The 272,826-nt window shown below is 45.9% G+C and overlaps 7 protein-coding genes and 3 long non-coding RNA genes across 22 annotated transcripts; 5 read left to right on the top strand and 5 right to left on the bottom strand.

Moving 5' to 3' along the window:
- Window positions 1-11,515: 11,515 nt before the first annotated feature.
- On the bottom strand, window positions 11,516-16,718 carry LOC123584827. Its single transcript, XR_006705697.1, has 3 exons — window positions 16,305-16,718; window positions 15,759-15,877; window positions 11,516-11,622 (listed from the first exon to the last, which is right to left on the bottom strand). It is a non-coding gene; the product is annotated as an uncharacterized LOC123584827 (long non-coding RNA).
- Window positions 16,719-16,810: 92 nt separating this feature from the next.
- IRF6 (interferon regulatory factor 6) lies at window positions 16,811-34,051 on the top strand. Of its 2 annotated transcripts, none has more exons than XM_045452406.1 (9): window positions 16,811-16,889; window positions 21,053-21,136; window positions 21,686-21,862; window positions 25,939-26,143; window positions 27,614-27,742; window positions 29,797-29,955; window positions 31,036-31,428; window positions 32,110-32,228; window positions 33,331-34,051. In XM_045452406.1, exons 3-9 carry the CDS (start codon window positions 21,689-21,691, stop codon window positions 33,553-33,555), a joined length of 1,404 nt encoding a protein of 467 aa, XP_045308362.1. In that variant the 5' UTR covers window positions 16,811-16,889; window positions 21,053-21,136; window positions 21,686-21,688; the 3' UTR covers window positions 33,556-34,051. The 2 variants fall into 2 exon arrangements, with proteins under 2 accessions (XP_045308362.1, XP_045308361.1); XM_045452405.1 differs by having other exon boundaries at window positions 16,815-16,969.
- A 2,534-nt stretch (window positions 34,052-36,585) lies between these two features.
- On the top strand, window positions 36,586-43,223 carry CC3H1orf74 (chromosome C3 C1orf74 homolog). Its single transcript, XM_045452407.1, has 2 exons — window positions 36,586-37,639; window positions 38,341-43,223. The coding sequence occupies exon 2, from the start codon at window positions 38,418-38,420 to the stop codon at window positions 39,225-39,227; it is 810 nt and encodes a 269-aa protein (XP_045308363.1). The 5' UTR covers window positions 36,586-37,639; window positions 38,341-38,417; the 3' UTR covers window positions 39,228-43,223.
- TRAF3IP3 (TRAF3 interacting protein 3) lies at window positions 39,723-63,193 on the bottom strand. Of its 2 annotated transcripts, XM_045452404.1 has the most exons (16): window positions 62,932-63,193; window positions 58,899-59,305; window positions 56,873-57,017; window positions 56,668-56,731; window positions 56,390-56,414; window positions 55,711-55,740; window positions 55,522-55,617; window positions 49,504-49,575; window positions 46,961-47,101; window positions 46,673-46,810; window positions 44,858-44,993; window positions 44,220-44,282; window positions 42,709-42,768; window positions 41,485-41,621; window positions 40,618-40,731; window positions 39,723-39,968 (listed from the first exon to the last, which is right to left on the bottom strand). In XM_045452404.1, exons 2-16 carry the CDS (start codon window positions 59,244-59,246, stop codon window positions 39,876-39,878), a joined length of 1,662 nt encoding a protein of 553 aa, XP_045308360.1. In that variant the 5' UTR covers window positions 59,247-59,305; window positions 62,932-63,193; the 3' UTR covers window positions 39,723-39,875. The 2 variants fall into 2 exon arrangements, 1 of the variants encoding a protein (XP_045308360.1); XR_006705696.1 differs by lacking the exon at window positions 41,485-41,621.
- An 11,290-nt stretch (window positions 63,194-74,483) lies between these two features.
- HSD11B1 (hydroxysteroid 11-beta dehydrogenase 1) lies at window positions 74,484-130,672 on the bottom strand. Of its 8 annotated transcripts, XM_045452398.1 has the most exons (9): window positions 130,444-130,670; window positions 125,762-125,923; window positions 108,303-108,398; window positions 103,390-103,503; window positions 102,297-102,427; window positions 101,442-101,553; window positions 101,125-101,310; window positions 77,395-77,538; window positions 74,484-75,038 (listed from the first exon to the last, which is right to left on the bottom strand). In XM_045452398.1, the coding sequence occupies exons 4-9, from the start codon at window positions 103,475-103,477 to the stop codon at window positions 74,821-74,823; spliced, it is 879 nt and encodes a 292-aa protein (XP_045308354.1). In that variant the 5' UTR covers window positions 103,478-103,503; window positions 108,303-108,398; window positions 125,762-125,923; window positions 130,444-130,670; the 3' UTR covers window positions 74,484-74,820. The 8 variants fall into 8 exon arrangements, with proteins under 8 accessions (XP_045308354.1, XP_045308353.1, XP_045308352.1 ...); XM_045452397.1 differs by lacking the exon at window positions 108,303-108,398 and having other exon boundaries at window positions 103,390-103,525; XM_045452396.1 differs by lacking the exon at window positions 108,303-108,398.
- Window positions 130,673-143,921: 13,249 nt separating this feature from the next.
- On the bottom strand, window positions 143,922-144,881 carry G0S2 (G0/G1 switch 2). Its single transcript, XM_045452393.1, has 2 exons — window positions 144,756-144,881; window positions 143,922-144,608 (listed from the first exon to the last, which is right to left on the bottom strand). Exon 2 carries the CDS (start codon window positions 144,588-144,590, stop codon window positions 144,279-144,281), a length of 312 nt encoding a protein of 103 aa, XP_045308349.1. The 5' UTR covers window positions 144,591-144,608; window positions 144,756-144,881; the 3' UTR covers window positions 143,922-144,278.
- Window positions 144,882-144,891: 10 nt separating this feature from the next.
- LAMB3 (laminin subunit beta 3) lies at window positions 144,892-208,150 on the top strand. 3 transcript variants are annotated; one of them, XM_045452389.1, is made up of 27 exons: window positions 144,892-145,003; window positions 159,757-159,885; window positions 163,457-163,641; window positions 165,356-165,676; window positions 169,544-169,855; window positions 171,248-171,312; window positions 172,111-172,265; window positions 182,932-183,046; window positions 183,581-183,654; window positions 187,743-187,934; window positions 189,803-189,866; window positions 190,270-190,463; window positions 192,369-192,489; window positions 193,247-193,435; window positions 194,842-194,997; window positions 195,358-195,554; window positions 195,898-196,009; window positions 196,865-197,243; window positions 198,385-198,545; window positions 198,653-198,873; window positions 199,156-199,353; window positions 199,712-199,856; window positions 203,296-203,503; window positions 203,944-204,085; window positions 204,477-204,653; window positions 205,387-205,540; window positions 207,641-208,150. In XM_045452389.1, the coding sequence occupies exons 6-27, from the start codon at window positions 171,285-171,287 to the stop codon at window positions 207,775-207,777; spliced, it is 3,519 nt and encodes a 1,172-aa protein (XP_045308345.1). In that variant the 5' UTR covers window positions 144,892-145,003; window positions 159,757-159,885; window positions 163,457-163,641; window positions 165,356-165,676; window positions 169,544-169,855; window positions 171,248-171,284; the 3' UTR covers window positions 207,778-208,150. The 3 variants fall into 3 exon arrangements, with proteins under 3 accessions (XP_045308345.1, XP_045308346.1, XP_045308344.1); XM_045452390.1 differs by lacking the exons at window positions 144,892-145,003; window positions 159,757-159,885 and adding an exon at window positions 161,772-162,015 and having other exon boundaries at window positions 165,356-165,612; XM_045452388.1 differs by lacking the exons at window positions 144,892-145,003; window positions 159,757-159,885 and adding an exon at window positions 161,772-162,015.
- A 931-nt stretch (window positions 208,151-209,081) lies between these two features.
- CAMK1G (calcium/calmodulin dependent protein kinase IG) lies at window positions 209,082-238,580 on the bottom strand. Of its 2 annotated transcripts, XM_045452391.1 has the most exons (14): window positions 238,373-238,580; window positions 232,410-232,505; window positions 228,028-228,145; window positions 222,586-222,714; window positions 219,826-219,900; window positions 217,252-217,390; window positions 216,488-216,611; window positions 215,049-215,124; window positions 213,879-213,991; window positions 213,036-213,114; window positions 211,437-211,524; window positions 210,776-211,200; window positions 210,143-210,265; window positions 209,082-209,982 (listed from the first exon to the last, which is right to left on the bottom strand). In XM_045452391.1, exons 2-13 carry the CDS (start codon window positions 232,435-232,437, stop codon window positions 210,175-210,177), a joined length of 1,485 nt encoding a protein of 494 aa, XP_045308347.1. In that variant the 5' UTR covers window positions 232,438-232,505; window positions 238,373-238,580; the 3' UTR covers window positions 209,082-209,982; window positions 210,143-210,174. The 2 variants fall into 2 exon arrangements, with proteins under 2 accessions (XP_045308347.1, XP_045308348.1); XM_045452392.1 differs by lacking the exon at window positions 232,410-232,505 and having other exon boundaries at window positions 238,373-238,579.
- LOC123584822 lies at window positions 236,600-266,988 on the top strand. Its single transcript, XR_006705695.1, has 6 exons — window positions 236,600-237,872; window positions 241,556-241,650; window positions 244,165-244,247; window positions 244,733-245,014; window positions 246,735-246,919; window positions 266,233-266,988. It is a non-coding gene; the product is annotated as an uncharacterized LOC123584822 (long non-coding RNA).
- Window positions 266,989-267,064: 76 nt separating this feature from the next.
- LOC123584818 lies at window positions 267,065-271,597 on the top strand. Its single transcript, XR_006705694.1, has 2 exons — window positions 267,065-269,887; window positions 271,126-271,597. It is a non-coding gene; the product is annotated as an uncharacterized LOC123584818 (long non-coding RNA).
- The last annotated feature ends 1,229 nt before the right edge of the window (window positions 271,598-272,826 follow it).

Here is a 272,826-nt window from a genome sequence, read left to right as displayed (position 1 = left end):
TCCTACCCTTTCTGTTCATCTGTACCCATAACAAGTTCCCATTGTCAAACCCAGAGCCTGGAAGATAGTGACTTTTAATAAGTATGTTTCCTCAGGTTTATTAGAGATTCATTTATATTAGGTCAAGCCTAAAAATGAAATACTTTATCAGATTATATTAATCTGATGGAGATGGAGCCTAAAATGCTATGCTAGAGGGAGAAAGCTTTACATATCCTCTTCTAGTGGAATATTGGTACAACTATACTCTATTTTTCATATTTTGGGGCAGGGCTCTGCATGCATACATTCACTCATTTATCAAACATTTACTAAACAGTTGCTGTATTCCAGGCATGATGCTGGGCATCAAGGATTTTATTTTATTTTATTTTATTTATTTTATTTTATTTTTAATATAGTTTATTGTCAAGTTGACTGACATACTGTGTATACAGTGTGCTCTTGGTTTTGGGGGTAGATTCCTGTGATTCACCGCTTACATACAACACCCAGTGCTCATCCCAACAAGTGCCCTCCTCAATGCCCATCACCCATTTTCCCCTCCTTCCTGCCCCCCCCCCATCAACCCTCAGTTTGTTCTCTGTATTTAAGAGTCTCATAGTTTGCCTCCCTCCCTCTCTGTAACTATTTTCCCCCTCTCCTTCCCCCATGGTCTTCTGTTAAGTTTCTCAAGTTCCACATATGAGTGAAAACATATGGTATCTGTCTTTCTCTGACTGACTTATTTCATTTAGCATAATACACTCCAGTTAGACATCAAGCATAACACTCCAGTTAGACATCAAGGATTTTAAAAGCTCCAACCTCAGACTTTTCCCTTGAAGATCTCATAGTCTATCTGGAGAGACAAAGCAATTAAATAATTGCATCATCATGGGCTAAAATCTATATTAGGAAGTACCTGGCTGGCTCAGTTGGAAAAGCGTGTGACTCTTGATCTTGGGATCACGAATTTGAGCCCTATGTTGGGTGTGGAGACTACTTAAATAAATAAAGCTTTAAAAAAATAAAATAAAATCTGTATTAGAAGGATGTAGAAGGGGTTCTAGGAACCCAGAGGATAAAGAAACTCATTCTTCTGTGGAGGGAAGGGAGAGCGTCATGGGGAGCTGCACAGAGGCTATGCTGAGTCAGGGTTTCCCAGGTGAACAGTAGGGAAAGAATACTCCATGGAGACGGAATAACACGAGTAAAGGTGTAAAGATGTGTTTGGAAAACTGCAAGCCCATGTTGCTGGGGTGCATCGTTGAGAGAGGAGTAGTTGGTGAGGCCAACAGGGAAGGTGGCAGTCCGTTAAAGGCCTTGCACATCTTGCTGGGGGGTTTAGGCCCAACCCCACATAAGCTGAGAAGCCATTAAAGCATTTCAGGCAAGGGGATTATGTGATCAGATTGGGACTTCAGAGAAATCATAATGTTTGGTGTAGGGGACAAGGGTATTAAATCTTCCTTTTTGATGCCTCCCCTAAGCAGTTATTTTGCTATCCATGCTGCCCACCAAGACTTTGGAGACTTTTTCGTATTTTTACCAAATACTTCCTTACACTTCTCAACATTTTTGAAACTAGCATCTCAAATGTCCCCGATAGAAGCATCCTAAGTAGAGACTATAGTGAAGTAGGTTTATGAAATCCACACCCACCCATGCTGGTCCCTGTGCAGGGCCTTGTTACAACACAAGGGCATCCACTGGGCCAACCTAAGGGTGTTGCCCCCCACAGCTGTTAACTTCTTCTGTTCTGCCTTTTTGGCCTCAGAGATCCTGCACCCATGTATCTAACAAAAAAAGGTCATTTGATTCACATGTGCTTGAGAATTTTATTAGACATCCAAGTAGAGAGATCCAAGAGGTAGTCAGAGATGTGTGCATATCTGCGCTTCCGAGGAGAGATCCAAGATGCCAGGAGGCTCAAGCACATCTGTGAGTGGTCAGCATATGAATAAGACAGAATTACATCACCTAGTGTAAATACAGAGAAGGGGTCTGAGAACTGAGCCCTCAGGCCCTGCAAATTTAAGAGGCTGGGGGTGGGGGTCGCTGTTGAGGAAGAACAAGCAAGGTGACTGAGAAGGAGCAGCCACTGGAGAAGGAGGAAAGCTGATACTTTCTTCCATTTACTGACTGATCCTTCTCAGGAAAGGTAGGTTTACAAAGAGGATTAAAAAAAAAAAAAAGAGGCTAAGACTGTGGATACTGGATTTAGATGGACTGGATTCAAATCTCAGTCATATATTAAGTACTCAATGAGTTTACACTTTATATGTGTCACTGGGTCCAGTATATCACCAGGAGGGTATCTGCTTGTTGAGTAATCATTGTGACCACTGCACTCTGGGAATATACTGAGTGCCAAGGCAATTCATGTGAAAGAATCAAACAAAAGCCCTAGCTTCAGGGAGCTCACAGTCCAGAGGGAAGGGGCAGCCCTCAAAGTCATTCTCCATGACATCACGACATGATCAATTCTTTAATGAAACTATGAGCCATGCACTGGGAGAGCAGAAAAGGGGAATGATTAATCCAGCCTGTGATGGCCTGACTTAAAGGTGATGCATTTTTTTATCATTTGTCTTTTACATGTCAAGTTGCCCGAGAAAATCTTGACTCTTCTACCGCCAGTCCATCTATGTGACAATTTATGAGAATTTTTTTTTTCCTTTGGAAAGAAGAAGCATAGATTGTGGGCACAGATTGTGGTCCTACTTTTTGACAAATGAAGAATTACCATCTCGAATGAAATTGAATCCATAATTGCCTATTAGTCCAAATCAACAGCAGCTGCTCTTATGTTTTCCCACTTTTGACTGTTACCCCAGTGTAGCACTCACATCACAGGCTAAACCGGGGAGCCTATCACATCTGGTGTGGTAGGCTTCAGTGATCTCAATCTTTTTCCTTGGCTGATGATTTACCTTCCATTTGGGGGGGGGGGGGGCAGATGGTTTCTTCAAATAGGGAAGCCCCAATAAACATTGGCCTTTCTCAGATTTAACAGTCATACATTTCTCATGAACAAGATTTCTAGCATCTTTGTGTGCTTTTTATTACTCTTTGCTTTCTTCTCTATGCATTCATTCTGGTTAAAACTGAAAGCTTTAGACCTAAAATTTGTAACTGAAGATGTCCTTCCATGAATTTATTGTAAAGTCTTGCAGTGAAAAGTCCACCAGGGCAGATTGCAGAGCTGTTTGCAGCTCAGTGTTGAGCACAGTGGACTCTTCTACCCTTCTTCTGCAAACTTGTAGGTCCTCCAGTTCTGCCTGAAGACAGGGCTGGAGTTTGAGAGCCAGATGAATGTTTGGATCACTGCATCCTCCAATCCTAACGTAACTGTAACAGCAATCCTTCTGGTGGTAGCGTGGATGATGGTGAATGTATTTGGGATAAGGCAGATTCCATTGGAAAGGGAAAGGAAGGTAGCATGGGTAAGGGTTGAGCATTGGTAGCTGAGATCCAAGGAGGAATTTTTTTCAACCGCCCAGGAATATACCCTGAAGTCACTCTTTGCTCTTCAGAAAACAAAAAGACCTTGAAAATCATTAAAAGAAAAGAAAGAGAACTGTATTCTTGATTTTATTATTTTTTTTTATTTTTTTTTCAACGTTTATTTATTTTTGGGACAGAGAGAGACAGAGCATGAACAGGGGAGGGGCAGAGAGAGAGGGAGACACAGAATCGGAAACAGGCTCCAGGCTCTGAGCCATCAGCCCAGAGCCCGACGCGGGGCTCAAACTCACAGACCGCGAGATCGTGACCTGGCTGAAGTCAGACGCTTAACCGACTGCGCCACCCAGGCGCCCCTTGTATTCTTGATTTTAAAATGAAGGATACTCTACCCTTTTCTTTTAGGAAAGATAGATTTGTTTCTTAAGTATATTACTTGAAGAGCAGTCATTCTTCAAAGTTGTTCCTGTGCTTCAGCCTTTACCTAAAAGAAGGAATTTCTTTTAATATAGGAATCCCAGTGGTGCTGAGGACAACGGAATGAATGTTTGTATCCCCCCAAAATTCATATGTTGAAATCCTAACCCCCAAGGTAATAGTATTTGGAGGTAGGGCCTCTGGGAAATGATTAGTTCATAAAGGTGGAGCTCTCATGATGGAATTTGTGCCCTTATAAAAGGGACTCCAGAGAGCTCCGTCATCCTTTCCACCATGTGAGGACAAAGCGAAAAGATGGCCAAGAAGAACCAGGAAGCCGACTGTCATCAAACTCCGTATCTGCCAGTGCCATGATCTTGGACATCCCAGTCTCAGAACTGTGAGAAAAAGATTTCTGTTTATGGTATTCTGTTATAACAGCTCAAACAGACTAAGACATCAAGCTTCTACACACGTACGTTAGCGGGAAGTGCAGTCTTCCCCCTGATTTGGCCAAATCTCTCAACAGTGCAAACACAGCCCAAAGGGTCAGTCCTGGTTACACTGATGTTAAGCAGTCACTGCTGAAGCCTAGCTGTGTTCCAGGGGGCAAGAGCAGACATTCTTCCCTGCCTTCCCCTTCCCTGACCTTGGCTGCCCCAATTTGTTACAGTCAGCCTTAGGCATGCCATGCCAGAGTTAGCTAGCTCCCAATGGTGTAGCCCTTCAGCAGATAGCCACTTCCCCAGGGACTCCCGCAGTGTCAAGCTGGTTGGGTTGGAAGGAGGCTCCAGCATCAGCCTCATGTTGTTCTCAGAGTCAGATCTCCCCTCTGATGGGCTCTAGGCCCTTGGACACCAGTCCCGATTCTCCCCTGTCATGGTGAACACCATTTCAGCAGCCTAATCACAACTGTCTGTCATTGAGCCCCTGTCAAGATACCCTAAGTTCATCTGACATGTTCTGCTGGCTCTGAATCTCAAAGAGACTAGATCAATAATAATGAGCTGTTGTTGTTGAGCATTATTTACTCTCTAAGTGCAAGTTCCTATTAAATTAAATGGAATGAAACAGGAAGGGTGAGGAGGAGTTGGCTCTGCCGTCCCAGATGAGTATATGCGTGTGTGTGTGTGTGCGCGCATGTGTGTGTGCGTGCATGCGTGTGTACACGTGTACTGTGGGGAAAGGAGCTGGTTATAATGACCAGGCCCTGAGGGCATATTCTTCTGGAGTCCAGGATTCTTCTTTGTTCTGATTTCCTAAGGAGCCTAGGGTAAGGCCGATACAAAGGTATTGAAGACAGATTTTGGGTGATGGGGAAATTTTATAACATCTCACTAATTTGCCATCATCAGTCTACAGTCTAAAATTCTTGAACTTACAGACAGTTTGGGCAGTTGGGCAGTTTGCACTGCCAACAGTAACCATATCGGACGTTTCTGTAAGTTTTGACACTCACATAACAGGTCAGAGACGAGTCATACGTTGGTATGCCAGGAAACCCAAAAGCTGTTTAGAGCCCTGGGAATCCAGAGACAGACAGAGATGTTTCTTTGGCCTAGCACAGACAGATTCATTTGGCACAATTAGTAATGCTGAGCACCTCCTCTATGCTAAACCTTTAGAGAAGGAAATGCTGTGGATCCTTCTGTGGAAGAGATGATCGCCTCCCTGGGGACAGCAGGAGGATGCAATCCTAGAAACGGTTAAGACCACAGACTCTGTTCAGGGCCTCTGGGCCTGGCCTTTAGCTGCCCTGGCTACCATCGTGTGACCAGCTACCTCTGCAGGGAAATGCTTACGTGTCCTCCCACATAGTCACTCTGCACAGTGGCAACTGATTCTTCGAATCAGGGAAGAGTTTGCTCCCAGTCGTCAGAGCATTTGGGTTGAGAGAGGCAGCTGACATCCCTTCTGTCTGGTCCAGGACTTGGGTAGAAATAGTAGCTTTCAGCTTTATCATTCACCGAGTGTTTTCAACCCAGGAAGGTAGGCACAGACGTGTCCCAGGAGAGGATGGCTACTGTACCCAGAAAGGTGGATCCCTTGTCGTGGTGATGAATCATCTGAAAAGGTAAAAGCAAAACAAAACCAGAAACAAAAACCAAGTCTAAGTCAAGGTGGGTGGTACTGGGGACCGGGGCTGGCAGGGACATCTACCCTAGTGCTGGATTAGAAGAGGTTGGCCTTCTCCTGGGAGAGCGAGGTAGGTATTTCTTACAAGAAGTGAGGTCCCCCAGTTTTCCACAGGGCTATGGGAAAAATTGCTTGTAATTATGTTAATTACAACAACAGAGCCCTTCACTTCTCAGGAGGGCTTTTCATCTTCAAAGGGGCTCCAGGATGGAGCATTAATACTTGACATGAAAGTCTTTGGAGTTTCAGAACTGAAGGCAGAGGGGCCCTAGCTATGTGGGGGCTGGGGCACGGGTGCTGTCTTGGAATGCCAATGCCCAAGGAATTCTCTTGCTGTAAAGTGGGGATCAGGTTAAAGCAGGGATACATGCCAGAAACTGGCCCTCATCTCACTGAAATTGGAGGGGCAGAGGGACTGAAGTGTCACCTCACTCCCCTATACTGGGACTCCCCGTTAAATTTGAATTTCAGATAAACACTAAATGCACAAATGCACTACACAATTTGCTTATACACGCCCACACACAGCAAGTGCCATCAGAGGCTGGGCTTCCTACCTGATAGACTCCTACCAGAGAGGTCAGCAAATCCGGGCGTGTTCCCCCCAGGGCCATAGGGAACAAGGGCTCCTCAGACCTGCCCAGACCCAGCCTCTTTCCCACCCCCGTGTGGGAATGCCAGAAAGTCCTCCTTTCAGCTCTGTCAGGGCTAGAACTCAGGGCTGGGCTGCTGGGTCCAGTCCAGCCTCCCCAACTCCTTTATTTACCTTGGATTTGGGATGAAACAGCCTCAGGAGTGGAATGTCTAAAGCGTCCCCTCCCCGCTTCTCTCCCGTCTTTCCTTCTCTGCACCCTGACCTCCACCCCACCACTCTGTAGTTTGAGCGAGACATCTGTGGCCGCCCACCCCCAACTCCCAAAACTGCTGGAATCACAATTCTCCCGTGACAAAAACCAGAGCAAGATGGTCACTGGGGTGAGATGAGCTTCCAGCCTCGGCAGTGGAATCCAGGCTGCCAGGACGGGTCTGGGCCTGAACTAGAAATGCCGGAGGGTTCCTGGGCTGGGCGGGAAGGGGAGACAAGCTGGCACTTGCCACAGCACAGAATAGTAACTGGGAGGTGGCAGTGCCTGCTCTGAAACAGAGCGAAACTCTCAGGGCCTCCAGACACAGGCACACTGGTTCCCAGGCCCCTAAAGCTCCAGAGCTGGCCCCCGGGCTCAGTCAGTTAGGGTCAAGGGCAGAGCATGTTGCCTTCTTCACGCCCCCAGGACAGACAGATGGTCACACACATTTACATCCTGGGATATTACTTCGGGCCTGTGGGCACGATTAACATTCCAAAGCTTCGGTTCCCCCTCATGACCTAATGGAAAGGGCACGAAGTCAGTCAGATAGGGCGGGTCAGCTTCCCACTCACCGTTTACCAGCTGAGTGACCTCGGGTAAGACTCTCTTAACAAATTTTTTAAAATGCCCCCGATGTACTTGAAACTAAAGCCATTTAAGGAAAATGGTGGTGGGCAAGATGAACCTGGCCGATTGGCTGGCAGTGCTGTATTGAAGGCAGGGCACTGAGCTGCAGCTGTTCCTTCAAAGTACAAGATGCTGGGAAGATTCCAGAAAAACTAATATTGGTAAATCACTCTTAGAATCGTATTGGAGAAGAACAACTTTCCCTTCTGGATTAAACATTTACCCCTCTGGGTAAAACATGCTAGTGTTTCTTTCCCTCCTCATCCTTTCTTAATGAATTAAAAGTACATGAATATATGAACGGAGTATGACACACTCAGTTCATGGGCATCATTCAAATCATGACCTGCACTTCCAGAAGTATGTTGAGCCCTGCACAATAAATGTTTGTTGCTTGACTAACTAACCTGTCTGATTAGATGAAAGGGCAGAAGCAAGGATTGATTTCATGTCAACTGAGTAGATCTTCTTAGAAATCCTGCCTCTTATTTTGGAAGCTTCAAAGATTAGTGTTTTATTTCCCCAAATCCCCACTCACTGGCTCTACTATTTTGTTACCTCCTTCCATTTCTATTTATGCAGCAGCGATGCCCGGCTCTGCAGATAATGTTTTGTAACTAGTGAACTAGAACAGCAAGAGCGTTGAAGCTACTTGGCTATGCTAAGGGATTTGTCAGCCAGGCACCTGGCCAGGGAAGGCCTGGTGGGTCCTTCCTTGGATTTGAAAGGCCAAGGAGAGAAGCTGCTACTGTTAGCAGCCCAACGTTATGCAGATGTCACTGTGCTGTCGGGAGGGACAGGTGGTGTGTGGGCTGCCTCGTCTCTAATTCCTAGGTCTGAACAAAATAGGGGAAAAAACAGTCCCAACAGAGTGGGATCGGAAGTATCCCAGGGGAGTTAAAACCAGGTAGCGCCATACATGAGACTTTGGTAACAAGTGGGAACAGCCCTGGGATAGGGGGTGGTGTAAGGGACAGACGAAGAACTGTTTCTACTCTTAATTGATCTCTCCTATGAGTCATTTTATCTCATTTGAAGTTCAGAGATTTGCTCCTGAGCCAGAGTATGGCCACTTCCCGTGTGATCTCTTATCCTCGATGAGCCTCAGTTTCCTAAAGTGTAAGGGGGAATACTAATACCTAACCCCTCCATATGCACGGAATAAATATGTATTGAACACTTACTGTGTGCCAGGCCCTGTGCCAAGTTCTCCGCTGAGAACACAGTGGAAACAAGACAAAGTCCCCATCTTCCTGGAACTCGTTTATACTCCAGGGCAGAACCCCCCCCAAATAGCAGCTCCCATGGAGTGTTTTATATGGCTCATGTAATTAAATTTGTTTCTTTAAATGTGTTGCAAACATATACAAAGTTTTACATAAAGTCTACATTTCCCAGTGGCAAGGCTGGGCCTGTCTTTCTGCATGGCAACTATCAGCCAGAGCTTAGTGTCTGCTTCCCTCAAAAGGAAAGCATTTTCTCCAGGTAGCCACAGTCTGCACATTTCCAGGCACTCTTATCTTGCTCAAACTTAAAGAATATTTTTATTTGTTTGTTTAGTTAAAACCTTTCCATCCTCCCTGACTATAAAGAGGTGAAAGCCTGGCTCTTGGATATGACATTCAAGGCCTTCTAGGTCTGTTTCCTGCCTAATTCGTCCCTACAAATGCTAAAGCTCCGGCAAATTGAAACCTCCTGACCTTCCCACATGGTACCTCTGACCATTTGCAATGTTATTTTCTCTGCCCAAATGTTTTTTGCTTCTATTTTTCAATCCAGAAGATTGATACTGAGCTGTCAGGGTCATTTTAAACATAACTCTCCCCATTTGTTCAGACTTTCTATGAGGAAGTACCCAGAGAGTCACATGGCATGGAGACCCTCAAAGATAGAAATGGTCCGTTTGAGACCTGAGGGACAGCACTTGTTTTTTTACATCTTACAGTTGGGCCCAGGGACCTTCCCAGTTGGTGACAAGTTGTAAAAAGCCTCAGCTTTCCCAATAAATAGGAACAAAATATAAACATGGAATGAAATAATGTCTGTGAGTGACATCTGATAATGTTTCAAAAACCACATTTGACTGGGGTTATTGATGCTTAGTAAGTAACAGCTATTGTTCCTGTTGTCGTATTGATATTCCAAGTGGTGGTAATTTCGCGAATGGTAGGCCAGCAGCTGTAACATGTGCTCTGGGAAGAGTCTATGAGGGCTGTAGAGTTGTGAAATGGTTAAGAGATGTGGTTGGAAAAGCAGGCTAGGGTGAGAGAGGGGCCTTCCAATTAGACTCCCTGCTTGGCCTTTTTCTCCATCCTTCCTGTCTTAAACACAGCAGCCGGAGCAATGCTGCAAAACAAGTCACACCTTGCTGCGCTTACTCTAAAGCCCCTAGTGGCTCCCTATCTGCCTTAGAGTAAAAGCTAAAGTCATTACCTCTCACACCTTGTATCCCAACACTTTCTCCTCACTCCTTGCTCTGTTCCAGCCACTGAACCTCATCCTGACCTCCCTGACCCTCCTTTAATGAGCAAGTACGTGCTTACCTCAGGATCTTTTCATTTGATCGCCCCTCTTTCCGGAACCATCTTCCCTCTGCTATCTACACGGCTCCATCCAACACTTTCTTAGATCTCTACTCAAATGTCATCTGCTCCCTAGTCAGGCCATCTAAAATTTTACTTCTTCCCTGCCCCTTCCCTCCCTAACCTCGGTGGCCTTATTGCTCTCCTTGGAACTTATTACCAACCAATGTGCTTTACTTGGTTCACTTATTTATCTTGGTTATTTTCTGTCTCCCCCCACTGGAATCTAAGTACTATGAGAGCAGAAGTTCTTATGTGTCCTGCGCACTGCTGTATCCCCCAGAACCTAGAACAGAGCCCGGCACATAGTAGATACACAATAAACATGTGTTGGATGAGTGAATAGTGCTTTGATTCAATAAACCTTGGGAAGTCACAGAATGTTTTTGAGCAGAAAAGTGAATGGGGTCAGATCAGAGCTCACAAAGGGCTGCAGGATAGATTAGAATGGGGCTGGAAGCTGGCGGATAGGAGGTAGTTACAATAGCAGAAGGACTCATAAGTGAAAGTTTAAACAGAGGGCTTCAGTACCAATAGAAGATGACAATAGGAGGTGGTAAGTTTCATGAGGGCAGGGAATTTGTCTGGCGTATAGTAGGTGTTCAGTAAATATTTACTGAATGATGAATGAGGGAATGATGCTTGTGTTTTTCATGTGGGATGGCCTCAGGCCTCTGGTCTGGGTCTGTGTGAGGAAAGACCTGAACCTTCTTTGCTCTTGACTCTGGGGTTCTCCTGGCCAGGAGTTACATGAGATCAACACTTAACTCTTACTTCGGTATGTACATCTTCCCTTCCTCCCTTCCTGCTAACCCCCCATGGCATGCAGTCACCTTTTAGGCCTCAGCTTAACTCAGACAAATTGGGGTTCAGGCTGTGGGAATTGAGGTGGGGTTCAGGCGGCAGGTTTCTACAGGCAGGGACCAGGTCGAATGAGCTTTTTGAATGCTATACAACTAAAGCCTTAGGTGACGTGGATAAATTAGTGTGGAAATTAGTGTGCCAGTCCAGAGCCCCTCAAGAGCATGGAAATCCCTGTGGACATCATCCATACCTTTTCTGCAAAAACACAAGTTATTGGATAGGAGGCTGATCTAGGTTGAGGCTGGGTATGTGGACTGTGTTAAGAGAAAGTTCCCACACTGGGTGGGGGGGGGGGGTGGAGAGGGTGGAGGGGTGTGAGGTGGGGCTGTTGCTTGGTTAAAGAACCTCTCATTTATACCCTCCCTGGTCTGCCCTTCTCCTCAAAGGAATTATTCACTAGGCTCTGAGATCCACACTTGGACCTTGCCCCTAATCCAGTCAACAGAAATGAAGGGCTTCATATCCTCCCTGCCCCAAGAATAAACATATAGTAACTCGCTTCTGAATTTTCCAGGTTTCTATGAAGTGAATGCCTGGTGCCCAGAACCACACCAGATCCTCGCCTAAAGATGGTGGAGAAAAATAACATTTGCATAGACTTATTCTTGTTTTATTTATTTAATTTGATCTTCTTGTCAATCCTGTGAAGTAGTATCCTCATGTAAGAGATGAATAAACTGAGGTCCAGCTCGTTCATACAACTAGAAGTTGAGAGAAGGGAAATTTGAGACAAGTTTTGATTCATCCCAAACATAGGTTGTTTTTCTGAGGACATCAACGCTGTCTCTAGAATTTGACCACAGAACTAGGAATTGTTTGGACGAGAAGGTGCTTGTGGAATTTGCTCAGGTCCTTCCCACAAAGGGGTTCAGGCTCAGACAGCAACAGGCACAAGCCAAAAGAATGGTCTGAATGCCAAAGAAAGTTCTGATAGTCAGGTCCCCTGACTCCCACGTGCTTTTTCTTTTGTCTTTAAAAATATGTGATGATAATATCATTCTTAAATATTATGTTTATCTGCCTTAAAAATCAAATAGTACTGAAAGCTTTATAACCAAAACATTGGCCCTCCCCACTCCTTATTTTTGTTGAGAGAATATTTCATCTCCTAATATTTTTGTTGAAATCTCTCATACCTTCTTATCCTACCCCTCCCCAGTGCTTTTTGTCCTCTTCTTAACCTTGTGGTTGTACCAGAATGGTGGGGGGTGGGGTGGGGAGGGAAAACAGATAAAACACATTTGGTCAATCAGTCTTATTGAACAGAAGTCCAATTTCTTACCACATTGCCCTCCCCCCCCCCCCAATAGGATTCTGTATCCCCAGATAACTCATTTTGCTGAAGTCAACACATGTCCAGTGCTCAGGTAGCTTAGCCTTGAGCCTGACACTGGTAGGAACTCCTGGCTCACGAGAGCTCCTGTCTGGTCTGTGCCTTGCTGCCCTCAAGTCCCCTTGCTGCCCTCTGTCCCCTTGCTGCTGAGGCCAGAGATTGATTTACATGAGAAAACAGAGTAGATAACCACAGTGATGATCCCTCCCATCCACACTTGACCAAGTTCAGAAAGCTTTCATGCCCACAGTCTCATTTTACAACAGCATAACATCATGGGATATGTTGTTCAGTACTGCCCATGAAGTCAAAATTGGGACACTGCTCTGTCCTGACAGGGCAGCGTATTTAAAATCAGGACTGTGATGGGGCACCTGGGTGGTTCAGTCTGTTAAGCATCCAACTTCAGCTTAGATCATGATCTCCCAGTTTGTGGGTTTGTGAATTTGAGCCCCCTGTGGGGCTCTGCTCTGACAGCTCAGAGCCTGAAGCCTGCTTCAGATTCTATGTCTCCCTCTCTCTCTCTACCCCTTGCCTGCTCTTATGTGTTCTCTGTTGCTCTCTCTCTCTCAAAAATAAATAAATAAGCTTAAAATAAAATAAAATAAGATCAGGACTGTGAATCTTCACATTCATGGCAGTTTCTTATTTGGCTTTTATGTCTGCAGGGCCAGTGGAACCTTCTTTTGCCGGGGGGGGGGGGGCCTGGGGAGGGATGGAAGTAGAGTCTCTGACTGACACTGGAGGGGAGGAAGAATGATGGGAGGACCTCAGGGAGAGAGCTTACTTCCAAGTGATTTACTGGACCTTGTTTTTCCTCCTCTTCCCACATAGATCCAAATTTGGAATAAAGAAAACTATTCCTTTGAGGACACTTACCAGCACTTGGCTTAGTTCAAGGATAAAAAGAGAGTCAGAAACTAATTCTGAACACTTTAGTGGGGAATTCACCTAAAATCTCAAACTGAAATCTGTTTGATTGCCTGGGCTAGAAAGTGAGATTCATTTATAAATTATTTTTGCTGCAGCTTACACTACAGAAATCTCAATAAGCCTCGAATTTGGATCACATTCTGGGACCCTCTATACAGGGTAAGGAGACAGAGGAAGGGGCAACAATTCAGGCTACAGTTTAGGCAATGTGTTAGGTTCATCTGTAGCCCCAGTACCTTGAAACACTTGGATGGAGCCAGAGATAAATCAGGGTAGGATTTGGGCTACAAAATGCCTTCCAGAAGGCTGGATGGGGTCTGAATTCCCCCAAATGCCAATTGATGGGCTCCAAAATGCCTTCCAGAAGGCTGGATGGGGTCTGAATTCCTCTGAGAGAGACCAGAATTGTATTGTTCAGTTTGATGTCCTCACCCCCTCTTCAACAGACCTGCTGACAAATAACCCAGCCTATTGCTGTTACTGACTCCAGGGACACTAAATTCTCCACTGTCCTGAACCACTGGGAGCAGTCCCAGTTGCTACGCACCCTGCTCAGTGGAGAAGAGTGGGATTTGGGTCACATGGCTTTATTGTCATATGTTTGGTATTGTTGAGGTTAAAGCCTCTGGGTGGTGAAAGAGTCCTCACCAAGTAAGAGCTGCCTGGGAGCAGGAGAGAGGAATTCCCAGATTCCCTATAGCTATAAATCAATGCCTCTGTGTTGAAACATACATCTCACAGCCTGAAACTCAGACTCACAAATGAGTCAGCAATGCCTTACTTGAGCAGGGATGGAGGGCAAAGCAATGGAAACATCACAGGCCCAAGCCACATTGGGGATGTCTGAATCTTAGGAGTGCTCTTTTGAGAACATAGAACTGATTCCTCCAGAGCCTTTGGGTTTTCTTACTCCCCAGACCAAGCAAGTGAGGTGTATCTCAAGCAAAGAAGACTTCAGGGTGGCCTATTGCTAGGTCTCATCATTCAAAGGACCCAGAAGTTCCTCTTGATCTCCACCTTAATTCCTCCTGCTTTATCCCCTTTCATTGATTCCTCAGTAGAGGGACACGAGAGTTGGGACTTTGTTTGCTATAGTATCAACAGTGCGTGGATACATGCATAATTAAAAAATAATAAGTTAACAACCAGTGCAGCCATCAGTCAGTATAGATTCTGGTTGGGATGCTGAGCAGGGTCCAAGTGGAAGGGACCCTGGGCTTGGGTTCTAGTCTTGACTTTGTGTGTAATTTGCTACATGATCTAGAGCAAATCACTTGACCTCCTTGGACCTCAGTTTTCTCATCTATAAAAAGGGGGAATTTGGACTAGAAGTTGTAAACTCATATGCCTACAGGGTCAGACAATTAAAGTAAATGAGTGAATCCGGTAGGGTGGGGTTGTCCTGATTTTAACATGTGGATTCCATCTAAATGAGCAGCTGTTGTCGGATGGAACTGCTGAGCCAGGCTGTCTAGAGCCTGTCTTCAAGAGATGCTGAAAACCTAGATGTTTATGTGAAATCTCCTGGTGTTTAAGATACCGTGTGGGTCAAACAAACAAACATCTCTAAGCCAGTAATAGCCCTAGACCAGATGATTAGAAGGTCCCTCCCAGCTTGAATTTTCTGATTCTAAAGTATGTGTCTTCTAAAGAAAATCTTTAAGAAATCACTTTAGTTATAGGGATTTCTGCTAGTGCGTAAGTGAATGCCTGTGTGTGGGCTCATACTTATATGGTGTTGGGCTTTTGGCTCCCCTCAAATGATGCTCTCCTGGTGGTCTTTCCCCTCATCCCTCACACACACCTGCAGTGGACTGTTTGCTTGGTCTCAAGAGCCAAGCCCTGGGCCACATGGGAGATGCTGCTTGTCCAGTGAGCTCATCAGCAGTAAAGAGCAGGCTGTGTTGATGAGATAGTCCTTCCCCTCATGAAGGGAAGAGTGACCACCAGCAGCGGCTGAGCCAGAGGCTGGCTGAGTCAGGCTTGGGGACTTGCTACCCTCCCAGCCTTCGCTGGATATGTCCCCAAGCATTGGGAATCAAGTTCCCATGATTACCAATCCGGAGCTCTCCAACACACCGGTATTAGTCTGCTAGGGCCACTGGAACTAAGTACCACAGACTGGGTAGCTTAATTAACAGAAATGTCTTGTCTCACAGTTCTGTAGGCTGGAAGCCCAAAATCAAGGCATCCATAAGGTTGGATGTTTCCCAGGGCTCTGAGGGAAGGGTCTGTTCCAGGCCTTTCTCCTTGGCTTGGAGATGGCTGTCTTCTCCCTGTGTCTCTTCACATCATCTTCTCCCTCTGTGTCCAAATTTCCCTTTTCTATAAGGACACGGGTCAAATATGATTAGAGCCCACCCTAATGACCTCATTTTAACTTGATCACCTCTGTAAAGACTCTATGTCCAAGTAAGGTCCCATTCTGAGGTACTGGAGGCTGTAGGACTTCAGCATCCGAATTTAGGGGGTGAGGGGACATAATTCAACCATAATATCACTCCTTTATGGTCTCTCTCTCGTTGCTTTAAACTTCAAAACCTAAGTACCCATAAGCATGTCCCTTCTTACCTGTGACAGCTCCATGCTTCAGGGTCTCATGTACTGGTTCACAGCTCACTGTAAGCATGTACTCTGTAAGGACTGGGGTTCATTGTAGTGGGACAGGAGAGTGAACTCTCATCAAACATCTGATAGGGGACATACAGGCCTTGGGTTTCAAGTAATAACAGAAGGTGTCACCTTATTCTGTGAGGCACTGTCTATATGCTTTTTATCTTTATACCAAAATTTCAAGTATTTATACATCACTCAATAAGTACCAAAATACTGTTCCAAATACTTTATATGAAGCAATTTATTGAACCCCCACAGCACTCATTTGAGGTGGGTACTCTTGTTTACTGCATTGTACTGATAAGAAACTGAGGCTCAGAGATCTTAAGAAACTTTGTCAAGTCTGTAGTAACTGATGAAGTTGGAGTTTGAATCCTAAAAGTTAGCTCCTGAGGCCACGCTTTTAATCATTACCAGATAGTGACTGGAAAAGGCAGTCTCTCACATATTATTCTCACTGAAAAGACAAGAAAAGTGAAACCAAGAAGCCAAGTAACTTACCCTGAGTCACTCGGGTAAGAGGCAGAATAAAGGCAGAATCCCTGCCCTGAAAGCCACCGAGCTTCTCCTCCATGGGATCAAGTGTCCTGAGTCCCTTCACTCACTTACACAGGCCCACGGGTAGAAGGGCCTGCCCAGAATCTCTAAACCCTTGTTTGTGGTTAACTATCTCCAAAACCGAAGGGGAACCATGGGGTACGAGGAAAGGCGGGGGGGGGACCCTTTCGACTCAGATCTGACCTCCCAGGCGCTCCCAGTTCCCAAGACCACCAGCCCCGAGGCGTAAGGTCCAGCCTCGAGTCTGGGAATTTTCTCAGCCAGAGTTAGAAGCCAGAGACAGAGGTGGGGAAGGGGCTGGGCGGCGCGGGGCCGCCCAGGAACACAGAGTATCAGATTTCCCGTAAGCCGCCAATCCTGAACGCGAGGGGGCGTGGCCACACCTGGGAGGCGTGGCCGGACTGCGGAGGGGGGCTGCGGCGTCCTAGGGCGAGGCGGTGACGTGAGCTCCGCGCACCTGGGCCCGGCAGGTAAGGGCCGGTGCGGGACGGAGAGCGGAGCTCGAAGAGTCTACCTGCGCAAACCCAGGTATTGCTTGCTGACCGGTCAAGGAGTGCTGGGGACTTAGTTCGGGGAACGACCGCTTCTTGTAGCAGGATTGAGAAAAGGTGAGGACGCTAACTTCTGAACACTAGTTTTGGGGGTAGGGGGCTGGGGACACACCCGCCCCAGAGTTTGTGGGGTTAGGAACCTTGCTTGAGGACATCTGTTTGTTTGGGAGGCGGGGGGGAACTCTAAGGGGCTGGATGCTTGTCGCCCTGCTTTAGGTAGCTTTTGGGCGGTCCTATCCCTGGAGTACGGGGCCCCTCCCGACCCCACACTTCTCTCTACTCCCTTTCCCTCCCTGCCGTACTGGAGCGTGCCGCTCTCGGCCCTTATTCACCCACCAGAGGATAGAGCTACGTCGCCTCCACCCCTCCGGTGGAGGCCCAACTCGCTGGGCCGCCGGCCCCAGTGTCCCAAAGGGGATTTCCGAGGCCTGCGGGCCCTTGGTCCTGGTGGGTGTTTGGGGAAATGGAGATGGGGGCGGCCAGGCGCTTTAGCCAGTTTTTTCTCTTTGAATTTGTTTAGTGCAGCCAGGCCCCTCGCCTTGGGCCTGGGAGACACCACTGGCTTTCCAAGTAGCCAAGCTTGGTGTTGGGGAGGGTGGTGCAGGGCGTGGTTGCTCTGGGGGTGAGGCCCTCTTTGCCCAAGGGGATGGAGGGTGGGTGTGGAAAACTGGGGAAAGTCTCCCAGGCCCAACTGGAAAGGAGGCCCCGGGTGCCACTCTTTCCGGGGAGCCTGCTTTGTAATGAAGGGGTCACCTCTGTCCTGACCCTGCTCTCCTGGTGGATGTCAAAAGTGGAAGCCAGGGAAGGGAGAGGGAGAAGGCGCTTGAGTAGGAGTTGGTGCTGACCCAGGAGAGTAGTTTAGGGTTAGATGTGTGCATAACACATAACAGCAGCACCATCTCACCAGCCCCCAACTTCAATCCAGCAGGGAGGAAGGGCATGGGAATTATGGCACAGAATTTACCCCTAAGCAGGGCTAAACTAAAGGGAAGAAAGGCTGGGGAACTGGGAAGATGGCATGCGGTTCCCTGCAGAGGAAGGAAAAAAAGCAGGACTCCCTGGCAAATGGTTTTCACTCTGAGCCAAACCATTGACAGCCCAATCTCGAATCTCTACTTTGAGGTAGTGCTTTCCTTGGAAACTCGTCTGGGCAAGGGCTGCAGAGGTGGCAGTGGGGGTGTTTATAGAGGGCCTGCCCCCTGGAATGGGGGTGTGAGAGAGGAGAATTAGTGCCTGAGGGAGGTTGAAAGTATCCCAGCTGGATGCCCAGCGGTGAGGGGAGTGGATGGGTTAGCATCTTTGTTCTTTGGCTGGTCAAATACCTATTGGAGACACAGGCCTTGAATTTCACCGTGATGGCAGCTGGAGATACTAGGGCTGACTTCAGCTAGGCTAAGTTTCTGTGGGCATTGAGATTTGGGCGCTGAGAATGTTTTGGAAGAGAACTCTGATTTAGGTGTGTTTGGTGACTGGTGTCATGCAGTCTTCTCCCTAACCACTTCCTTGGCCCTTCGTGCTGCTGGGATCTTGTTAATGTTTTTGGTTTACTCTCTTAGTGTGTAGAAGAAGGGAGGGATTTGGAAGGCAGGGTTAGTGGCAAGATTCAGTACAGCACACTCTGATGAGGAGTGGTGGGTCCAGGCCCCAGATAAAGCACTTTTCTGGGTCTCAGTTAACCCAGCTATAAAATGGGGATGAGGGGCGCCTGGGTGCCTCAGTCGGTTAAGCCTCCGACTTCGGCTCAGGTCATGATCTCGCGGTCCGTGGGTTCGAGCCCCGCGTCGGGCTCTGTGCTGACAGCTCAGAGCCTGGAGCCTGTTTCGGATTCTGTGTCTCCCTCTTTCTCTGACCCTCCCCTGTTCATGCTCTCTCTCTCTCTCTCTCTCTCTCTCTCTCTCTCTGTCTCAAAAATAAATAAACGTTAAAAAAAAATTTTTTTTAATGGGAATGATAATACATGCCACTTCCTGATCATGAGGATGAAATCAAACACGGTAAATAAAAGTGTATGTAAACTTTGTAAAGTCAGTGTAGATATGAAGGATTGTTGGTACCGTGCTCTCATTAGCTGAAGAACATCATCTTTTATACCTTCCAGGGGCCAAGAAATGTCTTAGCTTCCTAAGCTAATATTTTTTTTTTTTTTTGGTTGAAAAAATATTACTTGTAGCTTTTTTATTATTGTTATCATAAATTGAAACATGTCATTGTAGGAAAATGTGAATCATATACACAAGTATATGAGCAAGTATAAAATTCACTCATAATCCCATCACCAGGTAACCATTGTGAATATCTTGTTACATTGATGTATTATCTTTTCCTTTTTTAAATTATGTGTGTATGTGCCTAAGTACCCAAGTGCATGTTATGTTACAAGGTGAACATACTAGTCTACAGTCAATATTGTATGCTGTATTTTCTCCCTTAACTTCATGTTGTAAACATTTCCCCAGATCCAATAAAAATTCTTCAGATGTCCCGTTGTTAATGACTGCTTAATATTGCAGCCTGTGAATTAGCCATTTTCCTCTGTTATTTTGGTTGCTTCCAGCTTTTCCTTCTCTGCCAGTTTTTAGAGTCTTAGTTACTGGGTGGCAGGTAAGGGAGATCTTGGCTGACTTCCAGAAGGTGGAGAGGGTTAGCAGTGAAGGAGGTGGGGCATGGAGGAAGGCAGGCTGGGGCGGGGTTGCTCATGTGTGGTGCCATCTTGAGAGAATGTTGAGAACCCAGGACTCTAGATCTTAACAATCCATCTCTATGGGTGGCTGCTTCTCCTTCCCTATCACTATGTGCAGTTCCCCATGTTGGGTCCATTGCTTTAATTTTTTCTTGATGAGCTGTCAATCAGCTAGGATAAGCCCTTTTCTTCAAAGTCCATCCAGACGGAGATTTCACATGTCTGACAAGCATAGACCCAGCATTTACTGGTACTGCAAAAGTTCCTTGCAGGGTTGACCAATGTGTCGCCCATGTCCCTATTCGTCCTTTCCTTGCCCCATCCCCTTTCCAGTAGCCTGGGACTGAGGAGGAGAAGGTAGAACTTGCCCTTAGGAGAATATGCATTCTCTACTCCTTATAAGGTAAATGTTCTCCCCGGTTTGGTGGCTTGACTTGCTGCCCTTCCAAAACCATGGCCAACAACGTGGGGATGGGGCGGGGGACAGTTGAATACTGCATGCCAACCTTGCCTGCCCACTGTGAGCTGTGCTCCCAGGGGGAAGGTTTCAGTTGCAGGACTTGTTAATTGGGTCAGAAGGCTCAGGTGAGAGCAGGTCCTGCCTTGCTCTTAAAGTGCCAGAAGCTGAGTTGGTTTGGGTTTTCCCTGTTTGTTGGGTGTCTGGCTGGGGAAGGAAGTGGTGGCTGAGGCCACCCCCTCAGCTAAGCTCCTCTGAGTGGGAGCCTTCAGCTGACTCAACTGGTTTGGTTTCTGAACTGCGATCCAGGTGGGGATCTTCCTGGGTGTGAAGGTGACTTATTTATCTTCCTTTCCTCAGGCCACTGTGGGGCTTGAGCACTTCCAATGTGGGTTTCTTCAGGGAGTCTGAGGAAAACTATGTGCTTTTTAACGGACATAGTGCTGGACACACAGTAGCTGATGAACACATATTTGTTGAGTGAACGCTATTTTGTAGGCCTCCTTTTTTCACCTGAAGTAAAAACAAAGTAAGATGAGAACACCCAAAAAATCTAAACACAACATCCCAAGCAAACAAGTCTCTAGTGACTGACTAGTCTTTCCTAAAGACACCCAATCTGGGCAGGCCTTTGTTTCCTGCTGTGAGTGCTGGCTGCTGCAAAATGTTATCTGCTGTGCCCGTGTATTTTTATGAGAATCAATCGCAGACTTTACCCAGGCCACCTCCTGCAACCAAAGAGGTCACTCTAGCCTTCGTGTGGAGACAAACAGACCCAGGTGGAGGAGGCTGCCTGAGCAGAACAGAGCCTGTCTTATGATTGTGGTTAGCAGCCTAAGTTTAGGAACTGTAGCATTTGATTATTCTAGGGCTCCTGGACTTTTCTGGACTCAGGTGCAAGAAAGGGTCCTCAGAGCCTTTGTCTCCCATGTTCCCTAGTATTCTCCCAGCCACTGGATTGTCCTGTTGATAACCAACTCAGACCCCTTTTTCCTTGCTCCAGAGTCTTTGGGTGGTCCAGAGAAAAGGAAGCTGACCTGAGGTCCAGCTCTTCAGAACCCCGTGGAGACACTGCCTGCTCATCTCTGTAAGTGAGGATGTTGGAACCAGGACCTGCCCCTTGTCTACTTCTCTCTCACCACAATGGGGTCATTTCTTCCTAAAATATTCCCCACTCGCCTTTAGTTCTCTTGTTGAAAAAGAGAGTGTGCTTCAAATTCTTGCCCTGTATCTTTGCTGTTTCCATACCTTTTTTTTCTTCCTTTTCCTGAGATGAGATTGAAAAGAGCAATTCCAAGAGCCCTTGGTTCTTCAGGAAGGACTGTGTTCCAGCAGGGGTGACATCATCTTTTTTCTTTTTCTGCTTCAGGATTTAAATAGAAGAAATGTGATCCACTTACATGATAAGTCTGATTTGGCTAGAACATGAAGCATAAATGGCTTTGGAATAAGAATCAAAAGGACCTTTTAACCTCTTTTCTTTTCTTCCTTACCTGGCACAGTGTATTCCCATATTTAGTTTCTTTGCTGTAATCTAATGAAACTGTAGCTCTATCATACGGGAACAGTGGCTGGGAAAAGTTCCCAGAGGCTGGCCTAATTCTCCTGCGCTCTCTACTCTTTACCCTCCACCCAGATCATGGCCCTCCACCCCCGCAGAGTTCGGCTGAAGCCCTGGCTGGTGGCCCAGGTGGATAGTGGCCTGTACCCTGGGCTCATCTGGCTACACAGGGACTCCAAGCGCTTCCAGATTCCCTGGAAACATGCCACCCGGCATAGCCCCCAACAAGAGGAGGAAAATACCATTTTCAAGGTAAAGGACTTCTTCTACCATCGGACCGGTTCTGTCAGACCTATGTGGATGTTTTTGGTTGTTCTGTTTTCTATTTTGGCATGGGGATACACTAGATCCAAATGCTCCTGCATCAGAGAGAATGTTTATGAAGGGGGTGCCCAAACTTAGGCGTAGTAATTTCTCCTGCTGGGGCATGTCCATAATGTTTGAGGCCGTTTATTCTTTCCCATTGGTCGAAGTTGCTCGACTCACATCCCAAAAGATCCCAGGTGCAGTTGGCTAAACTACAAATGATTGGACTGATGGGGTTGTTCCAAAAGCTCCCAGGGTCAGCAAATAACTCTAGTTCTTCATTCACTCAGGGTTCTTGCTATGGAGAGAGGTGCTTGGGCCAGGGACAGCTCTCCAACCCAGGACAGAACTACTGAGTGTTAGCAGGCTCCTAACATAGACTGTAGGATGGGTGTAGAGCGTTCTTTGCAAGTTTTTCTTTTGGTATTAAAATCTCTTACCCCACCCATCACCTCTGCTTAAAAATGAGAGATGATATAGTGCAAGCTTTTATTCTACAAATATGTTTTCTTAAATAAAAAATACCTGATATGAGAATTGTTTTACTTAACTGAAAACCAGATTTAATCACTGGCATTTTACAAAATCTCGTGAAGCCAAAGCTTGACTTAAGACAGACGTAGGTGGGAAGCTGGTTGTGGGAAGGAGTGTTATGTTGTTTGTAACTCTGAAGCCTGTGCCTCTGCTCCGGACCAACTGCTCTGTGCTGGCCAGTCTTCCGTGTCAGCTGCTGGCTTAAGTTCCTGCCTCTCCAAGTCACAGAGAAGTGAGTTTAGCCTCTTCTTCCCTCTCTAAGCTGGAAGTCAGAAGGAAATCCGGTCCTTACGCTGGGCCCCTCAAGAGTGACACCCCAAGTTCTTGCTGAGATTGGATCAGAAAAGGTGGGCTCGCCCCTCAAAGGAGAGCCATCTGAGAGATGTTTCCCAACTCAGTTATATCAGGTATAGACCCAGGTAGTGGAGAGAAAATTGGTCTGAGAGCACTTAGAAAGAAAGTAAAGGAGCACTTTTAATTTACCAATTAAATGACGGTATGAAAATGGTAGGGAAGACATCTTGAAACCAGTACCAATTGCTGGAGTTGGCATTGAGGGGGGAATTGACCTGCCCTGGCCCAGCTGACTTGTGGTTGTGGCCTTGGTCTGAAACTGGATTTGCTGTTGGTGGCTGGGGGTGGCTGGCCATGGGGGAAGAGGCTGGTTCCTGAAAGCCCTATTCACGAGAGCAATCTGTGTGCTTCGGGCTTGAGAAAAAAGTGGCTGCAGGAAGCTTGTCTTACTTATATCTGGATCTCTGCTTGTGGAATAGTCAGGGAGGGCCTTTAAGTCAGGAGAAGAGTGAGGGTGCTTTCGCCCATCCCAAGCTCTGAAAGGCCTTGGGCAGGTTGTGTGGGGGGAAGGGGAAGCAGCGGGGTGCTAGCATTAAATGGGTGTCCATTATCTCATTTAATTCTCGGGAACTCTATAAGGGGGGGTATTCCTCTTATGTTGTAGATGCAGAGGCTGAGTCTCAGGGGGACTAAATAATTTGCCAGAATCACACATCCAGTAATGGGTGTGGCCTGGATTTGAACCCAAGCCTATCTGCTCCCCCATTATCATACTACCTCATTCTGGCCAGGAATTGGAAGATCTGATTTCAAATCCTACTACTATCAATTGCACATATGGTCTTGAACAAGTCACATAGTCTCTTTGGGTTTTAGCTTCCCCTTTGGTAAAATGGAGACGAAACCAGTCTTGCCTGCCTCAGAGGATTGTCATGAGAATTGAGTGAAATAACGTATGGGGAGAAATAGTGAATTACCATCAAAATACAGAGGTTACTTCCATTTCTGGAAGGGGAATAGGGACCTCCACAGTGACCCGAGTGTCAGAAGCAAGACTCAGAATGGGTTTGAGTAAGTCCTGTTTATAAATCCCAGTGAATGCCATGTGTCTGGTACTGTGTTCTGCTGCATCAGCCCTGGCCCTCTGAACCTTCTGAGTGGGTCCTGAGGAGGAATGTCTGTGTTGTGAGCAGTAAGGCTGGGGCAGTGCTTCTGGGTTAGTCTGGCTGCTCTCCATGGAGGGGCAGGGATTTAGGGAGCCACAGAAACTTGAAGACCCATGCCAAAGTCAGCACAGTCCACGCCAGCTGGGTGGGACCAGAGTGGGAGAGGGCACAGGGGATCAAATAAACGGAAAGGTAAATGTGGCGAGGCAGCAGTCAGGCCCAACTGGAGATGTGCTTCCCAGACCCTAGGGATCGATGAAGTTGAAATCCCCTGTGGGGAGCTGTATGGAATGGTGCCAGTGCAGCCACCTAGGGCAGACCTCTTCATCCTATAGTGCGAAACAAATGCAGGTGCCCCCAAGCCTGAGGAAATGGTAAGAAGTGAGCTGGAATTAGAAGATAAGGATTTAAATTCGTTTTGGAAGAAACTTCCTCGTGATGGTCAGGTTCTGCAGGGAGGGACTGAGGGAGATCAGAGATCTCAAAGGATGGGGCAGGACATTTCCATTTCAGCTTGAGGTCAGAAGCAGAGGCAGAGAGTTGGGACTGGACGTGTGCCCTGTCCACTTGAACAAGTTGGTGTGTGCTTCCTGATCTTGACTACTCTGCTAATGACATCCCCCTTCTCTGCATCAGAACGTGATGTCCTGAAGAAAGCATAGAGATCTGAGACTGTATTAGCAGCCGGGGAGAGTGGATATCCCGTGAGTGGAAACAGACATGCCATTGGACCTGGAAACTGAAAACCAGAGTGGAGGAGCCAAAGTGGTTTTAGCTCATGCCACCAGCCCCTGGTGTTTGCAGCAAAGTATTTCCAGTGAAGTGGGACTTTGAGGAACTAGGGAAGGGCAGGGGGTGGGGGTTTACTAGGACATGGGGTCAGCTGAATGAGGCCCTCAGTGTTCAGCTGAACTCCCAGAGTGTGCTTCCTGTCCTCCTACAGGCTCTTATTCCTAAAGGTACTTGTTTTCTACAATTATTTAAGCATCAGATTGAAGGATGTAGGGGGGAGGGAACAGCAAGGCCAAACTCTTCATATCACATGCCATCTCCTTCTGTCTTGTAAGTAATTAATGTCAAAACAAATAAGCCAAAAAAATTTACCTGAAATCCTGCTATCCAAAGTTACCACTAGCATTTTGGTGTATACAGTTGACGTTTGAACAATATGGGTTTGAACTGTGCAGGTCCGCTTATATGCGGATTTTTTTTTTTGACAAATACAGTACTGTGTATTTTTCTTATGATTTTCTTACTAGCATGTCTTTTCTCTAGCTTATTTCATTGTAATACAGCATATGATATACAAAATATGTGTTAATCGACTGTTACCAGTAAGGCTTCTGGTCAACAGGAGGCTAGTAGTAGTTAAGTTTTGGGGAGTCAAAAATTATATGTGTGGATTTTTGGGGCACCTGGGTGGCTGAGTCGGTTAAGTGTCTGACTTGATTTCGGCTCAGATCATGGTCTCATGGTTCATGAGTTTGAGCCCTTCACTGGGCTCTGCACTGACAGTGCACAGCCTGCTTGGGATTCTGCCTGTCTGTGTGTCTGTCTGTCTGTCTGTCTGTCTCTCTCTCTCTCTCTCTCTGCCCCCTTCCCCACTCGCTCTCTATCTCTTTCTCAAAATAAATAAAAAAAAATTAAAAATGTATGTGGAGTTTTGACTGTGCAAGGGGTCAGTATTCCTGACCCCTACAGTGTTCAAGAGTGGATTGTATTTTTTTCCAGACTTTTCTTTATTTTCAACCCTCGTTACAGCCACTCTTGACAGGTGGTGCTGGCATCAACACTTGAGATGAGGCTCCTCCTTTCGAAAGATTGTGTTTACTTATGGCTTAATTTCCCTCAGGCCCTGCTTTGCCTGGTCCTGAGGGTGGTGTTTCCTGCTGCAGGCTCTCTAAATTGGGATTGGGATGGTGGGGCAGCAAGGCAGGGGTGTGTGTGCGTGTGTGTCTGTACGGGAGAGGGTGAGTACACTTTGTACTGGGCAACAGCAGGCATTCACTACAGTTTCCTATTCTTCAGGCCTGGGCTGTGGAGACTGGGAAGTACCAGGAAGGAGTGGATGACCCTGACCCGGCTAAATGGAAGGCCCAGCTCCGCTGTGCTCTCAACAAGAGCAGGGAATTCAACCTGATGTATGATGGCACCAAGGAAGTGCCCATGAACCCAGTGAAGATATATCAAGTGTGTGACATCCCCCAGCCTCAGGGGTCAATCATTAACCCAGGTGAGGCCCCAGCTGCTGGGGAGATGGGGGGATAGTGAACCAGGTTCTGGGCTAGGCTCTTAAAGAGATAGTTGGGGGCGCCTGGGTGGCTCAGTCGGGTTAAGCGTTGGACTTCAGCTCAGGTCACGATCTCATGGCTCATGAGTTCAAGCCCTGTGTCGGGCTCTGTGCTGACAGCTCAGAGCCTGGAGCCCGCTTCTGATTCTGTGTCTTCCTCTCTCTCTGCCCCTCTCCTGCTTGTGCTCTGTCTCTCTCAAAAATAAATAAACATTTAAAAAACGTAAATAAAAAAGAGATAGTTGACTTGAAAATCTCTTACAAAGTTAAGATTGGTAAAGCAAGAAGGCCTTTCCCTTGGGGCGCCTGGGTGGCGCAGTCGGTTAAGCGTCCAACTTCAGCCAGGTCACGATCTCGCGGTCCATGAGTTCGAGCCCTGCGTCGGGCTCTGGGCTGATGGCTCAGAGCCTGGAGCCTGTTTCCGATTCTGTGTCTCCCTCTCTCTCTGCCCCTCCCCCGTTCATGCTCTGTCTCTCTCTGTCCCAAAAATAAATAAACGTTGGAAAAAAAAAAAAAAAAGAAGGCCTTTCCCTAGGAAGGACCCAGAGAACAAAAGATGTAAAGACAACAAAATCTTCTTGTTCACTTAGGGGAATAGTCACTAGCCTGACTGCTTAAAGCATTAGAATATAGAGGCTATGTAGATTCCTACTGTAGAAAGAGCTTCCTTTGGGACTCAACACTGAGAGGAGAGGTCAAGTAGTTTCGAAGATAGAGGAATTGAACCTTAGAAGGTTAATTATCACTTTGCTCCTTGTGAAACATCGAATCAAGTCATATGAACTTTGAGCCTCAGTTTCTTCAATGGTAAAATCTGGGTTCTCATCTTTCCTGCCTACTTCAAAGACTATTGTTAAGACTCAACTGACATGACATTTAAAAGCTATTAAGTTCTCTGTAAATGTTGGATGAGTGATTATTTAATTTGTAGGATACTTTTTCTAAGCGAATATCACCTGATCCTCCTGTTTACCCAATGCCTGGCAAGTACCAACTAAAGGCCAGACAATTTAGACTTGTCCTCCAATGAATCTAGTGAGCCCCTGCCAAGAGGGAAGCATCTGTCCTCACTTTAAGCTTAAAGGAGAGAAGTTAGTGTTCTTGAGTCCTTAAAAGCGATGTTAATGTGTAGCAAAAGTAGGAATTAAGAGATTTCTAGGAAAGGGGAGTAGGGCGTGCAGGTCCTAAGTAGGGGAGGGGAAGAGAGCTCATGTTAGGGCTCAATAGGAGTTGGAGCCAGAGGTTAATACAGCTTTGGTTCCCATTCTTTTTGGCTAGGATGTGGAGGGAGCACACTGAACCCAGGGAACCTCTGTACTAACAGTACCTAATATGTACAGTGGATCAACAGCAAGGATAGTAGTGCAACCTGAGTGGCTCACTTGGTGGCTTGTGTGTCTGTTTCTCGGGTAGGATCCACTGGATCTGCTCCTTGGGATGAGAAGGATAATGATGTAGATGAAGAAGATGAGGAAGATGAGCTTGACCAGTCACAGCACCATGTTCCCATCCAGGACACCTTCCCCTTCCTGAACATCAATGGTGAGTGGGGGTGATAGGTGGTACAGAAGAGTGAGGAGGATGGAAGAGGCTTTGCCTTGGCAACTGCTGACCCCTTGGCCCCCACGGCACTGGGAGCAGTGACCAGGTCCTGTGGCCAAGCTGCTGGTCCATTAGCAAGTAGGGGTCATAGACAAAGGAACTCTGCTGGCCCAGTTATCCCAGAGGGTGGCTTCCAGGCCTAGAGAACATCTGAATCTTACACATAATTCAGAGAAATTAAAAATTCAAATTCATTCTCAATCCCATATACAAATACATCAGTTATAAATTTCACTAATTTTCCTTAAGGCCAAGTGAAGCAGATACCATTTTTATGAATTGTAGGCAAACTCTTTCACTATTTCTCTTGGTATGAATTTTGTGTCACTTTCTTAACAGGGTCTACTTTGCTAGGGCTATATCATGAGAATCTTGTGATTTCTGCATCTCTTAATACTAGGCTTTGATAGAATTTATCTGCAGGAGATTTTTTGCTTCCTTTATGGACTTTTTGAATTCAGCTTCCCAGGAAAAATGAGAGATTGGAAGGTCACTGTGACAAGGTAGGTCGTGACTCTGCCACTGCACATTCTGAAGAAGCTCAAACACGAGGTGAATTGCTTTTCAGCATCTTCACTTGGACTGTCCATTTGACTAGGAGCAAATGCTATGCATTTAGTTCAGAAGCTTGTCACTGCCCTTCTAATTCCATCTGGCTGCTACAGATCAAATGAGATACTTGTGCCATTTAGAGAATTTAATATATTGAGATGATTCCTTTGCTCTTTTGGAGTACCCTACTCTAGGTGATTCCCTTACCTTTGAGAATCAAGAAACAACCCTTATTGTCTGTTCACTTGCCCTCCTTCACTTAACCTGCCATCTGCCATTTATATCTTTACAACCAAGTGATGAGTAAAGAAAAATATCATTGAGCTTTTTCATGGTCCGTTTTGCCACGTGCTACATTCCCACTTAGTGATTTGAGTTGCATACCTAGAGATGTGAGATCCTTTCCCAAATCCTTGACTGACTTATTCTATTATTCTTACCCCTGAAAAGGGTGCAACCTATTTCCAGGATCTTGAGTTCCTATTTCTGTTCATATTTTACTAAACTAAAGTTGTGTGGCCTTATGTAACGGGCTGCCTTGGATCCTTTTTGGGAAGATGTGGGACGTCTGTTAAAAACAAAAAAGTAAAATGGGTACATAGATTTAACCAGGCTTGTGCACAAAGGGTCAAAGAAACATTAACTTCTATGATTTCAGAGCTGTTGGGGCAGAGGAAGAATTGTTGAAGGATAGATGCCTAAGAGGTGAGGCTAGGAGGAGAAATCCGTAGACTTTGGAGTGAGTCAGCGCTGACAAGAGCAGGAAAATAGGATGGGTGTTTCACTATCTTTCTTAAAAAGCTTTGATTAGATGCTTTTGAATAAATAGTGGTCTTACATGGTTTAAAATTCATGATGGTACAAATGAATCAATTTATTGATTATTACAAAGGTAATCAGTTAAAAGGTTTTCCCTCCTTTCTGTCTCTGAACCTCCTGCTCAGCTTCCCTGGAGGAAAGAGATCCTTTCAGGTTTTGGGGTATCCTTTCAGATGTTTTATGTATCTAAAAGTATTTGTTTGTTTTTAATGGAATTTCTATACACTGAAAACTAATCAATTAATTCAGTTGAGTTCATTTTATTGAAGACAGCCAACTCCTACTTAATTGCTGGGGTCGAAATCTGCAACAGGGAGCCTCTCATTCATGCCCATTCTAATTTAACCCCAGAGAAGACTCACATGTCTGTTAATCGTCAACAAATGCAGGTTTTCTGAACGATGAGTTTATGGGAGAACTAATACGATTAGGAAGCAGAAGAAGGAGGGGAACCTTATTATCATGTTAGTTGTGGGAATCATTCATTGATGGGTTGCTGCCACGCCAAGTTGTAGTCCAGTGTTTGACTCTTGTCTATTGACCTTGTTAGGTTTTAGAGCCTCAGACCAGGTGATGTATGTATGTGGTACCCCTGCCTGCTCACCCGCATCCTTCTGTTCTAGGTTCTCCCATGGCACCAGCCAGTGTGGGCAACTGCAGTGTGGGTAACTGCAGCCCTGAAGCAGTGTGGCCTAAAACTGAACCTCTGGAAATGGAAGTACCCCAGGCACCCATACAGCCTTTCTATAGCTCTCCAGAGCTGTGGATCAGCTCTCTCCCAAGTAAGTGAGCGTTGATCTTTCTAGTTGGGTCTTTAGCTCCTGTTATATAGTTCCTTCCCTGCCCCACCTTCTGCTTCCATTTATTTGCCATGTATAGAGTAGCTACCTATCCTCCAGGCAGCCTCTGTCTGGTTCCTGGCTGGCCGATGAGTCACCAGGGAAGAAGTAAAGAAACATTAGTTCATATCTACTTGTCCATGGGAGTGCTCTGATTCATTGCAGCTCTAGGCTACTCACCTCTTAGGTGGGTAGAAAGCCTAGGTTAATCAGTTTGGCTAGGAGATCTGGGGACAAGGCCAGTTGTGGGATAAGAAGATGAATTAACATGGATTCAATAAAGAAGGCTCTTAGAATTTGAGGGGCTGCTGAGTGGGAGAAAATCTTTCTGAATTGAACACAAATTGATCTCAATGAAGAATCAATGTCATTGTCCCATCTCCCTTTCATAGTGTACGTGGTGGTAGTGGGGATGGGGTGGGGGGTGGGGATGCAGGGGGGTGGGGATGCATTTTGTCCAAGACGCTAATAGCTTTGATAAGATCTATAAGGTTCAATGGAGGTTTGATGAGTGAAAATTTACTTTGCTGTGAACTGTGTCCTTTTATGATAAATTGTTAGAACAGATCCACAGAGTGTGCTCATATGTTTTCAGAAGACGGATTGGTATTTTTTATTATTCCTCTGGGATAATTTCTTTAACAATGAGCCAAAAATGTGACACAAACCAGATACTTTGGTTTTTAGCTCTTTCCAATGCTTACTGATGTGAAGACTTAAGTCAGTATAAGTGAGGAGACTGGCCCCAGAAGTCTGCCTGGAGAAATTCTAGCCCTTAGGGTGTGATGATTAAACAGAGATAGTATACATGGACCTTGAACTGTCTGCTTTAAGGCAGCCTTTTGACTGAATATTCCAGGAATAGGTTGATGTCTCCCTTTATTACAGGAAGGATAACTATGGCAGTGACCTTCCTGAATGCTGGTTGAAAACTGGCCTGATCTTGATGGACTTGTATGAGTCTCAAGGATAGACAGGCCGAGCAGCAGAGCAGGACTCTCACTGTCCTCTCTCACCTTGCAGTGACTGACCTGGACATCAAGTTTCAGTACCGTGGGAAGGAATATGGGCAGACCATGACGGTGAGCAACCCCCAGGGCTGCCGGCTCTTCTATGGGGACCTGGGTCCCATGCCTGACCAAGAGGAGCTCTTCGGTCCTGTCAGCCTGGAGCAGGTCAAGTTCCCAGGTCCAGAGCACATCACCAATGAGAAGCAGAAGCTGTTCACCAGTAAACTGCTAGATGTCATGGACAGAGGACTGATCCTAGAGGTCAGCGGTCATGCCATTTATGCCATCAGGCTGTGCCAGTGCAAGGTGTACTGGTCTGGGCCATGTGCCCCATCACCTGTTGCCCCCAACCTGATTGAGAGACAAAAGAAGGTCAAACTATTCTGTCTGGAAACATTCCTTAGTGGTAAGTCGTTTTTCAGAAGGTTGATGGTTGGGCACTGTTCCCTGGAAGGATTTCCTCCTTGCCTTCCCCACCCCCTTCTTGGATCTGCAAAGATCTTAATAAAAAACTACTTCTGGAGGAAGTCAAGGGAAATTTAGTGCTGAAAACTGAAAGTGACCTGGGCAACAAAGAAGGGCTTTCCACTCCAAAGCTATGTACTTGGAAGCTATTTTTAGGTTGGTTGTGGCTGTTTTAATAGCAGAAGAGAGAGACAGCCTTGTCATTACCACCAAATGCCACCAGCTTATCCTTAACTTTGGAAGGTGACATCATCATAATCAGCAAAAGATATACTCTTCTCATTTGGGAAATATCTGAGTGGCAAATTCAAGCAGACAAATTTAGGGAGAATACTGAAATGTGGATTTTACAATATAATTTGAACCTCAGGTCTAGTTCAGTGACGTCCAACAGAACCCTCTGAAATGATAAGGTTGTATATTTGTCTTTCCACTATAGCCCACATGGGGCCATTGAGCATATGTGACTCATATGACTAAAGAACTATTTGATTTTAATTAATTTAAATTTAATAGCCACATGTGGCTAGTGGTCACCATATTGGACAGCATAAAATATGGTATTAACTGAGTGGATATGGAATGACCCAGTACACCAAACTTGCTCTTCCACCTTCTACAGATCTCATTGCCCACCAGAAAGGACAGATAGAGAAGCAGCCGCCATTTGAGATCTATTTATGCTTTGGGGAAGAATGGCCAGATGGGAAGCCCCTGGAAAGGAAACTCATCTTGGTTCAGGTGAGGAGATAAGGATGTGTCAACAACTCTTTGCCTTTTTACCAGTGCTTTAGCCCCTAAGACTAGGGTTGTGCTGAGCAAAGATCCATCAGCTTATGTGGGTTTTAATCCCATCAGATAGAGTAGCCGACTCAAGCTTTGTTTATTGCAAGAACCAAGTAGGTCCTATTAAAGCAGGGCCAAGCTGGAGAATACAAGGTCCTCAAAGTGGGTGACTGATTTAGTGAAGATCTTCTCTTTCATTCCCTCACTGACATCAGAATCTTGCTGGGAAGGATATAATCCTTTCCATCTCTTTTAGAAAAACCTTTAAAAAAAATTTTTTTTTAATGTTTATTTATTTTTGAGAGAGAAAGAGAGAAGAGGGGAGGGACAGAGATAGAGGGAGACACAGAATCTGAAGCAGGCTCCAGGCTCTGAGCTGTCAGCATAGACCCTGACATGGGGCTTGGACTCACGAACCATGAGATCATGACCTAAGTCAAAGTCAGAGGCTCAACTGACTGAGCCACCCAGGTGCCCCTTAGAAAAACCTTCTGAGTTCCTTTTAAGAATGTAACTTTATTCTAATAAGTGGCAGCAAGACCACTTGGGTTTGGTCCCTGGATTTGTACAAAAAGGCGACAGAGGAAATGTGGGTAAAAGTCTTGCTAAATAAGCAGCTGTTTGCTTAGGCATGTAGTGTGATGATACATACAGGTTTTTTTTTTTATCTTCTAGAGTGAATTTTGGCAGGATGGTTCAGAGGCGTACCCTTATCTGGACATTAGAGTTGGGACTTCTCCAGGGCCTCACTGGTCCTTCCTTAGATCTTGAGTCCCTCCTGCCATTTATCTATTTATTTAATTTTATTTATTTATTTTTGACAAGGGGGAGGGGGGGGAGGGGCAGAGAGAGAGGAGGAGAGAGAGAATCCCAAGCAGGATTTGCACCATCAGTACAGAGCCCGATGTGGGGCTCGAACTCACAAACTGCAAGATCATGACCTGAGCCAAAATCAAGAGTTGGATGCTTAATTGATTGAGCCACCCAGGCGCCCCCTCCTGCTATTTAAAAATTCCTTTTCTTCACCAGATAATTGTGTGCTCTGTGTCCTGAACAGGTCATTCCGGTGGTAGCTCGGATGATCTACGAGATGTTTTCTGGTGATTTTACACGGTCCTTTGACAGTGGCAGTGTCCGCCTGCAGATCTCAACTCCGGACATCAAAGATAACATCGTTGCTCAGCTGAAACAGCTGTATCGCATCCTCCAAACCCAGGAAAGCTGGCAGCCCATGCAGCCTACCCCCAGCATGCAACTACCCACTGCCCTGCCAGCCCAGTAATCATGAATGACATCTTTTTTTTTTTTTACAGTATTGTACATATGGATATTTTTTATTCAGATTTAACCAGCTCTTAAACCTCTCCTTTCTTACGATCTTACAATGGTCTCCAACTCTCCACATACGCTTGACTTTTAAAGTTGATTTAATTTATGGAAAAATCACCCTTCATATCCCCCCTTTCTTTTTTAAACCTCCCCATGTTAGTATAATGTAGTAGGAGATTTGACCTGGGAGTTTGGACACCAGCCTTCTAGCTGCACCTCTGCTTCAGTGGTATGACCTTGAACTACCAAGTTATTTAACCTCTAGGCTTCAGATTCATTACTGTAAAATGAAGGGGTGGAACAATGCCTGAAACAATGCCAGCTTTAAAACTCTGGCCTGATGACTTCATTCTACTTGTACAAGGCAAAAAAACTGCCTGGAACAGAACCCTTCTGCATTGTTCTAGCACTATTTTTTTTCCTTTTATTAAAGTTCCCTCAAGCACTGATTTGTCCAAGATTGATCACCGTTTGACCTGTTCTGCTAGTATAGTAAGCTTGGCTCCCTGACGGGGTAAGAGAGAGGGAGGGGAACTGGCTAGTTGCTTAGGAACCAAGCTTGATATCTAAATAGAAATATGTGCCAAAGTCTGAAAGTCACCTGGTCTGTGGAGTAAAGCCTCATAAACTGAGCTTCTAAAGGGAATCTGTCAACAGAAGGCCTAGGGATTGTGCAGAATTGGTTGTCCGGTATCTACCTTGCCACCACTCAAATAACACTGTGGTGGGGGGGGGGGGTCGGGGGCGGGTGTAGATAAGAGTATATGACTCAGTGGCACTCTTCAGAAAAGATAAGAGCTCTTTTTCCTTTTTTTCTTTGAGGAAGACCTGGGAGTGCGCTGGGCCATGTAGGACAAACTCGTGACTACAACAGGGACACTTCATTCTTGTTTGGAAACTTTTACAATTTTACTACCCTTTGGATTTTTTGCTGTTGGAAAAATGGGGTATTCAGTTTTAAGGCCAAAGTGAAAGAGGACTAGGCTGTGCTCTTCTGCAAAAGGCTCACCTGGCCCAAACCTGCTTGTCTCCCTTCTTGTGGAGGTGGCTGGGCATGAAGGACTCAGGTGAGGAATGGTGTAGAACACTGCAACTATGGCTGCCACAGACTGGTCTTATCTGTTAACTTTTGCTCCATCCCTGACCTCTCCGTCCTACCCCCCAACTTTTTTTTTTTTTTTAAAGACAAGCATAATTGAAACTCCAAAACCTAAATGGAGAACAAGATGTTAATCTCTGGTTGCAGGCCCCTAATCCTCTTGAATACTGATGCCTATTCATGCCAGGCCATAATAAGAAAACCCCTGTCTAGTGTGCTGCACTTAAACCAGGCCATCCCCCATTTGCTACTGAAGTTGAGCTAGCTGAAAAGTCAGGCAGCTTCAAAAGCCTTAGGCTCAATTCAGTCACAGGTGGCAGTGGGACTTATTTAGAATGCTAAAGCTGTGGTTTTAGGGTCTCTAAGGGACCTAGTGGGATCTGCTGTTACTAAAGTATGACCAAGAGAAATCTGGGTAAATGTCAGGTGTTGATCTGTGAGCAGAAGTTGGGCTTCTAGAAACTAGAAAACATGCAAGGTATGGAACCTTTATATTTTTTGATCATTTTGTTGAGTGGGTGACGTGAAGGATTTGGTCTTTGTGTCTGGCTGCCTCTGTCTATACCTGCCCAGCTCAAAGTTAAAAAGAACCCACTGTAGGTAAACTGGGAGGGGAACTGCTAGATCTGGGTAGTGCTTTTCCCTTATTCTTGGAGAGGCTAATAGCCAGTCTGTCCATCTGGCTGGGGGTCCAGATAATATGAGCTGGCAAAGGTGTTGAAAATTGTGTAGGGCCAAGAAGGATCAAACTCCCAGTATGTGACTGTAATAAAAAATTCACAAACATGTCAGAGGAATGGATGAGTGGTTCTGTGTGGTCTTCATGAGACAGCCTGGTTTCTTCCATGTTTTCTATTGTTCTTACAATGCTGGGAGAGTGCAGTGCTGTCCACTGATCTCCCTCAGTTCTCCTTCTCTGGTCCCAATGGATTGATAGATACGAGGTGTATCTTTCTTGGGAGAGTCTTTATCTCCTTTAGTGGCGACACACTCTTGATGTGTTCTACTTCCTTGTGTCCACGTTGCTCAAGAGTGGAAAGGGAATTAGATGGTGTCACCAGCTCTTCTTTTTGTTCACTGTCCACCCCACCAAACCAGGTTAGCTCAAAGTTCAAAACCAAACAAAACACAACACTATAGGTAAATTGGGGGAGCAAGTGTTGGATCTGGGCTGTTCCTTCCCTATATAATTAGGTATCTGGTTTTATGTTCCCATATCATCCTATACTTCCTTTTGCAGAATAATCTGTTCCCTGGTAATTGCTCAGCATTTGTGTCCTGCTCGATTACAAAATTGGTGAAAGTAGGGACTGTTTGTCTTGGACTTTGTTGCCAGTGCCTGGTACATAGTATGTTCTCAAATATAACATCCTTGAACAACACAAGTTTGAACTGCATAGGCCCATTTATACTCAGATTGTTTTTTTGATATAGTAGAGTACTATAAACGTATTTTCTCATATATTTTTTTAGCATTTTTTCCTCTAGCTTTATTGTAAGAATACAGTATATAATACATGTTGCTATAATAAAAATATGTGCTAATTGCTTCTATTATCAGAAAGCCTTCTGGTCAATAGTAGGCTATTCGTAAAGTTTTGGGGGAGTCAAAAGTTATACACAGAGTATCTCCTGTGTACAGCACCCCCGAAAACCTGGGTTGTTCAAGGGTCAACTGTATTTGTTGTTAGAATAAATGAATGAACTAAGGAAGCCTTTCATCTTACAGATTTATTGCTAAACCACCATGGAAAATAAAATAAATATGGCGAAGGAAAAATCCTCAAATTAGTTCCTAGTCTCTGTTTCTGACTCCTTCTGAGCTAAGGACCAGTGTTACCCTGGGGGTTCCTACATGCTGGCAGGCCTCATCCTTACTCCATAGTTGCCTCTCTTCACCGGCTGAAGACGCCGCCACGGTAGAGCCAGGAGTGCAACGTCCAGTGTAGGAGCCCGCAGTTCCCTCTGCATCTGTCCCGCCCATGGAGCATGGAGTCTGGGCCATTTCCTCAGATGAGCTTTCTCAAGAAATTCTTAGCTGGCAGTTAGGAGCGTTAAGCCGTCAGCGAAATCACACTTTCTTCTTGTTGAGCGGATTGAAAAGCCTCTGCATGTCTGCTCTTATGTGAAGTCAGGAAATTGAATTCCTCTAACTTGAGCTCCGGGAAGGTGGGGTTTTTGTCTATTTTGTACGTTGTAAGAGCGCCAGCGCCTAGAATCGTGCCTGGCACACCTTTGTTCAGAGTGAATAATGCTCATGCCCTTCACACCCTGCTTAGAGATGACAAATCTTGGGCAGGACAGCACTTGTGCAGCCACTTCTAGGAATTCAGCGTCTCAAATTTAGGATTTAGGGAGGTCAAAGTAAACCAACTTTGCAGCGCCACTCACAGGTGAGGTGTAAAACATGTCGCTTGCCACGGGATAGGCTTCGTTTGGAGGGGGGGAGCGCATTTCTCCAGACACAAATCAAAGGGTGTTTTTGCGTTGCATGCCTTCCTAACGCTTCTCAGCCTGAAGAACACACTGGCTGGGCACGACGCGAAGCCACGTGAGGGAAACGACAGGCTGCTAGTTTCACCAGGGCCCGCCTTCCTTCGTGCACTTCCGCCCCTCCCCGTTCCTACTCAGAGGGGCGGGCCGGCTTCTGTCTGGCCGGAAAGGGCCTGGCCTCAGGAGCCCACACTTCCGGCACGGACTTGCCAGAAGTTCTAACGCGAGGCGCGCGAGGAGAATGGATGACGTCACGGAAAGCGGTGGGAGAGCTTGTGTTGGGCAAGCGCGATAGGCCGGTTTCGCCGACTCGGAACCCAGAGCGTTGAAGGGGTTTTCCGGTATTGCGGCGGAGCCCACGGTCCTCGCCGTGTCACCGGCAGCCCGCACGAAACTGGAAGGCATTTCTGAGCCTGCGAACCTGCAGCGGAAGTGGAAGCAGAACGTACGTGTGTGAAAGAAACCTGCCTCATTTAACAAATCACTATAGTGTGCTCAGGACAGGGTGGGGGGATTGGAGTTAGCCCATCTTCCGAGGGTCCGTCGACATCGGCCAGAAGGGAAAGGCGGGGACCACAGAAGTAAAACACAGCCCTCCTGCAGTTCTAACAGGTTTTATTTATTTACTTTTACGTCTCAGGGTGCAGTGGTTGTAAGTCCACATTCTTGTGTGTATTTAATCAGACCGCTGTTCCTAGTTATTGGCGGGAAGATCAGAGGAAGCTGGCAATGGAAACCTAGAATTTTGGAACCTAGAATTTTACCTCAGAAGGGCAATTTTAGATGAAATGCCCGGAATTTTGCCAAAGACAGCCCTGCCACTTGTCTGCCCCAAACTCCTTAAGGTTTGAATCCAAGAAAGTAGTTTACAACAGGTAAAATTTAGAAGAAATCAGAGAGAATATAAATCTAGCCATGAGGCCTGAAAGACACATGAAATTTGGGACTAAGGGAGACTAAGGCAGCCTTAGAAATGAGTTACGATTGATGATCTCATCTTGTCTGGTCTGTATTAGCATTTCAAAGCAGAGGGAGGGACAAAAAGATCTTTGGAAGATGCTGTAAAATTTAGGGGAAGGCTGTTGGCAGGTTTCCTGATGTGTCACTGGCTGGTGTTAACAGTCCCTGCTACTGCTTTGTTTTTAGGCCCTTCCTCAAGTGACTGGAGCTTACAGATGCGGTCCAGGGCAGGGAACTGTGGCTAGGTAAGGAGGCCATGCTTGATGTTGCTTCCAGATCCCATGTCAACACCAAGTCCTCAGATGCTGGTGGCAGCTGCTCAGCAGACCCTGGGCATGGGAAAGAGACGGGGCCCACCCCGAGCCGTCTGCCTTCACCTAGCTGGAGAGGTGCTGGCCGTGGCCCGGGGACTGAAGCCAGCCCTGCTCTATGATTGCAGTTGTGCAGGGACATCAGAGCTCCAGAGCTATCTGGAGGAGTTGCAGGGCTTGGGCTTCCTGACCCAGGGACTTCACATCCTTGAGATTGGAGAAAACAGCCTGATTGTCAGTCCTGAGCATGTATGTCAGCGCTTGGAGCAGCTACTGCTTGGTACCATAGCCTTTGTGGATGTTTCCAGCTCCCAACCTCACCCTTCTATTTGCTCCCTGGACCAACTTCAGGATTTGAAGGCCATAATGGTTGAGATCATCACACATTTGCAAGGGCTGCAGAGGGACTTATCCCTGGAAGTCTCCTGCAGCAGACTTCGTTCTTCAGACTGGAATCTCTGTACTGTGTTTGGGATCCTCCTGGGCTATCCTGTTCCATATACCTTTCATCTGAACCAGGGAGATGACAACTGCTTAGCCCTGACCCCACTACGGGTTTTCACTGCCCGGATCTCATGGCTGCTTGGTCAGTCCCCAGTCTTGCTCTATTCCTTTAGTGTCCCAGAGAGCTTGTTCCCAGCCCTGAGGGAGATTATAAACACTTGGGAGAAGGACCTTAGAACTCGATGTAGGAGGCAGAATGACTTTGCTGACTTGAGCATCTCCTCCGAGATAGTCACGTTGCCAGCTGTGGCTCTTTGACTTCAGCTCTTCTCTCACGTAGAACATACTCAGTAGATGATCAGCTCCAGGTTAGGGATGGCATCTCAATGACCAATTCTGAGCATCTTGAGAAAATTAGGGAAAAATTCTGCGAACAGTTGTCCTCATCTCAGTGGGCATGGGAACAGGTGGTACTGGTGTTGGTTGTACATAGTTGCCATTTCTATAGTAGGGAGTCCTCGTGACTTAACTGAGATGTCTGTTCATTTTTCACTGGATAGGGGATAGAAGAAAGATTGTGGAGACAGGCGGTGGAAGTCAAGTAGTCTGTTCTTGTGTGGTGGTTGTAGATATACCTGCCCCAGTGGGCAGTGTCTGCCAGAAAGTAGAGGACTAGGTAAGTTTTACTGCATGTTTATATACCACCAACTGAATCGGACTAGGGAGAGTAGACCACGATTCTCTAATGCCTTATGATTGTGTTGTGATGTGTCTGTCATTCAGGGGTAAACTAAGAGTTCAGAGGAACAGAAACTTGTTAGGTGAAGTTTATTTTACAGTAGGTTAAAAAAAAATAATAAAGTCAGAAATCTCTGTGGGAAAACCCACACTCTAAAGTATGTAAACTTTCTGAGTTTTTTGAGTTTCTTGCTTCAGATTTTCACTCAGGCAGCTGTCCGAAGTGATTCAGATCATCAGGCTGTCCTTGTTGGCCAGGAACACTGCCAGTGCTATAGCAATCATTACCATCAGCATCGAGAGCCATTGGCCACATTGCCTCTGTGTGGAGGGAAGGGGAGAAAGAGAAAGAGGCCATGGGTTGTTTGGAGAAGATACAGACAAAAATAATCTTCCTTCTTCCCATTCCAGCCCCGTGGAAAACCTTGGGTCAGTAGAGGAGAAAAAGCTTTTTATATCATTATTTCTCTCACTTGCTCACTTCCTTTGGGATAAGACCACTTTACTGCTGGTTACTGGTCCCTAAGCCCAGGATCACTGGCCTAGGGAACCATACCTAGCAAGGGCCAGATACTTAAATACTGGTTAGAGTAATCAAGGGTGGAAAATAACTTAGCAACACTATATTATTCTCTATTCATATTCCGTAGTACTTTTGCTCTCCTTACTCTTTTTTTTTTTCTTCTCTCCTTACTCTTGCCACTAGCTCATAATAGGCTAAAAGAACACCATTTCATACTTTAGCTAATAGTAGGCCTCTTCCTTTAGGCTCAAGAGTTCCATGAAAATTAGGCTTGGTTGCATGAGCAAGTATTTCCCTACAGTTGTTATACTCAAGTATATAAACCAAGCTGAATGGAATGGGCTGGCCCAACATTGGCACGGGTTGTTGAATGATCTGCAAGATTTGACTAAAGGAGGACCTGTCCCACCATCATCCAGGGCGATATGGGAGGATAGACCCTCTTACTCTGGGAAGCGGCCGTGGGCTCTGGTTCAGCTCTTCTCGACAGTGCTGCAGCTTACGCAGGCAGGAGAGATACTCGTCACTGAGGTTGTCTAACTCCAAATGCAGTTCTCTGCACTGGGGGGAGAATACCACCAACATCATCACTACCAGTTCCTTCTGGGATAGAGCTCAGGTCAGGGAGAGGGCCCTATGTGAGTTACCCCTTCATTCATTTGGAATTTTTACCACCATCCTCCCTTCCCAGCCTTTACTCAGAGATTTCAGTTTATCTTCTGGCTGCCTTACTTAGTTTGCCTGGAACGTGTTCATTTAAATGATTGATTATAATGCATATGATAATACTATATATTATACATGTTAGTGCTTTCATGTGATTGTGTATGTGCAAGTGCTTTGTAAATGCGGACACCAAACAATGAAGTTCTTATAGCACAAAAGACCTGGGAATGATCTTAGTACTGATGAAGAAGCATCTTCAACAGGACCTAGTTGAGTTGCATGTGAATACTCTGGGAATATGTAGGTTTCTAAGTATGTAGATGGAAAGAGTTTGTTACTTAAAAGACACTATATAAAGTTTTAAGATAACTCTTATGTAGGACAAAGTTTGAGGAGTTAATATGTTTATTAAGTGTGTTTTAGTTTAGGCTGACTTTATAAAAGGTAACTATTTAATAAAACCTTGCATAATGGTTGGTATAAATGAAGAAGGAAAAAGATGGACAAGTTAGCCTGAAAGCAAAGTGAATACCTGCTGGCATCCAATCACAATTTAAACTTTGAAATCTCTGCTCCCTGGCTGCCTCCCAGCAGTTTTCCCTACCATTGTGGTATGAGCCCCTCACTACCTTGAGGTCACGTTCTCACCTCCTTTTCCTTGGCCTGGAGCTGCAAAGTCTTCTTTTGCAGCTGGTCTCTGAAATCCCGTTCTTTCTCCTTCCCTGTACCCTCAGGTTCCACTTCCTTATGGGAGGGCTTTGGACTCCACACAGGCAAAGCCTGATCTAAAAAAGCAGCCAGATTCTCAGTGATAGTGCGGTCCACACCTCTGAGGAAGGGCCCTATCACTGAGAGAAGTCTGGAGTGAGGGGAAGGGAGGGGAGAGAACAAGAGAGGTCCTGTCCCTGACTAGACTGCATGGAGTAGAATTTTCTGACTTTCTCCCATTGGGACCCTGCTCAGCCTTGACACAGCTGGAATTTGAGCCGCGTGAGGGCAAGGTTGGCCTCTTACTTTTCTTTGTATCCCCAGTCCCGTTTAATGGCAGATATTTCTAGAGAATACTTACTAGTCCAATTTCTTTTGTTGTACTTCTGGTAGGTTTGCTGGATGCTTCAATAGAACTAACCCCTTTCCCCTTCTGTCCTTATTTCAAAGTCAATGAGAATGGCTGTCATATCATAGAATTCACCTTCATGTGGTTAAAAGTGGTTTCTGAGCCACGCAGAAGTCTTAGTGTTGGTGAAGAGGGCACTGAACTAGGAGTCAGAAATTCTGGATTGTTGTCTTAGCTGCGTCCTTAATTTTTATGACCATAGATTTTCATTTTCTTGCTTGTGCTATGTGGGGATAATACTTTCTGCCTTATATTTTACGTGGTGATTGTGATGAGAAAACAAAAGACCACTTGGAGTGCATACATGAGGAACTTTTGCCCCCCACCCTCAGATACATGATGCGTTCTTCTCAGGGAGTTAAGGCAGCAGACTCTTGAGGGCTAAGAGTGAGGTGACTGTTGCATGCAGCATGGTGTGGAGGTGTGGACTTGGGATGTGATTTGGAAAGTCAAATGTAAAAATTGACATTAAATCCTGAGTTCAAAATCAGTTTATTGAAATGTTCAACACAGACATGTTTTCAGAGAGAGTAGAAATTCTTTTCACAGTTTATGTACCTCTCGGGATAGGAGGCTAACTAGTTAAAGTGTTCTCAAAGCCAATGATCAGTCCTTAAAAAGCTCTGCTAGATCCCTGACCTCACAGACTCCTAGAACTGCATGGGACTCCAAGAGGTCATGTAGTCCATTCCTCTGCCTCTAGGCAGGCAAGGAAAGACCAGTATCTTAGAATTTGTGGAAGTAAATTTGCTGACCTTTCTTTGTTAAGAGTTTCTCCTGTTCTTGAAGCTGTAAGGATTGATTCTGAAGCAGACCTGTGGGAAGACACAAGGAACTTGTCGGTATATTGACTGTAAACGATGTTTTCAGAACTTTGCCGCAAACCTTAATTATTCAAGATGTTCCTATCTGTTATTGGCTGAATTGTGCTCCCCCAAATTCATAGGGGGAGAGTCCTAACTCCTAGTACCTCAGAATGTGACCTTATTTGGAGACAGGTTCTTTACAGAGATAATCAAGAATTTTAGGACATCAGAGTGGGCCCTAATCTCTTATGACTGGTGTCCTTGTAAGAAGGGGACATTTCAACAGACATCCATAGATAGAAGACATATGAAGAAACATAGGGCGAAGAAGGCCATCTACAAGCCAGGGAAAGTGGCCTGGAACAGATCTATCCTCAAAGCCCTCAGAAGGAACCAGCCCTGGCAACACCTTGACCTTGGACCTCTAGCCTCCAGAACAAAATAAATTTCTGTTTTTTAAGTCACACAGTGTGTGGTATTTTGTTGTGAATACACTGTCCTTATGTCTCTTCCTTCAATGTCTTTACCTTTAAGTCTCTGCTTAAATGTTACCTTAGAAGACTTTCCCAGATGACCCTGTATGAAATAGCAACTGTTTTCCCTTTAAGCTGCTTTATTTTTCTCCCTAGCAGTTATTACTGCCTGACACATACTTACTTGTTCGTAGAAGCTCCATACTTTATTATAGAGCTTAGAGTGTAAGCTTCATTAGGGAAGGAGCTGTGTCAGTTCTCTTCAGCACTGTGTCCTCAGTGTGTATGTCTAAAGTGCCTGGTGCTTAGTAGGGACTCAGTAGATATGTACTGAATAAATAAAGGCATGGTGTTGAAGTGATTCCTGGTCCATTCAGCTCCTGCCCTGTAGGCATTCGGCATCTACTGCTGGTTGCCTTTCTCTGTTAATACTAATTACACAAAACATCTCTGTTGGGGTAGCAGAGGTTAAGGCGGTGGGCAGCCAGCAGAGCTATTAACTGAATCAGGTTCTCTAGCTTTTCAGCAATGGCCTACTTTTCTTCTGAAAAGTCCTTTTTCCTCTTTGGCCCCAACAGGTAGTTTTGAAATGGACTGAGGCATATGTAGTGTGAGCTGATTTTCTGAACCATTCCTAGTGACAGAAGTCTATATGACATACTCATGTACATAATAAGTTACAATATATCAAATAACTGGCTTAGAAAACCCATTTTTTAAAATCAAAATTGAGGGAAATGGCAATTCTGGGGGAAATTCAGGTGGTTGTCATTGGCATGGAAGGAGAAAAGTAGAGAAGAAAAGACCAGGCTAATACTAACTTGTGAAGAGCTATGTAAATGACCTCTCACTTCCCAAGAAGGTCTGAAAATGCACAAAGGTAAAGGACATGTCCAAGAACGGGCCCCAAAGCCCTTTGTGCGGCAGGAGCCCCAGGAGCACCAAAGAGCCAGCTGTGCTGCTTGAGGATCTGGAAAGGGAACTTACTCTGCAGCTGCTGTACTTTGGCCACCAGGGCGAGTTTCTCCTCCTCTGACCTCTTCAGTTGATCTGGAAATGAAATAATGCAAACCGAAATAGATGAAACTAAGACTTCATGAACCTGACACCCGAGAATGGGACCTAGTAGTAGGCCTCTGATGTGTGTCAAGTGAAAATTGCTCTTTCTTCTACTTGTCCTAGTTCTGAGACGGGTAAACCAGATCCCAAGTGCCTTGGACTTCATCAGCATCGACAACGTCAGGTTGAATTAAGAGTTGTATTTGCACACGATTTGGTCCTCTCAGCTGACACAGAGGCTGTGATGGGAAACCTTCACGGCGCCTTGTGTTTCAACTGACCTTTCCCTTTTGAATTAGAAATGCAGCCTTGGCACGTGTGACTGAAGTAGGAGTGCTGCAACGTGGCTCGGGGGATGGGCCGGAAAAGCAGGCTGATAACTACAAGATCCGCTAGTGCAGTGCGATTCATTTTCAGTCTTGGATGATTAAAACAGCCTTGCCTGTCCTTCCGGGTCAAATGAAATCACAAAGCCAACCAAAGATTGAAGCCGCCTTCTCTACCCAGCTTCCTTTCTTGGGCTCACTTGGGCTCACTGAGCCAGAGGCCTCTGGGGAGAAGGGTACCTTGTAGGTGCTGTGTATCCGAGCTGTACAGGTCTCTGTCCCCCTGCAGGTGTTCAATCTTGGCCTGCAGTTCCTGGTGCTCATTCTCCAGAAGTCTCAGAGCCTGGTTCATCTGTAAGTCTCTACTGTCTGCTCCCTGTAAGGAGGAGGAGGGGCCGACACAGAAGCCGGTCAGTGCTGGGGTGGAGGATGGGAACAGATTCCATGGAAGAGGAAAACTAGAATTTTAGAGATAGGAGTATTCGGAAAATGGGAAAATTGGGATTTGTAGTTCTTCCTTTGCTATGTTCCTCACATTTAAATGATGCATTAGACTTTACTATTCAAAGGGACTCATTTGAGTAATACCCAAATTGAAGAACACCCATCACTTTTCTAGGTGTCTTCACATTGTCTTTACTTCTCATTCTAACACTGTCAACTTTTTTTTTCTGTGGTAGGGTCATTTTTCTCAAAGAATTAAGGTTAAAAAGAAAAAGACCTTCATGGGGAGCCTGGGTGGCTCAGTTGGTTAAGTGTCCAACTTTGGCTCTGGTCATGATCTCACGGTTCACGAGTTTGAGCCCCGTGTCAGACTCTGCTGACAGTGCGGAGCCTGGAGCCTGCTTCAGACTCTAGATCTCTCTCTCTCTCTGCCCCTTCCCTGCGTGCTCTCTCTCTCTCTCAAAAATAAGTAAACATTAAAAAAAAAAAAAAAACCTTTAAAAAAGAAAAAGATCTTCATCAGAGTTGCCTTGTAGGTGACAGGAGGAAGAAACAACAAATGTGGAGATGTGGCTGTAGTGCACTGACCAGCTGGGTTCACACCTTCAGTAAGACTAACGTGACCTGTCTTATTAGTTTGGCTACTCAGGTTTCTGCTTCAGTAAAATTATAAAGGCAAATTATAAAAAAATTATTTTAAGTTTATTTATTTATTTTGAGAGAGAGCACAAGCAGGGGAGGGGCAGAGAGAGGGAGAGACAGAATCCCAAGCAGGCTCTGCACCATCAGTGCAGAGCCTGATGCAGGGCTCGAACTCACAAACTGTGAGATCATGACCTGGGCAGAGATCAAGAGTCGGCTTAACCTACTGCACCACCCAGGCACCCCTATAAAGGTAAATTTTTGATGTGGGTCTTCAAAATTTCAAACCAAGTAAGTAAAATCTAAAAAAAAACAAAACAACAACAACAACAAAAAACCGCTAATATTTACGGAGGCTGGTATATGCCAGGCATGGCACTAAATGCTTTGTATGGATTACCTGACTTGATCCTCCCAAAATCCCAACAAGCAATGGAGGTACTATTATTAGCCTCCTTTTGGAGGTGAGGAAACTGAGGCTCAGGAGATTAGTTAAAAGTTTACAAGGTAACACAGGCTGGAAATGATGGAACCCTTGAGAATGCCAAGGGTCTCCTGTAATTGCTTAAAAATTACATTGGCAGGATGTTAGTTAATACTCAACCTGTAAGTAAGTTAGTGACCTTTGTTCCGAACTGGATGCTGTGCTGGGATGGGGTGCAGAGAGTGGGCTGACAGTAGGCTGATGAATATTCCAGTCCAGCCCTTTGCATTTGGTTGGTGTCATTCAGTGAACACTTGGTTCATTTGCATCAGCAGTGCAGACATCCTTGCTGAGCTCACAATTAGATTTCAGGGCCCCAGCAGTGAGTCAAGCCCAAAGTGGCCAATGAGTGAGGAACTGAAAGCCAGATGCTCTCAGCTGCCTTTGGAACCCCCTGTCTCACTAGCAGCTTCTCTCCTCACTGCTGTCACTGCCCCCATAAACCCTGCCTTTTCTCCCCACATCCCAACCCCAGGGCCTGCTACCTGCAGTTTGGACTGAAGCACATGGAGTTGGCTCTCCAGCTCTCTGTGCTGGGTCCCCAGGCTCTTCCAGTCTTCCTTCAGAGCTTCGTACTGGCTCCTCCACTCTTCACACTTCTGCTCAGCCAGAGCCAGGGACCGCTGGCGGGTGGGGGGTCAGACAAGAGGAGCAAGGGGAGGGTGCCTTGGGGGTTCCAGGGAGTTCTGCAGGTGTCTCCCAGGCTGCCCAGAGGCTCCCCCTCCCCCCCCACCCCGGGGTCCCAGCCTCAAGATTACACAGCACGCCCACACCTGTGCGCTCTGCAGTTGCTGCTCTGCGCTCATTTTCTCCTCCAGCACTTTCTGCAGCGACTCCTTGGCTTTCTGCTCGTAGCTGTTTTTCTGGTCTTCCATCTCCAATAACACCTTTTTCATTCCCCAAGGGGAGTATTTCTGTAAATTTGATGCAATTCAACAAAACATATTGAGCTTCTGTGTGCTGAACCCTGAGATGGGATAGAGAAATGAAAAGAATTGGGTCCTTGCCCCCAGAGCAGAGATACCAGTAATCTGATGGACCTTCTTCCAGGCTGGAGGGGAGCAGGGAGAGGGTCCCAGGTGATGAGGGAGGTAAGCAGGGATAACAAACAGTGTCCTGGCATGGTGAGCATCCCCTCGGCCTTCCAGGGGTGTTTCAAATTCAACGTTTCCAAAGCAAAATCATCTTTCTCATCCTCCTTTCTCCTGGGTTTCTTACCTCAGTGACCAACATCATCGCCTGCTCAGTCTCCCATCCTGGGAGTCATCCTTGATTTCTCTCACTTTCTCCCAGTAATCAGTTGTTCCTTGAGCTTTGTCAAATCAAACTCTTTAACAGCTCATATCTGTCTCTGTCTCTTCTCTGTACTTCCTGTCACCTCCTTAGTTGCGTGCGACTCTATGGGTCAATGCAATATTTTCTCCATCTTCAACCTTGTAGCTGATCGTGTCACTCCCTGTTTAAATCTCTCAGTGACTAAGGATCAGGTCTAAATTCCTTGGCATGGCTCCCACATGTAGCTCAGACTTCGATTCTATGCTCCTTCTACCCAAGCTGAATTGCTTGCAGATCCCCTAACCACTGTGCTTTTGGGCCTCTGCCTTTGTCCATATAGCTTATGCCTAGAGGTCCTTACCTACCCTTTTCACCTGGTTAACCTCTACTCATGCTCAAGGTTCAGTTCAAGAATCATGTAAGGTCTGATAAATCTTGACCAATCACCCCTATCCCCCAACTCATTATAAGTTAGGTAGCTTTTCTTTGGGTTCACGTAGTATCCCTTGTATGTCTCTATCTTCCCACACTATTGATTCATTTTTCTCCCTCATGGGATTGTAAACACCTTCAGGTTAGAGAGCAAGCTTTTTTTTTTTTTAATGCTTCTTTATTATTATAATTTTAAGTGTTTAAATTATTTTTGAGAGAGAGAAAGAGAGAGAGAGCGAGCAAGAGCACAAGTGGGGGTGGGGCAGAGAGAGAGGGAGACTCAGAATTTGAAGTAGGCTCCAGGCTCTGAGCTGTTAGCACAGCTCGAGCCCATGAAACATGAGATCATGACCTGAGCTGAAGTGGGATGCTTAACCTACTGAGCCACCCAGGCACCCCACCCCCCCTTTTCAAATGTTTGTCGTTTCAGAGATCTGAACAATCCCCAGCACTCTCAATGTTTTTAAATTAATACATTTTCATTAAAAAAAAAAAATTGGCTTCAGGATTTAAGAAAAGAGCAACTTTACAAATTCACTTAGGGTCTTGCCCTCCCCATCCCTTTCATCTTTTTGCCCTGTGATTCTGGGGAAGGCAGGAAGCTTTTACTGTCAATTCTGGGTTACCCCACTGTGTAAACAGCAGTCCAGATCATGCAAATTTAGGGATCCGTACGAAGTCATTTCCATTTAGTTTTGGGACCATCTGAAAATTTGGATTTAAATGTGAGTGGGTCTTATGTTCTTGGAATTTCCATTAGAAGCCAGATCCAGGAGCCACTGGCTGAAGTCATACATGGGTATGTCCCAGTTAGTGGACTTAACCATGCTGGCCAGCTTTACCCGCTCCCCCACCCCTCACCCCTGCTGAAAATCAAGAGACTGGCATTCTGGATTATATGTTGGTATTTTATGAGCTGGGTTGACATTATTTAGTTCATAAGAGTCTGACAAAACAGGCCATACTGAAAAAATAAAAGTTGTGGGTCAGCAAACCTGGTTATAAACTCTGTTCCCCCACAAGACCCCAACCGTCCATCGTATCTTCCCAACTCCACATACTTCACCTCATTCTCTTATCTGACCCCTCACCACTTGTCATTTCTATCTCTTGTAATCCCAGATCAGGTCAATGCAGAGTTTAGTGAAGATGGGTAACAATGCCATAGAAAAGCCAAGAGTCATAGCCTTTTACTTTCTCCCAGGGATTGCTACTAGACAAAAGTTGTCTGTGGAATGGAAACCATTTTGTAAGGCTTTATTATAATATCCAACACTTCTGTTCAAAGATTGGGACCTGTGAAGGTCTATCTGGGTGGTGTGAATCTTTACCTCTCCTTACAGTTCCAGGTATTCCTAAGGTTTCCCTGGAGCTGGCAAAGTACTTGATTTGGGGGTTCCTTCTCAGGGTACAAAGGGAAGGACACTAGGAAAAAGGGAGAAGAGGGTGGATTGGGGACCAAAATGAAAATGGCAAAGCCAGAACTGGGTGAGTAGGAATGGGTATATTCATCTTTGTTGGGTGTCCTTTCTAGAGCATAGGATTGAGGTTCAAGCATTCTCCTTTAATTCTAGATTCCTGGGCTGGAAGTGTCCTCCAGAATGCTTACCTGGGTGCAGGTGTACAGCTGGTTTTCTAAAGATCTCAGTTTGCACTTCAATTTGTCTTCATTAAGCTGGCCCTGGAGCAAATGGGATGACTTAATTAGTCTAGGCCAAAATATAGCATGCAAAGAGTTTTCTTCTGTTTTCCTAGCTTACTGCCTAGAACATGGTCTGTGCTCAAGCAATGTTTGTGGAACTGAACTCTTTCAGGAGGTAGGGAGGAGGAAGGATATCAAAGGATGTTTAGGTAGAAGAGGATCTTTTCTTCTGTCTCTGGAATAGGAGAAGGAGGAATCGGACTGGCCCCAAGTCTTCTCTGTATCTTGAGGTCCTCTATCCAATGGCTCAAGGTATGATCATAGTTCACTTGAAGGAAATCTTCTAAGCTCTTCTTTTCTTTCCTCATTACCTCTCTCTCCTGTCTGTCTAGGCACTTCTGTATTCCTCACCCCCTCAGTTGTGTACAGGATCTTTACTTCTAAAGTATAGGCCAGTAAGACCAAAAGGGTCTCCACATTCCCTTCCTTACCTCCATCATGGGCTGAATTGTGTCCCCCTTTGCTCTCCCCACCCCCAGATTTATACAGTAACATCCTAACTCCCAGCGCCTCAGAATGTGACTGTATTTGGAGATAGGATCTTTAAAGAGATAATGAATTTAAAATGAGATTGTTAGGGTGGGCCCTAATCCACTATGACTGGTATCCTCATAAGAAGAGAACAGAGCACTATGTGAAGAAGACACAGGAGAACACCGTCATCTGCAAGCCAAGGATAGAGGCCTCAGGAGAAACCAACCCTGTCAATACCTTGATTTTAGACTTCTAGCTTCCAGAATTGTGAGAAAATAAATTTCTTTTGGTTAAGCCATACAGACTGTGGTATTTTGTTATAACAGCCCTAACAAACTAATGCCTCCCCTCCTTGCCTCCTTCCTTCCCCTAACACACACACACACACACACACACACACACACACACACACACACTGGACTCAAGATGAGAAATTCTTTAAGAAAGCAGGACATGGAGGAGAGAGATCAAGTGAGGCAGGGTATGTGTATGTGGGGGGTGGTGGTGGTGATTAAAGGGCTTCCCAGAAAGTCACACATAAGTAGGGTCAGTTGCATGACATTTTGGACATTCCAAGAGGGATGCTAATCTCAAGGATGGGAGTGGGGAAAGGCAGGCAGGAAGAGCCTTATCTGTTTCTCAATTTTTCAGTATTTTAGCTGAGTAGCTAACAACCTCCTTGCTGCTTTGTTCTTTCCCCCACCTGTAGTTGTCTCTTTTTACCACGGCGGGGTTTTGTTCTTCCAGGCCTGAGTCTGACCTAAGTTTGTGAGAGGATCAGGAGAGAGGACGGTGTGGGTCTCTAGCAATAACCAGTTTTCATATCCTTTTTCTGGCTATTTTTCCCCAGTAGGCTTTGCTGGACACTTGGGAGGTCTAGAAATTACATTTCTCTTCTGGCCTGAGATGCCATGGCCCTTCTCAGGTGGCTTGGGTGTTTGGAACCCTCATAACATTTCCCGTCTGTAATGGCCTGGGCGCAGAGGAGGAGACTCTGTTTTGAGGCCTGTCCCCTTCTGAGTTTCAGGGCACCTGGGGAGGGCGCAGGAAGTGGTATCTCACAGCTCCTGTTTTGATCTTGTTTGGCTGATTCTTCTAACCCTGGGAGCCAGGGGGCGCCCCCACCCTTTCTGCTTCCTGTATTACTCAGCTGGGCCTTGCAAAAGCAAAAGGCTTTGCCAAAAATAATTTTTCAAAGTGTCTCCTGCTATTAATGTTTTTCATAATGTCTCGTGTGAGAGCTGAGAGTCTAGGATTTGGCATCTACAGAAACCACAGGACTTTGGGACAGATAAAAGAGATGGACAAAGACTTCCATTGTTCTGGGCTTTGGAGTAACTGGTAAAAGGGCTGCATTCCCCTGAGTGTCCTGTTCATTGTCAGTCCACAGGTCCTGAAATCAACTCCTTCTGCACCCCCATTTCCTGGTTCAGATCTCTGCATTTTCCTGTGCCTAAACTCTTGCCACGGCAGAATGTAATCAAGCCCGAGTTTAAGGTTTATCTTGCTGTAGTTTGGGAAGAAAACAAACAAGCCCAAAACATTACATCCTTACATTTCCCCCCATATACTCCCATTTTTGGGTAGCTCCTCTCTCCTTCCTTACTGTGGTTTTAATTCAATGTTTTGCCTCTTCCAACTGTTTTTGTATTTTAGCCGTACCCCAGATTACTTTTCCACTCACAATGCAATAAAAGACAATTCAGGATAGCCCCTTCAGTGGGGATGAAGGGCCACCCAAGTCTGGGGATTGAAAAAAATCTCTTGTCCACAGCTCCACCTTCCCAGACTCCCTGAGGCAGGGAAGAAAGTTGTAGCCAAGTTGTTGCAAATGGGGCATGTAGTTTCCTGGTCTGAGCCCCAGCTACCCCGACTGAAACCCAGTGGTACAGTATGTGGGAAGAAGCACCCTTTACAGGCCTACTGTGGACCTTTTTTTGGCAGTCGCCCCCCCTGCCAGGAGCCCAGGGCTCAGAGAGCACGGGACCCCCAACTGGAAAAGGGAGCAAGGTGGAGGCTGTACACACCTGGTGCTGGTCCGAGGGCTTCAGCTCCTGCTTCTGCTTGGCTTTCCCCGGCCTCTGATCTGTTCTCCAGAAACACTACCGCCACACCGCAGAAGCGCCAACCCACAGCTCATCTGTGCTCTAGCAGAGGTTGCTTAGGGCTTGCAGCCAATCCCCCGCTGCGCTGTCATCTCAAGATCTCGTTTCCACTTTGCAGAACTTAGAACCCAACTGTGCCCCACTCTTGTTTTGGTATTGCCCAATACTGAGAGCCTGCTTTCTCGACTGCCCGAACCATCTCCCCTCTGAAGGTTGGACCTAGCTCAGGAGTATCAGCAGTGCCCCAGGCCCCACCACATCCAGTAGGCCCAGACTTAGCTTGGAGGTAGAGACAATGGAGGGAGCTCCTTCTTGGGGTTCTCGCAGGGTTTGCCGTGGGCTGCCCTGCATGTGAAACTGGGAGATTCAAATCATGGAGGCCAAATGGAAAAAATAAAAGGTCTGAACTGGGTTGAATGTCAAAATCCCCGTTTGGGTCACATTCTTCCAGTTGGTTTTCCCAAATACCACAGTCTGGGGCTGCTCTTTCATCCAGGCTGAGGTCTCCATGGCAGGGGTGGAGGGCTGGATGATTTTGTTTTGAGGGAAGCAAGAGCCCTTAACTGACAAATCTGACTATTTTTGTTAAAAACAGGAAGCTGGGGTGCCGGTGGGGAGGAGGGAGAAAAGAAGCGTGGGTATGCAGAGGGGTGGGAAGAAGGGAGGGAGAAAACCACAACCAAAGGAGCTTCTGCTCGCCTGCCCTGCCCAGCGTGGAGTGAAACTGCCCGCAGAGGTGCCCTGAGAAGTGTGTCCTGTCCTCACTGAGCTCCAATGACTCAGGCTCTGACTGCACCTCAGTGCCTAGGACGTCACCAGAGATTTCGCCGCTTCCACACCCACCTGGAGCCCAGGTCCTCACTGTTGTCAGAGACCATTTCAAAGCACAGATCGGATCATTCATTCTCAGCTCAGTTCTGCAACTATTTCAGCCTGTGTACTGCCGAAGAGAGCACAACTCCGCAGCCCCTGACTGAGCTGCTTGTGAAGATGGGCGGAATCTTGCTAAGTGTAGGACTTTCAACCCAGATGCAGCGCCCTCCCAGTGCTACCTGCTGACCGCCTGGAGCAGCGTTTCTCACATGAGTAGCATGTGTTCTCATGGACCTGTGACATATATGCTTTTCCTTTAGGAAGGAGTCTCTGTGTTATTTACGTTTGACATACCCCATCAGTGGAAAAAGTTTAAGCTTCGTAATTCCAGAGTCTTCGGAACTCCTCTGACATGATCCCTTCATTTCAGCCAAACTCAGCTGCACCCAATTGCTTGTTACACAGAGACCTTATAATCATTCCGATTGCTTTGCCTTAAATCCCCTTTCCTTTCTGCTTTTTCTTCCCCATCATCATTCCTACGTCTGCAACTGGTAGACTATGCATCCTTCCAGGCTCAGCTAAAATGGTCCCTTTCCTTTGGATCCTACCCTGTTCCACCTCAGGCAGAAAAATTGCCTCCTTCTCCTTCCTCTGTGTCACTTTGTAGAAACCCCTGTTATGGCTTTTCCACACTGTATTCGTGTTGTTTACTACCGATCTCTCTCTTCCTGGCTGATACGCGAGCTCCTCAAGAGCAAGAACCCTACTTTTTGTCCCTGGAGCACAGGGCTCAGCACATAGTTGAAACTTAATCAAATGTCTGTTGAATAAATGAGATGATCTCAAATTAGTTCAGCACCGGAAACCACCTGGCATGCACAGCTGTCTGTCTCAGGCTTCTGCTCTGCTGATGCAAACGACCTTCCTTAACCACCAGGAGCCCCAAAACACAGACACTTGAATCCTGGTACAATGATATATGAGGAAGGAGGACCGAGCTTAGAAAGCTTCTTTTACATCACTGTAAACTTCTCAGTTTTGTTGTATACTGTCCCATCCCATCTTTCTGTCTAAATAGCAAACCATCTATGCTGTAGGGTTAGATGTCCACGGAGGCTTGTGAGTGTGTACATTCTCTTTGTACTTGGTGCCTTATGCCCCAGTGGCATAGCTCCCTGAACATAATATAGTCTAGAGGGTTTCCATGTGGTGTCTGAGGACCCCTGGGAATCCCTAAGACCTTTTCACTGGTTCTATGAGGGCTTCCCTTTTCCAGCTACATACAGATATGTATGTATTTTCCTTTTCTACGCTTCAATGAAAACAATGTATTGCAACAGATGGAATGCAGAAGAAAATATGTGAATCTAGCTGTCTTCTGTTCAGACTTTAAAAAGATTTGCAAAAGTATAAAACAATGCTATTTCTCTTACTATTTTTTCAAAAAATGTACTTATCTTTCATAAAAATATGTAATTTAGATTCACACGCAATGGGTTTACTATTTTTATTTTAAAATTTATACATATTTTGAGATTCCTATTTTCATTTCTAATATAGTAAATCTCAATATGGTAAATAGAAACAGTTCTTTGGGGTTTTCAATAAACTTTTTAAAGAGTAGAAAGCAATCTTGAGATTGAGACCCATATCGTGCCTCTAGGTCTTTCCTGTGCTGTATTTCCATCCCAGAATATAGTTCCCACTTCCACATTTGTCTGGAAAATACTTATGTAACTATAAATATTCCCTGGTTCTCCTATTCTCTGGATTCATTCCTTCCTTCTTGTGTGCTATTATATCCTGAAAAACATTTATTTCTGATATCTCTGCATTGTTTAGGCATCTGTCTCCCTGACAAAACCACAAGCTCTCTAAAAGCAGGAACCCTGACTAATTAATCTTTTATTTCCAGTGCTCAGTACAGAAAACACGGTCTATGAATATTTGTTGAACAAATGGACTAAAATAAGGAGGTCTGAATTTTAGTTTCAGTTCTGCCTGTAACTAGCGATGTGACTTTGGGCAAGTCACTTGACCTCTCTGACACTCAGTTTCCTCATTGGTAAAATGAGAAAACTTAGACTATGTGATATCTAAGGTCCTACCTCACTTTGACATTGATGTCTAAGCTGAATCGTGGGTGCACGATAGCTTGGCATTAATATTGGTGTGCATCCCATGTAAAAATAGTTGACATTTACCACAGTTAGTAATAGCAACTGCATTGGGATCTTCCTCCTTTTCTTCCAACATATTAAAAAATGGGAATTCTTTCCAATTTTGGTTCTGGGTCTTCCCTGGGTATGGAGCAGCATCACCCCAGCTAATGACCGTGGATTTAGCTGAGCTCTCCCATGTATGTAACATCTTTGCCCTTTAGGCCTCAGCAACCCCCCCAACCCCCCCACCTTGCCTCTTCAGTAGTGAGAAAACCCCTTATCTTGCTGGGGTGATGTGGAAAGAAGAATGAGATGGGCACCCATAGAAGCCCATGCGTTTCGTTCAAAGAAAGATTTCATTCCCTTACCTTCCAAGAGCTGTCAGAGGCCCTTATCAGCGTGGACAGTAGGTCTTGGAGAATCACCATTTTCTGTTTTAGAACCAGTTCCCTTTGGAGGGCCTCCTGGGGGGAAAAATGCAAGAAGGTAAGATTAACCTGGAGGAAGAAGGAGTAGATGGGTGGAGGAACTGAAGAGAGAGTTCACATGTTACTCACTTTGAGGTACTCAGAAAGCTGGATGATTTCCTAGAGAGAAAGAAAAAGGGTATTCAAGAAGACTCTAGGGGTGCCTGAGCCCCACCTCAGACTCTACACTGACAGTGTGGCACCTGCTTGGGGTTCTCTCTCTCTCCCTCTCTCTCTGCCCCTCCCCCACTCATGCTTTTTCTCTCTCTCTCTCTCTCAAAATAAATAAACTTAAAAGAAAAAAAAGAGGGGTGTCTGGGTGGCTCAGTCGGTTAAGTGTCCAACTCTTGATCTTGGCTCAGGTCATGATCTCTCGGTTCATGGGATTGTGCTCTCATTGAGCTCTGTCCTGATAGCATGGAGCCTGCTTGGGATTCTCTTTCTCTGATCCTTTCCTGATTGTGCTCTCCTCCCTCTCTCTCAAAATAAACAAATAAGCTTTAAAAAAAAAATTAAAAAAAAAAAAAAAAAGAAGGAAGACTCTAGGTTCCCTGAAATCCTGGAACATGGAACCAGAGCCAGGACTGGTTCGTGTCAAGTAAATTTCTTCCTTGGCTCAGAGTCCCTCCAGGCCCCTGTCCCTTTGCTTATCCAGGAAGAAGGTGTCCCTCCATCCCAGCTGTATTTACCATAGAATTCCAGAATGTCAGAACTTGGAAGAGCTGAGATATCATCTGAGTCAACCCCTTCAAAGTGAGGATTTTCTTACCTTATCTAGAACTGCAACTCCATAACTGGGAAGAGAAGAAATAGAATAAAATGACAATGGATCAAAGAAAAAAAAAGCACATCAGGAGGCAGTGGGTCGATTCCTTCTCTGATCTCTTCTGAAGAGCCAGTAGGGTAGGGAAGGTCTTTCTTTCAGTTAAGGTGGGCATGGAAGTTCATCATGCTCCTTCTCCACACACTGGGTGAGGGTTCAAGCAGAGCTTATCAGAGTGGAATGGATGGGATGTAAGGAAGCTGGGGTCACATGGAAGTACTCACTTGGTTTGCTGACTGGCATCATTCTTAATTGTTGGCTGGGCTTCTTCTGCCTTTGTCTGAGTGCCTGAGCAATGGAGGATAAGGTGATTCAGAACCCATGGAGGAGGAAGTGGGAAGGGAGAGGCCTCTCCACTGCCAGCAAGCTGAGCCTGCTGTGGCAAGGTTTTCTGCAGGCTCCAGTGAGGGAGGGAGGCTCAGCTCTTACCACGGTGGTGTGTGGGTGGCTTCTTGATGGGAGAGTCCTGTGGTGAAAGGCCCCCAGCCTGGGAGGAGAGGTGAGCCAGATCCCTCTGGGTGCTTGAGGAAGGGTGACGCTGGGTTGGAAAGGCGTCAGAGCTGGTTCCTGACACCTGGAAAGCAAGTAGGGGATGCTGAAAGCCTAGAGCTTCTTACAGCGTGATTCTCCAGCAGATTGCAGAAAGATGAACCAGTGATCAAGTTTCAGATCCAGAAAGCCAAAGTAGCCCATTCCAACCTTCAAAACTACAAAGTTGTCCCTGCTCCTGCCCTCTCTTGTCCTGGTTGGTGGGTATGGTTCTCCACAGACCAGGCAAATGGGGAGCTGGGCTTGTCTCTACTTACTTTCTCTAGAATCCCTGATCTAGAATCCCTTGTTTGGTTTTAGCCATTTACACTGCCAGTATGGTGATGTGGAAAGAGGACTGGTCTTAGAGTGAGGGGGTCTGGGTTAGATCCTGCCTTTTCTACTAGGTCTTGGTCTCCTGTTTTTGTATGAGTGTGTGTAATGTGGATGATCTCCCAGGCCCTTTCCATATTGGAGAGGTGGCTTCCTTCCCCTCAGTAGTAGCCGGAATACCACTGAGGTTTTGTGTGAAGAGACGTTAGAGCAGGGAGGTATGGGGAAGAGTGTGGTAGTAGCCATCACAATCTAGTCTGCTCTTTTTTTTTTCTTTTTAAGTATATTTATTTATTTTTGAGAGAGAGAGAAAGCATGAGCGGGGGAGGGGCAGAGAGAGAGGGAGAGAGAGAGAATCCCAAATAGGCTCTGCACCGTCAGTGTGGAGCCTGATGCGGGGGGGCTTGATCTCATGAACCATGAGACCATGACCTGAGCTGAAGTCGGACACTTAACTGACTAAGCTACCCAGATGCCCCTCTAGTCTGCTCTTTTTGTATTTTCTTTATGCAAACTAAAAAATTCTAGGATTGTAACAGAACACTAAAAGGCTAAGAAATGCCTATAGTATCCAACCATGCAGACTGACTCAATCTCAGTAAAACCTTAAAAAACCGATAGGCATAGGTAAAGTTTTCGTTCTTTTTCTCCTTAAAAAAATTTTTTTTAAACAAAAAGCTTTCAGAAACCTCTTGCCTTAGAAAGTACACAGTTGGTTTTATTTTACAATTGGGCTCAAGGATCATTTTTATGAACAGCACCTTCTATTGTGGCTAACAGATCCACTGGTTAAGAAGCCCTGAATGAACTTCTACTCTGGGTACGGAACCAGGCCAGGCACTTCCAGGGAATACGATGGACCCATCCCTGTTGTCAACATGCTCAGAACATGGATAGGAAGACACAGATGGTTTGCTGGCTGAGATCATCTCGGCACACCCTGATTTTTGCCAGCACTGCTCCTTCCCAGGCCAGAATGATGGGTGCTCTAAGTATTATTACACAATCTTAGAGGATTTATAACCTCATAAGGACCGCAGAGAGCAGAGGTGGCCTGGAGAAGCCAGAGAAAGCTTACTGGACCACGTAAGACCTTTACTGAGTGAATTTAGTACAAATGGAATGGTCCAAGTGAAAGAGAAAATGTAGGTGGGTGCAACAGGAGGTAGGTGTGTGTGTGTGTGTGTGTGTGTGTGTGTGTGTGTGTGTGTGTTTCTGAGAGGGGGCATCAAGAAGATGGGCCTGTGTCCCTGGCATACAGTAAGCATATACAGTAAATATTTGTGGAATGCTGGATGAATGAATGCTGTAAAAGATATGTATAGATTGCCTAAATTTGAACTGATAACTAGGAATTAGCAATGGACTTACTTTCTAAATTATTTTTTCTTCCCTAAAAGGCAAATGCAAAACAAAAAAATACCTAAGCAAACAAAGACCCAAACAATAAAAGTCTCCGAATGACTAAGTGGCTAAGGGGGACTGCTATATGATTAGGGAAGAAGGAACTTAATTTCAATCGCTTTTTAGTGACCTTGAGCCCACCCACGTGCCTGCCACCATCCAGAGCAGTGTGTCCCTTGACATGACCCACCTGCTGCCGGGGGGAGGAGGAGATCCTGCTGGCCCGAGACAAGGGCTCCTTGAGGTCAGTTGGCTGGCCTGGCCTCCTCGAGGGACCGTGCTCCTTGGCCCTGGGGCTCTGTGTCTTGCCTTTCTCCTCCACCTGCAGGTTCCTCCTCCTGAAGAACTCCTGTTGTCGTGCTCTCTGGAGCTGCTCTCTCTGCTGGGTCCTCAGCGCCTTCCCCACCTGGCGGCAAGTGGTCACATTGGGGCGGCAACGGCGGCTTTCACGGGTCTCTTGCCGGCGCTCACACTTGGCCTCATAGCTCTCAGCCCACCGGGCCAAGCCAGGGGAAGGCCTGGGGTCCAGGCTGATCATGATGACCTCCTGAGCACCTGTTGTGCTTGGCTTCCAGTTCCTGGAATAGCTGCCTGGGTCTGCCAAATGCCAAGAGGGAGGAGAAGGGGAGGGGTCAGGAGATGGGCAGAAAAAATGACTATCTCCCAGGACCAGGGGGCAGAAATAGCACAGCATCCCATGCATGTAGGTTGAAAACTGAGGAGGTGATGGTGTCGAACTGGGAATCAGGACTCCCGGGTTCAGTCTCCATACTAATTATGGAGCTTTCCATACTGCTTCCCTCTGGCCTATGTTTCTCCCTCTGCAAAGTGGAAAGATCTCTCTGGCTGCCACTTCTTCCTTGACCTTCCTTGATCTCGCCCTGCCTCTAAGTCAGGAATAATTGATAAAATTGTCATGTGTGTATAGCCTTTTGGATAGCAGCGAGGGATGTGTTCATTTTCCAGAGACTTCTAGAGAACCAGGTAAATTGGCTCCTTGTTCTTCAATCTAAAAGAAAATAATCTTTACTGTTCTCTTGGCCCAAGTTGTTGCTAAATAGGTGAGTGACTCTTGTCAAGGCCTGGAGGGATAACCAGACCCCCCCCCGCCCCCGCCAAGGTGTGGCCAGTCCTGTGACCAGCACCCACTGCTATCTTTTTGGCCCTTAATGACTGGCTTCTGAGAGCCTGGTCCTGGGCATGGTTGAGGAGGGAAAGCTCACCCTAATTTCTCCAGTCATGAAGTACTGACATTGGTCCACTGACATCCACTTCCGGCCCAGGACTGGGCTCTGACCCTCAGGAGCAGATCAACTCAAACCAGTATCAGCTGAGTACCTGCCCTCTGTCCAGTGTTGACTGAAACCCATTTCAGAGCTTCCAGCTCAATAGCCCTCCAAGCTGAAGGTTCCATGTTTTAGAATCTCCTCTCTGTTAGGGCTAAGTATGCCGCCAGGTCAGCTCTCCTTGGCCCAAACAGAGATTGTGCCATCAAAACTAGCAACTACACGAATTACACCTCAATGAGGCTATTACAAACAAAAATGAAACAAAGGCAAACAGTGTCGACAAGTCCGCAGGGAACCAGGCTTGGTGAAGAAGCCACACTTGTTGCCCCTTTACATGGTCCTACCTGCTATTCACAGAACCCCCAACTCTAACTCCTTCTTCCTTCTCTGTGCCCTTTTCTCTCTTTCCTACCCTCCCTCACCTACCTTCTGCAAATTAGTTTATTTTCCTAGAATCCTCTCTGGTAACTTGGCTGAGCTGGGGCTGGACTTGGCTGAGCTGGTCCTGAGAGCTGGAAATTCTGCACCCTGCCTCCACTGATCGCTGGAGTCAGCCCAGTGGTTGATGAAGGAAGAGGGACTCCTTCTGCAGCTTCTCCTCTGTGTCCTGCAACTTCACTACCCACAACCCGAGAACCCAGTTCCTGGAGAGGTCAGAGAGGGCATCTCAGCTTCATCGACCAGCAGGCAGTTACCAGCTCTGGCCCCTTGATTTTATTTATAGGCCAAACAGACTCAACAGGTAGCAGACTCTCTGTCCTTTTATTGGAACTTTCCTGCCCATCTGGCTCAGTCCAGAATTCTCTGCAGGATCCTTGCTCTCTCCAGGATCATACCACTTGTTCCCTGGGGTCATTCATGGGTGGGGCGGTCTCACTCCAGGAGAGTGGTCTTACAAGGTCAAACCTGGCATGCTGTCAAATGCCTGACTCTCCGGCTGTGGGCAGTTGCAGACCCTAGGCAGGACTGTGAGGCTGTCAGTGCTTGTTCTCTCGTCCCACCCCTGGGTGGCTTTTCTCTTTAGGCTTTTCTTCTCTTTTCTACTCTGTAGGTGTTCCCTGACTTCCCACCTGCTTCCTCTGTTATCTAAAACCTTAGAACAGTATCCAAAAGGCTCACTCATTTTAAGTTATACATGACTGAATGAATTATGTACAGGTGAACTCCATGTCCAGAATCTATGCCTGTGGTATAGGAAGGTATTCTGCCTTTGATGGGGGAGGCAGAGAACCCTGGCTCTGGACTCAGGCCGTGTGGATTCATATCCTGGCTCTGTCACCCACTACCCCTGTGCTTTTGGACAAACTATTACACATCTCTAAGTCTTAGTCTTTTCATTTATAAAACGGGGCCACAGCCTCCCTTGTAAGGTGATAAGAATTAAAGAGAAAATGCACATCAAGCATCTGGCACATAACGCACAATAAATGTTAGCTTTTTACAATACTAAAGTGGGATGATTATTACCCCTTTCTTGCTGATCTTAGCTATTAAAGACTCAGTGCTGTAAGACCAACGCCTCCGGCTAGACTAGCACTTCAGGACCAAGAGAATGCCTCATCCTTCCGTCTCCCACCCTCTTCTCTTTGAAGGAGTGCTGTTTACCACATGGAGGGGATGCTGGCCTCGGGTTGAAATCATATTTACTTCTCTGGTTCCTCTGACCTCTGCGTGTGGGCTACAAGGCAAAAGGGCTTCTCTGTGGTCTGGACACAAGTGCCATCGCAATTAGGCCCAGCAGAAAGGCAAAGAAGAGGCGGGGTAAAGAATCGGTGTCCAGCGTGCCTGCATCCCGCCATTAAAACGTGGGCCGCTAGGTCCCCTCCCTGTAATCCACAGGCTTTGTAGAGGAGGCAAAGCCTGTGATTATGGAGAATCTTCCCACCTTCCTGCCATGAGGAGGAAAGGGCTGCGGGGGAGGAGATGGAGCCTGAGGTAAGGTCTTCCCCCGGACTCTGCCAGGCTGTCCACACCAGTGGGCCACTTCGCTTAAAAATACGGCTGCCTCACTCTGCTTCCTGAGGGGCAGACGCTGGGATCCGTTATTCCAGCAGGGAGTTGCAGTAGAAATGGCTCTTTAGAGAAAGGAGCATTCCCAGACCCCCAGGCCCTTACACCCGGGAGGATTAGGTGCGCACAGCTGAATGGAATCATATCCAGCTTTCTGGGATGTTTTGACTATTCTGATTTGCTTAAACACAAGAAGCCATGTGGGACGGCTGACTGACAGGGATAGGCTGTAGAAGAAAAGGGAACTGGTCCCTGTGTGGTTCAAAGAAAGGTCACTGGGCCACTGCCCAGGCTTTCTGGCATCTGTGGGGTGTCCCTTGGCAGTATGACAAGTCCCACTGGAGCTTGGGGAGGAGGTGGTATGGCTGAGGGCATCCTGCCTCAGGGAGGGGTCAGGGTGGTGCCCTCACCTGACAGGGGTTTGTTGCTGCCTTTCCAAGTCTCTGCTCCTACTTCCTGCTTGTGTGTGCAATGAATGGCTTCCTGCCCGGGTCTGACCGCCCTAGTGCAGAGATCCTAATGCGAGGTGAGAAGGCAAGGGCCTGCACCTACGTGCTCTAATGGCAGCTTGTTGTCTGGGGGGACTCCTGCATTGAAGGGAACTGTAAAAGTTCGTTTAATTCATGCCCATCACTGGGCAGCCTGGACCCTAAGTCATTTGACTCACTCCTAATCTAATCTAATGGATGGAACAGAGGAGCGACAAAAGCCGTACCCTTGTGGTGTGGCTTGTGCCCTCGGGAGCCAGTGCAGGATGCTTTCTTGCTTACCCAACCCCCCCCCCCCAACACTCTTCAACTAATCCATCTGCTTCTGCGTCTCCCCCTTCAGCCGAGGGAAGCTTCAATGACAGATCACCTTATTCCCCACCCCAGAGTTGGAGGTCCCCAACCTGGACACAAAAGCATCCTCCTTCTCAGTTACCTTGGGTCCCAGGCTCCAAACCAAGCAGCTCAGGAAAGCATTCCAGCTGCTGGGCAGATCTTGGCTGTGGTCTCAGATGGGGCAAGGCAGCAGCTGGGTCAAGTGCAAGCTGTCAGTCCATGGCCCTGGGCCCCCTTAGCATTTTCCTTCTTCGTACTGTCTTTCTTTCTGCACAGCAGCCTTGCTGAAACAGGAAACAGACAAAGCCACAATGCTTGCTCACCCCAGTTCCTCTCTCTTGCTCTCTGGCACAATCTGAGTGGGCCCCTGAGCCCTTGAGGCCTCTGGGGCTGGGCACAGGAGCTCCTCCCATCTTTGGGCACCCCTGCCACCCTTTTTCTTGCTAGTGGGTCAGTGTGAGCTCTCAGTTGGTTTCAAATCAAGATCCCTTTCTAGAAGTAGACAAGGATGGGACTCTGGGTCACATGCAAACCTTGCAGTTTCGATGAGGGGGAAGATGCCTTTTTGGCCTAGATGTTCCCAGGATAGGTTTGCATGTGTATCAGGTAGCTCTCCGTGTAAGGATTTTCTCTTTCCTCTGGTTACCTCTTCCCAATCCTAGAGAGTTGTAAAGAGTTTCTGCTTTTCTGGGGGCACCTGGGTGGCTCAGTTGGTTAAGCATCTCACTCTTGGTTTCGACTCAGGTCACGATCTCACAGTTCATGGGTTCGAGCCCTGTGTCGGGCTCTGTGTTGACAGCGTGGAGCCTGCTTGGATTCTGTCTCCCTCTCTCTCTGCCCCTCCCCTGCTTATGCTCTCTCTCTCAAAATAAATAAATAAAAAACTTAAAAAAAAAAGTTTCTGCTCTTCTGAAGTACTTGGTGTCTTTTTCAGAATTCAGAAATGAAGCCAGCTCTGAATCTGCTCCTTTCTGAAGCAATGAGGATGTAAAAAGGTGAGGGATGTGTGGGCTGGGGAGCGGCACGACAAATAGCAGACAGAATATCATAAAAAGTTCCAACCAGGGGTGCCTGGGTGGCTCAGTTGGTTGAGCGTCCGACTTCGGCTCAGGTCATGATCTCACAGTTCATGGGTTCGAGCCCGGCATCGGGCTCTGTGCTGACCGCTTGCTCAGAGCCTGGAGCCTGCTTCGGATTCTGTGTCTCCTTCTCTCTCTGCCCCTCCTCCGCTTATGCTTTGTCTCACTCTGTTTCTCAAAAATAAATAAATAAAAAATAAAAGTTTCCAATCAACTAGGAAATTTGGGCAAAAACTAAAAAGAACTGATCTGTGTGCATTAAAAAGAACTATTACAGGGGTGCCTGGTGGCTTGGTTGGTGAAGTGTCTGACTCTTGATTTCATCTCAGGTCACGATCTCACGGTTGAGAGATTGAGCCCTGTGTGCGGCTCTGTGCTGACAGCAGGGAACCTGCTTGGGATTCTCTCTCTCCCTCTCTCTGCCCTTCCCCCGCTTCTCTCTCTCTCTCTCTCTGTCTCTCTTTCTCTCTCTCTCAAAATAGACACTTAAAAAGAAAAGAAACTATTACAAATGATATTGTCAGGAAATTCACAAGAAGTTCAGGATAAGAAGGTGGTGAGGAAATTGGATCAGGACAAATTAACTAAGTAGCTTTATAACTATGCGCAATAAGCCTTGAACGAATGGTCCACTCGGTACAGTGGTTGGATGATTCATATGGCTCCTATGAATTCTAGTCTTGACACATGTGAAGTATGTAAGGAGACTTTTAAATAGCTGTGATAAGATAACAGTAACATGTAGGGAGTATGTCACAGTCTTCTCCGCTGCCTACTACTTACCCCATTCTCTGAGGAGGAAACGGACAAGAAGGCAGGGGAAAGGACAGAGGATGGATTCTCCAGCACTGGAACTGAAGGCAAACAACATTCCCTCAGGATAAGAGACAAGAGCTCAAGGTCCTGGAGCCTGACATAATAGAGATGAGAATGAGCAGAGACAGAGAAGTTGGGGAATCCAAGATGAAGGAATAAGACATTTTTATTGGCATAGCTGACAAAGAGGGTTCTGGTGGTTCAGGACCCTAGGGAATACAGGTCGAAACAGAAGTTCCTGTGGATCAACTATTTGGACTCTATTAAAAACCGAAAAGAAATGTGTATGAAGATCAAAATCCCTTTTAGGCCTATGCACTCAATGAGATACCACACCCATCATCACGAAAGAGGTAAGGCCATTACCTTTGTTTTCAGCCAAGAATTCTGAGAGCCTAAACAATTGTGACTGTACTCACTAACACGCTAATTCTGGAGATATTTGCTGTTTGGTAAAATTAGTAGTAGTGTTATCTTCTTGCTGAAACTGGCAGTTTTCTTTCCTGGTTTAAACGGTCATTTCTTGCCACAGCCTTGATTAAGTTATTCCCATTATGTCACAGATGCCTCACATTTCAAACTTAAATATCCTCTCGAGCCTTTTCTATACATTTTGCACATTTTTATACTTACTCTTCTGATCTATTTTTAAATTTTTTTTAATTTTTTTTTAAATTTTTTTTTTCAATGTTTATTTATTTTTGGGACAGAGAGAGACAGAGCATGAACGGGGGAGGGGCAGAGAGAGAGGGAGACACAGAATCGGAAACAGGCTCCAGGCTCTGAGCCATCAGCCCAGAGCCCGATGCGGGGCTCGAACTCACGGACCGCGAGATCGTGACCTGGCTGAAGTCAGACGCTTAACCGACTGCGCCACCCAGGCGCCCCAATTTTTTTTTTTATTTTTTAAGTAACCTCTACTCCTAACATGGGGCTCAAACTCACGACCCTGAGATCAAGGGTCTCATACTCTACTGACTGAGCCAGCATTGCTGATCTATTTTATACTCAGAACAATCTATTGTTCATAACAGAGAATATTTAAATTGATGCAGTAAGATTGAACAAAAACTGATCTCACCAAAGTTCTGACAGATTGCTGTCAGCCTGCTCTGCAGAGAGCATCTTAGGAGCACTTTTTGAAGACTAATAAGGCAGATTGATGGAGAAATGGGTCAGAAAGCATTCAGATTTTCTTTTTTCAGCTTTATGAAAACCATTAAAATAACTTTTAAAGTAGAAAAATAAACATCTTAATCCTACTCCCCAAACACAAGTTCCATATTTTTCACATTGCCTTCTAGTTTTTCTTTCCTTCCTTCTTTCTTTCTTTCTTTTTCTTTCTTTCTCTTTCTTTCTTTTCTTTTCTTTCTTTCTTTCTTTCTTTCTTTCTTTCTTTCTCCTTCCTTCCTTATTTATTCTTTCTTTCTTTTGCATATTTTAAGCGTAATGAACCTACAATTATATGTTTGTTTTCCCACTTGATACTATAGTATAATTTTTTCATATTTTTGCTTTCTTTTTTTATTATTTCCTTATTAATTTCTATTATTTAAAAATAATTTTATAATTATTTTTTTATAATTTTTATATTTTGTATATTTTATATATTTTACATTTTTATAATTTTATAATTATTATAATTTAATAATTATTATTTATCATTTTTAAAATTATTTCCTTAATAATTTCCTTATTATTGAACAGTAGCTATGTCTACCTAATGTTGCTCAAGATAATTATTAACCCCTGGTAAATACAATTTAATAGCCATAAGAAAAATGAATGAGTTATAATAATTTTCTGTAATCGCAATAATTGATTCAAAGCCGTGGTAACTTTCAACTTTATAACAGGATTACTTTGTATATCACATCTGTCACCTGCTTTTCAGGGCTATTGCTCACTCTGAAGCATACTGCCTGAGTGGTAGCCTGGGTCAGTAGATCAGCAAGAGAACTCAGAAAGTAGGGCTGCCTGGGTTGGAAGCCTGGCTTTGCCATTTACTTCCTGTTTCAGTTTAGTAAGTTATTTAATGTCTTTGCATCTCAGTTTCCTCCTCTGCAAGATGAGATTAAACTGTAGTGCCTGAGTGGCTCAGTTGGTTAAGTTTCCAACTTTGGCTCAGGTCACGATCTCACCATTCATGGGTCCAAGCCCTGCTTTGGGCTCTGTGCTGACAGCTCTGAGCCTGGAGCCTACTTTAAATTCTTTGTCTCCCTTGCTCTCTGCCCCTCCCCCCCCTCAAAAATAAACAAAAATTTTAAAAAGATGTAAGATGGCAATAATAATAATACCTACTCTACATTATTATTTTAGGATCACATGATATTATAACACACTCAATAAATTCCAGCTATCACTGTTGTTATAGTAACATCTGCAATTTTGAGCATTTGCCTTTGTGACTTATTAATGGTTATGATGGAATAGATCCTCAGTCAGACATGCAGCTGTATGAAAATGAAGTAGTTTCAGTGCATCTGTGTGTTTTATCTGATATAATTTCATAAGTATATACATGGGTTAAAAAAACATTCAAAATCATCTCTTTGAAAGAATAATAAACATAAGGAACTTGTCTATCCATGGAATGATGGCATTAGTTCAAATATGTAAGTTTTTGAACTCACCCAACTTAAGTGAACTGACCAAGTTCTTTTACAAATGTGTATCACACAACTCTATATGGAAGAAAAATAGTTGAGGTGCCTCACACTGTTCTCTCAAATAAGTGTCTTGTGGGCCATTTAACTTTTCTTATCTATCAGACCAAACCAAATGTGTTCTGAAATAAGTAATGGGAACACAACTGCACCTATCTCATAAGACTGTTTTGAGGAATAAATGAGTGACTTTTCATTCAGTAGAATAGTGCCTGAACATGATTTAAGTCCTACGCTTGCTAATAAAGTGAAGTAAAAAAGAACAAATCATCCCAACGTGCTGAGACACTTCTTAGTATTTGCATGATGTAGCTGATTATTTGTTTCATATGGAGATTATATGGAGGAATTTTTTTTTACTTATATGGAGACTTTTGTCATTTCTAAGTTTTACAAATAGTACTGCAAATGAGCACCTTTGTGCAGGCAATTATGTGCTTTTCTTCTTTTGAAATATTTCCTTTCGGATAAAATCCAGGAGTGGGGTATGCTGGAGCAGTTTCAAGAAGAAGCAGTTTAGTTCTGATGAGGAAGTTTTGCAGGAAGTGGACAGGAAGGAAGAGAGCTAGGGTTTGGGCATTGCTGGAGATGGCAAGGTCAGAACTGCCAAGAGGTGGAGGGCTCTCCCAACAGGCTGAGGTGCTGCTGGGTGTTAGTAGAGAGGCAAAAACAGGATGGTGTGGGGAAAAGAATAATGCGCTGGAATCTGATGAAGTCACTTTTAGATCCATCTATACCTCTTCTTTGAAATGAAAAGTTGTTTTGTCCCCATAGTAAGCCTTTCCCAGTATTAGGGTCCAGAAGTCCTTTATTTCTCAAACACCTTATACACACGAGATACCTTATACACATGAAGATCTGTGTTCAGAATTAGGGATGCAACAATGAGTAAAATAAAATAAATACATTCAAGTAATTACATAAGACAATTTTATTTTTTATTTATTTATTTTAAGCTTATTTTGGGGCGCCTGGGTGGCGCAGTCGGTTAAGCGTCCGACTTCAGCCAGGTCACGATCTCGCGGTCCGTGAGTTCGAGCCCCGCGTCAGGCTCTGGGCTGATGGCTCAGAGCCTGGAGCCTGTTCCCGATTCTGTGCTTCCCTCTCTCTCTGACCCTCCCCCGTTCATGCTCTGTCTCTCTCTGTCCCGAAAATAAATAAACGTTGAAAAAAAAAATTTAAGCTTATTTATTTATTTTTGGGGGGGGGGAGGTGCAGAGAGAGAGGGAGGGAGAGAATTCCAAGCAAGCCCTGCACTGTCAGTGCAGAGCAAAACATGGGGCTCGAACGCGCAAGCCCCATGAGATCACGACCTGAGCCAAAATCAAGAGTCGGGCACACAACTGACTGAGACACCCAGGCGCCCCTCATGAGACAATCTTAAACGTAAATTCAAAGCATAGTGAACTAAAGTGATGGACAGATACAGAAAATAATAGAGGCATGGGGTGCTTGGCTGGCTCAGTTGGTAGAGCATGTGACTCTTGATCTCAGGGTTGTGAGTTCAAGCCCCACATGGGTGTGAAACCTACTTAAAATAAAGATAGCAGGGAAGGAAGGAAGGAAGGAAGGAAGGAAGGAAGGAAGGAAGGAAGGAAGGAAGGAAGGAAGGAAGGAAAGAAAGAAGGAAGGAAGAAAGAAAGGAAGGACAGACGGAAGGAAGAGAAAAAGAGAAAGAAAAGAAAGAAAGAAAGAAAGAAAAAAGAAAAAATTATAGAGACGTGATAGGAGTGGGAGAGCACTCATCCCAGCATTGAGGATAGGCCTTGGTGGAAGGGAAGACACTTTTCCTAGAGGTAATGGCAGAGTGGAGTCTTGAAGGATGAGTTGGAGTTAAGCTGACAATAGGGAGAGTGAAGAGAATTCTGGGGAGAAGAGATAGCATGGAGCAAACGGCTGGTGGAAATAGAAGGGTGCCTTCAGAGGACCAGCAGTTCTTTTTCCTTAGGGAATCAAAAGCAGGACAGGTGGCCTGAGATGTGGCTATGGAGGTAGCCAAGGTCCTTGGACATCACTGTCAAGAGTTTGAGTTTTCTTTGTACCACTGTACTCAAGGATGGCTTTGGATATATTCTAGCTTCCAGTGGCAGCCAAGAATGGGCCTTGATTTACCCATTCCCTTACATTTCTTTCCCTGTGAGGCTCACAGCACCTTGCTTGTAAGGTCAAAGCTAGAGTGACCACTAGCTGTCGCTATTGAACAGATCTAACCAAAAGCCAATGGTGTAGATGCCCGAGCCCCGCCTCGCCTCCTGTAAGGTCTGTTCAACCGCCCTAAGCAGTGATTCAGAGAAGGCACGCTGTGAAGGAAGTCGTGGTAGCTCTTGCCGACCCGGCGCCACCTGCGGGGAAGAAATTGTGGTGAAGTGCCCTACACCACGAACTGTCAGTCACTGGGTGGCGCTGCCACCCTGATGGCAAAAACGCAGGCTTGTGAAAAGGAAAAGTCTGGTTAGGATGGCCTGGCTCTTTGTTCTTGGGGTGGGGTAGCTTTTCAAGCTCTCTGTTACAGAGTTCAGGGAGCCACCAGACTGTTCAAGGACAGTGTGAGGGAGGTCCCAAAGCATGCCAACCCAACAGTCCCAGGGCAGCCAATCACAACACAGACAGACCCTAGCACCGCTGGCCTCGTGGTCTTTCAGACCTCAGCTCTCATCAGTGTGGATCTTTTGAAACCCTCTGGTTACTGATCCTAGACTTGCCAATGTGCCCTCACCTTTGGCTTCTGTTCTGTGTCCTCTTTCCCAGAAACTCCTATCTCCAAAGCCTCCCCAACTAAAGCGGTTTATTCATCTGGCACTTTCCTATTTTTTAAGAATTCATTTCCCCACCCTCCCTCCTCTGGCTTTACCTTTTGCTCTAGGTTCTCGTCCTCACCCCAAGTGTTCTGGATCTGTGCAGACTTCTGCTTCTTCCGACGTTTTTTGCCTGTGGGCACTGGGGTTCTGTTTTATTTTTTTGAAAATTCTCTTTTTCTCATCTGCCTTTCTTTTCACATTTGCCCTGTTTCCATCCGTTTCCCCTCCCCCCTCCTTAAAAACTAGAGAATTTAGACACATTCTAAGTCTAACTAGAAAACGTGTAAGACTAACAACTAGAGAAGTTAGGTTAAAAATTGCTGAGTGGGGAGGATCTAGCATGTAAGGGATATCCTGATTTTCCTGAGCGGTCTCCGTGAACTGGTGACTGCCTGGGGGGTGGGATGGAGATCTAGGGGTGCTGAGATGTTGACAACAAAGCAGAGTTGCTAGAGACATCGTGAGACATCATGAGCACTGTATCAAGGTGGCAAATATGTTTTTCTATTCCCTTCATACTGCAAATTACTTTGGTTTGAATATTTCCCTGGAGAAATTAAGGGATGATTCTGGGACTTGATTAGCATATGTTGCCCAGTGCTCTAGGCAGGGCACTAATGGATAAGAATGAGGGTCCTTGACAAATCCCCTGGGCAGCAGGCAGTGTGAGCCGGTGGGAGGGATAGATTCTACCCTACATGTGGTCCCCTGAGAGGGGAATGGGGCTCGCCAGGAGCCACAGGTGCCTGCTGATGCTCTAACCAAGGGCTGGCTAGAAGCATAACACATGCTGACTTCTTTCTCTAACACAGCTTTAGAGCCATGGTCTCCAGCATGTCAGAGGAACCACTGGATATGGGGAGATGTTCGAATTTCTATTTATGTTTTATCTTATCTTTTGAAGATTTCTGTTTTTGTATATGTTTTATGTTAGTAACTACTACATGCATATATTATGTAATAGTCACTGTATATCTGTTAGAAATATACATGCCTAATCATTTTTTAATAACAAAGTATGTGATCAAAAGTTTTGGCGACCGCTGCTCTGGAGAATCTTTGAAGCCATGGACTCTGGGGGTGGTCTGAGATGCTGGCCCAGAGCAGTCCAGCCAAGGAGAAAGGCCCAGCCTATGTGGACGGACATGGTGGTGAGGTGGAAATTAATTGTCCCTGAGAGGGAACTCTCCAGGAACAATATGAGTCATTGCCTCTGGGGTCACCTTAGGGCTCCCTGCTACTTCTTTTCGAGGGTCTTTCATTATACTCTTTACTAAGGAGAGGGGATCATAGTTTTTCAAAGTGAAGTTTGGAGAGGGAAGAGCCTGGGATGTTTTTCAGCATGGAGGGAGCTGGAACTAATGAGACCTTGGAGGTGGTCAGTGGGACTGGATCCTGTCACCATGGTTAGGAACCTGGCATCTTAGGAACTATGTCCTTCTTCTCTGACTCTAGGTTTCTTTGTTTCTGTCGTGATTTATGTTTGTGACAAACACTTCTTGGTGCCTAACAGAACCCCAGTTTTGTTTGGGGTGAAAATGCACTCAGCTGAAAGCTGCATTTCTCAGCCTCTCTTGAAGGGAGAGGTGATCACATGACATGACTCTGGCCCACAGGATGGGAGCTGAAGTCCTGGATGGGGCTTCCCAGTTTGCTCTGTATCAGGGCTCAGATACCGCTGGTCTGCATCTGCTGTCCTTCACCTTTTCCTTTCCTGAAACCCAGCACGGAGCTGAGGTAGAGCGGGTGTCTTGTGCCCCCACAGTCACAAGGAGGAGGGTGGTTAGCTGAGTGGAGGAAAGACAGAAGGAATCCAACTCCCAGAAACCCTGGTCTGCCCCTCCTAGATTTTTGGTAACTGGTGGAAAAGTAATTTCTACTTGATTGAGCCACTGTGAGTGGGTTTTTCTGTTACTTTCAGGGGAATTCAATGCTAGCGGACATGAAGGTCATCTTTGGGACTCACACACAATTAAGGCTGTTGACTTCATGCAAAGTCAACATGAACTTGAGTTCAAGAATATGAGCATCCCTTGTCTTTGGGAGCTCTTGATCCCCCACCTTCTCCAACAATGGTAGAAACAAACTGTCCTGTTACTTTCAAGTCCTTGGAGGAGGAGAGAGGCATTGAGCTGGGCCTTTAAGAATAACTAATTCTGTCAGAATGTGGAATGTGAAAGTCAGGGTGGTTGCTGGAGCAGGCTGTACAGGTTTGAGAGAGCCCATGGTGTGTTCCTGTTCTGTTACACATTCAGTGAGATGACCTGGTGGCTTAAAAAAATCGACTATGCTGAGAATGTTTACATCAAGGAAGCAGGCAAAAAAAAAAAAAAAAAAAAAAAAAGGGTGGCGGGGGGAAGCAGGCAAATGTTTTGAATCAGGGCTTTCTTTCTTTTTATTTCTCTGTCTTTTCCTGGACTGCCAGTTAAACATTTGCCAACACACCCTTGGAAAGACCAAAGGTTTAGTTTATTAGTTACATAAATATTGTTACATAGCTTCTTGTTTTCCCCAGGCCATTAATCAGCAGAATCAGAAAGCAGCTGATTTATATGAAACATAGGCTGAGGTCTTAATGTGTCTTTGGGCCTAAGGAGAATCTTAAAAGTTTAGGCTGAAGGCAAAACTAATTTTAAGCTGACTCTGGGTGTACATTTACCATTTGATCATGCTCCTGTCTCGGCATTCACCTCTTCCCTTCCTAATCATCCTCTCGCCCTCATCCTGTCACAAACCTGGCTCCTTGCCCCATTTGTGTCACCTGCAGATGCACCTGACTCAGGGACTGGCATGACAGCATATCACTTGCATCCAGACACTTTATGATCTTCTCTGATTCAGCACAGGTGTGCATGTGTGCATGTGTATGCTGCTGTATGGTCAGAAATCTGTCTTCACATTTCGGATCTATTTTCTTGCACACTGTTGCAGTCAGGTCTTTCCTGCTCCCTTACACTGAGCATAGTCTGGGAAGAATCTCTTTCTAAGAAAAGCCCAGCCATATTTACCCTCAGATCTAGCTTGTTCACGTGGCCGGCAGGCTTAATGGGTTCTAGTCTGTTATGCTGCCTGGTCATTTAGATGAAGAGATGAGAAAGGGAAATTTTCCCTGTGCTTCCAAGTCTTGTGTCCTAGCATCACTTATCATGGAAGCCCTACATTTGGGGATGTTGATATATCCCATCTGTCACCCTAGGACATTCTCCATCCTTTCCTACCCTGCTCTGTGCATGAGGAAAGCTGTGTGGTTATATCATCTGCTGCTCCCTTACCCCTCTGTTTAGCTAATAGAAAATATTAACAAGAAATCAGAGGGAGGGAAGAGAGTGAAGCGAGGGTGTTTGTCCCTCCAGATCCTTCCTGTATGGTCCTGGGTGTGCTGGTGGCATCCCTTAACTGAATGTCATAGCTCCTGTTCTGTGATGCTCTCCAAACAGTTTCTCTCTCTGGGTTCTCTATAATGGTTCTCTCTTCTTGTCCCTAAGGTGGGACTAGCCCTGAGATACCACTTACTTGATCCCTTGTGATTGCCCTATAACCTTGTCCACACTTTTGTCAATAATCTCTTTTTTATTAAAGTCTACTAAAATTAGGGGTGTCTGGGTGGCTTAGTCAGTTAAACATCTTATTCTTGGTCTCAGCTCAGGTCTTGATCTCAGGGTCATGAGTTCAAACCCCATATTGGGGTCTGTGCTGGGCGTGAAGCTTACTTTAAAAAATAAAGTCTACTAAAATTATCTAATTTGCTATCTCTTACCTGTTGGAGACCTAACCAATAAAAGGCTTTGCTGAATTGTTAATATAGCTGATTTCTGTTTCCTATTTGGTTGTAGTTAGGTGATGCCTGGCAAATGTTTGGTAAATATCTGTTGACTTAATAAATGATTAAATGAGTGGCAGGATCAAACTCCACTTCTTTCTCTCCAGATTTATAGTACAAAGTTGAAAGTTCACATGTAAAGTGTAGACACTTGATGCAGTCTGAGAGCACTAAAGTATGTTGGTTCTGTGGCTCAAGTTTCCAGGGACTTCCGCTTCCATGGGTTTGCCCTAGTGATTTATACCCACCCTGGTTTCCTCCTTCCCAGAGGAACAATATAAAATAATATAAAGAATATCTGAAATATACAATATGGTATGGATGTGATGTCCTTTAAATGAAGAGTAGGGTGATTTCTTCAACTCAAGGACAGAGAAAATGTTCAGGCCACAAGATAAGATATGAACACTGAAAAATTTCACTTGTATAGGTTTTGAAGGAACCACACCGAATGAACCTATAGCTACAAATTATGAATTTATATAGTAGATATGACCTTTATTATAATTAATGTTTTAATTATCACAATATTATTACATATGAGGTAAACTTGATAGAACTACCTTTTAATTATACCTACAGTTATCAATTTCATGACTGCAGGTTGCAGTGGCTCATGACATTCATTATAATTACATTTCCACTGTGCAAGTGTTAGAGGAACTCCTTCAAGCCGTGACATGTGATGTTTCCAACTCTCTGGGACCCTTACTTATGTCTCCAGGGAGATGACTTCATGGATGGAGCTCAGATAAATGTCAGGAAGAACAGTCCCAAGCTCTCTTACCATGATCCACCTTAAGGAAGTGCTTAGTTGATTATAAACTTGTCCAAACTATAACTTCTTAAGGAGAAGAGTTCCAGGATCTTCCTCCCTGGATTTCCCAGCAGGAGAGCTGTCCAGACTGAGTTGTCATAGTATACTTCCTCTTGGCGCAGAGCTCCCCCTTTGATGATCTCCAGGGCACATTCTTCCTTTGGAGATGCCTCCACGTTGACTATTCCAGAAATGGCATTCATGGCTGTGTCTGCAGAATGACAATAGAAGAGTGGGGTTGTCCAAGACTAGTAAAGTCTACATGATGGAAATTCTGCAGATAGCCACAGCTTCGCTGTTAGGGACTGTTTGCCAGGGTTTGCTCTACAAGACCCTGTGGGCCCTATCAGAAGACCAGGTATACGTAGGGCCTGCTGGGCAAAGAGAGGCTTAGAGTTAATGTGGGCTCTGTCTTCCTAGATGAAGATTTGTGGGGAGTGCTGTTAGAGGTGATTAATTGAGAGATTTAAATCATGCCTCTCTCTTGGGTGTTTTGGTTGAGGTGAGGGAGTAATAAAGGGCAGTAGAAAGAGGATAGAAGTTATATCAAGACCCAGTAGCTAATGGAAAGTGTCAGTGGGCAAAGCAGAGTGCTGTATGATAACGCTTTACTAACTTGTAAGAGGAAGAGATGGACAAGAATCCAGGCCTTTGCTTTCTGTCCACAGTAGCCACTTTTATTTGGAAGGAAAGTTACCTTATCTTCTCTAAATTTTTATACCCTTCCTGCACAGTTTCTTTCTCTCTTTCTATCTTTGTTTCCCTGTGTGTCTTAATCTCTCTTGTTCTACAACTACTACTCAATTTACTCAATTACTCTTTTTTTTTTTAAGTTTATTTATTTTGAGGGAGAAAGAGAGGGAGAGAGATTGTGAGCAGAGGAGGGGCAGAGAGAGAGGGAGAGAGAGAATTCCAAGCAGGCTCCATGCTGTCCGTGTGGAGTCCCACATGGGGCTCAAACCCACAAACCATGAGATTATGACCCGACCCGAAATCAAGATTCAGGTGCTTAACTGACTGAACTGCCCAAGTGCCCCTCAATTACTCTTTAAATAAGGTTTTTGTATTGAACCTATTTTAGATAAATTTGCATTTGGATTACAGACAAATTGTAAAAATTGTGCAGAGTATTCCCTTATATCCTTCACTCTCCTTCTCCTAACTATAACATTACACATAACCTCTGTACAATTGTCAAGGTACAATATAATTGGGACAATTTTACTAACTAAAATATAGACCTTATTTTTTTCACTAATATCCTTTTTATGTTCCAGGATCTTAGCTAGGATTACACTTAGTAGTAATTTCTTCTTATTTTCTCTCCAAACTGACAGTTCTTCATTCTTTCTTTGTCCCTCATGGCCTTGATACTTTTGAAGAATATTGATCAATTGTTTTATAGAATGTCCCTCAATTTGGGTTTGTCTATTTTTATCTCTTTTTTTAAAGGAAAGATTTTAGGGGTGCCTGGGTGGCTCAGTCGGTTAAGCGGCCGACTTCGGCTCGGGTCATGATCTTGCGGTCCATGAGTTCGAGCCCCGCGTTGGGCTCTGTGCTGACAGCTCAGAGCCTGGAGCCTGTTCAGATTCTGTGTCTCCCTCTCTCTGACCCTCCCCCGTTCATGCTCTGTCTCGCTCTGTCTCAAAAATAAATAAACGTTAAAAAAAAATTTAAAGAAAAAAGAAAAGATTTTATTTTTAAGTAATCTCTACGCCCAACATGGGGCTCAAATTTATAACTCCCAGATTAAGAGTCACATGCTCTACTGACTGAGATGGCCAGTGACTCTGCCCATTTTTCTATGATGATTGGAGTCAGGTTATACGTTTCTGACAAGTATATCACAAAAATGATGCTGTGTCTTTCCCAGTGCATCACATCAAAGGGTTCATGAGGGGCACCTGTCTGGCTTAGTCAATAGAGCATGAGACTCTTGATCTCGAGGTTGTTAAGTTTGAGCCCCACACTGGATGTAGAGATTACTTATTAAAAAAAAAAAAAAGGTTGGTGGCTCAGTCAATTGAGTGTCTGAGTTCGGCTCAGTTCACAGTCTCACGGTTCATGAGTTTGAGCCCTGCATTGGACTTGCTGCTGTCAGCACAGATCCTGCTTCAGGTCATCTGTCTCCCTCTCTCTGCCCCTCCCCTGCTTGTACTCTCTCTCTAAAAATTAAATAAACATTAAAAAAATTAAGAAAAAAAGATTCATGATGTTGATATGTCTTATTACTAGTAATATTATTAAGAATAACAAACTTGTATTCAATAAGCCTCAAATGAGATAGTAATGGCCGTTGAGTGTCCCTGAGGAAAAAGTGTTCAGAATAGGGCCAGGTGATGAGTCTGTTGTCACTTGGCACACTTGGTGGTCAGAATGGAAAGAAGAGTCAAAGAATAGTCAGAGGCTCCACTAGTGACAGAAGTGCTTCATTGCATGGAGAACCACTGCTCTCACTGGTTTTTTGTGCATTACACAGGGGTCAAGGAGTTCAGCACCTTTTTTACCCACAATGGAAACGGCAGGCAATCATCTGCAAGCTGTTTAATCTACTCTCTTCAACTTACCTGTGTTTATGAGGCCGAGGATACAGAGAGTGATCGATACATTAATCTTGGCCACTGAATGTTCCATCCTGATGGAGGAGAAAAACCCATCCAGGGCAAACTTGCTTGCAGAATAGGGCGCAATAAGTGGACTAGCCATTTTCCCTAAATAATAAGGAAATGGGTTAAGAAGGTGACCCATTTTAGCTTCTTCTGAGATGATCTTTGTTGCATCTGTAGTAGGATTTGTAACCCCTGTGGAGTCCTTTTACCCTTTGAGGCATAGTTTCTCTCTACTCCCTATAGAGATTATCATGCTGTGTTGAATTTCTGAAAGAAAAAAAAAAAAACATCTTTAAGGTTTCAAAGAAACTCTCCTTGAAGAGTCTGAGTGGGGGATGGGATGGGCTGCAGGAAAGCCTTCACTGAGGAGAGATTGGTTTGATTTTAATAAGGATGGTAAATAAGTGGGACTACAAAACAGCCAGGTAATCCCACAGCTGCTACCCCTGACTCAAGAGAGCTGAGATCCAAGGGTTTAGCAAGAACTCTCTGCCAATACAACAACCAATCATTGATTTACTTTCTATACGAGGGAAATGAAAAACCCTGTCTTTCCTTTTCTTCTTAAAACTATTATTCTTACTTTCATCATCCTGGTTAATTCTCAGTCTGGTTGTTGGGAGGACATGTGGACATATGCCTCATAGGGTGATCTATTCATTATACGCTGTCCAAGAGGAGGGATTAGAAGTGGCCTGAGACCTTAGATTCTTTGCTGAACAAAGAGTTACAACAGCTACTTTGATATTCCTGTCTGCTAATTCTACAATAGGAATAATTTAAGGGTTGATCTCCACTGACTGCCTTTCCTCCTGAGTATCAGTCATATTTTCTATTCTTGTATGTGGAGTAATTTTGCAATGTATTCTTGACATTGTGAATGATACGTTGTAGAATCTCTGGATTCTGTCATATTCCTCAAAAGAGTATTGAGTTTTGGTTTTGTTTTTTTTTAGGTGGGCATTTAACTTGCCTGAAATCTAGTGTCTCTTGCAGTAGATTCCAGCTAAAATCTCTGTTGAATTATTTAATCTTAATTGGGCTTCTTGGTAACTGCACTGCCCATGAGTAATTCAAGGGACAAACAGATTTTGAAAGAGTTTACATACAGAATGTGGCACTCTTCCACTGTGGCTCTTTCCTTTCCAGGATGTCCCCCTCCACTTTCTGGCTGCTACAGAAATCCTAAACTCTTCTTTTTAGTTCTTCAAGGTAGTAAGATGGCAGATGTCTATTCCAGATACAACATTGATTGTGGCCTGCCTTTAGGCATAAGCTATAATATTGGGAAACTCATGTAGTGTCAATTCCTCCTTTCAAGTGTCAACAACTCTCCAGTTTCTGTCAGCTTTTGTTTTTTCTCTCCAGTGCTTTCAGTGGTTGTTTTCTATATTTTGTCCAAAGTTTGATCTGGGGCAGGCCGATATATTAGGTACCTCTCTGCCATTACTGGAATTGGAACCTCTATAAGTTCTCAAATGAAGTTGCTTGCCAAATAAATGAATAAAGAATGGTTCATTCAATAAAGATGTTGGGGAGGTTGGTTAACTCATTGGAAAAAAATTGTTAGCTCCTTGTTCTATATCATATATCAAAAAAATTCTAGTTGGAACAGTATGGCAGACGTTGTCTACCCAATATCCATTCCCTCCCTTAATAATCAAGTTTGATTTTTTCAGGACAGCAATGTGTTCAGATAAAAATATTTACTTCCTTAAGATTCCCTTGCTCTTTTGTGTGTCCATGTGACCTAGTTCTGGCCAATGAGAAATCTAACAGATGGGGTCTCCAGGAAAGATATTGATTTCCTGACAAAATCTGTGGATTCCGGTAGCATGCAGTTTTTACATTTTGCCCTTCTTTCATTCTAAATGTACTTCAGATGTGATGCCTAGAAATGCAGTGGTTGTTTGTGAACTTGAGGAAAAGCTACATATTAAGGATTATAGAACAGAAACATGGAATGAGATTGGATTCTTGAAGATCTAATGAGTCCACCAAACCAACCCTGAAGTTATGACCTGAGAAAAAGGAACCCCTATTTAGTGTTAAGTGATTCTAAGTGGAGTTTTTGTTAAATGTGTAGCAGAATGCATCTTCTGACTGATAAAAAATAATTTAATCAGGAAAGAATAATATAGGTGAGCATTTATCAGATCCTTAGTTATGAAAGATCATTCTAACAGAAAAGTAAAAAAAAAATATGTAAAGGTAAAGAATATTTAATAATATAAAATGTAAAAGTTCTGTATGTGAAAGCAATAACTAATAACTATAAAGGTTAAGGGTAAATGATAAACTAGAAAACAATTTAGAACATAGTAGACAGACAAAAGCTTAATATCTTCAATACAAATATCTTCAATTCTTATTTTTTAAGGTGCAATTTTATTTATTTATTTACTTATTTATTTACTTATTTATTTATTTAAAGTGAGCACGGAAGGTGGAGAGGGAGGGAGGGAGGAAGGGAGAGAGAGGCAGAGAGAGAGAGAGAGAGAGAGAGAGAGAGAGAGAGAGAGACTATCTTAAGCAGGCTCCGTGCCCCAGTGCAGAGCCCAATGTGGGACTTGATCTCATGACCTGATGACCAGATCTCATGACTTGATCATGACCTGAGCTGAAATCAAGAGTCAGAGGCTTAACTGACTGAGCCATCCAGGCATCCCAAACTTCAATTCGTAGTGTATTAACTCTTAAAAAAATACAAACAAATATTTTTAGGGAACTACTCCAACTCTATTCTCAATCATGAGTTTTGGCTTGGAATGACTCTACAGCCAAGTTCCAGGAATGGGTGTGTGGCACAAGATGTCCATCCAGAGTATTTGATACCACTATGTTGTTGACTAGTCTAGGACTAGATCAAAGACTCCATCAGGGCTGCAGGACACATTGTTGGTTGTGTAACCAGAATTTATTTAGTTCCCCCTTCTTCCTCCGTAACAGAACCCCAGTTGAGTTCATGTTTCCACCTGTTCTAGAGACTACTGGCATTCTCTCTGTATCTTTTGCTCTTCTTCTTTAGTAGTGTAATCTGTGATGTGTATCTGGGCAAATAGTTATCTGGGATAAAGTCCACATTTCTCAGCTTTTTTCAGCCAGATGTTGCCAGATGACTAAGTGTTGTCCAGTGGGTTGTAAACAGAAATGTATCATGTGATTTCTGGGATATGTCCTTATAGACAGAAATCAGTCTCTTCCTTCCATTCCTTCTTCCTTCTTGGTGCCTGAAGGTGGGTATGATGGCTGTGGCTCCAGAACTATCTAGAACCATGAAGTGGAAGCCGCATGTTGAGAACAGCAGAGCATTGAGAGAAGAGGGAAACTGGGTGACCATGGAGCCTCCATCCTAGCCCTACCTCCAGATTAATGCCTACCTCCAGACTTGATTTACCTTTTAACTTATTTAATCTACTGCTATTTTAAGTTTTCTGAATTAGAGAGCTGAACCTAATCCTTACTGATAGTACTTCTTACTTTTATGATGCCCATGTTCCAAAAGAAAGTTGATACTGTTTCTAACTCTAGGGGTGGGCTTATATAATTGATTTAATCCAATCTTCTGGCCCATAATTGATACAGAAATGGGCATTTGGCCAATTTTGGCCAATGTGACTTGAGGAGAATTTTGTTGGAGGGTCTGAGAAAATCCTTTCTTATTCTGGGAGAGTTTCTTAAAGTAGCATTTTGTTTCTCTTCTACTGGACATTTTTGTGCTTGGGTATGGGGGCTAGAATTGCTACAGCTATCTTACTATCAGCCTAGGGATGAAGTCACACATGGAAGGAAGCAGAGCCAAGAGAATCATGGGGACATTGAACTTGAGCCAAGTCAACTGTGAAGCCCATCCTAAATCTGGACTTCCAGTTATGTCAAAAATGTTTCCTATTATTTAAGCTAAAAATAGACCCAAATTATTTCTATGAGTAGCATAGTGGTTGAAAATATGAGTTTGACAGTCAAATGACCTGGGTGTGAATCCCAAGTATGCCATTTCGTAGCTGTCATATGTGGATAATAATACTGCTAAGCTGAAATAATCCATGTAATATGCCTAGCACAAACTCTGGCACATAGAAAGCATTTAGTAAATGCTATTGTTATTAGTATTCATGTTTCAAATTAGTGAGAAAAGTAGGAGCTACTCAGAAGACTATGTTGGGACAAGTAGCTAGCTACTTGGCGAAAAGAAAAGTGCCCTTGGAATAAAAGAATTTAAATTATATTAGAGAGTATACATGGAAAGTAAAATAAAAATATATGGGTCAATGTATGATCTCAAGGTAAAAGCTACTGTTTTTTGTTTGTTTGTTTTGTTTTGTTTGTTTGTTTGTTTGTTTGTTTAGAAGGGGATGGGGCAGAGGGAGAGAGACAGAAAATCTTAAGCAGGCTCCACAACCAGTGCAGAGCCTAATTCAGGGCTTGATCCCATGACCCTGAGTTCATGACCTGAGTTGAAATCAAGAGTCAGCCACTCAACTGACTGAGCCACCCAGGTGCCCCAAGAGCTACTTTTTAAAGCATGAAATCAAAGGCATACATTATGAAGGAATATATAAATAGGTTCGAATATATACAATTTAAAAGGCTTCAGTATTCTAGAAATGCTCACCATTGCCTTCCTAGACACATCACCTTCAAAAAGATTTTGCCTTTCCAGGGGCACCTGTGTGGTTCAGTAGGTTAAGCATCAGACTCTTGATTTTGGCTCAGGTCATGATCTCATGGTTCATGAGTTTGAGCCCCACATCAGGCTCTGTACTGACAGTGAGGAGCCTGCTTGGGATTCCCTGTCTCCCTCTCTCTCTGCTCCTCCCCTGCTCCCTCTTTCTCTCTCTCTCTCTCTCTCTCTCACACACACACACACACACAAATAAATAAACATTTACATATTTAAAAAAAGGAAACAACATTCCTAAATTTATAAAAAAAAAAAAAAAGATTTTGCCTTCCCAGCCATGGGAGGTCAGGCCAGTAATAGTTAATGTACACAATCACTCACTTGAACATACATTGTAGTCTCTCTCAAGAAATTGAAATAAGTGGTGCAAGGATTTTAATTAGCTGCTGTTGGATTTTGAACTAAAAAGTCGTGTAAGTTTGGGACTGGGGTAGCCATCTCTAGCCATTGAAAAGAATAAACAAACAGACGAGCAGACAAACAAAATAAACACAAAAGTTGGAGTTAAATAGGAGCTAATATTTATGTAGCTCTTATGTGCTAGTCTCAAGGCTAAATAATTGCCTAAAGCTGCATGGTTAATGAGTCGGAGAACCAGGAGCCAAATCAGGATTCAAATTTGACTCTAGTGGCCAACAATTTCAAGCAGTAGCTGACATTTCCTCAACAGAAGCACTGTTCTTTTTCTTTTTTTTTTTTTAATCTTAATCCCAGCCTAGTTAACATACAGTTATAGTAGTTTCAAGTGTACAATACAGTGATTCAACAATCCTATATATCACTCAGGAAGAAGCCACTGTTCTTTATCTGAATATTTTTGGGGAGCCACGTGTAGAAATCAGCCATCCTGAGTTGGTGAAGATTCTCTGCTTGACCATTAAGACCCTAAATAGGCAAAATTTATGAATGGCAAAATTATTTTCACTTCTAAGCTGACAGATGAGGCTACCCATAAGTAGAGAGGGCTAGTCACTACCTGTCCCTTTGTGTTAGTTTCCCAGGCCTGCCATAACAACAAATTACCACAAACTTGGTGGCTTGAGGCAACAAAAATTTATTCTCTCACAGTTCTGGAGACTAGAAGTCCAAAACCAAGGTATCAGCAGGAACACATTCCCTCTAAAAGCTCAAGTGGAGAATCCTTCCTTGTCTGCTTTTAATGTAATGTCATGTAAGCTTTTAATGTCTGTTCCCAATCTTTGGCATTCCTTGGCTTACAGAGGCATCATTCCATTCTCTGCCTCCATCTTCACATGGCCTTCTCCAATTTTGTGTGTGTTGTACTCTTCTTATTAGGATACTTGCCACTGGATTTAGGCCCACCCATATAACCTGGGATGATCTCATCTTGAGATCCTTACCTTTATTATGTCTGTAAAGACCTTTTTTCCAAAAGGTCATATTCACAGGTTCCAGGTTGACATATCAGCCCACTATACCCTTCTTGATATTAAAAAAGATATTGACTGTGGCATTTTATGTATCTTTCCAGGTAGCAACAGGGATGAAGAAGCAAGAAACCATGTGAACCCCCAGTCTGAATTCCTGTAGCAGTAGTTTTTGTCTTACTAAGGGAACTTAAGTATATCCCATTTTCTGTCTTTAATTATGTCTTAGACTGTGCTCAAAGTACAAAAAAGATTCTGAATTTTTTTTTCAACGTTTTTATTTATTTTTGGGACAGAGAGAGACAGAGCATGAACGAGGGAGGGGCAGAGAGAGAGGGAGACACAGAATCGGAAACAGGCTCCAGGCTCTGAGCCATCAGCCCAGAGCCTGACGCGGGGCTCGAACTCACGGACCGCGAGATCGTGACCTGGCTGAAGTCGGACGCTTAACCGACTGCGCCACCCAGGCGCCCCAAAAAGATTCTGAATTGTTTTGCAGGAGAAATGGAGAGATTTTGTTGCTGGTGGTGGTACTTTGTTTGTTTGTTTGTTCCAGGGAGGAGGGTGAGAGAAGAGAGAAAGGGAAAGGGGAAGAAAGGAGAGAGGGAGAGAAGCAGCCAGACATGGCAGAAAACTTCCTGAAAAATTCACCAGATAGATGCATGGCTTAAAAAGACATTTTTAGGAGCTCCTGGATGGCTCAGTCGGTTAAGTGAATGACTTTGGCTCAGGTCATGATCTCATGGTTTGTGAGTTCAAGTCCTATATTGGGCTCTGTGCTGTCAGCACAGAGCCTGCTTCAGATCCTCTGTCCCCCTCTCTCTCTGCCCCTCCCCTGCTCATGCACGCTTTCTCTCTCTCTAAAAAAAGTTAAATAAGTATTTAAAAAAATAAAAATTAAATTAAAAAATATTTTTAAATGGTGAAGAAAAATACTGAATTATTAGACAAGGGTCAAGATTGGACAAAGACTGTTGAAAAATTGTTAACCTTTATTATGAAAGCTATGCATTAGGTACAGAGTAACATAGCTACCAATGGGAGTTTCTCAGCTGAAGACTGCATCATTATAACCACATTTTATCTCTCAAATTTTGTGAGTTGCCATTGATGTGCAAACCTTTAAACCAGTAGTTCTCAAGTTCAAATATGGAGAGATGAGGCACCTGGCTGTCTCAGTTGGTAGAGCATTCAACTCTTGATCTTGGGGTTGTAAGCTTGATCCCCACATGGGGTGTAGAGATTACTTAAACATAGTAAAATCTTAAAAAAAAAAAAAAAACCCAAGTCTGCAGAGAACCTGCAGATTTGAGTCCACTCCCTCCCCAGAGTCTTCTAGTCTGTATGCTGGGGTAGAGGGCTATGCTGAAGGGTTCAGTAGGAAAGAGGGTCTTTATCAATAAGCCATACTTATGGTAGGAGGAGGAGATGCATGATGACATAAGCTCCTTAAACCTGATCTAGGAATTCCCAGAAGAAATGGGGAGGGGAGGTCTTTGGAAGGGGCTAAAGTCTTATGACAATAGTTGGGTGAGCTGTCATTAAATTATGAGTCATTGTGTCTCTTTAAAGCCCAAGCTAGTATGGCTTGGTCCCAAATCTAAACTCGATATTCAGGTGAAAAAAGATATTAGACTAACCAGGAAACTTCAAATTTTACCTCTAGGAGGTAGGTTGTGAACTCTGCTCTGATGAAAGAAGGTACAGAAGGGCCAGAAAGGTGAGGGAATAGCTTGTACGAGGACTAGAGGTGGGGATGAGTTAGTTATAATGAGAAGCTAGTAGAACAAGAAAAATAATAACACTTTATTACATTTTCTCCTCTTTAGAAATATAGGCTTTAAGCACTTGTCCAAAACCAATAGGGCCTGATGTGTTATGGAATTCAGATTTTTTTTAAGTTTACTTATTTTGAGATAAAATAAAGAGAGAATCCCAGACAGGCTCCACACCATCAGTGCGGAGCCCAATTCAGGGCTCAAATCCATGAACTGTGAGATCATGACCTGAGCCAAAGTTGGGCACTCAACCAACTCAGCCACCCAGGTGCCCTAGAAATTCAGAATTATTTTTGGATTTTAGGAGGTGGTATGGGGCTTATACTGTATATTACATAACACTTCCAGTAGGGTCTGGGGAGGCATGCTGCAAGCAAACACATTATAATTTCTTCAGTAAAATATCTGAAAGTTCACACTGAGATAAAGGCTTTAAGTAGCTTCCCTTCAGTTCAAGTTAAATTAAGTACAGAGAATTAATTATGGGGGGAAATCCTTAGTATTCAGAGCTTTCCTCACCCATAGCTTATTGGGTTTTGGAATTGCAGATAAAGGATTTTGTGAACCAGTCTAGGCTCACTAAAGGAAAGTTGAAACTAGTCAAAGAGTAGAAAAAAGAGAATAGAGGTGAGGAAAATCTCCTAGGTTCTCACTATTCCAAAACAACCTTGGTGCATTTGTTAAAGTCTGTTTTCTATTCACACAGCTGTTCTTAAACATTTTCCCATATATCACTCCTTTGCTTGTGTGAGGAAACCTCTGCATTCTGTCCTATGTAAAATATATTTTGAAGTTTCAGAAAGTTGAAAAAGGGCAGTGCCTCTCTAAAAACCCAGATTTTTATTTTTTAGAAATGTTCTGTGAGGCTCTGGACAAGATGGAATAAATCACATGTAACAGGATGTTAAAAATTGACTTCTCCTGCTCTAGTTTTAACTGAGGTTCAAAGGCCTAGAACATAGTAACTGGCCAATGCTTCCATCTTCTGAGGGGAGGTTCCAGATTGCCTGTGTCCTTACCCAGCTTGTGGTAACACAGATAAGCAAGAGAACCAAAAATCCAGAACAACAATGTGGTTGCAACATGTATACTAACCATCCTGAGGGAAAGAAGGGCTGAAGGCAAAGAGGACAGAGGGAATGGAGTAGGGAGAGGAAACGAGCAATGTCTCAGCCATCTTCCAAGAAGGAAGGTGGGCCTTCCCCTCATGTCCATCCTCGTGAGAGGAACTCTAAGGGTGCCTCATGGAGACCTTGTCCCTGGGAGTTTGAGGGGGCACCAAGGACTGGGGAGCCACCCCAGAGGCTCTGGTTATTATGGGCAAGGCCACCATGGAGCTGGTGCAGATTGTCATACACAAGATAACTCCCTGTAGGAAGCCTGACGTCCAGCCCACACTCTCCTCACCACCCTATGGGCTTTGTCCTGGGGTCTGTCCCTTCTTCCCCAGAGTCATTTCCAATCCTGTCCCAAAGGACAGCCCCAAGTGGTGCATGTATCCTCCTGTATTCCCACTGTGTTCCCAGGGCCTGAAGGAAATAAATCACATAGGCAACTTCTGCTCAGATCACAAGGAGAGCTAACAGTGTTCCAGCAGGGGCTTCCAAAGGACCCACAAAAACATCCAATGCAAGAGTCAGATTTGGTCATCCTCCCAGGTCAGAACATTTGCTATGGCCAAAGTTTAGTGGTATATTCGCCAGGTGCCAGTCAAGTAAGACCTTACCTATCCTGAACCTCCCTTCATCCCCATGTGCCCTATTTTCTTTTAAACAAGAGGGGCCAGAGGGGGCCTGGTAAGCAGGGAGGAGATAGGGAATGGGAGGAAGAGCTGATCCCATTTCTCTTTCCTACCCGGGAGCTTGATGAGGGGAGAGAAGCTTCAGTTAAATTACTTGTGGCCAGACATTTTAACTACCGAAGTGAGACTTTTTTTGAGACTGGAAGCAGCCAGAGGATCTTTTATTACCCTAGAGTGTGTCTGTCCACCCACGATCACATGCAGGTTCAGGGATGAGCTAACCCACAGAATGGGTCTGAGGGAAAGAATAAAGTTGTTTTCTGATTGCAGCCTACGAGATTCACTTGTTCAACTAGCAGTTAAAAAACATGCCAGAGTATGAGCTTAATTGAATCAAATGAACAAGTAAATAAATGTACTAATTTGCATGAAGCGGTCATGAAAGTTAGGGTGGAGAAGACTGGGTGTTTCTGCTCAAGGTTAGGTTTTGTTTACGTGGGGAGAATGGAGCCATCCCAGCAGAATAGATCCATGTCGTCTCGATTTCTCTCCTGGGAAGTTTTAGACCACAAGGAAACAGAGCTCTGGTGATCATATTTTCTGAAGCAAAATATGGGACATGGAGTCTGACAAGTAAGAGTGCAGACTTGGTGATGAATGGGACATACTGTTTGCAATTAGCTCTGTCCCAGAAACGCTGGGACTTAGCCACTGTAGAAACAGCAAGAGCCAGAGGGCTGGCAGCTAAGCTGTGCGCTGGAGCTTGTTAGCTGAGAAGAAGAGGTCAAAAGCAGGCCTCAGTGCTTTTGTTCATCCACTCCACACCCTCCATCCCCAACTGCCCTGCTGAGATTTTGAAATTACAGTATTTCCATTTCAAAGGCAGATTTTAAACTGCCTGAACTGAGAGCTCAGAAGAAAGTGTGCAGGATTGAAAAGCTTCATTTCTGCCTGCCTTCAGACTTTCAGAGTGACCCCAGGCAAATGTGCCACATCTTCTACTGAGCGAGCCCCAACTTGGGGTTCACCACGCCCTGATGGCTTTGAGGCAGGGAACTCATCCTGGATCCTGCCCCTTCTATCCAGCCTTTCCTAAAAATATTTCCTTAGCTGGGCCCCTCAGGGTCTAACCTCTTTTGTTGCTTGGGTTGAATCGGGGTCTCAAGATAAACCCATCTTCCTCCTCTATGCTTTGGAGAACCTGAGGTATCATTGTTAGCATTAAGACAGCCCACAATCCATCCAGTGGTAATTGAAGCAATGGGAATGGGTGGGAATGCCCAGGAAGAGTATGTTGAGCAAAAAGAGAAGAGGGCTCAGGATGGAAAGAATCTTAAGGAAACCAACAGTAAGACTTTGAGGGGGATGAGGAGAACTAAGGTGAGGCACGCAGGGCAGCCAGAGGACATGACACCCAGTGGGGGGTGTTTTGGCTGAACACAAAAGAAGAATGTATAGTGTTGAAACAGTGCAAAATGCTGCAGAGATAAGTAAGATAAAATCTGTTACTAGGTTTTGCAAGATGATTTTGGCAAGAGCTTTCCTGTGCAGGCCATGAAATGTGGCTCCTGCTGTCGTGAGCATCAGCACGTCTTCCAAGACGAGAACAAAAGAGATTTTAAGAGCCCCCAGAGTTGAAGGGTGGCCCCAGCTAGTTCCACCAGCACTACCTAATCACCCATATCCAGCCTACATAGTTGTGTTTGGAAAAGGGAGAATTGTCACTGTCTTATATGCTCATCCACTGAGGGTCAGGGAGACAGTTGCATTCCCTTCACCGTAAGCCCCACAAAAGGAGCTTTAAGATTATTTAGCCACCTTTGCAAGTGTCCAGTGGAGTTTGGGAACTAGTTGAGTGCATTGTGGGATCAAATATATCAATAAGCAACAGATTTCTCAGACACCAAATGTGGAGCCTGTAGAGGGGGAGTTGGCCTGGAGTCATCTGCCCAGGGATGGTGGGGTGGCCTGGGCCAAGGGGGATGGGCTGATCAAAACCTAGAAGCTGAGGAAGAAGCTGAGGGGAGTGAGCTGGAGGAAGTACTAGCATGTTTCCTGCAGGGGATCTCCAAGGAACCCACGAGAAAGCCCCACAAAATCCATCCTCATATGTTATCCAAGTCACTAGACCCCTAGGATGGGGATTTTTTTTCTCTTTTGAAATAATTCCAAACTTATAGAAAAGTTGCAAGAATAGTACAAATAACCTCCCCCACTCTTTCTGAACCATTTGAGAGTAATTGCTGTAATTGAGGTAATTGCCAATCCAATGTCCCACCACCCCTGAGTAATGTTAGTGTGCATTTCCTACATATAGGGACATTCTCAGACATAACCACAATGCAACTATCAAAATGTGGAAAGTCATTTATTGGTTTCCTAGACCTGCTGTAACAAATTACTACAAGCTAGCTGACTTCAGGCAACAGAAATTTATTCTTTCACAGTTCTGCAGACTAGAAGTCTGAAATGAAGGTGTTGGTAGGGCTGTACTCTTTCTAAAGGCTCTAGGGGAGGGAGGGAGAATCCTCCCTTGATTCTAGCTTCCAGTGGCTTTCAGCATCCCTCTTGGCTGTATCGCTCCAAACTCTGCCTTTATCTTCACCCCACTATCTCCTTCTATGTCTTCTCTTCTGTCTCTTACAAGGACACTTGCCATTGGATTTAAAGCCCCCCCAGGTCATCCAGGATGATCTCATGTCAAGATCCTTAACTTAATTACAGTTGCAATGACCCTTTTTCCAAGTAACATCACATATACAGGTTTGGGGAGTTAGGACATAGACCTATCTTTTTGAGGATCACCATTCAACCTACTCCAATATTTTATAGGATGGTACTTAAAAAACAAAAACTATCTTAGCCATTGTTAAGTGTGCAGTTCAGTGGTATTAAGTACATTCCTCTTGTTGTGCAATCATTACCACCATCCATTTCCAGAGCTCTTTTCATCTTGCAACACTGAAACTCTATGTCCATTAACAGTAACTCCTCATTCCCTTCTCCCAGCCCCTGGCAACCACCATCCACTTTCTGTCTCTATGATTTTGACTACTCTAAGTATCTTATGTGAGTGAAATTCTATAGTATTTGCCTTTTTGTGACTGGTTTATTTCACCTAACATACTGTCCTCAGGTTTCAACCATGTTGTAGCATATATCAGAATTACTTTTCTTTTTAAGGCTGAATTGTATGTATATACCACATTTTGCTTATTCACACATCTGTTGATGGGCACTTGGGTTGCTTCCATGATTTAGCTATTTTGAACAATGCTTCTATGAACATGAGAGTACAAATATCTTTTTGAGGTGTGCTTTCAATTCTTTTGAGTATGTACCAAGGAGTAGACTTTCTGGATCATATGGTAATTCCATTTTTATTTATTTTTTTTTTGAAGAACCTCGATATTAGTTTCCATAGTGGCTGTGCCGTTTTTCATTCCCACCAACAGGTTTCCAATTTCTCTACATCCTCACCACATCCTGTTACCTTCTGTTTTTTGGTTTTGGTTTTGGTTTGGTTTTTGACAATGGCTATCCCAACATTTGTTAGGTGATATCTCATTGTGGTTTGGATCTACATTTCTCTGATAATTAGTGATGTTGAACATCTTTTCATATACCTGTTGGTCATTTGTACGCCTTCTCTGGAGAAATGTCTATTTAAGTCCTTTGCTCCTTTTCGAATCAGGCTGTTCTTCTGTTGTTGAGTAGGGTGGTACTTTAAGACTATGTAGATACTGTGTTTTCTATTAAACTTTTACCCACTAGTTTTGGCATCCATTGATGATTTCTGGCCAAATTATTACTATTCTTTTCAACTATTACTAATTATTTCTAATTTCATCACTCCTTCCATATTTATCATTTAGCTTTCCACTCTATGGAAATGCCTTGTCCACTCCCCATTTCTTCATGTGTTTGTTTATATCATCATGGATTTTTATTGTATCTTATGGATTATTACCCATTTTTATCATTATTTATTCAAATGTCCCAATGGTCCCAGGTTTGGCTAGTGGGAGCCTTTTAAAAGTTTCTATGTCCTGGGGCGCCGGGGTGGCGCAGTCGGTTAAGCGCCCGACTTCAGCCAGGTCACGATCTCGCGGTCCGTGAGTTCGAGCCCCGCGTCGGGCTCTGGGCTGATGGCTCAGAGCCTGGAGCCTGTTTCCGATTCTGTGTCTCCCTCTCTCTCTGCCCCTCCCCCATTCATGCTCTGTCTCTCTCTGTCCCAAAAATAAAAATAAAACGTTGAAAAAAAAAATTTAAAAAAAAAAAGTTTCTATGTCCTAGAACATGTGCCTATTATTCTTTGGGCAGTTAAAAAAAATTCTTTTTAATGTTTATTTATTTTTGAGAGACAGAGACAGAGAGAGATAGAGCACGAGCAGAGGAGGGGCAGAGAGAGAGGGAGAGAGAATCCAAAGCAGACTCCAGGCTCTGAGCTGTCAGCACAGAGCCCAATGTGGGACTTGAACCCCTGAACTGAGAGATCATGACCTGAGCTGAAGTCGGACGTTTAACTGACTGAGCCACACAAGCGCCCCTCTTTGAGCAGTTTTAAAATCACTGGCACAGGTTGGCTCATCTTATACTATTTCTGCCATTGCCCTGGAATCAACCATTTCTCCAAGAATACTTGGTTCCTTTTAGTGGAGAATGATATTTAAAAAAACAAGATCTGGGACACTTGGGTGGCTCAGTTGGTTGAGCAAACAACTTTGGTTCAGGTCATGATCTCATGGCTTGTGAGTTCGAGCCCCACATCGTGCTCTGTGCTGGCATGTGGAGCCTGCTTGATTCTCTCCATCCTTCTCTCTCTGCCCCTCCCCAGCTCATGGTTTTTTTTCTCTCTCTCAAAATAAAGAAATAAACTTTAAAACAAGTAAAAATAAAAACCAAGATCTGGACACTAAGTGTGCTCCCAGATCCTCTCACTAGATAGAGCTAGGGAACATATGCATACATATATAGACATACACATGTATATTTCCATATCTATTCATGGATATTAGGAATGATTGGTTCCTAGACACCCTACGCCCAATCTCATATCACAGGGTTCATTCCAATTTTTTCCTTTTCATGTTTGTTAACTCCGGCAGCAAGAACCTGGCTTCCATTATCCTCGGTATGCGTTAGTTATTTGATGAATGCCCCTCGGATGTGATTATTCTTCACTTTTTTCTGAGTCCTCTGTGTGGATGTCTTCCTCATCCCGCCTGGGCTCTGGTACTTCCTACCAGGGCACACGGGTGACCTCTTCCCTCCATATTGGGAAGGAATATGGCACCATATTGGCACCTCAAGTGGTGCCTCCTTGGCCCACTTGAGCTCTGAAACTTGACACCAAGCTACCATCGCTGCCTCTTGTATGGACGCCCTCCTCACCTCATTTCAGTGTTGATATCCCAAGCCAGGCTGCCAGTGCTGCTTTCTGTCCTGTCCCAGCCTGCCCAAGTTTGACAACCTGTGCTGACAGAAGCAGTCTTTAAGGAAGATTATCCAAAGGTTATGCAAATGACTCGAACATGTCTACCATTCTCTACCCTGCTTCTACTCCAACTCTGTCCTTCCTGTGGCCTCACTAATTAGACCTGAGTCAATGATTGTGCCTCTAGACTGGTCAAGTCATGAATAACTTGGGGGATTCACTTATAAAATTCAGCAGAGCCAATTAGATACCTCTTCTGTGAGAGGATTTGGAGTTGGGAGATTGAGAGACCAAGGGAGCTGGCAATGGGGCAGAAGTTAAAAGCATATTGAGAGATGTTAGGCTGACAAAAGGACAGTGGCAGCCAGGTTGAACTAGGTGCCAAAGGAAGCAAAAGCTAATGGAGAGAGAAGGAGAGCAAATGTGCTGAGCAAAGCAGGTATGGCAGAACCATGCTATCTCTGGGAGATCCTGACCTGGCCTTATTTCCTGCCACTGTCTCAGCTGCAATTCCCACAGGATCGGCTGTCTTCCCAGGGATGGGCTGAGACTGATGTACGTCCAATGTGGGCCAGTCATTTGGCACCCCTTCAAAATAATATTCTTTAAATATTGTTTAACTAGAGAGTACAGGGAAAGACTAATTTTCTAATGCTAGAAATAAAGGATTTATTATAGGCACTTATTAAATGGGAGTTCCTGAACCAGACAACTTCATGGGAAAATAGGAAGTAATTTAAAACCCATATAGTAAAACGGACTATGCAATAATTGGATCCTGACTTTAAGTCGGCTGTGATGGCTGACTTCAGGCACATGTCAGCTGGCTATTTTCAGTGTGGTGGCTTTGCTTGCAGATTGAAAGACAAATTGAAAAAAATTCTACAGTAAATGTTTTTGTACATCCATCTGTGACTGGATTGATGATTATATCTTGATAGAGTCTCAATATTATGTTTGCTAAGTGAAGTGATGGGAACACTTTTGAGGCTATGGACACATATTGCCAAATTGCTTAAGAGAACATGAAAAATAAAGGACTAGACTTTTAATAATCAATGGTGGAAACGAGTTAAAATTAATAAAAGAACAATACTCTTTCTTACTAGGTGTATATGAGAGTGCCCATCTCAAACCTACTCTGTGGAGTTAACAAAGTTCTCAACAACTGACAATTTTGTAGGCAAACAAACAAACAATACAATAGTCCACTCCTACCATGGCATTTAGTGGTTTGAATTTGGTAACGTAGTATTTTTAGTCACTTGAATTTGCTTGTTGCCTTGTGAGATTGGGCACAATCTCTGTCCCCACCTCACCCCCAAGTCAGCCGTCATGAGAGGAGAAACATTTTGCTTCTGGTTACCATATAGAATTCCATCTCTTACTTTTGTTTTAAAAATTATTCTAACTTTTCTAATTATTCAAATTATTCTCAGCTCATTGTACAAGAAACAGCTCTGAAGTCTATAAAATGAAAGGCAAAAGACTCCTTCTTTAAATACAGTTGTGGTCATACTATATGTACTGTTCTCTAAGTTACTTTTCTTTTAAAACATTATGATTTTATAGTCAGTATGTGTAAAAATTTATAAAGCATTTCACTATAATTTAGAAACCTATCACTAGTGGTGGACATTCAGATTGCCTTCAGCTTTTCATGACTGTAAACAATGTAACGATCATTTACACTGGAATGAGGGCTCCACGGTAATGCACCTTGTCTCGCCTTCCTCACTCCCTGACAAAGCCCTGGCATCGGCACAGTGTGTGGCTCAGAGTGGACCCTTGATTTATATCGTTTGAAGATGAATGAATGTAATTTGGGAACATTTTTGCAACTTTATGTGTAGAATAAACTTCTCAGATGTAAAGTTATGCCCTCTCTTCCCACCCATTCCTAATCTTGAAGTACCTTAGGTGGTCTTCTACTTACTGAAATCAATACTTATTTCAACAGGAATTCTCCTTGGGTCAAGCCCAACTCTCTCAAGCTATATATTCACACCATGCCAAATTCACTTTTCACTTTATTAATTTTATATTTAGCTGTGTTTCAAACATATGACTTTGCCAATGTTTGCAACAAGAAGCTGCAGATAAAATCAATTAGGTGTCTTTATTATTAGAAAAGTTTTGCTAACATCTCAATGGGCAGGAGCATGGGGAAAAATTCACAGAATAGAGAATATAAATATCCTATAAACACATGAAAATGAAATGAATTCAATCGTTACCTGACTTTTGTTAAATATCTACTACATGCCAGATGCTATTGTAGGAAGTAAGGATTTTATGGTAACCAAAAATAAAATACTACTGCTCTCAAAGAGACAGGGACCTCACACATCCCATTTCACAAATAAAGATTTTAAAATTTTAAATACTAAACTCCTTTATCTTTTACCTACAAAAATTGTCAATTGCTGAAAACTTTGTGAACTCTGCAGAATAGGTGTGCGAGGAACACTCAGGTCTATACTCAGAGTGGGAATGGGGCATGATGCTTATACTCATATAAATTCTTTTTTTATTTTTGTGTATTTAAAAAGTCTAGTCTCTAATTTTTCATTGTGTCTAAGGCAGTTTGGAAATATAGCAATAGCCTTAAAAATGTTTCCATCATCTCACCATCATCATTTCATCATTTCACCCATCAGTAAATCTAGTGCTAAGAATTTACCTAGGAAATAATCATCAACTTAGTGACAGGCTAATATATAAGACATCTATTGCAGGGTTTTTAAAGGTTTTTTTTTAAATATTTATTTTGAGAGAAAAAGAGAGAGGATGTGCACATGTGGGGGAGGGACAGAGAAAGAGGAAGAGAGAGAGAGAATCCCAAGCAGTCTCCATGCTGTCAGTGCAGAGCCCAACGTGGGGCTCCATCTCACAACCATGAGATCATGACCGTGAGACATGAGACCATGATCTAAGCCAAAACCAAGAGTCAGAGGCTTAACTGACTGAGTCACTAAGAGGCCCTGCAGGATTTTTAAAATAGCAAAACATTGGAAGTAACCTAAATATCTGGCAGTAGGAAAATAATTGTCCTATATCTATATCTATCTATATCTGGAAAGAAATTCTCCAAAATATTGGCATGATTATGAATGACTTATTTCCAGTTTTATACTTTTCTTCATTTTTCAGATTTTCATAATGTGTGTGTATAATTTTTAAAATCATAGAAACTTTAAGAAACTTTAAGAAAGTTGTTGGGCCATTGCTCTTTTCATTACTTTGTGCCTTCAATTTACAGTCTTTTATTTACGAAAAACAGTGTTTTATGAGAAATTGATTACAGATACTATTTGCTTTTTGCAGTATCTCTTTCTTTTGCCTATAATCTTACTATATACTGACCTTATTCTTTTGTTGTTGTTGTTAAGAAAATTCAAGAGCCAAATTTGAAACTTAAGCACAGCATCTATGTGGAGTCTAATTTTGGCATTTTTAAATATTCTTTTCTTTTTTTGTTTTTCAAGTTTATTGAAGTATAGTTGACACACAATGTTACATTAGTTTCAGGTGTTCAACATAGTGATTTGATAAGTTTTATCTTCTTTTCTTAAGACCTAGTTTTCTACTTGTGTATTTCCAAATAGAGTATATTTGTTCTAAGCCTTTTAAAAGTCCTTGGTGAGTAAATGTAGACATGAAGGATGGTAGAACCCTCCTATTTTCACCAGGAAGGGCACCTGAACAAAATCAATTATCTAGAAGCATTAAGGAGCTATGACTCCTTAAGCCCACCCACCCCCACCCCAGCCTTTCAAGGGGGAAAGTTGGAGCAATGGCTGTCCTGGGTAGCATCATATTGTTCTTAACCTATACTAAGTTGTTACTATCTTCAGCAGGGAGTCATCTCTCCCCCTTCAAATCTCTATGTGCCCCTCTTGCGGGGCTGAGTCCCAGAACCTGAAGATGAGTCCAGCAGGTTCTGTCTCAGTCCTTCGTGTTTGCCTAAACACAATCTCTTGAATTTAGGCAACAATGACTCCTGAAATTTCTATGTCCAGGTTGTTGATTCTTACTTGAATCTCCTTTTTGGCCTTCTTCCAGACCTTGTAGATGACATCTATACATGTACATACCTCCTCTCCCACTGTCTCTCCCCATTCCCCTCAAAACAGTACAAATCTGCAGCAGCACCCGCCTCCTGCCCATGTAAACACCTCTATTCACATATATAAACACTTCTACTCACCTTGGAAAGTATGGTTCCTGAAAATGATTTCTGAGGTAATTGGATTTAAGGGTAAAGATTCGTCTTAGAAAAATATAAAGCAATGGGGTGAATGATAAATCACCCCTTCTTATTCTAACTCCTAGGCCCCTTTGCATCCTAGACATTGACCTTGACCCTCCTCTCCCCACTGCACTCCAAGGCATATCCATACATTGAGGCATTGTTTAGGGCTTTTCAGGAAAAAGTAGGTATACAGAGCTGAAGGGAGGGATGAGATTAGCATCTGTATATTCTTGTCTTGATGCAAAACACCATTATGGGTATTCCAAATCCTGTTAGTTGATATGTGTAGTTGAGAAACCTGGTTTCCCCCCCACCCCCACTCCCCCTCTTCGTAATGTTGAATTCTTGAAACTGGTTTGGACCACACAGGCAGCCGTTAACCGACAAACAGGTTAAGGTCCAACAAGTGACTTCATACATTGGTTTGAGTTTTCCCACAAAAGCATTGTCTTATGAGGTATTTGCCGCTGGCTACTCATCTCATAATATGCTTGAAATACTACACATCTATGTAAAAAAAATATATGAAGCAATTCTGGAAATGAATAAACCAGAAAAGGAATACATTTGAATAAGACTTAAAAAATATATACAGAAAGTTGATCACTTTAAAAGAGGACTTACTTGGAGAATCATGAATAGGTAACTGGAGACCCTTATGGAGCTCTCAATGAGAGGTCTGAGCATTCACAGTTTATTGGCAGGGTTCTCTTGTTCCTTTAGTTTTTCATTTTGAATATTTAAAGAAACTCAGTCTTTTGTTATGTCTAGTTGCACTTCAAAATATGTCTTAACGTTTTTCTTGATATAGAAGAATTAATATCCCTACATTTATCCTGGTCCAGTGTGGTTAGTATTTTTAGTATAACTGTTGTTAGTAGTATTTGTATCACCAAGAGAGCCAAAAAAGGGGGGGGGGGGGAGAGGAAGTAGAATTTTAAAGGTAATTTTCCAAAATGTAGTAGATTAGAGGAAGAGGAAATGTTTAAAGGGCTCTGGTGATAGCTGGAAAGAACTTCATGTGAAGTGAGATTCTTAAGAGGAGAAAGAGGCAGGGAATCACAGAGTTTTTCTATGATAAAGGAGGGGCAGAGAAGCAGCATTAGAAGTTGGATTCTGGCTGTCACGTGTGTAACTGATGTGATGGGCCATCGTTACAGGGTTCACAGAGCCAAGGGGCATGAAAATGGAATGACCTTTACTTTTTGAAAACTGAACCTGCCTCCAGAAGACCCATTTTGATTAATGGCAGATAAACTTTTTCCAGATGTTTTCAAATGTTCTTTGCCCAAACCAGTGATTTCTTTTCCAGTTGCATTGGAGAATTAATATCTTTGTTTCACAAATACCATCTCGACATTCTTGCCCCATTGCCTCCTGTACTGCTGCCTGATGGAAGGGGTTTTGTGTTCATGATGGATCTTGAATCTGGAGAGATGGAATCTGGAGTGTGTATATGGTATGCAGTAGTCACATGGGGTGGCCTAGAGGGAATACCGCCTTCTAGTCTTGTATGCATCTTGGCACGGATGATGTGGGAGACACTGTTAGTTGTTTATCAACATCAGTGTCTTTTATAGACACTGGTTTTCAGTTGGATACAAATCCACTTTGAGTAAAGACCACAATTGCAGCCAGCTGTGGCAGAAGAGAAGTATACAAGTTTCTTTAAAAAATTTTTTTTAATGTTTATTTATTTTTGAGAGAGAGAAAGAGAGACACAGAATGCAAGTGGGGGAGAGGCAGAGAGAGAAGGAGACAGAATCTGAAGCAAGCTCCAGGCTCTAAGCTGTCAGCACAGAGCCCAATGTGGGGTTCGAACTCATGAACGACAAGATCATGACCTGAGCCGAAGACGGATGCTCACCTGACTGAGCCACCCAGGAGCCCTGAAGTATACAACTTTCAGGTTTTATTCTTCTTTCTCCATTTTCTCTAGCTAGAATTCTGATGTGATAGTGAACCATCCTGGACATACAGGTGAGGATAACATCCCAGGGATGATGGTTCTGAGATAGAGAGTTTCCTAGACAACTTTGTGGGGGCAGAACTACCATATCAGCCTTGGACTGCTTACTCCAGGCTATTTTATGAGAGAAAAATAAATTTTGATTTGTGTAAGCTAGCATTGATTTGGGTGTTTGTTATAGTAGCTCAACTTATAGCCAAACTAGCATGTGGTAGAAGGAGGGGAGACTAATCAGTGTAATAACTAGATATTATATATCCATAGAAACTTGATCAGTAGGTGCCCCAAATGGTGTTGAATGATGGGTAGATGTGGACTGTAAGGAAATTCCCAGAGGCAGCAATACTGTTTTGATGCTAAAGCATATTTAAAGCTGAGGCTTTAAAGAATGTATTAAAAGTATAGGATTTCTATGTATTGCAGTACCTGGAAATGCATTGGAGATAACAACAATTGCTTATCACCATAATTCAATAAGGGACTTAATGTATTCCCTGAAAGGAATGATTAAAAATTCATCCCAATACTCTTTGGCTGACCTTAGGATCTATTTGAGGATTAGCATCCCATGTTTATGGAATTCATATTTTAAGGAAGGATTAATGACCATGTTTGCTGAATGTTTAAAAAACAGCATAGGAAAGAAAAATTCTTCAGTTAGGGAGAGAAAGCAAAGCATCTGTACTTTGTAAGTTCACAGACATGCTTCAAAGCAAACAGGCTGAACTTTTTGGGCTACACAAACAGCAGACATGAAGGATAGTAGTTCAACTAGATTTCCACCTGAGTCCACAAACATTATGAAGCGACATTTAGTAGGTATGGAAGAGGTGTGGAGGAAGAGGTTATCAGACTTTCATCATGCCCTTGGGCTCCTACAATAATTCTTATTCTTTCTGAGAACATTAAGACTCTCTGTACGTTATAGAAAGTTAAATTTCTCTAGCCAAAGATCAAGAACACTCTTTGCCTAGAGTGGATATATTATTTAATCAACTAAAATCATTAAAGCCACCTACACCATGACTGATGTGAGGGTTTTGGCCAATGCCCTAGGATGGATTGGGGATGTGCCCAGCACCCTCCCACTCAGTATGCATCCGGAAGCTCTCCCTTCCTTTCAGCCTGGAGAGAGGCTGTGTCTGGGGAGGGGTGGGGAGTCTGTGTTGTCTGGGAAGCACAGGGATGCATATCAATCACTCTGTTTGGCGGGTAGCACAGACACACTGCCCTTTTATCCCATCACTATGCAGGCCTTTCCTGTCCAGGAAATAGAATTCTTTACAACATAGATGGTGTTCTTAGTTACAGTAATACCTATTAATAGTTTGGGAAATATTTAAGAATTTACAAAGTCTTCAGGTTATTTGTTTTTTTGTTATTTGTTTTTACAGGAACCACTTTTAAATGGCTCGTTTTAATCCTGGTGTTTGCACCTTCCAGTCACATCCTTCTGACTAATCAACAAATACATGTGGGACTTCTCTCTCCTGGATGCATGAGAAAAGTGGGCCTAGGAATCCCTCAAGCTGGAAACTCTCTAGCTTTTTATTGGTGATAACTTCTGATACTGCCACCATCCAAAGCATCAAGGACCTTTCTTGGTCACAGTGTTCTCTTCATGAATATTTCTCTGTACACGTTCTCTCCCTACCCTGTTTGTTGTTTAAATAGAACTTTTAAGGTAGTAAGTTCTGATTTTGGAGAACATCCCCAATATAGGCAGATCTGTTAATGATATGATGTGCTTGTTTCTGTTATTTCATTTAGCCTTAGTTTAATCCACTTATCAGACAACTGTATGTTAAAATATTTCACGTCTCAGTTCTACCTTTCTATCATCAATGAACTTTACCAACCTACAGTTCTTGGTCATGGCAGAAGCAAGATCATGTTTATCCATCATGACCAGGTCTCTCCCTTAGTATCAGAATGGGCTATTCCTCCGCAGTCTCCCAAAGCCCCTTTAGACTTCCATTTCTAGGTCACAAACCACCAAGCTTCTCGTGGGCACTCTGCATTACTGCTCTTTCTCTGTTACTCCCAAGGATCTTGTAGCCCATCTACCTTTAACAGCCCCCCATTTCTTATGACCCAATTTGTTCTTTAACCGTGTCTCTTTTCCTCAGGATGTGTGCTTCTCATTGAGTTTACACACCCAAGCCTCATATTCATATGTCTGCCTATTCATGTATAGGGTCAAGCTGTTAATCAGCTTTTGCTTAATATCACTGTGTTATTTATTTATTTATTTATTTATTTATTTATTTATTTATTTATAATTTTTCCCACTGTGAACATTGAAAATTCTAGTTTATATTGTGTTACTTTTCTGCATGGAAACTGACAAAAATTCATGTTCACTGCAGAGCCCCCAACACCACCCCTGCTACTTCTCCTACTCTTACCTTCCATCGTGGTCCCTGCCCCACTCACCAGCCTTCGAGGACACGACAACAATGCTTCCGTTGCTCTGCTTCAGCATAGGCAAGGCAGTAGCACTCAGGACCACATAACTGAGGAAGTTGACTTCCATGCTTCTGCGCACGATGTGGATATCACCACTAAACAGATTCATAGAAGTGTTGGTGATGTGGTTGAGAATAAGCATGTCTAGTCCCCCTGCAAGAGATGGCTGTGTTGAGAGAAACTGTCTGGGGTGATACCTTTCCTCTCAACCTCCCCCCTTCCCTAAAGCTCCCTAGTCACCCCTAGAGCAAAGTCAAGAAGAGGAGGGAGGAGAGCAGCCTCACCCATGAGCTTTCCAGCTTTGGCAACAAATTGCTCTGCGAAGGTCATATTCTCCATGGTGCCAGCAATGTAGTGTGCTGAGGCTGCTCCAAGCTCCAGGCAATGGGATACTATCTGCGGGGACACGGCAACAATGGCGTCAGTCTTGGCCGTAGACTTTGGGAGCAATCTCTGAAGTAATGGGGGTTTAAGTGAGAAACCGCTCACAAACCTGTTTTGATGAGAAATGGTAGGGATATGTGTGTGTAAGCATGAGTTCAATGAATGTGTGTGTGTTGCTAAATGCAACCTGACATGATCTTTGTCTTAGGCTGTAAGTTAAGTAAATCATCCCTGTGCTGGGGTTTAAGTTCATGGCTTGTGCTTATGAGTTTCTGTGAATAGATGTATCTGAATGCATTATTGGTATGGATGCTTGTTTCCATGTGGGTAGCCCTAGGTTTGTGACTCTTTGTAGCCTTAGGTTTGTGAGTCTGAGTATATGAGAAAACATGTGTCTGAGTCTGCATGGGGATGAGAATGTGAATTTGTGAGTAGGTACTAGAATTTTGGTATCTGAGCACATATCTATATATCTGTGATTCCATGTGTAAATATGGGTGAATAGGCATGTCTATGAGCATGTATAGCCCAAGAACTTTGTGTCTGTATGTGTGTGCATGGGAATGAATACTTAAATGCATTATCTTTATATTCCTGTGGGTGTTTGAATCTGTGTGTGTGTGTGTGTGTGTGTGTGTGTGTGTGTGTTTGCATCTATGTATGGACGTGTCAGCTTCTGTGTGTTGGCATGTGTATGTGAGTATATACATCTGGACATGAGAGAGTACATGTGTCTGTGGGCACAGAACCCTCACCTTCTTTAGATTTTCTTTAGACCTTGCTGTCACCACCACATGGGCTCCCATCTTTGCCAGATGATAGGCCATCTGTTCTCCAATCCCCTTGCTGGCCCCTGTGACAATCACTTTCTTTCCTTGGAGCATCTCTGTGAAACCAAAAGGAAGTGAGGACCATTCCCAACTTGGCAGCAATATTCCTTCCTCTCTGGATGGGGGCAGCCTTATCTCAATGTCTAAAGGTTATGAGCCCAGATCAACTTTTCTCAAACTGTATAAATCAATGAAGGAACAGTTCAAGTTTCATAAACATGCTCTGAAATGGAGGTTTAACTTGATTGCTCAAAACAAGCCTTCTTGCTGTCCTTTCTAAAAATGTTCATTGACAGGGGCGCCTGGGTGGCGCAGTCGGTTAAGCGTCCGACTTCAGCCAGGTCACGATCTCGCGGTCCGTGAGTTCGAGCCCCGCGTCGGGCTCTGGGCTGATGGCTCAGAGCCTGGAGCCTGTTTCCGATTCTGTGTCTCCCTCTCTCTCTGCCCCTCCCCCGTTCATGCTCTGTCTCTCTCTGTCCCAAAAATAAATAAACGTTGAAAAAAAAATGTTCATTGACAGAGGTTTCAGCTAAAACACTGGAGTTCCAGACATTTCTGGACTCATCCAATTTTGCTCAATTGAAATAAAACCCAAAAAGTCATCAAAACACATGTGTTCATAGAGATTCCAGGGATTTTCTCTCACTTCTATTTAGTCATCAACTCCAGAATCCTTTCTTGCCTCCCACTTATCAGTCTCTCCTTGGAGCCCAATTATCTGGCTGTGTTGTAAATTTTGGAATTACCCTCATTTTTGTAAGGAATCTGAAATTACTTTCCATTAAGGGTGCCAAATAAAGCATGGACTATTTGGCAATCTGTTGGCTACGTGATTACCCCTCCCCATACTCTATTACCCATAGCCCATGTCTAGAAGACACAGAAATACAGTCCCACCCCAGGGTTCCTCTTATTCAGCAACTTTCGGGATCAGGAACTCATCTGGATCCTCAGAAACACTCCAGCCACCCCTATGTTTTTTATCTATTCCTCCAGAATTAGATACATTGGTACTTACCTGGTCTGAATTCCTCATTCGCAGAATAGTGGTAGTAGGCCAAGAAGATCCCCAGAATGGGGGGGAGATATTTTTTCATAAAAGCCATCAGACACAGACCTGGCCCGAGGAGCCCTGTAGGACACACAGAGAGAACCTACAGAGCTTTCTACAACCTCCCAGTCAGGCAGCAGCCTCTGAATTGTGACATCAGGGACGGGGGAGGCTGGAGTAGTCTCAGGCGGTGCTAGCCAATTTCCCTGTCAGAGCAGCGATTGGCTTTGGGTGGGATCCCATTCGTCCCTGGCAGCCTGTGTGGTGGATTTCATAATGGACAATGTTTACTCCATTTCATTGAGCAAGAAGAGACTTCCAGATGGCCAAGCTCATGACTGTACAGGACTGGATTCCTGAACATCCCTACCCAGAGCCCATCTTCCTCTTAACACCATTTATGCCAAGAATCAAAGGCCGTTCAAAAGTGGTACGTCAAAGGCAGAGAGAAAGTGTGTGCGGGGCTTCTGGGGAAATGTGAGTAATAGCAAAACAAGCCAAATTCAAGCCAAATCTCACTCTTGGCCCCACCTCCCAGTCGGAAGCAATGAAAAATAACAGCACAAAACAGAAAAATAAGCTTAAGAAAAAAATGTGCACATTTGGGGGGGGGGAAGCAAACAAGCCCTATAAGCCCCACACTCAAGTTCAATGAACAAGTATTACATCAAAGGGGAATGCAAGCCAGCAAGAACCCAGATGGCGGGAAACCCAAGACCAGTTCAAGACTCTCTCTCAGGCAAGTGCAACGGAACGTACACTTATTACTTTAACAGCAAATAAAGAAGAAATAATGAGTGCCAAAAAAAAAAAAAAAAAGGCACTAAGCTATTAAACTGGGTCTTGTAAATGCTATAGAGGCACAAGAACTGTAAAGATGCAAAGGAGAGGAGACCTGGTCCAGAAACAGAAGGAATTAGCATTGTTGAAGCAAAATTTGCCCCCCAAGGTCTACATCCGGCTAAAGACGGATCTAGTAACAATCAAAGGACCAGGGGAAAACCCCCTAGTAATTTAGAATGTGTCACAGAAATATAGAAATAACCACTTTGGTATGTCTGCAGCAAGAACTCAGTAAGGAACAATCCTCCAAAAAAGAATTTGAGAGATATTATTGTTAAGTTTTTCAACTTAAAAAAACAAACTAACCAACCATAAAATTCTCTCATCACAGAGCAAACCCAAAATTCTGCAAATTACCAACAGAGCCAAGAAAAACCACTTAAATGTTAGGATAAGAATGGGTATCTGTGTTTTGGGAGGATGAATATGGTTTGAGGGCAGGAGTTGGGGGCTCACACAAGATTAAGAGAAATTGACTTACGGCCACAAGTACAGTATGTGGAAACACTCGGTGAGTTTTCACTTCAGAGTAAGGGAAAACAATTTAAGACCCAGAGGAGATGAAATAATTTATCAACAAAGGCTCACAGCTGTGAAGTTCACATCCAGGAAACAGTGGCGATTTGACAACAGTTGAGGGCTAGCTAGAGCTCAAGGTTATGGAGGACAAAATAGAAAAAAATATATAAAGAAAATTCAAGTGGGAAATTACATTACATACTGACAGAATTCCAAGATATATATGCATCATTTTATCAGGGGCTTTATGCTGCCAAGACATGTTACATACTAGGCTCCATTTTCATCTCTAGAGGAAGGAAATTGAAACATTTCATTTTTCTTAGTACCATCCTATTAATAGTAAAATTAGAGAATACAAGGAAAAATTGCTTTAAAATATGATGCTGAAGTGACAGAAAGATGGACAGATGAAGGAAGTTTATAGTCTGATAAAAAAAGACTTAAGGTACACTACAGAAAGCATACACTTAAAGAAAGCAAAAGTAATAACAAGTGAGATAGGGTTGATGGAACATAAATGCATCAACTATTGCTGATTGTTGGCTAAATGAAAAAATGAAGTCCACATTGTGCTGCTTCAGAAGACACATTTAAACACAAACAGGCACACACAAAAACACAGACATTTTAATAATTAGCTATTGTGCTAGAAAATAAGGATACAAAGAAAGCTTTCAGTAATTTTTGTGAAATAGATGAAATAATTTTTAACTAATAAAATGCATTAATAAGAAATGAGGACACCATATAATGGTAGATGATACATTAAGTCTGAGCAGTTCTTAAATTTTTTGGTCTCAGCATCCCTGCACAATCTTAAAAATTATTGAGGATCTCAATTTGTGCATAGAGGCATACTTAAGAGATATTGTGGATTCAGTTCCAGACCACCACAATAAAGCAAATGGTACAACAAAGTGAGTCAAATGAAGCACACGCAAAAGCTATGTTTATACTATACTGTAGCCTATTTAGTATGCAATAGCCTTATGTCCAAAACATGTCTATGCCTTCATTAAAAAATACTTCACTGCTAAAAAAAAAATGCGAACCATCATCTGAGTTTTTAGCTACTTTTAATCTTTTTGCGGGTTGAGGGTTGTGCCTCAATATTGATGGCTGCTTACTGATCAGGGCGGTGGTTGGTGATGGTTGGGGTGGCTGTGGCAATTTCTTAAAATAGGACAACAATAAAGTTTGTCACATTGGTTGACTCCTTTTTCTCATGAATGATTTCTCTGTAGCATATCATACCATTTGATGGCATTTTACCCCCAGTAGAACTTCTTTCAAAATTGGAGTCAGTTCTCTCAAACCCTGCCACTACTTTACTATGTTTATGCAATATTCTAAATTTTTTGCTGTCATTTCAACAATCTTCATAGCATCTTCAGCAAAAGTATATTTTTGAAGAAACCACTTTGTTTGCTCATCTATAACAAGCAACTTCTCATTCATTAAGTATTCTCATGAGATTGTAGCAATTCACTCACATCATCAGGCTCCACCGCTAATTCTAGTTCTCTTGCTGTTTCCACCACATCCGCAGTGACTTCCTCCACTGAAGTCTTTGAACCCCTCAATGTGATCCAATCAACTTCCAAACTCTTGTTAATGTTAATATTTGAACCTTTCCCCATAAATCATGAATGTTCCTAGTGGCATCTAGAATGTTTCGATTCTAGGTTTTCATTTTACTTTGCCCAGATTCATCAGAGGAATCATTGCTATGGCAGCTATAGCCTTATGAAATATATTTCTTTAAGGCTTTTTTTTAAAAGTGTATTTATTTGTTTTGTGAGAGAGCGAGCGAGCATGCGTGTATGAGCGTAGGGGAGGGGCAGAGAGAGGGAGACAGAGAATTCTTAGCAGGCTCTGCACTGTCAGCACAGAGCCCTACGCTACGCTCAAACTCACAACCTTTGAGATCATAACCTGAACTGAAATCAAGAGTTGGATGTTTGGGGGCGCCTGGGTGGCGCAGTCGGTTAAGCGTCCGACTTCAGCCAGGTCACGATCTCGCGGTCCGTGAGTTCGAGCCCCACATCGGGCTCTGGGCTGATGGCTCAGAGCCTGGAGCCTGTTTCCGATTCTGTGTCTCCCTCTCTCTCTGCCCCTCCCCCGTTCATGCTCTGTCTCTCTCTGTCCCAAAAATAAATAAACGTTGAAAAAAAAATTAAAAAAAAAAAAAAAGAGTTGGATGTTTGACTGAGACACCCAGATGTCCCTGATATGTATTTCTTAAGTAATGGAAAGTCAAAATTACTCCTTGATCCATGGGCTGCAGAATGGATGTGTTAGCAGGCATGAAAACAACATTAATCTCATTGTACATCTCCACAGAAGTCCTTGGGTGACCAGATGCATTGTCAATGAGCAGTAATATTTTGAAAAGAATTTTTTTTTCTCTCTGAACAGTAAGTTTCAACAGCGGGCTTAAGATATTCTGTAAATGGATGTGCTGTCATTCAGTCTTTCTTGTTCCATTAGTAGAGCACAGGCAGAGTCGATTTAGCATCATTTTTAAGGACCCTAGGATTTTTGGAATGGTAAATGAGCATTGGCTTCAACTTAAAGTCACTGGCTGCATTAGCCCTTAGCGAGAGAGTCAGCTTGTCCCTTGAAACTTTGAATCCCAGCATTGACTTTTCCTCTGTAGCGGTGAAAGTCCTAGATGGCATCTTCTTCCAATAGGAGGCTGTTTTGTCCACATAGAAAATCTGTTGTTTAATGTAGCCACCCTCATTAATTACCTTAGCTAGATCTTCTGGATCGCTTGTTGCAGCTTCTACATCAGCACTGGCTGCTTCGCCTTGCAGTTAGTTTATGTTATCGAGACGGCCTCTTTCCTTAAACTTTATGAACCGACCTCTACTCCTTCTGCAGCTTCCTCACCTCTCAGCCTTCATAGAATTGAAGAGAGTTAGAGCCTTGCTCCTGAACAGGCTTTGGCTTAAAGGAAGGTTATGGCTGTTTGATCTTCTATCCAGACCACTTAAACTTTTTTCATATCAGTAATAAGGCTGTTTTGGTTTCTTATCATTTGTGTGTTCACTGGAGCAGCATTTTTAATTTTCTTCAAGAACATTTCCCTTGTATTTACAACTGGGCTTGTATTTATAACTGGCACAAGAGCACTAGCTTTCAACCTATCTTGGCTTTTGACATGCCTTCTTCACTAAGGTGAATAATCTGTAGCTTTTGATTCAGTGTGAGAGATGCGTGCCTCTTCCTTTCCCTTGAACACTTAGAGGCCATTGTAGGGTGACTAGTTGGCCTCATTTCAGTATTGTTGTGTCTGAGGGAATAGGGAGGCCTGACAGGAGGGAGGGAAATGAAGGAACAGCCAGTTGGTGAGCAGTCAGAACACTATTTGTTGATTAACTTTGCTGTCTAACGGCACAATTTATGGAGCTCCCAAAACAATTACAATACTAACATCAAAGATCACTGACCACAGATCACCATAACAAATATAATAATAATGAAAAAGTTTGAAATATTGTGAGAATTACCAAAGTGTAGCACAGAGACACAAAGTGAACAATGTTGTGGTAGACTGGCTCGATGCCGGGTTGCCACAAAACTTCAATGAATAAAAAACCCACTATCTGCAAAGCACAAAAAGCAAAATGTGATAAAATCAGGTATGCCTACATGTGGGTTTTACTGCTGATATTGTTGTATTAGAAATTTAGACCGAGAGGGTGTTTGGCTGGCTCAGTCAATAAGAGCATGCAACTCTTGATCTTGAGATCGTGAGTTCAAGCCCCATGTTGGATTGAGAGACTACTTACAAAATTAAAACAAAATAAGAATGGAGGATTCTTTAAAAGAAATTGAGACTGAGAATTTTAAAGAAAAATTTTTAATGTTCTATTTTATATTTGAGGAGAGAGAGAGAGAGCATGAGCAGGGAGGGGCAGAGAGTTGGAGACAGACTGTGAAGCAGGCTCCAGTGTCTGAGCTGTCAGCACAAAGCCCGATGAGGGGCTTGAACTCCTGAACAGTGAGACCATGACCTGAGCTGAATTTGGACACTTAACTGACTGAGGTACCCAGATGCCCCAAGAATTTTTTTTAAGTAAGCTCTATGCCTAACATGGGGCTCGAACTCACACCCTGAGATCAAGTGTTGCATGCTCTACCCACTGAGCCAGCCAGGCACCCCAAGACTGAGAATTTTTTTGAAACTCAAGAATACATAAGTATACATTGCTTTGTATTATCACACATCCTGTAGCCTCTAGAAAACTTGTGAAAGACTGACAAAGAAAGAAGGCAAATAATGTCTTAGTATGATTATGAAAATAGTGGACCTTTCAAACCTCCTTTCAAGAGGGTCTTAGGGATGCATTTGTGCCACACTTTGACCACGTTATGTAATAAACATTGATCCATGGTATGTCCATATTTTCATGCCTGGTTCTCTCATTAGCTTGTAAGCTCCTGGAGGATGTGGAGTGTGTCTTTTTATCTTTGTCTCTCTCCGTCTCCCCCTAGCCTGGCTCCAAAATAGGCATTCAATGAACTTTGCTGTTTTAGTGTTTCCGAGGTGCTGCAACAATGAGAAAATTGCTCTCTTTCTGCAGCCTGATTTAATCTAGAGAAATCACTGGGATTCAGCATTCTAGTTAGAACCTATCAGCCCCATTCCCTACTCCTCTTCTAGTGGTTCTCAACAAAGTTAAAAAAAAAAAAGACAAAAGGAAATATGACTGTTTCACCTAGCATTCGTTTTGAGTCAAATTTTCATCAGTCAAGTAAAGTTCCTTTCCCTGCCATGGCAACAAAGCTAGCTATCCACTCCAGTCCTTCATGCTGGCCCTCCTTTGTAATGCATCGACTATGTACACTTTAGAGCAGGCTTTCAATGAAATAGGTAAACACAAGCTGGAAATTTTCAAAAACTCAGAGTGGGTCCACTCAGCTGGAGGTGCATGTCCCAGCCCAGCCAGGAATTCTGATTTGATCATTCTCACCTGAATCAATGGCTCAAGAAATAACAAGGTGAGAAGATCACAGCATTGAACGGGAAAGGGACCATGAGGGATGGGCCAGATCCAGTAGGACTAAGAAGGGGGTGGCAAGACTGTGGGGAGGGGCAGCCAAAGAGGAATTTTCATGCATTTGGCATAAAATGTGGATCATGAAAGGTGCACCTGTCATTTCTGAGGCAGCAACAGCTGTGGGGCTTTTCAGGACTGTTTAGTAGCTTTGTTAAGTGGCCTCTTCTTTTTGAAAACTAATCCTACCAGAGGTAGAGTGGGAAGATCTTAGAGTAAAAGGTGGTTGAACCCTCTCATTTTGGAGATTCTCCCTTTCCTGAGAAAATACTGTCAATGCGCTGAGACAGGAAAGGACCTTAGCATAATATTAGAATGAATAAAATTCTCCCTTTCTCTACCCTTGCCACCTGCCTCACTCCAGTTTCTCAGTTCTGATTTTTTAGGAACTCCTAAGTCTATGCCATGGCTGCCAAAATCTGTTCCTAGCTATGGAAACAACCATCATTTTATATCATTTTATCTAATAACATGGGTTCCTCCCCACTCCCTCCTTTCTTTTCCTTCTCCTGCACATCTAATGAGGTGTGGGGGAGGAGTTCTTTGTCAACCTTCTGCATGGCCCCACTCTTAATGGACAGATTTTCTCATTTTCTAACAGAATCTCAAGATAGGGGCAAATGAACTAGAGATGGGATAAAGTGCCCTGTGTGTTTCCTGTCCTAACCTGTCACATATAATCTGTGGCAGGGGAACTCTTGAGGCAGACTACCTGGAATCCATTTGTGTGGGAAAGCCAAGAGCCTCTTGGTAAAGAACAGGTACCTGATGAGACCCAGAGCATGGTCTGATCCCTGCCCCTCAGTGGGAGTGGGGCAGATACAATTCTAAACATGCTACAGTTGCAGTTTTTCAGGTTTTTCTCTGGCCTAGCTCCCATGGATTTGCATCTGAGCATGGAGGAGAGGTAGGGCCCATCTACAGTAACTGAAAAAGTTACTCCCTGGAAACTTTGGTAAAACACTGGTAGCATGAGGAGCAGTGGAAGAGGCCCACACAGCTGAAATGGCTGACTCCAGCAAAGTCACCACATAGCTCACACAGTTTTGGCCCATCTAGCAGTTTTTTTCTTGGTCATTCAATCCAGCTTTCAGGAACACATCAAGATGGTATGCAGCTTCAGCTGGGTGAGTTTCTTTAGGGTGCCAGTGCCTTCAGCATTAGACAGAAGCCACTTCCCTTTGGTGGGAAGTAGGTTTGCCAAATTAGCAAATAGAAATACGTGACACCAAATTAAATTTGAATTGCAGAATACATTTTTTGGAATATATATAATTAACAAATATATAAGAACCATGGATATATGTAAGCAACAAATACATTTTTGGGCTATGTATAATCTCAACTATTGTGTTAGGAGGAAAAAATTTTCCTATACCCTTTAAAGTTCTTCTAGCTGGTCTAAGAATGAAATTGACCTAAGACAGGTTAACAGGAGAAAGTCAAAGAAAAGTTTAATAATGTATATACCTCCTATATACATGGAAAAAACCCAGGAAAACTAACTCCCTGAAATGGTGAAGCTACACCCAAAATACCATCTCCAGCTAAAGACAAAAGATGGGGTGGGGGGTCAGCTATGGGAAGTTCCTGGGAAAAGTACCATATTCAAGGGTAAGGTTGTTCTGTAGGTTTATATCTAAGCTTTCTCCATTGATAACAGTTTCTAGAGAATTAGACTCACCCCTCCTTCCTAGTATTGAGGCAGATACCCTTATAAATGGAGATTTCCCTTATACGTATAAATGTCTCTTGCAAAAAGGTAACTTCTACTTGGTTTTCAGAGCTTCTCTTGTGTCTGCAGTTTATTAAAAATAACCAACTTAGAATAATCAATGTGCCAAAAAGGCATATCTTGGGGTGGTAAAATTTGCTTTCTTACAATTGAATGGGATATACTTATACTAAAACTGTATTCATTGTTTATCTGAAATTCAGGTTCAACTGGGCATCCTGGGACTGGGAAACTGGGCCTTAGGTGTGGACAAAACATTCTTGATCATGGCTACTGATAGCAGAGGGCAGACTACCTCATCCACCCTCATACAATGAAACCCAGCAGTCTGGCCACAAACAGCCCCAAAAGGGCTCTTAGTAGCAAGGAGGAAAAGGGACATACATGCCACATGGTGGCTAAGGGGAGATTTCATTTACTAACATTTATTTAGTGCTTACTATGGGTCAGGTCCTATGAATGAAAAGCAAATAAAATGCTTTCTAAGTCTCAAAAGAAGACATACATGGAAGTAAATGAAATAGTTACCAGTGATATGATAGAAGTCTATGGTGGGGGCTGTGGAGGGTGGAAAGAATTTCTTCTGCTCTTCTAGGTCCTTCTAGCTGTACTAATCACCAAGTTAACATGAGATACATTAATGGGAGAAAATCAAGTTTGGTTTTGTATGTATGGGCAGTCCACACAGACATGGAATTCCAAAGACAGGCAACATGAGGCTTTATATGAGCTAAGGGGAGGGGTGGGGGTCTGAGGATAAAAAGGGGAGGAAAAGCATTAGCAGGAGAGTGAAAGGAGATGTTTGGAAAACAAAGATTGCCCTGTTATGCAGATAAGTTTCTTAGGTAAAGAGGAATCTAATTTATAGCTCTCTTCCTGGTACAAGCAAGCAGTTGAGGGGGAGACAAAGAGCTTTTCCTGGATTTTCAGGGTTTTGACTGCTTTGAACTCAAAATAATGTTCATGCCCAAGTGGCCCATCTTGGGGCAGTCTGCCCTTGGCCCCTGTACTTCCCTCCTCTGAAACTTCCCTGACATTTCACACATTAAAAGTTGAGCTGGTAGATTCTCCTGGCTCATTGAACCAGTCCTGGCAATAAGTCAGTTTAGTTAAACTCATTTCAGGAGGTGGTAATTCAGGTGTGTCCTCAAAGTTAGGCCTATGGTTCAAGCAATTAAGCATTAAATAAGAGGCATTTCTATGGAAACAAAAGAAAAACAATGGCTAATGTTTGGATCAAGTTATAAACCAGTTTCTGAGTTTTGAGGGTAGAGAGTAGATTTCTAAATGTCAAGCTTGAAGCCTCTTTAGATAGTGTGAGAGCATCCAGTGACAGATTTTCCTGGTTTGTAGTTTGAATGTCTTTGGTGATATTTTTGCCCACAGAGCATGAAGATTGCCTATACATGAGCTGTTGTGGTGATTTCCCTCAAGTTTACATCAAGTTATTCACACTTAGTGTGCAGGGCTTCAGGAAAAAGGGCATTTGTTTTTTTATTTTAGTTTTTTTATTTTTTAATTTTTTTAATGTTTATTCATTTTTGAGAGACAGAGAGAGACAGAGTGCAAGTGGGGGAGGGGCAGAGAGAGAGGGAGACACAGAATCTGAAACAGGCTCCAGGCTCTGAGCTGTCAGTTACAGAGCCCCATGTAGGGCTCAAACTCACAAACTGTGAGATCAGGACCTGAGCTGAAAGTCAGACACCCAACTGACTGAGCCACCCAGGCGCCCCAAAAAAGGGCATTTTAGATCTCAAATGACTCTAACTCAGGAAGTGGGAGAAAAATTGAAAGCACTAGTTTGGAGAGTTGTAGCCAAGCATTGGAGGATGCTGGAAGAAATCAGGATCTAGTCTAGTTTATAATGAACAGGACTAGTGTAAGGAACAATCCAAATGACAGCCCTACCTTAGTTTAAAGCTAGGTTCTCTTTTCTGCTTATTATGGATCTTTGATAAGGAATACAATTGCTGAGAAGTCTGTTTTGCTTGCTGTTTACTATGAGCATTGTGAGACCTTTCCTGAAAGTAACCCGCTGTGTAGTAGAATGGGTTGTAAACCTTCCTAAACGTAGTCTGATATGTAATGAAATGAGTAATTGTACTTAAACCAACTGGCGTCTCTCGCTTCTGTAATCTTGCTTGTTTAACACATTCCTCACCTATCCCCTTCCCCTTTTTTTTCTCTCTCCCACCACAAGTAACAGACAAAGGACGCCCAATCAGAAAACCACAAATGTCCTTACTTTAGAATTTACCTATCAGGACCCTCACTCACCTATGCTGTTTGTCCCTGTCTATAAAAACCCTATACCAACTCTGATCGGGGCCTCTGTGTGTCACCGGCAACGAGTGCGCAGAGGTCCAGGTTCGAACCTGCAATAAACGACCCTTGCCGCTTGGCTTTGACTCACGACTCTGGTGGTCTTTTGTGGGAGGTTTTAGAACATCGGGCATTACATTTGGAGGTCCCACCGAGATCTCCCCCGAGCTCACCAGACTTCTGATCAATGGGTCGTATCTGATTCCGATCGGATGGCTGGGACTACAACACGGCAGAAGGTAGGGGACGGCTGCGCATTTATCGCCAGACTCTAATGGCGGGTCTCCGGGCTGCTGCACGCAAGCCCACTAATTTGGCAAAAGTGTATTCAATAATACAAGGTAAGACAGAGAGCCCTGCCGCTTATTTAGAAAGATTAATGGAAACCTTCAGACAGTATACCCCCATGAACCCCGAGGCCCCCGAAAATCAAGCTGCTGTTGTAATGGCCTTTGTAAATCAAGCAGCCACTGATATTAAAAAGAAACTCCAGAAGCTAGAGGACCTGGAGGGAAAACAGATTCAGGACTTACTCCGCATTGCCCAGCGTGTCTATAATAATAGAGAGACTCCAGAGGACAGGCAACTTAAAGCCACCGAGAAAATGACCAAAGTCCTGGCTACTGTTGTCCAAAAGCCCCTGGATAAACACAAGCCCCTAGATAAGGACCAATGCGCCTATTGCAAAGAAAAAGGCCACTGGGCCCGAGAATGCCCTAAAAAGAAAAAGCCACATTATGGTCAAAAACCGTGGCAGCCAAAAACCACACCCGCCCTCTTCACTCAAGATGCAGAATAGGGGGGACGGGGTTCGGATCCCCTCCCCGAACCTAGGGTAACGCTACAAGTGGAGGGGAACCCAGTTCAATTCTTAGTCGACACAGGGGCACAACATTCGGTCTTGATCAGACCCCATGGAAAAATCTCTGAAAAATCTTCCTGGGTCCAAGGGGCTACTGGAATAAGAAAATATCCCTGGACCACCCAGAGAACTGTGGACCTAGGAAATGGAAAGGTCACCCATTCCTTCCTAGTCATCCCTGACAGCCCGTGCCCCTTATTAGGAAGAGACTTACTCACTAAAATGGGGGCCCAGATTCATTTTACGCCAGGGGGCCCCCAAGTGACTGGCCCGCACAACCAACCCATTACCATACTTACTCTAAGATTAGAAGATGAATATCGACTCCATCAAGGGCCACCCTCACAAAGTCAAAACATAGAGCCCTGGCTCCAGCAGTTTCCAGAAGCATGGGCTGAAACCGGGGGTATGGGGTTGGCTAAACATCGCCCAGCTCTATTCATAGAGCTGAAGCCGGGGGCAGATCCAGTCCGGGTCCGACAATACCCGATGTCAATGGAGGCCAAAAAGGGCATCACACCACATATCCATCGCCTCCTAGACTTAGGCATCTTGCGTCCCTGCCATTCAGCCTGGAACACCCCCCTGCTGCCCGTACGAAAACCTAACAGTGCAGACTACCGTCCGGTACAAGACCTGAGAGAAGTTAACCGCCGAGTCATGGACATACACCCAACAGTACCCAACCCCTATACCCTCCTAAGTGCCCTCAGTCCAGAAAAACAATGGTATACGGTCCTTGATTTAAAAGATGCTTTTTTCAGCCTGCCTCTGGCCCCCAAAAGCCAAGAGCTCTTCGCCTTCGAGTGGTCAGACCCTGAGAGAGGCATAAATGGGCAACTCACCTGGACCCGGCTCCCCCAAGGATTTAAAAACTCACCCACCTTGTTCGATGAGGCACTCCACGAGGATCTGGGTGAGTACCGGAATCAAAACCCTGAAGTGACTCTCTTGCAGTACGTTGACGATCTTTTAATTGCCGCTGAGACTGCCGAAGCTTGCTTGCAAGGCACCAAAAATCTCCGGACACTTGGTGCCCTGGGGTACCGGGCTTCAGCAAAGAAAGCCCAAATTTGCAGATCCGAGGTAACCTACTTGGGGTATCTGTTAAGGGAAGGCCAACGATGGCTCACTGATGCACGGAAGGAAACCGTTCTCCGCATCCCCCGACCCACGACCCGAAGGCAGGTAAGAGAGTTCCTGGGATCGGCCGGGTTCTGCCGCTTGTGGATACCTCGGTTCGCCGAGATGGCTAAGCCTCTTTACTTGGTCACCCGAGAACAGGCGCCCTTTGAGTGGACAGAGGAAACTGAGCAGGCTTTCCAGCAAATTAAACTCGCCCTGTTGTCGGCACCAGCCTTAGGGCTCCCCGATGTCTCCAAACCCTTTCATCTCTTCGTAGATGAAAATAAAGGGGTAGCCAAAGCAGTGCTGACGCAACTCCTTGGCCCATGGCCCAGGCCCGTTGCCTATCTTTCAAAAAGACTGGACCCAGTAGCGGCTGGCTGGCCCCCTTGCCTCCGTATGATCGCTGCTACAGCTCTAATGGTAAAGGATGCTGATAAGTTAACTATGGGACAAGAGTTACATATCACAACCCCTCATGCCATAGAAGGAGTCCTCAAACAACCTCCTGACCGATGGATTAGTAACGCCCGACTGGTTCACTACCAGGGACTATTATTAAATCCCCTCAGAATCATTTATGCTCCCACCCGAACACTAAACCCTGCCTCCCTGTTACCAGACCCGGACTTAGATACCCCTCTCCATGACTGCACTGAGATATTGGCACAGGTTCATGGAGCTCGGGAAGATTTACAGGATCATCCGCTGCCGGACGCTGAAGTTACCTGGTTCACTGACGGCAGCAGCTTTATACATCAGGGTCAAAGGTACGCGGGGGCAGCAGTCACAACTGAAACTGAGACTGTTTGGGCAGAGCCTTTGCCAGCTGGCACCTCTGCCCAACAGGCTGAACTTGTGGCCTTAACTAAGGCACTGACTTTGGGAAAAGACAAGAGACTAAATGTGTACACCGATAGCAGATATGCTTTTGCTACGGCCCACATACATGGAGCAATATACAGAGAGAGGGGACTGTTAACTGCAGAGGGGAAAACCATCAAAAACAAAGAAGAAATATTGGCTCTTTTAAAGGCACTCTGGCTGCCTAAACGACTAGCCATCATACATTGCCCAGGCCACCAAAAACCGATCACACTGGTGGCCAGAGGAAATAATCTGGCTGACCAGGTGGCCCGACAGGTGGCCTTACAGGTGGACTGTGCTTTAATGACCACCCTACCAGACCCCGGTCCAGCTAGTTTACCAGAAAGTCCCACCTACACTAAAAAAGACCTAGACTGGATCCAAAAATTGCCTATGACTCAGTGCCTTAACGGGTGGTGGAGAGCAGCGGACTGTAACATAATCCTCCCAGAGGAAATGGGAAATAAAGTCTTATCCAAAATGCACCGAGCCACTCATATGGGCACAAGAAAAATGCAAGACTTAATAAGACATGCTAGGATCACCATCAAAGACTCTAGGACAAAAATCGAACAGATAGTTACTAGCTGTAAAGCTTGTCAACTAACCAATGCCACCAACCACGGGAAAAACCCTGGCTCCAGAACTCGTGGAACCAGGCCGGGAGCCTATTGGGAAGTAGACTTCACTGAGGTAAAGCCTGGAAAATATGGATACAAATATTTGCTAGTGTTTATAGATACCTTTTCAGGATGGACAGAGGCCTTCCCCACCAAGCATGAGACTGCGCAGGTAGTAGCAAAGAAGATGTTGGAAGACATCATGCCCAGGTACGGATTCCCTACCCTAATAGGATCAGACAATGGACCAGCATTCATTTCAAAGGTAATACAAGGGATAGCGCAGTTTATTGGGGCCGATTGGAAACTACATTGTGCATATAGACCCCAAAGTTCAGGACAGGTAGAAAGAATGAATAGAACCCTAAAAGAGACCCTAACCAAATTGACCATGGAGACTGGCGCTAACTGGGTAGTCTTACTCCCCTACGCTCTGTTCAGGGTGCGGAATTCCCCTTACAAACTTGGATTATCCCCCTTTGAAATCATGTATGGAGTGCCCCCCCTATAATTCCCAACCTATAGTCTAATGTGTTAACTGAATTTGATGATCATGAACTTCTTATTTCCCTGAGGGAACTCCAGCACACCCACCAGGAAGTTTGGCCCAGATTGAGAGCCATTTATGAGAACGGGCCCCCTCCTGAGCCGCATCACTACCGACCCGGAGATTGGGTATACGTGCGGAGACACCAGCAAGAGAACTCATTACTGCAGGGGCTCTAACTCTGGCCATCCTACTTCTCGCTCTCACATTCGGCCCCTGCATCATAAACAAAAATTATTAAGTTTGTCCAAGACAGGTTCAATGCTGTACAATTAATGGTCTTACGAACTCAGTACCAACCGCTCGAGACATTACAAATAGAAAACTGAAGATCCAAGATTGGCTCTTTAGGCACAAGAAAAAGGGGGGAATGTAAGGAACAATCCAAATGACAGCCCTACCTTAGTTTAAAGCTAGGTTCTCTTTTCTGCTTATTATGGATCTTTGATAAGGAATACAATTGCTGAGAAGTCTGTTTTGCTTGCTGTTTACTATGAGCATTGTGAGACCTTTCCTGAAAGTAACCCGCTGTGTAGTAGAATGGGTTGTAAACCTTCCTAAACGTAGTCTGATATGTAATGAAATGAGTAATTGTACTTAAACCAACTGGCATCTCTCGCTTCTGTAATCTTGCTTGTTTAACACATTCCTCACCTATCCCCTTCCCCTTTTTTTTCTCTCTCCCACCACAAGTAACAGACAAAGGACGCCCAATCAGAAAACCACAAATGTCCTTACTTTAGAATTTACCTACCAGGACCCTCACTCACCTATGCTGTTTGTCCCTGTCTATAAAAACCCCAAACCAACTCTGATCGGGGCCTCTGTGTGTCACCGGCAACGAGTGCGCAGAGGTCCAGGTTCGAACCTGCAATAAACGACCCTTGCCGCTTGGCTTTGACTCACGACTCTGGTGGTCTTTTGTGGGAGGTTTTAGAACATCGGGCATTACACTAGAATCTAATATTTACTCAGGTCTGTTATTGAAACCTATTTTCTCTCTATAATCACCCCCATTTCTATCAAAGATAGCCAAATTAGTAATTTTCAAAATAAGTCTAGTTTCAAAAACAAACAAGCAAACAAAAACAACCCCACTTGGCCTGATTATTTACATAAGCTCAGCAAGAATAGCAGTTGACCACACAAGCCTGCTTTGGGGCACCTGGCCGGCTCAGTTGGAAGATTATGTAACCCTTGATCTTGGAGTTGTGGATTTAAGCACCACAAGGACTGCAGAGATTATTTAAATAAATAAAACTTTAAAAAAATAAATAAAAATCTGCTCTGCTGTAAGTTTTCATAACAAGTATCTAGACTGATTTTTTAATAGTCGTTTGAGACCAGAAGCCAAGTCAAATACTTGCCATCAGACTTTGCCGGCAATACCTGTGGATTTGCGTTAATTCCTCTCTTCTTGAGGTACCCAAAATATCCTGAGGTTCCTCCTGAGGAAGTGAGTTTATTCAACTTGTAAGCTGCTGGAAACTCAGGCTGATATTTCCAAGGGGCTTTATTGGCTCCCTCATGTCAACCTTAGCTCCCTAAAGCTGTCTGGTCATATCTGAGTCTATGTGGGTCTCTCTGAAATATGACATTCCAGTCAAAGCCTTGGTAATATAACCAATGTTTCCAGTTGTATCTTATTATAAGGAGAACAGTTTCTTATTGAGCTTATGCAAATAAATATATTGCCATGAAAATATAAGAATACTCACTGAGAGGTTTTAAATTCTGGAGGGACCCAGTAGGGAGGAAAAGATAAATGGTTCAATTCTGCTTCCAAAGGTATAATTTATCACATTGCTATAGGTTATGTTTAAATTAACTTAGTTAGCTTAAGAGAAAAGGTTTCCTTATATCTAGAAAAGCAAAACATTGAAAAATGTCAGTGATATTTTAAACAAAAATTGTAAAAATTACAATGATCTTCTTTATTCAGTCTCAAGTTATTAATTCTTGCTCTGTTTTAGTCCAGTTTTTCTACTAGTTCTGGAAATTCTTACCTCGTTCAATTTTATGATCTTAAAATTATCAGAAACTTGTACTCAGAGTTTTTTCTGAGTCTCACTTAAGATGAAACACATTGCAACATCATGGGAGTAGAACAGTAACTGTAAATGACAAGACTTAAAAATGATCATGATTAAAGATCTGATTAGACTTAATTACAATGCAATTGACAATTTGGTTATTTCTGTGAAACACAGCACTCCAAGATAATAACACGCCAGATTTCTAGGGGTTTCATACAACTTTTTCTTTTTTTTTTTTTCTTTTTTTTTTTTTTTTAATTTTTTTTTCAACGTTTATCTATCTTTGGGACAGAGAGAGACAGAGCATGAATGGGGGAGGGGCAGAGAGAGAGGGAGACACAGAATCGGAAACAGGCTCCAGGCTCTGAGCCATCAGCCCAGAGCCTGACGCGGGGCTCGAACTCACGCACCGCAAGACCGTGACCTGGCTGAAGTCGGACGCTTAACCGACTGCGCCACCCAGGCGCCCCTCATTCAACTTTTTAGAACACTTAGTTTAATAAAATATCTGCAAAATATACCCAAAACATCTACAAAAATATAACCCAAGAGGGCTTAGTATCACTTATTTGACAATGCTTCCCATGTAATTTGACATGCCAAATAAGCCTACTTAATTTAATTTCTCACAAAATCTTTGAAATATTCCAGGAGTGCTCTGGAACACCTCAGTTAGATTGTGGTCCAAAGATTTCTTTTAGAATTTCATTTTGGGACATATGTCAAAAAGTATGAAAAGATTTGAACATTTGATTAGATAGGATCATAAATTATTATGAAACAATATTAAATTATCTAATTAACCAAATCAACAATAGAAGATTTCAAAGGCAAATACAGAAAGTTAAATAGTTGTGAGCAAAATTTAGCTTTTTTAATATTAAGACTCAGTTTTCTTAAGTAATCAGACTTGATTAATGTAGGAAATTATTTGGCAAAACAGAGTGCTTGTTTTCCAGGCAGATGACTTTAAAGGCAAAGAAAAACTTTTGTTTACAGCTTCTTATTAAGAGCAGACCAATAGTTCAAGAAAACTTTGTCCTTTTACCAAAGAGAAAGACAAAATTGTAATTGTGCTTCAGTGTATTTTTAATATTAAGACTCATTTACTTACTTAAATTGATTCTAATCTTAGCCAGTACTAACCACACACGAAATTCCTTTCCAGATTCCTTTTTCATAAACCTTCTGCAACATTTAAAAAAATTTTTTTTAATGTTTATTTATTTTGAGAAAGAGAGAGACAGCAGGAGCAGGGGAGGGGCAGAGAGAGAGCGAGACACAGAATCCTAAGCAGGTTCCAGGCTTTGAGCTATCAGCACAGAGCCTAATGTGGGGCTTGAACTCACGACCTGTGAGAGAGATCATTACCTGAGCTGGAGTCAGACACTTAACCAACTGAGCCACCCAGGCACCCCTGCAACATTTTACATTCAGATTTTGTCCTAAGTTTTCCCTCTTTAAATAACCAGTTTCACTTTAGGACAAAATTCTTTTCTTTTCCTTCAACAAAAATGTATTCCCCTTCCTCATGCTTCTTTTTTTTCCTTTTATCCTCAAACACACATTCTTACTTTCCTTGCATACAAAGTTATTTCCTTTATTATTTTCAGTAGTCTTAATTATATTTATTAAAAATTTTCTCTTAGAAATCTTGACTTCTAATGAAAACTAAGTAGTAAGCAATTTGTGAACTGTTATGCCAATATTCTTTAGATTGGCAAATTTATGAATACATTTTGTAATTCCTAGAAATGTGTGGTTTTTCATAGTACAATCTTTCAATAATGCACAAACCATGTTTATTAACAGACCTGAATTTATCTTTAGTTTCTCTGTAATATGACAGAAGTAAGCCTATGTTCAGTACTTAATGTTTTATTATTTTGTCTTATTTGGAAATGATGTAGATATTTAATAATTTTACAACTTATCATTTAACTTAGCAAAACTTTATAAAGTTCCATGTTACAAAAGATTTAGGAAGCTACTTAAAAGTTTACCTACAGACCTTCTTATCTTATTTACATCTATTCAATTTACTTGTTCTTAACAATTATGTTTAGATTACTTGCAAAACATTATGAGGCATTAGACAAAGTCAATGATTATTTGAAGATTTTTTTCTTTTGACAAATTTTGCAACAGAGATATAACATGAACTTATTTGACTTTCAGTAAATATAGATGGAATAAAAGTTTTACACTTAATGCTGATAACTTTAAAGACATGTCTATTTTAATTAAACCAACAACTTTAAATAGCTTTTTAATACTGAATATTTTCCTAGATCATATGAACTTGAAAAACATTTGGGTTAGTTTCTCTTTATGAGTTTTAGATTGTCCAGTTTTTGCAAATGCTGGCCTTCAAGCCAACTAAAAGAGGTCTTTTGCAAATTAATTTTAGCAATACCACCTAGAGGTAGAGAAAATATCTCATATTTGCAACATATATGGACAGACACTCAGATACAAACAAAATCTTACAGCTTTCTTTTTGCTAATATTTGTGGAGAGGACATAAAGACCCATTTTTTAAAAAAAAAAAAAGTTTATTTATTTATTTTGAGAGAGAGCAGGCATGGGAGGGATGAGGGCGGGGTGAGGGGGGGTGGGGGGAGCAGAGAGAATCCCAAGCAGGCTCCAAGCTGTCAGCCTGGAGCCCAGTGTGGGGCTCCATCTCCTAAACTGTGTGATCGTGACCTGAGCCAAAATCAAGAGTCGGATGTTTAACTGACTGAGCCACTCAGGCACCCCAAACCCAAATTTTAAAATAACTCCCCCTTCCTTCCTTCCTTCCTTCCTTCCTTCCTTCCTTCCTTCCTTCCTTCCTTTCCTTCCTTTTTTCTTTCTTTCTTTCTTTCTTTCTTTCTTTCTTTCTTTCTTTCTTTCTTTCTTTCTTCTTTCTCTTTCTTTCTTTCTTTCTTTCTTTTTCTTTCTTTCTTTCTTTCTCCTTCCTTCCTTCCTTCCTTCCTTCCTTCCTTCCTTCCTTCTTTCCTTCCTTCCTTCCTTGCTTTCTTTTTTTTTGCTGATAAAAAATTCTCTAAAGTTTGTATTTCAAAGAATGGCTCTTCTGTCCTAGGGAAGGGGGTGTGTGGAAGGGGGTGGTGGTGGTTAGAAAATTTGCATCACAAAGGCACAGAGTAAGTATCCAAGTTTTCTCCAAGGTGGAGATCAGAGCATAAGTGCCTATTGTCAGAGGTGCTTGGAGTCTTGGCACAAGAGCCATTTTAGCGGTTTTTATTTCAAAAAGGCCTCCCCCACTCCCTTTATTTCCCTTCAGTCTCAGGTGATGATGGACTGTATTTACTGTTAGAAAACATGGTAAAATTTATAATTTTTAGGGACAGAGAAAGAATGCAAAGTGTTTTTTCTCCTCAAATTTCAGGGTAATTGTTATCAGAAATTTACTTTTTTTTTGAGTACAGGAGAATTTTGTTCTAATATTCTGTTTATAATATCTACAAATATTTTGAGAGGAATAGGCAAGGTTTGGGGATTGGTAAAGATGGGAGGGCTTGACTTGTTTCTAGAGTTGCGTTTCTGGTTTTGTAGAGATTTGTAAAACAAAGGTCGTTGTTTCTAATCCCCCAAAGAACTGGATTACAGCCTGAATATCAACGGACTAGCCTGCCTTTTTAACTAAATTTGCTACGTTCTATTAGGGGGATTTTTAACTAAAACTGAGAATCAAAAGATTTGTGCCCTTGTATAAAGTATTTTGGCTTCTATTTGTCCCTGATATTAGCCTTTTGAGATCATGTGTAGGAGGGCTCAGGAGAAATTTGGGGTCCTGTTTCCTCTGTGAAAGGGAGGTTGTGAATACTCATGAACCAATTCCTCTCTAAAGTTAGTAAAATATTCTGGGGAAAAAAGAGGCTTTATAATTTAAGAGATCTGTTGCTGTCTAGGGGAAAGAATTCTTCTGCAGTGGGGGACCTAGGGTACATCTGTAAAGGACATTGCACAGGAATGCCTACAGCTGGCAGATCCTGATTACAGATCCCTGGGAGGTAGGATCAAAGCCAACCTCACTGCCAGTCTTGGGTGCTTTTGTTACATTCATTTCCTGGCATTCAGCATTTACATGAGCAACCTGTATTCTTTGAACCTAGAGAATAGGCTGGTGTGCTCTCTGTACATCTTGTAAGGAAAGAGAAATTAAAACGGGGAGATTTTAGGAAACTGTACATTGGATGTGGACATTTATTTTTGTTTTAATTTCTAATTAAATTTGTCTAATTTCTGTGCTTTAATCTTGTCAAACGAGTCCTTAGGCTAGTTATTATACTAATAAGACAATTGAGAACTCTCTATAAAGAATATTTTTCTTTTAAATATAGCCAACTTAGGGGCACCTGGGTGGCTCAGTTGGTTAAGTGCTCGACTCTTGATTTCAGCTCAGGTCATGATCTCATGGTTTGTGAGTTTGAGCCCTGCATTGGGCTCTTTGTTGACAGCACAGAGCCTGCTTGGGATTCTCTCTCCCTCTCTCTCTGCCCCTCCTCCACCCCCTCTCTTTTTCTCTCTCTCTCTCAAAATAAATAAATAAACTTAAAAAAAATAAATATAGCCAATTTAAAGGATCCATCGTCCAACCATTGAGGAGTAGAATCTATTAATAGCAACTCAAACCAATAAGCCTTTTAATGACTTAACTAAAGACACAAAGGCATTCAAAGAGGGCATAGATGATGCAGTCCCCATGATCCAAAAGTTTACTTCCAAGATTAGTCTAAGAAAGCAAAGGTCTTCATTGCACAGGCAGTAAGGATGGTGTGCTGAAAATGGTGTCTCTGGTCTCCCACAAAATCACAGACCACTAATCTGTGACACCAGGGAGGTGCTACTGGAATGAGACTTTCCAGCATTAATAAGCAATGATGGTTGAGAGGACAGAGGTTCCTATGGGCTAAAGCCTCTCATGACTAACACCACTGACAAGGCCTGGGATGAAAGGTGGGGAGAGAGAGAGTGTCAGAGTTAGATTCCCAGTCATTTCGACTGGCCATCAAGGTACACCTTGGTAAGTGCACCCTCTGGATGATAGAGACCAAAGGGAATATTCTCACTGGTCACAAAGCCAGCTCTTAAGACATAGAACAAGACAAAAGGAAAAATCTCATATGTACCTTAACAGCTTTAGCTAAAGCCTTGAGTCTGGAGCCATACTAATAATACCTAGGAGAGATGTGCCACAGGGTTGGGGACTATGTGCTGTTTTATAGTGTACCTCATTGCAAGGAAGTTGCTGAGTGACCATGTCAATCTCACTCATTCTATGATCAGTCTGGGAATCTTCTTGAGGTGGCAAGCACTCTAACAACTTTTAAATGTTCAGCCTGTGCCCACCAATTTTGTGGCTTTGGCTTCTAAGATGTCCCATAGCAATTGCCATTAAGTTATGTGCATATTAACCTATGGTAAAATTTGTCTAAATAGGTGTTGATCTGGTGTGAACTGTGAACTCACCAGTCTATGAGGATGGCTCCAACAGCAGGCTTGTATGGTCTATGCCTGTGTTCTGCCCTATGGTAACTCCTTCTTATGACAAAGGACAGAAAGGATACAGACAAAGGAAAACAAAGACCATCTGTGGAAGGAAACAGATAAGTACTTAAAGAGTAGTCTACCAAATTTAACCAGAATTGCTAGACCCAAGGAACTTGTTCCACAGATATTTTCTTCTGCTAACCTAAATTTAGAAAGAGAAGAAACGGACTCACCACTCTCACTCCATCAGACTCTGCAGATAGAGATTCTGGGGAACTGACATGGTAAGAAATCTTACCTCTCCCAGCTGTATGTCAGATGTCTCAGGATCTCTGAGCAGCAGGAGTGTCTGGGGTGAGTAGTGTCCAGAGAATGAAAGTATCCTGCTGACTATGGCAGCTGTTGGGAAGGGAGAATTTTCTCTGCCCTTCAAGGTCCTTCTACTGGACTAAGAATCAAACTGACAGGATACAGAGTAACAGAAAATCAAATTTAGTTTCAGGCATACAATGAATCCACACAGACATGGAATTCCAAAGATAATCAGGCTTCAATGAGCTACAGGGGAGAGCTACAACTTCAGGGGAGTTGTAGGGGACTGAGGGTACCAAAGGGAGAAAGACCAGGAAGGTAAAAGGAGATATTTAGAAAACAAAGGTTGCCCTGTTATGCAGACAAATTTCTTAGGTAAAAAGGAATCTCATTTATAGCTCTCTTCCTGGTACAAGCAGGAAGTGAAGGGGAAGATAAAGAACTTTTCCTGAATCTGCTGGGTTTTGATTGCTTGTAACTCAAAATAATGTTCATGCCAAAGTAGCCCATCTTGGGGTGGCCTGCCCTTGGAGTCCCAAGGGCGTAAAGAAGGAAATATGCTGTTCCATGTGGGCGATGGGCAAGTAGGCAAGGCTTCAGAGGCAAGGTTAACCTTGATTCATATTGAAACAAGAGGAGGAATGCTCCAGGCAAATGAGGAAGGATAAGCATGGACACTGAGTTGGGTTCCTGGAGTGTGTGTGGGAGAGGAGAGGGCTGGTTTGTAGAACATTCTATGCAGAGGAAGCTATGTGAGAAAACAGAAGGAGATGTGAAAGAGAATGGCATGTTTGGGAAACTGCAAAGGATTCCATATGGCAGGATCACTGAATTTAAGAGGTGTGGGGTTTTGTGGTTAGAGATCTGCCTGGAGAAGTAAGCAGGAATCACATCTTTGAGAGCCTTGAATATCTACTGCTAGAATCTGTAGTTGTGGCCACTTCCAGACTTGGAACCTCTGTACCCTGGGGTCTCTTTGTCCTTCTTCCAGAGCTCTATTTACTGGCCTTTTGTATTCCCTCATTGCTTTATGTCAAAAATTCTGGGTCCCCTACACTCCTCAGGCTCATCAATCTGGCCTCACTCCCTCCATCAACACGTCACTCCTTCTGCATGCTATGCCTGATCCTCTGGAGGCTTTTGGCCTCCTGGAGCTATGGCCAGCCATGTTCTTGGGCTCCCCAGCCCTGCTAGATTTTTCTACCATGACTTCTACTGGTTGGTTCTGTTTATACTTACCTGAGTTCTCAGTAGCCTTTCTTCACTGCCCCCAAAGCATCTTTTTCCCTTGGATTCTGTCTATTTATATTCTCTGGGCTTCCTTCCTACTTCTCTGACTGCTTCTTCTCAGTGTTCTCTGTAGGCTTCCCTTCCCTTTTGGATTCCTTGAATTTTCAGGTTGGCCTTGATTCTGTTTTCACTCTTTCCTTCTCTCTCTTCCCTAGGAGATTTTCCTCACCTCTATGGCTCCAATTGGGAGACATAGAACCTCCAATTGGGGTTCTATGTTGATGAATCTTAAAATTCTCTATCTCCTGTGCAGCACTGCCTCCTAAGCTTCAGGTGGTGTAACCAACTGTTTACTCAACCTTGCCTTTATAATGCCTCCTAAACACCTCAAACTCAACATGCCAAAACTGACCTGATTTTTTTAAACATCTTTTTTAAGTATAATTTATATGCCAGAAAATCATCTTGTGGTAAGTGTACAATTCAACAATTTTTAATAAATTTGACAAGTTGGGAAACCATCACCTTAACAGAAATTTTAGGACATTTCCATCATCCCAAAAAGATCCCTCTTACCCATTTGCAATTACTCTCTCTTCCTATCCCCAGCTCCATGCAGCCAGCAATCTTCTGTCTTTCATATTAGTGGAATCACATGCTATATGACAGACACAGTGTCTGACTTCTTTGACTTTAGCATAATGTTTTTGAGCTTCACCCATATTGTAGCATGTATCAATACTTTGTTCCTTTTCATTGCCAAATCATATTTCATTATATGGGTATGCCACGTTTTGTTTATCTAGTTACCAATACACAGATGTCTGGAATTTTCCACTTTTTGGCTATTATGAATAAGTGCTTCTGTAAACATTGGTGTGGAAATCTTTGTCTAGACACATTTGTATTTCTCTTGGGTATATACCCTGGAAGGAGTGCATTGCTGGGTTGTATGGAAAATTTATGTTTAACTTTAAGAAACTGCTAAACTATTATGACTTCGCTATTTTTTATTTATCATATCCTAGGGACCTCTATTTCAATGAATGGCTACACCATTCATCCAATGAATACTCCAGAACCTTGAAACTCCTTCTTTACTCCTCCTTGTCCATATCCCTAAATTCCATTTCTCATCAAGTCTACTCAATTCTACTTCCTAAGTGTCTCTAGACCCATCTCCCAATTTTCACCTTTACTATGAACATCCTAACTCAGGCCACTGTTATTTTCTGCTTTAGGAATCTCCTCATTCTTCTGTCTATCTCACCTCTAATCTATTTATTTAAAAAGAAAGGCTGTGAAACATTTGATGTGCACAAAAAACAAAGAAACCATAAATAACTTATAAAGCGTAATAATAGAGTGAAAGCCTTATGGGCCTACCATTGACATAACCATTGCTAACACTTGACCACTGCCAACACTGTGGATGTGCCCTGTGGGCTCTACTCCACCCAGTTCTTCTTCAGTGACTCCCTGTTGTTCTCAGGATAAAGTCCAAACTCACTATTTTATCTTTGTAAGTTCTTCATGAGTTTTGAAATCCTTTCCCAGGGCCCCTTATCACCACCCCCCAATTCTTTTCCTTAAGGTTCCACCCTTCAAAATCAGTGACCTCCCTGCCCTCCCTTAGACCAGGTAAGGGGCTCCCCAAACACTGGCCATTTCTCTTATCATGGCTCCCATCACGGTATTCACAGGTGCTCATTTGTCTGTTTTTCCCAAAACCTAGCTCTGGGACAACAGAGGCCTGGTCTGTCTTGCCATTGTAGCTCTAGTATTTAGCATGGTGTTTGGCACACAGTATGTACTCAGCATTTTTTAATGTTTATTTATTTTTAAAAAAAATTTTTAATGTTTATTTCTGAGACAGAGAGAAACAGAGCATGAGTGGGGGAGGGGCAGAGAGAGAGGGGGACACAGAATCCGAAGCAGGCTCCAGGCTCTGAGCTGTCAGTACAGAGCCCGACACGGGGCTCGAACTCACAAACCGCAAGATCATGACCTGAGCCGAAGCTGGACGCTCAGCCGACTGAGCCACCCAGGCGTCCCAGCATTTTTTAATGTTTAAAGGAAAGTGACTTCTATACATCCAGATAAAGATGGCTGGTAGGTATTTGGAGCTCAAGAGAAAGGTCTAGGCCAGAGATGTAGATTTGGGAGAATTAAATCTTGTAAGTTAAAATGGAAACCGTAGGAATAAATGAGACCATGAGGGAGAGGATGAAGAATAAAAGGGGGGATAGTACATTAACATTTATGGGTTAGGCAGAAGAGGAGAGCCAGTGAAGGAGGGCAAGAAGAAATAGGGAGCAGGAGGACCTGAGAGAACAGGGGCAGAGGGTCTCAATGAGATGGGAGAGGTCACAGCCTTGAAGCTCTGGGAGGTCAAGGAAGATGAGAAGTGGCAAAATACCTTGAGTCTTGCATATAAGAATCCCTGGAGACGGTGTCAGAGGGTTCTGAGGAGCTAAAGCCAGGATGCTATGGGTTGGAGAGTAAGGAACATGAAGAAACACCCTGTTTAGTGTGAGCCTGGGGGTACTTTTGAGGAGCTTGAGAAGTATGCAGATCTGAAGGAAGATTCTGATTGTTAGGATGGCAATGAGTTAAGCTTTCATTCAAATGTTTTCGAGCACTTTCCCTGTGCCAGACACTGTGTTAGGTTGAGCATATGTTCACCTTATGGGAAAGATACAGGAGTCCACAGACAGGTATGATTTACACAGCTCTGAAAAAGGGGACTCGAGGAAGCACAGTGAGGGTGGGTAGTGAACCTGTGTCTTCTGCTTCCAAATTCAGTGGGCTCTTCAGTCTAAGATGTTCCTTCCTTCGATTTTTGGGAGGCAGATGGATGTGGCCTTCCATATCTCTTGGGGGAGGGGGAGGAAGAAGGTGGGGAGAAAAACTCCTCAAGGTCTCCTTTTGCTCAGGCTTGACCACAAATGTACCTCTCACTGTCATTTCTGCCTCTCCTGCTCCCTCCTGATCTTTAAATATCCACACAAGTAAGCCAAGAAAGTCTTTCCCAGGTTGGGTGAATTTTCCATTTTCTGTCCGACAGGAAGGTTCCTGAAGTATGAGGCTTGGAAACCACCCAGGGAAAATGACCTCACAGGAATGGAAGGAGTTTCTCGGTTTAGGATGCTAAGAGTTTTAACAGACTTCTGCCAGCAGAGGGAGCCCCAGGGTTGGAAGAGGAGGATCCGACAGCAGTGTTTAAAATGGGATGGGGAACTCGTTTCTGGCAATGTTTTTAGCAGTCTGGAGGTATTTATGCCTTAAGTTCAGATAAAAGGGGATGAAAGCGGGAAGGAGGGAGGGAGGAAGAGACACTCATAACACACTTGCATATACACAGAAACAGTCACACAGACACACACAAAAAAACACCGTATAACCCCGGCCGCCTCACCCCTCCCTACACGCACTCACAATTTAGGCTCTAGTCCAGTGGTTCCTGAACCCTGCCGCGCAACTGGATCATCTGGGGAAACTAAGGGCAGATTTCCAGGCCTCCTCAAGGCCGCTTCAATCAGAAGCATCAAGGGCGCGACCTAGGAATCTGTATTTTTACAAAGCTCCCCAGGCGATTCTGAAGTAAATGTGGACAGACTGGTGAGCTGCTCTTGGTAATTCGGTAAATACTTTAACTATAGCTCGTTCAGAGATTTAATTTAATGGCTCCAGGCATCAACATGTTGACTGCTAGATCGAATGTAATCCAGGGGAGACCAATGTTATTACTGAGCCATTTTCGTTTTGAATAATTTTTGTATTTATTAATATAATACATGGGGGGGGGGGTAAAAAGTCCCATGGTACCAAATGGGTTATAATGAATAACAGAAATCCTTGTTCCTTTCTTCCCCATGCCCTAGTCTCATTCTAAGGCAATTACTGGTTTAAATCTTATTTTTTTTCCCCTCTGGGAATCAACTCCATATTTTTAAACAATATGCTTTCATTGTTATTTCTTGATTTTGCAATATTAGAAATTATTTATTTGATTTCCTACTAAGGATTCTTAGGACTTTGCTTTTTCTCACAACATATGCAGACAGACATTTCCTTCCTTCTAGATTCCTAGTACCATTATGTCACAAATTTTAAGTAAACCAACAGTCAGTGTTTATATTGTTATGACCAACTGTTTATAGCACAGCAGTACAATGCACTGTAATGTCATCTCTTCTGATCTCCCCTTCCCTTCTGGGAGTTAATAACCACCTCCTTTTTGTTTGCTTACTTCGTTGTCCATGGTCTCCAAATCCTCCGACAAGAGCTATAAAACTCAGATAAGTTGGTCAAATTCATTGGATAATTTATCCAATTTTTTTCTTTGGAGACAACCCTCCTGGAGCCACGACTCATTCTGTGCCAGTCTGGACTAGGAGCTTGATAGACTGTTCTCTGGGACATTTCCTTTGCCATCCACCTGGAAACTCAGACTTTTTTCTCTCTTGGCTCACTTCCTTATGCATGGTGGGGAAATGTTTTTCAGACCTTGGATGCAGGAGTGATGTTTCACATTAAACATCTTTTTGTGGCATTCATCCATCAGACCTTGGCCACATAAACCCCAGTGAGGCAGCTCTGTCTGCTTGTCTTTACATTCCCCTTGATTCATAGTTTGTCTGGGTAAGGATTTCTAGATTGAAGGTTGTTTTCTCTTGGAATGGGAAGACACTGCTATATTGCCTTTCGATTTCTAGCTTCCAGTATTGATACTGAGAAGTCCAGTTACTCTCTGGATTCCTAATCCTTGGTTTGTGAACTATTTTTCTTCTCTCTAGAATTTTTGGGATCCCTTTATTCCTGGGGTTCTAACATTTCTAATAATACACTTTGGGGAGAAGTGGGTTTTTTTTTTTTTTTTCATTCGTTGTTTTGAGTACTCAGTGGATCCTTTCAATGTGGAAATTAAAATCTTTCATCACAGGAAATTTTGGAGAAATTATCTTCTTTAAAAAATTTTTAATTAATTAATCTTTAAAGAAATTTTTATTTATTTATTTTGAGAGAGAGAGTACATGAGGGAGGGGCAGAGAGAGAGAGGGAAACAGAGAGAATCCCAGGCAGGCTCTGAGCTGCCAGTATGGATCCCCACATAGGGCTTGATCCAATGAATGGTGAGATCATGACCTGAGCCAATATCAAGAGTTGGATGCTTAACTGTCTGAGCCACCCACGTGCCCCTGGGGGAAGTTATCTTTTTGATTAATGTATTCCCCTCCATTTTCTCCTGCTCTCTTTTTGGAATTCTAATTAGAAGGTGTCAGAGCTCCTTGACTGATCCTGTAGGTTTCTTACTGTTTTTGTCTTGTTTTCCATCTCTTTCCCTTTTTATCCTATTTTCTGGGATATTCTGTCAATTTTATCTTCCAGTGTTTTGTTTTAATTTTTCAATTTCTAGTTGCATTTTTATTTTAGAAAGCTCTTTCTTGTTCTCTAGTATTTTTAAAAAACAGTGGCTTCCTGATCTTTATTCATGGATGCACTGTCTTCCCTTATCTCTGGGGAGATTTTAATGTTGCCATGGCTGTTGTTAACAATTTCTTTTGCTCTCTGGATGTTGGAGTCTCCATCTTCAATGCCAGAGGCTTTCATTCCATGCTTGATAATCCTTGGAGTCCATTTCTTGGCTGTTGGAAGTTTTGCGTGCAAGGGCAGGGCTTGCCAATTGCTGGATTCTACTACAAGATAATCCAGAGAGTGCTTGGCAGTTTCATTGGCAGACCCCCTTGTCAGTGTCTGTAGTCTTCTCTTCTTTGGTTGGGCACTTTCTACAGGGAGCAATCGTGAATTCTTCTGGCTAGTGCGGGCTGGAGTAGGGTGAATGGAGACGGGGGTAAACTGCGCAGTTCGTGTTCTGGGAGCTGGGCCAGGATAAGGGGCTGGGGAATCTCATCTTTCAGTATTGAATCTTTCTGTAATCCTTCTGTTTCTAGCTCCGTGCCTAACCCCACCCTTTGCTCTGCCTGGTGTCCCTGTGACTGGTGCCTCTTGGCCAGTTTCTCCAGAAAATAAGCTTTCTTTTTTCATTGGAGGGCAAGAGAAGGAATCTGGAGTGTCTCTTATCCTTCCCCTCATTTCTCTGGCTGTGTTCTAAGGTTCCCAATGCCCTGATCCCCGAGACTCTCCTGTACTCTGTGGCCTCTTGTGGGCTTCCCATCATGGGTACTTGGGCTTCAGCAATCACTGCTTTGCTAAGTCACTTATCACTCATCCATCCACTTTGCATCTTCCAAAGGGTGTTGACATCTCTCATCTGCTGTTTCTATTCCAGTTCTCTTTGTCCTTGTGGTTTATAGGATGCAAATTCTTCTACTGTGATCAGTGCATTTTGTCAGGAAGCAGAAACTAATGTTTGTTCAACTGCCACATTTAACCCTAGACAGCTCCTTTGAGTAGTCTGTCAGGCTTGACATGATGGGAAGCTTATAGCAGTGACATCTTCTATTTCCCCCCGAGTTACTCAAGAGTCAAGAACATGTAAATGAGACTTTTATGAAATAATTTTAATGGAAGAAAATGAGGGGAAATATTTCATTTGTTCATTCATCCATCCCCCACCCCCCAAACATTTATTGAGCACTAATTTATGCCCAGACTGTGCTAGGTGCCAGGAATATAAAAGCTGAGCAATATTTGGTATCTTCCTTTGAGGAAATTATAGTTAAGTATAAGGAAGGTAAGCAAGTAAATCAAAGTTCATAATAGCATAATAATATGCTATAATAAGGGTGTGCAAAGGGTATATATGGGAATATAGCGGTAGGGTGTCCAGATCAGTCTAGGACAGTGGGAAAGTCTTCCAGGAGGAGGTGGCCCTGGAGCTAAGTGTTGAAGGACAAATACAAATGACAGAGATGAAGAAGATGGAGGAAGGGCATTCCAAATAAAGAGAACTGCATGTGTTCAGACAAGGAGTCTAGAAATAGCATGATATGTCAGAGGAACCTCAAGTAGATTGAAATGGCCAGAGCAAGGGTCTCCGTTGGGGAGTGGCTTGAGTGAGAGTATAATGGTCATTGAACTATAAATATCTATGTTAGTCTGGAGCATGATCCTGGGTCTACCGATGAGAGATGCAGAAATAATAATAATATCCTATTCCCTCTGTGAATTTGAGCAAATTTTTGAAATGTCATTTGTAAAATGAGACTACTATGAGATTATATAAAGATATGAAGTATGCAAAATGCTGGGTCAGTGGTAGGAATTTAAAATATTCTAGTTGTCTTCTGACAAACCTGCCTTAAATCTTTCTACTCTCTCTAGTCCCCTAACAGTTATAAAACAGATTCTGGAAAAGCTTAACTATTAGGGAAATCTTTTCCTTCTTTCCATTTCTGCCAGGCAAGGATTACATGAGCATCTTTTAACTGAATATTTTTTTAATCAGCAGATGCAGTGTTTATGAATTCTTGGGTGTCTGGGGGCACCTTCCTGTAAAGGCTGGTGGTTATTTTACAGGGCCCTTGGGTAGGACCAGAAGAAATGAGTTCCAGTCTCCTCTCCACCATGAACATATATGTGACCTTGGGCAAGGCCCTTTCCCTGTCTTGGCTTCGATTCCCTCACCTGGCAAACAAGAGGAATTAAATTAGATTACCTTTAAGATTTATTCCAGCTTAGAAATTGGATGCAGGGAGGTTTTAGCTGTACTGATACTAGGAGGGAGGGAGGATTTTTGGATTTTACTTTCATATCATTTATTTTCATATCATGTAATATTTTCATATATCATGAAAAGGGAAAGGCAATTCCTGTCCAATCTCGGCAAGCAAGCAGAAGTAAGATTCTTTAGAATCATCTCTCCTTACCTCTCCCACTCTCCTTTCAGCTTCTGACTGATTTACTCACACAAACCCCGAAGAATGATGCTGGCACCAAAAACAAAACAAAACAAAACCGCCCCCCCCCCAACTTCCATGTGCGTCCTTCTGAACTGTTACACATTGTTGGAAAGGTTGGGGGACAGGGACTCTTAAAAGCCAACTGTTGTGAAAATACATCATCATTGCCTAGAGGTGCTTTCCAAAGCATGAGTCCAGCTCTCTTAATCCCTCCAAGTGACTGGATCGGTCAACTACAACCTTCTGGATGGTACTGTCTATTGATGGCAAGTGACGGTTTGGGTAAACGGTGGGGGTGGGGAATGGCATTTCCTGTTCCTGTCGGTTTCTCCAACCGGCCTGAAAGAAATGCCTTTGAATTGTCCCCAACAGGCCCTTTTAAGGCTCACAGGGTCAGTACCCTGAGCATTCAGGCTGGATGGGGGCTAAGGCATAGGTGAACAGCACGTGGAGATTTTTGATTGACAACTTTAGGCCTCCCTTGGTGCATTGAACAAGACTTCTTGAGATAAAATGAGCCTTCCTCAAGGCTCCTGGTTTCAATATTAATAATATTGAAGGAGCTGATGATCGGATGCAGAATGCAGATATCAGCATTCTCAGCAACTCCCAAGATACAGCCTGGTGTTTGTGCTCTGTCATCGGTTTAAAGCCAATTTTTAAAAAAATGCTTATGACCTGCAATCTTTGTATGATTTCAAAAGAACAGGCAGAGTTTTTAAAACAATTTTTGCAACTTTTTGTTCCAACTTAACTTTCTGTCCCAAAATGATCAGAATGCTCTCAGTGCCAGTAACAGACGCCTGGTTCCATCTGCGTCTTATCATATCTTCCCTCCTACACATTTCAAATCTCATCGGGCATTTTTTTTTTTTGACCAGCATTTGACATTGAAATCTCTCTTCAGCCCAGCCCTCCAGTTTATTCCAATAGATGCATTACTTCAATAGCGTTTTTTCGAAGACCTACTACGGACTAGGCCCTGACACAAATAGTGATGCTATCATATATAATGTGATTTTAAAAAGTCTTACCTTGAGGTTTCAACCAAGTTTGACTTCTTTTTATTGATCTCCTTTTTCCTTTTGCTTCTTTTCTCCCTTTCCCTCCTCCTCTGCTTTCCCTTCTGTTTCATCTCTCTCTTTCTCTGCGGTTTCCCACTCTTTGGGGAGGGGCAGGATTTCCTGCTCTGAACTTGGTTGGTTTCTGGGAGGAGTCAGAAGACCTGATTCGGGACTGGAACCAGCTGGTCTGCCACCTGATACAAGAAGGTGAAACCCAGGCCAAGGAAGAAGGCTCTTAGGCTAGGATGGAGCTTGCAGCCAGGAGGCGCTGGGAGAGGAGCCCCGAAGGGAAGCCAGAGTGGGCCAGTCCTTGCCGCAGGCAGGCGGAGAGTCCAGGGTTCTCCAAGGGAAGCCCATGGTGAGAAGGATTGAAAGTGGTCCTGGTTGCCCTGGAGACTTATCAATTACTGTTGTTAGCTCCCCACATGCCAGAGGCACGCTAGGCAGAACCCCGTCCCACCCTTAGCAAAAGCTCACTCTCACATTCCTGGCTTTGCCTCAAAGGAAAGTACTGAAACAAGAGCTGGGTTTGGGCCGATTTTCCTTCTCTACCAGGAGAGACTCTAGGATCCAGTGTACTCTGTGAGACCTGTGTGTCTACACATTTCTCAATTATAAACTCCTTAGGAAGTCCTCTAAGGACATAAACGATTATGGTGATCACATCAGCAGGAGCAGAGCATAGACGGTAGAGGGAAAGACAGGAACCTGCAACAAGATCTCCATGGGGTTGGGGCTCCGTATTATTCCACAATAATTCCAGCCTGATTCACACCAGTTAATGTTGGAGGATCATACTCCAGTTTAGAAGTTTTGTTCTTTTGGAATAAGGCATGGACAACAGTGTGCCAATTAAAAAGTTCACTTTCTTGGGGCGCCTGGGTCACTCAGTCGGTTAAGCATTGACTTCAGCTCAGGTCATGATCTCACAGTTTGTGGGTTCCAGCCCCGCGTCAGGCTCCGTGCTGACAGCTCAGAGCCTGGAGCCTGCTCTGGCTTCTGTGTCTCCTTCACTCTCTCCCCTCCCCGCTCATGTTTGCTCTCTCTCTCAAAAATAAATAAACATTAAGAAAATTTTTTTTAAAGTTTGCTTTCTTTATCCGTTCATTTATTCACTATTCAACAGATATTTAACGAGCACCTACCCCATGCCAGGCATTAGTGTAGGATCTGGGAACAGAGGGCTAGCCAAACTAGACATAGCCCCACCCTGATGGAGAGTGTGATTGACATGGTCAAACAGTGGTGTCTCTGAGACTAGGGGGCACAAATTTAAAGGAAGGACTGGAATTGTTGGGTGCTAATGTCTCTCTTGGAACAGCATCACTGGACAGATTTTGGACAGTTATCTTTCTGTTTCTTAGTCAAATGGGACATTGGTTCTTTCAACAATGGTTTTGCTTGCACTAACTTTAAGTATCCTTATCTATAGGCTCCCAGGTTTTTTTTTTTTTTTTAATGGTTATTTATTTATTTTGAGAGAGAGAGAGAGAGAATGTGAGCTTGGGCGGGGGGCAGGGGGAGGCAGAGGGGCAGAGAGAGGGAGAGAGAATCCCAAACTGTCAGCTTGGAACCCCACGGGGTAAGGTCATGACCTGAGCCAAAATCAAGAGTGATGCTTAACCAACTGAGCCACCTAGGCAGCCCTAGGGTCTCAATTCTTAAAACATAGAAGGGTTTTTTTTGTGTTGTTTTTCTTTCAAGAGACAGTTTCCGTTTTATTTATTTATTTATTTATTTATTTATTTATTTATTTATTTTTAATTTTTTATCTAGAGAACCATACGTGCTATTGATTTCTAGCTTATTCACCCTCTAAGGCTCTCTGAAACTGTTTAGCCCCATATTGGACATTTGGGATTATTTTTATCTCTCATTAAATCCCCTAATTTATATTTGAGCCCTAAGAGAAGGAAATAAGAACTGAAAAAGACAAGTCTCCTTTACTTCAACTGTTGGGTCTACTCCAGAATACTCTGAAAATTTCCTGAAGTCTGTTTTCATTTTTATTTCATTTATAATTTTAAATCTTTGTCCAATGTACCTTTAAAAGAAAGGCTTCTGGAATTGTCTTTTGTACTGTATTTTTTCTTGCTTACTTAAGGCACTTTTTTTTTCTTTCATTTTACATGGCTGAGTTATTTAAAATTTTTCCTTTCTTCCCTGCTGCTTTTAAATATTTTTCTACAGCTGAAGGACTAACAATTAATTGATCAATTTGGTACAGATCTGTAGCCCAGAGCAATAAGTACCTAATAAAATCCTGAATTATTTAACAAATTTCTCCCTGGCTAGGTTTAGGAAACTCTTTAATTACAACTCTTAATATGGCTCCAGACCAGGTTTTAAATTTAGCTCCTTTAAAAAAAAAAAAATTATTTATTTATTTATTTATCAGATGTTTATTTATTCATTTTTGAGAGAGACTGGGGGCAGGGGAGAGGCAGAGACAGAGGGAGAGAGAGCATTCCAAGCAGGATCCACACTGTCAGTGCAAAGCCGGATGGGGGGCTTGATCTCACCAACCATGAGTTCAGGACCTGAGCCATAATCAAGAGTCAGACGCTTAACCGATTGAGCCACCTAGGCACCCCCAAAATTCGATTTATTTAAATCAAAAAACAAAAGAAACAAACAACAAAGCCCTCAAAACAGGTCACCCAACTTCTTTAGGACTGCCTTCTGGTTTAGCAATTTTACAGTGTGATGGCTTTTTTTCCCCAGAGAAAACTCTGATAAAAGTGTGGTCTATATAGAAGCAGGTAAAGATGAGTAGAAAGAGAGAGAGAAATGAAATGAGAGTGGGTGTCAGAAGGTATCAGAGTCTTTGAGAGAGACTATGCTGGAGTTAGAATTTTACTTTTTAGGCCTCAGCCTACCATTTAAAGAAGCAAACTACTGACTCTAGATTTCTGGAATTCATCTTAAATGTCTTAATTTATTCTGGAGTTCCCCCTAAATGAATTAATTTACTGATTTTGACATGTCAAAAGTTCCTCCATGATGGCCATTGTTATTCTAACTCAGTTTTTGTCCTTTATCAAAGTAAGCACAAGAGTTAGGATCACAGGGCGGCTTTATAAGGGAAGTAGGAGTTCTTCCAAGAGGAGGTTGCAATTTTGATGTAGAAGAACCCAAGAAAGACAAAAGAGGCTGTTTAGTAAGAGTGTGTGCTTGGGTGCCCTTTCTAAGCAAAGGTTAGGAAAGGGCCATGCAGTCAATGACCTGACAATGTTTGACCCTGGAATACAGACTAAAAAATGACCTTCTTTCACATGTTGACCAGACAGAGAGTACTCTCATGAACGTTTTGTAGGGGACCCAAAGCTAGGTTTGGCCAATTGCCTTTTCCTGAATTGGGCATCCGTCTAATGGATCTGCAACTGTTATCCCTTAGGCCAGCTTGGACTGGATTGGCGGCTTATTGAACCATTCCCTATGAAACACTCCCTTATACCTATATTAGAAATAAGGTGCTCCAGAACAAAACAAAAACAGTTTCATAAGACAAGACTTTATAATATAGACAAACAAAAGCAAAGGGAAAGTGAGCAGCAGGGGAATAAGCAGTTTAATGACAAAAATAGTTATCAAATGGTATATCTCCCAAACCGAAGGTCTAATAACCTTATACAAAGGCCTAGGTATAATAATTTACTAGCATGTACACCTGTAAACTAAAATATCGAATTACTTTGTACAAACACTGAGGTCTAATGATTTTATACAAAGACCTACTTGGTTATAAATCATATAGGTGGTGAGAAGCCAGTGAAACCACTGGAGTTCAGATTGTCATTGGAACCGACTTAACTGGCAGCAGATAGAAGGACAGATAGAGTTTGGGCACAATGAACCCAGTAAGCTCATGTGTTGCCTTCTGGGAAACAAGAAAGTTAGAGATTGGCGTACCTTCCCAGACTTAAGTGGGCTGACATCACCTATAGAAGCATATTTACTTGTTGACTGCCTGGCATTCTGAAATGTATTTATGGGGTGAGTCATTTACTGATTGGTTGACCCTCAGAAGTTAGGGACTATCACTGACTGGTTAGCTTTGTAAAAGTGTGTTAACTGAGGTGAGTTATCATTCATTGAGCCAATGGATTTAAAACTGATTCTGGATACTGTGATTATAGGAACAATCAAACTTGTCCTAAGAATGTGGCAATTAAAAAAAAAAACTATTTAATGTTTATTTTTGAGAGAGAGAGAGAGAGACAGAGTGTAGCAGGCAAGGGGTAGACAGAGAGGGAGACACAGAATCTGAAGCAGGCTCCATCCGGGCTCAAAGCTGTCAGCAGAGAGCCCAATGTGGGGCTTGAACTCACGGACTGCGAGATCATGACCTGAGCGGAAGTCGGATGCTTAACCAACTGAGCCATCCAGGTGCCCTGAAACTTTTTTTTTTTTTTTGAAGTTTATTCATTTATTTTGAGAGACAGAGCAGGGAGGGTGAGAAAGGAGAGAATATCCCAAGCAGGCTCTGTGCTGTCAGTGCAGCGCCTGATGCAGGGCTCAAACTCACTAACCCACTAACCCTGAGATCATGACCTGAGCCGAAACCAAGAGTCAGACGCTTAACTAATTGAGCTGCTCAGGTGCCCCTGTGGCAACTTTTTAATATTCTCACAGTTGAGACCAACTATTTGTTTTCACTAGAACAAGTGTAAGTTGAAATTTGATACAGCAGAAAATTACATATTTACTTATATTAATAGATCGGAGTTTTGTGGTGTTTTGTAAAGAGCAACGTGACTAATAAGTGTTTCACTATGACGAAGTTTGAGAACCATTAGATACCACCACTAGATTAGGGTGTTTCCTAAGAGGCAAAAGTATTAGTTAGATAACTTAATCAGGAAATGGTTTATTTTTTGAATTAAATTCATTATTTTTGATATTCATCCAGCAAGAAGGAAAATATTTGGCAACATGCTGAGAGGAAGAACACAGACACTGGAAACATAGAAAGGGTGTGTGTGTTGGGACCTCAAAGGTCATAAGACTAATCTCCCTCCAAGTTCAGAAATCTCCTTTCCAATTTATACCACCCCTCACAGATGATTTCCAATCTCTGCTTGCATGCTTTAAGTAATGAGGCACTTAACTACACATCACAAAGAAACTCATATTTTGAATTATTCTGATTTCTTAATGACCCAAGATCTGCTTCCTTGTACTTCTATCTGATAATTCCAGCATTTTCAAGCCACATCAAATAAATCTATTTTACTGACTTTATTGGGTCAATATGGAAGCACTTCAGATATTTGGAGGCAATTGTTATGCAACACTAGCGTATTGTAACTCTAGTGGTCTATTCAATTGTTCTGTAGGTGACAGGGTTTCTGGATTCTTATATGCCCAAGTCACTCTGATCTTAGCAGGTTTTTGTTTGTCACGGTGTCTCTTGAAATATAACAACAACTTTCATTGGCTGAAAGCTTACTGTATGCCAGGTAGTGCTGTAAGCACTTTACATGCATTATCTCATTTAATTAGCAAAATTATGGGGCGCCTGGGTGGCGCAGTCGGTTAAGCGTCCGACTTCAGCCAGGTCACGATCTCGCAGTCCGTGAGTTCGAGCCCCGCGTCGGGCTCTGGGCTGATGGCTCAGAGCCTGGAGCCTGTTTCCGATTCTGTGTCTCCCTCTCTCTCTGCCCCTCCCCCGTTCGTGCTCTGTCTCTCTCTGTCCCCCCCCCCCCAAAAAAAATAAATAAACGTTGAAAAAAAAATTAGCAAAATTATCCCACAAGGAAGGCACAGTTTTATAGATGGGGAAGGAACTTAACTCACCTGAAGCGGGGAATTTATAAGTAACTTTTTCAAGGTCTTAGAGCTAGCAAACGAAGGAGTCAGAATGCAAACCTAAGCATATCCAGGCAATCTTATTTAACTTCTTTGGTTTCCTGCCTGCCAGGTTATAAGGTAAAACAAAACCTCCTCCTCATCCCTTTTGCTTGACATTCCACTTCTACTACTAAGATGCTAGGTTTTTTAGCAGGCCCTTGTTGGCTTATATTGAGCTGACAATTAGTGAAACACCTAGGTCTTTTTCACATGATCTGCTGCTAGAATAAACCTTTATAATTCTGTGGCCATGCAACTGGATTTTTGGAACTAATTCTGTACTCTTTCTTCTTCCCTGTTCAGTTTCAATTGGTTAGCTTCAGTGCATGGTACTAACCTGTTGAGCCGTTTTGAATCCTGACTCCACTGTCTCAGCTCTGCATCAGCAACAGAATTGATACCTTCTGTCACTTCTCCTAGGTTGATGATAAAATTGCCAATCAGGATAGGGCCAAGGACCATTTTTGTCCCTGTGTTGGGAGAGAGACTTATATCTGACCATAGTCTTTCAAGATCACCTCAAAACCTTGACTCTGAAACTATTAAGCAAACCCTTTTTCCTTCCTTTACTTTAACCTGGGGTTTCTCAACCTTAGCCCTATTGACATTTTGGACTAGAGAATTCTTTGTAGTGGGCGGGGGGACCTGTGCATTATAAGATGTTTAGCAGCATTCCTGGCTTCCTTAGATGCTAGTAGTAATGCCCTTCCTCCCCTACCAGACAACCAGAAATGTCTCCAGACATTTTCAAATGTCTTCTGGGTGGGGGTGGGAGTGGGGGAAACAGAACAAAATTGCTCCTTCTTCTTTTGAGTATCAGTGCTCTAACTTCATGAATTGATTACTTGAGCAATCAAGTATTTATTAAGAACCTATTATTTGCCCAGGACTTGACACTTTCAACAAACACTAAAGAGGAAGAGGAAGATAAGGACCTTGATCGTGAGAAGATTATACTTTTTCCCTGGAGGAAGAGGACTCGGATGGGTGTTAACCAGCCTTTTCTCTTTCTAACTTGGAGCTTCTCACTATGATTTGAGTTGATAAAGAGGAAGGTTTGGTAAAGCTAGAGATCCAATTAGCCATTCTTGGCTTGCTTTCTCTTTTCCTACCAGCTGGGAAGCTGGTGCTTCTTTCCTCTCTCTTTCTTTTATTAAGATACAGTTAGAAGAGGGGTGCCTGGATAGCTCCTTCCGTTAAGCATCTGACTGCAGCTCAGGTCATGATCTCATGGTTCCTGAGTTCAAGCCCCACGTCAGGCTCTGTGCTGACAGCTCAGAGCCTGGAGCCTGCTTCGGATTCTGTGTCGCCCTCTCTCTCTCTGCCCCTCCCCTGCCTGCGCTCTGTCTCTCTCTCAAAAATAAAATCAATATTAAAAAATATATACAGTTAGAAGAAAGGTATGAGTCATAGGAGGCTCTGGTCTGGTGTGAGGTGGCAAATAGCCTTTCTGCCCTAGAACTAATCTGTATCTGCTGTTAGTGTGCTGTAGCTCAGAAGTTGATTTATCTTTTTTTTTTTTTTTAAGGAAGACAGACAGCCACGTGCAACGCCTCATTTGGATGTGTCTGGAGTCTTGGAAGCTTGACTACCCTACGTTCTCCTACAAATGGACCTCGAGAGCTTGTTTGGAGGTTCTAGCAGGGGAACGCAGCTACTCATATACCCTTGACAGAAGAACGGTCCTCCTCTATGGGGGAAGTTCGTCCTCTTCGACCGAGCGAGCTCACAGCTTCAGGAGGGACGCACATGGAGCGGTGAGGGAGGAAAGGGACACCCGCCTAGCCAGCCAGATCAGCCGAATCAACCCTGGCGATCAATCGGGGGACAGACGTTGTGGCCAGATCGCCCTCACATCTGAGAAGTTGATTTATCTTCTGATCTTAAAATGCTAAGTCTGATGCAAGGTATAAAAGTTTCTCTCCTGCCACCCCTAACATGAAACAAAAACAAACCTTCAGCATACTTACAAGCGTGTAATATGAACATCAGGGTCCCTAACAGTGAAGCAAATGCTGACTTGGCTTCAGGGAGCTGCTCTTCCCACAGTGCTCCTGCCCCTTCACCAGCATGCTCACCGTCCTTGCTATCTCTCCACCCCAGGGAAACATGGTCAAGGAATCAGATACTGAGATATAGTATAAAAAGACTTTTATTTCAAAATGCAAAATGGTGGTCACCGTAATAATAATAATATAAAAAGCATTTCCCCTCCTTCCACCCTAGTGCAAAATGGTAGATGCACTCAGATAGCTCAAAGATACATAGTTTTGTATGTGTCTTCCTGCAGTGCTGCACAGCAGCAAAACTCAATCCCAAACTCCTTTTGGTGGATCCGTGTGGTAGTTCAGTTCTAGAAGTCAGTGGCTTCTCATATGTAAGTCCAAACAGCACAGGACTCCTGCTCTCTCCCACTTGGGCCTGACCCTACGCGCGCTCTCTTCTCACGCTCAGGCTATCTGTCCCCTCCCTCTGCCGGCTCCCAGGGGTCCTAGGAGGCGTGCAGCCGGTTGGAGAGCGCCCGGCTGCAGAGGACGGCCTCCTGCTGCTTGCCTTTCTCTAGCGGGGCCTGGGTCTCCAGGACCTTCTGTTCCCGGGCGGCCTGCAGCTCGGCCACCGCGGCCTCCCTGTCCCGCAGGCGGCTGGCGGCGGTGAAGGGGCTGCACACAGTCTCCACCAGGCCGATCACCACGCCGAAAAAGGCCAGCACGCTGCCCAGCACGTACAGCTTCACCAGCTTCCGATTGGGCTTCTGGGCCATCATCTCCCTGGCCAGCGGGATCAGCTCCTGCACCGTTTCCATCTCGGGGGCGGGGATGACCTGCGGGAGGAGCGGCGCAGGAAAGGGGCCCGTTCAGCCACGGAAGGATGGCCACGGCCTTCCCGAGCACCCTTCTCTCGGGTGTCCCGCAGGAAGGGGGACCCGCCCCGGACCCCGCCCAACCGCGCTCTGCCCCGCGGGGCTCACCTTGGAGGCGCAGCGCGAGCGGGAGGCAGCGCAAGCGGGGGGGCAGCGGCGCGGCGGCGGTCAGCGCGTCCGGGGTCCGGCCGGCCTCTGCGTTCTCCTCCTCTTCGGCAGCCGCGGCTCTTCCAGGTGGAGACTCCGCAGCTGGCACCTTGGCAGCGTCCCGGGGCCGCTTATATCTTTCCTCCGAGACCCGCCTATCGGGCTCCCAGGGCCCCGGGCCAGCGCAGTTCTTGCTAGAGGAAGGAGGGGTGAGGAAGGGGAAGGGGCGGGGCGGGGGAGGGGAGGGACCGGGAAGGGCCCAGGGGAGGCGGCCGCGAGCAGTGCACCTCCAGGCGGTGTGAGCTGCGAGTCCCGGGCAGGGGTGACCGCGGCGGGGGTGCGGGGTGGGGTGCGGCCGCAAAGCAGGAGGTCCCACTCCGGGTCCGCACAAGGGTGAGGACCCGGCACCCTGGGTATCGTGTACAGTTCCGACGTGACTCCTCCTTAAGAAGTGTGGGTGGGTGCGCAGCTTCCCTTGTCTGGGGCGACCCTAGAGGGACCCCTATGAGGACATGGGTTGGGGGCGGGGGAGGTTCTACCTAACCGGTAAATCTTTAGTTTTTATTCCTAAGGGGTGTCATCTTCCCACAGGTGTGGGGATCGGAGGGGAGAAGGCAGGGGGAGGGATCGTGGTTAAGGAACGAAACAGGTCTCCAGGCTCTGTGTGTGCTTGTGTTTCTTTCCGGTCTGACTGGTTTTATTCACAGGTGCTTGCATTGCTACGGTAACTTGATAGATAACTATTTATCGAGGGTATGTGTGTGTATTGCAGGTGTATGTGTGATATGTCTCTGTGCTTGCCTCTGTTGGTGTATGTACTTCTGTGTCAGGGAACTACCATTAAATCCAATGATCCCCACTCCTACTTGAGAAGTGCAGTTTGGGGGCTTGGGGGGACCTGAAGATGGAAAGGGGCTGTTGATAAATTTCTTCTGCGGGTCTGGAATGCAGTTAGTTTATGCTCTCAATAATTATTTGCCACTTCCCTGGGTCTGGGGGTGCCATACCACAGAGCCAGTTCAGCTTATGGAAACAGGGGCGGAAGGGTGAGAATAGAGGGTTTGGGTAAGAGTTAAAGAGACAATTCTTGGAGGGCTCCCAGCTGGCTCAGTTCAGAAGAGCATGTGACTCTTGACCTCAGGATCATGAGTTTAAACCTGACTTTAGGAATATACATTACTTAAGTAAGACTTAAAAAGAGAGAGCATTCTTTGAAGCAAGTGTGAAGAGAGTAAGATACATTTTGGCCTGGGTGAAAACATCCTCACCTTGGGGTAGGGTGTAAGGATAAACCTTTGGTTATCCACTTATCCAAGTTAGCTAGCAAGAGGGGAAAAGCAGAGGTAATTGGGCCAAAGGGCTGCAAGCAGTGAAGGGAGAGGGCAGGAGGAGGAGGGGGAAATCAGACTGGCCTGAAAATTGTAAAGGTCAGTGATGCAATCTTGCAACAGTTTGTCATAGGCTGAGTGCTGTGAGGAGGGACTGGGTAAAGGGCAGCTTCAGAGATCAAGTGTTTGAGTACTTGCAAATTTTAACAGTAATCTTTTTTTTTGGGGGGGGGGCTGGTGCTGAGGCAGTTTCTCAATTTGGTTAAAAAAGGCAACAATAATAACTACCCTATGCCGTGGCTATTAGTATTTCAGGTAATAAGATCTATATATGCTTGCAGATTGGGCAAGGTTACTTAAATAGCTTTTGTAAAATCCTACATTTTAGTCTGTACCCAAGCAGTCAAGGTGACGTGGGGCCCAACAGGGGTTATTCCTAGATGGTGGTGTCCTGGTGTTTATTGTTCTTTTAATGTTGTCAGACAGGAAATTTGCGCAACAAGGGACCAATTTGAGATTAATATCAATCTTGGCATTTTCTGCGAATCTTCCTTGCAATTTTGGAGAAGCCTCCAATACCTGGCAGAAATGATACATGAGCTTTCTCAAGATTTGTGAGTGTTCCAAACATTGTGGCCTCTGGAAGAGTGTATGATGTGTACCTTAATATCAGAGCTTTCACCTGGTTTCTTCTCTGAAAGTGAGTCAGCCCAGCTTTGGACCCAAAACTCTGAAATTGACTCAATGGTAAGCATTTCCGGTATTTCTGTAAATCAAAGACGAAAACCGCATGTCTTCCAAGGTCAGCAGACTGTAATTTACCTACAGTTCCCCTTTCTTGTGATTTGCTGTGGCAGAATACATCAGCATCTCAGATAAGTTCCTCTCTTCCCCTCTTTGATAATCTGACTTTGACCCCCAGACCCCACCAGCTTGCTGGCCAGATGGAAACAGACACAGCAGCAGGAGGTATGGATTGGAGTTGCCAGTGCATTTGGTGCTTCTGGTTTAGGTGGTAGCTGGGGCTGGGTGGGAGATGGTGGGAACCAAAGGCTGAGGAATCCAGGGCCACCTCATGTTTAGGAATTTCTGATAGCTCCTCTGTCTAGTGGGGCAAGAGAACCCAACTTCTAGGGTAGCAGGTTAGGTAGGGCTTGAGAAACTAAGCATGTGCTTTGTGCTGATGTCACTTTAGAGATGTAAAGCCTTGTGTTGCATCACACAGGTCAGACACAGGTTATAGCTCTGAAGGCTGGACCAGCTACAGGGTCATCAACCATTTCAGTGTGCCTAGGGCTAAGGGGTTTCCCTGAGTGCAGGAATTAACAGGGCTGAGAGTGGGACAGCTCTGGGTAAACTAGGATAGTTGGTCACCCTACCCTGGAGTCTATCCTAACATTTAATTCTGCCATTTCTAGGAAGGTAGGAAAGGCTAGTTTAAAGTGTGTTTGTTTTCGGGGGGCCTGGGTGGCTCAGTTGGTTAAGTGTCTGTCTCCTGATCTCAGCTCTGGTCATGATCTCATGTTCGCGAGCCCCACGTAGCACTCTGTGCTGATGGCATGGAGCCTGCTTGAGATTCTGTCTTTCCCTGTCTCTCCCCTCCCCCACTCATTGTCTCTCTCTCTCTCTCTCTCTCTCTCTCTCTCTCTCTCTCTGTCTCTCCCTCTTTCAAATAAATAAAACTAAAAAATTTGTGTTTACAGGGGTGCCTGGGTGACTCAGTAGTCGGTTAAGCATCCGACTTTGGCTCAGGTCATGATCTCATTGTTCATGGGTTCAAGCCCCGTGTCGAGCTCTGCGCTGACAGCTCAGAGCCTGGAGCCTGCTTTGGATTCTGTGTGTGTCTCTCTCTGTGTGTCCCTCCCCCTCTTGCACTGCATCTCTCTCAAAAATAAATAAATGTTACAAAAAAAATTTTTTTTTTTTTAATTTTTTTTTTTCAACGTTTATTTATTTTTGGGACAGAGAGAGACAAAGCATGAACGGGGGAGGGGCAGAGAGAGAGGGAGACACAGAATCGGAAACAGGCTCCAGGCTCTGAGCCATCAGCCCATAGCCTGACGCGGGGCTCGAACTCACGGACCGTGAGATCGTGACCTGGCTGAAGTCGGACGCTTAACCGACTGCGCCACCCAGGCGCCCCCAAAAAATTTTTTAAAAATTTTGTTTATTTTGCTTTCCAAATCCCTTTCTCCCAAACATTAAAATACCCAGAGCCATCTGCAGAGGAAACAGTCACAAAGGTACAACAGGTAGTCTTAGGGATAAGTGCAGAGGTGGGATAGAGCTGTCCCAACAACTGTGCTTTGGGGATTGAAGGAACAGGAGACCGAGGCCTTTTGGATGATTGGTTGTATATGAACTTCAATGATTAGTATTATTATTTTGTTACCAGCTCTTTGCTGCCTAAAGACACTGCTCACCCCTGGTATTCCAGGAGGCAGGAGGGAGCAGATCATCCATCATAGAAGATAGGATAAAATCACTTGTAAACCTTACACTCAGTCCTTAGAGTTACTTTCATCTCATGTATGCTAGTTGGAGAGGTTTCTCATCTCTCAAATATCAACGGATGGTTTTTATTTTATTTTTTATTTATTATTATTTTTTATTTTATTTTATTTTTATTTCTATATGATTTTTAAATTTATACATGATTTTAGTTTAGTTTATTTATTTTTAAAAGTTTATTTATTTATGTCGAGAGAGTGAGTGGGGGAGGAGCAGAGGGAGACAGGGAGAGACAGAGAATCCCAAGCAGCCTCTGCACTGGCCCCAATGATGGGTTTGAACTCACAAACCTTGAGATCATGACCTGAGTCCAAGTCAAATACTTAACCAATGGAGCAACCCAGGTGCCCCTTAACGGATGATTTTTATTTTTATTTATTTTTATTTTAATTAATTAATTAATTTATTTATTTATTTATTTTATAATATATGAAATTATTGTCAAATTGGTTTCCATACAACACCCAGTGCTCAACGGATGATTTTTAAATCTACACTCTAACCTTTATCTTCCTCTGGTTTTGTAGATTAGAGTTCTAGAGGCTAGACATTTCTGTGTGAATCTCCTGCTTTTATCAAAAACTTAACACACTTTAAACAAGATTCCCGATATTCTCTGTACTCTTACAAATGAAGTCACCTCAGTATCCTTGTGGCTAGCAGTGCATCTCCATTTTACCCATTCTCTGGGCCTGAGATACTGTGGCATTTTCTTAGAGAGGCTTCTTTCCTGACGGCTCTATCCCACCATTCCCTACTTAGTGTCCTATTTATTTTCTTCATAGCATTTAGTACCTGACTTTATATTGATGAACTGTTGGTTTGCTTTTGTGTTGTCTTCCATGTTAAGCTTCAGTGAGGGCTGGGACTTTGTTTTGCTTTTCACTGTGTCCCTAGAACCTTGTATGATTGTTGACATATAGTAGGTTCTTAATAGGTAACTATGGGATTAATTAATGTCTTCTCCGTTGGACTGGCAAGGGAGGGACTATGTTTATTAAGTTTGCATGCAGTCAGATGTTTAGTGGATGCTCAAAGAAGCATTTAAGGTATTTTTTCTTTTTCTTTTTCTTTTTTTTTTTTTTTTTTTTGGTAGCCTCTATGCCCATCATGGGGCTTGAACTCACAACCCCTTGATCAAGAGTTGCAAACTCTACCTACTGAACCAACCAGTAGGCACCCCACTGTTTTGGGGTTTTGACAGTTTTCTTTTCTCCTTGTCCTTCTTCTCCTTCTCCTTCTTCTCCTTCTTCTCCTTCTTCTCCTTCTTCTCCTTCTTCTCCTTCTTCTCCTTCTTCTTCTTTGCCTTTCGTCTTCTCCTCTGTAATCCATTTCTAACACTACCACCAAATAAATCTTCCTAAAATTAGATTTTTATTCTTAATGCCTGTTTAAATCCCAGATCATTTCTCATTGCCTACATGAACCTGGATTCTGCATATTGGATTTACTTGATCAGTATTCCTGGAATCTGATACTTCTATGATCTGCCCTTCCCTACTCATCTAACAGTATATTCCATTCTCCAACAAGAACCCTTTGCTCCACAGATGGGTTTCTCATAGCCCGAGTCCATTCTCATTGTGGTTGCCTCACTTTTGCTCATAATCTTCCTACCTGAAATGCGGTTGTCTTTCTCCTCTGTCTTCCTTCCTTCAGTTCATGTACTCGGAGAAGCCACCAGCACACCCTGATCTCTCTTTTCTGTGAATTTCAGCTGCCTTTGTGGCTCATTCTGCACGGGTTGGCACTGGATTGTGTACTGTTCTCTACAGCTCTCTCATTGTTCCCTGTGGGCTAGCCCTGTCTCTGTGGAAGACCAGATCTTTGTACCTTTCATGGTGCTAATGTATAATAGGGGCTTAATCAATACTAGTTAGATTGACCTGAAAGTCAGTATTGAGACAGAGATTACAAAATGATCAGACTCTCTTGGGATGTCATTTTAGGCACAGTAGCTTGTCCTTGGCTCAGAGCCTTGGAGTCAAAATTGCCCAAGACCTGGCAACTTGGCTTAGTTCCTTCCACTCTGTCTTCCTCACCTTTCACTTCCACTCCCAACATAGTGTCTGACATTGCAGGGATTGGCTTATTCTGGGGCACTCCTCCAGCCTGCTCCTGGGGCCTCAGGGTCTTGGCAAATCAACACTGATGAGCAGACCCTTGGTAGACATTTTGCTTTAGTCCCTCATGGCCTCTGGCCAAGCAGAGTCACTATCTGCTGGGCCATGCAGGATGTGCTGGGAGCAACACCCTACTGCCCACATACCATGTCTGAATCGCACTGCTCTACTTTGTAAGGTTGAATCAGCGCAGGGAATTTTTCTCAAGCTCAAATCCCAGCTAGACTTAACAGAATAGGGTTCTGGAGTCAAACAGACTTGGGTTCATTCAAGACCTGTCTTCTCTTACCAGGGTCTGACCTTGGACAAGTGACCTAACTTCTCTAGTCTCCATTTCCTCATCTGTAAAGTGGGGTTGATGATAACACCTATGAAATGAGATGTGGTAAAGACTGGATGAGCTAGAGAACTGGAAAAGGCTTAGCAGTCTGGCACAAATGAAGCAATCAATACATGTCATTGATTTAGTCATTACTCTGTTGTCTTTGCCCCCTGCTTGTGTCAGCAGTTCTTGTAGTCCTTTATCCCAGCCCAGGTCATTCACATTCTCTAGGTGACATATAGTCAGCAATAAGATCCAAAAACACTTGTTGAAGGGGCGCCTGGGTGGCTCAGTTGGTTAAGTGTCTGACTATTTGGTTTGGGGCTCCTGGATGGCTCATTCCGTTAAGCATCTGACTTAGGCTCAGGTCATGATCTTGTGGTTCATGAGTTCAAGCTCCACGTGGGTCTCTGGGCTGACAGCTCAGAGCCTGGAGCCTGCTTTGGATTCTGTGTCTCCCTCTCTCTCTCTCTGCCCCACCCCCCCCAAAAAATAAATTAACATTTGGGAAAAAAAAAAACCAAAAACATTTGTTGAAGCCAGCCATGTATCCGTTACTGTGTTAAGTATAGTTATAGAAAGCAAAATACAACATTGTTTAAAAAAAATATATTTGAGAGAGAGAGCAAAGGGGAGGGGCAGAGAAAGAGGGAGAGAGTGTGGAGCCTGATGCTGGGCTCGATCTCACGATCATGACCGAGCTGATATTAAGAGTCAAGACACTTGGGGCGCCTGGGTGGCGCAGTCGGTTGGGCGTCCGACTTCAGCCAGGTCACGATCTCGCGGTCCGTGAGTTTGAGCCCCGCGTCAGGCCCTGGGCTGATGCCTCAGAGCCTGGAGCCTGTTTCCGATTCTGTGTCTCCCTCTCTCTCTGCCCCTCCCCCGTTCATGCTCTGTCTCTCTCTGTCCCAAAGGTAAGTGAACGTTGAAAAAAAAAATTAAAAAAAAAAAAAAAAAAAGAGTCAAGACACTTAACCAACTGAGCCACCCAGGTGCCCCAGAATACAACATTGCTTTTGCCCTCATGAAGCTCATAGTCAAGTAGAGGACTCAGACATTAAGTAAATTATTACAATATCCTAGGATAAGCACAATAATAGAAATATACACCAGGGAAACAAATAGAGTAGAATGGGTACTATATTGATTCAGTTTGGGGAGGAAGTTGTCAAAGAAGGCCCAAGAGTGGATGATGCCTGAGCAGCTGAAGGTATTAAAGGATGGATGATGTTCATCAGTGACTCTGGGAGTGGGGGCTCAGGGTTGGGGGAGGACTGGAATGAAAGAGGGCTGCATATAGAAAGGGTAGGATGTATGAAAATACATTTCGGGGTCCAAGAGAAGTTAAGCAAAATTGGTGTCAGAACATAAAGGATGGGTTTTGGGAAATGGCAGGAAATGAGGAGGAAGTAGTAGGCACAGAAACCATAATGAACAATTATGCATATGGTCACCTACATATGTGATGTCTAGTAGCTAATGACCACTCCCGTCTTCTAGAAATACATTCTTCTTGGCTTCCATGTCATATTCTTCTAATTTTCCTCCTATTCTATTCTGGACACTCTTTAGTTCTTTTTCTCACTTTTGCCTTTTATACAACCTCTATACGACCTCTTTTTCTCACTTTTGCACTTCTCAGGACTCAGTCTTGGAACCTCTTTCTAAACTCTACACATTCTCTTCAGGTGATTTGGTTTCCTTGCAAGGCTTCCATTATTGCTCTGTAAAGATGACGTATACATCTGAGCCCTAGACCTCTATATCTTCCTGCCTAGTCTACATCTTGACTTGGATATCTTGCAGGTATCGAACTTTTCATATCTGAAGCCAAAGTTGATATTTCTACCTCCAAAACTTGCACCACCATCTTTCCAGGTCAAGGCTTCACAATCTATCTGGTAGCCCAGGTTGTAAGCCTGGGAGTCATCCTTTTCTCCTCTCTCTCTCTGTCACCTCTCATACATGATCATCAAGACTTGTTATTCTGGGGCACCTGGGTGGCTCAGTCATTAAGCATCTGACTTCAGCTCAGGTCATGATCTCATGAGTTCACTTGGTGAGTTCGAGTTTCACATCAGGTGAGCACAAGTCCCACTTTGGGTAAGCACAAGCCTGATTTCGGGTTAGCTCCAGCCCCACTTTGGGTAAAAACACGAGCCTTAAGCCCTGGGTGAGCCCCACTTCTCTATCTCTCTGTCTCTCTCTTTCTCTCCACACCCTCCCTCCCTCTCTTTCTCTGCCCCTTGCTCACTTGCCCCCCCTAAAAAAAAAAGTTATCATTCTGCCTCTTAAATACCTCTTGACTTTGTTTTCTATCCCCCTTGCCACCCTCCTAGTCTAAACCCTCATCATCTTACCTGCACTATTGCTGTGATCTCATAACTGGTCTCTCTGCATTGGGTCTTGACCTATCCAATCCAGTCTAAGCCAGTCCAGTCCAGTCCAATCCAATCCAATCCAATCCAGTATAATCTTAAAAAAAAAAAAAAGCAAATTTATCATGTCATTCTTCTTTTTAGAACCCTTCGATGGCTCCCCATCTTGCCATTTGCATAATGCCCTGGATTCTTAGCATGGTGTATAAGTTCACTCATGACTTTGTCCTTGCCTTTTTTTCCAGTTTCATTGTATATCCCTCAACCCTTACTTTCTATGTGCCAGCCCCACTGGTCTGTTCCTTCATAACTTCAGATCCTTCCTCATGTTGTTCTCTCCACCTGGAACACTCTCCTCATTTCCCATGATCTGGTGAACATTTACTCATCCTTCAAGTGTCACTGTCCTCTCACTGTCTCAGAGAAGCCTTCCCTGCTGCTCGGATGAGGGAAGCACCCTGTGCTGCATGGTTCCCACAGCCATTTCACTTTCCTTCTCATGACCGTTGTCTGTTTCTATTGCAAGACTGTCAGCTCTATGAAGGTGGCAACTATCTCTGTCTTGTTCAGTACACTGTTCTCAGGGCTAGCACAATGCAAAGTCCACTGAGTTATTTAATCATAGCTATCAATTTATCTTATATTGAATTGGTTATCCTGCTGGCGGTCAGAGAAATTGATGGATTTCAGACAGCAGCACAGTTCAACAAGTTTGGCATTTTAAGTAGATCACTATTGGAGTGAAGAATACATGAGTGGGGCAAGATGAGAGGCAGCGAGTGGGATATTTTTAGAGTAATTCAGGTAGTCATGGACTAGGCTGAGATAAAGGTAATGTGGATAGAGGGAGACAGATTTGAGTGATGAATTGTAGGTAAAGCTGGAAGACTTAGTGCTGTAGAAGAGAAAAGGAGTTAGAGGTGACTCCCAGGTTTGGAGAGAAAAGAAAGAAGAACATGTTTGAGGAGGAAGAGAATGAGTTCCATTTTGGTTATAATGAGTTTGGGCTGTTTGTGAGACATGCAAGCAAAGATGGTCATTAAGTGGTTGTATATGAATCATGAATCTGGAGCTCTGGAGAGAGATTGGGTTGGGAGTTGAAGATTTGAGAGGTTTCAGTGAGTTGAGAGTGGCTGAGATCTTGGAAATGGGGAAATACCCCATGAGAGAACAGAGACAAGAGAGAAAGGATGGGAATATGGGGACTGTGGAGATATTGTTTGCCTTGGGCTAGGGGTGAAGCAGAGCAATAGGTCTTATTCCTAAATCAGCTTATGGAGTAGTTGTTCTAAGAGTATGTATCACCAAATCTGATTTTCTCCCTTCACATCCAGACTCTAGACCAGGAGCTCTCTTGGAATAAAGGACTCATTTCTTTATTTCTTTATTATTTTTAAATTAAAATTCAAGTTAGTTAATACACAATGTAGTCTTGGCTTCAGGAGTAGAACCCAGTGATTCATCTCTTACATATGACACCCAGTGCTCATCCCGAAAATTCCCTCCTTAATGCCCATCAACCATTTAACCCATCCCCCACCACCCACCACCCCTCCAGCAACCCTCAGTTATTCTCTGTATTTAAGAGTCTCTTGTGGTTTGCCTCCCTCATTGTTTTTATCTTATTTTTCCTTCTCTTCCCTTATGTTCATCTGTTGAGTTTCTCAAATTCCACATGTGAATGAAATCATATGATATCTGTCTTTCTCTGACTGACTTGTTTTGCTTAGCATAATACCCTCCAGTTCCATCCACGTTGTTGCAAATGGTAAGATTTCCTTCTTTTTCATCGCCAACTAGTACTGGTAGAATCACATCTTCTTTATCCATTCGTCAGTCAATGGACAGGTCTGTCAGAGTGGCTAAAATTAGCAATTCAGGAAACAACAGATGTTGGCAATGATGCGGAGAAAGGGGAACACTTTTGCACTATTGGTGGGATTGCAAACTGGTACAGACACTCTGGAAAACAATATGGAGGTTTTTCAAAAAACTAAAACTAGAACTACCGTATGACTTAGCAAAGGACTCATTTCTAATGTGGTAGACAGAATTTTAAGATGGCCCCTGATGTACAAGCCCTTTAAAACCCCCAGCATTTGTGAATAGGATGGGATAGTGCCCCCATGATTAAGTTATATTATTGGACAGCTGATTTAATAAAATTAAAAATTCTGGTGTACCTGAGTGGCTCAGTTGGTTAAGTGTCCAAATCTTGATCTCAGCTTTGGTCTTAATCTCAGGGTTGTGAGTTCATGCCCATGTTGGGCCCTACGCTGGGCATGAAGCCTACTTAAAAAAAAAAAAATCAGTTCATCAGTCACCTGAATTGCGTTTCAAGCATTCAACAGCCACAAGTAGCCAGTGGCTACCATGTCGGACAGCACAGGTATAGAACATTTCCATCATTGCAGAAAGGTCTATAGACGCAGAGCACTGGGTCTCAATCTATGGAACGGTAGGAAATCATCTGAGAAGTGGTTCTCAATTCTGGCTACAGATGCTGCCTGAATTCTTTGTTCCTCTTTATAACTAAAATTGTTTATTAACAGTTGTCTACAATCACTATATCTATTTCTTCATCAACCATTCACTCTTTTGCCCATGTCCATCTGGCTTCCATTACCACCACCCCACCAAAATCCAATGGGTTATTTATTGAATGAACTGGGTTTTATCATTCAACAGATAATAACTATTTCTTCCTTTTAGAAACACCTTTTCTCTTTGCTTCAGGGACACTGCACTCTCCTTTTCTTCATTGTTCCACCTTAGTTTCTTCTTCCCAGATTTCCTTCATTACATCTTTCTTTTCTATCAGTCAGTGGTTCTTAATCTTGAACATGCATTAGAATCACTGGGGAGCTTTTAACATTTCTGAAGACCAGGCTAGATCAATTAAATAAAAAATCTTGCCAAGTAGGACCCAAAGATCAGTAATGTTTAAAGGTCTAAAGGTGATTCCAATGTGCAGCCAAGGTTATGAATTACTCTCTTAATGCTGGGGGTTTTCCAGTGTCCTACCATGATTCCTCTTTTCCATCTACAGTATTTCCCTAGGTCAGTGGTTTTCAGCCCTGGCTCCACTTTAGAATCATCCTGGGAGTTTTTAAAAGCCATCATTGCCTGGGAGGTCCCCAAGGTGGATCCACCTTAATTCCTGTGGGTGATTCTAGTATCTCCTATGGCTTAAACAAGACTTTAGAGGTCCTAAGCCCTGAAAAGATTGAGCTTTCCACCCTGCCCCTGTAAATAAAAATAATAGCGTTAAATTTTAAAATGTATATTGGGGGTTTACATACAGCCTTCTAATTTTGCCCGAGATGTTTACTTTCATATCTTTAAAAAAAAATTAAATATAAAAATTTGTAAAAACAATGTTGGTACCTCTACTTTGCTGGCACGTTAAATACACATTTAACTTCCCTTTGGAAGTCCAGCCCTAAATCTCATCCCAAAGGTCGCCTCCTCGGAGAGACTCCTCTTATCCATCCTTTCTAAAGTGGCACTCCCAATATCCTGAGATCCATATCTACTATATCATCCCATTAAAATAATATTTCACAAAAATGTTGACATTTGTAATCGTCAGATTTAGTCTTTGGTTTACTTGTTTATTGTTTACCTCTTGTCTGTCTTTTTTGCTGCTATCTTGTTTGTCCTCATCTAGCACAATGCCTGGTACAAAATAAGTGTTCAATAAATATGAACAGAATGAATGAATGAATGAATGAATGAATGAATGCTGATGTATGGCAAGTAGCAGTGAGTAGATTAATACCAAGGCATGTAGGCCACCTTGGGTTGTTACCTGTAAAAGGCTGTCTTCATGGGGTGGGATGGGAGAAGTGAGTTCGTGAAAAGGGAGGACCCTGACTGGTTACACGGAGGGAGGCCCTTGGCTCCAGTAACCTGGTCAAGGCTTAGAGCAGTAGGAACATGCCATGATGTTGGGTGAATTCTGGGGCTGATGAAAACTAGTATTTATTTTTAGGTTGTAGTTTCCCTGTGTCACTTCCAAATTTTCAGAACAATTTCTTAAACTCAGCAGCTATGTGTTTTGTTCTTTGGGGAATGGAGGAAGGATTGTGTCTTTGGGTTTGAGGTCAAAATAGGCCAGAGAGATGGTTAAAAGAAAGCTGTGAGTATTTGAGGACAAACGGCAACTAGAAGGAACTTGTATTATCTGCTAACATTTCCCTAGAACTGTCAGCATTATGGTTTTTTTGATAGTAGAAGAAAGGGTGATTTATATGGCTAAGGAAGTTGAGATCACTCTGGTTACATAATTAATAAATTATTTGGTAATTGTGCGTTTAGCATCTGTGTCCCATGAGACAGTAGTCTCCCTCCAGACGGTGATTCTGTCTGACTTATTTACTACTGGTCACTGGGTGCCTTGCTTGGTGGATGCTCAGTAAATATTTGTTTTGTGAATGAATGGTTCTGGATGTTTTTGTGTTTCTGGGTCAAAAGTCAGAAGAGTCTGCTGACATGTGATGAGGAGAGCCAGAAGAAAAGCCCGGGCTCTGAGGATGAGGAGCCGATAGAAGCTGGGGGTGGAGGGGTGTTATGTACACAGTCTGATTTGCTGGGAGGGTTCACATCCAAGTCCAGGCCGCCAGGACAGCGGGAGGGATAACAGGACACTGTTGGCCCTAGTTAATGAACTTCGAGAGACAACTATTCTGAGACCCTGTTGGGTTGTGGGAAGGGGTTTTTTAGTGTCTTAGGCTTGGTGCTTATCGGCCCAGGGTTGGAATGGGCCTACAAGTACCAATGGAATACATTATCTTCGGCAGCACAAGGACAGGTAGGGGCTGACAGACCTTAGGCTACATATGTTCCCTGATTCTCTGAGAGTAACAAAGAATTCTTAAAACATGTTGAGGAGTTCTTGTGTCCTAAGAACCTCTCTCCACTTGTGCCCTTTCCTCCCTTGGACCCACATTTATTCCTTTCATTGCCTCTGACTATTCTAAAAGCTGGGTCTTATATGCCTTGAGTGGCCTGGGTCCATAGCCTGAGCACAGAAGTATTTCAGTTCCCCAAACCAAAAATACTGCCATTTTGATTCCTGGCCTTTCTCTCCCCAAGTACCAACCATGGTAGATGGAATAGGAAGCCTAACTTTGAGAACCTGTTGATCAGCAGATTGGCTCATCATGAATTTTCTCGGGTTCTAGTTCTTAGGAGAAAAAATATTTACTTTTCTCTCTATGTTGTCCTGAAAGGGAATTATGTGTCAATATTCATGACAGCATATTTTTCAACACTTTTTGTTAGGTTTTCCCTTGCCCTATGGATCCATACTAATAAATCAATATTTGTTTTTGAGCACCTACTATGTACAAACACTGGGCTACGCACTCATTAGAGGATAAAAAGAATGGCCAAGGGTCATTCCTGTCCTCAAAGAGTTTACAATCAAGATTTGGGGACAAATCACAAAATAACTAAAATTTGAATAGGTGTTAATATGTAAATTTGGTGTAGAAGGGATTTACAAACAGAACAGTGCTGATTGTTGCTTGAATTGTATAAGTAAGGTCTGCTGCTGGGACTTGGGAAGGATTTACAAAGAATAGCTGAGAAGTCATCACTGATCCAGGAACCTGATCCAACTCTTGGATTTAGAATTTATCCAAGTACACAAGAGATGGAGATGGCCAGGCAGACAGGCAGAGCTGAATGAATTGAGCCTAAATATGGTCAAGGGAATGGAATGGCTGGATCAGAGCACTTGTGTGAAGGTTGCTGTTTGAGATAAGGTCAAACATGCAGCTTTTTCAGCAGCACCTGAGAGTCTGGCTGTGGACTTGGTATTTTAATCTGGAGATGATGGAAAACGTACAGGTCAAAGTGCATACCAAATCCAGCTCAGCAAATGGAGTGCTAGGCGAGTGCTAATAAGATGAAATGTACACTGGAAAAAGTGCAAAGGCATGTGTGTGTGTCTATGTGTGTATGTGTATGTGCATGTACCTCTGAAGAAGGGCAAAAGTTCAACGTGTAGGCCATGGTTTTAACAGTATTTGATTTGAGACAAGATAGAGATGTTAATGTGTCTATAAGCTCAATATGGGTCCTTGGTGTGATTTGGCTGAGAAAAGAGCCTCCTGTACTTCAGGCTCCAGCAGCAGGAGTAGAGTTGCCAGAACAAAAGTTGTACTGGAATGCTGTTTTCTTTCCCTAGGTCCTTGAAGACAACTGCTTTGATAAGATGTCTGATATTCATACAGGAGCTTCGTGAGCTCTTCCCTGGGGGAGAGTCTTATTCTCATGTGCTATTCCATTCAGGTTTTTCTAGGACTCAGAGCCAACTTCACTTTCTCGAACCATCGCACATCTTCATGCAGAGTTTACTGAGCCACCTGATGTGACATGTTCAAAATTTGTCTGGGAGAAGAAGTACCGATGTACAACCAGGTGAGCAAACATTTGTCTGAGGCAAAAGAGTGTTCTCTGAGACATAGAATTTCTGGGGCTAAAACAAGGAGAATCCTGGAAAACTGCAGTGGTTAGTCACCCTACAACATACCAGAATCTTTTCCTCGAAGATTCGCCCCCAACCCCCGTGATTTTTCTCTCAGAAACTAGAGCAACCTGCCTGTCTCATAGATATTTATCCTCTATCGACATCTTGTAGAGATCTCATGGGCTATGTTTCTAAGGTTTTCCAAGGGGATACCACTTGTGATGCTTTAGGTTTTGCAAATCTAAAATATTCACCAGGCCATTTTTTCCTATCACTTTCCTTGAGATGTTGTATTCCACAAACTATTCCATGTGACTTTTCCTTTTTGTCAAAAACAGATTCCCTTAATCTTGGGAGGACCAGATATGCAATGGAAAGAATATGGATTTTTGGAAACTCAAAGATATGCTGATGGATTCTGGTTTCACCATATACTAGTTGTGGTAGACAGTGCTATTTGTTCACCACGCTGTATTGCATTTTCCTTTTCTGGGCACAGAGGAAGATCACTTAGGTGCCCTCTGAGCAGTTCTGGCCAATAAGTTGTAAGCCAAATGACGGTGTCAATTTAGAGCTGAAGCATGGAATATGGGAGAACTCCACACTCCTCTATCCTTGCTGTCATGGTCATTAAGGACATGTGTCCTTGTTGGTGTAGCTACAAGATGGCAGAAGTCCCTGAATGGCTATAGAACAGAGGACCTCTCCCCTCACCATTGTCTCCCATTTTACTTTGTACGAACAACAAATAAATGTTTGTTGTGTTATGCTGGTGAGGTTTTGTGGTTAGTTTATTACTGCAGCATAACCTAACTAAAATGCTAGTTCTGTGTCTTCATCACCTTGGGCTACCCAAATAATATACCATAGATTGGGTGGCTTAAGCAATAGACATTTATTTCTCACAGTTCTAGGAGGCTAGAAGGCCGAGATGATGGTGCTAGTAATCGGGTTCCTGATGAGAGCCAGCTTCCTGGCTTCAGACAGGTGTCCCCTTACTGTGTTCCCACACCGTGGAGGCAGAGCTCTGGTGTCTGCTCCTCTACTTATAAGGTCTCTAATCCCATTATGGGGACTGTACCCACATGACCTCATCTAAACCTAATTACCTTCCAAAGGCCCTATCTCCCAATACCATCACATTGAGGTTAAGGTTTCAACATATGAATCTGGCGGGGGGAGGGGGGTGCAGACATATTCAGTCTCTAACACCTCGTAAACTTTTCAAGCTACCTAATAATGCTGAGGCTATAAAAAAGGGAAATAATATCTCCTTTAAAGAGCCACCTTCTAGGGCTTCTGGGATACATAAGTGAGATACTGTAGACGTGGTGTTTAGAATGGTTCCTTATACATAGCAAAAGCAGAAAAATATTTTGTTCCCTTCTGTTCTTTCAGGGAAATACATAGCTATTTCTTTCTGGAGTAATACTTAACCAAAGGAGTAAATGCAACCTCTCATGTCCAGGGAAGCATACACAGAGTCTCCAGATGATGCAGGTTGTTTAGTTCTCTATACTGTTGTTTAGTTCTTGGTCTTTCACCTGGAGAGGTCTTTGATCAAGGGACTCATGCCCAGAGCATGCTGCCATGATGTCAGACATTGGACACCGGGACACCCGTGTTCACTTCTAAGCACCATATCTTAAGAAGATTGCTGACAGATGGAGGAACTTCTAGAGGAAGATGTGCAGGTTAGGAAAAGTCTGGAAGCCATGAGTGAACCATCTACTACAAGTAAGTTTGCCAGATGCAGCAAATAAAAATATGAGAAGCCCAGTAAAATTAGAATTTCAGATAAATAATGGATCCTATTTTAGTATAAGTATGCCTCATGCAATCTTTGGGGTTCTACTTATACTGACAAGGTGTCCCTTGTTTATCTAAGATACAAATTTAACTGGGACCTCTGTATTTTATCTGGCAGTGCTAGCTACAGGGATCGTTGGGGACAGTGCACACACATCAGATCGAGAGATGCAACATCACAGTTAGGAATCCAAATGTGTGATTATACTTGAGCACTGGGAGCTGCTGGGTATGCAAATTTCCGAGTGAGCAGTGGGGAAGTTCAGAATTAGGTATGTTATTCTGGGAGAATTGCATGGGAAAGGCAAAGTTGGGTGAGGGTGGGAATTTTAGTTATCCTCACTTCCTCTTTCCCCTCAAAATATAGATAAACCAGAACTGACTCTTTCTTTCTTTTGATTTGCCCTGAGACATACAAGCAGGAAGATAAGGTGCTGGTAGTTACTTGTTACATTTTCTGCCCTCCCTCTCTTTTTGTCTGTTCTTCCTTACACGTTTATTAGCACATACATTTATTGAGGAACTATGCTAAGGGCTTTCTTGACATAAGAACTCTAACAGCCCCAAGAAGCAATCTTTCTTAAGAAAGGGAAGCCATATCTTACAAAATCTACAATGATTTAGAAAATTTGTAGTGAACTCCTGGGCGGTCCCTGGGTATAGTGGTTCAGGGCAGAGGAGGGAGCAAAGAGAGATGGATTAATAGTTTGTAGATGAACAAAAATTACTGTCTTCACCCTGACGCTTTTTACTTTATGTTTACTGATGATTCTAATAAAATATGCTCATTATGGAAGACGAAGGCATGCAGAGAAATAGAAACAGACAGGAAGGGGAGCCTGGGTGCCCTCCCCTGCTGGTTCCTCCCTCGCTCACACTCATTCTCTCTGAAAGAAAGAAAGAAAGAAAGAAAGAAAGAAAGAAAGAAAGAAAGGAAGGAAGAAAGGTACTTGTGTGGCCCCAGTTAAGCGTTCGACTTTGGCTCAGGTCATGATCTCACAGTTCATGAGTTTGAGCCCTGTGTCAGGCTCTGTGCTGACACCTTGGAGCCTGGAGACTACTTCAGATTCTTCGTCTCCCTCTCTCTCTGCTCCTTCTCCATTTGCACTCTGTGACTCTCTCTCAAAAATAAACATTAAAAAATTTTTTAAAGAAAGAAAGAGACAGGAAATACTAACATGGCTATTTTCTCCCTGGCTTCTCTCTGAATATTAGTTTTCTTTCGAGTTAAGTAGATTTTATGTACATTTATTTTCTAAGTCTCCACCCCCCCCCCCCCGCCCCACTTAACAGTATCCCATCAACTTTTCCCTCTTTATCAGTATTAAATCTCTTATCAGTATTTTAGATCAGAAGGGAGTCAGTTTTGACTCACATTTTCAGGGGAAGGAATGAGATTGGATAAAGACTCATCACCCTTCTCTGCTGGGATATTGCCCAGGCTTTGATCTGTGTAAAACAAAGTCCCCAGGAAAAGAAAGTGCCTTTTATCTATCGTCCTCAGATTTGCTAGGCAGCTGCCCTGAGTTAAGAACAAAACATCTGCCCAGACCAGCTTTGACTCCTATCTTTATCAGGTGTTGGACTCTGGTTTTGCTAAATCTTGATGGCCATAAAACAGTAAGTCTGTTTATCCTTACACTTGTTCCTCTGCCCTCTATCCTCTGTTTGTAAACACTCCCTGCCCTCTACCCTCTGTCCTTCCCTGTGCAGGAATGCTGGGAGCATCGCCCTGCTCTCGGGAGTTTAGCTCGTTGGCCCCCGGAGTGTCCCCTCATCCCTTCTGGTCCAAGTCATGGCTTCTGAGGACTTTGCAGCCCCTAAGGAACAGAGTGGAATGCACAAAGCACAGATTTTCGGGTTGGGCCCTGGGGCTTCCGTGGATGGCCTGCTGCCCAGTAAGTGAGCTATGAAATATCTGGATGGGATTGATATTTGCATCTTGATAAGAACAACTGCAGATTCTGCTTATCATAGGCCTTGACGCCTGCATGTGATGTGCACATGAGCACAGACATCTTTTATAGAGGACGCACCTAGCCAGGACACAAGTTTGCATTGTTTCCTTTAAACTTTATAAGGATCCACGAGGCAGATGGCTAATATTCCCATTGTAGGCAAGCCGTTTTGGTTGTGCAAAAGCACACAGCTGGGGGTGCAGAGTCAAGACCTTCACCTTCACCTCGCTCACCTTGAGGTCTGGGCTTTAACTGCTGTCCACCCTGAGAGCAGAACATTCTGGAGCTGGAGAAGGACTTAGGGGAGATTCAAAAACATTGAATGCCCCAGCCACTCTACAAGCCAATTAAATTTGGGGGTGGGGCCTGGCTTAAGTCTGTGATTTTGTAAGTCTTGCAAGTAGTTCTGAGGGACAGCCTGGATTGAGAACCAGTAAAATCCAACACCTGTATTCTCAAATGATGAAAATGAGACCCAGCGAAGGGCTTGCCCTAGTCTACACTTTAGTTGAGTAGCAGAGCTGGAGCTAGGACCAGGATTTCCGAGATGCTCCAGTCCATACGTGGACCCTGTGCGGCCACAAGCACTGCAAGGAGGTGCTGATTAAAAGCCTTTAGTTGGGGCTAATTCCAGATGTGAAGCCAGATACACCGATGCCCCCCTCCCCCCTCAAACCTCGAAGCACTCACTTCCCCATACTCCGTCAACAAACGCCAGTTTGAGCATTTGGATGTTCAGTTTGTCGGCCTACTGGCCCTTTCTGGGATTGTATTTAGAAGTTTGAGGGGCGCCTGGGTGGCGCAGTCGGTTAAGCGTCCGACTTCAGCCAGGTCACGATCTCGCGGTCCGTGAGTTCGAGCCCCGCGTCGGGCTCTGGGCTGATGGCTCAGAGCCTGGAGCCTGTTTCCGATTCTGTGTCTCCCTCTCTCTCTGCCCCTCCCCCGTTCATGCTCTGTCTCTCTCTGTCCCAAAAATAAATAAAAAAACATTGAAAAAAAAAAGAAGTTTGAAGTCCTGTTTGGCAGCCCTCTGCTAGCTCAGGGAGGCAAAATGCCCACAGTCCCCCTCCGTGTATTCCCCAGATGCTGCTGACCTGCCGCGTGGCTGCACGTTGCCCCCTTCAGGCATCTGTCTCTCTCCTCTCCGGCTGGGCCATGGCCACATGGGGAGCTCCACATGGCATCTCTGTGGCCAAAGGTCACAGAGGTTGGGTGTAGATCTCGAAAACCTAATACCCTGAGGACAGTGACTGGACAGCAGAGGTAGAGGCGGTTGGGGTGGAGAATGCTTGGTCATGAGCTGGCTTGTCTGCTAGAGGAAGGTCAGGAACCCACAGTACAGGTGGTAGAAATGCCAACATATTCTTCCCTCTTCTCTGGGAAGCCAGCCAACAATGGGCCAGGCATAGGCCAGCTTTCTACTCTAGCAAGCTGCAGGCTACACTGAGCTGTACCCCTCAGGAGGGAAGGGTGGAGCATTTGGGGGTGTACCCTGGGAGATAGAAGGAGCTGAGGTGACCCAGGAGCCTGACCTCAGGGGAGGGGATTCCCCCTTCCTGTGGCGAGGCAGAAGTTGTGTCATCCTGTCACATACACTGTGTTTAGGTCACTGTGATATGTTTCCGGCTACTTTCTCTCTTTCCATTCCTTATAGGGTACTCACGTCCTCAGTCAGAACAGCTCCCTGTCAGCATGGTGGGGAAACCCTACCAGTATGTGCCTGAGCCTCTGAGATGGGGAATTTGGATGCCAGCCCCTTCCTCATCTCTGCCCACACAAGAGAGCCTGTCAACGTGGAAAACAAACAGGAAGGCACTTAATGGTGTCTGTTCTGGATGTTCCTACAGCATCATTGCCTCCCCAGGAGCCCCCAGCTAACACCAGTCCTCCGCTGGAACCAAGTTCCTGAAAGTGTGCCTCATTTTCTTCATCTGCATAGGAAGGATGATTAAGTGCCATCCTCTACAGAGATGTAGTGAGTATTAAATGAGTTAATACATACAAAGGGTGTAGAACAGTGCTTCCTGAGCACTTGGTAAAATGTTAGCTGTAGTTATTTTAAGTTGACTGCCTGATTTCTCCTGGACCTCAGGCCCAAGCTAATGTGTGCCGTTGTCCTTTGGGCAGACATTCAGGCTGAGGAGGTGAGGGTAGGGGAGAGAGAAGGGCACGAAATAGAGTCAGCCCCTGACAGGCATCCCAGGCCCCTGTTCTGCTGGCCTCTGTCTGAGGCTGGGTTCTTGCCTGTGCTCAGTAACATAATAAACTGTCTCTCTCTGGTTTTGGGGGAGGCGCACGGAAGAGTGACCAATGTCTGGGCCACTGAGCTATGGTGCAGGTGTGAAGGGCCACGCCAGCTTGAGTCACGTGGCGAATCCCCAGGGCTGTTCCTGGAGCCTACCCTGTCCCACAGACGAAGACTCAGCCATGACTCACCATATTCAGGTGGTGCCTGGGCCTTAGTCACCTGGTGCCTCTTCCTACCAACACCTGTGATCCGCCATTCACAGCCTGCACCAGGCTCTCTTATCCACCTTAAACTCCTCTCCTTTCTTCTCTCCTTCCCTCCCCTTGCTCCCTATCCCTTGATCTCTCATGGATCAGATCTTGGCTGATCTCCCTGACAATTTGGATGGGTTGAGCCTGACAGATGGATAATGGAGACTGGAGATTCTAATGCCACCCCCACACCCTGTCAGAGACATTGCCAGGAATGACTGATAAGCACACAGGATGCTGCCTACATCAACATGGTGACATTTATGTAATCTGGGGGTAGGTGCCTCCAGAAAGACCCCCCTCTCTGCAGTTGACTGCCACAGGAATTTCCACTATAAGCCATCCATTCCGGTCACTAGAGGCCCAGACTGTCCCCTCTGAGAACGCAAATACACCCACAGTGCATGGGGACTCCTTAAACTATATCCCTTATTTACACTTTGGTGTAAACCTGTTCGTTACACAAAGAGTGAGCACTTGCTAGGTGCCAAGCACTATTTCAAGGCACTTGGAAAACAGTAGTGAACAAAAGGGACAAAAATCTCTGCCTTCTTGAACATGTCAGTCTGGTGGAAGGAGTCAGAAAATAAACGTGATTAATAGGTAAGCTATATAGTTGGTGGAAAGCTGGTAAGTGTTGCACACCACAACCAGAAAGACCCAGCCCACCAATAATGTAGGATAGGTGGGGTTGGGAGTGCTGGGGGCTGGGGACAGGGATTGGGCAGGGAAATTGCTTGTCATTTTAAATAGGGTGGTCAGAGTCATTGAGAAAGTAACATTTGAACAAAGACTTGAAAGAGGTAGGCCAGTTAGCCTTGTAGACACCCAGGGGACAGTGTTCCATGGGAGGAAGTACCCAGGCAAGGCAGCAGAGTCCTAGGACAGAAGCAGCCTGGTGGTTTGGAGGCACAGTTAGGAGGCCATGCCCCTGGGGTGAAAGGAGTGAGGGGCAGTATCAGTAGAGACAGAGGAATCATGGGGGTGTTTGGATCACGTAGGGCCTCGCAGATGTCTCTAAGGGCTTTGGCTTTGACCCTGACCATAATGGGGAGCTAGTGCAGGGTTCTGAACAGAAGAGGGTCTACTGAAGACCAGTTAGGAGGAAGAAGAGGAAAGTTCGAGGATTTGCAGAAGTCTGAGGAAGAGAGGCTCAGGCCAAGAGGGTGGACGTGATTGGTTCTGTTTGCCTTTGGAAGGGGAGCTAACAGCATTTCTTGATAGGATGATGTGGGTGCAAGAGACACCGGAGTCAAGGATAACTTGAGTAGCCATTTCCCTAAGCTCAAGTTCTAATGAGCCAGGGCTGGCGGGAGGGGTGTGGGGGTTGTTGGTGGGAGGGTGGTGGTGCTGAGGGCTCCAGAACGAGATGATGGGAAGCAGTTAGAGAGGGAAGAGTACACAGAAGGGAGGCAGGGGCATTGTAGTGATGCCCCCACCTGCCCTTTAACCCTGGCCAGGTCCTAACCCAGCCTCTGGCCCTATTTTAGGCTTCTTGTCTCTGAACAAATTGGGTTCTGAAGTTCAAAGCCTGTGCCTGGGGCCCTGCCATCCTGAGGGTCCTAGATCCCCTTTGGAGCGTGCTCAGTATCCCTGAGGAGTGAGGCTGACAAGCCTACCCTGGGGGTCTGCAGAAACACTGTCCTGGATTTGGCCCAGAGTGTGGGGGGTGCCCAAACGGAGCAATTGCTATTTCTCTCTGTGAAGCGAAACCACTCCTGGGGCCTGCCCCAGCCTGTGAAGTCTGAAACACTAAGGGCTTATTTACCCGGGCTCCTGGCCTCATAAGGGAGCAGAAGGAGGGGGATTTGAAGGGCCCCAGCCACTCAATGTGCGGCCCACCACACACCTGCCCCACCTCGTCTGACAGTCTGGGATTGCCACACCGGCTCCTTCTGCTGGTTAACTATTAACGAGTTCTTTGTCACATCCTCTTTCCTGGTGGTGGGCAAGGGATGGGGCAGTTCCAGGAGGGTGAAGACTTCCTGGAAGCTTAGAGTTCAGGGAGCTGGAGAAGTGGGGAGACACAGACCAGGCGGGTGGACTCTAAGCCCCAGGAGGTGGAGTGGGTGTCAGCAGTGACCTTTCTCTGGAGGATGTGATGGGGGTCTCTCTGTGTTCTTGTTGCAGAGGCTGGCCCACGTAGGGGAGCTGTTCGTACTGACTCTGACTTGTTGAGTTAAACCAGATTTCACGAATTCTTACAGGGGTCAAGACACTAACATTTATTGGAGTGTTTGTTATGTGTGTAAATAACTTATTGCCCATTTGCTAATTATAGTACTTCCCATGCCCACCTAAGCTTACTGGACTAAATTAGAACCTAAGATTAGAAACGCCCGGTTTAATCCACAAAATTCTACATTTTCCCCTTAAAGGTTCTCCAACCAATTTCTTGGACTTACCCCTCAAACTGTAGAGAACTTCTTGCTTAGGAGACACTGACAGACTGGACTGGATAGTTAAGAGTCTCCTTTAAATAGAAACTTTGAGGCAGCGAGCGGTGTTCCAAGACAATGCCAGTTCAACAGTGCCAAGATATGGACTGGGTGACCTTCCAGATCTCTCTAAAAGCCCTCTCTGACCCTAACCTGGGGGATGAGTGTCCTCTGAGACCAGCCTTTCCATTTAGGTCTGTTACCGCCATTTACAGTGGCTCTCAGCCCAGGGGCCCTAAGGCAAGGGTGCATCCAGAATCTCACAAAGGAAGCTGTGTTCTCAGGCCTGGTGGGGGGAGGGGGCAGACAGGGGAAGTGGGTCTAGTTGTGGTTAACCTTTCCTTCCACGACTTGTGGTCAGGTCTGTTTTCTGGCCCTGCAGGCTGGCATTCCTGCCCTGGAAGGGTGGGGCCCCGAGACCAGCCCTTACTGAGCTAGGGGCAGTGACTCACAGGTAGTTACCTGTCCTGGGGCTCCCTGCCAACCTGCAGAGGGAGCCGGAGGGTAGGCATTTAGAGTTTATTCCTGTTTATTCCCCTTAAGCTTTCCTTGGGCTTTGACCCCTTCCTGATGAACCTAAAGGGTCTGCAAATTCCCCACGAAGTAGGGTTTTTCCACTTCCCCTCCCCCCTCCTTGGGAGGGGTCTGGTGCTTTCCAGGGTCCTGGATGTTTAGTTCTCCTCCCCTTGTAGCCCAGTGACAGGTCTGGGCAATAATACCCTATATAACAGCCCTGACCTTTGTGTCCTCTGCTGGGTCTTCTGTCCAGGGTGGTCCAGGACACAAGAGGAAGCTGACCCCTATAGGCCTTGGGAAAGTGCCAGGTGTGGTGTCTATCACAATGTGAGTGCCGTTCCCTGCCCCGCTGGAGTCACTGACATTTGCCTGGTGCTTTCTGCTTGCAGTGGCCCCCTTCGACCACCCCCCACCCAGGACACCCATGGGCAGCCAGGGACTGATGAGCTCGCTGTGAGGCCTGTGAGACCGACCCACTTGCCCAGTCCTGTCCTGGGGGGGGGGGGGGGTGCTGTGACGGCAGATGGGCGTGCCAGCCGCCAGATTCCTGAGGCCCGCCCTGCAGTGGGCTACGCCCAGCCAGGGAGTCTCCAGAGGTGAGGCCGTTCTTTAAAAACTGGGAGCCAGGAGAGGAGCCCCCACATTCAAGGGGTGCTCTCAGAGGCCATCTGGAGAAAGAAGAGCAAGCAGCACGGAGCCAGGTATGTTACCTGTCTTCACCTGCCTTCACCTGCTCGGTGAGGGCCAGACGCAGGGGGGAAGGGCTGTCTGTATCTCTGGGTGTCTGGGGCCTGGCTACAGGGCCTGATTCAGTCCTTCCTGGGAGCTCACCCAAGCAAGCAAGCTCACCTCCAAAGGCTAGGTTAAATGTCTGCCATTGTTTGGGCTGCTTTTTCACATCTGATAAGAGTCTCGGTGACATAAAAAAGCAGCTTCAGATCGGGGCTGAGCACAAAGAGTAGTAGAAAGTGTGGGCTGGCCCAGCTAGAGCTCTTCCAAGGGCCACTCAGATGCCTAGTCGTGGAAGATTCTAGCCCGGGAGTGGAAGCACAGAGATAGCACTGGATGAAAAACCAAAAAACGGGTCTCCTCTTAGGCCATGATTAGCTGCGCAACATCAGGCCACCCATCTCCTCCTGGGGCCCCTGAATCTTCTGGGAGGGACTGGAAAACAATTTTGATGAATTAGGATGTATAATTTAAAAATGCCAGGAGCGTCCCCAGGTTCCTCTGTGGCCATGCCTTGTCCTGCACATACCCCCACCCCCCGCCTCATTCTTCCACCCCAGCCAAGGGAGTATGTGGCTGTCACTGGAGCAGGGCACACATCCAAACGAAGACAGAGTTGGGCACTGCCTGAGCTGGGGTGGGGCTTGCCTCAGCACAGTAGGCCTGCCTGTGCCCCGGAGGGACCCTTTGAGTATCCAGCCTCAGCCTCCAGAATCCCCATTCTGGGGACTCCCTCCCGCACAGCCCGGGCCAAAATGGGAGACATTTTGAGTTGCTTTCAGTTCAGATGAAATCGTCATTCACTTTTTAAATTCTGTCAGGCTCCCCTTTCTTCCCATCACATCCCAGCTACCTGCTTAGCCCAGAATTGTGGCCACCGCAGTCTCACCCTTAGGGTGGCCTGGGTGGTACTGGAGACCATGGCAGTGGCACAGAGAGCTCGCTTCCAGGCCCTCAGTCACTTTGACCCACTCACCTTTGGGCCTGGATGTTGGGCCAAGCCCTGAAAAAGGCCAACTCTGTTTCTTGGAGTAGTAACAAGGCCTCTATAGCTCCTCTTCTGCAAAGGGCCCAGCCCTTTTCTGCTCCCCACGATTGTGTGGGCAGGGTAGGGCCAAGCCTCTTTCCCTTCCATCTCAGAGGGGGAAGACGAAGTCTGTAAGGTGATGGCATTTTCCCAGGTTATGCTGTGAGACACACGCCAGCTCAGACATGGGTTCAGGGCTCTGACATTTTCCAAGCTTTTGGCTACAAATGTACCTGCTGCTTGGAAGTATCCTAGGTCAAGACCCTAGTAAAGGGGGTTAGTATGCCCCAGAGGTTTTATGGATTTTTTAAATCCAAGGTGCTTTGTTCTGTCCCAGGTGAGGTCCTCTGTGGGGATTCCCCTATTGGCTGAAAATGAGGCCACTCCTACTCCTGGGTTTTGGTAAGTATCCATTCCCGTCTTTCCAAGCCCTGTTATATAGCAGGGAGGTGACAGCCACGGGTAAGAGGATAGCTTACCAAAGTACGAACATCATCTGTCACCCTGTAGTCCTTGAGCTTGGAGCACTTGTCTACTGGGGCACCCATAAGGTTTCCCTGCTCATTTGGGCCTTTAGAGAAGATGAGAGGTTCCTAAGTGTCTTCTTATTTCTACCTGAGGGTGGCTCATGGTTTCCCAAGTGCCCTGCACAGCTAATTTCCTAGCCTTTCACTCTGGCTGGTTCCAGAGCCATCATGGCTTGATTTTACAGTGGTCTGTAACTGGGCACTCACTAAGTATGGCCGGGTCAACTTTGCAGATAAAGGAGTAGAAAGAATGCAGGCATCTCCTGGTGTTGCACAAATGGCCAGCAGCCAGCCCTGCTCTGGTTGCTGACAGAGGCCAGGCTGCAAGTGAAGAGATTGAGGAGTATGTCCTGGTGGCTGAGCATGTGCCTGCAACTTGATTCTAAAAGCCACATATGGATGCCACATTTCAGGATCATCCAGGGTTTTTGGTTGCCAGTGTTTCCCCTCCTTTCCTTTTTAAGTTATGGGTTATGGAACATGAAATCAGGGTTTTGTTTTGTTTTGTTTTGTTTTGTTTTGTTTACCTAGCAGCATCAGGATTGCAATCCTCACCACCACCACCAAGTGGGAGCATGCTAGTCTAGCTGATTTATGCTTCCCTGGGGGATACTGGGTGGCCTGGTGGGCCCTCCTCTCTCTAGGCTGTATCTTAGCACCCTTGTGATTTCAGTCTTGCCCAGTTTCCTGTGTGCCCAGCAAGCCTGCTCCCGTGGGGCCTGCTATCCACCCGTTGGGGACCTGCTCATTGGGAGGACCCGGTTTCTCCATGCTTCATCCACCTGTGGACTGACCAAGCCTGAGACCTACTGCACCCAGTATGGCGAGGTAGGCCCTACCACCATGGCCTCCAGGGCTGGAAAAGGCAAGATTGGGCTGTGTGTGAGTCTGCCATTTGTTCACAGAATGCCTGGAATGTACTTGGTATAGCCCCAGCTTCATGCACTGTGGAGAATGCAAGAAACATATAAGGCCAGATCACTGCCTTGACAGAATTTTCTCCTTCATTGGGCAGGAGAAAATGTACTCAGAATTAGCGGGATGGCTCTTTTCTTCTTCTGCTTATAAAACTGAAATCTCTCCCCAGTCCTTGGGCATGGGCAGGACAGGTTTTCAAGTCTTGAGAACAGACAATGGGATGAGTATCGATCCTTTAGTATGTAGAGTTTAACATGTCTGTGGTGGATGAAGTCAAGGCTGATGGAGCATAGGTGGGGGGATGTGTGCACTGGGTTGTGTTCTTGCTGTGGGATGAGCTAAGTTGTGCCACGGTTACTCGTTTGCCACCATCTCTTTGGCCAGTGTTGGGATATGAGTGGACAGAGCTAGCAGGACAATACATGATTATAAGCTGGAGTTTACCTTCTGTGTTTTGCAACTATCATGTATGAAGAGCCAGCTTACCTCTCAGCCTCGTTGGTCCACTCAGGCAAAGTGGGAAACATCCCAACTGCTGTTGGAGAACATAAATCAGCAGGATAGACCAAGAAGTGATGAGGCCAGAAAGGAGGTTTGGCAGCTCAGCTGATAAGTCAGAACACAAGCTGAACAAATCCAGAAACTCAAACGCTAGGACCTGTCAATTGACATTGCCTGATTAGGAAACTGAGTTTTTAAAAGAGCTTTTGTGTTTTTTTTTTTTTTTTTCTTCTACATGCCTGTGGACCTTTGTTGTAGGAACTTTGGCTTTCTTTTCTTTTTTAAACTTTTTTTTTTAATGTTTATTTATTTTTTGAGACAGAGACAGAATGCGAGTAGGGGAGGGGCAGACAGAGAGGGAGACACCAAATCTGAAGCAGGCTCTAGGCTCTGAGCTGTCAGCACAGAGCCTGACACAGGGCTCGAACCCACGAACTGTGAGATCATGACCTGAGCCGAAGTTGGACGCTTAACCGACTGAGCCACCCAGGCGCTCGTCTTTTCTTTTCTCTTTAATAAGGTGGGGATCATTCTTGGTGCCTTATGTTTACCAAGGTTGAAATCACTTAGCATTTTCTTGTTTCCCAGCTGCAAGTCTCAGTTGGCCATCTTTCTGCCCCAAAGACAAAGATTTGGACAAAGGAGTGGGTGAGGAAGTGGTTTTCCTCGAATCTCTAGTCTTTTCAGAAAAAGAGAGAAAGAGAGAAACAGACAGAAGGGGAGTAAGAGAGATTGATTGCCATGAAAGAGACTTGGGTTCACAGAGAGCCTGTGGTGTCCTCTTTCCAGACAGTCCTTGTCCTTGGGATGATGGAGGTGGCATCTGATACCGCCTCTGGGCCTCCCTGGCCTTCTTGTCACCAGTATTCTCTTGGCTACTTTTAATGACAGATGGTACTGGGTAGTGGCTTTGGAGGCACTGAACAGAGATGGCTGTGGTTTCTGCTGCTCACCCAGTTGGATATAGGAAACTCTGTTTGACAGTGTTGGGTAAGATGGCCAGCATAAGACAAGTACTCCCTGTGGGCCCAGATTACTCCACACGTATCAGGGGACCTGGAAATATTGAGCTTTCTAGGCAACAGAATGGTTTTAGCCACCCCCTTCCTACACACCCTCAAAATATCATGCTACTAGGGTATGTCTAAAAATTTCAGGGAGACTTCTGCTGACCTCCTTCCTCAGGCTGGCCTGCCTTCTGGAAGGAGAAGTAAGGAGAAGTCAGAGCCCCTGTCCTGGCATGTCCCCTCAACCCCAGCCCTGTCTGGACAGCCTCTGTCCCCAAAGCCTTGGGCTTTTGGCTTCACCTTGGCCTGCCCTCTGCCTCTCTCAGATGCCCAGGGTGCCAACTCCCTTCCCTGCTCTTAAATAGCCCCCTGAGAGCAAAGTGGTGCTTGCAAAAGAGAAGTCTAGACTTTTGCAACCCTGGGGATGGATAAATATCAGCTATTTTGCCGCTGTGAAAGTTGAGAAGGATTGGCTTTTTTTTTTCTCCTTTTCTATAAGGGGGAATAAAGCCATGCAACCTCTTTTCAAGAGTAGAGGATAGGGCATCTTGAATGCAATGTGTAGTCCCAGGTCTGCCACTAACTTGTGGCAAGATATTACCCCTCTCCGAGACTTCCTTCCTCTTCCATGAGCGAGTGTTAGATGAAAGTGTCTGCAGGTTTGCTCCTGGCCCCAACTTTCTCTGGAAATGAGCTGACTGTGGAAAACCAGCTTCTTTCCCCCTACCTTCCACTCCTCCCTTATGTCATTTCTCATCCTCTCTCTTACCTGTCTCACCTCCTAGAGGCTGTTGGGTGGCAGCCATGAAGACATACACTAAAGACACACACTGGGTGCTGTGGTGGCTGTGTGATGACAATTAGGAATCAGTGTTTTAACTCTGCTGAGTTCCAATTCCAGTTTTTAAGTTTAATTTATTCTATTATCAAATTATAGCTGTATAGCAGCTATAATTTATTAGGCACATATTATGTGTCCCAGACATCATAGTAAGAGGTTTATATAAACTATCTCAATCTATTTTCATGATACTTCATGTGGTGACACTTGTTATCTCTGTGAGCTATTGGGAGGGTCTGGGTGTGTGCTGGGACCCCAAATTTCTGATGGAAACACACAGGTGTCGAGTTTTCTGAGTACTTAGAGATGGGGGGTGTCCTGGCCAGCCCTGGCTGGAGATGAGACATGATGCAGAACCTCACTGCTAGTGCCCTCCCCTCCCCCTTCTCCCCCTCACCCCTTTCTACCAGCTCCTGCCCTGATATACACACCTGCCTTAAGTCGAAGCTTCTGGTTAGTGCCTCTGTTCTATTTCTGTGATATGGCAAGCCCTGAGCCAATTACAGCCTTACCCAGCACCTGCTGCCTGCCCACTGATGTGGCACGAATGCCAGCTCTCATTGGAGATTTATGACTCTTGGACATTCTGCACTGCTCATTCCCCTGCTGTCCACCCGAGAGGGACTCAGTGGAATGGGAATTGCAGGAGCAGTGGGGACTCCTTCCAGTTCCAAAATTGTCTCTCCCAGCTCCTGGTCTCAGAGTGTAGCTCCTTTTTTATGTGCCAGTCTTTGCCTGTTGGCATCCTACCTCCTCTCCCTGATTTGTTCTCAGTAGCTAAACCCCATCAGCCTCAAGAGCTTGCTTCTGAGATTTTGGGGTCCATATTGCATCCCTTGCAATGGACATAGGACTTGGTCAGCTTGGCCTTATGGCACCCCACCCCCAACTTTGCCCCTCTGGTCCTGACCTTTAACTATCTAAGCTTGGGGCCAGGCTGTTCTTTACCAGGATGGCCCTGTTTCCTTGCTCTCCTTCCTCTAGCTCCTAGCTAACCTCTGGATAAACTCACTGTTCCCTAAAGCTCCAAGAACATCTGTGTTGCCCCCTTATCCTCATTTGCTTCTGTGCTCTCCCTGAGCGTCAGTTCCTCATTGGAAAAATGAGAGTAATGACAGCACCCACTCCAATGAGTTGTTGTGAGGACTGTCCAAAGAATGAGCAAAGTGACCATGGCTAGTGTCTGCAAGATGCTAAATGTTCCATCCCCTCTTCCCTTACACACCTGCCTACTGGCACCTGTGTCTGCATGCAAAGGCTGCCTCATCTGTGAATCATACTCCTGAGCATTTCTTCCCTGATTAGGACACACACTCACATACTTATGGAAATCAACCCATCCTTGGGCCAGCCCACTCTGCTTCCAAGTGGCTGCTGCCAATCTGATTTGCAGTGGACTGTTGGAGACTCTGGAGACAATTATGGTCAATGAAGTCACCCTGACCAGTAGTGAGGACTCTCTGGTTCTGATCCTGGCTGTGACACTTAGATTAGGGATGGAACCTTACTAGCCCATGGGTTCCCTCTAGACCACCACTTCTCCATTTGCGAGATAAAGGAGTTGGGTTAGTTGGCCTTCGTGTTTGCTTAGCTTTAGCATCTCTGCCTGCTTCTCAGAGATGGCTGGGCTGTGTGTGACCCTTTAGGTTCCTCATGGTCTCTCTCGGGCAAGTACTGGCAGGGGCTGAGCCATGCCATGTGATCATCTCTGGGCTGGTGCAGGCTCCCCAGAAACCAGTGGGTTTTGCCTGGAAGCTTCCCAGCCCTGATTTCTGCTTCTGACAATGTCTCCTCCAATGTTGTGTCTGCTCCCCTAAATCCTTATTTATCTCCCACTCCCTTCCTTTCTGGGGAAAACTTAATTACTCAGCTGCCTTAATAACAGTTTTACATAATGCACACCTCAGGTTAATTAGCTGTGTAAACCAAATAGCTGTCATTTTGATCTCTTGGAAACAAGCTGAAGAGCAGTAGCCAGTTCACATCCCCTCCTCCCCAACACACACACACACACATACAGGCACACACTTGCACACATGCATGTAAGTGCACCCACACCCACATGCACAAACCCCAACAAACACTGACTTTCTTTGACAATTGTCTGTTTTCTTAACTTTTGGCATGGCTAATGTGTAGACAGAGGATATGTTCATATATATCCTGAGATCCTTATCCTGTGCCCACAGAAGACTTTGAGACTGTCTCTATCCAAAATGTTTGCCCTCCCGTTTCCCAGAAGCTCTCAGACATTCTGAAACTTCCAAAGCTCCTGCCATTGGGGATTCACTCTTTTGGATGAAGCATTGTTGAATTCCTTGTTTAAAATACAAACGCTCTTGGGAAAGGCACCATATCATCAACCATTTATATTTCAACAAGGGTTTGCTTGTCAGAAAATGAGCTGTGGCTTTTGAAAAGGGTTCCAAGAAAGTGAAACCCAGGATGGGTAAGTTTTGAGGGCTAGAAGGAAATGGATAGGGACACTGGGGGATAATGTTGCTAACAGAAGGAAGAAAAACCCGGGTTGGTGGAATGTGAGATTCTGGGTGCCTGGTTGTTATGGGCTGGGAAGCACAGCTTGTAGGCTAAAAGTACAGAAGAGGAGGGAAAGATGTGATGGGAAGGCCTGGACCAACCAGGTGGCCTCAAACTTTGCTGGCCTGGTCTCTCACTCAATTGCTTTTGGGGTTCAGGTCTCTAGAAGTCTCTAGGCAACATTTTGCAGACCTACTTTGCTTCTTTGTCTTTGGAGGCTATATGAACCATTGTTACTAGCAGAGCCCACAGAGGTCCAGACAGGCAAAGGATTCCCTGCACTCAGGTTTAGGGAAATATCTCTGTTTCTGTAAAGGTCCAGGCTGGGGCTGAGGCTGTCCTTCCCAGGAAAGAAGGGAGGGAGCATCCTGACAACCAACTCTGGTCCCTGCCAGTGGCTGCCAAGTCACCACTGTGTCCCTTGGATCAGAACAGGAATAGAAAATTTAAAGGCAGATACTTTGGGACAGAAATCCCTGCTTCATCTCTTCCTAGCTTTATGAACTTGGACACATTTCTTAACTCTCTAAGACTTGCTTTCTTATCTGTCAAATGAGTATACCCATCATTTAATGTAAAATACCTACCTCAGAGATTTTGGAAGGATGGAAGGAGATAATGTATGCACAGTGCTCAGGAGAGAGCCTGGTGCAGTGTAATTTCTGGGTGTGTTGTGCACATCATCTTTAATCAGCTTCAGAAAGTCAGCCTACTGAACTTACTTTGGATGGTGATAAGGGCAGTGCTTAAGGCTTTGGTGAAGATGTTATTTCATGATGAGAGAAGATGAAGTTGAAAGTGCCTTATAGAACTGGGGCTTTCCTCCCACTCAGCACCATAGTGGAACCCAACTTTTGACCTTTACTGGCAATATCCACGAATGTAGAAAGGCTGAGACTTCTGGATCCCAGTGGGGTTTAATGGAGGCCTTGCTGACCAATGACCTTAAGGGCTCCTTCTTCTGCCCACTTAGCTGAGAAGAGTATTGCTCTAGTACAGCATCTGGTCAGTGTCTTTTTTTTTTTTTTTTCTTCCTTCCTTTGCATTCTTGTTTGGAGTGTTTTTAAACTTCTGAGCAGATAAGCTGGAGTAGGGAAGAATTCTAATAGCATGTTAGAGCAAGAGGGAACTTCATTATCTCATTCCACCCCTGCATATTACCAATGAGGAAGCTGAAGTGGAGAGAATGTCTTTTCTTGCAGGCAGCTGGATTTTTTTTCTTTTCTTTTTTTTTTTTTTTTTTTTTTTTTTTGGTCTCGGCTTCCTTTCTTTTGGCCCTGGCTGGCAGCCATGACCCTGATGATATCTCCTTAGATAGACACAGGCAGCCACTGGCTTGCTCATGGCAGGGAACTGGGCCATGAAAACCAGAGGCTGTTTTCCTATTTCCCCCTGGAGTTAGCTCTGTGTTCTACAAAGGCACAGAGCTTTGATTTGCGTTTACCTTCCTTTTCCCACCCATTTCCACTGTGATTCAGGCTCCTGCTGGCTCTTGCTCTCTCCTTTGCTCTCCCCCTAGCTTTCTGGGAGGGTTTCTCTTCCCCCCAAGACTGCTGAGCTTCTAGAAAGCTCTAGGATGAGGGAAGAGGCCCAACCTTTCCAGATGGAGAGTAAGTAGGAGCCAAACTGGCTGGAGGCCTGACAGGCTGAACTGATAATACTGCCGCGTCTCTGAGGTCGTGCAGCCAGGAGAACGCTCACTAGTTGACCCCAGAGGGAGGCTGCTGCAGCTGAGACCTTCCACCTCTGGGAGAGATGGAAGTGCCTGACACACATGAGGGGAAGAACCTCGCATTGATAATCACACACACACGTTTATACACGTACTCATATAAGCATGCAAGAATAGATAGAAAGGGAAACTGAGATACAGAGGAAAAGAGAAAGTTAGCAGCTTGTCTTCACGTGGGCTTCTGCCATAAGCTGCTCTATTTCAGGTCTCCAGCCAGCTAGCTAGTTGACGAGCAGAGCTACTTAAAATACCTGGCCCAAGCCTGTTGGCTTAGCCTGTCTCTAAGGATTGTAATAAATCCCTCCTTTAGCTATGTTACTAGGATAAGCAGCACGTAGGTTTTAAGCCCACGAGGGTATCTGATCTTCCATCAGTGTCTGCACACGTGGAAGGGAAGTGAAGCAGGCACTGGGTACCCCCAGCTGACTCCGAAGACTGGGCCAGGAGGCAGGGTAAAAAGCCCATACTGAACACCCTGGAGATTTTTAGTTTGTTTAGTTTTATAATGTCTACTTTCCTGGGCATAAAAGTGTGTGTGTGTGTGTGTGTGTGTGTGTGTGTGTGTGTGTATGTGTGTGTGTGTGTATCTCCAAGGTACTAAAGTTTAAAATTATTAAAGAATAACATATAAGGAAAAGAGTTCCTTATTATCCTATTACCCAGATATATTAGGTTAAATTGCATGCCATTGCCATTTTTGTAGGTCCGATTGGCTGAAGTAATTTCATCTCTTCAACCTAATCTGTTGGTATATGTCCTTCCAAACACTTTCTATTCCTTTAATATATATATATATATATATATATATATATATATATATATATATATTCCTTTTATATTATATTTATTTATTTATATTTATATTATATTCCTTTAAACATATATATGATGTATATATATATGATCATGACCTATATACATTTATTCCCAACTGTTTTTCTTCATAAAACAAAATATGGTAAGCATTTTCCCCATGTCATTGAAAACTTCCTGTGACCAATCTTTTTAATAGTTACATAATATTTCATCTTTTGGGACCATGAAGGTCATTTTTCAGTTCCAGGTTGAGTTGTTCTAGCCCCTGTGCCCCAGACCCGAGGAAAGAAAGAGCCTTGTTTCTGGTGCTTGCTTGGCCGGGGAACAGGCTGGGATCGGGTCCCAGCAGAGCTGAGGAGAGAGCTCTGGTGACAGGCGGCCGGAAGGCAGCTGGCCCTTGTCTCTCTGCAGGACATGTGCTGAGTGTAGACGGAGGATGGGGAGTGGAAAAGTTTGCCCCTGAGAGGCTGCACAGAGTGGGGAGAAGGGCATGCTCACTGCCAGGGACCAAAATAGGATTCTGGAGGAGAGTCAGATTCCAGCAAGAGGCTTCTCTTGCCCAGAAAGGATTATTTTAAGTGCTCAGGTATTTATTTCAGCCACTGACACATCTACAGTTTCTGTGTTAACTGAGCTGGGTCAGCCTGAGAAACCAGCTTTCTTCCCAAAGTGCTTTCTCCACCTTACATTCCCCCATGGTCAGCTACACGGTGAGGCCAAGCCCTTTGAGTGAGACAGAGATTGTCACCCTTTACTGTGCTTCCGTGATGTCTGTGGACCCACCTGGCTTCCTAGCAGAAGTGAGAGGGCAACATTGATGGAGGAAGGGAGAGGGAAAGAGGGAGAGGAGGGGGGGTTGGTAGGGGACCCTCTCTGGTGTTGTGTTGGTGCCGACATTGGCTATCAGCAGAAAACTCACTAGCCTTTTGAACCTCATCTTTCACAAATGTAAAATAGGAAAAATACTCCTTATTACCTGGGTACAGTACCTAGCCCACAGTAAGCTCTCTGTCACATAATGTTGATGTTCTATTACCTCCTCTCTTCCCCACCCCTCGTTTTAAACTCCATGACTGCAGTAAGGGAATGTTTAGTAATAATAACAATGTTAGCAGTCATTGAGTATTTGCTATTCATTAAGTATTAAGGCCCTACTATGTGCTGGGCACTTTTTTAAGCACTGGGAATACAGGAGAGGAAGCCCTCGTGGAGTATATATGTTCAGCAGAAGGAGGCAGAGGGTAAACAAACAATATAAGCAAATAAATAGACAATAAATGCCCAACATTTCAAGTGGAGATCTGAACCCTGAAGGAAAATGTAGCTGGGCAAGGAAAGGACAGGGCATTGAGTGCTCCATACAGAGCATGCATGCCAGCCATTATTTGAACATTAAATACCAAAAAATTATTGTTTAATAAAACACGTTTGGTCATGATGAAGAAACCTCTGAGCAGCAGGATGGGTGACAATTCTCTCATATGCAGGTGAGAACTGGAAAGTGGGGTGGGAAGTAGAGTTTCCAGGAACCAGGACTCCTGGCTCCCCTTCTCCTTCTGCCCTGTCCCAAGCTTTGTCAGCCGTGAGGAGGGAGGATGGGTGTTGGGCAAGGAGTTCCCATAACCCCAGGCACAGGCTCAGCATATTAACTCAATCCCTTTGGGACTGACCTGTCACGTTAATTAGTGCAGGGGACACTACCCGTTCTAAGACATCACATCAGCCTTATTGGCTTATCACCTTCCCTGGTCAGGCTAGAGGTTCAGGAGCAGAAAGGCCTTGGACAAACCAGAGCTTTCCCCTGGTTCTGGTGAGTAGAGGCCTTAGGGGAAAGCAGAAGCATGGGTGTTTGGAGATACGGTTGTGCCAACCTAGAAGGAGATTCTTGTCCAAGCCTTGCTTCTACTTGTGGATGAATATGGAGCCCTCCGAATAGTGTTCTCTACTCTGGGCACAAGGTTTGGTGCCTTGGTTACTCAGAGAAAACAGAGTTTATTTGTGTTGCATGGGGGAGCTGGGACAAGGTTGTGCTGTCTCTGTGGGGGGGTACGTGTGCATGCACACATGCACACATACGCACACACGCATAAACTTAAAGAACAAGGGTCATGTTCTATGGCCCTATTCTTTTGCTTGCTGATCTCCACCTGCTGTGGAGTCCATGGGGTTCAGTTCTTGTGTCACTTGTGTCACCCCAGGGCTTGGGCAGGCCAAGGAAGGTGTGATTTGGGGGGGAGCTCCCCAGTGAGGCTGTTTCCTTTTTGGCTGCCTCGATCTTCATGTGAGAACTCTTGCCCTGAGCCCCAAGGCTGCAACATTCCTGGCCTTGGGACCACCTATCTACAAAGCTCCACTTGGTGGGGGACCCTTAGATTCTCTCCTGTGGGTAGGGAATGCCAAACCTTAGAAGGGTCCTCAAGTCTCAGATGTCAGTGCTGGAAGGCCTTTGAGATCATCCAAATGTTACTAGAATGTTGGCTCTCTGAGGGCAGGGTCTTCATTTTGTTCACTAGTATAACTCCAGGGCCCAGAGCGGGGTCTAGCACATAGTACACACTCAGTAAATATTTGCTGAATGATTGAATGACTGTATTCTAACCTCCACTCTACCTGCACAGGAGAAAACTGAGCCTAGAAAATGGGGTAACAGAGCTAGGACTGGAACTCCAAATTCCCTTGTCCTTTTTTTGCTGTGTCCCCTCTCCCTCATGCTCAGAAACCCAGTTTTCTCCAGGCCTCCAGGATTAGGTCAGATGAGATCTAAAACTCTCTAGCCTGTACCTAGCACACAGAAGATGCTATATTCATGCAAATCCTTCATCTTTTCTTCGTTTTGCTCTTGGTAGTCTTTCCAAGTTTTTCTTTGAGGCAATGTTCCGTACCAGACTTTGCTGCTACCTCACATCTCTTTCCTAGCAGTAACACCTATTTGCTATTCACTTTGCTATGTGTTAGGAGGGAGACAAAAGAATTAAAGTCAAAGATGGCAATAGCCTTGTTTTAAGAGGCTAATCCTTCCAAGGGTATTAATGAAATCAGGGGGTAGGGTTTCACAGAGGGAATGTTCTAGGCTCTCAGGACGTAAGGGAGAGTCTTCCCTGGACCCCACTCACAAGGCTCTCTTGTCTCCCTGTCCCTCAGTGGCGGATGAAATGTTGCAAGTGTGACTCCAGGTTGCCTCATAATTACAACGGCCACCGAGTGGAGAATGTGGTTTCATCCTCAGGCCCCATGCGCTGGTGGCAGTCCCAGAATGGTAAGCGCCAGCCACCTGTAAGGGCGTAAACTGGTGGAGGCTCCCACAGCGTGGGGGTGGCTGGAAGTTTCCTGGGAACCCTTGGGGTGTTCTAGGCATTTCTTATGGAGGTGGGACATGTGTGGTTAACAGGCAGTACCTACCACCTCTGTATTTGAGACCTTTTGAATGCTGTAGCTAGAAGAATTTACTGGAAGTCAAGGAATGGGTAAAAGGAGCAAGAGAGAAGTGCCTTTATTTCACCCCATTAGTTACAATGAGCTCGTTGAAGGAATGGGGCTTGTAGAACAGACAACTTGAAATCTCTTAGTGTGTTAGGGTCATCAAGAGATGATGAGAAGGAAACTTGGCCAAGGACAGATAGGATCTTGAGTAGGAAATATAAGTAAAAGCATGCTGGTACCATTCCTCTCCAAGAGGACAATTGGAGGATCGAGGTTTCTGACTTCCGAGAGCTAGTGGAGTCCAGAACCTTCTTCAGGTCTGGGAAGGTAGAATTTCCTGGTCTAAAGTTTCTACTTTTTGTCCTTCCAGATGTGAATCCTGTCTCTCTGCAGTTGGACCTGGACAGGAGGTTCCAGCTTCAAGACATCATGATGGATTTTAAGGTGTGCTTCCTAAGGATGGCAGTGGATGGGAGAGGGGGGACCCTGGGCCATTTGGGCTTGGGCTTATAGGAAGCACAGCATCCTTGTCTCCCTAGGCTTAGGGTGATGGCATCATATGGTAGGTAGGCTCCACTTCCCTAGGCTGAGGTGACACTTACCCTGAATCTCTATCATGGTGACAACAGAGGCCCACTCCTGGGAGCACAGTGGCACCTCCAGGCTCCCTGTCCTGGCCTTGCAGTGGATATATATCCACTTTCTCTCTGCATCCCCCATCCTCGACCCATCTATCTAATTAATTCAGCTCTGCCAAGTACCAATTCCGCTTGGCCCAGTCAATTATTATACAGATGTATATTCTTGATGTGTTTAATAATTTTGCTGATGAGATTGAGTTTAATAAATGGCCAATAAGTGGCCCATATCCATGAAAGATGTGCTCTTGGAACAGCCCTCTTGGTGGACAATCTACTCACTCACTGCTATTACTTCCCAGAATACTTTTGGATTCTGCTTGTATACTAGCATCCTGAGATACTCCTTTTGGAGGGAACATTTTTGTTCATTTGTCACGAGTCATTTTTTTTTTTTCAGAGAAGATTTGATTTTATTCTTTCTACAGAAATAGTCAAATACTTAAAGATCAAGCTTGGTCAATAAGATTAGATCAGGAAGGGTGAAATCATTTTCAGAAGTTAGAATGAACCGTGAATAAGATGCAATAGGATCTAATTTCTTACTTGACTCAGAAAGTTAACTTTGAGATCCTCTCCTCAAGAAAAGGTCAAAAGTATTTTGAGAAATGGCAGCATCATCTGAATAAATGCCCAGTCTCTAAAGGTGACAGCGTTGAAGGGCAACATTCATCTGGATGGATATTGTTAGTCACATTGCTTTTTCATTACTCACTCATTCCTTTGTCCATTCTTGCCACACACATATTAAACACTGGTTATATGTTAGGTTTGGTGCCAGGTGTTAGGGATAAAAAGATGAATAAAGCTAAATCATGGTTGTCATGCTGCTTCAGTGTATGTCAGGAAGGCAAAGGACCAACAGTGAGATGATGTGTACTCTGATTAGGAAGAGGTGCTGGGGAGCACAGAGTGAGGCATCCAATTTGATCTGTCTTGGGGGAGTAAGTCATAGCATGTACCCAGGAAAAGATGAATCTTTGCAGGCCACTGATAACCAGGTAAAGGGCAAAGTCCATTCTGGGCGAAAAAAACCATAAAGTGCAAAGGCCTGGAGGCAAGAGGCAAGAAGGTATGTAATTGAGGAGGGGGCAAGGGAATGCACACAAGGTCTGGAAGGGAAAATATGTATAAGGTAGTGAGAAGTGAGGATGTGGTAAGGCTACCACCTGGTGAGAGACGAGTTTGCAGATGTAAATGGGGAGGGAGGAAGTAGACTAAAGATTCATCCATTCTTCATTCAACAAATGACTAAGTGCCTCCTGTGTGTTAGGTGTTGGGGGTGCAACTGTGCACAAGACACACAAGGAGGCCTATGGTTTACTGTAGTAGTTCTCAATTAGGGGATATTTGGAGATCTGGAGACGTTTTTGGTTGTCACAACTGTGGGTGTGACTATTACACATCTAGTGGTGTCTAGTGAGTAGAGGTCAGGGATGCTGCTAACCATCCTGCGGTGATCAGGATGGTCCACACAAGGAATTATCCAACTCCAAATATGGACAGTGTAAAGGCTGGGAAACCTGGGCTCCCGGAGAGGAAGAAAACGCAGGCAGCCAACAAATAAATTATTAGAAATTGTGGTGATATTTATGAAGGAAACAAAGTAAATTCTGGAATGGGGTAGAGTGGGCAGGATGTGGGCAGAAGAATGCATAGGTATGAAAAATCTTGTGGGGAAGTGACATTTAAGCTGAGAACAAAAATTGAGAAGGAACCCACCGGCGGCGGGGGGGTGGGGGGGACATTCCAGGCAGAAGAAACAACCCGAACAAAGGTCTCTGAGGAGGGAATGAACTTGGTATGACCCATGGCTTGAAGAGATGGAGGTGCACAGGGCATGAGATGAGGTGAGGAGATGGGACCCCTTCACCCTTGGTGAGGGGTTAGGATTTATTCAGGAGTAGCATGTAGAGGACTTGAGTAGACATTTCTTCCAAGAAGATGTACAGATGGCCAGAAGGCAAATGAAAGGGTGCTCAACACCGTTAATCATCAGAAAAATGCAAATCAAAACCACACTGATATATCACCTCACGCTTGTTAGAACAGCTAGTCTTAAAGGACAAGAAGCGCATGTTGGCGAAGATGTGGAGAAAAAGGAACCCTTATGCACTGTTGGTGGGAATGTAAATTAGTGCAGCCACTAATGAAAATAATATGGAGGTTCCTCCAAAAACTACAGATAGAACTACCATATGATCCAGCAATTCCACCAGGGTCTATATGGGAAGGAAATGAAATCAACCTTCCGAGGAGATATCTGCCCCCTTACGTTCACCACAGCATTATTCACAATAGGCGAGACATGGAAACAAGCCCAGTGTCCATCAGTAGATGAATGGACAGAGAAAATGTGATCTATAGCTATATATCTATACACAATGGGATATTCAGCTATAAAAAAGAAGGAAATCTTGCCTTTTGTGACAACATAGGTGGGCTTTGAGGGCATTCTGCTAAGTGAAATAAGTCAGACAAAGAAAGACAAACACCATGTGGTCTCCCTGATATGTGGAATCCAAAAAAGCTGAATTCAAGCAAATAGAGTAGAATGGTGGTTGCCAGGGGTTCGGGGGTGGGGGAGATGGGGAGGTATTGGTCAAAGGGTGCAAACTTCCAGCTGCAAGATGAGTAAGTTCTGGAAATCTGATATACAGCCTGGTAACTATACTTAACAACACTGTTATATACCTGAAAGTGGTTAAGAGTATAAATCTTAACTTTTATCACCACACACACAAGATGGTAATTATGTGAGGGGCTGGATGTGTTAATTATTGCAGTATTCATTTTGCAATTTGTGCATGCATCAAAAATCATCACGTTGGACACCTTAAACTTACATATATTAGAGGTCAATAGGATCTCAATAAGCTGGAAAAAAATAGTGGGAAGCTATTCTAGGGTTTTTGGCAGAGGAGTGACACAGTCCATTTTATGTTTTAAAAAGGACATTCTGGGGGCACCTGGGTGGCTCAGTCGGTTAAGCGTCCGACTTCAGCTCAGGTCACGATCTCGCGGTCCGTGAGTTCGAGCCCCGCGTCGGGCTCTGGGCTGACGGCTCAGAGCCTGGAGCCTGCTTCCGGTTCTGTGTCTCCCTCTCTCTCTGCCCCTCCCCCGTTCATGCTCTGTCTCTCTCTGTCTCAAAAATAAATAAACATTAAAAAAATTAAAAAAAAATACAAAGGACCTTCTGTCTGTAGGTGGAGGGCCTAACTGAGGTGAGAGTGAACAAGGAAATCAGGTGGCGCCTACTTGGGAGATCAGGGGGCTGTGCGCTGCCGCAGGAGACAGGGCCTGCTGTGGGTCTGTTTGGAGGAAACGGTCCAAGCTGGGAGCCGTCAGCACGAAGACCGCATTGAAAGCCACGAGAAGTGGGTGAAACCACCGAGGGTGGAAGGACACAACGTGTCATGCTGAGAGGCTTGCATTTCATCTCTAGCTAATGCACATCCACTGAGGGGCCTGGAGCAGGAGTGACATGGTCAAGTAGTCATCTAGAAAGACCTCTCCAGTGACGTGGGGAGAGAGGTTTGGAGGGCCCAGACAGCTGACTGTGGGAAGTACCATGGGAGAATGTTCTGGCCTGGCCACCTGCATGGTGCACTGAACTAGGATCATAATCATGCCTTCTGGAATGTAGATCACCGTTCTCCTGCTTTCCACGGTCCCCCTGGGGAAAACCCGATGGGGCTTTCCAGTGTTGGCCAGGGTGTCTGCCGTCGGACCTGGATGCCCTGAAGCCCACTCGCTCCCTCTCGCCCCGTTCTCCTTCCCTCACTGTGATTCTCAGGGACCACCAGTGCATCTTTAGGAGGCTTTTTGGTGATGATGTCTCTCCAGTGGCCCCTTCTCTTCACTCAGGCCCCCACCCTGTCTGTGCCTCTGCAGGGGCCCTTGCCCGCCGGGATGCTGATTGAGCGGTCCGCAGACTTCGGCAACACCTGGCAGGTGTACCAGTACCTGGCTGCTGACTGCGCCTCCGTCTTCCCCCGGGTCCGTCAGGGCCAGCCTCAGAGCTGGCAGGATGTTCGGTGCCAGTCCTTGCCCCAGAGGCCTAACGGGCATCTGGACGGGGGGAAGGTAGGTAGAGGGGACTAGGAAAAATAGGCACGGGTTGGTGGGGGAGGGGAGGTCCCTGACATCACATTTGCTCACACGGTCACCCAGCCTCTGGAGAAGATGTCAGTGCACCTTGCTGTTTTTCCTGCTCCCTCCAATAATGACCTCTCTGGCCGCTTTCAGAATATTTGCTGTTTGTCCCCTTTGCTACTCAGGAGGAATATTTTAAAACCACATCTAGTGGGGTGCCTGGGTGGCGCAGTCGGTTAAGCGTCCGGCTTCAGCCAGGTCACGATCTCGCGGTCCGTGAGTTCGAGCCCCGCGTCGGGCTCTGGGCTGATGGCTCGGAGCCTGGAGCCTGTTTCCGATTCTGTGTCTCCCTCTCTCTCTGCCCCTCCCCCGTTCATGCTCTGTCTCTCTCTGTCCCAAAAATGAATAAACGTTGAAAAAAAAAAATTAAAAAAAAAAAAAAAAAAAAAAAAAAAAAAAAAAAAACCACATCTAGGGCCCTGCATAATCCAACCGTGCCCTCTTCCCCTCTTCCATAGCCACCACTCCCAGCTCGTTGGCACAGTCCCCACGGTGGAGAGGGTAAAATTGACTCTGCTTCAGTGCAAGGACTTTGAGATGGTTGTTAGATTCACGTGAGCAAAGTACACACATTTAATTTGATCTCTGGTTTCACCTTGGTAAAGTTTAACACCAGAATGAGCTTTCTCAGTTTAATCCCTCTGCCTCTCCCTTGGGGAAATTCAGGTAGAAGCTGGGGCTCTGTGTCACCAGAATTTAACCCTGAGCTGGAACAGAGAAACTGCTTCTAGAAACGGCTCAGAACTTTCTCCCCAACTCGACTCCTCTCACCTGGGGTCAGATTCTTGCATTTCTTTCGTGACTGCCTTTCCTCTCACCACCCAGCAGCTGCCGCTGGAGGGCTGCTGTGTTCTCTGTCCTTCCTTCTCTGGTTCAGGCTCCAGCAGCCTTCAGAGCTGTTCTCCTGGGCACCCAGTGCTCAGAGTGCTGCCCTCCCTGTGGGCGGTGCCTTGTTCCTTCCCCGGAGCAAGTCCTCCTGGGTTACAGCAGACCCCATCTGCTTGTTAACCACACTTCGCGGAGACTCCAGATCCGAACACAGGGCTTTTTCCTGATTCGTGGAAGGTTGATATGAAAACTCTGGAATATGCAGATGAATTCCCATACAATGAATAGGGTTTTTTGTTTTTTTTGTTTTTGTTTTGTCTTGTTTTGTTTTTTTAGACACACACACACACGCACACACACACGTGGATGAACAGGGGAGGGGCAGAGGGTGGGAGAGAACCTTAAGAAGGCTCAACGATCAACCTGGAGCCCGATGCAGGGCTTGATCTCACAAACCTCAACATCATGACCTGAGGTGAAATCGGATCTGATGCTCAACCCAGGTGACCCTGAATGGTTTTTATTAAAGAGGAAAAGCATAGTTAAAATTGGGGTTGTCTAGAGTGTGGTTACCACATCCATGAATCCTTGGGCCCTGGACCTTCTCATTCATCCTAGGTGTTTGGAAAATTAATATTCCCTAAACCCTCATGTGCACATTGTATATCTCACCATTATTTTTGACCCAAGGAAATCAGGAAATTCTTGGGATATTTGTATTTTTAAATGGAGAGGTGTGGTTGTCTACACACACACACACACACACACACACACACACACACACACATTTAGGGCCCAGTGACCATCTGGCTCCCTCAGTGCAGCTGGCAGCCCTCACATCCATGGTCTACTCAGGTTCGAGGTGAGAAGGGCCTCAGAGCAGTCTGATGGGGGTGAGCATTGGCGGAAAGGGGCGTTGGGGGCACCCCATTGACCTCTTCCACAGGCCTTCCCTTTCCGTCTCTCTGTAGGTTCAACTTAACATTATGGATTTAGCATCTGGGATTCCAGCAACTCAAAGTCAAAAAATTCAAGGTCAGTGTGGTAACTTCTCCCCACTGCGGGTGGGGAACAAAACTTGGAACTTGGGACTTGCCATGGTTGGTTGGTTGGAACTTGGGACATAGAAATTGCCTGGTCTTTCCTATTTCTGTCAATATGGTTGGATTTAATACTCACCCTGCTTATTCCATCAGGCTCTGTGGTAGACTCAGGAGGCCTGGGTTGGAGTGCAGGGGTCTTTCCTGCTGGGGAGGGTTGAGGGCTGAGGAGGATGGCCCCTCATATAACCAACCTTATGGAGGCAGGGAAGACCAGATGGTGAGATCAGAATTTCTTTCCTTATCTGTCCTGCCCTAGGAGACTATTTGCCTCTAACTTCCTTTCTTCATTTCCCCTTCCCCAATCCCCTCCCTCCGTGTTGTTTTCCCCCTCTCAGAGCTGGGGGAAATCACAAACTTGAGAATCAACTTCACCAGGCTGGCCCCTGTGCCCCAGAGAGGCTACCACGCCCCCAGCGCCTACTATGCAGTGTCCCAGTTGCGTCTACAGGGGAGCTGCTTCTGTCATGGCCACGCTGACCGCTGTGCCCCTAAGCCTGGAGCCTCTTCCAGCCCCTCTACCGCTGTGCAGGTGACAGCCCTGGGTGGGAAGGGCTGAGGGGAGAGAGCAAGACCAAAGCAGACTGAGGACATTCTTGGGGCGCCTATAAAACAAGGAGGGCACTGAATTTAAAACTTGGGTATTTAACCTTTTAGCAACACTGAAAAAGAGTCTAATTATTATTTCCAAGATCAGAATTTTGTAGCACTTCTTTAAGCCTGCCTTATGGTTTGTAATGGTTTGTTTTTCAGTTACACATAAGCAAATCTGTGGGTCTTGCCTGGCGCTTAAGGTGATGCTGCTTAATCCTGGCTACACGTTTTAACTTCCTGGGGAGCTAAAAAAAAGAAAGAAAGAAAGTGCCCAGACCTCCATCCTCAGATACTCCAAGTTTATTATCAGTTTTTAAAGCTCCCAGGTGATTCTCAGCACTGCCAGGGTGGAGAGCCACTGGTTTGGGGACTCTAGAGTCCCATCTAGTGGCGAGATATAGGGAAGGTGAGAGAGAACAGAGTAACGTGGATGCTAAGCGTACCCCAGACCATCTGACTAATGAGTCAGATGGATGCATCAGGGATGGGAGAGGGAAGCTCCAACTTCACCAGCAACCCTGGGGAGTTTGCTGTGAAACCACACACGGGAAGCATCCGTAGAGTGAAAACTTTGCACTGAGAAGCAGAAGAAGCTGTCATTTCTATTCTTTGGAGTTTCAGCTCTTCTATTAACCTATGGGAGCTCATTTACCCTAGTGATGGAGGGGCACTAGGAAATCACGTAGAAGGGCCTAGAGGGAAATACAGGTGAAAAGAGCTCTGGCCAGCTGCATCCTTCCCACTTCTGGGCCAGCCTCTACCCAGGGCTGCAGAGTTGGCCAGAGGGACACCAGCTCCAGGAATGTGTCATCTATTAGGGCCTGGAGACAAATGAGCAGAACCCAGGCAGAACAGGATTGCGGATAGATGAGGAATACAATATGCTGTGGGATGTAGGGGCGGGATAGGGCACACCAGCCCCAGGGGCTCTCAACTCTGGCTGCACAGTGGAATCACCACTTTAAAAAGTACCAATGCCTGGGCCTTGTTCTTGAGATCTGGATCGAGTCGGGCCTGGCAATGGTAGTTCTAAAAAAGCTTCCCACGTGATTCTGGAGTTGCACCCAGGGTTGAGATCCACGGAATTAGGGGAACCAGGGAAGCCTGGTGAAGAAGGTGCCATTCTAGCTGGTAGGATCTTACTGGTGACCAGAGAAAGAAGGGAATTCCAAGCAGGAAGAAAAACATCAGTAAAGGCTAAGAGGTGGGGGAAAGCAGGGCTTGGACAGGACGCGGCTGGAGGTTCAGCTTGGCTGTGCTGTTCCGAGTGGGAAATAAAGATGAAGCAGACATGGTAGGAGTCTTTAATGCCAGGCTGAGGGTGTGGGGCTTAATTTGGAAGACAATGAGCACACAATAGCTATTCTATTTTTATATCTTAATAAGTCTGGTAACAATTCATCATAGCAGTCCCATTAGACAATCAGCCGCAGTCAAAGATTGCTGGAATATAAATCTGCAGAGGGTCCACGAGCTTCCAGAACCATAGTTTACCAGTAAGGGTGTCTGGGCACCTTCCAGGTGCTGCTTTGGACTGGGCATCACGGGGATGTTCAAGGGCAAAGAATGAGCTTTTTAAATACCTAGTTAGAATAGGAGGGCAGGTACATGCATCTGAGCATGTGCACGTGCACACACACACACACACACACACACACACACACACACACACCAGCACACAAGCAGGCAGCTGAGAGTGTCACTGGAGCCGAGTGAAGTCTGGAGGAGGTGGGGTCTGAGCTGGACCCTGAGTGGTGGTGGGGGTGGGGTGGGTAGAGGGCAGGTCCATTTCTGGGACATCCCTCTGATGATTATTCCTGATGGCTGGTGGCCCCTTTTCCAGGTCCACGATATCTGTGTCTGTCAACACAACACCGCCGGTCCCAATTGTGAACTCTGTGCGCCCTTCTACAACAATCGGCCCTGGAGACCTGCAGATGACCAGGACCCCCATGAATGCCAACGTATGGTCCAGAACTCACCTCCTCCCCTGTAGTGACTGGCTGGGGTGCTGGCCCCTCTAGGCCTCAATGATCTCACCTGACACAGGGAGAGTCTATTCTTTATTATTTAAGTTTAACCTTAATCGCACCCCTGCAATGTAAGCTCTCCTTGCTCTGTGCAGATGGAGAGAGTTTAGGTTGCACCTGCCCTCTGCCTCCCCAGACTTTTTCCTCAGCCAGGCCTGAAGGGACCAAGGCTGGTCCTTGCTTCTCATGCCACATGGCTTCATGGTAACCTCAGATCCTCTATCTTCTGTGTCCTCCACTGGTCTTGTCCTGTGTAGGACTTATCTGGTTCCCTGCTTCACAGGAGCCCCTGCAGTCAGGGCCTTTCTCTGCACAAGGGAGGGAAAGAAGGATCCCCAGCCCAGAGAGAGGCAGTGGCCCACGAGGAGATCCGCGGTGGCAGTCGGGGTGGGGAGGTGGGGTTGGGGTGGACCATTCAAAGGTCTCTCTCTCTGGCCCAACGCAGACATTATTCTCAGGTGAGTCTCCACATTGGGAGTTAAGAAGCCTGAATTCTTACCCTGCTCTGCTTTCTTACTGGCCATATAACCTTAAATAAGTCACACAAGGCTCCTTGGGCCTCAGTTTCCCCATTTCCTGAACCTGAACATCTTGCAGAGTTGCAAGAGATGCTAGTGCATTAGCATGGCATATGCTTTGTGGATGGTGGTGGTGCTGGCCTACGGTCAGCCCTGGGAATGTCCTTTTGCAGCGTGCGACTGCAACGGGCACTCTGAGACCTGTCACTTCGACCCAGCTGTGTTCGCCGCTAGCCAGGGGGCACACGGAGGTGTGTGTGACGACTGCCGGGACCACACCGAGGGCAAGAACTGTGAGCGGTGTCAGCTGCACTATTTCCGCAACCGGCGTCCTGGAGCTCCCATTGAAGAGACCTGTATCCGTGAGTAGGGGCTCTGGGGACCTAGCGTATCATCTGCCTATTACTCCCCATCCTCTCTGGGTACGACGGAGCACGTGTCCCTGGGAACACACAAGCCCTCAGGAAGCGTGAAGACTTCGTTGTTTGCCAGAACTTGTGGGGAGTTGTTTTAACTTAGCTGGGCACGTCTAAGCAAATCACTTTACCTCTCTGGACCGTCAATCCATCAGTCAATCAATCATTATGTAGCCCTGATTTTTTTTAATTAAAAAAAATTGTTTAATGTTCATTTATTTTTGAGAGAGAGGGACACAGCGTGAACAGGGGAGGGGCAGAGAGAGGGAGACACAGAATGTGAAGCAGCTCTAGGCTCCGAGCTGTCAGTACACAGCTCGATGCTGGGCTCGAACTCACAAACTGCGAGATCATGACCTGAGTGGAAGTCAGATGCTTAACCAACTGAGCCACCCAGGCGCCCCTATGTAGCCCTTATTTTGGACACAGGAGGGACAAAAGTAAATATAAGATATAGTTCCTGCTGTCGAGAAACACACACACTGTTTGGCAATGTAAATCATACCTGGAAAAGGCAGAAAAAGTACTTCATCCGTATATATGCTATTGCCTTTACCATGTTGTATTGCGGTTTGCTCCGTATTTTTCCATGTCCCCCAATATCGAGAACTCCTCCATGGCAAAGGTTGTGTCTCATATCCTTGGGCCCTCGTGCAATGACAGGCACATGGCTGGTGCTGAGGAAATGTTTGGTGAATGAGCGTATGCACGGAACTCCCAGGAGTGACTTAGCACGTTCACAGGGGCCAGTGAGTTTGTACACGAGAGAGAGCAAAATGGACTGAAGGAATCTGAATCAGGCGGAGGTAATCACCGGACTTTTTAGACGAAGGAAGAATCTGCATTCTGAAAGGCTTGCCGAGAGTTCTAGGTGTGGGAGTTGAAGAAAGCTAGTTCACTTCCTGTTGATATTATTTATGGAAAGAGTTGACTTCTGTTTCCTGCAGTTGCTTGCTGTGTGGCCTTGAGTAACCTCAGGGTTATCCTGAGGATTTCATAAGGCAACGTGCATGCGTGCACAGCTCAGCGCTTGGCATATAGTAGTCGTTTGGCAAACAACGACAACAAAAACTTCTATAGTACTTAACGTGCGCCAAGCGCTGTTCTACCCGCCTTTCATTTACTCAGTTGTTTCTCACAGGAAACCCATGAGCGTTGTATAATTATCCCCATTTTACAGATGGGGAAACTGAGGCACAGGGGGCTCAAGTAACTTGGCTAAGGTTGTAAGGTTGTAAGCCAGTACGTGCTGGAATAAAGGTTTGAACCAGGCAGTCTGGCTTCTACAGTCTGCTCTGAACTTTCTGCTTTTCTTCTTTCTTCTTGCTGTGGTGGCTGCTTTTGTCTCTCAGCCTGCGAGTGTGATCCCGATGGGGCAGTGCCGGGCGTTCCCTGTGACCCAGTGACTGGGCAGTGCGTGTGCAAGGAGCATGTGCAGGGGGAGCGCTGTGACCTGTGCAAGCCGGGATTTACAGGACTCACCTATGCTAACCCACAGGGCTGCCACCGTGAGTAGGGGGACCCAGTCTGGGATATCACGGGGAAGATTGCACCGGCCACCAGAGTCGTGACGTGCCTCTCTGTGGTGTGTGCCGGATGCTGTGCCATGGGCCTCCAGCAGGTGGCAGCACAGGCCCAGGTTAGAAGGTGGGACTGAGTCAGCCACCCGGAGGGAGTTGGAGGGTGGGGGGCCAAGCTGCCATGTGCCAGGGAGGAAAGTGCAGTGGCCTCGTGAGTCAGGCAGGCAGGTTCTCTGGAAAGAACGACCCTGCCTGGTTCTTTTCCAGGGTTGGGTTCTCTCCATGATGTGTGTCCCCTAGGGGTGCATTTTGGTTGTCTTGTGAGCTCAGTTCCCCTCCCTCCTGCAGGCTGTGACTGCAACATCCTGGGGTCTCGTCGGGACATGCCGTGTGATGAGGAGAGCGGGCACTGCCTGTGTCTGCCCCACGTGGTGGGCCCCAAATGTGACCAGTGCGCTCCCTACCACTGGAAGCTGGCCAGCGGTCGGGGCTGTGAGCCGTGTGCCTGTGACCCTCACAACTCCCTCAGCCCCCAGTGCAACCAGGTACGAGGAGGAAAGGGGTCTTGCCCACCAGCCTCTGTCTCCCCCCAGCGCTGCCCTTCTGGTCTTTCCGAAGTCAGAAGGGTCTGGTTCTGTCCCCATCCTCTCTCCCTCTGTGACTCTGAGGCTTCTGCAAAGCCAGATTCGTCACACCTTCTGCAGGGCCATTCGGGGGCCTTGCCTTCAGAGCTTGTCTTTGAATGGGAGCCATTGTTTTGGGGGGCACACTCGCTCTGTAGGTAGTCCTGGGCTCTGTGTGCTGACCAGGGATCTGGCACACGGCCCCCGGTTCCAGGGCAAGGCCAGGCCTGCGAGGGAGGTCCCCTCACAATGCTCTCCCTCACAGTTCACAGGGCAGTGCCCCTGTCGAGAAGGGTTCGGTGGCCTGACCTGCGACGCTGCAGCCCTCCGCCAGTGTCCTGACCGGACCTATGGAGACACAGGCACAGGATGCCGTGGTGGGTGCTTCCTGAGAGGGGCGATGCTGAGGCAATGGGGGCGGGGGGTGCGCTTGGGCGGGCTCCTGGTGGAGGGCCGGTGGGTGGGTCTGTGGTAGGGGAGGACATCTCATACTGGACAGGTGGTGTGGGTCCTGGCAGCTCTGTGAGAGCACAGGTTCCCCACATCTGCTCCAGCCAGCCAGCCCACTTAGCCTCCCAACCCCAGGGCCGGCTGACGTCAGGCCGCCCCCCTGTCTCCACGACAGGAGGGTTGCTTTGCCCCCCACTTCCCCGAGAAAGCATTTCCCAGAAGCCCTCTCCGGGGCAGGGGCAGGAAGGGGAGGGATTCCCTCCTAGATGGAGAAAGTGAGTCTTGAGGGAAAGGTCTAAATTTCCCTAGAGTCAGTTTGACAAGTAGCCACAAGAGCATGGGACTTGGAGCGCCCAGACCCAACTCTGGTCGCAGCGTGGCCTCTGTCCTGCCGAGTGACTTGGTGTGGGTGGTTTTCGCCAAGGCCTCAGTTTCCTGAGGGCACATTGTACTTAACAGCTCTGTGCCTTGTTGCTTCATCTCTACAAATGGGAAAATAAGGGAGGTTAACTCTATCACAGAGTGGCTGCGAAGTTAAAGCGAGTTCATGTGTGAGTGGGTGAGTGTCTGACTTAGAGCTGTGCCTGGCGCACAGTAGATGCTAAATTAAGGGCTTGCTTTCGTTGCTTCCATTGCGCTGATTTTATTCTGGCCTTGGAGGTCTATTATTCTAAGCCACGTAGACAGGCCCTGAAGATAGGCCTCCGCTTCAGGCTCTCCCCACAAGGTGCCTTTATCTTCCTGACCCCCCGACCTTGACCATCATTTTTTCCCCGCCTTAGCCTGTGACTGTGACTTCCGGGGAACAGAGGGCCCAGGCTGTGACAAGGCCTCAGGCCGCTGCCTCTGCCGCCCTGGCTTGACCGGACCCCGCTGTGACCAATGCCAACGAGGTTACTGTGACCGCTATCCAGTGTGTGTGGCCTGCCACCCTTGCTTCCAGAGCTACGATGCTGACCTCCGGGGGCAGGCCTTGCGCCTCAGCGGCCTGCGCAATGCCACTGCCAGCCTGTGGCCAGGGCTGGGTCTGGAGGATCCTGGCCTGACTGCCCGGATCCTCGGTGCAAAGAGCAACATGGAGCAGATCCAAGCAATTCTCGCCAGTGCCTCGGTCACCGAGCAGGAGGTGTCCCAGGTGGCCAATGCCATTTTCTCCATCAGGTAACTTCCCTTTCCCTGCCAAACACTTGGAGGAATTACATCACACGGGTTCACATAAGTGGCACACACTGGTCCTTCTTTCCACTGGTACAGCCCTTTACAGTTTACAGAGCATTTTCACATATGCTTTTTTTTGAACTGTTGCAACACTCCTATGAGGTTGGGGTGGTGGGTGTTATTACTTGCGTTTTGCAGATGGGGGAACAGGCACAGATAGAGGATGTGACAGAGTCACGTGGCCACTGAGGGGCAGAGCTGGGACTCAGAGTGCAGGCAAGAGCCCCAGGGCTCTTTCAAGTGCCCGGTGCTGCCTGTGGGAGAGAGTCAGCTCTGGATTAGTCACCCTGGTGCAGGGCATTGGAGAGGCAGGGGCTCTAAAAATAACTTGTGTTTGCCTTTGGAATGGGAGCGGTCCCACCCACACCTCCTTCCTACCAGCAGGGGTGTCTTCTTGTAAGGTTCGGTTCTGGAAGTTTCTATAATTAGTTTGCATTCCCCAAGCACTAGTTGACTTTCTCGGTGCCCAGAGCCATCCAGGTGTGTGATTGACCTAAGTCTCAAAATTCAGTAGTGAGTCCATAGGTATTTGGTAGACTGGAAATGCAGGTATGGAAGGGTGTCCCGTGGAAAGATGTTCTATGCCAGAGCAAAGCCCATAGGTGAAGGATGCAAAGCTTGTGGGGGTGGGGGGGGGGGCGGTGGGGGAGTTTGTGGTTGGTAGACCAGCCAAGGAGATGGGGAGAGAGGAATCTCTGAAAACCCAATGGTTGTGCGCCAGGGCTGATGGATCCTGACCCCCTTTGGGTGGAGATGACCAGTGGGTCGCGGCTATGGGTGCTCATGGGAGGCATGGGCTGCAGAGAAGAGACTTGGGAGCCCAGCAAGCAGGCAATACAGGTGGCACAGGCTCAGGAAGGTTGAAGCACACAGGTCAGGGAAGGAGAGGTTCCTGCGATCTGCCTGCCGAGGGACAGGGGTGGGGGCAGGTTGTGCTGGCTCTCCAGCAGATCCCTCCTCAGCCTGCAGGGTCTGCATTCTGTTGCCTTTTTCCTGACTCAGAGAGGTTTCTCCGAGGGGCTGCCGGGTTCTGGGGAGGCAGCCTCCTTCCCATATCTTAGCCAAAGCTATTCTCCCGTCTCAGGCGGACTCTGCAGGGCCTGCAGCCTGATCTGGCCCTAGAGGAGGAGACCTCGTCCCTCCCGGGAGACCTGGAGAATCTGGACAGAAGCTTCAATCGCCTGCTCATTATATATCAGAGCAAGAAGGAACAGTTTGAAAGGATAAGCAGTACGGATCCTTTAGGTATGCGCGGCCACACCACACCGCACCTGGGCTCCGCTCTTTCTTGCCCTCCGTCTCCCGGCCTCCAGGGCCAGCGGCAGCTCAGTTCTCTCCTCGTCTTCCCACAGGGGCCTTCCGGGTGCTGACTGCAGCCTACCAGCGGTCCTCCCAGGCTGCTCAGCAGGTCTCCGACGGCTTCCACCTGCTCCTCCAGCTCAGGGACAGCCGGAGAGAGGCAGAGAGGCTGGAGGGGCAGGTGGGAGGAGGAACGGGAGCCGGAGGTCCCCAGCTCACAGCTCTGAGCCTGGGGATGGCTTCCTTGCCTGATCTGATGCCCACCATCAACAAGGTGACTCATGGCATGGAGCCCCACTTCTTGGATCTCCCTGCTCCAGTCTGTCACACGCCAACTGCTGCCATACTTTTCCTACGAGGGCACTGTGACCCTACCCTACTCCCCCACCCATCCCAATCTTTGGCCCCTCACGGTGTGCTCAGTGGTTGCCAAGGAAACAAGTTTCTGGTGCCTGGTTGCCATGGAGATGTCTGGCGGTTTGTTTCTTGGGTGTGGGACAGGAGTGGTTGTTGAAGAGCCTTGGGTACCCTCTTTGACGTCTCCTTCTCTCCACAGCTCTGTGGGGGCTCCAGGCAGACGGCCTGTACCCCAGGAGCGTGCCCCGGAGAGCTGTGTCCCCGAGACAACGGCACGGCATGTGGCTCTCACTGCAGAGGCGCCCTCCCCAAAGCGGGTGGGGCCTTCCAGACTGCGGGCCAGGTGGCCAGGCAGCTGCAGGGTTTCAACACCCAGCTCCAGCAGACCAGGCAGATGGTGGGTGCAGCCAAGGTGGGGTGGGCACATGTAGAGAAAGGCTAAGGGGATGGAATCCCTGGGGCAGGTCAGTTTTTATTTCACAGCCAGGAGACAAAAGCCCAGGGATGCTAGGTGACTTGTCTGAGGCCCCACAGCAAAAGAGAGGTAGAGTTTGGGGCCAATGTTCTTAGGGTTTTGTTTTGTTGTGTTGTGTTTTCTACCTGACTCTACATCATTTTTTCCAGAGCCAAACCAGGTTAGCAACAAATGTTTCCCTGGTAGATCTAGGGTAGCGGGTGTCCACAGAATCCCTGAGGGCTGCTGCGAGGCTCTCCTGGGGTCTTGATCGCTGCTGACCCATAGCGTGTGTTGGTAGATCAGAGCAGCAGAGGAGGCCGCCTCGAAGGTGCAGTCAGACGCCCAGCGCCTGGAGACCCAGGTGAGCGCCAGCCGCTCCCAGATGGAGGAAGATGTCAGACGCACACGGCGCCTCATCCAGCAGGTCCGAGACTTCCTGTCAGGTGAGCCTGGCCCTTTCCCTCCTTCGGCCTGAGAGGGCCCTAGACCCTCCATTCCCTGTCCCTGACGCAGCAGCTGGCTGCCTCCTTCCCTGGCCTCCAGGCCACCTGGGCCAGGTGCCCACCACTCGCCTGGATGGCTGCCACAGCCCTCCACTTATTCTCCCTTCCCCACCCCTGCTCCCTTACAGTTCACTCTCAACAGAACAACCTAAAACATCTTTGAAAAAATGCTTCAAATCCCTCACTGGCTTCCCCTCATTCTTGGAGTTACTGTGGCCTCTGCTCACCTCCCGGGTGTGGCCGTGTCTTCACTGCTTTGCTCACTGCCCATCCTTGAACAGGCTGGCTCTTAGCCACCTCAGAGACTTATACTTGCTCTTTCTCTGCCTGGAATGCTCTTTCCAAGGCTGCTGATTCTATTCCTTATGGTCTCAATTTAAATATCATCTCCCTAAAGGCGCTTTCCTGACCACCCCATCTGGTACCCACTCCCAATCCCCCCAACCCCCACCACCGCTCCCAGCGTCTGACCTTCATTGCTTTGCTCTGAGCCTGTGGTTGTTGAATTCATTCGTCTCGGGGTGCACTGTCTGTCTGTCCACTAGACTCTAAACTGCAGGAGGGCAGGGACGGCTGCCTGTCTTATTCACTGTGTCACTGGCGCCCCGCATGAGGCCAGACACAGAAAAGCACCCGGTGTCGGTTGAATGAATAAATGAACCAGATCCCCTCTGTTGGTGCCCCGGGAGTGGAAAGATTCCTGGATAGCACTCAGGAAACCTGTGACTTTGAGCAGGTTGCTCTTCTCTTTGCCTCACCTTTCACTTCTGCGAGCTGGGATGGTAGTATTTCACGTTGGTTCTGGGCATCTAGTAACTGATGTAAAGTGTGCTTTGAAAAATTAAAGTTGCCTCAGGAATATGAGTTGATATTATTAGAGTTCTGTTCCCTGCCAGGGAATTTGCTTGGCTGGGAGCCCAGTTAATATGATCTGAGGGCTTGGTGTTACAACAGGCCTCTTCGTGCTACTCTTGCTATGCCTTTGCTCCAAACAGGCAGGTTGGAGAGGCAGGGAGGATCTGTTGGGAGCCATGGCTGGCCTGAGGCCAGGCTGGAGTCAGACTCCCAGGGAACCCCAGAATGGCAGAGAGTGGTTGTAGGGAAATGGTGCTCAAGAAACATGGACAGGGGTGCCTGGGTGGCTCAGTCGGTAATTAGCCTCCGACTTCAGCTCAGGTCGTGACCTCATGGTTCGTGAGTTTGAGCCCCTGGCTCTCTGCTCTCAGCACAGAACCTGCTTCAGATCCTCTGTCTCCCTCTCTTTCTGCTCACACTCTCTTTCTCTCTCCCAAAAATAAATAAACATTAAAAAAAAAAAGAAACCTGGACAAAGGGGCAGGCCAAAATTTGGGGTTCGGACTGATAGATAAGATCTTCCCCCAAGCCAAGCCCAGTGAAGGCTGAATGGTGTCAGCCCTGGCTAGGGGGTAGGAGGTGAGTAGGAAGTCTCTCTTTGGGGTGCAGCCTGGGCTCACATGAACAAGCAGGGAGTCACTGAGCTGAGGGGACCCTTTTGTTTTCTATGTTATACGTGTGCCTCAGGTCAAGTCCTTTGACAGGATCAGGGGCAAGGAGAAGGCGCAGGGTGTGGGAAAGCCTGCACCTGTGAAGGGCCCAGGACAGTTGTCACAGTGCCCATGGGAATGGGTTTTGGCCTCTAGAGCACGGTGTAGGAGGTGCAGGTACCAGTGGCTGTTGTGCACAGGGTCGGTGTGTGGGGTGTGTGGAAGGCTCCTGGAGGAAGGAGGACCTGTGGTCTTTCCCAGGTTTTCAAATGGAATTAACAAAAATAGCTCCGGCTTACTGAGTTCTTACTAAGTGCCTGGCACTGGTCTAAGTGCCTCATAGGTATTGCGTTATTTAATCGTGACTGCCTACCACTTTGTAGCAGGGGACTCCAGGCACAGGGAGGTTAAGTAACCTGCCTAAGAGCATCCAGCTTGGAGGGAATGTGGGTGGGATTCTTCTCATTCTGTTGTCCACACTGTAGATTGCTGTACTGTTAAACACACACACACACACACACACACACACACACACACACACACAGTTTTGTTAATATTTTTCTTCCTGGATTGCTCCCCTGTCCCACCTCTCTTGACCTGGCTCATTCCTACTCCCCCTATAAGAATCCTTTAGATAGCCCATTCTCCAGGAGCCCCCCTGACCACCCCCTCACCGGACCCATCAGATGTGGTTAGGTGCTCCTCCAGTGGCTGTCTGAGCTCCCTGTGCTCAACCTCATCACTCAGGCTGGCCTTCCTTGTTATGTGTTTGTCTGTCCCACTAGGCTTTGAGCTCTGTAAGGATAGGGACTGAGTCTGATTTGATTTGCAGTCTCAGTCGCCCACATTCTGGCCCCAAGCCCAGGAGAAAGCATCTGGGTGGGCAGGTGCCCCCTCTCCTACTACGTCTGTACCTGGAATGTGTACAAGTGAAAGGGAGACATAGGGAGGAGATAGTACTTCTACGTCTGACCTTATTCTCTGACTCAGAGTTGGTTGTAAGACCCTTGCTGATTGAGTGTTTCATTTCGTCCCTTCGGGTTGAGGATCCTTATTTCCATTTCACAGATCTGGAAACTGAGCTTAGAGAAGCCATTTGACTTGTTCCAGTTTGCTTGAATAGTAAAGGAGAGGCCTGGGTCTGGAGGGCCTTTAGTCATTCATTCACTCTGCAAACACCAAGTGCCTCCAGGGGCCAGGCACCACAGCAGGGGCCAGGGATACGGATGACGCCCAGGCACCGCCATCGTGGAGCTTCTAGTGGGGTACCAGACCGAAAACCAGAGACATGAGTTAAGGGTTCAGCATGTGGGAGGCAATAGATGCTAGGGAGAAAGATAAAGCAGAGAAGGAGGATAAGGGGCATTGGCACAGGTGAAGGTTGCAACTCTAGATCGGATGGCCAGGGGCGGCCTCCCCGAGAAGGTGACATTTGAGCAAAGACCTGGCAATCTTTCTCTGCCTTTGCAAAAATGAGCACTCTGGCCTGAGGAGGGGCGCGTGGAAGGGGTCTCACTGCCAAGGAAGCAGTCAGTTCCAGTTGCTGGCCGCTCTCCCCAGTCTAGGGCTGATTATGTTTGTGCTCCAGGCATTGTGCAGTACCAGCTGGCTGGCACCACCTCCTTCTCTCCAGCCTGCAGCTTCCTGTGGCACCAGACACGGAGTTGCCACAGCTGTGTCCACAATCATCCTCCTGCAGCGTTCCCGGAAACCGAGAATGGGCACCTGAGTGCGCCTGAGAGGGCGCAGCAGCTCCGCGGGCGGCCGGGGCCGAGATGTCACCGTGGCGCTTCCCATGGCGCTGCTCGGCCTGGAGAAGCCTCTCATTTTGGGGGGCTAGACTCCCCCGGTCTGATGGACGGCTTGTCTTCCAGACCCTGACACTGATGCAGCCACCATCCAGGAGGTCAGCGAGGCCGTGCTGGCCCTGTGGCTGCCCACAGACTCCGCCACCGTCCTGCGGAAGATGAATGAGATCCAGGCCATCGCAGCCAGGCTACCCAATGTGGACCTGGTGCTGTCGCAGACCAAGAAGGACATTGCTCGGGCTCGCAGGCTCCAGGCTGAGGCTGAGCAGGCCAGGTATGGCCCTGGGCCCCGCGCTTCTCCCTGCCCAGGGTTGGCCTGCTGCTTTGCTCCCCAACTCCTTTGGTGGCGGGACGAGGGAAGAGAATCTGTACACATCAGAGGGGTGCAGAGGGCTGGGGGACAGGAGGGGTGCTTGCCGTGGTAGGGGGGATGGTGAGGTGATAAACAGCATCCACGGGAAACTTTACTCGCGTGACCCTGTCTTCCACGTTGGAAACTGTGCCCGAAGGGTATCTCAGACATAACACCCACATTGATACCACGTCTGCTTGGCGGGGCCTTGGGATGGAAAAGCTACTGAATTAATCTTCCCTGATTAGTCTGGGCTGGGAAGGATGTTCTCTGGAACTGCTGTACGAGTTGAGCCACACATCTATTCATTCACTCTTGCTTACTCCTTCTCTCTCCGCTCTCCTCCACTCCTCGGTCCCCAGGAGCCGAGCCCACGTGGTGGAGGGCCAGGTGGAGGATGTGGTGGGGAACCTGCGTCAGGGCACGGTGGCACTGCAGGAGGCTCAGGACACCATGCAAGGCACCAGCCGCTCCCTTCGGCTTATCCAGGAAAGGGTTGCCGAGGTGACGTGGTGTGGCTTTCTCCCCCCCGTGTTTGAGAATGAAGAGACAGATTCAGGCACAAGGGCTAGAAAGTGCCGGAAAGTGACTTGGATGGGGACCTAGAGAGGGAGGACTATGAGCTCTGGGCCCAGCTTTGAGCCCTTGGTTTTCTGGTCCTGTGGCTGGGTGCAGATGGCCAGGGGTGGGCTCTGGGCTGCAGTGGGGGCGGGGGGCAGCTGAGCTGGAGAGGGAGGGGCCCTGGATGTCAGGGGGCAGATAGAGGATCGGCAGGGGGACAACAGCGGTATCCTGGTTGGAGAGAGTTTTCGCCGCCTGATGAGTCGGGCAGGGGGAGGACGAGGCCCCCGCTTGTGAGACCCACCACAACCCAGGTGTCCCTTTCCCCACAAAGGTTCAGCAGGTGCTGGGGCCAGCGGAAAGACTGGTGGCCGGCATGACGGAGCAGCTGGGTGACTTCCGAGCACGGATGGAGGCGCTCCGCCTGCAGGCTAGGCAGCAGCGGGCACAGGCAGCTCAGGCCCAGCAGCTCGCGGAAGGTGCTGAACAGCAGGCGCTGAGCGCCCAGGAGGTACGAGCAGACAGACTCCATCCTAGGCAGCACAGCCAGGGTGAGGGTCCTGAGCAGGAGAGGACTCTGTATGCTTTGTGAGACCCTGGGTTCGAAAGCAATTCCAACATGTTATTCTAGAATCGTCAGAAAGGGCTTCAGGACTCTACCTCGGGCCACCTCTGGGGAGCTGGTCAGGGGTGTTGTGAATGATCTACCCAGTCCCTCCCCATTTACAGATGGACAGGTAACTTTGTCGGGGCCCAAAGCTCACCTACAAAGCAGGTCTGTTGATACCCAGTCCAGAACTTGTCCCCTTTGTGGCTACCCAGCCCAGAGAGGCAGTTTTGACTTAGCCTAACCTGGGTCCCACCATTGTTGGAATTATGTCAGAGAGGTGATCAAAGAGCCTCTGGTCTGGGTCTCCAGCATACCAGGAACTTTGGCCCTCATGGTCCCAGTATAGTGGCAGGCAGCCAAATATGCTGCTACGGGACAACTAAGTGCCTGGCACCGTGCGGGAAGTTAGGCAGGAAATGACAGGAGCTCAGGTGGAGGGAGGGAAATACAGAAGGAATTTAAGGTATAGTTTGTGGCCTAGGGATTTTCCTGGGCAAAAGCAACCCTTTGGGGAGTGTCAGGAGGCACCTCATGCCCGTGTGTTGATCTGGATGGTATCGAGTGCTTTAGCCAGAGGTCTTTAGAACTTTGGGTGGCGGTGATGGTGACACTGAGATTGTTCCATGTTTTTCAGGGATTTGAGAGAATAAAGCAAAAATATGCTGAATTGAAGGACCAGTTGGGTCGTAGCCCCATGCTGGGGGAGCAGGGAAGCCGGATCCTGAGCGTCAAGACAGAGGCAGAGGAGCTGTTTGGGGAGACCATGGAGATGATGGACAGGATGAAAGGTGAGGGTTCCGTCCCGGGGCTCGGACTCCTGGGCATCCCAGGAGGCTGGTCCCAACCCCAGGTCTCTGAGGCCCACCCTTGTCAGAGCGAGCAGTGCTAAGGGGCGAGACCAGAAGGGAGTCCTGAGCACCTAGGAATATGAGGCACAGTGATGGGGCTGCGGGGAATGCAGAGATGCTCACAAGACCTGTCCTGCCCTCCAGATGTGAGTCATGCGTCTACCAACCGGAAAAGGCCAGGTGGTAGCAATGGAACAAGCATTTACCTGTCTGTAGGAATTTGCTTTTTTAAAAAATTTTTTTAACATTTATACATTTTTGAGAGACAGACAGAGACAGAGCATGAGTGGGGGAAGGGAGACACAGAATCCGAAATAGGCTCCAGGCTCCGAGCTGTCCACGCAGAGCCCGACGCGGGGCTCCAACCCACAAACCTTTGTTTATTTATTTATTTTTGAATTTTTTTTTTTTTAAGGATATATTTTTTTTTCAACGTTTATTTATTTTTGGGACAGAGAGAGACAGAGCATGAACGGGGGAGGGGCAGAGAGAGAGGGAGACACAGAATCGGAAACAGGCTCCAGGCTCTGAGCCATCAGCCCAGAGCCTGACGCGGGGCTCGAACTCATGGACCGCAAGATCGTGACCTGGCTGAAGTCGAACGCTTAACCGCCTGCGCCACCCAGGCGCCCCTTGAATTTTTTTTTTAACATTTATTTATTTTTGAGACAGAGAGAGACAGAGCATGAACGGGGGAGGGTCAGAGAGAGAGAGGGAGACACAGAATCTGAAACAGGCTCCAGGCTCTGAGCGGTCAGCACAGAGCCCGATGCAGGTCTTGAACTCACTGACCGGACCGTGAGATCATGACCTGAGCTGAGGTCGGACGCTCAACCGACTGAGCCACCCGGGCGCTCTAACCCACAAACCTTTAGATTATGAACTGAGCCTAAGTCGGATGCTTAACCTACTGAGCCACAAGGGCACCTCAGGAATTTACTTTTAATTGCAGGATTTGGGGGAAGATCATGCATAGGGGCCTCCTGGGGGAGGGGACCAGGGAACATAATAGCAGCTGCTAAAATTTCAATACTTGGTCAACCCAAAGGTCCATATGGGTGCCCACTAACCGACTGGCATCCCAGTAATGCCCCTGTTACACTCTGCTGGTGGGATCTCACCCGGCGGGTGGTGTTCACTGGTGGCTACTATATCCTCAGAAAGGATGTTGACAAAGCCTGCACATATCAGAGGGAGGGTGAGCAGGGCTGGGAGTTAGAGAAGCGTCCATAATTGTATCGGATGAAAAATGGGTGAAGGAGCTAGGGAGATTTGATCTGAGAAGACGTGGCCTCAGACATTTGAACGACTTCCATGTGGGAGACAGAGCAAATATATTCCCACACCCCTAGGAGACAGACCTGGGACAACCGGCTGGGGGCCAGAAGTGGTCAGACTCTGGCTTCATGAGAAGCCTTTTTTAACAGCTAGAGCTGCCTGAAGTTGGAACCCTGTGAGGCAGTGCACCCCCTCCTTATTCCTGGAAAAGTTCAGGCTGATGCTGGGTGCCAGCTCTCAGGAGTGTGGTAGAGGGGCCTCTTTCCTAGGGTGACAGTGACAGGAGGGACAGGCTGTCCTCCACATCCTCCGCAGGATCTGGTGGCGGCGTGCAGAACAGACCTGGCGGGGAGGACTAGATTTATCTGGGGTGGTATTTGGGGGAGGGAAAGCGCGGAGGAATTCTGGTCCCCCAGCCAGCACTTTTGCCATGGTGCCCACTTGAGGACCATTAGTGGGATGGCAGTGTCTGAGTCCAATAGTGGTAGGTTGGTAATCTCGGTGCCAGTGGCCTCCCTCACGAGTCTGGGACAACTGCTCTGCCTAGAGCAGAGGGGGAGACTAGGGGATTTCTGGGTCTGGTTTCTCTAGAGTAGGGTACGGGTGGAGAGCCATGAGGCTGGAGAGAACTTGCCTTAGTGACCAGGCTCCCCCACAGGTGATTTCACCTGTGGCTGCTGCCAAGCGGGTGGGAAGAGAAGGGTTTGGAGTCTTTGGGTATCTCACCAGCGCCTCCTCCCCTTGCTGTTCCATCTGCCTCAGACATGGAGTTGGAGCTGCTTCGAGGGAGCCAGGCCATCGAGCTTCGCTCGGCAGACCTGACGGGGCTGGAGAAGCACGTGGAACAGATCCGCGACCACATCAATGGGCGTGTGCTCTACTATGCCACCTGTAAGTGACGTGCCAGCTTCCAGCCCCTGGCCCTGCCCGTCTGCCCTCTTTACTTTTGGAGGACAGAATGGGTTGGGATGCTTTCCAGCTCCAGGAGACTTTTATACAGCCGAAAGCACAGCGTGGTCCACCCCTGGTGTGCAGCTGTTAAGATTGTTCTAGGCTGCAGCTGAGCCTGAGATGATGGGAAATTACATTTGAGAGACAGAGAGGGTGGAGGCGGGCCGTGCCTTTGTGACTGGGAGCTCTCAAGTGCAGGGAGCTTGACTGGGCAGCGTGCATGCCCTTCATCCTCCACTGAGGCTGAGTCCTGGACGAACCCAAAATCTTAACAAAAAGTGATGTACAAACTAAAAGCCCAATAAAAATCTTTGGAAAGAAGTCTGGAGGTTGAAAGAGTTTCAGAAAATGGCCTCCCCATTAAGTAAATCTCTGTCACTTGTGTCTGTCCTGCACTTGGGGTTCCTGGGTGCTCCCCTGCTCAAGCCCAAGGCCTGGTGGTGTAGGAAGCATAGGCTGCCCCACTTTGCTCAGTACAGCTTGCTCATCACCCAAACTTAGGGTGACTGGACCCCTTTGCCCCAGGACCCAATGGATCCCTTCCTTGAGAGACCAAAGCAAGTATTTTCATCTTTGAGCAGCGATCCAGTTTCTCATTTACAGATGAGGAAATAGAAATCCAGAGAAGGGAAGTATTGTGTCCAAATTCACCCAGCTCCAGAGGCAGAACCTGTGTCTCTTGGGATCTCAAAGAGAAGTTGCAAATGGATGACGGGTAACTGCGTGTGTGTGGCACATATGGAAAAGGCGTGACGTGAGTGTGCTAACCACAGCCCGTGCAATGTGCTAGGCGTTTTACCTACATTAACTTTTTGACTATTATCAATCACGTTAATTACTTATTGAGCACCGAGCGAGAGACATCATGTGCATTATCTCGTGATGTAGGTGCTGTTCCCATTTGACAAGTGAGGAAACGAAGGCACAGGCTGTGTAACCCCCCCACCAAGGTCACAGATGAGGCAGAGGGCAGAGCAGAGCTGGGCTTTAAACTCATGAATGTCTACCACAGTCATTAGGAGAATGGATGCTGGAGCCTGACGGCTCGGGCTCGCACAGACCCTACCCCGGGGGGTCGTTCTGAGGAGTCAGTGAGTCAGTGCGTGAAACTCCTGTCATTAAGTACCTGGCATACCTTATGCTCCCAGTCTGCATCAGCCACCCCCCTGCCAGACCCCAGGCTCTCCACCCGGCACGGGCTCAGAAGTCCCAGAGCCACTGCTGACTTTGAGAAGAACCACATGAAGCCTCGTAGAGAAAAATATGTCCATTTTATTGAGCACAACACCGAGCATGAAGCTGGAGGGGACGGGGTACAAGAAAACTAGAGAGGGACAAGAATAAGGTCCCCGATTTCCAGGGAGAGAAGAGCAGAAGCAGGATGAGAATTAACCGTCTGACATGAAAACCGTCAACTTGCAATTTGTACTTCATTGGGTGTGGGTGGGGCGTCTTGGTCAGGATAAGGATTCCTCGCAGTACCTAATCATTGATTTTTCTTTTTCATCTTGGAGGCTGTGGGGGCTGCTTTGGGCCTGGGGCAGGGAGGGAGGTGGTTCAGAAGTAAGCCGGGGGCAGGCTGGCCGCGTCTCAGCCCGGTTGGAGCTAATCCTAAAGCCAAGGATGGGAACTTGAGAGCTCACGGGTGGCCCACAGAGCTGACTGTCATTCATGCAGATGGGTAAGCGACTACATTAATGAGCCCATTCTGGCCGTGAGGACAAAGGCCTGGCAGGCAGGAGCGAGTGTGTGCTGAGCCGGAGTCTGGGTCGATGCTCCATATGGCTTTGCTCGGAGAAGGTGACACAGCCTGGCCAGCCCATTAAGCTTTTCATCACAAACAACACAGACCCGGGCAAGAGCTACCTAGTACACTGCACGGAGCCACGGCACGCAGGGTGTGGGGGCGCAGAGCAGGCAGGTCAGGGAGACCTGGAAACGGGTGGATGCCGCCCTCCTGCCCACGGCTTCAACGAGGCCTCCGCGCCTCGGGGCTCACTGCTGGGCCTTCCGTGAGGGTCTGCCCCCGGCGGCAGCGTGCTGCTTCTGACCCTAAACCACTCCTGCCAGGCCCTGCTCCGCTTGCTCCGCCTTCCTCCCCGCTGCAGGGTGGATGCCGGGTTTGGAAGGGTAGAGAAGAGATGACAACTCTCCTGCAGAGGAAATGGGTTCGGGGTGGGGGTGGGCCTGCCGCTTCCGGTGCCCCGCAGACCCCTTCATTCAGACCCTGTGCTGGGGCTCTCCTTCTGGGCCAGAAACCCTCCCCGAGCCCGCCCCCCCCCGCCCTAGCCCTCCCACTTCTGGTCGCCTCACCTGAAAATTGACACAGGCGTGGACTCCGGGGATCACATGATGAGACAGACTCCGGTCTGCCCCGCCCGGCAGTGGGAACTGCCGCTGGCTTTAACCGGCACCATGACCTCTGATTTGTAGTTCCTGGAAAGGAAACGAGGCAGCAGGCTGTGAAGTATTTGTGGAAGCAAGATCTGGGTGGTTCCCCGTGACTGTGGCATCCACTCAGCCCTCCCTTTATCAGGTTTGGAAAGTACAAGCCCTTGCCGAAAAGACCAAGATGACAACGAAGCTCCCCTCCTCCCCCAACACAGCGGTTCTGGAAAGTCAAGGAATCTAGTGTGCATCACTCACACGTGCCCAGTTTTCTGCAGGCATTTATAATTCCTGTTGCTTCACTAAACTTTTAAGTACCTTTGTGAGGCAGGCTGAGCAGGTGGGTAGGATTTTACAGACGAGCAAACCAGAAACAGACACGTTGCCTGATCTGTCAGCAGCCACACAGCTAGTGGGAGCGACAGGACTGGAGGCACTTCCCTTGACCCCTGATCCAGAGCTCTTCCCACCCTGCAGAGCCTCCTCTTTCTGGTCAGTGTCTTTCAGTCCCTTTGCCTGAGCAGGGCTAGGCCTCTGTCTTTGGCTGAAAATACGTACTGTTTTCTGTTAGCTTTTTTGAGGAGTGTGGGTTCGGAGCAGTAGGAGGACTTCTCTTTGCTCCCAATGCTCAGGCAACTAGAACAGCAGCCACAGGGCCCAGCGGCCAGGGGCCCCTGCTGCATAGGCACCAGGCTGCTGCTGATGCGGAGCGAGCCATTGACCAGGCAGTTGAGGGACCTGCCACCGGGTGCAGCGGTCCGGGGGCCGTGCTGGCAGGGCAGCCGGGGCAGGGCAGGAAGTGCGCCACTCTGGTCCAGGGCAGGTGCCTCGGTGATGGTGAGCTCAGAGGCGCTGGGTGTGGAGGCTTCTGAGGCTTGAGTGACGGGAGGCCTGTTCTCCACCTCTGGGTGGATGCCTGGGCTGTGCAAGTTCATGTGCAGCTTCCTCATGTGATGCACCACAGCTGCTGCATTGAAGGCTTGCTGAGGAGACACAAGAGCAGCCTCTGTCCACCTCCGCTCCCAGAGGGCTGCAGGGCTCAAACTTTCCCTTTTCCCTGTGGCCTCTTGAAACTTGCCCACTTCTCATTTCAGAGAGGCTCCAGGGAGCTCCAGTGTCTGCTAGGAAGCCCCAAAGACAGCCCCTCCACCAGCCCTGCCCCAGCTCAGCCTCCAGTGGCCCAGAAGAGCCTGCTACCTCCCCAGAAAGGGCGACCTACCCTCCACTTGCTCTTGGCAAAGTTCTTCTGGATCTGGAGACTGACTGATGGGTAGATGTCCCGGTGGAGGGCTGTGTTTCCATTGATCCTGTAGATATAGAAGGGACACCTGGCTAGTGAGTGATTATGGGACTCATCCAGGAGCTGGGCAGGGAGCTGTGCATGCAGGTCCTAGTTAAGCTGAGTGAACTCAGAAGAAGAGTGACCCACCGTAGGAATGGGCTGGAACCAGGCTCCTCTGTCCCCCTGGGCAGGTCATTAGGGGACCAATGCTTTGGCAAAACCAAAATCTTGCTTTACAGCAGGGTCGGCAAACTATGGCCCATGGGCCAAATCTACCCATTGTCCATTTCTGTAAATAGGTCTCACTAGGACACAGACGTGCCCATTCATTCAGGTATGAGCTATGGCTACTTCCAGGTGATAAGGGCAGACTGAGTAGTTGCCGTATAGACGATATGGCCGGCTAAGCCTAAGATACTGACTCTCCAGCTTTTCACAAACAAGGCTTACCAGCCCCTGTGTCAGAGGGTGCTTGGGTTGTCCCTCTCTGTTAGCTCAAAGCTTTGCTTGGAACCCATCTCCTCCTGGAAGCCTTCTTGAAGGAGGCCGCCCAATACAGGCTGCCCTTGCCCTCATCATCCATCTCTACGTGTTCCTTAGACATTTGCCATGGGTGCAGTACTTTCTAGGTACTAGGGACGCAGAGTAGCAACAGATGTCGCCCTGATCCCTGGGGCTTTCCAGTGTAGGCGTGGAGCCTTGTTCCATGCCACGAACTAGAGTCATTCATGTAAGCTGTGTGATTGATGAAGAGAAGTGAGGAGGGGTACCTGGCCTGCAGGAGCCAGGGCATCAGGGAAGGGCAGAAACTGCTCCGGTCCTCAAGGATGCTACATACAAGGCAAGAGGCAGGACATTCCAGGTGTGAAAATAGTATGACCCCAGGTGTAGGTTGGAAAGAGCTTGGTATATGGGGTAGGGGAGGGCAGGAAGAGAAATGCAACTCTTAGATAGGCCTCTCTGGAACAGAGGAGGTGTGTCAGGAATTGGGGGAAATAAAGTTGGAGGTAAAGGGTCAGGCCAGAATGGGGAAAACCTGAAAAGGCACAGGAATCTAGGCTTGTTGTGGTAGGAAGTGGGGAGCTACTGGGAATCTTGAGCAGGGGTGTCGCATGAGAAAAGAAAGTGTTTCAAGACTTCATTTACTCAGTTTACTGATTGGTTGCTTTGTGATTCCTCACAAATCGCCTCACTTGGGATGATTCTCTTAAGGACAGGGCACAGCTGCCTCTTCCCGGTGCCTCTTGCACAGCTGGTACTGAGGGTTGCATCCTAGTACTGATGACAGAGCCTGGTTGCGTCTGTCTCCTGCCCTTGACGAGATGATGCAGCCCCCACGTCTGGGTCAGAACCCACCTCATTAAATGCTGTTTGCATCTCTAGCTGGACCGGATAGACAAGTCTATGCTCCTTGGATGCTGCAAGAGTAAAGAGCTCAGGGCAAGCAAACTCTGGGGATACACCATGTGAATGAGCCATCATGGCATCTGGGGAACCAAAAGGCTAGGGTCCAGACCCCACCCCATCCTCACTCACCAGGGGTGCCTCAAGGCCTTCTCACAGGTGTACCGTTCATTCGGGTCCTTCTCCAGCAAGTGGCAAATAAAATCCTTGGCTAAGGGGAGCAATCAAAGACACAACTAAGGGCCAGATTTCGTGACTGATGGAAATTCACTTCCGGGCTGGTGGGTGGCAATGAATGCATCTTTAGTTAATCTTCCAAAGAGGCAATTTTAAGAGTCTTAAAAGAGAAAAAAAAAAATCCAAGCCACCTAACGACAACCCACCATAAACCACCAAAGAGAGGCTCTACGTAGCCTCACCCACACAGCACTGCAGATACATCTCTTATCACGAGGCATCAACGTGCCTGCACGCCACGAGTGTATTCGTTTGCACCATTCAGGGGCAGGCACCCACACGTGGGCACACATGTGAATGCTGCCTTGTCCCAGTGCTGATCTGCACTTAATGGGCCCCACAACATGTAATGATTGCCTTCTCTCCCACATACAGACATTGCATACTCTCGGTCTTGATATCTGAAAGGAAAAACTTGCCTTGGTTTTGCTGCTCCTGCCTGGAACATTCCCCTGTGCCTCAAGCTGCCCTCCTGGCCCCTCATCTAAACTACCTCCCCTCTTTTACCAGGTATGCTGTGGTTCTGCCTCCAGAAAACAAAAGCCTAAACATTGGATGCAAATAATTTATTTGGCCTTTGAGCCAGATAAAGATTTCTCCACCTTCTCTGGCAGCCCGGTCTATAAGTTTCCCTAGGGACTTTCAAGAGCCAGGACTGTCATCTTTTGTTAAGCTCTTTTCTCTTGGCACTCTCTGCCTTGAGCCTGTCATCTTGTCCTTCACACCTGGTAGTCTTACCTGACTCAGAAATGTCATCCCAGAATGGAGATTCAAATTCATAGTAGCCCTCCTTGATCTTCTCGAAAAGCTTTGACTCAGTTTCTTCATAGAAGGGGGGATACCCACACAACCTGCAGTGAAACACGGAAGGAGGTATGCTGCTAAACAACCCCAGTCTCCCTGAGCCAGCCTCTCCCTTCTGCCTAGCCTCCACTATACACAGGCATGAGCTAGGATTCGGGAATGATGCAGGCCCCCTCAAGTGTTTATGCAGGAGCCAAAGCTTGGAACAGGCAGCCCTGGAAGGCCCCTTTGTGCATTGTTCCCCCAAACCTCTCACCAACTCTCCTATACCTCCCCTGACACTTAGATGATGTATACAAGATCTTTAAGAGGGATGATAGAATGTCTGCTTGAATGTAAGTTTCCTGAGGGATTATTTAGGCTATTAGCACAGAATAGACAATCAATGAATATTTGTTAAGTAAATGAATGAGTGACAGTAGTTACTCAACATAAGCTTAGGAAATAGAGAACTGAATCCACACTAAAGGGTAAATGACAGGTTATTTTCCTAACAGCAGAGTCTGCTATAGATGAAGAGGAATGGTGGGGAAGGGGTGATGAGTAGGTTAGTAAAGGAGAGCCCAAGAATATGTGAAGAGGAACAATGACCAGATTCATTTGGGCCATCATTTTGCTTTGGGCTGACTTGCCAGGAGAGAAATTTGAGATGTGAACATTGTACCCACTTGACTTTCAAGTTTGGCTTGGCCTCCCCTTTTTCCATTGCTCATTCCATAGAGCGGGACTCAACACATTTATATAGAGTAAATGGGGGTGGGGTGCAGGAACAGAGAGTACCATATGGCTCAACAGTGGGTTCACACCGAGCTCTGTTTTTATAATCTGGTGGAGACCAGGACAGAAACCTTTGGAGCTGTGTGCATGAGTAAGCGTGTGTGTGTGTGTGTGTGTGTGTGTGTGTGTGTGCGTGCAAGCACTCGCACACACACACACACACACACACACACCCACATGCATGCAAGCACTCGCACATGCACACGTGTACATACACATGCTTTGGAGGTGGATGTTGCTTGAGGAGCTAAAATAGGGGAGGGGAGAAAAAGGATGAGCAGGTTGTGAGATTTCCCAGGAACTGAGCCAATGACAGCTTCTACTCACAATATGTAAGTGATGACGCCAATAGACCAGCAATCCACAGCCTTGCTGTAGGGCTTCTGTGCCAACACTTCCGGAGCTACAACAAACCAAAGGCAGAGTCAGGGCTGGGACAAGAAGAGAGGGCCGAGGGGTGAGGGCTGAAGGTCAGGATGAGGCTTAGAGAAGAGGACTAGGAAAGCTCCTGGGATGGCAGTGTTTCTGTATCACTGAAACTTTTCCTAGGGCGAGGACGGTATCTCTCTCATCTGACTGAATCTTCCTCCATCAACCTGGAAGGTCCCCATGACAGGGCCTATGACTCTTACATCAGACTGGGAATCTCCAAGGCTACCTTGCCCCCATCAGATGTAGGTCTATGTCTCCCCACACAGATGGGTTAGCCCAGGGCTGGGGTTGTGTGTCTGTGTTCTGATGGGGACATCTGCCAAGTAGGGGCAATCTCTCTCCCACTAGACTGGGATCTCCCTGGGGGCAGAAACTGAGTCATCCCTCTTAAAATGAGGAACTCTTAGAGGGCAGGTGATAACTGCTCCATCTGTCTCTGGTACCTTCTGAGGGCAAGGCTTAGTTATCCGTATCAGACTGAGAGCTCCATGAGAAAACGAGCCATGTCTTCCTCTGAATGGGAGCAGTAGAGGGCTACTTTCTGTATTTATCCCAGATCCCAGGGATTTGTACTCATTGGGACTCAGTACCTACTAACTGACCTCTCTTTGGGGGTGAGAGCAGATTTCCTCTTAAGTTAGAGTTCTCCTTCCTACTGCCATCCTCAACCAGGTGATGAGTGGTGAAGAGGGAAGGGGCAGGAGTGGACATTCTGAGTTTTGGCTTTCTCCCCATGAATTTTGGGGATGCTTTCACCTGGTAACTTGCCTGCCTTACTTTTGGGGGGGCCTTGAAAGCCTGTTGTTTAGGCAGGAAGTCCCACCTCTGCCAGTTTCCTAGGATGTTTTCTTGGGGATATGTTTGGGCGGGAGCATGCATGCCTGAGTTCCTCAGCTTCAAACTCAACACTATGCCTCTGGGATACCACCAACTGGTGGGTTGTAGTCTCCTGTGGAAGTGGGAAAAGGGAAAAGGGGTGGCTAGTGGTCAAACCCTTGGCAATCTAATGATCTCTGGGTTTGTGATCTTGTCTCTGCCCCTGGTTTAGCTGGAGAGACAAAGGCAGAAAGTTAGCCAAAATAATGAGAGGCAAGTATAGGCAGGGGCTGTTGGAAGAGTTCAGGGGTAGGCTGTCTTTAAAGATGTAGGGTTTGGGAGCAGTAGGGGTAGTTCTAGAGATACATGGATTTACCCTAAGCCTCATAATGAAAGCTCTCCTGGGATTGCCCCTGAAGTTGAACCCTGTCTCCTTATAACCACCCCTCTCTGTTCAGTAATATCCATGAGGTTGAATGCAGCCAACTGGTTAACCTTCCTCCTGTCCCCAGACTCACCCACATAGCCCGGGGTCCCACAGGCAGTGGACATGACTCCACTCTGTTCCATCTTGGACAGACCAAAGTCTGTGATCATGATCTTAGAATTCTCTTCAGGGGTTAGGTACAGCAGGTTTTCAGGCTGTGGGAAAAGAGCAATACCATGCAGTGTAGGATATAATCATCTGAAATACATATTTATTTTCCTCCCCTGATAGAGAATTTCTTAGGAAGCTACGCTCTGGGCTCCTGACTTCAAGGACAGGCTCATGTCCCCCAGTTCTTCCCTCCTTCCTCCTAGCTGCAGCTCCCCACCCCATATTGAGCACTCTGTATTTTGCTTATGGCCCTCAGGTTGCTCATCTTTGTAGCCATTAAAGAACTACTCCCTCCCTCTCCTCAGCCCCAACTACCCTAAGACTGTTTTTTGAGGAAATCAAACCATAGTTAATCGTCTCTGACCTTTCTAAAGTCTAGTGTGTGCCTGATGCAATGTTGGCCTCCAATTAGTATTTATTTCTTCTGATTTTGAGTGTGGCTAGGTTCAAGAAACATGTGCATTCTCTTGGTATCCTAATAGGGTGAGGCCTAGGGCAAAGTTCAGGAAGAGGCTGAGATGAAAATTAACAATGATTGTTCAGTCATTCAAGATTTGTTTAAGGGATCCAACAAATGATGAGGTTGGTCCAACCCTCTCATTTTACACAGCTTAGGCTGCCCATGACCCATGCAGCTTCCTGAAGGGTCATTCTATTTCCCATTGAGGACTCCCACTCGGGCACCTTCAAGTCTCTGTGGACGATGCCATTCTCGTGGAGGTATTTCACTGCTGACAAGACCTGCTGGATCACCAGGCTGGCATCCTTCTCTGTGTAGACACCCCGCTCCAGGATCCGGTCAAAGAGTTCCCCGCCAGAAACACTGTGGGCATAGGGGCAAGCGCAGGAATCCAGGTCTTATTCCAGGTCAAAGGGACATAAGTGCATTTACTCTGTAGCTCTGAAGACACAGCAGTGGCAGAACGGGTGGGTGCCCACGGTCTACCTTAGTTTGAGAATACCTCCTTTGGGTGGTGGAATGATATCACGAGCGAGTCATTTCTTTGGGCCAACCATTTCCCTCTCCCTAGACACTTCTTTGAAGTGCAAAATGCCCCTCGTTAGAGTTAAGCAAGAAGCCAATAATCCCTTAGTGGACACACGCTTACCTGCCTATTTTCCTGACTTAGGACACAGGGGCCATGATGAAAGAAGAGGTGAAATTGAAATGAGGCAAAACAGGAATGAGGTGTACACATGACACAAATTGTGCTCGTGTCAGGACTTCTGTCCTCACTGGAAAACTGGGCTACTGACTGCCGAACTTGTGGGTGGAGTTCTAGTGCTGCTTGGAGACTCCAATGGTAAGGTATCTTAGGATTCAGGGGAGCTTCAGATCCACTCTGCTCCCCATCTCTTGAATGCCATCTACACTATTTTTGCCAAGAAGTTTCTTAGCTCGTCCTGAAACACCTCTGAGGCAGACAACTCACTACCCCTAAGACAGACTGTTTTATCTTTCACCGCCTTCTTAATATTTCTGTATATTACGACGGAACCCACTCCCTGTAGTTTCCACCAGCAGATAGCCCTTCTACCCACTGGGCCACGCAGAGCAAGAATACCACCCTTTCACGTGGATCTCTTCAAGTATGTGAAGACAGTGAAATGCTCACCTGAGGCCTTCCCTGGGATAAACATTTCATGGGCCAGGGTTTCCAACTCTTTCACAGTCCTTGCCCCCTTGTCACTGTTCCATGACACTGGATGCGGACGTGCACACATCATAGGACCATGCAGTGATGAGGAAGGAGAAGTTCTCTAATCAAGATGCACACCACCCTACTCCTTTTGTTTCTGTCCTGAAGCTCTGGGCTCTGCCATAGGATCTAGAGGCCCATGAGAAAGATAGTCTCTATGCACAACTAGCAATTCCTGACATGGGGTGGCCTGGGTCCTAGAGCTGGCACCCTCATAGGCTTTCCACTCTTCGGTGATATCTGAATCTGCCCGCTTCCCTGCCTCCCCTTAGCTGGCTATCTAAATGTGTGCTAATCCTGTTGAATTGGCCTCACTAAGGTGCCACATGGTCCCTGCTCATTTGTTAATGCTGTTCTGCACCCCTATCCCCAACCTCACTCCCTTGACCACCTGCTCCCTCTAGTCACTGGGCCTCAGGTGAGCCTTGGAGTTAATAGACTGCTTAGGCCTGAATCAACTCATTAAAGTTTCTGAGGAATCAGCCTGTTAGTCAAAAATATTGCATCTAGCCATAGAGATAGCAGAGTGGTGTGTGTGTGTGTGTGTGTGTGTGTGTGTGTGTATTTTATAAATAGAAGTTTCTCTGAGTCCAAGGCTGAGCACTTGTAGGAGCACCGACCAACTCCTACAGCATTCAGTCTCAGACAGAACTCCTATTTATATATGACAATGATGTGGAGACCTTTCTAGGGAGGCACCATTTCTGTCCCACAGATGGACACACACAGTCACAGCCTGTTTTTAACTTTGGATGGATCTCTTTTGAGAAAATCTTTTTTTTTTTATATGTATCAAATTGAAATCTGTGTCGTGTGGTTTCTAATCCCACAGTAATTTTACCCTAGAGTGGCATTAAAGTATTTAACGTTAGTTTGATGGACTGGCTGGTCAAAATGGACTCAAGCTGTGGTGCCCGAGAAGGGTTCTGGAAGGTTCCCTGCTATGCCAGTCATTATCCCTTCAACTGTAGCATTGTGGGGAGGTCCAGAAAGTCTGAGGGGAGTGGCTGGGGCACAGGGGAGGATGGATGGGTTGGAGTCACAGCTGCTGCCGGGGTCGCTTAGCTGACTTGTAGCAAATACTTTAGGGGCACCTGGATGGCTCAGTCAGTTGAGCATCTGACTTCAGCTCAGGTCATGATCTCGCGGTTCATGGGTTAAAGCCCCATGTTGGGCTCTGTGCTGACAGCTCGGAGCCTGGAGCCTGCTTCAGATTCTGTGTCTGTCTCTCTCTCTGCCTCTCCTCTGTTTGTGCTCTGTCTCTCTCTCTCTCAAAAATAAAGAAACATTAAAAAAATATTTTAACGATCGGTAAGGCTGTCGTGGTACAGACCATCTCAATAATCAGTCCTAGTTCTACCCTTCGGTCCACACAGAACATGTTCATGACCAGAGGCATACTTAACCTGAGAGAAATCTTAGCATTTGAGAGCCTCTTGAACTAATTCTTGATCTCATCTTTTAAATCACCGTACTCCCCTCACCACGGAGCAGCTTCCTCTAGGCCTCCCAGACCCCCAGAGACATCTGTAGAGGAAGTGGGTCACCTTTCACTTACAGCTGCATGACCAGGTAGTAGTGAGTGGTGCTCTCATAGATGTCCTCCAGGGTCACGATGTTTTCATGCTTGATCCTGGGGAAAAGGAAGGGTCATGGTACGTGGTTTAGGTGTCCAGACAAAGAATGGACTTTTTTATTTCTGTTAGAGACTTTGATGACAATATTTAGGAAGAGTGGATCCTTGTGAAACCTTCCTAATAAATAGGTGGTCACAAAGAAATCTTAAAGATCCCAGAGTGGTGTTCAATCCATATTTCTGAATGGATAATTGATCATTCTGCCTTCAGGGAACCAATATTTTGTGGCTACTCCAGAAATCTCTTTAAACTTTGCCAAAAGAGAAACTTAAAATACCTGAAGAAGGCCAAGGGAACACCCCAAACTAGATTATTTTACAAAATGGGCATCCAGAAACATCCTCGAAGAAAGTAGACTGCAGCAGAAGAGAATCGGGTTAGTTAAGCCTCCTCATGGGTAACCACGGAAGTAGTGTTGCAAAATTCTTATTCCGGAATATTTTGAGAAGCCGGGAAGGTGCTATTTTCTGGGGTCAGTTCTGTGGAATGTCTTTGTTGCTGATAGTAATTCTCAACCAGCGGCTCTTTTGTCCCTGGGGGAATATTTGACAATAACTAGAGACATTTTTTGTTATTGTGCCTGGGGAGGGGGTAAGAGCTACTGGCACCTAACGGACAGAGGCAGGAATGCCGGTCAATATCCCATAATGCACAGTCCACCACCCCACCACCCCAATAAAGAATTATCTGGTCTAAAATGTCAGTAATGCTGTGTTCAGGAAAATTTGCTCTAGGTTCTCTCTGAATGGGATTACTCATGGGCCAAGGCAAGCAGAATAATCATACTTGCTGTGGGGCTTGGCTTCCCGGGCAGCAATTCTGTGCATAGGAAGAACCTTTCTAGGAAGTTTGGTTCATGGCTGGGTAGCATAGGGGTTAAGAATTTGGACTCTGAGTCAGTTGGGTTTGAGTTCAGATCTGGATGAGATACTTATGAAATGGATGACTGGCTGTTTTTCTTAAATCTTCTAAGCCCCACTTTTTTGGTTTGCAAAGTACATCTCTCTCATAGGGTTATATCAGGATTAAAAGAGATAATGCATGCAAAATGCTTAGTGTAGTGCCTGGGGAATAGTAAACACATAATAAACAGTATCTATCATCTTTAAGCTTAATTTCTAAAATTATAGACCAACTGCAGTGGGTACCTGATGGGTTCAATTACACTTACAAGTTGACAATACTAACATTAATATATCATTTACTGAACAAATCTTTACCAAGCATCTATGCTGTTAGGGACTGATGATACAATACAATGGTAAGAAAGACCACCATAGTCCTTGCTCTCAATGAGTCCACAGTCCACCTCTGTTCTAATCTCTCTGGAGTCCAAACAGGTATCTCCAGCATCCTCCATGTTGAGATTGGGGGATACACACATTCAATATGTTCCAACAAATTTCTTTCTATTTCCTTCAAGCCTACACATCCCTTTTGTTCTCTATCCAAGCAATGACATTACCCTCCACCAAATCGCTCAATCTCAGCATCATTTTTAGTACTTTTCTCTTTTATACTCGAAGCAGTCGATCCCAAGCCCAATCACTTCTCTCTCTTGAATCCAGTCTTCTTGCTGCCACATGATCCTGCTATTACCTTTGCTTGTATCCTCATCCATTGTCTAGATTATTGAGAAAGTCTTAAATCCATCTTCCACCATGCTTAAGAGGCATGGCTCTAAAATATAAGTCTGATCATGTGATTCCTTACTAAAAATTCTTTGATGACTTTTCTTTGCCCACGGGAAAAAGTCAACATTCTTTACCATGGTATCCAAGACCCTTTATAATCAGATCTCATTTGATTTCAGCTCCTGTCCCTTGATGATCCTTACTCTAAGCTCAGGGGCTTCTAATACCGACTCTTTCCTAACGTCCATTGCACTTACACAGTTGAGTTTCTGTTACTCTCATCCTGAATTCCCTTTCTGCATTGCCTCTCCTGTCTCCATTAAATTCTACTCACCTATCAACGTGCCTCTTCCTTAAAAATGTACCTAATACCCCATACTCATAAAAATGCACATGTAGGCAAAATGAATCTCTGTATTTTTCAAGCCTTGCCTTCTGCTACTATTGGCTCATGTCTAATGGGATTAGAGTTTGTTATGGGCACCTGTCTCTGCCCAGAAAATGTGAGCTTCTGAGGATAAGGAATTTTGTAGGCCTTATTCTTGTGTTCCTAATGCCTAATACACTTTTGGCATACCATGGGGATTCCACAAGGCTTTTTTGTTTGGGTCCTGCTGTAAACAGTTAGATGGTTTGTTAGTGTGGCCTCTACCATGAGGGCTGGGGTGCTGAGCCTATATTTGCTTTGGAATAAAGTCAAACCAATTTCTAAATCCTCTGCTTCCTTAATTACTGATTCTTCCTGCTATTGGCCCTAGTTGATTTTTGTTCCATTGAGCTAATTATTCTCTGGTCTATGTGCACAAACCAGGTCTGCTACCAGTTGGTTTGCTAGTCAATTTGCTGCCACAACCACCCCCCAATCAGCAGAAGCACCTGCCTGGCTTAACTTGGCCGATTGATCAAATGGACACATTAATGCAATCAAAGGGAGTAAGTAATGCCTTTGGGTGTGGAAATCCATCTTCAGTCCTCCTCAAAGGTAATTTGTGAAGGAAATGTTATGTTATGTATGGTTGTACCCGACCAACCCTAAGACCCACTCACTTTTTCAACACGGCAATCTCATTCTCCAGGCTGCTGTCCCGGAAGGCAGGTGACTTCTTGATGCACTTCAGGGCAAAGAGCTTCCCAGTCATCCTTTGCTTCACCAGGAAAACTTCTGAAAAAGCTCCTCTAAGTAGAAGACACCAAGAGTTAAAATTAGTCCTGGCTGGCTAGAGAACATTGTTAGAGGCAAAACCAAAGGGTAGATGAAGGAAGGTGTGGCCGGTAATTGGTTTCCATTGTCACTGTGGGTACCTGAGGAGGTGTACTGAGGGTAGAGCCTGTCTTACATCGAGCCCTGTGTCCTTTCTCTTGGGAAAGAAAAGATTCTACTACAGACTCAGGCACTAGATGGATGCTATTTCCCGATTCTGTGATTTGGAAGGGACACGCAGGGACTCCGCTTTGGTTATGGAGAGATTTCTCCATTTGGCCAACCCAGTAAAGAGAGGCCACCACAGAGTCAATTTACTTGCCTTCTTCCAGCATATTGAAGTGTGGCACACTGGAATGGCAGCTGGAGGTAGCACTGGGAACAGGGCTCAGGCAGTGATGGAACAAAACTCCCCTCTCAGTTTTAGATGGTGATAATTATCTTGAGCCAATTACCAAGGGCTAAGGGGGCTGAGAACCCTCTCATTCAGTAGGATCTATGAGAATGAAAGACAGAACCCAGCAGCTCTGGAAAGGTTTTCTGAAGAAGGAGAGGTTAGAACCCAATGGAAACACAGGGTAGGATTCCAAATTATAGCTTTCTCGTTTTGAAGGGGGTTCTCTGGAGACCAGGCTATTGAATAGCAGTTAGCTAGCCATGGATGTTGGAGCCCAAGTGCCCAGGTGAGAACCTCAGCTTTTTGGGTGACAAGTCACTTAACTACCCAGTTTCTTTACCTGAAAAGTGGGAGTGTCAATAGTATCTGATTCAGAGTTGTTTAGAAGATGAAATGAATTAACATACGTAAAGTGCTTACAAGCATTCCTGACATCTGTTAAATTACATGTGTCAGACACTATTATTGTTACTACTATTATTAGTTGAATACCATTAGGGAGAACACCTGGTAGTAACAAGAGGCAATAGGGTTTAAGTGAGGAAACAGCTGAGCCATCGCGTCCCCTGCCATCTGGGGATTTTAGACTCGGGGCCCAATAGCAGTCAAGCTCGTGTAATGGCTTTGAGGATCTGCATTAGGAAATACTTGGTGTGGGGCGCTTGGCTGGCTCAGTGTGTTAAGTGTCCGACTCGGGTCGTGATCTCACGGTTCAATTCACGAGTTCGAGCTTCGTGAGTTTGAGCCCCGTATAGGGCTCCGCACTGACAACGTAGAGCCTGCTTGGGATTCTCCATCCGCTCTTCCCCGCTCACACTCTCTCATGCTTTCTCCCTCCCTCTCAAAATAAATAGCATTTAAAAAAAGAAAGAAACTACTTAGTGTTTCCTGGGTCTGAGTTTCCTGTTTCCCCCAGCTGCACTTGGAATTGAATTAATCAGAGCCTTCAGAGCTTACTCCATTCATTCATTCGTTCATTCACTCATCCCTTCAATCAAGATTTATTGAGCACCTACTGAGTCAGACACTGGAGATAAAAAAGGTAAGTGTTTCTGTTCTTAGGAAGCCTGCAGACTAGTGAAGAACGCAGACAAATGAGCAATTAACACTGGATTTGAAAGATGTTATTAGACATTCAATGAATGCTTGATTATCTGACAGAACAGATAATCCGCGTGTTAGTTAGGCGCTTGGATTAGTATCGGTCTTGAGAGTCTAGTGTGAGAGATGGACACATACAAATAAGCAGGGGGTATCATGAGACCACCGACAGCGAACATTTAAGACAGGGCCTCTGCTCTGGCTGGGCAGGATGCATGGCACACGACTCCAACACATGCCAGTCACCTTGGAACCGTTGTACATGTTCATCCAATAATTATTACAACACTTTCCCCCCCAGCAGCTAGCAGGCTAGAAAACAAGGGCACCTTTTTCTAACGTGCACGCAGCAATCGCTTGGAGCAGCTAAGGAGCCCGTCATCTGTGGCCCTCTGACTTAACACCCTGAACTCAGTTTTCAGGGATGAATGAGAGCCCAGCAAAAAGGTGGAAGTGATGTCTCAGGAGGGGTGAAAAAGAGGTAGAAGAAACAGCATGGAGGCACAGGACAGCAGGTAGGATGGGGCTGCCAGGGTCCAGCACCATCTGCGAAGTACGACGCAGGGAATACGGGCACACGAGTGGGCACGAGTGCCAAGTCCTCCACCTGGTTGCATACGGAAAGTGCTCAATAAACGTGTGATGGGTGGATGGGTGGAAGGAGGGAGGAGGGAGAGGTTTGGACTCGGATTAGCTGTGTGTTCTACTCCTCTTTAGATCCCACTTTCCCTGTTATAAAATGAGAGAGTTGAACCACGTGGCCTTCAAGATTCCTTCCAGCTATGACCTTCCGGGACCCAATTTCAGAGTTCTCCCTTTCGCCTGTACGTGCGTGGTACAGCTGACTTCAAAGCCGATATCCACTCTGGGTTCTCTTGTGGAATGAGGTCAAATTCCAGCCTTCCTTGCGGGGGGAGCGGGGGGTGGGCATTTACATTGCAGTGTATGCAAATGGCGCCTCCTAGGGTTGTGCAGTGTGGTGGCAATTTGAGACGGTGTTACTGCTCTTCTGCCTCAGGCTGCTTTGTACACTGTGTGTGTGTGTATGTGTGTGTGTGTGTGTGTGTGCGTGCGCGTGCGTGCGTGCGTGTGGTGTGTGTGTGTGTGTGCGTGTGTGTGTGTGTGGTAAGTATGGCCGGGCAGTGAAGAGGGATTACAAGACTTAATTGTGCTATCTGTCAGAGTGGGGAGCAGAGAGCTAGTTCTGAGCAGCTCAGGTTGCTGGGGTCAGAAGGCAAGACGGGCAGAGGCTTCAGAGCCAGGATTACTTTGCTGCAGTAGAACTTGGTCTGTGTTTCCTGCTCTGAACAGCTCTCTCCGCTTGCTGGAAGACTCGTTGATGGGGGAAGTGGGGGAGAACCAAGGAGATGTCTCTTCCTGGGCAGTGAAAGGAGGAGGACCGGGGCCTGGTGACATTTCCCCTGCTATGGACTAGCTTTGCCCATCGTCCATAAGGCTACCCTAGGGCCCTGGAATTGTGGGTGATCTCTGGGCAGATTTAGCAAAAGCCTTCTCTACTGGTGGGTTGTTCCAGAAGAGCTGAGGGCTAGAGACAAGAGGCATTCGTCAAGATTCCAGTACATCCTGCTCAGAGGAGTCTGCCCCACCCACTCCTCCCTTCCCCTCAGCATCTCACCTTGGTAACAACTGCATGGGGTCTGCAGCTTGGGGCTGCCTGTCCCCCTCCTGGGCACTTCAGGGGTGCCTTCTCTTTAGCTTTTGTTCAGCCCCAACTGCGGCAACAGCTGTGACTTGCCCCCTCTCTGGTCCCCCGAGTTCCCCAGATCAGCGCGGGGCTGGATATGTTACAGCCACCAGAAGCACTTAAGATACAGATTCCTGACTACTCAGTCCTATCTCCGCAAACCCCAGTGTGGTAGGTCTGGGACCAGGAGTCTGTAGTTTTCAAAACTTACCTATGCTAAAATGATAGTGGGAAGTTATTACTGATTTTCTTGAGTGTCGCAATGCTATTGTGGATACAGATGAAAATGCCTTTATTTTTAGGAGATGCAGACAGAAGGATTCAAAGGTAACATGTCATGAAGTGTGCAACTGCTGACAAATTGTCCAGGGAAATCAGTGCATGCGTGTGTGTGTGTGTGTGTGTGTGTGTGTGAAAGAGAGAGAGAGAGAGAGAGATGAAAGTTTGTAAAACAAATATAGTGAAGTGTTAACAGCTGTTGAATTGTGGTGTATATTGAGGTGGTGTATATATTTGTTGTTCACTGTATTATTATTTCACTTTTCAAAAAAATTAGTTATTTTCACAGCTAAAAGTTAGAGGGAAAGGGGACACCTTGGCTCAGTTGAGCAACGGACTCTTGATTTGGGCTCAGGGCATGATCTCACTATGGTGATATCAAGCACTGTGCTGAGTGTGGAGCCTGCTTGGGATTCTCTCCCTCCCTTTCCCTCTGCCCCTCCCCCGCTCTCTCTAGCACCTACTCTCTCTCTCGAAACAAATAAATCAACTTAAAAAAATAGTCAAGAAAAAGTGGCGACTCCGCTGTCCCCCTAGGTTGAGGACGGCAGTGGCCGACTTCACTGAGTTCCGTCTTCTAACAGACCCACAGCACAAGTCTGAGCAAACAGTGAATAAGCCCTTGCCAACCTGGGCATCCTTCTCCCTCCTTCTCTTGATTTTCGGGATGCTTGGCAAATCATTTCTGATTCATGCATGAGTCTCGTCCCTCTCTCCTGCCAAAAATCCCCTCTCTAGCCACCCCCGTCTTGGCAAAGGTCCTTGATGGAAGGCCAAGGCTCTGATGACCAGCGCCACCCCCAAGATCCTCCTGCGTGCGCAGAGCCCCACGCTGGCCTGGGCAGGGAGAGCTCAGGGACCTCCTGTCCAGGCCAGGCCTGGCTCCTCTCCGTCTACAGTGAGAGTGTGGGCAGCTGTCATTGCCTGAGGTCAAGCCTCCCAGCCAAGGCCGACGGAACTAAACTCAGCCCGAGTTGGCTAAAGGGAAAGCTTGCTTGAATGGACAGCCTACTAACTGCCCCTCACTTCCTGGGGCCCAATTAGCCCAGACCAATTAGCAGGGCAGCTAGGGTCCTGGGGCTACGGAGCTGGTGGCCCGGAGCCCCTGGCAGCCTGCGTCACAGCCTGCACCCTCCCCGGGGTTGGGGGGGGGGGTGGGGGAGAGGCAGGACTGAGCAGAGTGTCAGCTCCAGACAGGCTGTCTCTGTTCCTCCAGCCGTGTAATCGTTGTCAAAGGGCAGGCACAGACACTCCAGAGGCGGGTAGGAGTTTGGGCTACGGCATGACTTTATTTTTCCAACACAGCACTTAAGCTACAGTGCAGACTCGATGGGGAGCTGACTCCGTATGTGTACCCATCCACTCTCTGGGGCCCAGAAGCCCCTTCTCCTCTGTCTACAGTACACAGTGGGGTTGGGTGACCTGTTCACTGCCAGGGGGAAACAAAGAAGCTGGATGAGGAGGCCCAGGAAAGTTCTAGGGTCACTGAATCTCCACAAGTGCTCCAGAATCCCGCTTTCCTGCCAAGTTGTCCCGGATCTAGAAGCAGGGCAGGGATCCCTGGGGGTGGGCCAGGACGCGGAGCCCAGGGAAAGGGCTGGTATGCCCTGCAGGTCCCAGTGTATGAAACCGTCCTCCGTTCTACCCCACGGTGACTTCCCCTACCCCACCCCCTGCGAGATGCTGGGCTGATTTCCCAGGGGCCTCAGTCCCAGCTTGTCAGCTGCAGCTGGCCCAGAACAACTCTTTCCGGGTCCCCCCAGTGTGCAGCCCTGCCACCCGCCAGCTCCCAGCTCCCGCACTCACGATCCCAGCACTTCCATGAAGATGAAGGTTTTCCGGATGTTGGTGGTCTGTTTCTTCCAGGAGCTGGAGTCTTCTTCCTTTCGACCCATCGCCTCCAGAGTTGAAGCTTTCGGGGATGCTTTGAGGAAGGGGAGGAAGAGTCTGATCAGCTAAAATTTCTTAGACAGGATGAGAACAAGTTGCAAAAAGAATCGAAAACACCTCTGTCACATAATAGCTAGAAAGAAGGATAAGGAGCAAACCCTGGACAATTGGCAAAAACAAGACCATTCTCTCCGCTTGCTTTTTAAAATGGCTCCAAAAAATACGTTGCACGTCTACTGCATGCCCATTGTACTTCCTACCGCCCAAGGAGTGGAGGGTCTCGGAGTGCAAAGTCCACTTTGTACATATGTGTTTAAGGGCAATAACACACACACGTATGGATTCACACGTGAATATCCACCCTGGGGGGAATCTGAGTTGTGCGGAGGGGTTTCCTGTGTTTCCTGGTGATGGCCAAGGTGTTTATTCAAACCACGGGGTCAGTCCGACTTCCCTTCTGTTGTCACACGTTGTATCAGGTAGGCCACGTCTCCAAGTCATTCCGACCCCCACCTCTCTCCTACCTGTTCTGGGCTAAATGAATGTTGGATGAAGGAACACTGTTTCCTCCCAAACACCCACAACATTGGTACTGTGCTGGGAAAGTCATTATTCATTAAAATCTGAACTAAATCTTGTCCTAACCTTGTATTGGGGTTCCAGAGTTACCACCTTCATTCACCTGAGGCAGCACCTATGATGTTCCAGGTGCTGGCTCCATACAGATGGTGGCTCTGTCCTCCGGGGACTCACAGGCTAGAGGAGGCATACGATGAGCAGGGAGGGTACCACCCTCCTGTGTGTGACAAAGGGCGGGAAAGCCATGAAAGAATAAAACCTAGGCTTGCCAGGGGGACAAACAGGGACAGTCATCTTTAGATAAAGTCAGGGGAAGGTCTACGTAGCAGGTCATATGTAAGCTGAGATCAGAAGTTTGTGAAGGAGCCTGCCAAGCACAGGGTGTGTACGAAGGAGCATTTTGGCAGAAGATATCAAATACAGGAGCCCCAGATGGGGGCCAGGCAAGAACCACCTGAAGGGATGGAAGGGACAGGGTGTCTGGAGCAGGGGGATCTCTGCATGACACGGGGGCGATGAGTGAGCAAGGGGAGGCGGGCAGGGCACACACCATGTGTAAAGCCCTATAGATCCTGCTAAAGATACTGGGCTTTTCTTCTAAGGGAGACCACAAGACACTGGAGGATTTTTAGCAGGGAGTTAAGTTGCACGTTGACTTTAGAGCTCACTCTGGCTGCTCTGTCGAGAATGGGGTGGAGGGAGTAGGAGTCAATATATGGAAAATGGTGGGGGACAGAAGTCCAGGACAGAAATGACGGTGGCTTGGATCACAGTGGAAATGAGGGAGAGAGAAGGGGTGGACTTGGGATACATTCTGGGTTTCCGATTATGTGCGATACCAGGTGATGTGACTACAGAGCAGGGAGAGTCTAGGCTGGCTGCCATGTTTCTGGTAGGGGTATCGGGGGGACGGTGCCCCTAGTGAGGCAGTGAATACTAGAGAGAAGCATGTTCTTGGGGTGGCTGGGTTGGGGGGGATCTCCGTGCCTTTGGGCGCTCTGCCCTAGTTGCTCTACTACAGACAGATATTCGTGTCTGGAGCAGTGGGTGAACTCCATTTCTGCCAACACCCTTTCCCCCATACTCCTTGGGCCTAAGAAGTAGGAAAATATGTCTAATGGTCGCATCTCTTAGGCAATACCCCTCCTTCTCCCATTGAAACAAATGCCTGTAGACTCTATGGGGTCTTCTATTAGCCTCAGGACAAAGGGAAAGTTGATGCCTCCCTAAATGAACATCAGGTAAAGAACTGAGGTTTGGAGGTCAACCTGAGTTCGGATTCTACTGCTGCCAGTTACTACTTAAATGGCCTTAGGCAAGCTACTAACCTCTTTGAGTTTATTAACTCATCTGTAAAATGGGACAAAGCCCATTACGGTTATGGTGAAGGTTAAATGGAATTGTGTACACAGAGACTTAGCACATTGTCTCACATATACTAAACAGTTGGAATAGAGATAGTATTTGGGGGATGCTAAATCGATGTCTCTTCATTCCTGGTAATCCCCATCTGGAGGAGGACTCGTGTCCTAAAATAGGTTCTATAGTATAGAGAGGAACCGCTTCTGCCATTCAGACACAAGTGTGAGACTTAAGCCCCTGTGGATACGAAGAATGTGACATAAGAGAAGGCCCTGCTAGAGAGGAAGAGGTGTGGAAATGACAGTTTTGGCTCAAGTGGATCCAGGGAAGGAGAGGGGGGGAGATGGGTGTAGTTGCCTGAAGCACACATCTCTGTGTTCACCTTCCTGGAGTTGAACCCCATCCGGGCCTGGGAGAGATAGGTGACACAGATGGGTGGGCTTCCCAGGCCCCTGCTGGTGGGAAGCTATAAGTGTAGGAGGAGTTTCCACTGCAACCACATTTAACAGGGCGGGAAGTAATCATGGGGCAGGCCTAGAGGGAGAAGGTGAGTGAGACAGGGTGGCATGACCCGCTGGGACTCCAGAAGTCTCCCCGGGCCTGTGGGGGGCTGGGGCCAGCTTGTTCCAGATCATGACAGCCGACTGCGGGTGTCTCCCTAGTCCTGTGTTTGGTGATGTCATGTTGTTAGCTTGAAATTAGCCACAGTGGGAGTGCTTACACCTGGACACAGGCAAATGCTACAATCAGGGCTTCTCCCCCACTCATCCCCTACCTTCTAGAACCAGTCCTTAAACAGACATGTCATCTCACTTCTGCCCCTGGCCCTGGTGAAGGGACACAGAGCTGCTAGAGGGCCTGTCACCTGGGGTCCAGAAGAAGAGACAGGCTTAACCAGGGCTTCTCAGGTGGAAGCAAATGGCTGGGAGCTGGGCCTTTAGTAGAGGGTGTCAGCACGGTGCCCGGTGGGCCAGATGGGACCAGTCACACTAAAGAGGTCAAAAGTCATCTTGAGGTGAGATCCCAGAGAACTAGGATCTGAGGTCCCTGATGAGTCTGAGGCCCCTTTCTCCTATCTACAAGGAAGATCAAGTAAGCACCTTATCACACAAAATGCCCCCTTGAACCAGAGTAAGAGGCAGCGAGGCCATCTCAAGGCTGCTCAAGGCTGTGTGTTTTCCTGGAAGAAACTGAGTTAGCTAAATGAGACTCCGTTGAACCTGAGATGCTATAATGAACACATTCAAATTTAAAGTTCCCCATTTCCCGTTTTTGCTGCCTGGTGAGAGTGGGGGTTCATGAGAAGGATTTTACGGGAAATAAAGACGCTACATTTTCTTCGCACATTTCAGTATTGTGTGTAAATTTGCAACCTGGCTGTATACTAGTTGGTGGCTGTTATTATGAGAATGCGTGTGAGAAGTGTTATGAAATCCTTAGCATTTGGAAATTCCAGTGTGGATCTGGTGGTTTGTGCTTGTATCTTCAGGACTATTTGTGGACTTGCTCCTCTTGGGAGGGGGGCAGCCCTGAGGGACCACAGCAGTTCAGGGCCCCGGGCACTAGCAGGGGTGGGGGGTGGGGCTCACCAGCCATGCAGTGGTGGCCTGACCCTTGATTTGGAGGGCACGGTCCGCAAGGCAGAGAGATAAATGAACCCTGACTGGCAGACTGCTTTAGGGAAGATGAAATATTAGAATAGAGGGCTATCTTTAGCTAGATACCATTCTGCAGATTCTTAGCCCCAAATCTGGCAGCTTCCACTTATCAGACTGGTTAGCATCTGGGCTCGGACCAAGTGCTTCTTATTGAATACACTGCAGCTGGGAAGTCTTGAAGAATGTAAGGGGTGAGGGCAAAGGGGTGGACGTTAAAAGGAGCCATATCAAGAGGGTCAGTCTGTTGGTCTCCCTGTCTCTCTCCCCTCCACAGACCCGCAGGGCTGGGGGCGGGGTGCTGCTTTTCCAGGTAAGGAGCCAATCAAGAATCTTCTTTCCAGCTCGGGGACCATCGGCTGGGCGTTCATGACTCCCCCTGCTGGAGCCCCGTGGAATGACGGCCCGCCCTCAGGGAGGCTCCCCCAACCACCTCACTAGCAGATCTGTACTCCCCGTTCCCTCTCTCCCATCTCTCTTAAATAGCTTAAAAACATAGTATTCTTAGCTAAGCCAGGCTATAAGAAAACATCTTTCCCGCCCACCCCTCCTCCCATACACTCAATCCCAACAATTTAGTTCCATCTTCAGAGCAACGTGGAAAACTCGGGGGGCCCGGATCTGAAACCCCCGGTCGTTCCCGCCCCTCCCGGACCTCAGAGAAGTCCTCAGGCCCCGTGCCCCGCGCGGTGAAGGTCTAACCTTGGGCTCCTAGAGGGGCAGCCCACATTGTTTCCGCGTCCTGCTTCTTTCCGTTGAAGTCCTCCCCCTTCTCCCCTGACTCCTGTAATCTAGGTTCTTTCAGAGGAAAAGAAAACACATACTGAGAAGGTTGAAGCCCCAATATTGCTGTTATTTGTTCCCAAAGCACTTGTACCTCTCTCTTTCGGGCCAAGACTTCCACTGGGCTTCAAAGCTCAGGAACAGCCACTGCAGGGTTACAGCTGATTTCCCACGTGTAGCTGGGGGTCGCGGTGGGGGTTGGCATCCATGACCCCCCCGCTCCCTCAACAGGGCAAGACCCTCAGGGATATTTTGCGAAAATGACTCCAGGCAAAGGAAACAACCTTACTCATGGGGCCATCTTTGAATTGTGAGGGTAACACTTCTTCAATCAACAAGCGTTTATTGAGTACCTCCTGTGTACCTAGGGCACTAAACACGGACATTTCTATGATAGGAAGCTACCTTTAAAAGTTCTTCCGATCAAGGTGGAAAGACCAAGCCTAGGTATGTACATAAGCAACTAAAAACACGGACCAGTCCAGGGGAGCGGCAAACGAATGCACACACTGCTCATTGCTCGGAGCCAAAGCGGTTCAGATGTCAGTTGCAGATTGACGGCGGACGTGTGAAAGGCCCTCACCAGGCTGTGAGTGCTTCCAGGGCAGGGGACGTGTGTTCCTCAACTGGAATCCCTAGTGCCTAGTAGTGAGCCTGGCATACACCAAGGTCCAGCATGCATTTGATTCGCGATTTAGTGAAGAGGAGAGCCCAGGTGGGTTGATCAGGGAGTTGGACTTAAAATGGCTTAGTGCAAGGTGGGAAGACAGATTCCTTACCTTGCTCTAGAAACAGACCTTCAGCAAGAAGACCTGTACTTGGGGAAGAAAAGGCAGTAGGGCCTCCTCTCTAAAGTTCTCTCAGCGAGGCTCCATTTAGGACATTGCAGCAAGACCTATGACAATCTGAAACTCTCCTGTTCCTTTGTGTGAGGTCATATCCTCACTAGAAAGTAACTCCATGTGGACCAGACCTTGCCCATCTCCTTGTCTCCCCTGGGCCTAGGGCAGCACCTGGCTCCTAGGTCGTGCTCACTCGTAGTTTTTTGAGATGGTCTTCCTGGTCTGTTGGGGGACACAGCTGGGGAGGAGCTTGCAGAGGGAAAAGTTCTTCCTAAAGGGTAGCCCTGGGCTGGATGCCGCCTCTGAATGCAGCCCTTTCTGGTGCTTCTGGGGACAGGCTATGTGATCCGTGGTGGCATCCAGCCTGGCTGTTTATGAGGTGCTGCTGAGAGATGCTCGGGCTGTGAGCCCAGGAGGCAGGTGCCCTTCTCATGCTTCCTTCATGGAGCATCACTGCCCCTCTCTCCTTCCCATGCTCCATTTGGTCACAGGAACAACACTAGCACCAGACAGAACTCTAAGGCAGATGAGGCTTATTTTCAATGACCTCCTCATTGCCATCACCAGTCCCCAAAGATGCCAGGCATTCAATTCAATTCAATTCAATTCAATTCAATTCAATTCAACTCCATGTGTTTCCCAAAGCCACAGTAGGGTTCCTAAAGTGGACAGGAGCAACCTAGAGGAGATGGGGACAGGGAAGGAGGGGATTTTGGAGCAGCATGTCTGGAGCCTTCAACCCACAGATAATGGCTCTCAACTCTACCTAGGGGAAGAGTCACTGTACCTTTGCTTATGCTCTCACTTGGGGCTTCTGAGCAAGCAGGTATAAGTCACTCTGGGGCATGGTGAGGCATGTGTGGCTCTTTTACTGACCTCAGTGGAACCAGGCCACCCTGAGACCGCTTTATGGTCTGCATACAGGGCTTTCCATTTCTTGGGAGCATGACTCAGAAGGGCCTGTGGGTCTTGGGAGGGAGGTTATCAGTTGGATCATCTTTAATAAGAGTGTGCTCTCGGCCTCCAGGCTGGGGCACATGGAGCCATGGCAATGTATAAATTGTGTGGTTATAAGGGGCTGAAAGGCTAAAGCTGGGTTGTTTCCTTGCCCTGATTCCCACCCCCCCCCCCCATCTCCTGGGCTCTGGCCCATATTGGACTTTGCGTCATCCTTTGGATTGAGAGGGACATTAGAAAGAGCTCAAGTTCTGGTTCCAGTTTTGATTTGGTACGGAGAAGCTGTGCAGCCCCAGGGAAGTCACTGTACATCTCTGGGCTTCCACATTTCTCTTTAGTGAAAAGAGATTGGAACAAAGGTTTCCTGAAGTTTGTTTTTTAAAATACTAGTCCCAGAAGATTCTTTGTGTGCAAAGCGGGTTTGCTGCCCCTTCTTTAAAGATTCACGACCCATATTAGCTTATGAAAGGCTCTGAGGACTATTACACACCCTCGGTTAATGCTGTTTAACCTGTCATGCCCCAAAGTTATGAGATTGTGAAACTTTCCTTTTGTGACATCTGCTAGCATCCAGGGACTCCAGGGTTGCCCAAGCTTACTTTGGAAAATGGGGTGACTGGCTATTTCTGATACTCTGTGATTCTCCATTTGTTTTAGCCATAAGAAATTTCCAGCAGTCTGCTGCCCTCAGCCATACCACTTCATGAGGTCACAGGCATATAGCTGGGCCTGGGTGGCTGTCAGGCCCAGTTCATGGGCTGCAGCTCAAGTGGCTGGTCAGTTTTCCAGAGCCCAAGCCCCGAACCTGCAAGCCTCCTGGAGACTTCTGGCAGAACAGAACCTCTGAGGAGTATGGACTCCATCCCCAGTGCTCCCACTAGGCCTGCGTCTCACGGGCCAACTCTGCGTGCCAGTTTCTGTTCACAAAATCACGGAGGAAGGATGTTTTTCAACTGCCTCCTGCAGTTTATTTCAGGCTCAAACCCACATTTACGTTTAACCAAGTCCGTCCTGCTGCAGTGACCAGCCAGAATCCACATGTTGCCTAAGGTTTACCGTGTGCCTCTTATAAAATAAATGAAGAACACGCTCCAAGGCTTCACTTAGTGGCTGAGAGGTCAACACATAGGAGTCACTGGAGAGAGTAGGGGGTGCTCCTGATTCCCGATGTGCTCCTAAGCACAGGGGGCCTCAGTTTCCTCATCTGCTGCACGGGAGTAATGATCCCTGCTCTAGTTCTCAGCACTCCCGTGGCGTCAGTGGGCACAACAGAATCATTCTGCAGCCTCGACGATGCCATGCAGCGGGTCCGCATTATAGGCACATGAATTAAACACCATGCACCGGCCGGCCGGGAAAGAGAGGAAAACAAAAGCACTTTAAATAGAGGTGAACACGCAGGAGGAGATGTGAATCGACTGCTCCCTAACTGGTCTCAGCTCCCAAGTGCGTCTCACCGTGTGGACATCTCATCTCACGGTGATTTTAAAGTGTTGGAAAGTATCTAATTTTTCATACAGCACGGTCTTGAAATGCAAACCCACTACTTCATCTGGTACCGAACCAGCAGAAGAGAGCTCTGAGGCCACACTGGGAAGCTGCCTGGGAAGGGTTTATGCTGGTCTCTCTGGGGCACCTTTCTAAGGAGTTTCCAGGGGGAATGGTGGTGACTGTGTATCTGCCACACGCGGCCCTTAAAGCCAGACCCGTGCAAGAGGTGCGTCCTCCGTGCAGGTGCAGGGCTCCTTCCAGGCACCGCCAGGCACGGTCCGCCCTGGGAAGGGGTGCACGAGGCGATCTGTGGCGGGATGCTCTGCGGGACCAGCCCTGCCTCCCGGGCGGGACTCGGGCTTGACCGGCTGGCCCCGCAGCGCTCGCGGGGCGGGGCGGGGCGGGGCACTTGCCGCCGGGCTCCAGCCCCCAAGCCCCCAGCCCCCACGCCGGTGACCGCGGGGGCGCGCAGGCGGTTGTAGCGGCGCGCGCGGCCGCCGTCTCATTCATGCTGCAGCTCATTCACTGGGCGGGCTGGCGGCGCCGGGGTGGGGGGGGGCCCGCACCGCACGCGCTGAGCGGGGCGCTTATTCTAGCCTCGTGCGCGTGTGTGAGCGCGGGAGAGGGTTCGAGGGCGGCGCTCTCTGCCTGGGGTGGGGTGGGGAGTATTTCCTGTCCCAGCCCCCTGCCTCCAAGTGCTCCCCGGCCTCGCAGGGTGCCTGCTGAGCGCTGGCAGCCGCACCTTGCGGGCGCCTCACCTGCCTCCCCTCCTCCCCTCGGCCTCACTGTCACCTTTAGGGGAGGTGTCATGAAGCCCGTTCGGTAGCTGCGGTGCTGATGGCTAGGAATGTTGAGCAGGATGCCCCAAATCAGATAGTATGTGACAGAGCTGGCCTGGGAGCCCCCGTCCATCAGAGAGCCACCACAAAACCTGTTGCCTCTCTCCTGGAGGTGATTATCCGATTTCACTTACCGGGCTTCACCCTTGGGGTGCTTTCATGCAACCCCAGCACCCAGCTCCTGACCAAGCCCCCCGGGGAACACGTGACTTGGATGATCTGAGAAAGGCACTGAGGCCGGGCCATCTACTGCCTCTCCTGCCTCCAGCTCAAACCTCTTGTCGCTCGGACCTCAGGCTTCTTTCCCCAAGTTTTGCCCCGTCTCTCTCAGGAGTGCTCTTAATACACACGCACATCCACACCTGTCCCCCATCCCATACACCATAGCTATCTGTGGTATCATGGAGAGGTCACTGATGATGTCAGAAGTTCTGGGGTCAAACGCCACCGTCATTAACCGGATACCACCAATATCCAGCTTTGCAACCCCAGGCAAGCCTCTTTGAGTCTCATCCATACTAAGGGAGAACTATTACTTGCCCCACCAGCTCGATGGGCTTGCCCTAAAGCCAGTAGCTTAAAAGCACATTATAAACTGTAAAGCGCAGTTCCCATACCAGGTATTACTAAGCACTTTGTGTCATGGCCTATTGGAGCTCATCTTTGGCCCCGGGTTAAGCGTGGGTCAAAAGAACTGCCCGGGGCTGGGCTGTTTCCGGCCTCTGATCTGGGAAAGATCGTCTCCTTACCCAGGAGAACCCCGCTCGACTCTTTGACCCTCCTCAGAGATTTTTCTCATGATCAGTTTATCTGGCTCCAGAGCAAGCCGCTGGCCAGCCATGCACTACCGCCAGACCAAGCGCGAGCCCTGGCCGCTGCCTCCGGGAGCTTCGGGGTTAATGTTTGTGCGTCAAAGTTACGTGGAGAGAAGGGGCCACAGTGCGGATGGGGGTGGTGGAGCAATCAGAGCTTCTTTTAACGTCTTCACCTGCCAGCGCAACTGGGGAAGTTTCAAGACGGAAGGGAGACAGAAGCGCCCCTGGGGAAGGTGAAGGAGCAGTCTCGTGACTGACAGCAATGAGTTCTGCATCCTGAAGCTGCCCAGGCGGGACGTGGAGCTGGCGCCTGGCGGTGGACCCCGCCAGGAGGGACTGAGGCTGGCCCGCTTTCCTGGGGTTTGCAGAGCCACAGGCTGTTTACAAACTGCCTTTTCTGCCCACTGGCTCTCTTAATGCTCACGACAGCCCAGACAGGTAGGCAGAACGCATTGCTCCTTGACAGATGGGGTCAGAGAGGTTAAGAGATGAAGGTTGAGCAGGAGGCAGGGTTGCAGGCTCGCTGGAGGTCCTGACACCCCCGCAGACAGACAGCCCCTCCCAGCCACAGAGCCCTGAGGATTGTCCCTAGAATGCAGCCTGCAGGCGGGCATTGCAGGAGGGACATACACAGATATTTTGCCCCCCTTTCCCTGCCCAGAAGTGCAAAAGGTTCCCCCTGAAGCCAACCCCGAAGTGATGGCAGATGGCTCTGCATGGAGGTTCCACCCGGGCCCCGTTCAGACTTATTTTCCAAGGCAGCTACAACTTACCCTTGATACCACGAGAGTCAGGCAAGCCTGGAAATGGGGCAGAAATGAATAGAATACCCAAGTTGCTTGCAAAGGTGGCTCTTCTGCCACATCCCTAGGTGCCACATGCCTCCCCTTAAGCAAGGAAACCTCCTAAAACCGAGAAAAGAGTCAGGTTCATCTTACCTGAAGACTCGGAAGGAATGGTGCTCCCGGTGCTCCTACTCCAGCTCCTACAGGTCTGTGAGGATTAGCTGCTCCAGCGCTTTAACAATAAACCGAATTAAAGGGGAGGAATGCAGGGGTTTTCTTTCCCAGGACCGTAACCAGGCAGTCTTAAAGGGGAGGAAAAGTAGCTATGGTGGCTTGCGTCTCTCCTGCCTTTCCTCTGCTTTGCTTTCCCTCCCTCCAAGCAGCGTTGAGTCCGATCCAGAAAAATGCTTTTGCAGAGGGCCCTTTTATGCCCTCTGTGCGTGTGTGTGCCTGTGTGTAATTGTGTTTGCATTGATGTGTGTAATGGCAAGGGAGCAAGAAGAAAAAGCAGCAACAAAACTGCAAATTACTGGTTTCCATTGGCCTGGATGGGGTGATAACAGAACATTAGAGAAGCTTTCTAGGGCTGCCTGCCTCAGTTTCTTTTTTAACCACTCAGTTGCCGGAGTGTTGTCTAAAAACACCTTCCCGACCAAGAGGATATCTACTTGGATCGAAATGTAGGGACTGAAGACCGCTCTGTGTCCAGTTGTCTCTTACAGAATGGGAAGAGAAGCAGGGGGACCCTCTGTTGCATCGCCCCACCCCAACTCTCTGATCTATCATCTGTCCCCTGTTTCTAGAAGCATAGCATCCGGATCCCAAAACCTACCATCCTCTTTTCAGTCCTACCCCATTAGACCTTAGGAGATCATTCCCTTTCCTCTGGAAACTCTAGCTGACTCTGTTCCCCCCTACTCACCTCTCCATCCTGCTCTTGACCCTCTCAGCCTCCTTTGGGCTCTTCCTTTCCGTGAAGTTTCCTTGAACTTCCGTCTTTTGCCCTTTGCTTTCTCTTTCCCTCCTCTTCCCTTAATCCTAACATCCACTCACAGAGTCTGTTACCATCGTCATGTGAATGTCCCAAGTCAACACCCCCGTCTGGGTTGTTGACCTTAACCTTGACATCCAGATGTCCAACTCCATCCACAAATAATCCTGAACGTGTAAGAGCTTTCTTCAGATGCCTCTCCCCCTGCATCTTCCCAAACACTCAAGGTAGGGTCTCAGTCACTTTCTTTGACTGTGTTGTCTCTTTCATTGCCTTCCAAATCCAATCAGCTGTTATGCACTTTTAATCGCTCCTTTAAATCAGCTTTTAAATTGTGCCTTTTCAATTTTGTAAACTCGTTTGTGTTTTTTGAACAAATAACACATTCATAGGGGCCAGAAATCAGAACTATATTAAAAGACATATATCAACAAATAAAAATAAAGAAATAAAAGACATGCATTGAGGTGTTTCACCTTTCCATCCACCCTTTCCCACCCACCCACCCCCCACCCGCCCTGCCCTCTATAGGTGGCCACTCTTATTAGTTTCTTGTCTATCACTCCAGTATTTCATGTGGATGCAAGTAAAAGAATATAGAATATATTCTGTAGAATATAGAATATAGATATAGCTATAAATAGATAGATATAGATATTCCCTGCTATCCTTTTCACACAAAAAGTAAGTAAATGCTGCCTCTTTTATATCTTCATTGCTACAATTTTAATTCAGGCCCTCCTTCTCCTCTCTCTGGTACCATTGCGATAGATTAGGCTCTAACTGGTCCCTGGGGGAGGTGGCCAATTGAGATACCTAAAAGTGGCTCTGGAGAAGTCTTCTAGGTTAGACTCCTGGGTTGTCCGCTGACAGGATGTGTGGCCTTGGACAAGTGACTTAACCTCTCTGTGCCTCAGTTTCCCCACCTGTGAAATGGGATAATTTGTGAACTTATTTCATACGCTGGTAGGGTGGAGTGAGACAGAATGCCAGTTGCTTGGAACAGTAACTAGCAGATGATAAAGACTCAGTAAATGTGGACTAATACTGTTTTCCCTCCAATCCAACTTTCATTCTTGCTAGAATTATCTCAAGAAAACATATTGCTTTTACCTCAAAAAAAAAAAGATCTATTACCTACAGGATAAAGTCCAAACACCTTGGCCTATCACTGAAGGCATTCTAGGATCTGGCACAAAACTGTCCTCTCTCCCTTGAGTCCCTCCATCCACCCAGCTAACTCTCTAGCTTTGCATCCGAGACCCTGATTTCTGACACACCGCTTTACCCAATGCTCCTGACCTTCGCTTGTACTGGTCTATCAATATAGAATGCCCTTTCCTCCTTCTCTGCCTATGGAAATGCTATAGATTTTTAAAATCCTCATCAAATACTATCTCATCCGCGAAGCCTTCCATGATTTCCTGACTTCCTTGCAACTAGTCACTCCTTCCTCTGTGCGGTTCCCAAAACTTTGTCTACAGCTCTTCGTCGTCCTTAATCTTTTTCTGCCTTGAATTTTAGCCTGTGTTGCCACCACTTAGATTCCCTGGGTACAGTGTCCCTGTCCAGCAGCTGTCTTCCTCCTGTCTGAACACTGGAACTGGGGAGTTCATCACAGCTTGAAACAGTCAAGTAATGCCCTTGGGCATCAACATGTGTTAGAAAGTTTATCTCCATAGGGGACTGAAGTCTTCTTCAGCACAGGCACGCATGCACTCATTCCTTAAATGTTTATCAACACTGACCACGTACTAGGTACTGGGGACACAAAACCAGACCCAGACTCTACACTCCTAGAACTGCTGTCCAAGCACACGAACCAGCCACGTCTGTGCTACGTAATGTGCGCTGATACAAGTTTGAATTGGGCAAGGAACTGCTTGCTGGTCAGCACCAGCCCCCTGGAACCCTCCCTCTTCTTCCCCTTTCCTTCCATCCACCTGCGCACTGCTGGCCTTGGTGAGCCACAGAGCCAGAGATGAATTCTCAGCTGTGGAAATAGAAATGGGTTCCATGTTGGGCGCCATGGGACAAAGTGTTACCTCTTTATGCTGAGTTCCAAAGGTAGATGTCCTCGCAGGTACTGACCAGGCCATATGATGGACATCAGAGGCCGGGAGCAGGGGCAAAGAATCCATGGCTGGAGCAGTAGCACAGGTGGCTAGAGAACTGGAGGGGCATCCATTCAGGGATGTGTTCCAGGGAGGTAGAAGAGAGACTGGGGCGTGAGAATGCATGTGTACTTCAGCACATATACATGCATGTGCACACTCACACATCCTTGCAACGTTGTCTGGTTCAGATTCTTTTAATGGCCTTGTCTCTATGGTTTCTCTAATCAGCAGTCCAACTGAGTGTTTATTCAACACCAACTCTGTGCCCAGTAGAGGAGGCAAGGCATAGAAAACAACTGGAGATGAATCAACAGCTGCATCAGGTACTATTACCTCACATTGTCCCCAGGGACGGGGCCTTGGCAGGAGAGCTGGGGGTTGGAGGCGTTAGGAACGGTTTCATGGAAAAGTGTCACGGAAGTCAGCCTGGTCCTTAAAGGTGACTAGGACCGGATGTGGGAGATGTGGTGGGTGGGGTGGGGTTTGGGAAAATACAGAGGCTGGAATATGTAAGATGCATGCTGGAAATGACAGGGTGGCCCTGCAGTGCACGGGAGACAAGTGCATGGGGGACAAGGCTGGCCCAGGAGGGTGTTTGAGCAGCCTGACTGAGGCTTTGGACTTGGCTGTGAGGCAGTAGAGGCACTGTAGATTTTTTTTTTTAAAGTTTATTTATTTTTGAGAGAGAGAGAGAAAGAGAGACAGAGCGTGAGCAGGGGAAGGGCAGAGAGAGAGGGAGACAGAATCCAAAGCAGGTTCTAAGCTCTGAGCTGTCAGCACAGAGCCCGATGCGGGGCTCAAACTCACCAACTGTGAGATCATGACCTGAGCTGGAGTCAGACGCTTAGCCAACTGAGCCACCCAGGCGCCCCATCTGCACTGTAGATTCTTAAGCAAGGATGTTTGCCACATACCAATGTCGGGGTGCCAGAACTGGGGAGAAATTAGAGACTAGAAAGTCAGCAGGGAGGCTCTACTGTCACGGAGATGCAGGTCTGAACCAAAGGGGTAGAGGAGAGGAGAAGGAAGGCCCGTTCTCACCAGGAAGCATCCTTCTCTCACCTAAAGTGACGTGTGCATCTGAGCTTGTCACAGGGGATGTCAACAAAGGGAGAAGTGACCAAGTGTACTCACTGGGTGCCCACCTCCACTGCTCCCATGTGGTCATGCTTACCCTTCAACTGAACAAAGCAAGGAGTCCTCTTATGGTTTGGGGTAAGGAGGAGACAAGGGAGGTGTGCTCATGAGAACAGAACAATGTTTTTCTTTCAAAGAGCATTGGTCTGCACTCTCGTTTATGTTTGATTAGACCTCCAGATTGAGCTTTTTGGATAACCAAATGATGACAAGACATAATGAGGTGCCAGGGTGGAAAAGGGAAGGGAAAGCAACCTCCATCCATCTGTCCATCTGTCCATCCATCCTTCCGTCCATCCATCCTTCCATTCATTCCTGCAACAAATATTTATTAAGCAATTACTCTGTTTTGGGCAATATTTTGGGCTCCAAACATACAGTAACAAATAAGATAAGCAATTTCTTCCCTAATGAGTCTTGCATTCTAGCCGTGGAGTCAGATTTTAAACAAATACAGATCATCACAAATGCAGTAAGTACTATGAACAGTTTAGGGCACTGTGAAAATATGTGTTAGGGGACCTTACCAAGCCCGGAGACAGTGACTTTCAAACTGGACTCAGAAGGAAGAAGAACTAACTACGTGAAAAGTTAAGCAAAAGAACAGCTTGTGGAAAGGCCTGAGGTAGAAAGGAGCCATGCCTACTGGAGAGACAGAGAGAAGTGCATTGTTACTGGGCAGTAAGAGCAAAAGGGAAAGATGCCCCAAATGCAGCTGGTGAAGCAAGAAAAGAAACGTTGTCCAAGGCCTTGAAAGTATGACAGGCAGAGTAATGAGAGGGGAGAAGGCCACCAAAGAACAAACACCACTTATTTCGTAACACATTTCCAATTTGAAGTTGGATAAGAGAGAATGGAATGGGCACCCAAAGTGGGGGCGAGAGGGAGGAAGTGGAAATTGTAGGACGGTACCGACAGGCTGGCATGCAGGCATGAATCAACGTAATACTTGCTACTTTCGTGTTTATTTGTTTTAAAAATAAGACACCAGATTTCTAGTACTTCCGGGAATAGACGCCGCTTGGTCTACATTGTTCCCGCAGCCTGCGATGCGCTCATCTTTTCGTTTGAGCCGGACCGTTAAGAAGTCTCCTCCCCTGATCACTCTTCCCCGGGCACAGGCAAAATGGATGTTCTCTGAGCCCAACTCTGCAACCGCACGCACCCTGCTCCACTGGGTGGAAACCGGTCTGCCACATGTCAGGGTTGTCCAGTAGTGACGAGCTCTCTAAGCGTAGAAACCATGCTTCAGTGACCTCCGTACTAGCATATCACCTGGTGCAAAGCAAGTTCCACAAGGGGTCTGAAAGATCGAAGGGCAGAATAAGACCTAAAAGAAGGGTTTTCTGCTGTGTCCTGAGTTTGACACTATTAACAGCAGAAGGAGGTGCATTCGTAATGGGTTTACCATCGGCTGCCCCTACACACACGCAGAACCCAAAGAATATATATTCAAACAGCCATGCCTTCTGGTTTGTGCCGCAGCTTCCGATTTCTTTAGAGGACACAGAGAGTTGAGTGTCAGGGGTGGGCTGGTCAGTCAGGATCTCTGGGTACTTCCGCATGGCCCCTCCACCGAGGGAGGGTGTGTCAGCTCATTCCATCTGAACTTTCTCTTTCTTCTCCTTTCTCCGATAACTCCTTCACCCTGTATACCCTGTCCTTAGATCTTTCTGCCTTTCTCCTCCACCCCTGCCAAGGTTCAGCAGACATTCAGCTGTATCTCGCCCTACCCTGGGTGGGGCAGGCATCCCGTTGGTTCTTGCGGTTGGATGTCTACAAGGTGAGTAGATTTTCACCCGATCCCCTCCTCACATGTTCGCTCTGTGTCTCTGTGCCAAAAGAATCTACCGTCTCCGTTGCTTTGAGTCACATTCCCAAATGAGCCCAGCCTTTGTATATGCCATGTTCCAGGAATAAGTGGGGTAAGGGACAAAGCCTATGAGCCTGGCTTCAGATTTTTGGCTGATGACCTAGTCAGTTCCCATGTGAGAGCCCCAGCAGAGACTGTAGAACCTTTCTCCTCTGTATCCAACATTATCTGCGTGTATTTCTCTGTCCACGACTGGAGGAATCAGTCACGACTCTCCATGGTCACCAGCACGTGACCTTGAAAAACAGTGGGGATGGGAGGGGGTCAAGTGCAATGAGTGGGTGATCCTGAGTATCACTTGGCGGAAAATATGTTCCAAACTTTTATCAAGGCTACTGACAAAGTACCTGATTGTCCTCTTTGATTTTAATTTCCTTTTTCTGTCTCTTCCTAAGCCTCCAGGGAATGAACAAATAACAAAGGAAATGGCTGACAAAGGGAAAATTATGAAGTGAGAATTTCACTAAAGAATTTAGCCCACTTTACTCTGTTCGCAAAGGCCCTGGAATTGTCCCCGAACTGGGGTTTAGGGAATCTATCATTTGTTCCCACGGTGTCCTTATTAGCCAGGCAAACTGGGCAGAGTTTAAACCTCAAGGATCTTCCTGTTCTCATCTGTCGAATTGGGCTAATGATGTCAATCCACCCCATGAGTCTCTCTACTGTCGGTGTCCCAGGTAAGGAAAGGATTGTATGAGTCATGGAAAGTAAGGTTACATTTGTTCCCTGCTGAAAGTCACACGCTCACCTCCGGGTCCTGCCCCCACATAGGGCAGAGTTAGAATGCAGCAGGATTGCTCTGGGCTTCTCGGGGGAGAAGGGACTCAGGGCTCCTTCACTCCCAAGAGCAAGCTGCCACTGCCCTCTAGTGACAGCATTCTGTCCAGACCAGGTGCCTGTGTCCACCCCTCTGGCTAATGGGGGAAAACAGATCTTTTTCTTGACAGGACTCTTTCTGACCAACCTTTTCTCAAAAAAGCCGTGCCTCAAAATTCTCCATATTCTTGCTCTGTGTGGTGATTGCTGTTCTTATCTATCATATTCTAAGAACTAGCAAGTATTTTTCAAGTGTCTGCTATGGGGGGTGGGCAATGTGCCAGGCACTGAAGTGACAGTCCTCCCCTCCTCCCACCTCCCTCTGCTGCCCATTGTCCCTTAGGAGGGGGACATCTCAGACCAGTCATCTTCAGGATGCCAGCCTTCTGGAAACTTTCCAGAGATAATGACTGAGCCTCCTTCTCCCTCTTCCGTGTGGAAAGGACCCAATGGGACTAAGGACGCTACCTACTAATCTCCTCTGTCCTTATGGTGCCCAGTGCAGAGCAGGCATTCTGGAAGGATTTGCCTGTTGAAGACTTTGTCCACTGAATGAATAGCTGACCTTCAGAAGTGACTCCTGGATAGACCTTGGAATTTTATAATATATAAACATCTTGGAGAGCCACAGTGAAGAGCCTACGAGTCAGACACAAGACCAGACTTGGGATTGAATTTTGGGTGCTTTATCACTAGAAGTGTGATCCCCAGGCAAATTCTTCAACATTTCTGCGTCTGTTTCTCATGCATCAAATGGGCATAGAGGGATACTTTGCTCAACAAGAGGGCCATGAGAATTAAATGAGAGAATGTAGGTGAAGTGCTTGGAAAATGATAAGCACTCAGGAAGAGGACCTTTTGGGCGCATGACTCAGTTAGAGCCTCTGCAGAGTAAGGCAGCTCAGGAGAGCGGGGTGGAGGCGGGACAGGGAGCCAAGAAAGAGGCAGTGTCTGCATCGATGGGCAAGCGTGCATGCATGTTCCAGGTGGCCGGGACAGAGGATTTCCACGTCCAGTGAGCTCTCACCTGTAGAGGTGACAGGTCCTTTCTCCTCTTGGGGTAACTGTCTTTGCCAGAAGGAGGGGTGGTCTAGAGCAATCTAGCACCCAGTGAAGTCCAACGAATGCACCAGTTACGGACTTAGTCACAAGTGGGGAGGTAGCGAAAAACAAAACCTCTCCTTAATAATGGGAGGGTGACAACCAGGACTCTTGGACAACTGGGGTGCTAGGACCTGAGAGCTAGACAGCATTCTGGGGACGTATCCGCCCCCATTGTCCCTGGGGAAAATAGCAACAAGAAAGTCCTCCTTTTTCCTCCTCTCCCTAGACACTTGCCCAGGGCAAGTGAACCCCTTCTCCTGCCCCAGTCCCTCCCCTATTCCAGGCTTGCAGGTGGAGGAGGGCTCCTGAGGCTGCCAGCAACATCACTACCTAGTTTTCTCATCTGCCGTTGTTCCTGAGACGGAACATTTAAATAATAGAACTGACGATAAGTAAAATTTAGCAGCAATAATTTGCTTCCAAGGAAGGAAAAATTGCTTGATTTAGACACCCGATCTCTTGTTTGACTGTTTTCAGTGCTGTGGTTCAAACTTGACCTTCGGAGATGGATTGACAGAATGTGTGGAGGGAGAGAATGCAGGCACGATGTCTCCAGGGCAACTCCTGGAGTCGCAACGGCCTGGCCGTGGCTCAGTGCAGTGCCTTGGGAACAGACACAATACACTCCAAGTCCAAGGCTAGTTCCTGCACTTCTGCTGGAGGTGAGTCCACAGCATGGGGACGGGAGCAGGTTGGCGTTGACAGTCGGTGTAATGGATCATTCTGATCTGAGCTTTCAGCATTCCTGCCTCTCCCCCAGCTGGTGGGAGGAAGCACAGAGGAAATGGTCTGCCTAGGCTTTCCAAAACCTTGGAGAAAACAACCACACTCAAGAATTACAAAGAGGATTGGGGCGCCTGGGTGGCTCAGTCGGTTGGGCGGCCGACTTCGGCTCAGGTCACGATCTCGCGGTCCGTGAGTTCCAGCCCCGCGTCGGGCTCTGGGCTGATGGCTCAGAGCCTGGAGCCTGCTTCCGATTCTGTGTCTCCCTCTCTCTCTGCCCCTCCCCCCGTTCATGCTCTGTCTCTCTCTGTCTCAAAAATGAATAAAACGTTAAAAAAAATTTTTTTTTAAAAAAGAATTACAAAGAGGACAAGGGCCCATGTCCCTGCAGTCACCAAGCCAGTGTCCTTGGTAGCACTAGAAAATTATTGATTGATGCTGGGGTTTAGAGGACCTGAATTCGTCTGCTCAGAGGGTCAGGTTTGGGGCCAAGGCCTGCAAGCTGGTGTGTGGGAGAAAAAAGAGGAAGACGTTTCTTCCATTGTTCTGGACTAGGGCATCGTCAATTCCAAGGACAGAAGAACAGACCAGCATTAAAGGCAGATACCATTCTTTTCACAACCCTGGGAAGCTTTGGAAATACCGGCCTTTGAAACAAAGCCAGGCCAGTCATTTTGGACATTTCTCTGTAAGGGGAGGTTGACCTTATCATAACCTGTAACCCAGATGAGAATGGAAGGGTTAGGGACCAGATGGGGCTTGGTATCTGGAGAGGGTGGCAATGTCAGCAAATTGTCACATCCCAAAGTTCCCACGAGAGGTAATGGGGACGTCACGAGTGTGCAGAGAACAGCAGTGGGGCGTCTAGGAGAAGCCAGTGTTCTGAGATTGTCACACCACATGCATTTGCATGGGCTCCTTCCTCTGCCTGGGATGTACTCTCATTTTCTGCTTAGAAGATTACTAGCCATGCTTCCAGAACAGCTCACAGTCTACCCCCTGTATGAAATCCTCCAGGCCGAAATAGCACACTCTTTCCACAGTATTTTGGCCATACCTTATTCATTCTTCCATTATATTCAAAATTTTAAATTATTGAACGAATTTATTTCAATAAATTTGGGGCCTCTAGGGTAGACACTGTCTATATATGCCTGGCATATAGCAGCTAGTAATTTATTAATTCATTCGACACATATAAATTAGGATTGAGGAAAGCAGGCATAAGATAGCATGGGGAGGTGAGATTTGGTGAGAGATACCAGGGTGAGAGTCTAAACCCAGGTTAGGGGTGAGCACAAAAGCAAGAAAGTGCCTCTGTCCCGGAGGAATTGGGCACTGGGCATAGTTTTAATGCACAGATCCCAGCACAGGAATCCAGGTTGGAAATGGGGCTCAGGGAGGAACACTAGTTGCATGAATATTCAGCGACTCAGAGAGTTCAGCATTAGCCCTGAGAAGGGTTGGATGCCGAATCTCATGAAACCTGTCTCCTTGTGGAAGACAATTCTGATGTCTGAGCCTGGATGGGGCTGGGTCTGTGGCTGGGAGAATTACACTGAAGGGGCCTCAGTTGCAGCTGGAGGACTGGGGGTATCATGAATCCACAAGTCAACAAGCCAGACTCCTGGGCCATTGCTTTGTCCTTTTTTTCTCTAAGAAGAGAACCAAGGCATAGATGGCCAGCTTTCTAACCCAAGGCAGGGCAACACAGCTGATGGAATCTCAGGAGAATGGACCCCATGCCGCCATTAGTTACTAGACATTCCATGCACAGAATCCGGAAGTGAAACTTCCAGAGACACAGATACACCATCCATCACATACCACCTGCCCATGTGTTCCACAGATCCTATTGCTAGTTTTTAAACTTAAGAACTGTTCTGTGGCTTTTCTCTTCCCATGGGGAGAATCACAGTTTGTTGCTCTAGAGCAAGTCTCCTGGAACAGATTCTGCTCCTAACCAGGGACTGGAGGAGGGTGAGTTAGAGCTCAAGTTTGAAAAGCATGTCTGTAGGTGGTGTTTAATCAACATGAAACAGCTAGAAAGTGAACTGGAAAGTCAGTTGATCTTAAGTCTTAGAATAAAAACAGTTCATGGCGGGGGGGGGGGGGGCGGTGGGTGGCGCCTGGGTGGCTCAGTAGGTTGGTTAAACATCCAACTCTTGATTTTGGCTCAGGTCATGATTTCATGGGATCATGAGTTTGAGGCCCATGTCAGCATGAAGCCTGCTTGGGATTCTCTTTCCCTCTCTCTCTCTGTCCCTCCTCTGCACTCTCTCTCTCTCTCTCTCTCTCTCAAAATAAATGGTGAAAAAAAAAAAGAATAAACACAGTTCAGGTCCCATTGTCCCTTTGCAAATCCTTATCTCTTGAAAGGGGTTTTCATTCTAGATTTGAGTCTTTGTTGGGTAACTTCAGATAAATCTGAGCCTCAGTTTCTTCATCTACAGAATGGGAAGAATAACCTGATCTTGCCAGCACGGGGGTTCTCATGAGCATACTGGATAGCCTCCTGTGGGGTCTACCCAGCCCTCTATCCCCTTTCTGGGTTCACACCTCAACCCTTTTTCTGCTGGGGAATGTTCATTTTCTTGTTACTTGACTCCAGTGTGAGCCATCATGTCTACGTAGAACCTACTCTTGGCCACACTTGATGGGTTAAATGGTGAGCTGGAGTCAATTTTGTTTAGTTTTGCTATCAAATAAATTTACTTCGAGTTTATGTAATAAAAATTCCTTTCAGATTTGCTGGACTCTTTGGATTTTGGAATTGTAGATAATGGACTGTGGCATTGTAGATAGTTGAGTCTAGGCAAATTTTGATCCTACGTGTCTGTTTTCTTTATCAGAATGTGAATTCGTCAAGGACAGGACTAAACACCTCCCCCAGGGGTCCTATGGTCCCCTCGCATTCAGCATGTGTAAAACTGTACCTAAAAGAAGTGCAAAGGGTTAGGGGTGGAGTGGAGCTACGAAACCGAACCTGATGTCTCCCCACACCTCTTCTTCAGCCTATATCCTGTGCTATCCTTGTAGTCAGTGAATCTGGAAGCCCAAGTCCCTTGTGACTCCCCACCCTCCCTGACCCTTCAACATCCGGTAAATCTCCAAGTCTCACTGATTTAATTTCCTAACTACGTCTTGATTTTGCCCCTTCTCCATTCCTTCGTGTTTTAACTTTATCATCTCTTGCCTGGATTACAGTAAGAGCTCTGAATTGGTCTTATTTTCTATAGTTCTGTTCTCCTCCCATCCCCATTCTCCTCCCCAACCACTCCCTGCTGGAGTGAGTGATCTGTAATGCAAATCTGAACATGTTACTCTTACCTAAAAATCTGCCCATGGCTCCTCATTGCTGGCAAGATCAAATCCAAGTTCTGTGGCACGGCGCAGATCTAGCTCAAATCCCTATGCACACTTTCCTATTTTTTATGCTTCATGAGCTTTATTATGTTGGCACTCTTGTTTTGCTTAGGATACCCATCCTGCATTTATTCACCTTTAAAACGCATCTCAAACTTCAACTCTTTAAGAAGGCTTGCTTGGAAAAGACAAGGAGAGTCCCATAAGATCTTATCACTCCAATGATGTGCCTCTGTCACTCAATATATGATTATCATGTTGAAAATATCTTCTTGGTGACTTACTTCCCAGTTAGAGCATACATTCTTTGAGAATACGTACCACCATATCATATTTATCTTAAAAATTTTTATGCTTATTTATTTTTGAGAGAGAGAAAGAGAGACAGAGTACAAGCTGGGGAGGGGCAGAGAGAGAGAGAGAGAGAGAGAGGGAGACACAGAATCCGAAGCAGGCTCCAGGCTCTGAGATGTCAGAACAGAGCCCAATGTGGGACTTGAACTCACGAATCGTGAGATCATGACCCGAGCCAAAGTCAGATGCTTAACCACTGAATCACCCGGGTGCCCCTCATATCCATCTTTAGAGCCTTAGTTCTTAGTATATTATTAGAACTTAGTAGATGCTTAAGAAATGCCAAGTGTGATAAAGACATATCTGGGATCATCTGGGAAACTGGTGAAGTGGACTTGTTTGTTTGCATGGAGGTTGAGTAGACCCTGAGAAAGAACCTTAGTGAATGTTCACTGATCGGGTTCAGAAATAACAGGCTAAGTCTTGGTAAACCACAAGGATTATTCTATAGAAGCCACTATGCAGGGGAGCCAAGGAGCCTGATGAGAGCAGTCATTCTTAGGCATAATGCACTTGATCCTGGGGAAGACATTTTTGGTTAGATGGGAGGAGTATGGCCTAGACAAGGTTACCTGAAGTCACCTTGTGCACCTGGACAGGGCTGAGGTAAGGAAGCATCAGGGTCAGGCCGTCTCCCCTGCACATGAGCTGGAATAAGAGCTCCAGAAGACCCCAAGTCTGCCTTTGCTGCCCTCTCAAGACGTGGATTTGCTGACAGTGTGAAACCCTCAAGCCTGTTTTTGCATTCTCAGTGTGGAGTCAGAGCCCAGGGGGTGCCCTCCAAGAGCTGTGTATGCAACAAGCTTTACATGTCAGAATTAGCTGAGAAGTGAGTTGTTGTTGCCTCTTTTTCAACACACAATTCCCACTGCTGGTCCATTTGACAGGTATTCCTGCAAGAAAGGAAAGATATATTTCCATGCCTTTAACCACCTGGTGACTCGGTCAGAAAGAATTGTTTCAGTCACCACTGGATAGAACTATGCCTTGGTAGTGCTAAGCACACCCCTGAACAGGTTGGAGACCCTTCATGACACAGACCTTCAGTGCAGAATAATTTATTTGAAAACTCAGTTAATTCCCAATCATCCGTCTCCTCAGTCAGATCCCTGGCTGCAGACAGGTTTGAATTGTCAACAGAAATTCTGAATGTTGAGTGAATGATTGCGTGTGTGTGTGTGTGTGTGTGTGTGTATGAGAGAGAGAGACAGACAGACAGACAGACAGACAGAGGGGTACAGAGAGAGACATGGATGGATGGAATAACTGACCATGAATCTTTGATAGTCGTCTGAACAAAATAACCAGTATTTTCAGACCGCCTTGAAAACTGTTGTTTTAAAATCACTGCCAAGGAGATTCTGAACTTTTATTCAGAAAAACAGGAAATGAGAGGATTGTAAACCCCAGGGAAGAAATCTGATATTTTGAGGCCAAAGACCGACTCCCTTTGAAGCACTAAGTATCCTGTGTTTTGGGTTAAACAGATCCCTCTTGATGACCTAACATTCCCCCAGAAATATGGAATGATCAAGAGGGGCCAAGTGGGAGCTCCGGAATTGACTCTTTAAGGGACAGGACCAGCGCCCTCTGCTGGCCACTCATGGATCAGCCAGAGGTCTTTTCACCCCCAAGTCCTATCCACTTCATCCATGAGGAAAAAACCAAACTCCTTGAATCCTGGGTGTCCAGGTAGGATCTTTCTCTTCCCATTCCTAAGTATACATGTTTTTAGCTCCTCCTTTCCCAGTTTATTGTGGAGTGGGTTGGGGAGGGGGGTCTCTGGTAATACAGAACAAAGAAATAGTTTTTATTAGCCTAATCCATGGATGTTTTGAGAGCCTGTCACTCTCAGTAGTAGAAAGGCTTATATTTCATGTAGATGCTCTAACCTGAGGGATTTAGTCCTTAATCATTAGGGCTGTGTCTCAGTTACACTAAAACTTAAAGGCTCTTTGTATGATATTGCCAAATGAGAGCTCGTCCCTTGCCCACCAGGGTACAGTGACAGGAGATGCCCCGATCTTGGGGTGGGATACCACAGCTTGAAGCGTCTCTCCCCACAGAGCAGGGCCAAGGGGAGGGTTTGGGGGGAAAGAGGAAAAGAGGACAGAGTAAGGCGATCCCTGGGCCCCACTTAAGGAGGATCTATATGATCTGGGAAGCAATCCTAAGAGAAAAGTGGAAAAACGTCTTGCCCCACCCTCCCAAACTCTGGTCAACTACTGGGAAGATTATGATCTTTTAGGGGACCAGAGACAACCTGCTTGGTCTTCTAGCCAGTGTGGGTCATCAGTGAGGGCTTTAAAAGACCCTCCTTTGGAACTGAACCCCATTTGCATATATCTGGCTTGAGCCAACTCCTTTGTATATCAGTAGAGTTATACTCCTGCGGACCTCGGTTTCTCTGCGGACCTGTTTATATTTAGAATATTCAGGTCTGGACCTACCAGAAACCAGGTTTTCCCACTACAGTCTGCCCTACTCTCTCTTCCAAAAATAAAGTGAACCTGGGCGCCTGGGTGGCTCAGTCGGTTAAGCATCTGACTTCGGCTCAGGTCATCATCTCGCCATTCATGAGTTCAAGCCCTGCCTCGGGATCTCTGCTGTCAGTGCGGAGACTGCTTCAGATCCTCTACCCTCCTTTCTCTATCCCCCCTCCCTCTGCCCCTCTCCTGCTTGTGCTTTCCCTCTCTCTCTCTCAAAATAAATAAACATTAACAATAAAATAAGATGAACAGCCCAGTGGTGGAGCAGAACAGTCGTTAGAAGCATGGACTTTCATGTCAGATTGGTGGGGTTACAGTCCCTGCTGTGTCTCTTACTACCTGTGTTACCTGGGAAAGCTACGTAACCACTCTTTGCTTCAGTTTCCTCATTTATACAGTGGGAATGTGAAGGGGACTTACCATACAGGGTTGTTGTGAGGGACAAGTGAGTTCATACACAAAAGCACTTGGAGCAATTCCTGGCACATATGAGCACTCAGTAGTTACTTCCCACCACCATCATCGTCACCTGATGACCAACATCTGAGAGGCTGAAGATATGTCCCCAATAACCACCACCCCATTTCTATTTGATTGCACATGCTATCATGAGTCAGAAGGGAGATGCCTGGGTGATATGTCCATCAGTACAAGGGCTCACCAACATCCAGTTCACCTGTCCTCTTAGGAGCATGGATCACTTCTACCTGGAACACGGGCATGGGAGGAGTTCTAGTCAATAAAATGTGAATGGATAGGATTTCTTTTTTTTAATTTTAATTTTTTAAATTTACGTCCAAATTAGTTAGCACATGGTGCAACAATGATTTCAGGAGTAGATGCCTTAGTGCCCCTGACCCATTTAGCCCATCCCCCAACCTCTCCAGTAACCTTCTGTCTGTTCTCCATACTTAAGAGTCTCTTCTGTTTTGTCTCCCTCCCCTCCCCGTTTTTATATTATTTTTGCTTCCCTTCCCTTGCGTTCATCTGTTCTGTGTCTTAAAGTCCTCCTATGAGTGAAGTCATATGACGTTTGTCTTTCTCGGACTAATTGCACTTAGCATAATACCCTCCCTTTCCATCCATGTGGTTGCACATGGCCAGATTTCATTATTTTTGACTGCCGAGTAATACTCCATCGTGTGTGTGTGTGTGTGTGTGTGTGTGTGTGTGTGTGTGTATACCACCTCTTCTTTATCCATTCATCCATCAATCGATGGACATTTGGGCTCTTTCCATACTTGGGCTATTGTTGATGGTGCTGCTATAAACATTGAATGGATATGATTTCTCACATCACTTCTGGACTGAGACAGTTCAAAGCCCAAATAGGACTCTTCGCTTTCTCTTCCCTTGTCACAGCAGCTGCGAAGGTCAGACGTGCTAGAAGATGCAGCTATAAGATGGTGGGGCACTTATTAGCCTGGGTCCTCCAGTGACTGTGGGGAGCACAGCCATACGGACTCTTTCCATACGTGGCACAAACAAGAAATGAACTCTCGTGCTGTGAAGCCACCGAAACTCAGGAGTTATTACCACAGCACAACCTAGTCCACTAGTTCTCAGTCTGGTCCGCTTATGTGGGGACCTATTAAAACTGCAGATTCTCAGGCTCCACACCACACACAGTGACTCAGAGACTGAGGGTGGGGCTGGCAATCTGGGTTTTAACAGCTCTCGTTGACACAGGTCAAGTTTGAGAGCCCCTGCTCTGACCTATCCCGAATGCTTCTCAGGTTCCAGTTACACAGGGACTTTGTCCCCATTGGTGGCCACTACTTAGGATGATCCAGTCTGCTTTACCCCTTTCCATTGGGAGAGATATCTAAGCACCAGCTACCTCAGGATGGTTAACATCGAACATGTCAAGGCCTAGGGTATTTACCTGAGGTCAACAAACAACCTGGAAATGGGTTCACTGTTGCTTTAAGGAGGTGAGTGCCCTCTGGTTCTTTTCAGGTGTGTCAGAAAGCACTGGGTTTATTGCAGTCTTTCTCACTCTCTGGTTTAGAGTCCTCCTTTACCCCAGGGAAGGAAAAGGCTGATGATCCCTATTTCATAGGTCTCTGAGGCTCCGAGTGGTCAAGTTATTTATCCACAGCGTGGAGCTATCGCTTCGCCCCACACACAGCCCTTGCGCTGTGCCTCACACAAGCAGATACTCAGTAAATGGTCGTAGAAAAAATGAAGACACAAAGACATCAGCTGCCCCAGCACATGATTTAATTGTCTGAGCTTAGCTGGATGTCAGTCTGGTGCCTGTTGCTGTGCCTGGGGGGGCCCCAGGGGGACCAGGGGGCACCGAGGCAAAGAAAGGGTAGACCCAGGAGGGACAAAGCAAAAGGCTGGGTAGAACAATCTGATCCTGCCCTTCGGGAGTCTTTTGCCAGGCGGCGCTGTCCCCGGAGATGTGAGAGCCTGTGGTCAGCAGAGGGCAGTGTTGTTTTAGCAACTACTTTGATCACTTCAGAGAGGGGCTGCTTGCTCACATCTGCTTTGACAATATTGATGGAAATGACAGAGGCCAGCGGGTCTGGTTCATTTGAAGAACGAAAACAGCAAAAAACACGGACACCTACATACCCACCATCTGTATTCGACAATTAGCATTTCTTCTATGATTCTTTCAAATTTTCTGTCTGAACATTTTGTTTATGTTAGAAGAAGAAAGAGGATAAAGCCCTAAGCTGTGCCACCTCAGCCCTCCGGCTGGTGGGCAGCTCACCCGTCTGGACCAGTCCCAGAGCAACTGGATGTAAACAGTGGCATCAGCCTTCGTCAAGCGTCTTACTCATCATATTCTTGCTGCTCAGAGATGTACCCCCAAACGGCTCCTTTCTTCTCATGCTCTCTTTCCCTGCCTGTCTTGTCTTGCTCGTTCGCCCCACCCCCACCACCCTGTCCTCTCTCCTTTACCCCTGTATCTAGGCATGGCTCTAGGTGGGTAGCTGATGGCTTAGCAGGGCCAGGTATTGGGAACCAGGAGGTAGGTGTGAAAGACACAACACACCCATCCCTTCTCTTAAGAATGTGTAGTTTTGGAAAAACCAATCCACAGAAGCAGAACTTCGAGGAGAAAGACAGGAAAACATTTACATCGTGTTATCTGAGCCATAGGATACATGAATGTTTGAGCCTCTGACTCACCTTGGCAAGAGGCTCTGAAGGTTTTTAGGACTTCTTCATCATGAACTGTCTAGAATGCACCTTTTCCACGTCTCTAAACATGCTGCAAGGTTTTCCAAGAGCCCACTCCTAGACCCAAGAGAAAAAGGGACAGATTCCTTAATCTGGCTATGAGACGGGCAGCTCAGCTCAACCAAGAGGTCCCAGATAATCCTTCCCTTGGTATTACTATAATCCATCTTGCACCCACCTGAATCTTTGGGTCAGGCCCCCTAGGACCACCCCAGCCAGAGGCAGGGATTAACCAGTTTCTAAAAATTTTTTTTTAACCTTTTATTAATTTTTGAGAGAGACAGAGACAGAGTGTGAGAGGGGGAGGGGCAGAAGAGAGAGGGAGTCACAGAGTCGGAAGCAGGCTCCAGGCTCCAAGCTGTCAGCACAGAGCCCGATGCGGGGCTCGAACTCAAAAACCATGAGATCATGACCTGAGCCCAAGTTGGACACTTAACTGACGGAGCCCCCCAGGCGCCCCGGATTAACACAGTTTCTAAATCAGCCTGGCTCTGTGTCCCTAGGCTTAGCCTTCTGAGAGGGAAGGTATTTCCTACTGCTGTGTTGCCAGAGACCCAGGGTATCCCACTGGGACCTGGGTGCTGGGAGGTGACAGGCACCATCAGCAGCCATGGCTACACTGGCATTAGGAGATTAATGAGCCTTTTTGAATAATGAATCTGTAGCTACAGCCAACTGTTGGCAATTAGTTAGAGCAAAGCCATGCTGTGCTCCAGATCTGTCAGCTGGGACCTCCAAAGAGGCAGAACAGCAGGAAGAGAGAGACAGAAAGGAAGGAAGAGTTGAAATCCCACCTTCCCCATCCTAGGCCAGCACTCTGGGTCTGTAATGATCCTGGGCTCAGCCTTCCATAACCATAGGAATCTGATAGCACTTTGATCTGAGAGACATATATGGTAGCGAGGGGCCTTAAGGGGTCATCTTGTCTACCTTCCTGCCTCTGCTTAGGACCACACAGCAGTGCTTCTCAAAGTTTAGTCTGGGTATAGTTCACCCGGGACCCTGGCAACCTTGCTCCCAGGTGATTGCCAATGCTTCTGCTTTGGGGGCTGCACACAGGACCCGGAGCTGGGTGAGGGGTGGGGGGAGGGAGGAAGAGAGAGAGAGAGAGAGGGAAACACTTATTTCATTGAGACCTTAGTGTTTATACTTCATTCATCATTCATGTATTCGTTCATCCAACAGTGTCTACTGTGTGCTAGGCAGCTGGATTCACATGTATTGATACAGAGATAGGTAAAAATAGCCTGGAGTAACCAGAGAGATGCCCTGGGGCTAGAACAAGGAGACTTGGGAGGCAGGGCTGCCTCCCTTCTGAGGATGCCCTCCTAAAGCAGCAGTGACAGCAGCCAAGGGCCAAGGCAGGCAGTAGGGAGAAAGAAGTAATGCTCACATCATCGTCGCTTTAAGAGAGAAAATGCATCTTAAAAGCAGTGGGAGCTAATTTGCTCTTCTATAATCAATCACCCAGTACAGAAAACAAAAACACACTGCAGCAAGCTGGGAACGACCGAGAAGGGATGTGAGGCTGGCAAGCAAGGGGGGAGGGCCTGCAGAGAGGATCGTTTTCTCCTTATGGGTTTAAAATAAAATGCATCTTAAAGACATATGGCATCTGTGTGCGCATGTGTGGCTGTGTGTGTGTGTATCGGGGGTCATGTCTAAAGTGGTGCCAATCTTCTCCCAGTTCCCAAGCAGCCTCCAGTCTGCCCCCTTTGTCTTGCCCCCCCCCTTTTTTTTTGATGTATGTATGTGGGCAGTGGGAAATGATGACTTCAGTTCAGGCTGTTCTATACATCTGCCTCTGGAAAGGGTCCCCAGAAGCATGGAGCCTCCTCTTTAAAGAGCTTTCCCTCGTTAAACTCATCACTGGATAGCTTCTGTTCCTTCCTGGGTCTTAGTTCCCTCCTCAGTAGCACGGGGAGATGCATTTTCCCTTCTCTGTTCATATCGCTGGAGTGAGGGAAAGTGGGGTGTTATGAAAACTGATGTAAGATAAACTTCCAAAGAGGCTGGTGCTCTGGGCTATAACTACATGGCCGTGAGACAACCAGTCCGGGTCAACATGATGCCAGATATCCAGATGTTTAGAAATGTCCAGATGGTAGATTTAATTTTGCAGTTTTGTTTATTCTGGGTGCTCAGTGCCCTGTGGACACAATTCAGTGAAAACGAAATAGATGGATAAATAAAGATGACCTCTAGAGCCTCCGCAGTGAGTTGTTTTAACATCTCGTCTTCAAAACAACTGGTTGACAGATTGGGATTGTTTTCTTCCTGCTGCCGTTGTTTGGTAGTGTGCCGTGTGACTTCACATAAGCTGTCTCTGACCACGCTTTCTGGGGACTTTCCCAGGAAAGAGACTCTTCCAGTGAAAGAACACACTGAGGAAGAAAACCATGGCTTGGTTTCCTGGAACCATGGGGTCTGTGTAATAGTGAGTGGAGTCCCTTATCCAAATCCCTCCATCATCCACCCACCCATCCACCCATCCATCCATCCATCCATCCATCCATCCATCCAACTTCCTCAGTTACTCACCTGCTTCTCCTTCCTGTTTCTCTCCCTCCTTCTTTTCCCTTCCTTCTTTCCTTTTTTCTTTCCTTCCTCTCTCTCCTTCCTGCTTGCCTTCCTTGTTTTCCATCTTTAAATGTCTCCTATTTGTCCTGCACTGAGCTAGATACTAGTCTTTGCCTGCTATCACTGCATTTGTGGGGTGAGACAGATGTGCAAAGAGCTGTTAAAATGACGTGGTAGAAGATACAGTCGTGCGTTTCTTCCCTAGACCCATCCCTGGACATTCCCACCCTCCCCAGGGTGGGGGCATTGTGCCCAGGAGTTCAAAGAATCACAGAGAAGGGCCGCTCCTTTGCGACAGACAGGTCTCATTCCAGACGATGATGGGTGGCTGGAAGAAGGAGCAATTTACATATAAAAGTTTGAATGATATCCTTTTCTTTCTTCTCCCTGTGGAGCTCTTAATTCATGTTTCTCCACAGAATAGTAGTCCTCCAGTCACTGGGAGAGGTAAACCTCTGATGAGGGGGAAGACATTTCTTCCCTCAGAACGTCCTGCTCTAGCTCCATCACCTCCTGGTGGGAACAGATGGACAAGGAAGCACAACCATTCATTTATTTCGGTTCTGGCTGGTGTCTGGCCTGGTGGGAGAGTGTAACCAAGAAGACAGAAGGCTCGTGGCTTTTGGAGCTTCATTAAACATATTTACAAAACCCAGTTCTGGTTAGCTAGTGAGTCGCAACGAGACAGAGGCTGGTATTGCGTTGTAAGATTAATAAACCAATTAAATAAAGATTGCGGCGGCTTGGCAACCCCATTGGGGCAGGAGGCGATCCTGACAGCTGCTCTTTTCTGATGATTGCCACAAATGTTAGGAGAAAAGACAGCCTGGGCTTCCCCCATTCCAGGAGAGAATACCCCAGGCTGTTGTCTTGTCTAATGGCTCAACGCTGCAAGTCAAGTTGTTTTCTGAGCCTGCAGGTCAGATGTCATGTTTAGCCGACTGGGAAAAAAGAAAACAAAAGCTATTTCTTCCTCTCTAATCCTTTAAAAAGAAATCAAAACCCACAACTATGAGACCATTTATCTCTCCGCTGCAATGTACCACTTCCGGGGGGGGGGGTGGGTGGACAGGGAAATGGAGTAAGCAGGGGACTTCTGGGAGTCCCAGCAGGCGACTCAAGAGAGAGGGCTCCCTGTGGATGGAGGCCCCACCTCCTGCTGGTCTGCCTCTAGTCCCCTTTCTCTCAGTGTTAGCATGCTCCTTCAGAGCTCTGGTTCTCACAGTCAAATCACTGTTTGGAATTTTGCAAGTGCTTTGTTTTGTTTTGTTTAAGTGTGTTTATTTATTTATTTGAGAGAGAGAGAGAGAGAGAGAGAGAGAAAGAGGGAGGGAGAGCAAGTGAGGGAGGGGCAGAGAGAAAGAGGGAGGCAGAGGATCCAAAGCTCAAACTCAACAACCATGAGATCATGACCCGAGCTGAAGTCGGACACTTCATGGACTGAACCGCCCAGGCGATCCCAAGTTTTAGATTCGGTTCAAATGTTCCCCCCAACCCCTGCCATTGCCTGGGGCATAATTAGTAAAAAAAAAAAAAACAAAAAAAACGGGTCCTTTTGTGAAACGCGGTGAAGACCTTTTCTTTTGTGAAGCAACAAGCACCCTTATTCAGGGAATGGCAGTGAGGAGTGATCCCCACACACGTCTCTTTCTTCAAGATCTGCAGGCAGGCCCTTTCCTCTGCCCCTGGACCCGGCCCACAGGCTTTCTGCTGAAAACTCTTGAGACTGTGGCCAAATAGGTCTCCACAGTCAGTTAGGAGCCCTTGCCTTCAGTGATATCCAGCAGCATGACAGAAAGTGTATTAAGGACTCCATACCCTGGCCCAGCCGTGGGAGCCCTGTGTGGTCTGGTGTCACAACAGCTGCCGTGGCTTCCCTCCCACAGCCGTCGGAAGTGCTCTGGTGGATCAGGAATTAGGAGAATGTCGGTGGGGTTGGGCAAGTCAGAAAAGATTGAGTGCTTTCATTTTCTCATTTGCAAAAAGAGGGGAGAAGGATGGCAATTATATAATTATAATAATACACAAATCAATTATAATAAAATAATTATAATACAATCAATTCTGTCCACTTTATAAAACTGGCAAAGAAGCAAGGCGAATAATGGACTTGGAGAGTTCTAGATAAATGTGAATATTTGTAGTCATGGGGCAGTCCCTCGATTCCTCTCTGGAACAAAACTGGGAATGAATGAATCAGACTCACCTGGGACTTACAAATTATGATCTTGCCCACTTGTTTAAACTCCGAGAGCTTCGCTTTAAGTGGGTATGGCTTGAGGTCAAAAGTGTGGACTTTGGCATCATGATCAGCCCTTCTTACTTACTGGATGTTTAACTTGGAAAAGATTTATTTGAGTCTCATATTCCCATCTGTAAAACGGGAAAGAGCCTAATTCCTGCCTTATGGGGTTATTGTAAAGATTCATGAACATCACTAACGTAAAGTTTACAGCTCTGTGTCTGCTATATGGTAAATGGCCGGTATAATAATAATAACAAACATATATGGTAACTTTAATTATTCTCATTAGAAAATGAGATTATGTCTATAAAGCATCCTCCACAGCGTCTGGCACATAGCAGATGTTCAATAAATAAAGGTCCCACCTCCTCTCCTTCCTAAATGAATGATCCAGTCCATGCATTAAAAAACAAAAACAAGAACAAAAACAAAACTGGCCCAACTGTGTTTCCCGTTGAATAGAATAGCTGTTGTAATGTAGAGCCATAAAAGGTCCCCTGCCTTTTGAAAACTCTGGCCAACAGGGTCACCTCTTTCCTCCAGGAAAAAGAATTGCCCTTAAGGAATGAGCTGGGGAGAACAAGGATAGAAAATCACAACTGCACAGGGGGCCCCAGGGTGGTCTCTGCAGCCAGGACCCCTCCTCATCTTGTCCCAAAGGCAGTGACCCGCCGATTGGTTCCCCTGCCAGATCCTAAAATCTCATAGTCCCTCAAACATCCTTAAGTTAACATCTACAGTTTTCTCCCTAAGTTGAAATGATTTCAAGATATAACTTCAGAGTATTATAAATACTGACTCTTTAAATGAAAACATTACCCCTTGTTAAATGTATTCAATAGAATACACACATGCGATTTGATATCTGTCATCATCCACTTACAAAGCATATGAGTAAACTCTCCTTAACGTCAGGAAATTTTATTTCATTCTCTTTCTTAAACCCATCTTTCTCTTCTATGTCTCACAGAATTTTATTCTAATGTTGTATGTTTTTATGCTTGATCATGTTTGATAGTCACCAAATATGCATTTCTTAAATATTATGTATGAAATAATATTATATACACATGTAATATTATGTTTATGCCAGAAAAAAATTTATTTTTAATTATGGTAAAAAAAAACCTCATAATATTATTTACCATTTTAACTATTTTCTTTTTCTAGTGGGCTCCATACCCAACATGGGGCTTGAACTCACCACCCCCAGGGTCAAGAGTTCCATACTTGACCCACTGAGCCAGCCAGGCATCCTTCCATCTTAACCAGTTCTAAGTATATAATTCAGCAGTGTTGAGTACACACACAATGTTGTGTATAATGAGAAATTTTAATATTAAAATATTTCCATAAGGTTCAAATGTTAAAATTACTTCTTGAATGAGTGATCATTATAATTGTTATAAGTGCACAAATAATCAAAATAACGTAAATATAACAATTTTTCCAATAAAAACTGAAATAGAAAAAATGTATTGGGATGTCATTTCTCAATGAAATGAACATGATTCTCCCAATTAGATAATAAATGTTTCCTATTAGAGAATGAGAAGGGTGCAACATCACTTCTGTTCTTTTTGGAAAACTTATATATTTCGTTTTGTCTTTATGGATGTGAACAGTGACGAATCTTGCTTATCTGAACAAACTGATAGGAACAGAAGATGTTCTGTTGTGATAACTTTACTAATGATTTGAACTCTCTTTGTGTTCAGTGCCCCAAATCACACAGTGACCCATCAACCACAATGATTTTTTCCCTTCAATTTTGTTGACAGAAAAATTTTTTTTTCCTAAAGGATCTGTTATCCATCATTAGAACTATTTACTTTCTCAATTTCTGGAATATCCAAAAAGCCTTTTCTAAAATGTATTCAATGACTTTTAATTACGTCTTTTATGTTTTTCACCTTGTCTAGTCCAACTCATGAAGACAGGGTTGGAAAATTAAAATATTGTTAATTTCATTCTACTTTCCCAATGCATTTTTTTTTTAAATAAAATGCTTTTATCTTATTACATGCTTAAGTACCTTTTTGTCAAATCTTAGAGCTCAGATTTAGCTCATTCAATTGATGGAAAATGCCTGTGCATAATCTATTTAGCAAAGCCAGTCTTCCTTGTCAAACCAGTTTGCAAATCAGACTTACTGCTCTAAGAAAAAGTCTGACTTATATTTTTAATTTAGATCAACATTACAGTGTATTTTGAGGAATATTATGAAAACCACCGTAAGAAGGATTACTTCTAATCTTGTAAAAAAGATTACTAGATGCAGTGGAGATAAAAATCATGAAAGATACAATGTAATTAATCTATTTTATGACAAGTTATAAAAGCAAAAATAAATCTATGTTTCTCGTCATTTAGTTTGCCATAACTCAATGTTATGGGCAGCCCAAATTGTAAGCTATTTATGAAACAAAAAACATGATGAAAGATATGGCATTTTTTAGTAAGTATGTGTGTGGGTGTGTACTAAACTTTGGAGTTGGCTTTTGGGAATAATTAAATAAGAATCTTGTGTGAAAACACAGAACTACTTTAATTTTATTGGACCTTGAGATAAACTCTCCAACGCATTTATGAAAGAGAAAGGTATATATTGCTGACAATAAATGTGTCTAGCAGCTAGCATTTAGTTTTCTTTTTTGATTAATAGGAGGTGTAGGAGGAAAAGAATGTTTCAACATTTTATGAGATAAAATGGTCGCAGGATTGATTGTAATTGGAATACATATCTCGTTATTTGATAAAATAGATTTTAACTACCTTTTGAATAATGCATATTGCATTCAAAAGTAATCACATAAAATTTTTATCTGAGCGTTTTATCCAGTACAACTTGTCAAATTTAGTAGCCCCTGAAAACGTTTCAGTTGTGTTTAAAAGAATTAGCAAACCTATGCTGGTTTGGCTTTTCAAAGATTTTGGGGGGGGGGGGGTTCTTTTTAGTGTTGTTTATTAAGAAGAGCTGAAAAGGTTGTTTATGTTTAACACGGGGGGAGGGGCGGAGCATTCTTAGTCTTTATTATTCCTTACAGTGTTGTCTTTTCTTTCTTCTCCCCAGAACCTGTCAAGAGCAATGCTTTCTTTGACAGGACTTGAGGAAAGCAGACGTGTCATCCTTACAAGAAAATTGCCACCAGGCCCTCGCCCGTTCTCTGTAATATATTAAAGACCTCTTCTATGAAAGCCCATGACTAAAAAAGGGGTGAAACAGGGAAGGAATGGAAGTCCGAAGGTGGGCTAATTGTGCTTTAATTCATCAATGGGGAGACCCACCCCCAAATAATATTTTTTTTTTAATTTTTTTTCTTTTTTTTTTCCAACGTTTATTTATTTTTGGGACAGAGAGAGACAGAGCATGAACAGGGGAGGGGCAGAGAGAGAGGGAGATACAGAATCGGAAACAGGCTCCAGGCTCTGAGCCATCAGCCCAGAGCCTGACGCGGGGCTCGAACTCACGGACCGCGAGATCGTGACCTGGCTGAAGTCGGACGCTTAACCGACTGCGCCACCCAGGCGCCCCCCAAATAATATTTTTAAGTGTCCTTTTTGTTTGGTGCCCTGAAGGATTTTACATCCTAGGAGAGGACACCATGGTAAGGTTGGGAATGAGTAAGGGAAACACCTTTCTTTTGTAACATGGGAGAAGGGCAGTTAAAAAGGGGGCAGAGTGAGAAAAGGAAGCCCATACATCAGGAAATAGGGTCTGTGGAATTTGAGAACATGCATTTGATAAAATTAGCCACATGGGCAATCCCATTGGAAAGTCCTATTGTATGGAATGTCTTTGTTCAGCTATATACCACACACACACACACACACACACACACGCACTCACAACCTCACACTCATCGTATATTCCCGAACACTGTCATACACCTTCAGGCTTGCAAATACTCTTGCACTCACACACACACATATACACTCAAGACTCACAAGAATGTATAAAGGTGTGTGAATGTGTGGTGAGTGTGTGTGCACGTGTTTGTACGTGTGGATGGTGGAGAAAGGGAGGGTGAGGCAAGAGGGAATCTTTAAAGGAATATTAAAAGCATCTCAGTATCTCCTAGTGATGGGTGGGGACACATGAGATTATGCTTCTTCCTTCAACAGACACTGATTTGGTACACACGGGGTATGTTTGCTGCTGGGCTCAGTGCTGGAGTTTAATGGCAAACAAGACAAACATGGTCCTTGCCCACATGGAGCCTACAATCTTGGATTCAGATTGGAACACAGGTTTTAGCAACTGAGTGTGAGAGTTGCGACAGGGGCTGGGAGCACTGAGAAGGAGCACCTGGTCACAAGAGGCAATGCCCTTTCTGTCTGCTGGGCCTGACCAATGGGCATGGTGCTCTGGATGGAGAAGAAGGAAGCTCTGTTTGGCTGGTGCTAGCCAATATGGCAGCCACTAGCCGCATGTGGCTGTTGAGCACTTGAAAACGTGGCAAGTCCAAATTGATACTATAAGTTTAAAACACACATCAGATATTTAAAAAATAAAAAATAAATAAAATACACATCAGCTTTTGAAGACTTAGTCTGAAAAAAGAATGTAAACAATCTCAATATTTTCTTCTTGATTTACATGTTGAAGCCATAACATTTTGGGTAGACTGAGTTAAATAAAATACGTTGTTAATGATGAGATCACCCATTTCTTTTCACTTTTTTCCAATGTGGCTGCTAGAAAACTTAAGATGGCATAAGTGGCTTGCATTCTTCTGCCATTTTTCTGTTGGTCAGTAGTCCCTGAGGCAATGAGAGTGGTCTGTGCAGAGGGTCAGAATGGGGTGAGAGTTCAGGTGTTTGGGGACTAGAATTGCTGAGCTTGGGGTTTGAGGGATGGTGGGTGAGAGCTGAGGCTGAAGAGGTTGTGGGGCTGCAACAGAAAGGCTCTGGTGGGCCCTTTCAAAGCACCACTGAGGCAACAGAAAGGATTTTTAAGCAGGGATATGCCTTGAGCAGATTGAGGTGCACTAGAAATTCTCCTCTGGCTTCCTGGTAGAACGTGAAATGAGCAGTGAAGGCCAAACTAAAAACAGGAAGACCAGGCAGAAGATTCTAGCAGTGGCCCAGGTGAGAGAAGACAGTGGCCGGGCTTGGGAGTTCTCGTGTGGTTGGAGAGAAGTGAACCACCGATGGGAGTCCATTTATTACAGACACACAGGAATGTTTCAGCAAGGAATCCTACAAGAACCAGTCTCCGGTGTTTGTATCTGATAGTCATGGAATCCTCAAGCCACGGACTGATAGGGCAGGAGGGGAGCTTGGAGGTTACCTGGGCATTCTTCTTTAGGGCTTCTGATAGATGGGGCCATTTAATCCCAAACCCCAAAACCAGATGTGGTAGGTGCTTTCTGGGCTGGAGAGAGGAGATTTTCTTAAACAGAAGCAGTGTGAGTGCACCCCAGGAAGCAGGCCACAAAGCCTACTGGGCCCATCAGGTGTGCCATCTCCAAAAAGCAGCTCTGGAGGTTGTTGTCCCACAGAGCATCTGGGCCAGTGGCTTTAGGTTCCCGTTCTGCAGCGGCCTGTGCTTTGGCTGATGCTTGTGCTTGGGGATTGATGGGTGCCTGTCAAGGCTGGCTCCTTGGCCCTGACCACTTTTCTAGCCCCCAGGTAACAGCCCCTGGCATTCGTTAAACTTGACTCAGAAAATCAGACACTGCTCAGTGACTGTCCTTAACACAGTTTCCCTATTGCTTCTCCCATTGCTGATTTTTATTATTTTTAAATTTTTTTTAATGTTTATTTATTTTTGAGAGAGAGAGAGAGCATGAGCAGGGGAAGGGCACGAGAGGGAGACACAGAATCCGAAGCAGGCTCTGTCAGCACAGAGCCCGACGCAGGGACTGAACCCACGAACCATGAGATCATGACCTGAGCTGACGTTAGACGCTCAACTGACTGAGCCACCCAGGCGCCCCCCTGCCATTGCTGATCTTGTTTACAACCCCCAACTTCTGATTCTTGATTTGTGATGCTGATTCTAATTACTCTCTCTCCTGCCTCAAAATCTTCCTGGAGGCCCCATGTACCAGAGATGGAAGCCAGCATTCCTTAGCAGACTATTCAAGACTCTCCACCATCTGGTCCTCTTTCCTTCAGACCTCACCTCCCATTGTTCTTTCCAAGTCTCTAACCTTCTCATGAGGCCAACCACCTGCTAGTTGCAGAACCCACCACACCTTGATTTGTTCTGTTTTCCACCTGCTGTTAGCTTCCCATTTTTCTCTCCCTAGATGTAGTCTGTGCAGTGTCCAGGGCCCAGGAAACACTATTGCCTTCTTGAAGCCTTCTCCGCTGTCTCTCGTAATTAATTCCACCTCCTCTGCTGTTCCACATATACCTCTGCTTAGCTCCTGTCCTAGCCAGCCTTGGGTTATCACTTCTTGTTTACATGTTTTCTTACTATGCTCAGCTTCTTACAGGCAGGAACTCTGCTTCCTTTGTGCTTATTACCTAGGGGCATATAATAAATATTGGCTGAATGACTCGATGGAGGCCTTGGGATTGATAGCGTCCCTCTTTCAGTCTTGCACTGGGACCTGGAGCATTCATGGCAACCTGGAGCAGGAAGCCGGGCTGGGACCGGGGTGAGGTGGGTGAGGAGTCTAGAGCATAAAATGTAAGTTGCTCTCAGTTGCTGACCTTGTGCTTGCCTGACCCTGGGAGCTAGTGCCTCTCAGGTGCCTCCCTTGCCTCACCCTCAGCCCTGGCAGGAAGGAAAGATTGGAGTCTTGGGATTCAGAGTGAGTCCATCAAAAGGGACAGGCCAGGTTCCATAGGGTCCAGTTACTCCTCTCATACCGACACAAGCCCAACCCATGCCCAAGGGCCCCCAGCATGACTCCAGAGCCCACTGGTACCAGAAAAGTGGCAGGTCCCAACAGTCAGGAATCTGGAACGGCTGACATGTGGAACACTTTGTAAACAGGCCGAAGGAGTGCAGTCTCTTGAAGGGAACAAGGTACCAGCCTTTGTCCTGGAGCATGGAACCAGATAACAGCCTTAGGATATGCAGTTAGTAAAAACAGAGCCCCCAGCTATTGACTGGGGTCTAGGGCAAGATCAAGTTTTATGGACCGTGGCATTAGGGTAACTAGTTGGAACTTACGAGTGGGGCCACGTTTCCATAGGGCTGACCTCAGTGGGGTTGGGGATGTGGAAGGAGGAGAAAGGGCTACATTCTAGTGGGAGTAGGGTCAGTGAGGACATTTAGCCCGTGTCTCCAAGAACGTTGTGCCCTGTGTCCGGTGGTATCAAAGGAGAGTGGGGGTGTCACGTGAAGCCCAGAACTCAGCTCTTGGCTCTGGAGCTCATCTCTGAGGGTGTGAAAGACGCCAGGTCAACCTGAAGAAAGGAAAGGTAGAGGAAGAGAGAGAGGGTGAAGCAGAGGCTGTTTAAATATGGCCACAGTACATCGGGATTGTTTTGGGGAGGGGGTTGTGCTGGGCTCTCATGAAGAATAGCCAACTGGTCCAGTTATAGGGCTCTAGCAGTGGTCCCCTATTGCCAGGTCATGGACTAACGGAGTCAAAATATCCAGGGACTCATGTTAACAGTGTAGTTTTCTGGGTTTCAAACCTTGGGGATTCTGGTTCAGTCGGTCTAGAGTTCATTTTAACTGAGGACTCTCAGAGTGATGTGCAGCCTGATTTCGGAGCCACTGGCTGGGAACAGACTTAAAGGAGGCAAAGAGGCTGGCAGCTCATTTGGAGTCAGTCCCATGTTTTCCTTTAGAAGTCATTTAAGCCATGAACGACCTCAATAAGAAAGCCAACAATAGGTAAAGCAGGGCACGATTCTAAGAGACATTAAGTGTTTCTAGCTGTTATACTTCCTTTTCTCTGTATCATCCCTTTTTGGGTATCCTAGCGCTCATTCTCCTGCTTTGATGTAGTGGTTTTCAAACTTTAACATGCAAAAGGACCCCCCCACCTCCTCAGAGAGCTTGAGTAAACACACGTGCCTGGCCCTCATCCCCAGAGTTTCAGAGTAAGTGGGTCTGGGCTGGAGGAGGGCTTGATTATTGCACTTCTAACAACTTTCCAAGTGATGCTGATGCTCCTGGTCCAGGGAACACACTTTGAGAAACACTGATCCAGTGGAACAAAAGGTAGAACATACACAAAGAATGAGAAGAAGGGGTAGAAGAAATATTTCAAGTAATAACAACCAAGAATTTTCCAAAACTAATGACAGATACCAAACCACAGATCCAGGAAGCTCATAATAGGTAGGATAAGTATCAAAAAATGTACACCTGTGTGTCTTATATCTAATATGCAGAAAATCAAATATAAAGAGAAAATATTGAAAAATGCCAGAGAGTGTAAATACCTTCTTACAGAAGAACAAGGATAAGAGTTAAAATGGAGTTGTCTGAAATCACACAAACAAGAGGAGGGCAGTGTCATCCTTAAAGTGTTGAAAGAAAAGAACCTCACCAACCTCGAATTCTATATCCAGTGAAATCATCCTTCACAAGTGAAGGAAAAATAAAGGCTTTCTTCGACAAAAGCTGAGGGAATTCATGGCCGGTGACTTGCTCCGAAAGAGATGTTAAAAGATACTCTCAGAGAGAAGGAAAATGATAAGTCAGAAGAAATTGGATCTATAACAAGAATGAACGAGCATCAGAGAAGGAGGAAGTGCAGGTAAAATAAAGTCTTTTATTTTTCTTATTCTCAATTGATCCAACAGATAAGTTTTCAAAGCAATACTAGTGAAAAGGCCTTGGGTGGTTATAGTGTATGACGAAATGAAATGAATGCAGCTATGTTTTAAGAGGTAGAGGAGGAATGGGGGAATCTCTGTTAGAAGTACTGAAGTACTTAATGCTACCTGTGAAATGATATAGTGATATTTGAAAGTAGATTTACATGAATTATAAACGTGTATTGCAAAATACAGAGCAGCCACTAAAAGGAATTTTTTTAAAGAAATGTAACTGACATGCTAAAGGAGGAGAAAGAATGGTATCATACAAAATAGTTAAAACTGAAATGGCAGAAAAAGAAGGGCAGGCAAAACGAGAAACAAAGAACATGAGCAAAAATTAGCAAACAGTTAAAAAAAGTGACAGATATTAATCCAGCTACATCAATAATCACTTTAAATATAAATGGCCTACGTATATGAATTGAAATACAGAGAATGGGGGCGTCTGGGTGGCTCAGTTGGTTAAGCAACCAGCTTCAGCTCAGGTCATGATCTCATGGTTCGTGAGTCTGAGTCCCATGTTGGGTTCTGTGTTGACAGCTCGGAGCCTGGAGCCTGCTTCAGATTCTGTGTCTTCCTGTCTCTGCCCCTGCCCCACTTGCGCTCTCTCTCTCTCTCTCAAAAATAAAATAAAATATTAAAAAAATACAGAGAATGTCAGAGCAGATACCAAAAAAAATGCAAGGCCCAACTCTATCATCTACAAAAATATGCACTACAAAAAAACTCACTTTATATATAAAGACACAGATAGATTAAAAGTAAAGGGATGGAGAACCATTGCTCTGGTAAGATTGGTTCTTAGGAAAGAGTATCAGGAGTTTACACTTTTAGTGGATTTGTTAGTGTTCCTTTTCATAGGATTTTTTTCAGTTTAAGCTTCTTTTGAAATGAAAGGACTCGTTAGCTGTTACAGGAATTTAGGAAAAATTTTCCTGTTAAGGAAAAAGATAGGTGACCTCCTTGGAACTCTTGAAATGGCCAAATCAAATGCCAAGGCGGAATAGGTCAGGTTGTGTCTTATTTATACACTCACAATTAGTTATCACAGAGGAGAAGCTAATGGCCAAGTGATCTGGACTCTCCTACATCTGCCAGAGAAATAGTTTTGCCAAAAAAGCTTCATTCTGAAAGCTAGTTCCTAAGCAGCCTTGGTTTTTGTTTGCATTCCTAGAAGCCTTCCAGATGGGCCAGAGTGAGAAAACACAGGTCAGTACACATCATGCAGCTGAGAGCAGAAGACAAGCTGGGAGCAATCGACAGCTGGAGGGAGAGAACTCACGGTGGCCATTTGGATTTGGGTTGTTGGAACTATTTCTGAGAAGGGCGCTTCTGACTCTGTCTCTCCAATGCACCAACAACTAAATGGACAAGAAAACATATAATTGGTTGTTCTGTGACATTTGGTATGAAATATTTGATTGATGCTTTGTATTGATACTCAGATGCTAGGTATTCTGGTATTTCAACAGGTGAATAGTGATGCATTTATGTTAGAGATTGGCAAATAATGAGCTGAGGAATATTAATGTTATGCAATATCAAGAGATGCTCTATGCAGTGTGCTGAGTATGTATGCATCGTGAGAAAGGAATGTGGGGAAAGCCAGGTTCTGAACCAGGTTAAATAAAGTGAACAGACTCCTGTGTTATGAACCTTTAATATGGGCAAATGTGCAATGGGGGTCTTTACAGACAAGGTGGGGAGCTACACTGCGGTGTGCAATATCTCCCAAACTTATTTGAAGGAGCTCTTTTTCTCCCCCATACAATGCCTGTATCAGTGTCAAACAATCTCCAATGTGTCATTTAAACAAAGTAAGGTTTCTATTTTAAGTGAAAGAAATCCAAAAGTATTTAGTCCTAGTGAATATGACCCCATGGTAGCATCTGGCATCCAGGCTTTTTTTTTTTTTTTTTTTAATCTCTCTGCTCGAATGTCTTTAGCTCATTATTTCCACCCTGAATGTCACTACACAGTTCCAGGTGACCAATGATGTACTGGCCATCACAGCCTTGATCCAGGCAGGAAGTTGGGGGAGAGGTGAAGGGCATAAAGGCTGTGCCCCCTTGGTGAGTGAGCATCTCCTCCTTAAGGAGATTTCCTGGAAGTTCCTTACCATGACTTCCATTGGCGTCTCTTTGGTCACATCTTCCTGCCAAGGAGGCTGGGAAATAGAAATCTAGAGCTGGGCACGTGGCTAAAGTTTTATAACTGAAGAAGAAAGAATATTAAGTAGACACATAGTCTTTGCACAAACATCCAATTGAACATTCCTCAGGCCAAGTTTGGGAAATGTTGATATGTGTTATTTTCCCACTGGTCTCCTATATTTTGTCTTTTCACATACTACGTGGCCTTGGTTGCTTGCTCTGTCTCTGTTTCTCTCTCTTCATCTCTGTGTACCTTTCTCTCTCTCACATACATATATACAGAAATACAAATATATGTCTTAGATTATCCATAGAATATAAAAGACTGATAAGATATTAGAGCAGGAAGAAATTTTAGATATTGTCTAGCTCAGTGGCTCTCAACCCTCGTTGCACATTAGTCTCTTGGGGGGGACTTATAAAAATATTTATTCTAGCGCCCTCCCAGTTAGAACTGTAATCTTGGGGGGGTAATGGCCAGTTAGTCATCTCAGTTTCTTTCCTAAAATTTCTCAGTTGATTCTAATCTGCAGCCAGGGCTGAAAGCCTCTGGTCTAGACAAACTTCATTATTTTATAGGGAAATTACCTGTGAAATTATCTCTTTCATGTCTGCTTTCCCCAGTAGACTACAAAACCTACGAGAGCAGAAATAGTACTTATTATGTAGTCACTGTATTCATCCCCAATGCTTAGCACAACACTGGCACAGAGCTGAATGAA

This window comes from Leopardus geoffroyi, chromosome C3, assembly GCF_018350155.1.
Source record: "Leopardus geoffroyi isolate Oge1 chromosome C3, O.geoffroyi_Oge1_pat1.0, whole genome shotgun sequence".
Classification (NCBI taxonomy): domain Eukaryota; kingdom Metazoa; phylum Chordata; class Mammalia; order Carnivora; family Felidae; genus Leopardus; species Leopardus geoffroyi.
The sequence above is the reverse complement of the archived record's forward strand: the minus strand, read 5'-3'. Positions and strand labels throughout refer to the sequence as shown.

Coding starts and splice junctions, on each gene's coding strand:
- IRF6 (XM_045452406.1), top strand. CDS start 21,689: ATGGCCCTCCACCCCCGCAGAGTTCGGCTGAAGCCCTGGCTGGTGGCC. Junction 21,863..25,938: donor AGGAAAATACCATTTTCAAG/GTAAAGGACTTC, acceptor CCTATTCTTCAG/GCCTGGGCTGTGGAGACTGG. Junction 29,956..31,035: donor GTGGATCAGCTCTCTCCCAA/GTAAGTGAGCGT, acceptor CTCACCTTGCAG/TGACTGACCTGGACATCAAG.
- CC3H1orf74 (XM_045452407.1), top strand. CDS start 38,418: ATGTTGCTTCCAGATCCCATGTCAACACCAAGTCCTCAGATGCTGGTG.
- TRAF3IP3 (XM_045452404.1), bottom strand. CDS start 59,246: ATGATCAGCCTGGACCCCAGGCCTTCCCCTGGCTTGGCCCGGTGGGCT. Junction 55,618..55,710: donor AGCTTTCTGAGTACCTCAAA/GTGAGTAACATG, acceptor TTTTCCCCCCAG/GAGGCCCTCCAAAGGGAACT. Junction 41,622..42,708: donor GAAACTCTTAACAAAGAAAG/GTCAGCAAATTT, acceptor CTGCTTTTTTAG/ATCAGGCTTTGCCTGTGTGG.
- HSD11B1 (XM_045452398.1), bottom strand. CDS start 103,477: ATGGCTTTTATGAAAAAATATCTCCCCCCCATTCTGGGGATCTTCTTG. Junction 101,554..102,296: donor CTAAAGAAAATCTAAAGAAG/GTGAGGGTTCTG, acceptor GTGTCCCCGCAG/ATAGTATCCCATTGCCTGGA. Junction 101,311..101,441: donor CAAAGCTGGAAAGCTCATGG/GTGAGGCTGCTC, acceptor CATCTCTTGCAG/GGGGACTAGACATGCTTATT.
- G0S2 (XM_045452393.1), bottom strand. CDS start 144,590: ATGGAAACGGTGCAGGAGCTGATCCCGCTGGCCAGGGAGATGATGGCC.
- LAMB3 (XM_045452389.1), top strand. CDS start 171,285: ATGAGGCCACTCCTACTCCTGGGTTTTG. Junction 171,313..172,110: donor ACTCCTACTCCTGGGTTTTG/GTAAGTATCCAT, acceptor TTGTGATTTCAG/TCTTGCCCAGTTTCCTGTGT. Junction 193,436..194,841: donor CATTGAAGAGACCTGTATCC/GTGAGTAGGGGC, acceptor TTTGTCTCTCAG/CCTGCGAGTGTGATCCCGAT.
- CAMK1G (XM_045452391.1), bottom strand. CDS start 232,437: ATGTGGGCTGCCCCTCTAGGAGCCCAAG. Junction 217,391..219,825: donor TACTACCTGGTCATGCAGCT/GTAAGTGAAAGG, acceptor CTATGCCCACAG/TGTTTCTGGCGGGGAACTCT. Junction 216,612..217,251: donor TCGTCCACAGAGACTTGAAG/GTGCCCGAGTGG, acceptor CTTTTCCCACAG/CCTGAAAACCTGCTGTACCT.